The following is a 218940-nucleotide window of genomic DNA, read 5'->3' as shown; positions in this document are numbered from 1 at the left end:
CTTCGTTCAGGGCCTGTCTGAGGCAGTGCCAGAGACAAATTTAGGAGGGGAGGCAGTGTGGTCAAGTGGGCAGAGCACTGGACTGGGAATCAGGAAAATTGGGTTGTTTTCCTGGCCCTGCCATTGGCCTGCTCTGCTGGGTGGCCTTGAGGAAGTCACGCCTCTATGTGCCTCAAAAACAACAAGGAGTCTGGTGGCACCTTAAAGACTAACAGATTTATTTGGGCATAAGCTTTCGTGAGTAAAAACCTCACTTCTTCGGATGCATAGAGTGAAAGTTACAGATGCAGGCATTATATACAGACACATGGAGAGCAGGGAGTTCTCAGTTTCTCCGTCTGTAAAATAAGAACCATATGGCTCTCTGTAAGTGCTTTGAGATCTACTGATGGAAAGAGCTATGGAAAGACTAGGTATTATTATAATTTCCCATGTGATGGCCCCAGATTTTTACAACGTAGCCATGGATCCACCGACTCGTTTTTATTTCCTATGTGGAAGGAGCTGAAATTTTCTTACTAAAACTCCTATCTCCTCTACGATAATGGACTCAAGAGCGCCCGGAGGTAATGACGAAAAATAACAATACAGGACTCTTTCGAGGCCCTGTAATTGGAATGAGTACACTTTAAATCCTTTAACTAGGATTCATTGGAGGGCAAGTCTGGTGCTAGCAGCCACAGTAATTCCAGCTCCAGTAACAGTTATAACACTGTTATCCTTGGGTGTAATACAGGTAAAAGTATCGTAGATGAGAGCCAAGCACCTCCATGACTTTGGGATTAAGTACTGATGGCCTCCAGGGAGGGGCTGCTTCAGGAGGAAAAGGCTGTTCAGCCTGAGGTCATGTCAACCCCAGAAAGTTTTACCAGTAGCAGTTCCCCCAGCACTCAGCTGCAGACATTGCTATTTCGCTAAGGTGCTTTTACATATGGCTGCCTTGGTTACTGCAGCAGATCCTCACAGCACCACATTGTACTGGCTTCCCAGTGTCCCTGGCTCCACCACTTGGTGCAGTGCCTTGTGGGAAATTAGGGGGTGCAGGGCCGGCACTTCCACTAGGCGACCCTAGGCGGTCGCCAAGGGCAGCGGGAATTGGGGATGGCATTTTGCCGTCCTCGACGGCAATTCGGCGGCGGGGGTCCTTCCGCTCCACGTCTTTGGGGCGCTTCGGCAGCGGGTCCTTCACTCGCTCTGGGACCCGCCGCCGAAGCACCCCGAAGACGTGGAGCGGAAGGACCCCCGCCGCCAAATGCTCTGAGGAAGAGTGTTGCCGCCTCGGGCAGCAAAATCCCTGGCGCTGCTCCTGAGGGGGTGATACGTTGTGGGAAATCAGTGGTCCTCTCAGGGATTCCTGGAGTTTGGAGTGAAGGTCCCAGAAGTCCCTCTGCTCCACCTCCACCCATAATTGTCTCTCTATTATTATTTTTTTGGCCATTTTCTAAAATTCTGAGTTTCCTCTGTTCCATCCCATAATTTGCCCTTCTTTGTGCCAGTTTTCAATATCTGCCATCTTGCAGTCAGAAGCATGAATGCTAAACACATCTGGGGGCAGCTACCATGTCTGTTTAGAGACAGGGTGATGGAATCTTTTGTATTTGTGGAGCCACACCTATCACCACAGCAGCTGGCCATGCAAGAATGAAAAAGAGTACTGAGGAAAGTGGATGATACAGACACTGAAAGTCGCCAGCTGCTGCAGGCATATAGTGATCAGCTCCACATAGTGGAGAGGTGGTTCTGGGCTCGTGAAACAAGTATTGAGTGGTGGGGTCAGAGTATGATGCAAACCTGGCATGGCCAGTCGTGGCTGCACAGAACTTTCAGATGTGGAAGACCATGTTGCTGCGGTTGTGTGGTGAGCTCACCCCAGGCTGCTTGGCAGTAGAGAGATGGGGGCAATCACCCAGTGGACACTTGCAACCCTGGATTGTTAGTGGTCAGCAGGCAATTGCTTTGATATTGGTACATTTATAGTAGGGGTGGTTGTCAACCATGTGTGCACGGCCATTAGGCATGTTGTGATGCACATGATTGTGACTCTGGGCAACGTGCAGGAATTAATAGAGAAGCAGTTATTTCAGTGAATCCAACTGCTTTGGGGCAATAGATGCAGTGTATATCCCTAATCATTCCACCCCCTTTCCCTCCCTCCCACACATCTTGCTTCTGATTACGTAATCATGGAAAAGTATGCCTTTCTGCTTATGCAAGCATTGGTGGATTATTGTTAACATTTCACTAACATTACCATTGGGTGGTCAGGAAAGGTGCAGGATGCTTTAGGTCAGGGGTCGTCAACCTTTCAGAAGTGGTGTGCCATGTCTTCATTTATTCACTCTAAATTAAGGTTTCGCGTGCCAGTAATACATTTTAACGTTTTAGAAGGTCTCTTTCTATAAGTCTATAATATATAACTAAACTATTGTTGTATGTAAAGTAAATAAGGTTTTTAAAATGTTTAAGAAGCTTCATTTAAAATTAAATTAAAATGTAGAGCTCCTCTGGACTGGTGGCCAGGACCCGGGCAGTGTGAGTGCCACTGAAAATCAGCTTGTGTGCTGCCTTCGGCACGTGTGCCATAGGTTGCCTACCCCTGCTTTATGTATACGGAAGTTTTGTAAAGACGCCAGCAGGGACATTTCCCCCCCATACTAGCATATTCGCATTGGTGGGTTTGTTGTGCCAGTTGTTACTCTCAGGGATCCAAGTCTTATCCTTTTGCTTCCCTGTCCCATGAATCTATATACAGGTTAGCTGACAGCACCAAGGAAACATTTAACTATTACTTGAGCAGGTGCAGATGGACTGTGGCGTTACATTTGGCAGATTAAAGGAATGAAGGAGATATTTCATGACTAGGATAAATCTCTGTGAGCCAAATATTCCTGTATGTTGTGTATTACATAATATTGTATGTTGTGTATTGCATAATATTTAGAAGACTAAGGAGAAAACATTAACATGGTGAATTAAAGAAGTGGAAAGATTATCTACAGAGTTTGAACAATCTGACAAAAAAATAGAGTGCAAGATGCTGGCTGCTCTGGGCTGCATCACAAATTAGTGTTCGTATTGTCATGGCAGGTCTCTTTGTCCAGTGGCGTTGAGTGGAAGGGTTATTGTTGCAGGGAATGCTGGCACCTTGAGGGGAGTCAGGGCATTGGTGAGATATGGCTCCAGCCCTGGGAAGAAGGTATTGTCCACGCATTATAGTGGCTGTTGGGGTGTAGGTCTTTGGATGCTTTTCTCCATAATACTCTGAGGCAGCTCAGCATGTTGTCTGAAGAGCTGCATGTGTTGGTTTACCTCTGAGACACCTTTTGGTCCTTGTGCCTTTCCTCCAGCATCCATTCCCTTTCTTCCCTGGTCTCATGGGCTCTGGACTCAGAAGTCGTGAGTAGCTCTGTGAACACATTCTCCCTCATACATTGCTTTTTCTTCTTTATCTCAGTCAGTCTTTTGGCAGGTGTGGAAGGGATGGCCTTTCAAGGTCACTGATAAATCTAACAATGTCTGTCTGGTTGTTTAAGGGTTAGGAGACATCAAAAGATAAGTGTCACAACTACCTAATTTTTTCCCTACAGAGCTGCATAAAAGTATAAACAGGATCACAATCAGTACTATTTGTTTCCAGACCATGCAGTGGCGCACAGCGTAGTGAGTATATGCAGGTACTTTTCAAAACTTCTGACCATGAGGGGTCTAGGGCTGGGTATAGGAGAACTGTAGGGATAGTGTAGTAAACACTGCTAAAATTAGTACAGGCCATAGTGATCCTGGCAGCTATCACGCTGGAGGGTACCAAAGGGCCAGAGAAGGCAACTGCTCAAGACAATCTGTGGCTGCTTGGTTCTGCATGCTACCCACCCCCTTCAGAGCAATGGTTCCCCAGAATTCATTGCAATGGCATAGAAAGGTGTACTGGGGCGGGAGAAACAAGGCTGCTTTTCCTAGAAACATTCAGGCAAAGATCAAACACTGTTTGTTTGAAAGTTTCAGTGAAATTGTGCCAGGAGACAAAAAGATGTCCAAGCCACATTAAACTAGAAGCTCCTAAAGTGGAAAGCATTGTGTTTTCTAGCTAGTTGTGTAAGTCTGGCCAAGCCAAGCTCCCTGAGCCAGCAACATGCTGTTTTTACCTCTTTTCTGAATCAAAAGGACAAAATGCAAGTAATTTATTTTGCTCTTGGATTGGAAAACCAAAATATGGTGTGTTTTCACTAGAATACCTGTATCAAATAACTTTTACAATGCTATTTCTGCAATACCATGTATTCTGAATGCCTAGTCCCTGGATTACTTCCAATCATTTTTTTATGTATTCAATTTGATTGCTCAGGTATTGATTTGCATGTATTTTGTGTATGTTTTGAATGCATTGAATTATATTTGCATTGTTGTTTTTATTTTATTGAATTTTTTTTTTCCTGCCTGTAAAATTTATACATTTAAATCCTCAAACGCTTTTGCTAAAATATCTATTTGGGAATGTTTTTTTAGTTGCTTCCAGTTTTCTTTTTGTTGAATTTTGCCTGGTGCTCTTAAAATAAACTGAGACAAGGTGGGTGAGGTAATATCTTTAATTGGGCCAACATCTGTTGATGAGAGAGACAAGCTTTCAAGCAACACAGAGCTCTTCCTCACATCTGGGAAAGGTACTCAGTGTCACAGCTAAATATAAGGTCGAACAGATAGTTTAGCTTAAAATAATTTAGTTTAAAATAAACTGGCTACAATTCAGGGGTGGCCAACCTGTGCCTCCGGAACCACATGCGGCTCTTCAGAAGTTAATATGTGGCTTCTTGTATAGGCACTGATTCCAGGGCTGAAGCTACAGGTGCCAACTTTCCAATATGCTCACTACTCAACCCCTGGCTCTGCCACAAGCCCTGCTTCCCACTCCACCCCTTCCCACGCCCTCCCCTGACCCTGTTGTGCCCTCGCTTTTCCCCCCAGAGCCTTCTGCATGTCACAAAACAGCTGATCGGGAGGTGCGGGGAAGGAGGGAGGGGAAGGCACTGATTGGCGGGGTTGCCGGTGGGTGGGAGGCACCGGGAGTGGGGGGAGCTTCCAGGGGACTGCTGATGTATTACTGTGGCTCTTTGGCAATGTACATTGGTAAATCCTGGCTCCTTCTCAGGCTCAGGTTGGCCACCCTGGGGCTACATTAAACAAAATTTGTTTGTTCCCTGCCTGCTTGCGGTTGACCACCACCATTTTGACAGGGAGATGAGAAAGGGGTGAAGTTTTGGGGGCTGTGGAAAAAGTGGAGAAAAAAAGTGTGCATTAATGGAGGAATAAATTACACCTACTTGAGTCCCTGTCCCCTTCCTCAGTGAGTTCTCTGTGTTCAGCTGCATCTTGAAGAGCTCTGCATCCTCCAGGTACCCCTTCCTCTTCATTGCTAAACAGTTCTGGGGTGCTTTCCTCTGGATGTGTCCACTATCACTTGTGGGTTGATGGTGGGTCCCTATTCAGTATGGCATCTACCTGTGCATAGTAGTAGCAGGTCTGGAAGGCAGCACCAGATTTTTTTGTTGTCCTTGTCTGCCTTTTGTATAGCCCTGCCACAGTTCCTACTTCCTTCCCCTTTGCCTGACATTGAAACTCTTCTTTGTCATACCCAACTTCTGCATCTCCTCTGCAGTGTCCCAACAAGCATCTTTGTTCCTGCAGGAATTCCATAGCTACTCTTCAACTGCTCCATCCCTCCTCCCCCACAGGCCAAGGAAATCTGGGACTAAGTTTTTGGACCAGGCAGCAGCATGAGGTTTACCAGTAGCTTTACCTGGAGCCACACCTATATGCTCACGAAGATGGGCTAGTAGGAAGAGAGGGATTTTAAAATGGGTTGCAGGTTTGCTGTCACGGTGGCCCCTAGAGGGGTAGAGTTCAGAAATTCAATGACAGTGATCAGTGCTGTGGGGACAGTGGCATTGTAGGTTTGTTGCTGAAGGACCATTTGTTCCTGTATTGGTAATTCAGTTCCCCCAGAAACTTTTGTTCTTTTGTACAAATAGTAAATTTTCCAAAAAAATTCACCTCTCAGGGCAACAAAATTATTTGCAAATTTGATTTTTTCCAGGCTTTTCCCCCTAAAAACATTGAAACATTTCATTTTCAGCATTGTCAAAAGAGTTCTTTTGACATTTTGTTTTGAAACGAGTCAATATTTCATATAGAAAGTATTGATGAGTCGACCTGAATGAAATTTGTTTTTCATTTTGGCAAGAAAAACAAAAACAAACAAAAAAACCCCCAAACAAACTATATTTGGTTTGAAACAAGCCAATTCTCTCCCCCCCCCCCCCCCAATTCAGGCACTGAACCAAAACAACAACAACAACGCTCTATTCACATAGGCATTGTACCAATGGAAGAGTGCTGGCAGAGGGCTTGTGCTCCCCAGGGGGCTGATTTAACTTCACCAACAGGATTTCAGGGTTTTCTTGATGAGACCCCAAGTTGAGTGTGGACACATGAAGGGCTATGCTGAAAGAAGGCAAATTATACCATTGAAACTTTGTAGCGTGCACTAGCTTTCAGACTTCTGCGAGATGGAAAATTGCCTCAGTTCACCCACCTCCCATGCTGGGTGTTTGAGACAAGTTTTAACCTTCGGGCCCCTTAAGCTTGTACTGTGTAATTTATTAGGGTGTGAAGGTAAATAGAGCTGCTATGGTGTCTCCCTATAAAAATATATTTCCTGGAGCTGGACTGAGAGAGTAAATCAATAAAGCTGTACTAAATAAGCCTTACTCCATTTTAAAACCTTTGCTTCTTCATAAAGAGAAAAAGAGCCCACTATTTATGCTTGTGTGTATGTAGGTATATACACATTGTTTATACACAGAGTGAGACAGACTTTCTATTTTTGTCACTTCCTATCTATCAGAACAAAATTTATTTTTATTAGCCATCTAGACAGTGTAATTTCCCCCCAGTTTCATTTAAGCAACATCACTCTCAATTTTTAAAAAATTGCTTCAGAGAAAGACAAAAATAAAAGTACCCTAAGGTGAAAGCAAGCATCAAAAGATTTATTATTGGCACTGTGACTCTTAATAATGTTAGATTCAATGATGATGTGACAGGTATCACAATGATGCATACATAGATTGGATAGGACTACAAATGTGTGCATTATTTGAATGTCTATGTAATTTCAAATTTCTAGTCTATGTAGTCTTGTGGTACTATGTGAATTAAGCAATACATTTAACGAGAGAAATGTATGCTGTGCCATTTATAATAAAAAAAATTAGATAGGTCTGCTACAAAATTGGTTATTTTGGGGTTTTGTTTCTGTTTTCCTCCCCCTCAAACACTTCCTCCAATAGTCATCTAGCCACTCATACTAATTGCTCCAAAACAGAGTACTTGAAATACAAAAGAGTTTTTATAGAAAAGTAGGAATGAAAGTCACTGAAGAGCTGTGTGAAATGCATTTTTTTCTTACATGTGCTTTCACAAAAGTTTCTGAAGTCACCGTTGTATTTCTGCCACCAGGAAATTCCGTTTAGCAAGAGGAGGCACAGCAGCGCAGTGAACCTACAGAGTCACCCACCTTCTTGGTAAATAAACTTTAACATGCTCCAGATCTTCAGCTAGTGTACCCTGGTGTATTTCTATTGACTTTAGTGAAGCTATTTCAATGTACATCAGCTGAGGATCTGTCCTCAAGTGTTCAGAGAGTTTTGGAGACTTTACTATGACATGTAGAAGAATTGTGCAAGAGAACTGGAAGGTAATATGATATGGGCAGTATTATTAACCCACTGTTACATTAACACATGAATGATGTCAGTGTGACTTGCAAAAGATAATAGTGTAAACATATAGGGCCAACGCCAGTCATCATACTGGTCAATTCTTGCAGGTAGCGATAAATAAGATTTGATAGGAAAAGGGCAAATTGTACTGGTATAAACCTTTGCCGAGAGAGATCCTCTGCAAGAAATACAGCAGTAGGAATATAGGAATTTCCATACTGGATCAGACCCATGGTCCATCTACTCCAGTTTTGGCTCCAACAGTGGCCAGCATCAGATGCTTCAGAAGGATGTGTAAGCTGCCCCACAGTGAGAAGATATGGAATAATCTGCCCCTCCACAAAAGATCTCATCCTACATCTTAATAAATCTTGTCTTAAACCCTGAAGCATTAGGCTTTATATTCTTTTCAAAAATTGTTAGCATTAACTAGTGTTACCAAGTGGCAACCTTCAACCAGATCTTCAACTAGGTTACAGCATCCCTAGTTTACCTAAACTGCACCTGTCTTCCTTATTAACACCTTCCTAAATTACACATCATCTTTTAATCATAAATGGTTCACAAATAGCGGGCCATGAAGAACTGTGTGGTCACATGCTGTGGGCAGTTCATGAGTTAGATGGGAAGCAGTCTATATGAAAATCTGTCTACTAAAATATAGTCCTCACTGTGAACAGTTGCAAGCATAGTCCAGTTGTCAATGGAGCGCCACCATCATGGTCAGAATTTAAAATAGAACCGTTCCAAAATCAGCTTCCAGTTTTAATAAAACCTCCAGCTGTCACATCAGCCATATATGGCAGTACATTTTTTATTAGTTTGGTTAACATCTCCAATTATATGGATGCATAGACATCAGGCAGAGCTAAAGCACAGTATAGGATTAGACACTAAGGGTAGGTCTACGCTACCCGGTAGTTCGGCGGCAAGCAAATCGAACTTCTGGGTTCGACTTATCGCGTCTTGTCTGGACGAGATAAGTCGAACCCGGAAGTGCTCGCCGTCGACTGCGGTACTCCAGCTCAGCGAGAGGAGTACTGCGAAGTCGACGGGGGAGCCTGCCTGCCGCGTCTGGACCGAGGTAAGTTCGAACTAAGGTACTTTGAACTTCAGCTACGTTATTCACGTAGCTGAAGTTGCGTACCTTAGTTTGAATTGGGGGGGTTAGTGTAGACCTGCCCTAAGAGCATTAATGGGAAACAAGGGAACAAACAATTCTATTTATGCTTTATTTGTATCCTTCCCAACCTGCTCCCGTCTCCTTTACTTAAGACACTTAAACCTCAAAATATACTGTTGCATCTTTTTTTTTTAAATTAGCTCTTTATTTAGTGACCTAAGTGTACCCTAGAGGCTAAAAGTGGCATGATTTTTAAGGCAAATTTCTTGATTGCTTGGGGTCTGCCTCATGATTTTGAATGCTTAGAACAGGGGTGCTGGAACAGTTTGTGTAGTGGGGGTGCTGAGAGCGATTGAACCAAACTGTAAACCCTGTATATGATGGAAACCACTTCAAGCCAGGGGGTGCAATAGCACCCCTAGTTCCAGCACCTGGGGCTTAGAATTAGGCACACTGTAAATCTTACCACACTATCATGGTGGTCCTTTCCAAAGCAAAGAAATAGACCCTTTTTGCAGCTCATCTATGATGACAATAATGATATGTGGGAGAGAAATACACAGAATGTCAAGAAAAATACAACTTTTTCAAGCAGCAAATAAAAACAGCTAAGTTATCTACTAGCACGTTCCTTTCTTTTCAGCAGAACAACTATATGCACACAGATCATTTTATTGCAGAGTATTATCCAGCTAGGCTAAAGGACACACATTCCCTTTCCATAGAGTGGGGCACTGAAAGACACAGAACGCCTCCTGGTGTTAATCTTGGAGAAAAAGCAAACCCTTCTGAAAACTTCAGTTCTTTGCCTTCTAAGAGGGCATCCATACATTCAGCTTCAGTACACACAGACCACCTGGACTTCGGAATTTACAGTTACCAGATCTGATTTTAAAAGCAGATATGTGCGTAGGACACCTTTTGAAAATACACACAGGAAGGCAGCTCACATGTACCACCTTGTATAACTACAAATTGAGATGCTCAGCGAGGCAACTTTGAAAATTCCAGCCTTGGGACTCAATCTCATATTGTACAACTAAAACTCTTATTTAAGTCAGTATGCAGGATTCAGACTTTGTTTATAATTTTAAAGGGGAAGCATGGTGGTATATTTGGGGGGAATGTGATCTGAAAAGCAGAAAGGGTTGAGCTGTTCTTCAAGAAATCAGGGAAGGCCTTGGTGGTTGTTGCCTCTCATGTTGTCTTATTTCTGCTTATTGTTGGAAGCAAGCCTCGTGACTGGTGTGAGTGATCACTTTAGCACAAACTACAGCTAGTTTCTGCTTGACCGTGACATTACTGACTATCCTGAAGGTGGGGAAAGAATAGCTAGTATTTGGGATCCACTGATTACAAAGAAAAAGGATTTGTTACATGCCTAATACTGAAAAAATGAAATGAGACAAAGCACCGTCTGGAGGATGGAGAATGAAGAAAAATGTATGATGCTGCTACATCTATTACCATTTCTCTGTGAACAACCACCTAGTTGAACAATTCAGGATCAGTACACAGCACTTAATTAATTTTGGCTCAGATCCAGTGCTTCGCCTACAGTCAAGTCAAAAAGAAGAAAGTGCTGTTTATTCTCTGTGTTCTTGTAAATCTTAACCATGTAGATGTGAAGGAGAGATGGATCAGCTCCAACTGGCAATGAATATGGCAAGGATCCAAAAGGGCTTATAAGATGTGATAAAGAAAATGGGTCCCAATCATGAAATACATGTCACTGGCTTTCTTTTCTCCCCATCCCCTCCCTCACATCCAATGATAGCCTTCTGAACAAAGATAAAATGGAACTCTCATGTTTCATTTCCCTAAACAGGCTTATAAAAACCCCAGCACCCTAGCAGGTGCGGATGTTTGAAGACTCCCACTTGCTTTTTTATTTATTATTTCCCCCATGAACAGCTGGTGAACTATAGGGAAAATGGAAACTTTTAAAGAAAGGGCTTAATCCACCATCTGAAATTCAAAGAAGCATTAAGTTATTATTCAAATGAAAATCTGCTTTTACCCATTAACATATTTTCATCAACAAAAAGCAAGATGCTGATATGAGCAGAGATCTGTGCATTCCTATTTATATGGTAATTGAATGGTCAGGGAGTTTGCCTGTTATTTTCCTAGGACATGGTATGTGTCAATTAAAACTATGTTTCAGCTACTGCTCTAATGGAACCTGGCATCATTAAGAAATCATTTATTCTATGTAAGCTGTTATGGGCTTGGGGGCGGCATCTAAAGTCAACCAATTTATGCAACCTATGTTGTTACGTGATTGTCAGCTTTTGCCTTTCTACAGACAAAGCAAAATTAATTATTCTTCTCAGTAACAAGCAACAAGAGAATTATTTCTGTCTATCAAAAGCATTGTAAATAGGAATAAGAATGTTGCTTCCCCTCCTGTATATTTGCATATTTTGAGTGTTCTTAGTAAAATCTGGGATGTTCTAATTCAATGGCTCATATTCTTTACCGTTGTCAATCAGGTTTCCTTTCAAGAGTGAAAATATTTGTAAAGGCCAATGTACAAGTGAAATTCCCTTTAGTCTAAGCTTTGTCATAAGTCAATGTGCAAAAAACTCAGCCTTAGTGTAAGAAGGCAGAATTCCATTTAAGTTAATTGTGCTAGGTTAGGACTTGAATTTGGGCCAAGAAGTCCAGCAGGCTGCACTGCAAATGCATCATTAGTAGAGATAATTGTCAATGTTGAAAAAGCACACTGAGTGCATATACCTCACTGATGTGTATGGCACTTGTTTTAACATTCTAAATCCAGTCACTCAGTTGAAGTTATTGTTTAATATTCTAGCCAAGGGATCCATTCATCACAATTTTATGCACACACATGTTCCTATTTATGCAGATTCTCCTGAGGCTCTTCTCCCTCAATGCCCACCGATAATTCTCTGTGTGGTCACTGCCAGGTGGGTGCACAGGTTGCATAGCTGAGGGGGCAGAGAAAACATATACTAATGTGGATGGGTGGGTGAAAGAAAGGTACAGTGCTTAATTAGAATACTGAGCCTCACCTTAGTTTACAAATATTTACTAGGGGAGAATATAGGACTTGTGCTCCTGGGAGTTTTGTCTGAGCAAAATCCAGGCTTAGGCCCCTACAAACAACCCTCACTACATAATGGCACTTGGTGGTATAAGTTTTCATTGTCATGAGTTTGGGAAACCACGTTACTCAGAAGTGAAGTTGAGTAAGCTGTACAGGTTATCTCAAACAATTACCCAGAAAACTTTTATACTACACCATACCATCATGTATTTTGGCTATGCCTCACCTCTCACAGAAAAGATAGGTTAGAAAAGTTTTAAAGTGAATTGGTACTACAATATTTTACATATCTATTTATCTGTAAAGGCAGGTTACACTTTGGTAGCAGTTACTGATCTTGGGCCATTACTTGCTATGATGCAAGCTCATGCTACATTTAGGGGGAAAAGGAAAACAGTTCAGTGGCAGCTTTTAATTTAAAATAGCTCAGAGATTTAGAACACAGGAAGTGGTTATAGGTCCAGATGAATTAGTAGGCAGAGTCTAAGTGAGGTGATCACAAGTGTAAAGGCTATGGAATGTGTTTCATGGTTCTTCCAGAACAAAGGAATTTAGTCTGTGCTTATGACTATACAGAATCACAGAAATAGAGGCCTGGAAGGGACTTTGAGAAGTCAAGAAGTCCAGCCCCCTGCTCTGAGGAAGAACCAAGTAACTCTAGACCATCTCTAACAGGTGTTTGTCCAACCTGTTCTTAAAAGCCTCCAATGATGGAGATTCCACCACCTCCCTCAGTAATCTACTCCAGTATAGAACCAGCCTTATAATTAGAAAGTTTTTCCTAATATGTAACCTAAACCTCCCTGGGTGCAGAATAAACCCATTGCTTCTATCCCATCTTGAGTGGGAATGGAGAACAATTGATCACAGCCCTTAACATATTTGAAGAGTCTTATCAGGTCTCCCCTATATCATCTCTCAAGACTAAACATGCCCAGTTTGTTTTTTTTTAACCTTTGCCCACTTATTGTCACCACAACCTTCCAAGAAATTCTGATGATACCAAATGACAACAAGTACTCTTTAATGTTGATTAATAAAGTGTTCCAAGAAATCTTGGCACATCGGAGTTGGGATTTACAAAAGCGCTTATTGAAGTCAATGGGAGTTTTACTATTCACCATGCAGAAACCATATACCAGATCATACAAGTGCCCCAGTATGTGTGATGCACAGTCTATTTCACTTTGCCACTAAAGCATCCCAGAGCTATATTCACTCCATAGCAGTAGTTCTCAACCTTTCCAGACTAGTGAACCAGTTTCAGGAGTCTGAAGCCCAAGACCTGCCACCCGGGGCTGAAGCATCTAACATAGCTTCACAGGGTTGCCTGGGGTATGGCACCCCAGGAAATTGTCCTGCTTGCCACCCCCTAATGCCAGCCCTGCATATGTGACCCCCTAAACCCATCCTGCGACTCCCACTGGGTTGAGAAACACTGATCTAGATGATTAGAGTTACCTCCTGGAAGACCTCTGCGTACCCCCGGGGGTACATGTACCCCAGTTTAGAACCACTGCACTACACAGTTCTCTATATCTAACTTCTTTCAGGGAGTATGCACTCATATTTCCATTCAAAATTACTCATAGGTTCATAGACTTTAAGGCCAGAAGGGACCAAATGTGATCATCTAGTCTGACATCCACTTCTCCCCCTCTACTCCTGTAATAGACCCATAACCTCTGGGTGAGTTACTGAAGTCCTCAAATCATGATTTTAAGACTGCAAGTTACAGAGAATCGGCCATTTTCACTAGTTTAAACCTGCAAGTGACCTGTGCCCCATGCTACATAGGAAGGAAAAAACCCTGCAGGATCTCTGCCAGACTGACCAGGGAAAAAATTCCTTCCCGACTCCAAATACAGCAGTCAGTTAGACCCTGAGCATGTCAGCAAGACTCATCAGCCAAATGCCTCAGAAAGAATTTGCTGTAGTAACTCAAAGCTCTCCCCATCTAGGGTATGTCTACACTGCAATTAAACATCTAAGGCTGGTCTGTACCAGCTGATTTGGGCTCACAGGGCTCAGGCTAAGGGGCTGTTTAATTGCAGTGTAGATGCTTGAGCTCCTCCAACTTTACAGGGTCCTAAAGCCTGGGCTTCAGCCCAAGCCCAAATTTCTAAAGCACAATTAAACAGTCCCTTAGCCACAGCCCCACAAGCTCGAATCAGCTGGCACAGGCCAGCTGCGGATGTTTAAATGCAGCGTAGACACCTCCCTAGTGTACCATCTCCAGCCATCGGGGATATTAGATACCAGCAGTCACAGATGGAACACATGCCATTGTAGGCAATCGCATCATACCATCTCCATAAATGTATCAAGCTTAGTCTTGAAACCAGTTAGGTTTTTTGCCCCCCTCTCACAATATGATCCAATACTTAATCATGCATTACTTTCAGTTTGATTCATTATTGGATCCATTGCATAATTGCCAAACGTTGTTTCTTAAGCCGTCTTTAGTAAGTTACTCTAAATCCATCAGTGTCTAAACCAGGGGTAGGCAACCTTTCAGAGGTGGTGTGCTGAGTCTTCATTTATTCACTTTAATTTAAGGTTTCGTGTGCCGGTAATACATGTTAACGTTTTTTAGAAGGTGTCTCTCTCTAAGTCTATATAATATAGTTGTATGTAAAGTAAACAAGGTTTTCAAAATGTTTAAGAAGCTTCATTTAAAATTAAATTAAAATGCTGATCTTACACCACCAGCCTGCTCAGCTCGCTGCCAGCCTGGGGTTCTGTTCACCTAAGCCTGCAGCGGGCTGAGCAGGGCCTGTGGCCGGGACGCTGGCTGGCAAGGGGCCAGCAGCTGGGACCCCAGACCTGGGGGGGGGGGTTCAGGGGTTAGGGCAGAGGGTGAAGGGCAGAAGGCTGGGTGGGTGTGTGGGGGTTCAGAGGTCAGGGCAGAGGGCAGTGGGGATGTAGGGGGTTCAGGGCAGAAGGCCAGGGGTGTGGGGGGATTCAGGGGTCAGGGCAGAGGGCTGGGGGTGTGTGGGGGTACAGGGCAGAAGGCTGGGTGTTGGGGGGACTCGAGGTCAGGGCAGAGGGCTGGGGTGTGTGGAGGTGCAGGGCAGAAGGCTGGGTGTTGGGGGCGACTCAAGGTCAGGGCAGAGGGCTGGGTGTGTGGGGGGGTTCAGGGCAGAGGGCTGGGTGTGTGGGGGGGTTCAGGGCAGAGGGCTGGGTGTTGGGGGTGACTCAAGGTCAGGGCAGAGGGCTGGGGTGTGTGTGGAGGTGCAGGGCAGAAGGCTGTGTGTGGGGGGGGGGTCAGGGCAGAAGGCTGGGGTGTGTGTGGAGGTGCAGGGCAGAAGGCTGGGTGTTGGGGGCGACTCAAGGTCAGGGCAGAGGGTTGGCGGTGTGTGGGGGGAGGTGCAGGGCAGAAGGCTGGGGTGCTCGGCTTGTGGGGGTGCTCCCAGCCCCCTGCCCTGAGCGGCTCATGGTAGGGGGCTGGGAGGGATATGCCCTGTTCCACCCCCTTCCCCCAGGCTCCGTCCCTACCTCTCTCTGCCTCCCCTACGGAGCTATGTGCACGCTGCCGCTCGGCTCGGCTCCCCCTCCCCCTCGCAAAGGCCATCGCCGGCAGGGAGAGGGAGAGGGAGGAGGAGGAGGGGCCGGAATGCACCATGCTGGGGGAAGAAGCGGGAGAGGGGGGAAGCTTGGCTGCCGTAGGACCAAGCTTCTGCCCCCTGCCCCCGCAAGGACCTCCCCCCCCACCGCTCTCCCCTGCCAGGGGAGGAAGCAGAAGCTTGGTCCTGTGGCAGCCAAGCTTCCCTCCTCCCCTGCTTCTTCCCCCAGCGTGGCGCTTTCCGGACCCTCTGCCCCTCCTCCTCCTCTCACCGGGCAGACAGCGTGCCACTCAGAATCAGCTCGCGTGTCGTGTTTGGCACGCGTGCCGTAGGTTGCCGACCCCTGGTCTAAACAGTCTGTTTCAAAATTGGGCTCCTAGCACTCAGCAATATAGAGTCATAGACATCATAGAAATGTAGGGCTGGAAAGGACTCTGAGAAGTCATCCAGTCCAGCCCCCCTGCACTAGATAAACCTAGACCATTCTTGACAGGTGTTTGTCCAACTTGTTCTTAATTGCCTGTGATGGGAATTTCACAACTTCCCTTGGAAGCCTATTCCAGAGCTGAACTCCCATTATAGTTAGAATGCTTTTCCTAATGCGTAACCTAAATCCCCCTAGCTGCAGATTAAGTCCATTACTTTATGTCCTACCTTCAGTGGACATCGAGAACAATTGATCATCATCCTCTCTATAACAGCACTTAACATAGCTGAAAACTGTTATCAGATCCTCCCGTCTTAGGGTGACCAGACAGCAAGCGTGAAAAATCAGGACAGGGGATGGGGGGGAGGGGGTAATAGGAGCCTCTATAAAAAAAAACCCAAAAAATCGGGACCGTCCCTATAAAATCAGGACATCTGGTCACCCTATCCCCTCTCCTCTCCGCCCCCACCCCTTAGTCATCTTTTTTCAAGACTAAACTTACCTTTTTTTTAAACCTTTCCTCAAAGGTCAGGTTTTCTGAACTTTTCATCATTTTTGTTGCTCCTCTCTGGGCTCTTTCATGTTTGCTAAAGTGTGGCACTCAGAATTGGACCCAGTGCTCCAGCTGAGGCCCCATCAGTGCCAAACAGAGTGGGACAGTTACCGCCCATGTCTGACATGCAAAGACTCCTGTTAACACACCTGAGTATTAGCCTTTTTCACAGCTGCATCACATTGGTGACTCATATTCAATTTGTGATCCATTATAACCCCCAGATCCTTTTCAGCAGTGCTACCAGCTACCCAATAATTCCCCATTTTGTATTTGTCCATTTGATTTTTCCTTCCTAACTGTAGTATTTTGCCTTTGTCTGTATTGAATTTCATCTTGTTGAATTCAGACCAATTCTCCAGTTTGTCAAGGTCATTTTGAATTCTAATCCTGTTCTCCAAAGTTCTTGCAATCCCTCCCAGCTTGGGGTCATATGCAAATTTTATAAGCCTACCATTCACTTCATTATCCAAGTCATTAATGAAATAATTGAATAGTATTGGACCCAGGACTGACCCCTGCAGGATTTCAGAAGATACATCCTCCGAGTTTGACAGTGGAACATTGATAACTACTCTCTGATTATGGTCTTTCAAGCAGTTGTGCGCCCACCTTATAGTAATTTGATCTAGACATTTCCCTAGTTTGCTTATGAGACTATGGTTAAAGACAGGGTTTTGGCTGCGATCACAATCTGCGGTGGCAATTCAGCGGGAGGTCCTTCGCTCCGAGCAGGAGTGAGGGACCGTCCGCCGAATTGCCACCGAATTGCTGGATTTGCCGCCTCTCCCCGAAGTGGTCGCCCCAAGCACCTGCTTGCCAAGCTGGTGCCTGGAGCCGGCCCTGGTTAGAGACGCTGAAGCCATCCTTACAGACATTGCAATAGCTCACTTAACACAATTACATAAAATTCCTTATAGATTACCATTTTTGTTGCCAAAGAGCCATTATACTACACTTACAAACAGGCCATCTGAGACAAAGATAGCAGTAACTGGTAATTTGCCAGATCAAAGAGTCTGGTCAAAATCAATGAAGGTACTTCCTTTATAGTGATTGCTGCTATCCATAGCTGTAAATTATGATTGTGAAAAGCAGTGAGAGAACAAGACCAAAAGCATATTTAAGTAGCTCATCATCATTTATGTTTAGACAAAAAGCACACTCAGAATTCATCCATCTTTCAAGCAATTTGGGCAACTGAGTTGCAGAAAGGGGTCTGTAATTATTTAAAGCAGAAGTGCACCATTCTTCATACTATACTTAGACTCTAATGAAATATTGGTTTTGTCCTATTCACTTATGTTAAAACTGTATCAGTCACTGAGGCTTTGAAAGGATGAGACTCCATGTCTCTCTCAGTTTGTGTCTGCATTTAGGATGAAGTGTGATTTGTTGATGCTACAGTTTGTAAGGAAGCAAACTAAACAAGCATTTGCAATAGCAGAGTGCGCTACCATTGTCATTTAGCTTTATTATTTTCTGGCAATACACAAGAGTAGTTGAAATGACCGGAGTATGTAAAACATTAATCTCAGTTTACAGATTGGCATTCCAGGGATATTTGTGATACAGAACCTCTAAAGATACTAGAATGAGCAGAATGAACAGCATCATTACTCTGGAACCAATTTATAAAATGGAGATTTCTTTGATTGGCTGAAAAAGTGAAAGTCATACTGAATTACTAGCACGACTGAAAGATAAAAGGTTTTCAATGAGGTATCAAACGTGTCTGGCAAATATGTGAGAGACTGTGCATATATTTTGTATAAAATATAACAAAAAGTTTTTTAAACATTATGAGTCAGATCCTACGCTGGTGTAAAACTGCATAGGTTCACTGAAGTTAGCAGCTATGCTGATTTATGCCACCTGAGTTCATGGTCCTCTAATTACTGTTGCATTGCCTGAAAATGTTGCATCATTCAGTATATTTGCATTTTATCTGGTTCGCAGATTATTGGTTCAATCCTGCAAGATGCTGAGTACCCCTGAACTCCCATTGACTGCACTGGCGGTTGATGGTGCTCAGTGCTTAACAGGATCAAGTCCTACGTTGTTTGCTGTAAGCATAGATAGATTAAGGCAGGATTCTCAGGATCTGAGGTCTTGGGCTGGCGGATGTCTGGATACAGAGGATGAGCAGCAGATAATGGTGCAACTGTCAGCTGTTTTCTAGTGGCCAATCAGCTGTTGGGACAGGCTCAACTAGTTTCAGAGGAGCCAAGATCAAGGATTTAGCAGTAGGAAAAAGACAAGTGGCAATCCAGGGAAGCTCAGAGGAAGAGGTTTTTCTAGAAAACTTTTGGAAAGGCCCTGAAATTTGAGTGGATCTGGGCTTCTTACAATACAAATAAGATAGATTTTTATTATTAATAAATAATAAAAATCTATGGCCATGGTAGTTATGTAACACTTTCCACAGATATCACAAATTGCTTTCCAAACAATTATTATGCCACATATTATGCCCTCATGAGATTACTTCTCCCATTTTAGATTCAAAATTCATACGCCACTACAGATTTTCCTGTCCATTGTTTGGTACAAGTTATGACATTGTGATAGTTTTGAGTTTTGTCTTAGTACACAATTCTTTAATTTAGCCTTTTAAAGTAGGTTTCCAATCTTAATAAACCTGGCTTACTGTGAAGAACTTGTTGCAAGAAGCACTGTACAACTGTAACGTTCATTGCAAGAAAAACTACAGAATATAGCATCACTGAGCTTAGACTCCACTCAATAGCATGTGTTCTAACAACAGCTTTGCTGTGACAAATACTGTTCAAAATCTGCCTTAGAAATAAAAAGCCCAACACAGCCCATGTGAGGTGTCAAAGGAACCAAATTGGAAATTCATAGCCTGACATACATGAAAAGAATGCAGACGGCTAATATGAACTGTAATCACAGCTATTTGCTTTGAGAACAGGAAAAATAATCTGCTGTTCTCAGCAATACAGCTCATTGAGTTTCCCCACACGTGTACTCCCCCCACAAGAAGGAGACATAGCACTATGCATTTAGTAAAGCAAACAATTCCCATATTTGAATTGAATTGATAGCATACCATTTACATGTATTTTAACCACGTAAAATGACAAACTGTACTGTGAAGCTATACACAATTCAAAATGCAGGAATGGCTCCCAGCTAAGCTACTTCACTAAAAAATTAATGAAAAATAAAAGGTAACAAGGTCACAGTCACTGTGATTTAGGTGGAGGAGAAACTGAAGGGCGTCTCTGGAATTGTGGTATAGAAGAGTCTTTTCTTAGTTATTGGGGAAGATGATGTGGGAAAAATATTTGAAAATATGGTGTGTTTATTATAATAAAAATAATTAATATTACAAAGCCACTCAAATAGTGAAAAAACAGGCTATGAAGCTAAGATGGTTAATGGCTAGTTTAAGTTTCTTTTTTTACTGGGGAAAATAATGTTATGGCTGGGTGGGGAGGGAGGGCACAACATGAAAGGAAAGCAAGTGTGTATTACTCAACAATGTAGAAAAAGTGTGTACCTATACATTAAATGCACATACATACATATGCACACAATCAGATCAAAAAAGCATGTATGTAGAACAAACTTAAATAAGGCCCTGTCTACACTTACAAGCTTACAGCGGCACAGCTGTTTCGCTGTAAAAGCGCTTGTGTAACCGCATTATGCTGTTGGGAGAGAACATCTCCTGCCAACGTAGCACTGTGCACACAAGCGTTTATGCTGGCAAAATATTATGTTGCTCGGGGGTGCTTTTTTATACCCGTGTGACAAAAGTTTTGCCAACATAAGTGCTATTGTAGACATGGCCTAACTATGTGGCTTTATTGTAATCCTCATCCTCCTATCCCTACTTTCTCAGTTATTTGTTGTTACTTTCACTTGTGTACTCCATACTCCTTATAGGTGGATACCCACACCTGCACAAATCCACACATTGATATCAGATGGTCTATGTAGGTGGTCTGCCCGTGCAGAGCTCAATACAGGTTTGGGAGTTGAAGGTCTGTCTACACAAGAAGGCTGCTCCAGTTTAACAAAGGGTGTGATTTTTAAATTGATTTAAAGTTTGTCTACTCAGGGACACTCAGGAAAATCAATCTGATTTAACTAAAAGGTGTGAATTTAAAGTGGTTTAAGTAAGCTGCATTAAACCCCATATAGACACTATCAGTGATTTAAGCTAAACCAAATTAATTGCACTTTAATTCTTAATGACAATGTCCATACAGGGGTTTAATGCAGTTTACCTACACCACTTAAAATTCACACCGTTACTTAAATCAGATTAATTTTCCCAAGTGTCTCTGTGTAGACAAACCCAAAGTGAAACTGATAAAAAATGCCATATGGATACTCCATTTAAACCACGCTTATTTCAGGTTAGCTGAAATTGATTAGGAATCTGTTTGAGCTCAATCAAAATAAGCCACTCAAAACACAGTAAGAATGTCTACTAACAATAAGCCACTCAAAACACAATAAGAATGTTAACTAAACCAAATTAAACTGGTGCAACTTTCTCCTGTATACATGGCCTTAAACTGCAAGATCATTAGGGAAGGAGCTGTGTATGTTTTATTTGTGCATATAGAGCCAGATCTGCGAAAGGAAGTGGGTGCCTAAAGGCCAGATTTAGCAGTATTCCTTTGTAGATCTGCATCAAAATACTTAGCACACTGTACACGGCATAAACAACAACAAAATCTCTAAATACTATGCTGGGAGAGCCAAGCTGCTTGCAGATTCTTTATTCTTCTGTGTCTGTCTCCTGAAAGTAAAGAAAAGTAGGCTATGGCTACGCTACAAGACTTTTAGCGACATGGTTATGCCGCTACAGCCGTGCCGCTAAAAGGCACACAGTGTAGCTGCTGTTTGTCGGCAGGAGAGAGGTCTCCTGCCCACAAAAAACTTCCACCCCTCACGAGCGGCAGCGGCTTTACGCGTTGTTCACACTGGCACTTTTCGTTGGTAAAACTTTTGTTGTTCGGGGGGGAGGGGGTTAACACCCCAAATGTGAAAATTTTGCTGATTAAGTGCCAGTTTAGACAAAGGCTGAAGTGATGGGTTACTGTTGTAGCATTATTTGCATAGCTGAGGTTACTTTGAAATGCCTTTGAAACAACATACTTCCTGGTGGTTTTGAGACATTTTCCCACCATTTTCATTTACCACCACTAAAATATTATACACCAGGTAGAGAAATTCCTCATACTATTTATAAAATGTAAATATACAAGAACAACATTATTTTACTGAAATGTATCATTTTGGCCACCAAGGTGGAATAGTGGCATGTGATTTGAAACAATGATTTCAAAGAGTATCTCTGTGGAAAACAGAGACTCTGGCAGTTTCTGTTAGAACAAGAAATGGCTCTGTATTTCACAGTACTAAATGTTGAACTGCCTTGGATGGAGGAGTCTCTTTCAAATTAAAACTGGTAAACTATCAATTTTGCATAATTATTTTGTTTCACCCAATTTTAAAGCAATCTCTAAAGACACAAAAATCCCTTTACTACTTGTAGAGGTTCTTTCCTTCATGTTTTATGTCTATTTTCTACAGCATATGGGCTAACATGATCCAAAATGTATATTTAGCTTTACTCTTGTCATACATTGAATGTAGTTATTTTACCATGCCTTTCTTATATGCCTTTCTTAATTTCATCTTTTTTGATAGAGGGACAGTGGAAAAAAGAAACATTACTGAGGATAGCTAGAACTGGAGCACAGGGTTCTGAACAGCATTTGGGCTATGATCAGATTTTTTTTTTTTTTTTTAAGGAAGCGAGACAAGTACGTCTAGAGATGCAAGATGAAAGCATACTTCCCTGCTTTGGAGATGAAAGGCAGACAATTTAAAGAAGTTTTCTGGAGAGGAAAAGGCATATTAGAAAGGCTAAATATTTCTTTAAAAAAAAAATACACCAAGATGTTGCTGTGCTTAGATGTAGAGATCAAAACCAGGTCTGCTATTTAGAAAATAACAGGAGGTACAAACATGCAGGAGAAATGGAAACTTCATTCTTATGGGAAGCTGTAGTATGTTCACATTAGTTTCTGGAGAATGATATTACACAATTGCAAAGTTTGGTCTCTAGGCACTACTGTCATACAAACAAACAATGCTAGTTTCCCCAAAGTGTATATATGTCCTGAGCTTTGGTTTGAGTCCACTTCAGTTGTGCACCTCAGCTTAATTTCTGTCCTTAATAGATGGTATCCCAATGTTAGTGGTACTCCATTCATTGCTTTCATGTACACAAGTATTGTTCCTGGAAAGCAGGGGGGGGGGGGGGGGAGGAGAAGAGCTGGTGGTGAATGGAAGGAGAGAAATCAGGGTGCACGAGACATACGACTTGGGTTCCACAAACAGGGCCATTGAATCTCATAAATCAGACAAGCTGTCTCATAAGTAGCTGGCAGCACCCCATTCTCCCATGACAGGATACAATGTCAGTGGGAGTTATTCCTATCCTAAGAAGGGTCAGGGTCAGGCTGCTGTATCAAAGGTATAAATGCATATATGTTTGCATGCATGGGAACTGTATATGTGTGTATACAAACTGATCTTTTAAAATAAACAAATCCCTCTAATGAATTGGTTTATTAGAGACAAACCAGTCTGGTAGGCATTCAGAAGGGCATAGTGAAAGTAGACCAGAAAATAAGCACACACTTGTATTTTAGCCTGTTTGATGTGTCACATTTAACAGCTTGTCGGGGGACCAATAACATTCCCCCTCTGCTTCCCTCACTGTGAGGATACAACAACAACTTCCACTTTTTGCTTGTTACTGACTCAAATCTGGATACTGGCCTGGTGCAGAGGCAAGTGGAGTCTGTAGAAAGTCTCCTGTTTGCTTGAATGGTCTTTGAATCAAGCCCTATGTCAATAAGTAGTGTCTTGTTACCATCGGACAACAGAGTTTATATGAAGTGAGTTTAGTGGTCTCAGTCTAATTCTAGCAGCGGGGGGGCCTACATCACAAAAACCATCACTACAGTTAGTTCTGACATGCAGCTTCATTCACAGTCTTGACTCAGAATTCAAGGATTGAACCGGTGTTGAGCACGTGCTCCCTGCTCCACACTAATGCTGAGGTATGTTGGCAGGCGCGTCTGTTGTGCTCTGTGATGCATTTGTTCTGGGTAGAGTGGATTTCAGTTTCCCAGGTGGCCCATTTTTTACATCTCTATAGCACTAGAAATTTACTTTTAAAAGTGAGAAAGAAAAATACATTTATTTCAGATCATACATTGTCAACATGTTCCTTGAATCTGTTATTTCACTCATAATCATATACTTAGTGAAAATAATTCTCTTTCAGATCATTGTCAAAAGTCAGTGCATCATCACTCAGCCATTTTTGTACCATCTTCCACCATTTGACAAAGGTCTGTGCACCAGGGACATAATCTTACAATGAGATGATCACAATCTATGTTAATTTGCTGACAGAGTGATGAAGGGGGAAGAAAAGGCTATACTGCACAATGCATGAGGAGTATTCATAAAGGAGTCATGCTTAGCTAATACCCCCCAAATCTGTTTCCAGCACTGTCTCTTCTTGACAGTGTTCTTTTATCTTCATACCACATTTCCCATTTTGTGGAGATGAATGCCAGAGACATACACTGGTGAGTCCAGGCATAAGGCACTGGTAATCATCATTTAACAGCTGGAGATTTGCTTGCTCCGAACTGCAAAGTAATCATGATTTGATGCCATGGCACTGTGCTGTGATTTTGGTATCAAAAAGCTGCATCCATACTGCGTGATATTGTGATTCCACATCAACACTTACTGATGCAATGCAAACAGCCAGTAATAAAGAATCAGAGAAAGACCTCTAGAGAATGTAATATGTACTGGTAATTGATACAAATAACAATACTAATAATGGTCAAACAAAGCAAGGCTCTCTTGCAACTCAATGACATTTCTCTGTCTGTCTGCAATGTGATAACTTTTGAATGCCACATCTGATCAATTCCAGAATTTCAGGGAATGTTTTAGGCATCAATGGGCAGAACCCTACTGATTTTCCTCAAAATCAGAAAACTGGAAGGGGGAAAATGGTGGGGCACATGGGCCCCCTGCATCTGATTAGGGAGGTGGGGAGTAGGGCTGCAGGGAGTCCCTGAAATAGAGTAGGATGGGAGGGTTGTACTGTACACAAGGAGCTTAGAGAGAGAATGAAGGGATGCAAGACGTCCCTGATTTGTGCAATGACTGCGGTCTATGACAGCAACAAAGTGTGCAACCCTCTAGTTATTATTTATACTACAGTTATACTCAGAATTGTGGCCTCCATTATGCAAGTTGGAGTACCCCCATCCCTCTCCCTCTTTTCCCCATACATGCATGCAGGGAAGACACACAGTCCCTGCCCCAAGGAATTTACAATCTGTTTGGAAACAAGATGCTGAAATGGAGTGTGACAAACAAAATGGGAGAATGGGGAGTGAGGACAAGGGTAATAGACAGAAGATGATATGGTCATATAGGTTAGCCACTGTGCAACATGGTAGTTCTATATCACTTGAAAGTGGTTTCTGGCTTTGTTTGTGCATGCATTTTAAAAAACAAATAAAATCAGCTATGCATAATTACAGATCAAGTGAGTCATGATTGTATGGCTATGTCTTCTAGGCACTATTACAGAAGCAGGTCTTGAAAGAAGGCTCAAAGGAGGAGAGGGCAGTGACTTTATGGATGAGTTCTAGGTGAGTGGACTAATTAGACAGAGTTTTCCATGAGATCTCATCATTGTTTAAGGGTACCACAAACAAGTGGCTGCAAAAAGACCCAAAATACCAGTGACATGCAGAGAGTGACTATGGCATCTATAGCTACAGCATAGTCCTTGAAATCTGAAAAAAGCAACAGAGGGTCCTGTGGCACCTTTGAGACTAACAGAAGTACTGGGAGCATAAGCTTTCGTGGGTAAGAACCTCACTTCTTCAGATGCAAGTAATGGAAATCTCCAGAGGCAGGTATATATCAGTGTGGAGATAACGAGGTTAGTTCAATCAGGGAGGGTGAGGTGCTCTGCTAGCAAATATATACCTGCCTCTGGAGATTTCCATTACTTGCATCTGAAGAAGTGAGGTTCTTACCCACGAAAGCTTATGCTCCCAGTACTTCTGTTAGTCTCAAAGGTGCCACAGGACCCTCTGTTGCTTTTTACAGATTCAGACTAACACGGCTACCCCTCTGATACTTGAAATCTGAGTGCATTTAGATACCACAGCGATACTTGCTCTAGAAATATACACTGAAGGTCAATATTTGCACCCTTTTCTGTAGGGATAGTATACACTGTTCTCAGTATCCTGTGTCTACACTAGAGTTTTTAAACTTAAGTAAATTGATTGCCAATTAGCTTGAGACAGCTTACACATTTGGGCACGCTAGTCTGGACACTCCACAAATGTTTGTAGAGCATCCAGCCTTGTGTATAAAAAAAGAGTTAGCTAACTCAAATTAACTAGCAATCTGTTAACTTAAATCAAAAAACCTCTGAGTAGACAAACTCTTTGTTAGTTCCATTTTGCTAAGTGATATGGAAGAGGTTGGTCATAGCATGGCCCCCACCTATCCCATCCCTGTCTACTTAGGAACATCTAGCACTACTGGTTGTACTATGGCTCAGAAAATGTTAGCAATGGAATTCTGGCTGTTCTGGATTTAAGTGCACAAAAATATGAAGAGAAAGGGCTCTCTGCAATTCTCCCTCCCCACAAGTGCTTAGGGCCTGATCCAAAACCCATTTAAGTCAATGGAAAGACACCCACTGATTTCTATGAGTATTGGATTGGGCACTCAGACAAGAGTAATCAGAATCTGGCCCCAAGTTTGTCTCTCGATCCCCTATTAAAATTTTTTGCTCAATTTACTTTATGTTAAAAAGCATAGAAGAAATGAAACACTGGATACCCACTAATCTTCTCTTTTTTAACCCTTCCCCTCCCCATGACTTCTTTCATATTATCACAATGGTTTCATTTTTTATGGCATTTAAGATGTATTTAATGCAAGGTTTCTAATTAAGGTTGGATTAGCGCTAGGCAGCAGGATCAGTGCCATTCCAATGTAATTGAGACTGCTCGACCAATTCATTTAAAAGAGTAAATGACCAGAGCACGATGGCTGTGTGAGATAAAGCATTAGGACAGCAGAGGTGAGACAACCCCTCTACAGCAAACAGATCAGGGCAATGCCACGACACAAATGGATCAGTAGATTTTCATTCTCAGCTCTCTAAATCAGGATCTGCTTATCTGTGTGGAACCACTAGAGAAAGATTCTGGCTCTGTATCTTACACATTAAGCAACATACATTTTTATTTCTGTTGGGAGATAAAACTTTAGGTTCTATCTGTGACTTTCAAGAAATCGGTTAAACCATACTAAGAGCCAGTAATCAAGCTATATTTCCTTTTTCTTGCTCAGGGGTGTGAAAAAACACCTCCCTGAGTGCTGCAAGTTTCAGCACTGTAAAGTGGTAGTGTAGACAAGGCCGTAGCTAACACAAGGTAAGATCCTAATGAAGACAAGGCAATTTGTAGCTTTCACTTGTGTTAGCTAGTGGGGGTCTTTTTTTTTTTTTTTCTTTTAAACAGTGCTGGGAGAGCTCGATGACACAGCCACATTAAAGAGCTGCAGCGGCTACAGTGTGTAAAATTAACTTAATGGTTATATATAAAAAAAGGATTACTTTTTTATATAAGTAATGAATATAAGTCAGAAGCTAGGAATTCTAGAGAATTAATAGGGGAAGTAAAGGGACACAAGGAGAAACCTGTGACCTGCAGACTTAAAGGCAATAAGGAGTTTTAAAAAGAATAATAGGAACAAAAAGAATCCTAATATTGGTATTGAATGATCAATAATAATTCTGAAAAGGCAGAAGTGTTCAAAAACTATTTCTGGTCTGTATTGGGGGGAAAAAAGGCAAATGATGTGGTCATATCATATGGATGATGAAAACACTCTTTCCATCCCACTAGTATCTCAGGAGCAGCTACTAAAGTTAGACATTTTTAAATTAGCAGGTCCAGATAACTTGCATCCAAGAGTTTTAAAAGAGCTGGCTGAGAAGCTTGTTGGACAGTTAACGTTAATTTTCAATAAGTCTCAGAATTTTGGGAAAGCTAATGTTCTGACAATATTTAAAAAGGATAAATGGTATGACCTGGCTAATTATAGACCTGTCAGTCTGACATTGATCCCAGACAAGATAATGGAGCGGCTGACGTGGAACTTTATTAATTCAGAGAGAAGGGTAATATAATTAATGCCAATCAACATGGGTTTATGGAAAATTGATCCTGTCAAACTAACTTGATATAGTTTTTGGATGAGATTACAAGTTTGGTTAAAAAAGGTAATAGTGTTGATGTAATATATTAGACTTCTGTCAGGCATTTGACTTGACATTTTGATTAAACAACTAGAATGATATAAAATTAACATGGCACATATTAAATGGATTAAAATCTGGCTAACTGATAGGTCTCAATATGTAATTGTAAATGGGGAATCATCAAACTGCTGTGTTTTTAAGAGTAGTCCTTCAGGGATCAGTCCTTGGCCCTACACTATTTAACATTTTCATCAATGATCTAGAAGAAAACATAAAATCATCACTGATAAAGTTTGCAGATGACACAAAAATTGGGAGAGTGGTAAATAATGAAGAGGACAGGTCACGGATTCAGAGCAATCTAGATTGCTTGGTACACTAAGTGCAAGCCAACAATATATTGTATATTTTAATACAGCTAAATGTACACGTATACATCTAGGATCAAAGAATATAGGCTATACTTATAGGACGGGGGACTCTGTCCTGGGAGGCAGTGACTGAAAATGATTTGAGGGTCATGGTGGATAATAAGCTGAACATGAGTTTCTAGTGCAACATTGTGGCCAAAGTCTAATGTGATCCTTGGATGCATAAAAAGGAGAATCTTGAGTAGGAGTAGAGAGGTTATTTTACCTCTGTATTTGGCACTGGCGTGACCACTACTGGAATACTGTGTCCAATTCTAGTGTTTACAATTCAAGAAAGTTGTTGATAAATTGGAGAGGGTTCAGAGAATAGCCACTAGAATGATTAAAGGATTAGAAAATGTATTAAAGTGATAAACTAAATAGACTGAGCTACTTAAGTCTAACAAAGAGGAGGTTATGGGGTGACTTGATTACAGTCATTAAGTACCTACATGGGGAACAAATATTTCTCTTCAACCTTGCCGAGAAAGGTATAAGACAATCCAATGGCTGGAAGCTGAGGCTAGACAAATTCAGATGGGAAATAAAGTGTACATTTTCAACAGTGAGAGTAATTAACCCTTGGAACAATTTACCAGGGGTTCTGGTGGATTCTCCATCACTGGCAATGTTTAAAGCAGGAATAGATGATTTTCTATAAAATATACTCTAGGAAATATTTTGGGGAAGTTCTATGGCCCGTATTATACAGGAGGTCAGGCTTGATGGTCACAATGGTCACTTCTGGCCTTGGAATCTATGAACACAGCATGCATAATTTTAAATTCAGTAATGTTATGTTTGGTGTTATTGATTAGCCAGATATCAGCATATCACCCTCCTTTACTGTCTCAGATTATTTTGAATTTTGAATTCATAAGTATTTTTAAGACAGTTTTCCAGGATCGCCATCTCATTCCTCTATGTCAGTGGCTCTCAACTTTTCAGTACCCCTTTAAGGAGTCTGATTTGTCTTGCATACCCCAAGTTTCACCTCATTTAAAACTCACTTGCTTACAAAATCATACATAAAAATACAGAAGTGTCACAGCACACTGTTACAGAAAAATTGCTTACTTTCTCATTTTTACCATATAATTATAAAATAAATCAATTAGAATATAAATATTGAAATATACATTTCAGTGTATAGTATATAGAGCAGTATAAACAAGCCATTGTATGAAATTGTAGTTTGTACTGAGTTCGCTAGGGCTTTTTCTGTAGCCTATTGTAAAACTAGGCAAATATCTAGGTGAGTTGATGTGCTCCCTGGAAGACCTCTGGGTAGCCCCAGGGGTACTTGTTGAGAACCACCATTCTATCTCATTTCCTCTCTCTCCCCCACCCCCACCCCCATTGCAATATTCCATTGGGCAAAGAGTCTGGAGGGCCTTATCTCTGCTGCTAGCAATGGTCAGAAGGGTCACAGTGATGTGAGATGTTTCCTTCTTTCTTTGCATCTGGATTGATTTACTATCCCCATAATGATCTAACTATGTATTGCAGTAAGTTAGTATTAAGATATCAGTATTTTAAAATATTCATATTTCTCATCCAAAGGAAACTGTCCCTTTTAGTAGTGTATTGGGTAGCAACCTGCATGGAATTTGGAGGGAGGAGCACAGGTTGCATGAGGGAAGAGTTTAGATGAGGCACAAGAATTCAGTCTGTGTTCACATGGCTGGAATGCTCGCTGCAGTTGCAGCACTTCAATAAGTAGTTCTCATAATAAAGATCCAGTTTAGTTGTACAAGCACGGAGTCCTTTAATGTACCCCAGGCTAGGTAATAACATGAAACACATTAAGGCTGCACTAGAACAAAGTACCTGATGTCAGAGAGACCATCAAACAGATTAAGATAATATTGAAGAGCTGTGTCACATTGTTGCTTTGAACCAGCCTGGCTTAATTAGTACACCTCTACCCAGATATAACATGACCCGATACAACATGAATTCGGCTATAACGCGGTAAAGCAGCGCTCCGGCGGATCAAATCAAGTTCAATATAACGTGGTTTCACCTATAATGCAGTAAGATTTTTTGGCTCCCGAGGACAGAGTTATATCGGGGTAGAGGTATATGTGATTTCTAGAGATGGGCCCAGATCAGAATCCCAGATCCAAACATACTGAACTTTGGTGGGCTTAGAAGTCAAACAAATCAGAATCCAAATCTTCCAGCCCTCTTGTGGTGTGTGTTTGTACAAAAACCCATACCAAAGTTTGTGGAGTTGGAAAACCAGCCATCTCTAGCAGATTCCTCACCACTGGAACACCAATAGCAAAGAGTGTACAAAAAAGCGTATTCTCCTCTCAGTACCTGTACATATAACTCCTCCCATTGACATTCATGGGAGTAATATGTGCATATAAGAAGTGAGAATAAACCCTTAAGGATTTAGGTAGAGATTCTCTAAGGTACCCAACTGTAAGAACCTGCAGGACTAGAAGCTGGGACCATGAGGGTTATGGACTGCTGCCGCTGCTGCCTCCCAACTGGAAGCTTATGCTCCCAGGAAATATTGCCCAATAGGTCCTAAGTGGCAGCCCCACACAGCCCACACCATGGATTGGCTGATTATAGTATTTAAACTAGGAGAGCTGCCTGAGCAACAACACCGACTGCTTGCCTGTTTCTGCTCCAGACTGTGGTTTCTGACCCCGGTTTGTCCTTGACTTTGCTATTTGCTTTCTGTCTATAACTTGGCACCTGACTCTGACTTCCTGATATCCTGACCCATCTCCACTCTTATTTGCCCTATGCTTGCAACTTGGTTTCTGACTCTGACTTCCCGGTATCCTGACCTAGCTTGACCCTGACTCTATCTGTCTGCAGCTTGGTGCCTGATTCTGATGTCCTGGCATTCTGACCTGGCTCGCTCTCAACTCCACTACATGTTTCCTGACTGCAGCTTAGCAGCTGACCGGTACACACAGGCCACCCATGGTCCAGCCCTGACACCAACTTCTACTGAATTCCAGAGGGATTTAGGCACCTAACTTCTTTTGACTTCTTTGAAAATCCCAGCCTCAAATGTGATCTTATGCACATGTTCTTTGGCTCACACTGTGCATCTCTTCCATGGCCTTTGAGATGCCTACTTCCCACTGATATTCTGCCCTTTTATAGTTCTGATGCACCGCTGCACAGAGGTATGTCAAAGGGTTGCAATTTCACACTGCTGACATGCTTACTATACATGGTCATGGATGAAACACTACTCTTTTCCCTTGTTTGTTACAAAGCTCTTACTGCCATTCAAATTACCAAGGCAAAAATTCAAACAAACAACCTTCCATAGTGCAATTGACCTTGCTAATTACCCCATTGTTTATGTTTAAGTGCTGGAATCAGGTGAAAGAGGAGAGCTACAAACACTCTAGAAACACCAATCTCTTAGGCACAATCGTTCGCCCAAGATTACATGAGAAACTAGTAGGGCAAGGAATGGACCTGTGCTCTAATCAGTAGATCTTCCTCTTCAGTGGCACATATGGGGAAAACATAGTTGGCCTCTTTCCCCTGCCCCAAAGAAGTTTTATTTTTGTTAATATTCCATAATCATATCCTTTCTCTCCTCCTCCCATATCTGTAGATTCCCACATCTTTTAAAGTCTTGCAACAGGATTCATATTGTTATCCTTAAACAAAATAAATCCCCAAATTAGTTTAAAATACAAATAATGATTCATAACTTTATATGCTGGATGCTGTCCTTGATTTATGTGCCATACGTTTCTCTAAATAGCACTCACAGACAAAAGAGCTGTAAGAGTAGTCTAGTCTAGTGCTCTGAACATGGCACGAGGTGTCAGAAATGCCTGAGTTTGAATCCTGGCTGTGGAACAGATTCTTTTTGTGGGCTTGGACAAGTCACTTAACCTCTGCCTCACTTTTGCTATCTGTTACATGGGAATAATACATACCTCACAGATACATTTGGAGGATTAATTAAATGTTTGTAAAGCACTATGTATTCGTGTGTGCAGACTTCAAAATATGTTGTGGGTTGCCACCCTAGCTGATGTAAAAAGTACATGAGAGCTCTTATGCCCAGTCCATTATTTGGTTTTCCCATCCCTCCTTGCCTCTCCCTCTCAAAGATTTAAGAAACAGAGAGCACAGCTGACTCACATTCTATATAAAAATAAGACTCAAAACAGTATCAGCATACAAAGTATTATACTTATTTTTAAAATATGCATGCAAAATATAAAGCAGCTCCCATCTATATTAAAATATTATAGCTCTGCTTAATGGCATATAAATAAAAGCCTCAAAAGCCATTAGCCAACATGCAAAGATATATGCACTGAACAAATCATTCATCAGACATAAATGCTGTGCACCATTATATCAGAGCTAGGAAGATCAGCATAGGCCTTTTGTCAACATAGGACTGCCACACATCTTTGTGCGCTTAATTGACACTAATCCACTTTGTAAGCAGTGAGTGCAAGCCTAGAAAATAATTCAAACAGAGAGACCCAAAGAATGACTGAGCAGTCATAACAAATGGGCTGAATGAATCATGTATATTTGGCAAGTTGCAAGACTAAGTTATTTCCTCCTTACATCTAGCCTTTATTTCAGTTAGGATACATTTTAAAAATACAGATTTATTTTTTTAAATCAGTATATCATAATAAGAGCATCTTAAATCACAGTAGGAGTATGGTTATGAAGCATAACTTTCATATTTGCATAATGTATTTATTTTGCAATTAAATAAATTTTGCACACCTATTTTTTCAAAAAAAGAGCATCTGTGTTCCCTGTACTGGGCTTAGTCCTGCATCCTTTGTGCATAAAAGCATCCCATTGACTTCCAAGGGAGCGAATTTCCTTAATGAAGGTGGGGCCTTTGATACAATACAGTAGTATATCATTTCTTTCTCATTATTTAGTTACCCTTCTTTTAAACTTGGGGGGAAAGGGTAAGTAAAGAACTGAAAATCCAGTAATAAGATCCATCAATATTAAGCTTTTACTTAGCTCTACAACATGTCTTTCATGCAATCCAGTTGCAAAACACTTTACTTAATTCTGAAACTATATTATTTACAGTAACTCTCTAATGAAGGCTAGCAGTGGGAAGGGGTAGGCAAGGGAGAAGGGCAATATTTTCAGCTGAATTATGAAATGATCAGAGTTGGTGAGGCAGAAGGATACAGGAATGCAGTCCCAAAGGGCAAGACCTGCAGAGGAGAAGGCTCTTGCACAAACAATGACCAAAAAAAAAAAAAAAAGAAGGAGAGGGAAGACCAGCACTAAATGGTAGAGAACCCTGAGCTGAGTAGAGCAAGAGGTGCCATAGGACAGACTGAAGTGAGTCCATGGGGCTTTAAAAACAAGGCAATTTTGAACCAGATCCTGGAGTGGATCGGGAGCCAGTGAAGTTGAGTATAGGGAATAAGCTAATGATCCATGTGGAGATGGGCAGCATCATACTGGTGTCTGGAGAGCTAGAAGTTAGGATACCAGAGAGCTTGTGAATGAACTACCTGCTTCAGCTTGTAAAATAACCTACCTTCTTTTCTAGCATGGCATGACGCAGCCATTTCAAAGTGGAATCTGCTCCTGCTTACCATATCCTCCTATGATTTATCTTCCTTCCCCAGGAGAATCCTTCAAGATCCTCATTAACCCAAGGATTCCCCCAACTTTTCCTCTTCTCCCCCTCTCCCCCCAAGGCCCTCACGTCATGGCTGTGTTTCCAGATGCCAAAGGGCTGGATGCCGGCCTTCCAGAGTTCATCAGTAGAGCTCTGAAATGTGTGTTAGGAATCACTGCCTTGCAATATCAGGTGTCCCTTCCTCCTGGAAGACAAATTGGGCTGTTTGTAGAGTTTCCCAGTTGTGCAAGTGGGGAAGTGAGTCAGAGTCTCAAGACCAGATTTCCCAATAGCACTGTATTGCCCTACCTCTGGACTGACTGGGTCAAGCACCTCATAGATTTTAAGGTCAGAAGGGACCATCATGCTCCTCTAGTCTGACCCTCTTGTACATCGCAGGCCACAGACACTCACCTACTCTCTCCTGTAATAGACCCTAACCTCTGGCTGAGTTCCTGAAGCCCTCAAATCATAATTTAAAGATTTCAAGTTACCTAGAAGCCACCATTTATACTCCAGTAGAACCTCAGAGTTACCAACACCTCGGGAATGGAGGTTGTTCCTAACTCTGAAACGTTTGTAACGCTGAACAAAACATTATGGTTTTTCTTTTAAAAGTCTGCAACAGAACATTGACTTAATACAGCTTTGAAACTTTACCTCAGAAGAAAAATGCTGCTTTTAACCATCTGAATTTAAATGAAACAAGCACAGAAACAGTTTCTTTACTTTGTCAATTTTTTTTTTTTTAAGACTTTTTTTAGTAGTTTATTTTCAACAAAGGACTGTGCTGTACAGTATTTACCTTTTTTTTTTGGTCTCTGCTGCCTGATTGCAACTTCCGGTTCCAAATGAGGTGTGTGGTTAACTGGTAGGTTAGTAACTCTAGTGTTCGTAACTGAGGTTCTACTATAGTTTAAACCTGCAAATGACTCATGGCCCATCTGCAGAGGAAGGCACCTATGCTTCTGGTGAGGCTTTGGGAAAAGAGAATACAAGGCCTTTAAATAGTCATGAAATAGCCAAACCTCTGAGAATCACCATCTCTCAGATGTTGCATTGGCTTTCCGATACATTTATTTGGAGCAATGGTGCAATCCAGTGGCCAGTTTGGATAGTAACACAGTGCATATTGCACAGGTTAAACCCAGTGTAAAGCTATTCAAGAGAGAAGCACCGTCGGAGGACTGCAGTATCATAGCAATGGGCAAAGACACAGCAATGGCCAAAGATAAGCAATGTAAAAGAGAAATGCAGAGGATCTATATGTATTGACAGACCAGGCACAGGCAATCATAGTAATCAGTAATTTGAATAAATAATAATTAGCATTTTTAATGTAGGAACTTCACAGAACTCCTATAACATAGTATTGAAGCAGGAAAATTGATTCATTCGCTCTATGACCGGGCTATAAACATTGTGGGTTGAAGGGCGGCTGCTTAGTTGGAAGAAGCAAATAGAACCTGGCTTCACATGTTCTCCTTCCCCCATCAAACTATGGCAAAGGGAAGCAACATAATCAAGAGCCCATGCAGGTTTTGCTCTGAGGCCACTGGCCTGCAGTTACTCACCACTCACTTCATGTGGCCAGCAGGGATATGGTGCAGCCTGGGTCAAGGCCAGAAAAAGCTTCAAGAATGGGGTACCTGCAGGAAACCTGGCCCCAGCACTGCAGTTCCCCAGCCAGTTGTGCGGTAGGGTCCCTCTCCATTAATGGCAGCACAGCCAACTTGCAGCCCAGGTGCCATTGTTCCTAACTCTGAAACGTTTGTCTGTATTGTGTAACCCTTGTGATGGGACTCACTGGAAGGGGGAAGAGCAGGTGCTGCTCTGAGCAGCGTTCATTAATCTGGTAGTGTGACACATGTTAGAGTCCGTGAAAGAGGGGGAGAAAATGCTACTTAAAGTTGCTGTTCACCAATTTTGCTCTCTCACTACCTGGCTGTGCCCCCTTTCTCTACACAGCTCATGGGGAACACAAGATTTTTGCAGAGGAGAAATTGGCAGCTACAGGGATCGTCACCCAGCAGGAACACCTCTTGGAACATTTTGCGCAGCCACCTTACCCTGTTCGTATACTCCCCTCCCCCCCCCCCCCCCCCCCCCAGATTCCGCAGCAGTATGGAGAACAAGGGTCCTGGACGTTTATTCCAAAATTTGACAGGATAAGTCAATAGAACTTTTTTTGTAACTTTTTTTGTAACACCAACATAGCGGAAAGGGGTAACAGCACAGATACCATGAGTTACTGCTAGCTAATTAATTTAATATGATCCCTGTTTCTAGTTCTGTCTCAGCTCTCAAGTATATAGCCTGGAAATTAATACAGTCAATGAAAGAGAATTCTAGGTTGATTTCACATACTAAGGAAGGAAGGATGCAAAAATACTACTATAATTTTCAGTTGCTTTAGAAGAAATAAGAAAAAGAAACCCAGATAAACCCCATGTCTGCCAAATTAGGAAGGACACAGGTAAAGATTCTGGTTCTGAACACCCTGAGAGTTTGGATCCTTCTCTATTCAAAAACCAGTTGAAGGGGAAAAAAATTTAAAGCTTCAAGAGCAAACAAATATTGGAAAGTTGAAAAAAATGTTACACGTTACAGCTTCATTAAAGAGCATGACACTATCCATCTAGCAGTAAATCAGATGTGCAGTGCTTTCCAAGTGTTCCTGTGCCTTGAACCAAGATTTGATACAGCCACCATGTGTATTTGTTCTCATATGTTCTCATGCTGTTTTTCACCACTGCAATTAGTCAATATAGAAAATCAACATTTAGAGATGTTCTCCCTTTGGCTAGTGAACCTTGTTTAAGTAGGTTCTCCATGTAGATGAATCATTTAGTGATTCTTGCGGACAGAAATTTGGATTAACTGAATTGAGTCTGGATAGTAGTCAAGTACTTTCTGCTTCCAGATGCCCCTCCACATTGGCATGTACCATGTGAGGTTTCTTTGCCTGCAATGTACTCCTGGGGTTTTGCTGTGTTTACCCATCATTTGTTAATTCCATACCAATAGAGGCCAGATCCAGAGTGGTGCTGAGTGCCTGCAGCTCCCACTGACTCCAAGAGGCACTCAAACACTACAGAGGTGTGAACACTAGAAATGCCTATATAGTTCAGATCAATAGTGCCTCTCAGGACTTGACCAAGGGTGAATCACTCTGCAAGCCATTAGAGCTGTTTATCACTAGTCTCCAATTATTTACTTACAGAAAGCAAAAAATGTACATATCTGATTGCTCACATCCATATCTGGCTTTCAGATTTTGAAACCAAATTCTCTCTTTGGATACCTTCATGGATTCCTGTACCTTAACACACGTCTGTGCATGCCGCCGAGGGCAGAACATAGTCCTAGACATTTATGAGCTGATTCATTTGGGGGAAGGGAGGGAATTCAGCAAATATATAGCCAGAAAGCCCAATTTTCCAGGTGATATTTTTCGCATCACATATTCCAGGACACAATGCATACATAACTGCACTTAAAAAAACAAATAATGTAAAACGTAGATTGGTCGGGGCGCATTTTGTCCCGATATCCGCTGGCAGCCCTGTGTTTTTGCTCAGCCGGGGCAGGACTCGGCTTTTTATTTTTGCTCTGCCAGCGGGCACCCCGCCCCCATGTGTCCCGATATTTTCTTCCCCTCATCTGGACACCCTACTAAACATTCGTATGCGCCTTCATGCTTCGGCCACCATTCCAGAGGACATGCTTATGACGCTCATTAAAAAAAATAATGCATAAATAAAATTTGTGACTGAACTCCTTGAGGGAGAATTGTATGTCCCTGCTCTGTTTTACCCGCATTCTGCCATATATTTCATGTTATAGCCATCTCAGATGATGACCCAGCACATGTTGTTCATTTTAAGAACACTTTCACTGCAGATTTGACAAAATGCAAAGAAGGTACCAGTGTGAGGTTTCTAAAGATAACTACAGCACTTGATCCAAGGTTTAAGAATATGAAGTGCCTTCCAAAATCTGAAAGGGACGCGGCGTGGAGCATGCTTTCAGATGTCTTAAAAGAACAACACTCGGATGCGGAAACTAGAGAATCCGAACCACCAAAAAAGAAAATCAACCTTCTGCTGGTGGCATCCGACTCAGATAATGAAAATGAACATGTGTCGGTCCGCACTGCTTTGGATTGTTATCGAGCAGAACCTGTCATCATCATGGATGCATGACCCCTGGAATGGTGGTTGAAGCATGAAGGGACATATGAATCGTAGGTGCATCCGGCACTTTCAGGTGACATTGTGAACAAGAAGCAGCATTACTTCCTGCAAATGTAAACAAACTTGTTTGTCTGAGCGATTGACTGAACAAGAAATAGGACTTAATGGACTTGTAGGCGCTAAAGTTTTACATTGTTTTATTTTTGAATGCAGGTTTTTTTGTACAATTCTACATTTGTAAGTTCAACTGTCGTGATTGCACTACAGTACTTGTATTAGGTGAACTGAAAAATACTATTTCTTTTGTTTTTTACAGTGCAAATATTTGTAAATATAAAGTGAGCACTGTACACTTTGTATTCCGTTATAATTTAAATCAATATATTTGAAAATGTAGAAAAACATCAATATTTAAATGATATTCTATTATTGTTTAATCATGTGATTAATTGCCTGATTATTTTTTTAATCGCTTGACAGCCCTAATTTGTATCTATGTAATTTTCTCCTTATCCCTAATTTCTGGACCAAGGACTTGATAAATATTTAAAGAAGACACCAGTACCTAGACTCTTACATCTGTGACTAGCAAGCAATTTTGACAGAATTTGTTGACATGATCAAATCTGTACTAAGCATTATGATGAAACCACCAATCTCCAGAAATATGAGTGCGTCAGCCCATAGCAGGCTCTAAAATTTTAGATTGTTTTATTTTTGAATGAAGGTTTTTTTGTACATAATTCTACATTTGTAAGGTCAACTTTCACGATAAAGAGATTGCACTACAGTACTTAGAATCATAGAATATCAGGGTTGGAAGGTCATCTAGTCCAACCCCGTGCTCAAAGCAGAACCAATCCCCAACTAAATCATCCCAGCCAGGGTTTGTCAAGCCTGACCTTAAAAACTTCTAAGGAAGGAGATTCCACCACCTCCCCAGGCAACCAATTCCAGTGCTTCACCACCCTCCTAGTGAAAAAACTTTTCCTAATATCCAATCTAAACCTCCCCCACTGCAACTTGAGACCATTACTCCTTGTTCTGTCATCTGGTACCACTGAGAACAGTCTAGATCAGGGGTAGGCAACCTATGGCACGTGTGCTGAAGGCGGGACACGAGCTGATTTTCAGTGGCACTCACATTGCCTGGGTCCTGGCCACCGGTCCGGGGGGCTCTGCATTTTAATTTAATTTTAAATGAAGCTTCTTAAACATGTTAAAAAAGTTATTTACTATACATACAACAATAGTTTAGTTATATATTATAGACTTATAGAAAGAGACCTTCTAAAAACATTAAAATGTATTACTGGCATGCGAAACCTTACATTAGAGTGAATAAATGAAGACTCGGCACACCACTTCTGAAAGGTTGACCCCTGGTCTAGATCCATACTCTTTGGAACCCCCTTTCAGGTAGTTGAAAGTAGCTATCAAATCCCCCCTCATTCTTCTCTTCTGCAGACTAAATAATCCCAGTTACCTCAGCCTCTCCTCATAAATCATGTGCTCCAGCCCCCTAACCATTTTTGTTGCCCTCCGCTGGACTCTTTCCAATTTTTCCACATCCTTCTTGTAGTGTGGGGCCCAAAACTGGACACAGTACTCCAGTTGCGGCCTCACCAATGCCGAGCAGAGGGGAATGATCACATCCCTCGATCTGCTGGCAATGCTCCTACTTATAGAGCCCAAAATGCCATTAGCCTTCTTGGCAACAAGGGCACAGTGTTGACTCATATCCAGCTTCTCATCCACTGTAACCCCTAGGTCCTTTTCTGCAGAACTGCTGCCCAGCCAGTCAGTCCCTAGTCTGTAGCTGTGCATGGGATTCTTCCATCCTAAGTGCAGGACTCTGCACTTGTCCTTGTTGAACCTCATCAGGTTTCTTTTGGCCCAATCCTCTAATTTGTCTAGGTCCCTCTGAATCCTATTCCTACCCTACAGTGTATCTACCACTCCTCCCAATTTAGTGTCATCTGCAAACTTGCTGAAGGTGCAATCCATGCCATCCTCCAGATCATTAATGATGATATTGAACAAAACCCGGCCCAGAATCGACCCTTGGGGCACTCTGCTTGATACAGCTGCCAACTAGACACGGAGCCATTGATCACTACCCGTTGAGCCTGATGATCTAGCCAGCTTTCTATCCATCTTATAGTTCATTCTTCCAGCCCATACTACTTTAACTTGCTGCAAGAATACTATGGGAGACGTATCAAAAGCTTTGCTAAAGTTAAGGAATAACACATCCACTGCTTTCCCCTCATCCACAGAGTACTTGTATGAGGTGAATTGAAAAATACTATTTCTTTTGATTTTTTTACAGTGCAAATATTTGTAATCAAAAATAAATAGAAAGTGAGCACTTTACACTGTGTTCTGTGTTGTAACTGAAATCAATGTATTTAAATAAATGGTATTCTATTATTGTTTAACAGCGTGATTAATTGCAATTAATTTTTTTATTCGCTTGACAGCCCTAATATATATATATATGTATATATTAAATCAAAGGTGCAGCCTCCTCTGGAATTCTCTGAGCACCGCATCTGAAAAAGGATACTACAGAACTTGAGGGGATCCACAGAAGGCTAGTTAAAATGATTCAATCGCATTAAAAAGTCTTTATGAAGAAAGACTGGATTAGATACAGATTAGAAAGGTGATTGATAAGGAAGAAGAAGTATATGGATTTACATACAAAAAACATTAAAACATGTTGCAAAGTCAAACACTCAAAAGTTATAGAATGCTTGAATTAAGGTTGCCTGTGCATTATTCTTGTATGCATGCATTATACTAGACCCTTTAATTACATGATCAGATAGTATTGGCTCTGCTAAGTATTAGAAATTGGGATGAGCTCTTGTGTGGGGGGGGGGAGGGGGGGGGACTGGGCAGATTATCTCAAATTTATCTTCCACACTTTCTTCTGAAGCGTCTGGTGCTAACCACAGTTGGACACAGGATACAGTACTGCACTAGACAGACCTTGGGTCTGATCCAGTCTGGCAATTCCCAGGTTCCAAATAAGGATTGCCTCTTTAAGGTAGCCTAATGATCTTGCTTTTCTGTGTTACTTGTCTTAGCTGGAGCTTGTCAAGCTGAAGCTCAGTCTGCTTTTAAGAATAAGGCTTTAGATGATTAATTTTATACCATTAATTCTTCTTTGTATTGGACTCTTGGACAGCTCTCATTTGTCACAAAACTAAGCTTTTTAGGGCAACAACTTTATCTTCCTATGGGACTAAATAGCCTCCATAGAACATTGTAGACCTAAGAAATTATTTATCTGTATTATAATAGTAGCTAGAGTATACAAGTGAAACTAAGGCCCGATTTTGCTAGAGCCTGTATAAATGTGGAGTAACAGACAGTCTATGCCACAAAGAGCTCACCAATTAAATAGACAAAAAGGACAAAGAGTAGAAGTCAAGTGCTGTTATCCCCATTTCACAGTGGGGACGTGAGGCATGGAAAGGTTGAGTTACTTGCCCAACTCGTATAGCAATAGGGCTGGTTGGAAAGAATTCTGTTTTGAGAAAAACTGAGGGTTTGAAATTTATTTTGGCTCCACTTGGAACAAAGCCGAGACATTTTGAAATTTTTCATAAGGGGTGGGAAAAAGCACCTCTGTTACTGTAACAGGGTTCACAACCCACCCCTCTTCCTGGGGCCCGCTTGGTGCCCCAATAAGACTCAGGGAGATTGTGCAACGTGTCTTTATTTACTAAAGGTTATCCCATCACCAGTGCCCATCTATTTATAAGCTTGACAGGATTAGTCACCTCCTTTGTAGGCAGAGTCAACCTTCAGCTATGAGGCCTCCAGTTCCCTCCCTGGCTGCCTGGCTCCCTCCCAGCCTTTATAGCCCTTGGCCTGTCAGGCCAGCAGGTGTTGCCAATCCTCAGGCCAGCATCAGGCCTTTTCCATCAGCCCCAATTGGTTTCCCCTGATTGGAGCTGACTGGGCAGGGGCTAATTAGTTGCTTTTGCACCAGCACCCTGCTACAGTTACCTACCCCTGAATTACCAATAGCCTAGTGGTCAGGGCATTCACCTGGGTTTAGGAGCCCCAGGATCAAGTCCCTGCTCTGCCTGATTCAGAATAGGGACTTGAACCTGAAACGCCCACATCTCAGGGGAATGCCCTGACTGCTGGGCTATGGGCTATTTTCTTGCTTTCATTTTGACTAGAATTTCCATCCTGGACCTGAGAAGCCTTTCATTGAAACTGAGAAATTGCCCACAAAGTTTTGGTTTTGATGAACTGTCATTTTCAGACAAAAACAAAAAAAAATTCATCAAAATATTCCCAACCAGCTCTCCACAGGAACTGTGGCAGGGCTGAGAATTAAACCCAGACCTCCTGGATCCCAGCCCAGTGACTTTGACCATAACAACAATCTGCCTAATAAAGACAGTAGTTGTGTTCTAAACATGCCCCAAACTGATTTTCCTACTCAAAACTAGTTTGAATATTTAGGCACATAAAATATTTTTTAAAAGGGAAAGCATTCTGGACACTAGTTAAAGAACTAAAGTCTTTCCAGCTGGAGATTAGACATTATACACTGGGTTCCATTCCAGAATAAAATATCTGGCAGAATTAGAAATCCCTGGGATGGAAATGCCAACACAACTTTAACTATAATGACGTAAATATAGCCTCAACTACCTCACTTAGCCAAAGAAAACCACCGCAGGTTTATGCTATTTAATTAGCCCTGTAAAATACCGCAATTCCACCTTTGACTTATACATCTAGTCTTTATTTTTCTTTCCTCTGGCTCTGGGCAGAGCTACCTGAAAGAAGATCAATTTCAGGTAGGCAATCTTGTTACAGGCAGGCAGCCAGCTCTCTAATCCAATAATGCAACACAGGACCTGAAGAGTGCACATTTATGAAAGAATAGGCTGTTTTCATTATTTAATTACTAGTCAAGTAACCTGTCTGAAGAATATTAAATTGCCCAACTTACTATGACAGTGAAATAGGTCAAATCTAAATTCTTATTGCAAATCTGGAGATATTATCTTTGAATAGCATGAGTTGGTATATCCCTCATCCGTAATAATCTAAGGGTGGGGTTTTTCAAGACTGCTCAAGATTGGCCTAATTCTGCTTTCATTGAAACAAATGGGAGTTTTATCATTGACTTCAGTGGGATCAGAGTTAGGACAAGACCGAACACCCCTAAGAGTTCATGTCTAATTGTTCATACATTAAAAATCACATTGGACACAAGATTTGAGTTGCTGCCTTCAAAACTTGACCATCCACTTCTCTCTCCATCGCTCAGATTTCAGGAATTTAGTCATCGGACTCAACTGTAAAATCCCGTTCCCAGTGATATCCATAAATCCCTCCCTGGCATCAGCTAACAGGATAGATTCTGCCTCATTACGCTCTCTGCACACGCCTCAGGCCATGCAAGGGCCTTGCTGGGGATTCCTCTGCTGTAGTGCAGTCCCGGTGAGCAAAGAGCTGGTGTAACTGGCCTCCTTCCCCACAGCCCGTGGCGCAGGGGAGTGGTTTTGGGGGAAAGGCAGGAGCACAGTGGTCTCCAGCTATCCCCAGTTGGTAAATGGGCTTCTGAGGACTACAGACATCTGGGGTAAATAAGGGCAGATTGCTGTAACTCAGGTGGGAGCGTAGACAGCAGCCATAACCACCTCCTTGACGTCCCCTCACCCTATTCCCCAGCTCTAGTCTGACCTACTATTCAAGTATGTTAGCGTGAATGGCTTTTTATTGTTTTGTTGGGAGACTTACTTTTCCTAGAACTATGTTGAAAAGGCACCTATAATTCTACAGCAAGGAATAATACATTAGCAATGCTCCCTTGCCTAGGGAAGCAGCAAAGTCTAGGCTAGAGATAGGCAAACTGCGGCCTGCGGGACTGTCCTGCCCACAGGAGGCTAGCCCCCTCCCACACTGCCTCAGTTCAGTATGCCACTGGCGCAATGCTCTGGGCGGTGGAGCTGCGAGTTCTTGCCGGGCAGCGCAGCTGCAGAGCCGTGGCCTGACCTGGTGCTCTGTGCTGCATGGTGGCGTGGCTGCCTCCAGTCGGGCGGAGCAGCTGTAGTGCCGCTAGCCACCGGTGCTCCAGGCAGCACAGTAAGGGGGCAAGGAGCGGGGGGGGGTTGGATAGAGGGCAGGGGAGTTCAGGGTGGTGGTCAGGGGGCGGGGCTGTGGATAGGGGGCGGGGCGGTCAGAGGGCAGGGAACAGGGGGGTTGAATGGGGGCAGGAGTCCTGGGGGGGCAGTCAGGAATGAGGGGGGGTTGGATGGGGCAGTGGGGGGCAGTCAGGGGTGAGGGATCTGGGGGCAGTCAGGGGCCAGGGAGGGGTGGATGGGGTAGGGGTCCCAGGGGGCCATCAGGGGGCAGGGAACGGGGGGGGCGCTGGATGGGGCAGGAGTTAGCCCAGGGGGGCTGTCAGGGGGCGAGAAGCGGGGGGGTCAGATAGGAGGGGGGGCTGGGCCACCCTGGCTGTTTGGGGAGGCACAGTCTCCCCTAACCCGCCGTCCATACAATTTCGGAAACCCAATGTAGCCCTCAGGCCAAAAAGTTTCCCCGCCCCTGCTCTAGGGGCTGGGGCATGGCGACTCAGAGACCTGGGTTCTAGTCCCAGCTGTGCCACTGACCTGCTGCTCACGTCCCCTCTCTGCGCTGCTGTCTCCTCTCTCACCCTTTGTCTGTTTAGATTAGAACATAACGCTACAGACCAGGGCCTGTCTTAGGGGTGAAAGTAACTTACAGGACTTACTGGTACTGCCAGAGTCCTGAGGGGTCGTGGGCTCAACCATAAGAGGCGGGGCCTCTCAAGCTTTAAAGGCCCTGGGGCACCGCAGGAGCTCTGAGCCCTTTAAATCCCAGCCCCAACCTGGCCACCGGAGCTGCGGGTGGGATTTAAAGGGCTCTGGGCTGCCTGCAGCTGTGGGGAGCCCAGAGCCCTTTAAATCCCCGCCGTGGAAGTCGGTGCGATCTGGCACGGTGTACTGGCTCTTGCCGGTATGCCGTTCCTGACCGTACCGACTTACTTTCACTGCTGGGCTGTCTCTAACTAGGTGCTGCTACACAGCCTTGTATAATGGGACTCCATCTGTTGCTCCTGCTGTAAATACAAACAGCAGTAGTACTTCCACTGCTTGTTTGGGTTGGATGATTGCCGGAATTTTTTTTTTCTTAGTCCAAGGTCTTTGGTAAGCGAGAAAATATTTGGGGAGTAGGAAGGCCAGGGAAAATCAGGGTGGACAAGCTGGAAAACATGAAGCAAGTGTATCCTAAAGGCTCAGAAACCACATAAAGAGAGCCACACATTTGTTAGCATTTAAAAATCTCATGAATTTTAGGCCAATTGCCTGATTTTGGGAGGCCTGGTTCATGATTTTTGAATATTTGGGGCTGGCAATATTGTATTTGCAAATTGTAGGTTTGCTTTATACAATAGTATAGGCAGCGAGATTGGAAGCCACTACCTGCCCTGGGCATCCTCCTTGTAGCATGGAGCTTTCTTTAAAGCAGACTAACACAGCTACCACACTGAAACCTACAAGTTAGGATTTCTTATATGCTGGGAGGGTAGTGTGAACTTTCACCTTAAGCCTATAGCATTTTGGGAACTGTAGTCTAGTAGCTGAGTGGCCATTTTGTGGAAGGCATAGTTCTTTACCTGCAAAATTAGTAAGAAAAAGTTTGTATAAGGGGCTAGTGATGAGTTATGTAATATGTTTGCAGCATATGGGATTTAATAGGGGGGTTTCAAACACAGGAAATTTTAAACTTTTTTGGACTGGGGAGCAGCTGATGTTAAACAAGTTTAGTTAAAGAACCAAGAGGCATCCCTTCTAGCAGAGTTTAACCATTGCTAGAGGTAACATGATCAGGCAGAAGCATGTGTCAAGTAGTAACTTGATGGAAGGATTTTGAATACTCATTTGCACTGCAAAACAACATGCAACTCCTTAAACTGAGTGATACTTTTAATTTTATTTTAGTGATTTACCCTTTATTTCAAACAATGACCTTTCCTGGTTCTTCAGTGGTATTGTTCCTGGCAATGTATGGACGTTCTAAATCAGATCTTTAGCAGGAGACCAGAGATCTCCCTCAGCAGTGCCTGGGGTAACTACGTATGGGCCTGTGTAAAGGTGCACAGCTGGTGCATTTCCAAGTTTATTTTTAGGCCTCTCCAGTGAGTGCCCTTGTGTTAGTGAAAGTGCTTACCCTAAAGCCCTACCAGTGGCCAAGAGCTGGTTAAATAATGAATATAGTTCTCAGGTTATTAGCGGGTAAAAAACCCCTGATTTTAGACTGAACATTATTCAACCAATTCTGATTGCACTAGAGGGCACTCCCTAACATTACCACACCGCCCAGCTTTCGTTCTCAAGTTATTCCACCACTTCTTTTTGCATGCATGGGGTTCCACACCCTAACATTCTTCTGCATGTTAGCCAACATTAATAGGACTTTTAATTGTGTATCAATGGCTTCACATAGCCCCACCTGTACTATTTTGTATCTTGGCTCCACTTGGGTACATGGGACCATTCCGCCTCTGAGACTTTTGTGCTTCTTTTTGGGCAGGAGTCAGTATATAGAGAAGACGGTGTATGAGACGCAACGTTCAGAACAGAAAAAGCAAGGGGGGGGGAAGACTATATTTTGCTGGTGAGTTGAGAGTGTGTGTCAGAAGACTATTTATGACCTAAGAGAGTATGCAGTGCTAGAAACACTGTGCTGTAGTAGCATTTACAAAGTTAGAAACCATTTCCTTGTAAATATCCTTTAACAAGGTAGCACTTAGTTGGCCTCTGCTGCTTTCTGTCACCTGCCCTCACTCTTTTCAAGATTCAGCTCAGCTTTTCTTTTGAACAAATCTCTGATTTCCCTTCTTCCCCCTCCAATAAGATACTAGATACACTCCCTGCTTTCTCTCTGAAATGGGTCTCTCAGTGGGAAGGAAAGCGAAAAAAAGGTCATAGTTAAGCTACAATGATCTCAAGGTCAGTCAATTTACAAAGCATTTGGGCTGGCTGTACATTAGAACATAGGTTCTTGCTCACCTTGTGGGGCTCCAAGTGCAGGCTGGTTCAGTACTGATCCCAAAAAAACAATGTCCCCCCTCCTCCCCACATAGAGTGCTCATCTTCACATGAGGCAGAGACAGGCGTGAACTTGCCAGTCCATGCCACTTGCTGTCTCATTCAGCAAAAGGTACTCATCCTGCAGAGCTGCACCATTGCCCCACTTTGGCCCTGCTGAACTCAAGCACATTCTCCCAGTGGTACTCAAGTCCCGCTTCCGGGGTAGCGAAACTCCAGGGGAACTCTAACTTTAGAGAGATACAGAGCCCAGTTATCATATTAACTAGCTTGGTCATTGTCAGATCCCAGTTCTGCATTTGAGCATCTGAGTAACCCTATGCTTGGAAAAAGCTGTGTATTTTGACCAGCACTGAACAAATGTAAAGCATGATTCTCTACTAAGAAGTGTTTCTACCAAAACACTATTATGGGGTTCCATGTTTGTTGTATGTAAGTGTTTTCCCATAGCAAATGTACACAGCTTATAAGTAAAAATAAATATTTAACTGTCAGCCCTGCTAGCAATGGGAGTTTAGATTTAAGTTGGGGTCTTTCCTTGTCATGCGTCACCCACAGTAATAATAGACCCACAGACCAAGTTTTGCTGCTGTACATTAGTGGGGCTAACTCACCAGCCAGTACATCAAATGACACTCCCAAGAACAGCAGGATTTCAATCTCTTCTTGCTTCAGGGTTGAGTTTTATTTCTCCATATCAAAAACAGTTCAACATAAATCAAACCAGGTTCCTTCCACTGAGGCAGCATTTCCTCCAAGAACTTACCTACTCCCTGCAGGTCTCACTTTCAACTCAGTGGCTTGCTGGCCTTTCATCTAAAGGTCAGCTGACCTGCAGGCTACCACCTGGTATCAGGCCCATCACTTGAGAGGCAGCTCATTGGTTACAGTTAGGGCTAAACCTACCTTAAAGAGACATCCCACCCTATGACAGCTAGTAACAGCTGTGTCTAGGGAAAAAATGCTTTTTTCCCCTTTTAAATAAATTTAGTGCGAGTGAAAAGTCCTTTTTACCTATAGAAAAAGCAGGGTGGGCAGTGGCAGTGCAAGGTTCTGGAGCACCTCCCTACAAATATACCTCAGCCTTGACAGACCATCCATAGTAGTAAGAGACTAAGCAACTGTGCAGGGGTCTCCCGAGCCAGAACTAAGGCATGATGATGAAGTAGTGAGGGAAGCTATCACAAATGCTGCTTGGATATTGACCATGTTCCATGGTTAATTATAGGACGTCACTCCTCCAGGACAGATAATTGTAATGTGACAACTGTAATGGGCTCCACATTTACTTTAAAACCATCAGGTCAAAACCCTAGGTGGCACTGGCATGTAACTGCACAGTGCACATTAATGTTATTGGATGTCAAGTGGCCAAATTCCTTTGCAATGTTCTGGGGGCTTGATCCTGAAATCATTTTACACATCTCAACAGATTAACTCCACTTACTCCATGGGACTACTGGTATGAGAAGGGACTATGCATACTCAGAAGGGCTGCTGGTTCATACGCTAATCCCTTACATGTCAATGCCTAATTACAATACCTGCTGCATAGTATTCCTTTAAGGTCCCTGATAAATAATTAAGATTTCCATTGAAAGCCCATAACTTTATTTACACAGGAAACAAGTAACTTGTGTTCTGCTGGGACCTCACCATAGAATGGAGAGTTGTCCAAGAGTTTACAGTGCACAAAATTCTTGGAAGTGTCACATTAAAAGCAAATTAACACAGTCCTAAAAGCCAGTTTTAGGACATCTCTCTCACGTAGACGCTGTATTGGCTGTGAAACAAAACATTAGATGCCAGGCATTGCATCACATTATGTAACACATTGATTATTTTACTTTTTTCCTTAATAATCCTAATTCATTGCGGTTAGAGGAGTGCATACAAGATATACCAAGAAAAGGGAAAAAAAAGTGTCACTATAAATCATTGTATTCTGCTACATTTATGACCACATCATTGTTGGTTTGTTCTTTTTTGGAAAAAAAAAAAAGGTTTTTTTTTCCAGCCAAGATTGTGTTGTTCGAAGAGCAACCTGCACTTTTACAGGAATCTTTCAAGACAACTAAAAATAAAGGCGAACGCAGCCATACAATGGCCTATGTTAGTAAATGCACATATCCAGCTGTACTCACAGCTTTCTAGTAGACTCTTTTCCATTCAGAAAACCAAACAAACACAAACAAGCCACAATCTTACAAAGACAGTAAGAAATTTTACTGCAGAATGATGGGAAGAAAATCGGTTGGTGGTTTAAAAAAAAATGAGGTGCCATATCTCCAGGGGGTGTAAATCACTATAGCTCCACTGATTTTTAATACTGATGATTTACACCCGCTGAGGTTTTGGCTCTGTATGTATATCTATTCCCTGCTGTGTTGCCGAACATACCAGTTACTTGTATATAATAATAAAACCAAGGATTTGTCTCCTGTCCATCACACGATGCTCTGTCTGCTCACATCCACGTTGTACGCTGATGAATTTGAACAACCTCGGCCAAAATCTATGAAAATTCCTTCAGAATCAGAGTCAATGGACTCCAAAATCTGGTCCACTATATTCTCGGGGCTGGAAGAAGGGACTGGAATCAAGGCAGGGTCCCTGGCCAGCTCAAAAGCCCTGTTTTGATCACCCATGCTGTGAAAGAGTCCTTGTTGTTGCTCAACTGCATTGAGTTTGCTGGAACATTCCACTGAACTGGGACTGGGCCTTTCTTGTTCTCCTGAGAGTGAGTTCTTTGTGGTTGTCACAGAGCTTTTGGAACCATTATCCATGATGGTTGTGAGATTGGAGTACCCTTGTAGCTCCATGCATGAGGTCATTTCAGAAACAGAGTGCCTTCGGATGCCAGTTCCATTGGCTGCAATACCCTCTGTTTCATACTCAGCTACCGGGGTCAGCAGTGGGTTATTGTAGCTTTTTGATCTCACCACGGGGTTCTTGGCAAGGATGTCACCTGATTTGGAACGTCTGAAGAACCGCTTCTCTGTAAACAGACACAAATCTCGATTAAAATCTCTGAAGTCTCTGTCTTTTATAGCGCTAACCCTAAGCATTCAAAAATAATAAGTCATATGATTGGCATAAAACACAAGATTGTCATAAAAATCATAAGAGGGTCCTGTGGCACCTTTGAGACTAACAGAAATATTGGGAGCATAAGCTTTCGTGGGTAAGAACCTCACTTCTTCAGATGCAAGGCATCTGAAGAAGTGAGGTTCTTACCCACGAAAGCTTATGCTCCCAATACTTCTGTTAGTCTCAAAGGTGCCACAGGACCCTCTGTTGCTTTTTACAGATTCAGACTAACACGGCTACCCCTCTGATACATAAAAATCATAAGCTTTTTAAAAGAATCAATGTTGGGTTCTTTTTATTTACCTTCTGGTTTTTGAGCCTTTAAGGATCATATCTTCAAGCTTTATTCCACAAACATGAGAGCTAGAAACTTACTTAAAAAAATAAAGCTGAGATTCTCTAATATTCACACGATTCCAAGCACTAGGGGTTTAAGAAGAATGCCAAATATTGTGCGACTTGTGATAAAATTGCAAGAGTTTGTGATGGTGCTTTTATTTAATGACAAACCAGGAGTGAAATTCTGCTCTTAGACGTGCATGGCTATGGATGTGACTGGAAGTTCCCCACATGTAGGGAGAAGAGAGGATTGGAGTCAAAGTTTACTGTGAGGATCTGAGACCCAGCTTTTTATCCTGTGTCTGTTGCGGTTGAGCTCTCTTTTGGTTTAATTGAGCTTGTTCTTTCACCAAACGAACTCCTCCAGGATGAGCAAAAATGTGCACTGAGAAGATGGTGCTGCTAACTATAATTAAACTATTTAATGATATAAAATCCATCCAGAGCAGTTACGCACCAGCCACCTGTCCTCTGAAAATCAAGTCCCTTTAAGGCACCTCAAATGTGTAATCACTTTGAAAAATCTTGGTTTAAAAAATTAATTTGAGATTACATGTACTGCCAAGGTGCTGTGTGACCCAAAATAATATCAGAACCTATCTCATGATTGGGATAAGAAATCTGAACTCGGTTTCACAGTATTCTAGATTTTTACAGCTAGCTACTAGAATTCAGTTAATCCACAGCGCCATTTTCATACACTGACCACTAGGTGGCAGTAATTGTATATTACTGGCATTACCTAAGAACCTTTTGGAACTGTGCCGTTTTCATGAAACATTCATACAAGATTGAAATAATTATTAAGCATCCTTCCAGAGGTTCCACTGTTCTCCTAGTTACGGGCCAGATCCTGGCTACTATTCAGGATGCTTTGAGTGGGAACAATCATACAACTACTGCATCTGGTCTTCAAACGATTGCCCTGCTGCTCCTGTCGCTTCACCATCTCAGTGTATAGGGCGATGGCTGGGGCAGAGTGAAACTATGCTCTAGTGATTCCCCACCTACCAGAATGTCCCCATGGGGCTTTTGGCAGCTAGGCATAAATAAAGGCTTACCACTGCTCTAATTTAGTACAGAGACCTGGGCCAGGTCTATTAGCTCAAAGGCAGTAGACACTTTTATGCTTTTAAATCCATTGAACCTGGGTTCAGTTCCTGCAGATGACTCATCCCGGAGCATCACTACAATGCAACACCACTGACATATCCCCAGTGTAGATAAGGCCTTAGTGCTTCAATGCTTGGGTTTCAAATAGAGTAGTGGAATGTTTATTTATTTTAAAAACTCTTTCATTGGAATTTTATTAATTTTTGTGGGAATACTTCTATTGCTCTTGCGTTTTGTAAAAGCTGGTGTTCAAAAGATGTCAAATTTGGGCCACTATGATGGATCCGCTCAGCAAGAGACTACAGCTCCCCTCAGCCCTCTCCCCATTGCACATCCCCTTCCTCCAGGTCAGATAAGGAAGTGGTCCAGTTCTGACTGGAAGTGGCAGCTGCATGGCTAGTGAGGCGCTGCAGGGAAGCTGAAACAGCAGTGGCTGGGGAGGTAGCCTGTGCAAAAGGGCCCCAAGAAGAGATGCGATCATTGCTCACTTTGAACTGTGTAAGGCTGTGTACCTAGGATATCTGCCACCTTTCCCTTTTCTGCCAGGCCCAGAAAAATACCCTGGACCGTAGCCATGTGTCTGAGTGGTTTTGGGGTAGGGTGACCAGATCGCAAGAGTGAAATATCAGGACACATTGGGCGAGCAGGGCGGGGGGAGGGGAGAGGACGACAATGACAGACAGGTGCACAGAGCCATGAGAAGGGACCCTAGGAAGCTGCGAGAGGGGTTGTACGGCCCCCTGCTGCAGCCCGCACCACAAGCCACAGGGCAAGGACACCTATTGAATTCAATGAGAATTTTGCATGTGAATTGATGTACCTAGTTCTGAGATTATAAAGCCAGAAGGGATCCGGTGATCACCTGGTCTCACCGCCTGTATAGCACTGACATAGAACTTTCCCAAAATAATTCCTAGAGGATAGCTTTTAGAAAAAGCTTTTAGAAAAACACCATAACAATTAACAATATACTAAGGGTTAATTACTCTTACCATTGAAAAGGGATGCCTTATATCCAGTCTGAATTTGTCTAGCTGCAACTTCCAACCGTTGGCTCACGCTCTACCTTTCTCTGCTAGACTGAATTGCCCATTATTAACTATTTGTTCCCCATGTAGATACTTACAGTCTATAACCAAGTCACGTCTTAACCTTCTTTTTGTTAAGCTAAACAGATTGAGGTCCTTGAGTTGATCACTATAAGGCATGTTTTATAATCCTTTAATCAGTCTTGTGACTCTTCTCTGAACACTCTCCAATTAATCAATAACCTTCTTATTCCAGTATTCCAGCAGTGGTTGCACCAGTGCCAAATACAGAAAGAAAATAACCTCTCTACTCCTGCTTGAGATTCCGATATTTAGGCATCTGGTCACCCTATTTCTGTATGCACTTCCCCAGGTTTTTTTGTAAAAATCAAAACTGAACTGCCCCAGAAATTCTGGCATGTGGAATCATCATGAAACTCGCATGGCTCCAACCCTGCCGATGAACCTTTAGATCCACTGCACAGACTTCTGCCACTTGAGCTAATGGAGTAAATGATGGCAGAGGCAGTAGGTTGTCATCCTATATGTGATAGATCAGCTCTATAGGGGGATGAGACACTTTTTTTGCCACTGGGTTTCACAGATATCTGCTGACAGAAGAGGAACTGTGAAACTCAGGAATCCTGGGTCTATTCCAGGCTCCTGAATGGAGTGGTCTCTAGTAGTCAAAGACCCTTCTTCCCCATCCCCTCCAGTCTATGTCTATGCTATTGCTGTCTAACCTGTCCCAGCTCCTCATCTGATTTCAACTGCCCCCCTACCCACCGCTCTGGATTCCTTGTCCCAGTTTCCTGGTCCTGTCTCACTCTCCTCTCTCCCCACCCCATCCCTCAGATGGGATGTTCGTTCCAGACCGGCAAAATTATAAGGCTTCCCAACATTTCAACACTTCCCATTCTAAATTTTCAGTTGCTTAACTATAGGCTAGCTCTGCCTACAACAAAGCATATTCAGAACCTCTGATTAAAGGGATTATAAGTGTAGCAACCTCCATCATAGCTAGTCCCCAAAGATTGAACCCGAGCCATCCAGACTTAGAAGCATGAGCTTCTACTACTTGAGTTCAAGATATAACTCCCTTAGCTGGTAGCTATACAGTTATCCTCTAAAAATCCACCAGAGGAGGGCACAAAACACATGTTGGACAGTGAATTACAAAAGTACCAAATATTATTAGACCTGCAATACTTTTCACAATGAACATCAGCGGGGGATAAACTGGGAGTTTAGGAATATTTGGAAAACAATTTTAGAATAACATTCAGTGCTGTGGTTTAAAAGAAAAAAAAAACCTGTTAAAACTCATAACTTAGCAGTATTCAGTGTTTGAAAAAAAAACAACTTTTAGGGGCTATGGGATACAAGTTAAGAATGTTGAAACAGGAAGATGTTATGCTTAGTTACCACTTGGGCAAGGCGGCGTGCTATGTAATACTTGCAAGATGTCACTGTAATGTTTTACAATATATAGCAGCGCAATGCTGATTCCATTGATATTGTTGAGCAATTCATGCTGATTTTATTTATTTCCGCCCACATCTTAATAGTTTTGAATACTATAGATCACAATTTTCAGCTCAGTTGGTCTGAACATGCAGAGCTTTAAAACTGCTATGCTCTAAACTGTATATTAACTACAATTTTAGAAACCTGCATGTCAGAGAACTCTGTGCCACTACTAGTAAACAGTGGCACAAGGCTATTCAGTGTGAATCACAGAAATGTAGAACTGGAAGGGACATCAACAGGTCATCTAGTCAAACCCCTGCATTGAGGCAGGAGTGAGTAATGACAACACTAGACCATCCTTGACAGGTGTTTGTCTAACCTCTTAAAAAACTCCAATGATTGCTATTCCATAACCTCTCTATGTAATTTGTCCAGTGCTTAACTACCTTTACAGTTAGGAAGTTTTTCCTAATGTCTAACCTAAATCTCCCTTGCTACAATTTAAGCCCATTGCTTCTTTTTCCTGCATGTCCTGAGTGGGATGGGGGTGAGTCCAGGCAGTGGGATTGGGGGGAGGGAGGTCAAGGAAGTTGGTGGGTGTGTGGAAATGGACCAGGGGAAGCAGGGTGGAGGAACTGAGGGGGGGCAGGACTGGGACTGGGGGAGTCAGGGGGGCTGAGGGGGATGGGATAGGACTGGGATGGGGGGAGCAGGGTAGGGGCTGAGGGGAGCATGAATGGGACAGGGTAGAGAGCTGTGTAGAGTAGGGCGGGGCGGGGGAAACAATGGGGCTGGGCTGGGCAGGGTTGTGGGATTTGGGAGAGGGACAGGGTCTGGAGGGGATGAGACAGAGGGGAGCAGGACTGGAATGGGGGGAAGTTGAGGGGGTGGGACAGCAGGGGGAGCGATGGGGTGGGATGACGGGAGAGGCTGAAGAAGAGATTTGGGGTGGGTCAGGGACTGAGGGCAGTGGGTTCGGAGTGGGAGGTACAGGGGGGACTGTGGGGGAGGCTGAGGGAATAGGGTCAGGGTGGGGGCTGAGGGCAGTGGGTTGGGTCTACACTGGCACCTCTCAGCATTGCTGTGCCGGGCAGCAGACCTGCGCCAGCGCTACCCTGGCAATGGAAGAGTCCTCAGTGGAAATGCAGACTTCATGACACAGACCCTCCTCCGCTAGGCTCTTGTCACTTTCAAACCCATGCAGGGTATCTGGCTCTTTTTCAGTTCTCAGGTTAAGAAAAGCCTCTGCATTTTGTGAGGGCTTCAGCATTCACATTCCTGCTTCACAAACTGTCTGCCTGACACATTGCTCCCAGGGCATTCATCTTTATTCATAATCGGCAGGTCCATCGGATTAACGAGCAACACAGGGGGAAGCAACACAATGGTGTCAAGGATTTTTAATTTTTCAAACCACTTTGGCCTCAACAGGGATACCAGCAAATCTGGACAGAGCAGATGGGTGTCAGGATGGGTTTGGGTATTTATTTATTTATTTATTTTAAGTGAAAACGTTTGGGTCTGAGCAAAGGCTGCAAACTTCCCTTTGGAAACCTCTGCTGATCTTTTGCCCCAGGGGCTAATGACAGCCTGGAATCCAGGACAGATTTCCACATCCATGCAGGGTGAGATGATGGGGGGAGGGGAGGGACTGTGGGGGAGGCTGTTGGAACAGGGGCAGGGACTGAGGGCAGTGGATTGAGGGTGGGGGGGCACGAGGGGGACACTGCGGGGGAGGCAGAGGGAACAGGGTCGGGGTGGGGGCTGAGGGCAGTGGATTGAGGGTGGGGAGCACAGGGGGGACACTGCGGGGGAGGCAGAGGGAACAGGGTCGGGGGGACTGAGGGCAGTGGATTGAGGGTGGGGGGCACAGGGGGGACACTGCGGGGGAGGCAGAGGGAACAGGGTCGGGGCTGAGGGCAGTGGATTGAGGGTGGGGAGCACAGGGGGGACACTGCGGGGGAGGCAGAGGGAACAGGGTCGGGGTGGGGGCTGAGGGCAGTGGATTGAGGGTGGGGAGCACAGGGGGGACACTGCGGGGGAGGCAGAGGGAACAGGGTCGGGGCTGAGGGCAGTGGATTGAGGGTGGGGAGCAAAGGGGGGACACTGCGGGGGAGGCAGAGGGAACAGGGTCGGGGTGGGGGCTGAGGGCAGTGGATTGAGGGTGGGAGGCACAGATGGGACTGTGGGGGAGGCTGAGGGAACAGGGTCAGGTGGGGGCTCAGGGCAGTGGGTCTGAGGGGAGCCCTCCCCCAGAGGGACCTGCCAGGAGGCCAGCTGAGCCCAGCAGTGCTTACCTGGAGCAGCTCCCAGGAAGCAGCCAGCAGGCAGGTCCCTCCCAGTCCCTCTGGCCCTTTCCTAGGGTCGGGTCGAGGGTCGGGGGGGGGGGGGGGGCTCTCTGCCCGGTGACCACTGCCTGCTGCCGGAGTCTACAGGCCCCGCCCCACTGCAGCACACAGCAGAGCAAGACCTCCTCGCTGCCTCTGTGTGTGCCGGGGCAGGGGCAGGGCTTGCTCTGTAGGCTCCTGCAGGCCAGGCAGCGGGTCCCGTGGGCTGGCTCTGCCGTGCCGGGAGCTCAGCTGCGCCCTGCCCCAGGGAGGGAAGGTGAGTGGCGCTGGCGGCGCCTGCTTGCCGCGGTCTCCCTCATATAGGGTGACCAGACGTCCCGACCAATGTAAGGTTGGGACGCGTTACAAATCCCCTAAAATCGGGACTGTCCCGATAATATCGGGACGTCTGGTCACCCTATTTTGGGGCCCCACCAGAACTAGTACCAATGAGGCCTAACTGCTGAAGCACCTACAAGTCAAGATCACGGGGCATGCTACTGGCACCCTAGGGGCTTGGTGTAATAAACAGCCCCAATAATCACACTGTTTCATGTCCCTTTAATAGCAGTGATGAATACAAAATGGTTCTTTTGAATCATCATTTTCTGAAGATAACCAGCCTAGACTGACTCACATAAAATTGATCTGTTTCTTTAAATGCCTGTTGCAACACAATCCACTTTCAATTCAGCTTCATGTGAAAATCATGAACTACCCTACTGACAATTTCATACGAGAAAATGGAGTAAATCAATTGCCCAGAAAATGCACAATTTAAGGGTGGTTTTAAAACTATGGATACAATTACTACTTTTCCATTCTGACTTGCAGTGCTGTGTATTTCCCTATGGTTTCAACAGTATAAACTACTCAAATGGAATAGCATTCAGTATTGGCCTAACTCCACCTCTACTGACATTAGCTGGAATCTTCTATGGAAGACACTGAGTGCTTTTGATCACCCTTCATCATCATTTTCTGTCTTAAACGGTTGTATGAAGTTGCTGGGTATTGATAAAAAGGCACAACGCTCCATTCCAGAAATGGCTACATTTAGGCACAGTGATTGTTGCATGCACTTCTTGTATCTGCACATCCTCTCTCCTTCTACCTCACATTGTCCATAAAGCACCCTGGGTTCAATTCTTCTAATTGAAAGTGGTATAGAGAGAGAGAGATGTAAACGTATTCATAGATTTTAAGGTCAGAAGGGCCCATTGTGATAATTTAGTCCGACCTCCTGCATAACACAAGCCATGGAACATAAAACTTCTTTTATTACAAATTTTATTTCAGAGTTTCAAAAGCTAGAGGAGGCTTGGTCAGGCTTAGCTGTAATTTTGTGTGCCCCCAGCACACCATAAAGGAAACTATATGTCCCTGTTTTTCTGGCATCGACAATCACCTGTTTTATGGGCATCAGTGTGATGTATTTACAAAGCTTTCTGGCTCACCATCTGCACTATGTCAAATCAATGACATTTTAAAAGCCCCTGTTATTCTTACCCAAAATACAAGAAGAGTGTGTGAAGGGTCCATCACTGGAATACAGACCATATGTGCCCAAGTATGGGGAAACCACCTTCTGTATCAGGGATTCCAGTTTCAAATAGTCTTCAGTCACTCCTTTAGATTCATGAACGCCCTGAAAGAAAGAGCAAAATGGAAGATTAATATTGTCTCCCAACATCTTAAGCTCAAATTGCTCACCAGAGCAGAGCGCCAGCAGGTATTCTGATTGCATTATATACAAAAAGGACACATGCTGTATTACATTGGTTTATTATGGTTATTATTTGTATTGCAGTAGTGTATGGGGAGCCCAATCATAGACCAGAGCCCCTTTGTGCTGGGCACTTGTATAAACACATAACAACAAGACTGCCGCCAGGAGCGTACAGTCTAAGGGTCTGTATATCTACACTGCAAATGGGAGGTGTGACTGCAGGACTTGCAGACCTACCCGAGCTAGCTTTGATTCCAACTAGCTTCAGTAATAATAGCAGTGAAGCTGCAGCTGCACAGACTAGCCCCGCCCACCCAGGCCTCCGGTTACATACTCAAGTATGTAACTTTGTGCTTTCTAAGACCTTGTCTACACTTGCAGTGGCGTGTAGGGTACATGTAGCTACATGCTGCGCCCACACTCACTGGAGAGTGTAGCTCTCCATTGCTGGAGCCTTTCCACACTGCCTCCCCCTGCCAGAGCCTTCCTTGCTGACAGAGACTTTCTCTGCAGTGGGGAAAGCCTCCAGCAGCGAGGAGGCAGCAGGATGCTACACTCCTAAAAACCGCAGTGTAAATGAGGGAGACAGGGCTTGGGTGTGTAGAGAGCCATGTAAGATATATACCCTGGAAATCAGGGATGCCGGGCTCTCTACTTTGTTCATCTAAGCAGTGCCTCATCATTTACCCTGCCATTTATTCCCATGCCAGTTAGGCGTGCAATGTCTGTACTCCACTCACTGCCGTAGACCCTGTCCTGAGTGAGCAAAGGTTTACAGATTCTAAACAAGGGCCCAAACCTACATGGTGCAGAGCATCTTGTAAAAGATGTCTGATGCCCTCAAAATTCCTAACTCATTGATAGCTTCACATACTGCAAATGTGACACCAAAATTCATACATCAGGGTTTTGACAAACTAGCTGATGCATTTGTTACATGGAAGTTCTGACGCTACAGCCATTGGCTTCAATAGCAGCTGCTCACGTACTACAGTTTGAGAATCAGACCTATAGTCTCTCAGAAACCAAAGCAGAAGAACAGACACTGCGGATCATGATTAAAACTGTCACTGTTTTTTTTTTTTTTTTTTATTGTGACCTACAAGCACCACCTGATTGAATGTTTAGTAAAACCTTGTAGATGTTGCTTGAGTGGCCAGTACCACAAGGTGTCACTGCCCTCTAAAGCAATACAAACAGGTCTGTGACATCTAAGAGAAAAAAGTAAAACATGGAACTTCTTAAAATACATAGTCAAAGATTTTTATGATTTTCATCAAAAATACATGTAAGAAAGTGTTGTTTCTAGTCTTCCACGCACTTCCCCTCCCCCCAAATCTTGTCACTGTTCAGGCAAAACTCCCATTCAAGTCAGTCAGGGTGAAGTTTACACCTTTGGCAGAGGCTCTTTGCAGAAAGGTGAATTTCACTCTTAGCTCCTGACCTTACAACTACATCTGTGTCATGGACTCCTGCACCTGCCTGGAGGCCCCTCCCCGACTTCATTGGGGTTCCACATGGGCATAGGGTTGTGCCCGCACAGATCTCATGGCAGGATCGAGATCTTATAGCATACATTTTGAAGCCAATGTGAGTTTTGCCTGAGTAAAGATTTCAGAAATCAATCCAGTATTACAGTGTATGTCTCTGGTGTAACCCTGAAATAATCATAAAAACATCAATAAATAGTGTTCTCAAAGGAAAGCAAGGAAACAAACATGCAGATTGAACTATTAACTCTGAATAAATTACCCATGGGTCTCAAACTGTGGGTCGGGACCCCAAAGTGGGTCGCGACCCTGTTTTAACAGGGTTGCCAGGGCTGGTGTTAGACTTGCTGCGGCCGGGGGCTGAAGACAAAGCCCAAGCCCCACTGCCTGGGGCTGAAGCTGAAGCCCAAAGGCTTCACCCTTGGGTGATGGTGCTCAGGTTACAGGCCCCACACCTGGGGCTGAAGTTCTTTGGTTCCCCACCCTTTCCCTGGCCCCAGACGGGTGGCGGAGCTCAGGCAGGCGCAGGCTTCAGTCCCCCCTTGTGGGGTCATGTAGTAATTTTTGTTGTCCGAAGGGGGTCACAGTGGAATGAAGTCTGAGAACCCCTGAATTACACAATGGATGCCCTTTCTTCTCTTCATGAAATGATCCCCATTTTTGTAGATGTATTTGTTATCTGTCAGTATTCACCAAATAGCTTCTGAGAATAAATTTCAGCCTGTGAAAATGTCTGTGAATGGTTCACTTCATTTCTTTGCTACTTGTACTGTGTGATTAATAACTGAAGTCACATGTTATTACCTCTGCTCCCTGATTGGATGATTGAAAGTTTTTAAAAGGAAAATAATAAATGATGACTAACAAAGAGCAAATAGGGCTGCATCCCTATTCAGTGGGGTTTAGAGAATAAAGAATAAACTTCTGAGATTAATTTCTCCTTACATATTCACTTGGGCTAAATTCTGTGACGCTATCAGGATTCACAATCATTTTAATAACTATAACAGAGTCCACCAGCAATCTAAAAACTCATAATGTGACCTCATGAGTAACATCAGAACGAACTCACCACGTAGATTTGCAAATCTTTTCTTTTTTACACTATTCAATCAATTATAATGTGGATAACTGAGCAGACAGAAAATAAGAGGAAAAACACTCAAGTTATAATGAGAGAGAGAGAGAGAGAGAGAGAAATAACAAAAACATTAGGTTAAATATTAGGAAAACTTTCTAACTATAAGGATAGTTAAACACTGGAACAGGTTACTAATGGAAGTTGTGGAATCTCCATCATTGGAGGTTTTTAAGAACAGACTGGACAAACACCTCTCTAGGTCAGTGTGTAGTATATAGAGCAGTACAAACAAGTCACTGTGTGTATAAAATTATATTTTTTACTGACTTGGCTAATGCTTTTTTGTGTAGCCTGTTGTAAAACTAGGCAAACAGCTAGATGAGTTGATATACCCCCTGAAAGATCTCTGAATACCCCCAGGGTATGTGTACCCCTGGTTGAGAACCACTGCTCCAAAGCACTTGCAACCCCTCCAAGCTTGGTATCGTCCACACATTTTAGAAGTGTACTCTCTATGCCATTATCTAAATCACTGATGAAGATATTGAACAGAACTGGACCCAGAACTGATCCTTGCAGGACCCCACTCGTTATGCCCTTCCAGCTTGATGGTGAACCACTGATAACTACTCTCTGGGAACGGTTTTCCAACCAGTTATATGCACCCACCTTATAGTAGTTTGTTTATAAGACAGTCATGCAAGACAGTATCAAAAGCCTTACTAAAGTCAAGATATACCACATCTACTGTTTCCCCATCTCCACAGACTTGCTACCCTGTCAAGAAAGCTATTAGGTTGGTTTGACACAATTTGTTCTTGACAAATTCATGCTGTTACTTATCATCTTATTATCTTCTAGATGTTTGCAAACTGATTGCTTAATTATTTGCTCCATTATCTTTCTGTGTACTGAAGTGAAGCTGATTGGTCTGTAATTCCCCATATTGTCCTTATTTCCCTTTTTATACATAGGCACTATATTTGCCCTTTTCCAGTCCTCTGGAATCTCTCCCGTCTTCCATGACTTTTTGAAGATAATCGCTAATGGCTCAGAGATCTCCTCAGTACCTCCTGAGTAGGAGTTGACTGAGGAGTTATCTGAGCCACTAGCGATTATTCTCCAATCCCTGGGGAGAGAAGCAGTCCTACTACTCTGTCATAGTGCTGCTATCTCCCCTGGGATTGGAGAAGGATTCTGCCTGCTGTTGTAAAAGGCACTTGAAGAATATGATCAGTTCACTAACACTATGGGATCTTCTCTCCTCCCACAAGCCCTTTCACAACAGCATCTGACAGTTCAATTTCACCTCCAGTTCAGTCACAAAGTTCCTTCTTTCACTTGCAAGAACTAGAACGACATTAATCTCCAGCCCTCATTTTTACTTTAGTTTATTTGCATCCCCACTTTTCAAGCATGGAGACCTCGAAGTGCCGTTATCTTTGAATGAGGTTAAACCTCCAGCTGGCTGACACAGGCAGCAATTAGTCTTAGCCCTGAGCTCTGTATTCAGTCATCAGACATTTTTCAATACTTTTTGAAAAGCCATAGAGCATCTGGCTCCCTCCGGAGATGTGATGACCTTTCTTTTATTTTGTCTCTTGGCACAAATACATTGTTACCACCTGCAAGATCCTTCCTGCCCAAACTATTGTTACAGATCTTCCTGAATTCTCTGGGAGGGGATTGTGCCTTTAGCGATTAAACAGCAAAACATATATATATATACACATACACATTTTCAGTGGTGCAATTTGTATGTCGCCTCTCTTAATACCAGAAGTATGATGGACTTCAAGCTATATGATGAACTTGTAAAACTATTTATTTTTGGTGTGTGAATAAGTGCCAGATTGAATGCCCCAGAGCCCTGTATTTATCCAAAGAACAGGCACAGCATCATGCATAAGCATGTGCCCAGCTCCACCAATATACCTGTATGTGCTGGAGGGACCTCCTCGACGTGAGAGGGGGGTGTTGCGGTATCTGTGTGTGAGGAGATGAGTTATCCCTGAACTAGAGCCTGATTAAGCCACATGTGGTGATGAGTCATTTTTGAGCTAGGCTCCAGCCAATCCACAAGCCAGGAGCTGGTCTGGTGACTCTCAGGGCAGATATACAAGCCTCACAGGAGAAACAGCAGCTCAGCCTGCTCAGCATCACTTCATAACTTGGAACCCTCCCCTGCCTGATAGTGGGGACAAACTCCACAGGTTTTAGCCTGCTCTAACCTAGCTCCCAGGTCTACTCTTGCTTTCCTGCTCCTGAGTATGTCTCCCGTTTCTGGTCTAGCTGCCACTACACTGACCACTAGGCATGACTTCCACTGCTCCAACCACTAGACCTGAGCCTCCATGTCTTGCTTTCTGACACCATGGTGCTTTCAGTCCCAGGCCTCTCTGAGTCTGCCAGCAAGGCTTGCAATTACTGTCAGTTGGTCAGATGGGTGAGGTAATATCTTTTATTGGACCAACTTCTGTTACATACAGTTGGTCAGGTGACATTTGTCCACTGAAAACTGGATGCAGAGGACCCAACTCATTTTATAAGGATCACCTAAGCACAAGATCCTCCGTCTCACTCTGGCTCCTAAGGAGGCAAGTGGCTCTGAGCCATCCCTGTGCTGATCCTTGTGGCTTTTGGGGGACAGCTGGCTGTTCTAACTTGGTTAACCTTCTGGAAAAACTACAAAGACCAACTATTTCCTCTGACTTTTGTGGTGGGCTGAAGGTTGGAGGGGTTTGGTTTATATTTAGTTGTATGTGGGGCAGTCCATATTGTACATTTTAATGTATGGATAGGTGACCACAGCATAGATTTATAGTCAGTGTACTCTCAACTGATCCACTGAAACAAGTAATGTATCCATTTGATTATGCATGTTCTTATCCTGGACATTGAGCCATGTCTGGGGTCCTTTACTTCCAGAGATAAGTTACACTTGTCTTACAAATATACGTGGGGAAATGAAAATCCAGACACCTAACTCCTAGAATATTCAAGAGAGAGCCCAACAAAATGTGGAAACCACCAGTTCAAGACTCTGCAAAAACCTGCTAAGGAGTGGCATTGCTAGTGCCAGTGAACGGTACTGAGAGGGAGGATAGATGGTCTTGTAGTTAAAGCACAGAACTAGGGCTCAGATTCAATTCATGGCTCTGCTACAGACTTCCTTTGTCACCTGGGGCACATCAATGGATCTCTTGCTGCTTCAGTTCCTCATCTGTAAAATGGAATAATACTAACTTTCTCCCACCCTTTATCTGTCTTGTCTGTTTAGATTGCAAGGTCTTCTTCACAACAGAGTCTGTCTCACACTGTGTGTTTGTACCGTGCCTAGCACAACAGGACCAATCGTGGTTTGGATCTCTAAGCACTACTGAAATAAAAAGAACTAACAATATTAAATATCCTGGGCAGCCTGATGTCTACAGCCTTCCAGGGGAAAACATAGGAGATGAGGGGAGAGAGCAGGCAAAGGGACCTCAATAAAGTCACTTATTTGAGGAGAATGGAAACACCGTGTGTTAAGAACATTATCTTCTTTTAAATGAAGTGTGTATAGTGCAGTTTATTTATATGTTGATGTATGCTGTTAATTCTGAGTTAACTTTAAACTGTTAGCAGTACTGTCCACCCTGAGCACTGAAAAATCATGAGTCAGACCCTCCTTGCCCCCAATATCAAGAGACGAAAAAAACCTCATGATTTTTAAGCCAAATGATACATTTTGGATTTTTTTTCTTAGGGTTTTTAGCTTTTAGGATACATTTGGGTCACACTTTCATGAGAGCTAGAACCTTACTATTTTATATATATGAAAACTGAGATTCTTATGTAATGACTTGACTCCAGGAGCTTGGGGTTCAGGAAAACACCAAATATTACAACACTCATGTTAAAATCATGAAAGCTGACAACATGGTAATAATCTCTTACATTTATATTTAGCCATTTTCAAACAGCGAGATCTCAGAGTGCTATGCAAAGATTGCTAGATACTGGAATGGCTTCAGCCAGCATTGAAATGCAGCTACCTCTGGGACAGGGAGCAGCAGCTGTGTAACAGCACAAAGCAACAAAGGATAACAGTTTAAGACAGAAAGTGAAGAGGGAGAAGACAGATCTTCTGTGGGTGTAAATCGTATAGCTACAGTTTACACCAATGGAGCATCAGCCCAGAGGTATCTAATTGTAAATGGAAGGAGAAATCTAGTCAGGCAAGATGCAATAATCCAAATTGGGGTTTGGTTAGTAACACTGCAGGTTCACAAGCTCTCTTTTGCAAAAAGTTCAGAGCAATCTCTAATGACCACAATGGTCACCACAGCAGTTTTACATCTCACCTAAGAGCCCAACTCCTATTTAAGTACTACCTAAACCTATTCCTGCTTTGCTTTTGAGAGCTGACAAGATCACACCCAGAAGCGGTATGGCTGCAGGCGTGTACTTCAGCATGCAGTAGGCTAGTTTAAGACATAAGAAAACCCGGGGTGAGAGGTCTTCCATAATCCCATCGGATCACATGATGTCTCTGAACTCTCTTTGCTTTATTACTGAAATTTCAGGCAGCTGCAGTGTTCCATTGTAAATGTCAGTGCACAGTGCCTCTCAGCATGGTTTGCTATTCACCAGAATAACCAGGTCTGGTATACTTTTCTGGTTCTTACGAGTATATATCTGGATTGGCATCTTTTAATTTTTCCAGCTACCATGTTATGCCATGCTGTGCATCACATCAATGCAGGAGAATAAAACAAAAGACAGACCTTGATGCTAAAAACTGGCCTGCTTTATGTGGGCAATAATATTACAGGCTGGTGCTACTGTGCAGGAATCCATGCATTAGAGACAGAGACTAAAATGCTGAACATCATCAGTAAAACAGTAGCTTTGATGGGCTCTTTAACTATGCAAAAATCTTCCTTTAAAACATAACTGTTACTTTTCATGAACCCAGTCTCATTTATCTGAAGAGTTTTATGCTTCTTTGAGTGTAAGATGCATCTATTTAATTCCTTTCAAAGGTCTCTATTTCTCAATTTGAGGACCCAGATATTGCAGGGCCATACAGAGGCAAACATGCTAGTATTTCTGAAGGAAAAGAGGGAGCATTCATACTGGGTCAGATCCTGATCTGAGTTACACCACTGTGAAATCCAAAAGTAACTCTGGCATTTTCAGTGGGATTACTCTGATGAACTCAGGTCAGACTCTTGATCATCTTTTGAAGGATGGATGATGGAGATTTAAGTCCTGAAGATATGGATGATACTGAAACTGTACTGTCACATCTTTTAAAGTTTAATAACACTGTCAAAATCCATACTTCACTACTTTAGATTAAATCATGAATTGTACCTCCCCAGAAGTTACAGAGAACTTTTTGTTATTTCTATTATGACAGGGCCTAGAGACCACAACTGAGATCTGGGTCCCCATATGCTAGGGGCTGTACAAACACATAGCAAGAGACAGTCCCTGCCCCAAAGAGCCTGGCAGGCTGCCCTGCAGCTGGGAGTATGGCAGCTGGGAGTCCAGGATGCTAAGGAGCCAGGATCCTGGGCTGCTGGGAGACTGGGCTCCCCAGTAGCCTGGAGGAGCCTAGCAGATGACCAGGCAGGTATCTGATGGAAAAACATTGACAGAAAATGTCTTACCAGTTCTAGACATGACACACAAGCAGCGTGAACACGGTCATGGTTTGTGTCTCCCATGTTAGTGCCAAGATACTTGTTCTCATTTTGTTTTGGTGTTTTTCAGTCTTTTGGGTGGGATTTTGTTGGGAGGCAATTAACTAAACCAAGAGAGAAGGGAGAGAGGACACTGAAGGGACGGGGGAAAGGAAAAGAGAGTGTGGGAAGAAGAGGAAGATGGGTGGAGTCACGGGAAGAGAAGAGATAGTGAGGGAGGGGATAGGAGCCAGGTGGAGCAAACAGCCAGATAGCACCGTGGAGAAACTGTCCAGAGTAAGAACGGCAAAAAAGTCGGGCACTGATGCCATTGTCACTATCTACACGTCCCTGCACTTGAACACTTGCATTTTGGGATACAATTAACACTTTGATACTGTGGGAAAAAACATTCAGACGGAAATGTATGCCGCATGATTAATTGCACCAAAGGGAAATTGACATGCCTTGGGACAATAAAAACACGCAGAAGGAGAGAAACAAGTACTATACTCATCTCCAATCTTCAGGGAGGATGGATTTAAGTCTGTACGCCCTCTACAGAAGAAAAGACAATTAATTGTGCTGGAACATGGTATTAGCTATTCTTGGTATTTGTGTCCCAATGGGGTTTGATAGAGCCTTATGAAACTCTCCAAGAATGCAGTTTCTGGAAGTCTTGTGGAGAACTGGGAATTGTAGCTGTAGCAGAGCATTAGTGAGGTTGGCGGGCAAAACTTCATGTGTCTAGAACACAGTTAAGCATGGCTAGTGTGGCAGTTTGTGTGTCAACTGGTATAAATCCAGTGGATTAACTACCAACCATTGAGTTTGCAAGAGTATATGTGGCCTTCATTTGCAAAACACAGAGGAAAGGAAATGCAAATTCTTTCTTTGGCAAGCACAACTATGATCAAAATCAACAGGCGTTCACAGGCAGAAGGTAGAAACCGATCCATTTTAAAGAATTGAAAAACTGACACATGGATTTACTACCATGGACTGTGTGAGTAAGTAAAGCTGGAGAATATAATGCACAGATATACTCAAAAGAGTGACTGAAGATTTAAGGATTTATTATGCTTGGTTTTAAATCTGTATAACATCTAAGTTCTCAAATGATTAAAATTACAGCCCTGATTCAGGAAGGCATGTAAGCATGTGCCTAAATTTAAATGTGAACACAGGCTTAAATGCCTTCCTAAATTGGCCTAAGGTTCTTCTATGAATTTAGCTCTCTATGTGTCCAATATGATGAAGCCTGGGCTCATTTAATGGTTTTGAACTACTATTTGAATAGTATTAAATAGTTTAAAGCAATTTTATAGTAAAATGAAGGATATATGACTTGTAACTATGCCATGAACTTGATACTTATTAAAATGGGTTCTGTGATTTTCCATTTAAAAAAAAAATCAAAGTCATGACTTTCCCTTGTCTTTTACCATGGCAACCAACCAATCCTAATCAAGACATTTATTTCTAGTGGTGGTTGTTTTTTTTAAAACTGTGCAATATTCTTTTATGTTTGTAAAAGGCCAGCTTCTGAAACCCTGAATGACAACGGGTAGCACCTTACTTCTTGAGCAGTCCCCTCGAAACCTGTGGCATTACGCATGGAGTAAGGTGGTATTCAGCCTGAGGGCTTGTCTACACTACCGCTTAAGTCGATGTAACTTACGTCACTCAGGGGGGGTGAAAAGGCAACCCCCTTAGCGATGTAAGTTACATCTACTTAAAGCGCTGTCTACACTCTCACTGAGGTGGAGTAATTACTTCGATGGTAGAGTGTATCCTGGTGAAGACGCACTGCGCCGATGTAGCACGGTAGTGAAGACAAGCCCTGAGTAAGGGTGGCAGAATCTGACCATGTGTAACTGTATTGTAATTTTTGTTTACCTCTCTTTTCTCCATTCCTTCCCTACCCATTTCTTACTGTAAGAAAAAAGCTATTTAAATTAGGAAACAAATTAAAAAGGTGACCCAATAGCATCCCAGATGCCAAAAGAGACAAGTTCTTAGCTCCACCCGTTTCAATATTCCTAGACAAGACAAACGTGAGAAATAAACAATGTATGTGCCCCCCATTCCCAGCCCAGCAGGGAGGGGCTCAGGATGGGATTTTCCACAGAGCCTAAGGGAATCAGGCATCATATTTCAATGGGAGCTGGGCATCTAATTTCTTTAGGCTCCTTTGAAAACCCCATCCATAAAGCCTGCATGGGGATGGCATGCCTGGGAGTTGCCACTCACGTGGGGCTTGTTACAAGGATGAAAGAAGACAGAGAGCTAGCTGTAGGCTGTGTTCTAGTGAGCAGACACAGAACTTCTCTCCTCTGAGGGGAACTGATCTGTGAAACCCTGCAGCGTGACAGAAGGGAAGATGGTTTATTTTATTGTGCACCATTTACTCTGTGTAAAAAGGGACCAGTTTTAGCTTTTCTTATCCAGTGGACAAGGGTTATGCTGTTTAACACCTGAGGGAAAGGGACGGCTACACCCCCTGAAAAAGGGGATTAATCATTATCTATATTAGGGAACTTGTTTTATGAAGAGAAGAAAAAGGCCTAAGTATTTCCCTTGTGAGGGGAAGGCACTGGTGCTGTAACCCCTCCCAGAGAGTCAGCACTAACTAAAAGCACTGAGTGGTTCTGAGAAGTGGAGTTTGCTGCACCAGCCCCCCTATGGTTGCTTTTTGTGAATTGTTGCCTCAGCGAGCCAGGCCGTTCCAAGCACTGGGATCCACAGTGTGGATCATCTCATTGCACGGTCCCCATTTCACTCCCATTTGTCACTGCACAATATCCCTCCTCAAACAAATCCCCACACACAATTCATTCTCTCCACCGAGCACAAAATCAAACCCTAGGTTCCATTCTCTCCTCACCACACATCACTCTGTGCCTCCATAATCAACCCCCTCCAAACTTTGGAATTATAGTTTTTATCCAGTGTGCCTCAGTATGATTAATATGCTTTGCTGCTTTCTTTTGAATGACCCCATAATAATCCACATCCTAAATGGGAGGCCACTGCCTACTGCTCTTCACTCCACATACATAACTCAGTTACATCTGTCTAGGACAAACAAGGAAATATAAACAAGTGTCCCATCCCCCAACACTTCTCGCATAGCTCATGTTGTGCTTTTTTTTTGGCCCAAGTAATGGAGTGCAAAAGGTCCAAGCTTCACTTCACATACTTCTCATAGGCATGGTATTGCCTGGGCAGGTATATTGAAAGGAACGGTAAAGATCCTGATTCACCTACATGGAGGCCTTTAGCATTAACAGGATACACTGATCAGAAACTGATGGACCCTAAAAATTAAGTGACAGCCACCATTTTGGCTAACACCAGGGACTGAATTGGGGATTGAATGTACCACTTGAACTAAACAGCCAGGCTCTCAAAGTGAGAGCTGTGACAGATCCTTATCCTCTATGGCACACGTGAGTGAGATGCACAACACACATGGACCAGAAGGTTAGCTATGAACAGAATGTCTGCCTGCTCCTTTCCCTTGCTCCTCCTGGCTTCATCACCCTAGTGCTCAGCTTTTGTACGCCACCCCACCCCTCACGTCTTGGGTCTCACCTTCCTAACCCCACCAGCTACTTCCTGGGTTCCATCCCCTTGCTTGTCCCAGCTGCCTCACACCACGTCTCAGCTCCTGGCTCCCCCGACTTCCTGCCTTCTTCCCCAGGCCTCAGGCAGCGTACACAGCTGCTCCTTGGATTCTCCCTCAACCCTTAGCTGCCTCACCATGTTCATTAATGAAAATATTAGTGAAGCACTTTTACATTTCAAGCGGTCATGGCTGATCAACAACAACTAACTTTTGGGCTTATATTTAAAAAGGGACATCATTTCCTAAAAGTGTCCTGTAGTCTTGTATCCACATCTAGGTCCAAAGAGGACTCCTCATTCAGTCACCCTCCACTTGCCTTTTAAACATAAACTATTAAACGACCATTTTAATCACATATTGTACCAAGGACCAGCAGCTCTGGACTAAAGCTCTGTTATTACAGTATCATCCAATCACTGGGCATCAACAGACTGCAAGTTTAGATGCACTGAAGTGTACATTAGCCATTGATTAAGTATCTATAGCACTCTTACTTGAACTTTTATGTTTTAGCTGACTGTGGAGTTTTTACAACAAAGCATCAAACGGAGATGGTCTCAAATTTCAACAATGATCAACTGCCAGATACATTTTTAATAAACCAAAAGGACATTTTTTGAAACGGCCTTTTACCAGATCCATTTGGGCAAAGCAAGCAGGAATTCCAAAGGCAGGCTCTGAGTCTTGTCACAGGAGGATGTGAAAGATGGCTAAGAGATGCAGTGCATTTCCTAATGCTTTAAAGAACGCCCAGTGCAGATCCATCACAGGTGAAAAGAAGCTGAAGCAGAGGAGAATCATATCCCAGGTACCTGACAACTCCGAACTAAAGCACGGAGAAACAATAGGAGCAGAAGCCAGGCTCTCCATTATTTAAGTCAATATAGCAGTCATGCCTATTGGTGGATTGACAGCCCTGGAGAACAAAGTCCTGTCATAGAACAACGGGCTGCAGCAGTGCATGCTTCACCTCACACTACTCCTATCAACAGGCCTCACTCCTGACCTGGAGAGGATCCATGTCTAGGCATGAAAAGGTTACTCACCTTTCAGTGCTTGGCCTTCATCTTGATCCTGCCACTGAGGGGCTCAGTCCTACAGACTGTTGAAATTAATGGGACTATGTGATAGAGAAAGAAAATACGAGGTAGGGAATGTTTGCAGGATCAGGCCCAAATACCCTAATTAGTGCCACCAGCTTTAACAACTTTCAGCCTACAACCATCCTGCACCGGATTTCAACAGCTGCCCTAGAAGTGACTAGTAACAGGATACAGAAGCTATCTCCTGAGTTAGCTAGTCCCCCATCTTGCCTTTTCTTAAACACCTATGAAATGAGGTAAGGAAGATAAGTGCTTCCTGCCTTACACAGGTTTTAAAGGCAGCAGATCCCAGGTGGGGAGAGAGAATATTTATACAGAAATGACTGCAAATTCATAACAGAGCAGGCTAATACGACTGTCAGAAACTACAGAGATAACACAGGTTTCAGAGTGGTAGCCGTGTTAGTCTGTATCAGCACAAACAACGAGGAGTACTTGTGGCACCTTAGAGACTAACACATTTATTTCGGCATAAGCTTTTGTGGGCTAGAACCCACTTCATCGGATGCATGGAATGGAAAATACAGGAGCAGGTATAAATACATGAAAAGATGTGAGTTGCCAGGTCAGTCTAACGAGACAAATCAATTAACAGCAGGATACCAAGGAAGGAAAAATAACTTTTGAAGTGGCAATGAGAGTGGCACACACACACTCACACACACTTAATGATTACCTGACGGACAGACACGGGATATTAATAGCTGCTATTCAGTTATAAGAAAGATTGTCTTCTATCTCGTTTTCAGTTTCAACCTACAAGGCAGACCCAAAACAACATCTACAGTAAAAACTTCTGTTATTCAGACATGGTTATTAGCATATCACTGCTATGGCGATGCAAGCTGAGATGTACACTCTGGGGCCACATAAATAACAAGATTGAAATAAACAGCCAATCAAATGATAGGGATGGATTTGATCGTAAGAAAAGAGGAAGGCACTGTAGTTAAAGTTACATATACTGGTCTAAAATTACAAGGCTTGATTCACTGCTGTGTTATCTCAGTTTTGAGCATGTAACTTCATTGATTTCAACAGTTACATCAACACACAAGTGGAATAACACAAGGGCGAATCAGACCCAGAGAATTTCCCTTTTACAAATACTATTTTCCATTAGATAATTTTTAGAGTGCCAACGAAAATTATCTCCAAGGTACACAGTCAATGCTCAAAACAAATTGCTCTCTTGGTTGAGAAACAAAAGTGGGGTGTTCTTGAATACACTGTTGATGTTAGTGGGAATCATGAGGCTAAATCTCCATGCAGGTCTCTGAATAGGTATGCAACTGTGTATGCATTTTTCACTGTGCACTTGCTTTTGCACAAAGAATTTATTCTTATCTGGTTGAATTGGTATCTACCTTCTCAATATAAATCTCTAGTATAAAATTAAAAGTCAAGAAAATGCATCCAGAATGACTAAAGGCCTGCTCCTGCAACCCTTACTCACAAGAGTACTGCTATTAAAGCCATACTCTCATAGGTAAGGGTCACTTGTGTGATTAAAGGTTGCAGGACTGGGCCCCAAATTTGAAGAGTCAGAACATTATCTAAGCCACCAAGTATATTACCAAACCTTTTGTGCCTCTATACACTCTGCATTCATACAGTGCTGAAATGCAAAAGAGAGAGGGCCTGATATTTAAAGGATTCTATCAACATCAATGGGCATTGGATCAGGCCCATAAAACATATTAAGTACATTCAATATTCCCTCTTCTAAACACTCATCCATAAAAGTTTAATGATAACAAACCCACAAAAATGAAACTCATGATAGTTGTGACAAGACGGAATTTTCAGTGGCTATTGTTCACAAGTGGTTTCACTACAACGTGATATATTAAACAGATTCTTCTCTGTCTTTGTAATCTTTGAAACACCACCTGGCATATCTAAGGAGTCAGTGATATACCTCTAGTGTTAACAGTTTTTTCTAGAAAATGAATGTAATTATTTACCCATGCTGAATCTCTATTAGCAGGAGATCAACAACGGCTGATAGGATGACTGGTTTCAGTGATAGGAAGGAGCTCAAGAACTGAACCCTCTTGATGGGTGATACAATGAAGCTTTCATTGACGTAGCTGCTTGACAATTATACATGTGTTGAGGGGGTGCAATACCAGATAAGTGGCCAGATCCACACCTTGTGTAAATCAGCATTGCTCTGTTGAAGTCAATGGAGCTACACCGAATTACACCACCTGATGATCTGGCCCAATGAAATCCAGGGCTGGAAACCTGGGCAGGCCATATCTTAAAGGGAATAATAATAGTTTCCACACACATTGGGTAAAATCCTGGCCCTATAGAAGTCAGTGCAAGTTTTGCCATTGAATTCAGTAGGGTCCAGATTCCAACCAAGGCACCTTCCATCAAGGATCGCAAGGCGTTAAACAATGAGTTAAATCTCATAACTCATCCAAGAGGAACTGTAAGTATCATTTATACAGAAGGAGAAACAGAGAGGTAAAGGAATTTGCCCATCACGCTAATCAGGAGCAGAGATGGGTCTAGAAGCTAGGAGTTCTGACTCCCAGTTCCCTCCTCTAACCATTCGTCCATGCTCCCCAGCCTGGAAAGAAACTCTCAGTTACTTTCTTCTATGTTTTCTCTGCTGACTCATTTCACTTTCATCCAAAGCAGATGACACAGACATTTTTTAACCTTTAGGAACTAGACTCTCAGCAGCAGCAACAACAAAATAGCTCCAAGCCAAAAACTAAACTTTGGCTTCTTCTCCATAAGTGAGCTAAACCTAATCCACTTAGATTGTGTGTTTTTCATACTTGGGGTTCTTCTACAAACAGAGGCGCCGACTCCGTGGGTGCTCCAGGGTTGGAGCACGCACGGGGAAAAACTGGTGGGTGCTCAGGACCTACCGGCAGCCCCTCATCAGCTCCTCCCCCTCCCCCCAGTGCCTCCCGCCTGCTGGTGGCCCCACCGATCAGCCCCTCCCACTGCCTCCCCGCACACTGCGGATCAGCTGTTTATCGACATGCAGGAGGCGCTGGGGAAGAGGTGGGAGGAGCGAGGGTGGAGTGTGCTCTGGGGAGGGCTGGAATGGGGTGGGAAGAGGCAGGGCGGGGGTGGGAAGAGAAGGATGGGGGCAGAGAGGGGGTGGGGCTTGGGGAAAGTGGTGGAGTAGGAGCGGGGCCTTGGGCAGAGTGGGGGGGGGGGTCGCGCACCCCCCGGGAAAGGACAAAGTCGGCACCTGTGTCTGCAACAATCCAAAGACAGAAAAAAAATATGCTTGAGCTGGACGAAGCAGAGTAATGCCTTTCCAGATAGGAACATGTAGGAAGAAAATAGTTTTCCCCTCTTTCCCAAAGACCTTAACCTACTGGAAGCTGACCATTCATTATTGTAAAAGTTACCAACAGGCCTCTCAGAGTATGCCAACACACATCTGGGAGCACATATATTGGTGCAAAATAGGAGTTACAGGACAGATTCTGAGCTGGTGTAAATCAGTGTAGCTCCAATTTAAGGCAATGGAAGCTACAGTGATGTATGCCAGCTGAGGATCTGGCCCTACAAGTCTAACTACTCATTTAAAGGTACATGTACCCTTTTTTGCAAATGTAGACAGATGCATCCACAAATACTTTGGTCACATTTTTAGAAGCCCACTAAAAAATTGGCCCTACACTTTCTCCTAAGTTGCTGGTATCCTGGAAAAGGCTAGTATTTGAGGTATTTAACCATGTTTGTTTTAATCTCTGCCTCTCTCATAGTCACAATGTAGCAAGAGTGGAGAAGTAGACATGCTGGACATGGTGATATTGACAGAAGTAAGTGCTCCAGATTCCTGCAACTGCTGCAGAAATAAAGATCTTGTCATTTTCACTTTATTCTCAGGAAGTGCAGAGTTATGTCAATTTCACTGTGTGCAGTGCTGTTGTAGCCATCTTAGCCCCAGAATATTAGAGAGACAAGGTGGCTGAGGTAATATCTTTTATTGGACCAGCTTCTATTGGTGAAAGAGACATGCTTTCGAGCTGCACTGAGCTTTTCTTCAGGTCTGGGAAATGCCCTCAGAGTGTCACAGCTAAAGACAAACTGGAACAGATTGTTCAGCCATTGTTTAATGGGCCACTTGCCTTCACCTTGAGTGATCCCTTGAAATAAGTGTTAACTACTTATGGTAAACAATCTGTTCCACTTTGAATTTAGCAGTGGGTATGTCTACACTGGAAACTTCAAAGCGCTCCCGTGGCAGCACTTTGAAGTGCAAGTGTGGTCGTGTGCAAGTGCTGGGAGAGAGCTCTCCCAGAGCTCCTGGTAATTCACTTCCACGAGGGGATTAGCTCCGAGCACTGGGAGCCTGTCTACCCTAGCGCTTTAAAGCGCTCAGACTTGCTGCGCTCGGGGGGGTGAGCCAGCAAGTTAGAGCGCTGTAAAATGTAAGTGTAGACAAGCCCAGTGACACTTTGAGTATACTTCCCAGACCTGAAGAAGAGATCTGAATAAGTACGAAAGCTTGTCTCTCTTTCATCAACAGAAGTTGGTCCAATAAAAATATTAACTCACCCCCCCTTGTCTCTCTAATTTCAATATGAGCAACAGCTCTTGCACTCTTTCATTCATTAGATGGTGACATTGAGACAGAGGCAAAAGGTAAGCACAGTGGAACTCCCGGATATAGTTTGTATTAAGCCAGACAGGAGTTTTTTCAGAATGGCTTTTCTGCAGAAGGAAGGATAGCAATGGGATTTTTTCAGGCAGGATCGGGCACATAAAGGAAAAAATAGTTTTCCCCTTATCTATGGAAATCCAAGAAAACATTTCCTCACATTTTATTAAACACTTCAGACAAGATGAGACTATGAAGACAGAAGATAAGGAAAAGACATGAGACTGGTAAAAAAACATGAGAAAATTAAAAAAATATGGAAGTTATTCTGAAACCTTAAATATACTAGTTATAATCCTTTAAAAGATGAGCAGCCACTTTCCTGCTAAGTAGCCACCAGAAATAATGGTGCACATTTCTGCCATATATAGTTTTCAGGCTGGAGGGTCTGATTCCTAAGTGAGTGTCTCCTCTAGGCAGCGAATAGAACTGCAGCCATTACAATTAAATAATTAACGTAACTTACATTAAACAAAGCTATGCATAGTTGGGTGATTTAGCGTGGATCTTTCACCACAGCAATATCCAGGCTAACCGATATATGTCCCCAAATCTTTCTGAAGAGGTGTTTGTGAAATAAATTTCAGGTGCAATCAGGTTGGTCTCTGCACAGACAGATCCTTGTGGACTACAGGCCAAACATACACATACACACACACACACACACACAAGCACCCCTGTATTCACATCCAATACAGTATTGTAATAATTTTTTTACAAAATATACCTTGTGATGTATCATTTGAAAACTAATAAATCACTGATCATTAATATTCTTCTATGATGTATGTATGCAGTGTGCATTAAGAGTTATGGATATAGCCAGAATTATGACAAAGTATGTAAACTAGGTATGTCAGGGGGAGTTGTTAAACAGGTCTGCCCTAGACAAAGGAATGTGTTTCTTCTCTGACCAATAGCCCGGTCATCAGGGAGAGACAATGAAAGGTACATACACATTCCAAGTAAACAAAGATATTAAGCTAACAGCAGGAGAGAGAGAAGCTTGGTCTAATATTTACTTTTCAAAGAATACATTACAAAGGTTTATTAATCTATAAAGACATGGGATTGATACTCAAGTGATAAGCAATTGAATGAACTGATTGCGTACAATACTACTGTATAATAAAAGTGTATAGAGTGACGCCTGAAAAGCTAATGACACACTGGTGATTAAGATAATGCTGAAATGTATGTATTAACACTATGAGAAGTTATGGATACTTAATGATATTATACTTTAAAGTTGGTGGCCAAACAGAGAGAAAGAGGTTCCCTCCCAGACACAAGAGAAGGCAGCTATCTACCTGTCTCCAAAGAGATTAAGCAAGGTGTGACCAAAACCAATGGAATCTCCATTTCCCTAGAAATCAGCAATGGGATAAAAAATCCACAAGAAGGGAAGAACAGCATGAGGCCATTCTGCCTCTTGAAACAAAGAGACAAGATGGATGAGATAATCTCTTTTACTGGAACAACTTTGGTGAGTGAGAGAGACAAGTTTTCGAGCCACACAGAGGTCCTCTTCAGGTCTGGGAAAGAATTCTCTCTCGCTGGGGCTTTCCTGAACCCCCACTCCTAGCCTTCAAACAATCCCCAAGCTCATCATCAGAAGCAAGCTCCCCATGGACCAGAACGCACCAACTCAAAGCACAAGAGACCCTGCTTGAGCAACAAATGCAAAATCTGTAGACGTATCTCCAGTGCTCCAATGATCAACACCACCTCCTCCTAACACACCTTTCAAGATCCATGGATCCTGCACATGCCTATGTGGTGTACCTCATCCAGTGCACTAAATGCCCCAACAACAACTATGTGGGTGAAACCAGGCAATCACTACGCTCTTGAATGAACTCACATGGGAAAATGATACAAGACAAAAACACCTTATGACCTGTGGGTGAACACTTCACAAAGCGATCACTCTATATCTGACCTATCAGTCCTCATCCTCAAAGGAAACCTGCACAACACTTTCAAAAGACAAGCCTGGATGCTTAAACTTATTACTCTGCTGGACACTAAAAACCATGAGCTGAACAGAGACACTCATTTTACAGCTTATTACAACAAGCTGTAACCCATTCCCCCTTCTTTTTGTCCTTTGCCTGAAGAGGTGTTAACAGGCCACTCTACCTTGAATGGACCCTTAGAGTATGTGTTAACTATTTATGCTAAACAATCTGTTCCACCTTGCATTTTGCTGTGGCGCTGGAAGTGCCTTTCCCAGACCCGAAGAAGAGCTCTTTGTGGCTTGAAAGCTTGCCTCTCTCATCAAACAGAAGTTGGTCCAATAAAATACTTTACCTCACCCACCTTGTCTCTCTAATGTCACCGGGTCCAACACGGGTACAACTACAGTGCATACAACATCTTTTCTTACAAGCTGAGAAAGGGTGTGTGTGTTGAACTCTCTGGGAACTGAATATAGGAGAGAAACCTACTTAGCCAAAGATCTTTCGCCTAGGAAGACAAGGGAAGCCAGCATCTTGTACTTCTGTGGAAGGTTCTGACTGAGGGAAAGTCAACCACAGCTTACAAGAAGAATGACTGGTGACAGAAACCATCTTGACCGAAGCTGGTACCTTACTAGCTTAAGTTTTAGATTTTAGATGCGTGTTTTCACATTTATTTCCTTGTAACCCTTTCTAACTTTATTCCTTTTACTTGGCATCACTTAGCTTATGTCCCATAGCTAATAAATTTGTTTTATTTGAACTATAAACCAGCTCTGTGCTGTGTTTGAATGGAAGGGTATATTAATCCCAGTTAAGTTAATAAGCTGTAATGGGCTGGATGCTGCAAAGCACACGGTTTTGGGGAAATTCACGATTGGCAGTGTGTTGGAGTCACCTTACTGGTTGTAGCCAAGGCTAGTGGAAGCCAGAGTGCGGTTGTGGGACTGTAAACAGGTTGCTGGGGTCAGAGCTGCCGAACCAGGGCTGTCTACGCACCCAGATATGCAGGGTGTGACCTGCATACTGATAGGCTGGCCGTGAGTGTCCAGGCTGGGAGCTACAGCAGCAAAGCATTGTGAGGAACCCAGGGTTACAGGATAAGAGGTGACACAACCCCTTACTGATCTGGATTGCACCCCCAGACCCTGACAGAGGGTAAAGTTCATCATCTCTTTACAGGCTCCTCCTTAGGTTCAGGCTGATTCATACCTATTATGCCTGTCTGCCATTGCTAATGAATTGAAGCATTTTGACTTTGAGCTCTCAAGTCTTTCACCCACTCTGGGCTCCAAGACATTCTCATTCCACACTAATTAAAGAAAATACATCTTGCGTTTGGGTAGGAAACCAAAGGGATGATTGGAGAGTTCTGAGGGACGAGTCCTCCCTCAGTTTATTTAGACTCTTTTGAAGAGATATCCAAAGCAGGGCTTTGGAAGTGCTGCAAATGCAAACTTGACTGCTGTCAAGCACTTGTGAAGATTTCAAACTCATGCCTTCCACACCCACGCTTCCCCTTTAAAACATTAATGAGTATTTTATATTGATGGATTTCAGCCTTCAAAAGCAACTCTGCTACTTCATCCTCTGTGAATAACTAAATCCCACTGATTTTCTTGCCCTTTGAAGTTTGTCTGAAAAGATTAATTGGAGATCTCTCTTTGTCCACCTAGATTTAAAATATTTGCCATTTTGATAATTACATAAGTTTCATTATGATTCCCACTAACAACCCATCCCTGTGCGCCATGAAGAGGCATCCTCCAAAATACAAACAAATCCTGATCTGTGTGGCTTATTAACACACCATAATGTGTTAACGTTTCTTTCATTTCCTTTATTCACACCTCTTCCACTCCTTCTGCTCACTTTCAGTGAGATTTAGGATAAAACTTTTCAGAAGCATCTGAATGATTTAGAAAAAAACTAAGTCCCATTTTCCAAGCTGACTTAGGCACTTCGGCCCAGATACACAAAGGCACTTAGGTGCATAGAGCCAACTGAAATCAAAGGTGCCTAAATACCTTTGTGAATCTGGGACTTGGGACTCCATGTCACAAAGAGTTTCAATGAGGCTTAGGTTCTGACGTACCTATAAAATTAACCTAAGTCAATTTGGAAAAATGGGACTTAGGCACTTTTGAAAATTTTATCCTCGATCAAAATAAGGCAGGGAGAGAAACTGGGTCATGGAAGTGAAGGACTGAGGGAGGGAGAAGGAGTTCTGAGAATCCCAGTTCTCGGAGGGAATGTACACATACCAAATGCCCCTATTAAACTGGGACAATTCTTATTTCTATAGCAAAGTATTTACCAATTTTCCCCACTAAATACCTCCCCAAAACTCTCTCTTCTATGCCAATGTATTTCAATAGCATTCGAATAGAAGGCGTGGACTAGAACTGGCTGGAAAACAGTCTTTCTCTCCCAGAAAAAATGCACAAACTTTCATGGCAGGGAAAGACTGGAAAAAAGTCTATTTTGGGAAAACTGAAATGGAATTTTTCCGTGGGCATTTGTGCAGCCGGGATACCAGTTGCCCAGTGAGCTAGGGAGTCAGGCAGCCCAGAGAGCTGGCTGCCCAGGAAATTGGGAAGCCTGGCGAGCCGTCTACCTGGAGAATCAGGGAGCTAGCTGCCCGACTCCCCAGGCAATTGTCCTAAGTCCCAAAGAGGCCCAAGCTCCTTGCTAGGTGGGCTGCCACAGAGCCCAGGAGCCTGGCAGCTGTGGGATCCCTGGCCCTGTGGCAGCCTGCCTGGTTTCCATCAAAAGTTTAATGAAAATTGACACATTTCTTCAGATTCTGACGAACTGGCATTTTCCAACAACGAAATGTTGCATCCGAAAATTTCCAACCAGCTCTAGTGTGGACACTTTTTCCTGTGTGTCCCTTTTAAACATTAACATGTCTGGGGAATGGGAAACAGTTTTCTATCTTCATCTATGAATCCTAGAGCTCATCGGCCTTAGAAAGTAAAGACAACCAAGTTAATTTACAACCAAACTACATTGAACCCCCAAATTTAAATATTATATGTAATAAGGGTACATATGGATGAGTGGTGATAAGAGATTGATCCTTATTTCCTGGCTGCAGTCACCTGACAGCAATGAAGATTACAAAAGGTAACCCCCCTGTCTATAGCAAGGGTCAGTAGCTACTGCTACACTGCACATCTTGGGCCAGATCTTCAGCTGGTATAAATCAGTGTAGCTCCACTGAAATCAACAGAGTGACACCAATTTACTCGAGCTGAGAATATGGCTTTAAAAATCGACGTAACATTTTGTTCAAAGTTGGCTGATTTTCCTATTGATTTCTGCACAGTATGAAAAGACTGCCTCCAAGGAGCAACTTTTCTGCTTTTATTCATGTAATCTACAAGGTTACCATAAATATAGCTCATTCTATTATTTTTGAGACAAAACTACTGGTCCAGATCGTATGCTGCTGGAAACTGGCGACTTCAGCAGAACTATACCAGTTCATACCAGCTGTGGTTTGGCCCCTTTGTGATTCAGAAATGTTGAAAAACACTGGAAATTCCCCACTGCTTATTAGAGTTTCTTGTTCTCTTGAGCTACATACTGAGAAGCCACATCAAGGGCAGATGAGTATATACAGGAGGAATGACGTGTCTATCTTTTTCTTCTAGGAGCCCAGCAAGGATCCCATGGTACCAGGATGCTATTGGATCACAAGACTACTCCTGGATCATTAGCATCATCACATTATTTATTTGTCACAAAATCAATTCTGTTATTAGTGTTGCCTTGTTTCCTTGTACTCCCCCGTCGGTCTCTCTGTATTCACTTGTTCTCTCTTGTGTTCTGCTTAGATTGTAAGATCTTTGGGGAAGGGACTGTCTTTTTGTTATATTTGTACAGTGAGGTCTTGGTCCATGACAGCAAGAAGACGGGGCTGGAGAGAAAATGAGATTCTTGAAAGATCACTCAGAACTCCAGAGTCTCCTTACCCTGACTTTAAGCAACAATAGATGCCTTCCCCCCATCTGACCCCTGGCCCCTACTAGCCTAGGTAAAGCCCAGGAAATTAGACAGTCCTTAAGTGAAACATACCTGGAGAGTAACTAATGTACTTTGCTAAGGGTTAAGCTGATAGAGAGGGTGACTTCATCTGGTTCAAATACTGTGCTTCCCTTGCAGGTGGGCAGCTTGGTTGCAAAAACTGGTTTGCTTTTTTCCAAACTTGTATCTGGATTAGGAACTAAAGAACAATTCCTCATGTAACATGTGCAAAACGATGCATTTGGTAGTACTAAAAGAGCTAGTTTTAAGGTTTGCTGCTAAGTGCCAGGGTTAAGAGCTCTCAGTTCCAGCACAGCTCATTACATTATGAGAAAGGGAATTCAATTTTTTGTCTTTTGTTAAACCACTCCCATCCTGTTATTGAAGAGATGGTCATTCTCAGATTGACTATCTACCATAAAAAAAGCTCTGTGGTGGCATGCCAGTTAGTCAGCTGCAATCAATTTTAAAGGTGGCTAAAAACCACTACAGGATGTTTTGCTGAAACTACATGCTAACTAAATTGGAAACAATGGAAAAGCAGGCAGTCTCACTTCTGGTAATGATTTAATTCAAAGAACACCCACATAATCTAAGCACTGTTCAGTCACATGGTTAACTGTTTACCTTTTAATTGCCTGTAATTATCAGGTAGCAGCAAGGTAATGAATTACACAGTAGTTTCACATATCACAGAGTGCATATGCTTGTTACTTTTGCACCTAGGGAGCTAAGGGCAAGACTATACAATTACTACTGCATAAGAGTTAACCCTACACACTCACCACAGAACAAAACATTACTTACACAGAATGACAGATCTAATATATCACATCTATGCCCTTTACTGATCACCATATAAGTGCAGTGGAGCCTTCTCTAGAAAAAATAAAATAAAATAATGATAATTCAACAATACAGCTTCTTTCTGAACAAAATCACCATGCCCACAGCCAGCTCTGTGGATGCTGGGCACATGCAGAGGGGCAAAAAAGGGGAACAAAAGAACAGCCATACTGGGTGAGACCAATGGTCCATCTAGCCCAGTATCTTGTCTTCTGACAGTAGCCAGTGCCAGAAACTTCAAAGGGAGTGAGCAGAACATGGCAATCATCAAGTGATCCATCCCCTGGTGTCCAGTCCCAGCATCTGGCAGTCAGAGGCCTAAGGACACTCAAAGCACGGGGTTGCATCCTGGACATGTTTGCTAATAGCCACTGGTGGACCTGTCCTCCATGAGCTTATCTAGTTCTTTTTTGGAATTCAGTTATAGTTTTGGCTTTCACAACATCCCCTGGGAATGAGGTCCCCAGGTTGACTCTTCACTATGTGAAGAAGTACTTCCTTTTGTTTGTTTTAAATCTGGTGCCTATTAATTTCATTGGGTGACCTTGGTTCTTGTGCCATGTGAAAGGTAAATAACACTTCCTGATTCCCTTTCTCCACACCAGTCATGATTTCTCAGACCTCTCCCTCCAGGCTTGTTGAGACATTCAACAGACGCTACTTCTACCAGACTACTGACTGGCCTCCATTCACACCCCTTATGTGCTCCCATTGTGGGATAGTGGACTGGAGAATCCAAATAGTGGTGGAACCTTTGTCCTCAAGCGTTACCTGTTCCATGCCAGTGGCCTCCCTGCCTGGCAACATGGGGGTAGGAACAACATGGGACAGATGATAGACAGGCAGATAGGATCTGCACTCCCTTCGTAACCCTTTCTCCCTCAAATCCTGTCCCTATGGAATACACATAGAATAGAGTTTTATCTCTGCTATAAAATTCTATAGGGTTGTTCAAGAGACCTAGAGAGAGAATTTCATTCTGGATTAAATGCCACATAATTTTAGAGACATTTGCAGAGAACCCTATAGATTTCTATAGGAGCCGGATGGTTTCATTCCTCTGAAATTGTGTAGGATTTTCCCATAAATTTGCCACTCTCAGTGCAGTGCAGGCAAACTACACAAATTCCACAGCTGGGGGACAACCCCTTCCCTGGCTAGGAAAGCTGGAATTGCCCCTCTACGCAGAGTCATCTAACCATAACTGCACCTCACCCCGCCATGCAAACAATTTGGGACTCTCGTTTTATACACTGTAAATAGGGTTTCATTATATCCAAGTTCACTATTTACAATTGGGTTCCACTGTAATTAGCTTATGTCATTCCTGACTCTGTGAGGCTTCCGCAGTTACAGGCATTCCTGAAAAAGTCTTTTCAACCACAGCAACTAACTGCAGCCTTCGCGTTCAGCTCCCATTCCATGCAAGTGGGAGCTGTGCAGAGAGCCTCCGCCGGGCCCTGACCCACTTTTACAGACATGCTCAAAGAAACGGAGAGAGAGAAAATAGACAGTGATCCGAGAAAGAGCTGCCTGCAGAGAAGCAAAGCTTTCAGCCAGCCTGCATTTGACATGCCATCACGCACTCAACAGCTTTCCTGTCTGCATCTCTCCTTATGGTCTATGGAGTATGTGGGAGGTGGGAATAGAAGAGGAAAAGAACAGCACAGAAGAGAATGTAAGGGAGAGAAACAGAGAAGGAAGAGACAATGGCAGGAGGTGGGTGGGGTAGAAGGATGCCCAACAATGGCTCCCAGAGCTCAAAGCTCAGTGCAGTAGCGTCATGCGTTTTAGAATCTGTAATATTTCATAGATTCACAGACAGAAGGGATCTCTGTGATCATCTTGTCTGACCTCCTGCATAACACAGGCCATAGAACTTCCCTGATTTAATTCCTATTTGAAATAGAGCGTCGCTTTTAGAAAAAAAAATCCAACCTTGATTTAAAAACATAATGTTACCCATTATACACAGCAGCAATGGGAGATCAAGAGGTATTAGGAGGGGGAAAAATGGTGAGCGGAGGTGAGCTGTCCCCCAGAAAGAGCTTGCTGCTGAAAGTTATCTTGTTTTATGCTAAACTGAAAAGTACTAAGCAGTGTGCTGCCTTGTTGCCCCTACTGTGTAAAGTCAGTGTCTGTTCAAGGAGATGCAAGAACTCTTTCTGCACGCAGTTGGGGTTGAAAGCAGATCTCACTGGAAATCTATGGGTTTCCTCTCAGAAATTCTAGGCAAATTTGAATTATACAATGTTAACATTAAAAGCCTACAAACAGCATGAGCCTGCATTTTTACTGCTGCAAATGTGGTTGTTATTATTATTCATGTCAGGTGTCATGTGAATGGGGTTGCCCTAGAATGGGATGTACCTTGGTGCAATGGACTGTAAATATTGACCTCAGCCAGTATTTCAATCAATCAGTCTGTTCACCTCAAAAGAATTCAACAGTCCAGATTCCCCTCTGGGTTACAGCATTACTATCCCCACCCCAACGCCCCAAAAGAATCTCACACTTTGCTGGCATCTCTTTTATTCTTCAAACAATAACCTTTCCGTGTGATACCACCTTGGTTAGATCAGGGTTTTTCAGTGCCCCAAGTGCTTATACTATTTCTGATGCCAGTTTTGGAATACAGACCAAAATGTGACTACACAAGAAATTTCTACAGACACGTTTGTACCAACTGACTCAACTGGTCAAAAAACCATTTAGTTAAACTGGAGCAAAGCCCTTGAGCAGACACTCTTATTTCAGTTTCAGAGTGGTTTATATTGATTTAGCATAAGCTGATTTTTTACCTACTTTGCACTTATCTACACACATACTTGCACTGGTTTAATTAAATCAGTTTAGTTAAACTGGTGCAAACTCCTGCATGGACACTCTTATTTTGGTTTAAGTGTGGCTTGTTTTTGGTTCAGGTTAAACCTGTTCTAATGGACTTTAGCTAACCCAAAATAAACCACTTTTACGATGTCCACACAGCCTTTTGCACTGGTTTAACTAAATCAGACCAATGCAACTGTCTGTGTAGGTAAGCACATAAGCTAAATTGATATATGATACTCTTCAAGGTACATATGAAGTGTCTACACAAGAGGAGCCTGCACTGATTTAAACTGGTTTCTAAACCAACTTCATTAAATAGAAGCTACTTTCTCATGTAAACAAGGCCCAAGTCCAATTCTCTTGAAGTAGTCCCTAGGTCATACTGCTCTTCTTGCATTAAAAGAATGGGGAATATGCAGAGTTAAAATATTATGGCACAACATACTTGAAGCAGGTGCATGTGAGTCATCTGCTCGCAGAACAAAGAGCAGAGGACAATCTGTACTCCTTTTCCTCTTTCCGTCCTGGTTAAGGCAAAGAACAAAGAAAACCGACTGTGTTTTGGTATGCGCTGCTTGCTAATTTTCAGTGAAGATCCAATTTAAAAAAGAAAATAAACCTACCCACGTTGTGGGCGAATTTCATTGGCCTGGGTTTAAGCAGAGTCCACATGAGTAGAACTTGGTTCTCTTAGTTTGTCACAGGAATTTTGGCTCAGGTTGAATTACCTCTGAGAAATAATCTGTTTTTTTTCGTTAAAGCTTGTAGAATGGCTAATAGTAACCACAATTGTTCCCCCACCCAAGTGCCTGGGGGCATAGCACTGAACTCAGCTGTGGTAACTCCTGAAATAAGAAATTCTTCTTCTCAAAGCCTTGTGAAAACAGAGCTAAATATATACCGAGGGGAAAATGCCTCTGATGTGGTTTCCCTCCTTAAATATAAAACTACAGCTTGCAAGCGGAAAATTGCTAGCCACCCACTATCATTAAGTCACATCCTCAACAGCTCTAGGGCCTGATCCTGACCCCCATTTACACCAGTGTCATTCCATTAACTTCATTGGAATTACTCCCAATTAATACAGGTGTAACTGAAAGCAGAACTTGGCTCGAGGGACCAGTTGCTTAGGGCCAGCTCTTCACTGCCTGGCACAGCTCAGGAGAGAGGAATGTGAAGGTAGTTTTAAGGGAGGATAGCCTACTGGATAGGGCAGTGGACGGGGACTCTGGAGACCTGATTCTATCCCCAAATCTGCCCTTGGCCTGCTTGGTGATCTTGGGCGAGTCACTTCACCTCCCTGTGCTTCAGTTTCCCCATCTGTAAAATGGGGATAATGATACTGAACTCCCTTTGTAAAGTGCTTTGAGATCTACTGATGAAAAATGCTGTATAAGAGCTAGGTATTATTATTTAAGTTACATTTATGCTTCCCAGAGGTTGTGGCCATTGGGTGACAGTCCAGCCCTGAGGCACAACTTAGAGCAGCATCTGTGTTACTCTAAGTTGTGCTCTTAGTACTGTCAGATCAATTTTTCTTGCACTCTCTGTCTAAATCATAGCTTTTCCTTTTGCATTTATACATGCAGCACTCCTGGCCTGAACTGTGAAGGATCGGGGTCATATAATAAGCTGTAAATGAAACAATGCCAGTATCACAAGGTCACGTCTAACTCTGTGTGAAAAAAATTCTCAGCACTGGAAATCTAGCAAATTAATATAGAAAAATTATAGCGTTAATGAATAAAGCAAAAGCAAAGAGAAACAATACATTCTGCACGGAGAAAAAGTCACATTTCTCTTTGAAAAAATTCTCTCTCTGAAAAGACCCAAACAACTGCATGGCAACACATGATCCATCACAGGGCACGAAATAGTGCCATACCTACTGTGTGTGACACATCTGTATTTGGTAATAGAGACAATAAAACATTACACTAGCCACAGTTCACAAGTGCACAGGTTCTTACATACAAAGTTTTCCGAAGTGGAAATTTGAGGGCATAGTCTCAAACTCATGTAAATCAACTGAAGTCACTGGAGTTGGAGTCAATTGGAGTGATGCCAATTTAAACCAGCTACGGATCTGGCTGTGATTTCTACCCATGTAAGAACTATCACTGCCATCTTTATCTATGGGGCTGAAAGCCCAGAGAAACAACACACAGAGGGCAACAGACACAGGTCTCCATTGTGGGGAAGAAGGAGAGGATCTTATTTCCAAAAAGGCAGGGGAAGGTACACTTTAAGAAATGCTGTTTTATATTTAGGCCCTGTGGTGTATTTGTATGTACCCATTTCTCATATCCTTAAACACCAGAGGTTCCCTATTTCAAAAACTGCCAAAAAAGAGTTATAAACATCTTGGTGCCCCAAACCATCTGCCGCCCTGACCTGCTTATAACCTGCCTGTCTCCTGTGCTGAAGTCTCAAAGGCTCAGCAAGGCTACCCCTGACAAAAGACTGCCAAACTATGAACCTCAAGGCCATAATATATTGGCCCCAACTGATACTGCCTTCAGTGTTAGAAAAGCTTCAGTTCCAAAGAACAGACCCTGCCGTGCTCAGGAGAGTGCAGGTCATTTTGTTCTCTAACTGCTACATTGTCATTGGTTTGCTGTGTTGCTGCCCAGATGGGGAAACGGCAGTCTTTGTATTTGATTACACCCTTTGAAATGCCCTTTGCACCCATTTGAAATGAGATGGGATATATAAAGAACATTTAGGCACATTACAGAGACAAGAAATAGGTCCCACTGGGCAGATGTATTTATTTATTTTGTCTGCTTTTACACGAAGATGACTGACCCAAGAGTTCAAATGAAGCTCAGAGAAGCCACACATGACACCGCATGGTTTTATTTTTCCATTAGGACCTGCTGTGTAAAAAGACCTCATCCCCCAATGCGAGAGATATTGTACTTTGTATTTTATATCTTTTTAAATACTTTGTGCTGCCTGGAGAGGTTTTTTTTAACCCTCTGTATGGACTCCACATTATCCTTATGTCAAATGAGAGATGTTCAGCTAAATATTCTCTTACCCCTCTTTGCAGACTCTCTCAGGCCTAAACTAGGACACTAAGTGATAAGATGTTCCAGTCACAGTGGCAAACAAAGGGCCTCTGTACCACATGTTTTTCAAAATAACTCAGGTTTTTTTTTTAGTCCTCTGTATAAATACCTTCTGGGAATCACGCAGTGACCATTTTGTCTCTCTGGTGTTTTGTGAGTTGTTCTTCCCAAATCTCTGTGCTTTTTCACCCCCATTTTCCTGCTTCCTTTCTGACTCATTCTCCTGCTTTCTAATTCCACACAAAGGGCCAGAGAATGCAGGCTGAGAGTGTCTGTATGTGTGTGCATGCAAAGGTGCCTTAAGTTCCTCTTTGCACTCCCCTGATCCTGATGCTGCTCTTGCAGGCCCAAGTCCAGCTAGAGCTATCTAAGGGCTGCTTTAATTTATGTTGTCTATATGTGGCCATGGGGGCTAACACTGCAGTTAAGGATCAGTGCAGCGCAACTGGTCACACTTTCTCCTGGCATGCTGGCAGCAGAGAAGTTGAGTGCGATAAGAGCCTCTGGATGAGTACTTTAATAGGGCAAGGACTTCACCATCTATGTCAATTCTTTCTTGGCCACCAGATGATACTGGGGTGAGCTTTCCAGGGTTAGTTAAACTGGTTGTAGGACCAGATTAGGTTGATGGTGAGGTGCATACATGCACTGGAAAACCTGGCTCTAGGAATACTTTCTGATCCTTAAATGTTAGCCTCAGTTCTGCTGTTTGCTACTGCTTTGTGATGACACCCTACAATCTTATTCCAAAAGTGAACATATTTCTCTCCCCGTTTCCGTGGGCACATTTTCGAAGTGGTGACAGAGGGGATATGAGATTTTGTCATGTGGCACCCATAGAACAAGTCACTTGGGTATCTGACCTTTTATAATCCCTTGATACGCTTTGTTGCTCTTTAGATAATCTAGCTGCTCCAGTTTGTCTCAACTCCCAAATTCAGATTCCTGAACTACATTTTCATTCATTTCTTCTTCTCTTCCTGGTCCCTAGTTTCATATCTCCGATGCCTTACTCACAGAGAAATGGTGGTGTCTACACATGTCTGTGAAGGGCAGGGTGGATTGTGAGATTTTCTATCCCAATTCATATACCATTTTATGTCAACTTATGCCAGTGAATTGATGCTGAAACTGTATCACAGGCTGGAGTGCACTCCTTGGGATGAGGCTGCTGGGTGGGCTGAAGATAAATGTAGCCCATGGCTCAGAGGTTGGGAGACCTGATTGAAAGAAAAGTTTACCCTCTAGGAGGAAATGCAGGGACCAACTTCATTCCTGGCCTTCTCACTGAGAAATACGTCAAAGGGACTATTTTCTCCTTTGTGGTGAGTCCTGTGTGTCGGCAGCAATACATCAAGGCACTTAAGCATATACCGAACTTTAAACATGCAAGTAATCCCACTGAAGTCAGTGAGATTACTCATGTGGTCAAAGTTAAGCATGTGTTTACATGCTTTGCTAGATTGGGGCCTGTATGTTGAATAGGGATCAGAGTTTCTCATGACTTCCCACTCTTCTTTATAAACCTACATTCCCCCTCCATGAAGAAAAAGTCCTGTGTTACTTTGTCTTCCTCTGGCCAGACGGGCTCCATCTACCAGTGAAGAAAGGTACATGACCAATACCAAGTTTACCCCACACCACAAACAAATCCCATTGCCTCCAGAGTGCTTCTAGTCTTTGATCCAACCAGATGTAATGCATTGGTACATGTCTGTATCAAATTACGGCCTTCCATTGACACTGTAACTGCCATGTTGAAGAATCTGACCGACACTTTCAGGTTGTAACTAGCTGCTTAGAGCTATCAAGGACAAACCCAGGGCAGCTTAGCGTAATGCCTAATTCCCAGAAGGACTAACACAAAAGAATCATCAATGGTAAGTAACTGTGTCCCAACCAAGGGGGTCTACCCCCTGTACCAAGGTTTTGCTAGAGAGAGGAGCCGGCTGGAGGGAATTGATTTTCCCAGTTTGAACTCTAGATGGCTGGAACTTCTCAGCTAACCACAGGACTAGAGTCTGCAGTTGATTAGCTGGTCACCAGACACAGGGTTCAGAAATGTTATGTAAAAGCAGGATCTGCCCCGGTCTCTCTCTCTCCCCCCATATCTGATCACTACCAGAAAATGGAAGGACTGCAGGAGTGGGTCCAAGGGCTCAGACAACTGAGCACAGATTCAAGGGTGAGAGCATACAGGCTTTTCTGTGTTTCCTAAAGATCTGTAAGGATGTACCTTAGGACATGTCTGCACAGGGATAAAAAACCTGTGGCTGGCCCAGGTCAGCTGACTTGGGCTTGCAGGGCTAAGGCTCTGGAGCTGAAAAACTGCTGTGTAGACGTTCAGGCTCAGGCTGGAGCCCAAGCTCTGGGATCCTCCCACTTCACAAGGTCCTAGATCCTGGGCTCCAGCCCGAGCCTGGAAGTCCACACAGTAATAAAACAGCCCCATGAGCTAGAATCAGCTGGCATGGGCCAGCCACGGGTTTTACTTTGCTGTGGGTATGTCCACACTACCCGCCGGATCGGCGGGCAGCAATCGATCCAGCGGGAATTGATTTATCGCGTCTAGTCTAGACACGATAAATCGACCCCCGAGCACTCTCCTGTTGACTCCTGTACTCCAGCGCTGCGAGAGGCGCAGGCAGAGTCGATGGGGGAGCGACAACAGTCGATTCACCACAGTGAAGACACCACGGTAAGTCGATCTAAGTACGTCGACTTCAGCTACATTATTCACATAGCTGAAGCAGCGTAACTTAGATTGATCCCCCACCCAGTGTAGACCAGGGCTGTGTAGACATACCCTTACAGGCCCTGATCTAGAAACTGATTTGATGCTGCCCAGTCCCAGCTGGCTTGGAAGCACAAAGGTTGAGTCCAATTAGAACAGACTTGTGATCCATGAGGGTGACTCAGACAGGTCTGTAACACTCTCCATCATTCTGGGAAGTCTGAGCATAAAACTTTACCATGTGATTTGTAATCTCGCATGACAACCAGATAGTTGCATTGTTATCCGTGCCCCACCTCTACTCACAACAGGATTTAATCTTACTCAACAAGTTTAAAACACTGCACTTGCTACCTCTAAATGTACAAAAATTAGCTTTTGTTTAGTCTGATGTTTGGGTTTGGGAAACAGACTTCCTTCTGAATTGACTATGAGCTTTTATAAATGTAAACAGAGAAACTGACTCATTCCCTGATCCTCTTTGACACTGTAAGTCTTTGGTTTGATTTCACCTAGATTTTAAACCGCAAAGCCAGGCAACAATTGGCAAACAACAATTTTTGTCACTAGCTTCCTGCTGTATGATTATAAGTGAGAGATTTATATGAATAAACATCCAGGGATGAATACATCCCCATGTAATTATTGATTTAAATCAGTGGAGTTGCACAGGGAATAAATTTGGCCTTTTACTGTAAATAAAAAACCCCAGTGCTTATTATCCTGTTAATGTTTCCTGCGGGTGGACAAGGGAGGGGGGCAATAAACTTCCCTGCAGCACTGTTCCTGGCAGATCATTCCATCACCTCCTCTGAACTTTCTAATATACGATGTTATCCAGCTCCTATTGCAGTCAATGGAAGTCTTGCCACTGACTTCAATGGGAGTAGGATCCTAGGATCCTAGCAGTGGCTAATATTGGTGAAAAAACTGAAAACCAGCGTTTAACATTGTCTGAAAAAAAGTAAGGGGTGTTTCATAATCTGGGAACACCAGCTTTGGTAAGAGTGCTTAAAGTGTGCTCTCAGTGACCCAGCTTAATTTTTATTTTTTGCCAGGTTTGTGACCTCCCTGACTTTAAGCCCTGCTGATATAATGTACCTAGACAACTGTGCAATATGGTACTGGGGAAAAATACCTGTTCTTGATCCAGCAGAGGTCTTGAAGCATTACCCATAACAGAGTAATATATGGAGATATACCTATCTCATAGAACTGGAAGGGACCTTAAAAGGTCATGGAGTCGAGTCCAGTCCCCTGCCTTCACAGCAGGACCAAGTACTGTCCCTGACAGATTCTTTTTGTTATTTTTTTGGCCCCAGATCCCTAAATGCCCCCTCAAGGATTGAACTCACAACCCTGGGTTTAGCAGGCCAATGCTCAAACCACTGAGCTATCCCTCCCCCCATTGGTTGTTAAATTATGCAGCCCTTAAAATACAATCAGCCACAGTAGTTGATTCAATGACCTCAAACAGAAGTGAAAAAGTATTTCCTTTCGTTTGTTCTAAATCCATCCGTATATAAAAATTTACTAACCACAATGTCTCAATTGCCCCAGTTTTTAAGAAGTGACACCTTTCCCTCTTAACACACTCATCCTGTTGTGATTTTTTTCTTTCATCAAATGCTCACAAACATTACTTCCAACATACACATTCTTTGAATATTTTTCAAACTAGGTGCTGCTTTTCTTTCTGGATATCTTATTTTTCTTCTGACAGTTTCCCTGGTTTCATTTATTTGTATTAGGGCTGTCGATTAATCGCAGTTAACTCACACGATTAACTCAAAAAAATTAATCGCAATTAAAAAATTAATCATGATTAATCACAGTTTTAATCACAATATTAAACAATAGAATACCAATTTAGATTTATTAAATATTTTTGGATGTTTTTCTACATTTTCAAATATATTGATTTCAATTACAACACAGAATACAAAATATATAGTGCTCACTTTATATTATTATTTTTATTACGATTATTTGCACTGTAAAAATGATAAACAAAAGAAACAGTATTTTTCAATTCTCCTCATACGAGTACTGTAGTGCAATCTCTTTATTGTGAAACTGCAACATACAAATGTAGATTTTTTTTGTTACATAACTGCACTCATAAACAAAACCATGCAAAACTTTAGAGCCTGCAACTCCAATCAGTCCTACTTCTTGTTCAGCCAAGTGTTCTTAAAATAAATATGTGCTGAGTCATCATCCGAGATTGCTATAACATGAAATATATAGCAGAATGCGGATATAATAGAGCCAGAAATATACAAATCTCTCTGTCAGGGTTCCCTCCCCACTCTGAACTCTGGGTTACAGATGTGGGGACCCGCATGAAAGACCCCCTAAGCTTATTTCTACCAGCTTAGGTTAAAAACTTCCCCAAGGCACAAATCCTTTCCTTGTCCTTGGACTGTATTGCTGCCACCACCAAGTGATTTAGAAAAAGGACCACTTGGAGTTCCTATTTCCCCAAAATATCCCCCCCCAAACTCCTTCACCCCCTTACCCGGGGAGGCTTGATAATAATATACTAACCAATATGTTAACAAAGTAAGCACAGAACAAACCCTTTGGTTTTTAGGACACTAAAAATCAATCAGATTCTTAAAAGAAGATCTTTATTATAAAGAAAAAAGTAAAAGAAACACCTCTGTAAAATCAGGATGGAAGGTAATTTTACAGAGTGATAAAAAGATTTTAAAACACAGAGGATTCCCCTCTAGGCTCAACTTCAAAGTTACAAAAACAGGAATAAACCTCCCTCTTAGCATAGGGAAAATTCACAGGCTAAAACAAAAGATAATCTAAAACATTTACTTGCCTTTTTCTTACAATTTCTGTAATTTCAGATGTATCATTTCAAGGTATCTTTTCAAGAGATGGGTTACCTGCTTGGTCTCTCTCTCTCTCTATCTATCCAGAGGGAACAAATAAAGAGAGCACAAACAAAACCTCCCCACCCCAGATTTGAAAGTATCTTCTTTTCCCATTGGTCCTTCTGGTCAGGTGCCAACTAGGTTAACTGAACTGACTAACCCCTTACAGGTAAAATGATTCTGTACCTCTGGCCAGGAGGGATTTTATGTTACTGCACACATAAAGGTTGTTACCCTTCCCTTTATATTTATGACACTCTCCCAGTCACAAATTTAATTAACGCATTATTTTTTTAACAAGCATCATCAGCATGGAAGCATGTCCTCTGGAATGGTGGCTGAAGCATGAAGGGGCCTACGAATGTTTAGCATATCTGCCACATAAATATCTTGCAATACCGGCTACAACAGTGCCATGCGAACACCTGTTCGCACTTTCAGGTGACATTGCGAAGAAGAAGCAGGCAGCATTATCTCCTGCAAACGTAAACAAACTTGTTTGTCTGAGCGATTGGCTGAACAAGAAATAGGACTTAGTGGATTTGTAGGCTCTAAAGTTTTACATTGTTTTATTTTTGAATGCAGTTTTTTTGTACAATTCTACATTTGTAAGTTCAACTGTCGGTGATTGCACTACAGTACTTGTATTAGGTGAACTGAAAAATACTATTTCTTTTGTTTTTTACATTGCAAATATTTGTAAATAAATATAAAGTGAGCACTGTACACTTTGTATTCTGTGTTATAATTTAAATCAATATATTTGAAAATGTAGAAAAACATCCAAAATATTTAAATGATATTCTATTATTGTTTAATTGTGCGATTAATCGCACAGTTAATTTTTTCAATTGCTTAACAGCCCTAATTTGTATCTATGTAATTTTCTACTTATCCCCAACTTCTGGACAAAGGACTGGATAAATATTTAAAGAAAACACCAGTACCTAGACTCTTACATCTGTGACTAGCAAGCAATTTTGACAGAATTTGTTGACATGATCAAATCTGTACTAAGCATTATGATGAAACCACCAATCTCCAGAAATACGAGTGCGTCAGCCCATAGCACCCCTCGAAAGTTGTGTTACTGCCACAAATATGAACCTGATACCAAAACTTTATGCCTTTAGGCTCAATTTTCAAAAGTGGCCTCTACTTTTGGGTTCCTTAATTTTTGCTTTGCGCTGTTAGAATCTCCACAAACTCCACTTTCAGCAACGTTGAGAACTATAGTTCCATGGCTTCACCTGGACTAGTGGATTCTCGGTGCCTCTAAAATCCAGGGTCGAGATGTCTCAAACTGGGCACCCAAAAATCAGTGGCCACTTTTGAAAATGTTGTCAATACAGCATAGAAAGAGATTTTTAAAATATAACCAAAACTCTTTACCTGGAGTATTAGCAGCATCTGAATAATTGAAGGTGGAACCCTGGCTCTGGAACGCGACAGGGCATCTTCTAATTTAATATTGAGGGTTATAATGTTCCGAAAATGCAGGAGAGCCAGCTGACGAACCGAGGGCTCCTTCCCCTATCAACAGAATCACCACAATAAGGATGACGAGCCATTTAAAAATAACTGTCAGAATCCCAAGTATAAGTGCTTTTCTTAAATCTTTACGAGTAGTAGGAATGGTAAATTCAATGCAAATTCAAAGGAAATATTTGGGATGGTCAAAAATCAAACCAATTTGTAGATCCATAATCTTTGTGTGGACTCACACGATACTTTTGTATGACTTGTCTATCATTGCCATGGACTGGATTATTTAGTCTGTAATCCACAAATCAGTACAAGACCCTCTTTAAGAGGGAGCAGGGCCAGTGTGCTAGAGCCTTATCAGCACACTCCAGTTTGGTCAATTAATTGGGTTTACAAGAGGGTTCTTCTTGGTATTAGGGGAGGAGAGACCTGGTGAGTCAGGGCATGGGTCAGTCAGGGGAATGATAGGCGGTAAGAGCTACCAGAGCCAGGAGACTTTATATGGTGCCTGGGAGAAGGCTGAAGGCAGGAGAGCAGTAAAATGGGTTTGCTGACTGGTGTCCCCAAGCCAGAGCACTGGGGCTGGAGAGGGCTGAAGGTCAAAGAGCAGCAGAGGCAGTTGCCCGCTGGCTCTAAACCAGACCGCCAGAGCTGAGGGCCAAAGAAGGCTGAAGGCAGAGGAGCTACAGGGGAGCTTACCTGCTGACTTCTGCAAAGCCAGAGAGCTGGACCCAGAGGAACAGTGAGGGGGCAGAGGGAATGAGGGATGCTCCCAGGAGAAAGGCTGCAGGGGTTCCCTCAGGGGACAGCTGGGTTGCACTTCAGCTAGAAGGGCTGGGGTGACTGTCCAGGGTCAGAGGGACAGACAAGGACAGTCGGAGAATCCAGGCGTGGCCAAAGGACAGTGGGGGAAACTGAGGCAAAAGTTGTTGCCGCACGACATCCAGCCAGGAAGAAGTGTGTTAGTGGTAACTTTGCCACATCTGGATACGCATGTAATCGGGGATCTTTCCTGAATTTACATCCTGTAAGAATATTTTGGAACCCTAAATATAGTAGTATAAAGTTTTAAGAGTATTTTAACAAGGGCAACGTTTGAATTTCTGTTTATTTCCCTGATTTGGGTGCCAGGTGGGAATTCACACTTTGTCTAGGTTTGGTACTTCCCAGCCCTGCCCAGCGGTGGCTCCCTCTCTCTTTAAAATTCAGGGAACCCTCAGTACAGTGGCAGAGCTAATGGAGAGGGGGCGACCAGCCCCCTGGTGGCCTTTAGGTTTATGTGTGGCACCTTTTCAAGCCAATAGGTATAACTGCAGGTGGGTACCACCAAAGTCCCTTCGGCCCCCTGGTTCCACCACTGCTCAAAACCTGCCTGTACTACTGTCTCAGTGTACAAAGCAGAAGCAGCGCTGATGCTTCACATCATGATTTCATGCAACTACTTTTTCTCCAGGGAAGACCACATCTCACTAAAGACAGCTCCTGCCCAAAGAACGTGTTTCTAGCAGCAATAGCAGCCTCTGGCTTTGTCTGTACTAGGGATTAGCCCCCATTTCCTTGTTTACACTAGGGTTTGCACTACTGTAGTTAGTTCAGTTGGTGACATAAGGGCTCATCCCTAGGACATGCACGTCCTCAGATACACATTCAGATTCCTCTGAAAATCCCAGTCACAAGTCCCATAGAAAGAGAATGGGACTTGTGTTCCTAACTCACCTAGGGGCAGATTTTCAAAGAAAGTTAGGCACCTAAAGATGTAAGTAGGTGCTTAGTGGGATTATCAAAAGCACCTAAGTGAGTTTGGTGCCTAACTTCCATTGATTTGAGAGGGACATTAGGCAACTAATTTACCTTGCAGCTTTTGAAAATCCCACTAAGTGCCAAAATACTTTTGAAAATTCCACCCAATATTCTGATTTGTTGGTGATTGTACTGGTTTAAATGGCTACACATGGCACAAGTCAGTGAACAATGTGGCCCTGTATGCTTTACATGCTTTAAGAATTTTTTCAGCTGTTTCCTTTACTTGCAGAAACAACATATTTATAAAGTTTCAACTTTTCCGTAGAACTAGGATTTTGTGCCTGCAAGTGCAAATGATCATACTGACAGCATTTAGATACCCAATTAACAGATTTATCAATTAATTATAGATGCAAAGTTAACCCTGCAAAATAGGAGGATGTTTCTGAAAACCAGGTCCTTTTTCCCCACAAGGAGGTCAAGTGCCTTAAGCATGTTTAAAATGATTTCAGGTAAAATTCTCTGCTGGTGTGAATTAGTGAAACTCCACTCACTTCAATGAATCTGAGCCAATTTACACCAGCGAAGAAGTACATCAATAACAAAACTGGAAATGTCTGAAAATGACTTACAGAGTACAAAATTTTCCATTGACATTTTTAACACTATACCAAGTGCAGGCACTTCAGATATATCCATGTACAAGGCCTAGCTGGAAATGTACATGCTGAAGTCAACACAGCTGTGCTTGCTTCACTGATTGCCCATCTTCATTTTACTATTCATATCCTTTTGCTCTAGTGTGAGCTGACATAAGGACTAAACATCCTCACTGCATGCAGTTCCTCTTTTCAAAGTTCCCCCTTCATGTTTTTCACATGAGAACTTCACCATTCATGCAAATGACTTGACTCTACAGAACAGCTGCACTAACAGATTGGTCCCTCTGGAATAGTTTGACAGTTGTGACAATTTGTTGATCAACCCGTCAAACGGCCTTTTCTGGATTCTAAAGTAACAAAGAAATATTTCACCTGCACAGGATAGAAAATAGCCTGAAGCATGGGCAGGACGTCACTGAAAAAGAAATCCCAGGTTTCAGCTAAGGTATCCAGCAGCTTCTGTCCTGTAAAAACATAAGCGCTTCACTAACTTGTTTTATGTTGTGAACAGTTAGTCAGTGGCATTAGCTGAGCAACACAGGAAATGATGTAATATACTAGTTCCTGCAGAACAAAGGGGAATCACTGACAGTTATTTTAGAAGTATTTCCCCCGTCTGTACATAGTATCAGTCAGTATTTGTGTCTTTTGGATCACACAATTAAACACGGTTACTAAATTGAGGGACTTCCGGCACAAAGCTTAGTCAGAGAGCTCCTGTACAGAATATAACAAAGCCAGACTGCCCCCGCCTCCTGCAGTAAAACTCCCTGGAGGGAACATGGGGGATTAAATCTCTGAAGATCCCCATATGGAGATTCCATCACATTGTTCCACCCCTACCCCTGCAAAGAATAAGCTGCAAGGACAGTTTGAAAATTCCAGGATCTGTAGGAAGCAGTGCAATGCTGTCCATGTGGTCATGCTGTGTCCCAGCCCGGAGCCCTCTGTTGCATCCCAAACCCCTCATCCACACCCCCAGCCAGAGCCAGAGCCCCTTCCTGCAACCCAATCCCCTGCCCCAGCCTGGTGAAAATGAGGGAGTGAGCGAGGGGGGGGGGGAGTGAATGAGGGAGGGGGAATGGAGTGAGAGGGGGCGGGGGCTAGGAGAAGGGGCAGGGACAGGGGCAGGGCAAGGGTATTCGGTTTTCTTAGGGTTACCATATTTCAGCAAGCAAAAAAGAGGACGGGAGGAGCCCCGCCCTAGCCCCGCCCCCGTCATGCCCTAGCCCCGCCCTTGCCCCACCCACTTCCCGTCCCCCTCAGAACCCCCAACCCTCCCCCCGCTCCTTGTCCCCTGACTGCCCCCTCCTGGGACCCCTGCCCCTAACTGCCCCCCAGGACTCCACCCCCTACCTAAGCCTCCCTGCCTCTTGTCCCCTGACTGCTCCCTCCTGAGACCCTCCCCCCATCCTAACTGGCCCCCTAGGATCCTATCCCCTACCTGTACCCTGACTGCTCCAACCCTTATCCACACCCCCACCCCCAGACAGACCCCTGGGACTCCCATGCCCCATCCAACCACTCCCCACCCCCTGACAGCCCCCCCCAGAACTCCCAACCCATCTAAACCCCTCTGCTCCCTGTCCCATTGACTGCTCCGATCCCTCTCCCCACTCCTGCCCCCTGACAGCCCCCCCCCAGAACTCCCAACCCCCCCCTCGCTCCTTGTCCCCTGACTGCCCCCTCCTGGGACCCCTGCTCCTAACTGCCCTCCAGAACCCCACCCCCTACCTAAGCCTCCCTGTTCCTTATCCCCTAACTGCCCCTTCCTAAGACCCCCCTCCCTAACTGCCCCCCAGGACCCTACCCCCTACCTGTACCCTGACTGCCCAAAACCTTATCCACACCCTCCCCCAGAAAGCCCCCCCGAACTCCCGACCCCCCCCCCCCCGTCTCTTGACTGCCGCATCCAAAACCTCCCTGCCCCTTCTCCGACCCCCTGGCCTCCTTGTTGTTGGCCTTCGCCTAATGTCTCTGTGAACTTGCTCAGGAAGGACCTGAGCCATTCATCCCCGCACGTTGGCTGGCAGGGGAGGAGGAGCGGGGGAGGAGCTCCAGACTGCCCGAGGCGATCTGCGAAGGCAGGGAGGGAGTGCTCTCAGCTGCAGGGGGGAGGAGGGGTTCTCTCTGGCTGTCAGAGCCCCATGTAAGTGGCACCATCCGGCCGGCTGCCCTGTTAGCTGCGCGCGCTCTGCATGGGGGCGGGGGGGGGGAGGGGAGTCCGGACATTTACAAATTCCCCCCGGACGCTATTTTTAGCACAAAAATCCGGACATGTCCGGGGGAATCCGGACGAATGGTAACCCTAGGTTTTCTGCTATTAGAAAGTTGGCAACCCTAATCCTGTTGGGAATGTGTCTTTATCTTAGCTCATCTCTTATATTTTATGGGCAGTCTGCTCAGCACTGTCTACTTTGCAAAGCAATGAATTTCAATGCAGCAACAACAGTGACTCAGAACAGCTGCTCCTCTATCTGCACAGTAAACTGCATTTTCCCAGACAGACCTTTTACTGTGGGATGTGGAAGAATGCTTAGAATCAATTGGTGATTAGCATATTTCACACAAAAGAATTTGACTTTCATGTCCTCTGAGAATGTTTGTTTTACTGTCAAGCAAAAGCCTTTGGATTTCCTACAGTATTTGCAGGGATAAAGGAAACTCAGCTCATGTAAACATAGGCCTGATGTGGTCATTCTTGTATGAAACAGACACATAATATTTTCCATGGGCCCACAATATTTTTACACCACACACATTTTAATGACCTGTTTTAAGTAAACTATATATGGCATTAAATCAAATTAGCAATCTAGCCTAAGAGTTTGTTGACATTTTACACATGCAAGGTTTCTGAGTTTCATTTCAGTTACAGGAGAAGCAAGATGCATTTCAATGTTTGTTTCTCAGTTTTGCATCTTAAATGTTATTAGATTGATATCAAATATCAATCTAATATCAACTTTTAAAAAAATTACCTGTACAGTGTGATTTTAAAAATTGACTGGTTTCTCCTTTTGATTTACCAATTTGAGACTGAAAAATCTGATTTATAATTTGCAAGAAAGCTGTGAAAACCTTGAAATCCTTACAGTCCAGTTGTCTGTGATTTTGTAGGTGTTATGTTAAATAATTAAAGCACTCTATGATCGGCTCTAGAGGAGTTTGAGGAATGTATGTCAAATACGTTTTCTGTTTGCTGTGGTCAGGGGAAATTGTCTTTTCATTAACAGATTTGGGTTCAATAACAGTCTTGATCCAATCAAATAAGCAGACAGCAATGAAAGATCACATTTAAAATTCAGAGATAGCTGTAAGTAATGCCAATGGCTTTCTCTAGGAAACTGATCAAATGGTGTATTTAGACTAAGAGGCGTTTTGACATTGTGGTGCAGTTGAAAGAAAACTGCATTTCTTTAAAACTGTCTTGGACTCCAAAAGGTTCTCAGATGTTTTATTTTATAATCTATATTCAGAAATTACTTCACCTGCCAATGAAATATAGCTTCCTCTGGGTGACACAGCCAATTTAAAAATCACCTCTAACTGCTGCACAACAGCATAGGCCATGGAATGAAGAATATTGTATTCAGGTAAAATAGCAGCTGGAGGCTAAGTAAGCAGAATGTATTTGACCATACTATAATTCTGCCAGTGAATTTGTGCTAGCAATTTTAAGAGGTATTTTTTGATTTCTGCATTCATGTAGACTCATTAAAAGACTGATTTGACAACATCTCTTTTGCAGATCTCTAGTGAATGCAAGTGAGAGAAACTAGAGTGTCTGTGTGGAGAGATAGGGCGAGATTCTACTCCTAGTTACACTGATGTAAATCTGGAGTAATTCCAGTGGACAACTGTCTTCAGTGGAGATACTCGAGATTTATACTGGTGTATAGGAGAGCAGAATCTGGCCAATACTCTGAATTTTTGTTCCTTCTCTTTGCATTTATTTACTTAATACTTGGACTGATTCTTTCAAATATAAAAGAAATTTCATTAATAGTTGCCTCAGTTAGGTGACATTTATAACCACTTTAACTGCAGACAGACAGACAAATGGAGCCATGACAACACAATGGCACAGCTTCTGACCTCATTTATACCAATGTAAACCCAGAGTAACTCTACTAAAGACAACAGAATTACTCAGGATATACCCAGGTTTAAGTGAGATCAGAGTGTGTTCCCATGACTTTTCAGCTAATTGGGATTGCAGGGTTTACATTGTCATTTAATAAAACATTGTATTCTGTTTTCCACATCTATTTAATTTTAAACAAGTTATAACTGAATGAAAACGTAAACATCCAAACAGGAGGTTTGGTTAGTTGATGTGCTAGGCAAACATTTCTCCTTGGTGGAAGCCAATAGGAACATGAAACTGTAAGTGACACTGGAACAACCTCCTGTTATGGGACCCGATCCAAAGCCCATTGAAGTCAGTGAAAGGAATCTCATTGATTTCAGTGTGCTTTAGATCCAGTCCTTTGAACAGCTGCAGCACTGCTGAAGTTTGAGTTACCTTCATAAAACCGGATCTTGTCCCTCAGTATTACCATGCCTTTTGTAAGCAGCTGATTCTGTAAATAAAATACACACACCTTTCATTTCTACAACTCCATATTTCTTTGAAGCCATTGTAGATTTTTTTTTAAAACAAGAAAGCTGTTTTAGTGGCTGCTGTTCATTAATGAAGTTTTATTTCTATGTCCATCTTCTTGTTTAAAGCTACTAGGACACTTGTAAAATGATGATGATAATCATATTCTTAGCTCTGCCAGTATATAGCAACTTCCATCTGGGGATATTAAAGCTTTTTACAAACATTAGCATAGGCCATACACCATTTAATCAGCAAGGGAGGTAGTAAATTGTATTTTAAAAGTAAGATCATGTATAATTATTAATAAATGGCTTCCTGATTAATTACAGCACAAGAGACTTGAGGAATCCCACAGAATTTTCACCTAAATTAAATATTTGGACCCTATTGAAAAGGATCCGTTTAATAAAAATCTGTATTATGCTGAGATTTATAATATTAGATGTGGGCTTTCACTATAAAATGAAATATTAAAACCAAATCTCATCGGTCAATAAATGCTCATAACAGGACCTGATCCAAAACCACTGAAGTCAATAGGAGTCAAATATTTAGGGATGACTAACAACAATTTTAGTTACAAGCTGGGGACGCATCAGTTAGAAGTAACAGAGGAGGAGAAAGACCTCGGGGTCCTTGTAGACCGCAGGATGACTATGAGTCGACAATGTGACGTGGCGGTGAAAAAAGCCAATGCAGTCTTGGGATGCATTAGGCGAGGTATATCTAGTAGGGATAAGGAGGTGCTGCTACCATTGTATAAGGCGCTGGTGAGACCTCATTTGGAGTACTGTGTGCAGTTCTGGTCTCCCATGTTTAAAAAAGATGAACTCAAACTGGAACGGGTACAGAGAAGGGCCACTAGGATGATCAGAGGAATGGAAAACCTGTCGTATGAAAGGAGACTCGAGGAGCTCGGGTTGTTTAGCCTGACCAAACGAAGGCTGAGGGGGGATATGATTGCTCTCTTTAAATATATCAGAGGGATAAATACCAGGGAGGGAGAGGAATTATTCCAGCTCAGTACTAATGTGGACATGAGAACGAATGGATATAAACTGGCTGTGAGGAAGTTTAGGCTTGAAATTAGACGAAGGTTTCTGACCGTCAGAGGGGTGAAATATTGGAACAGCCTTCCGAGGGAAACGGTGGGGGCGAAGGACCTGTCTGGTTTTAAGATTAAGCTAGATAAGTTTATGGAGGGAATGGTTTAATGGGATAACGTGATTTTAGTCAAAGGAACAGCGTGCCATGGCAGGTAAATAGTATAATGGCTAATGAGGGTCAGGCTGGAGAATGTTGCCTACGTGCTCGGGGTTTTACTGATTGCCATATTTGGGGTCGGGAAGGAATTTTCCTCCAGGGTAGATTGGCAGAGGCCCTGGAGGTTTTTCGCCTTCCTCCGCAGCATGGGGCAGGGATCGCTAGCTGGAGGATTCTCTGCTAATTGAAGTCTCTAAGCCACAGGATTTGGGGACTTCAACAGCAGAGTCAAGGGAAAGGGTAGGGACGGCTTTGTGGCCTGCATCATGCGGGAGGTCAGACCAGATGATCATAATGGTCCCTTCTGACCTTAAAGTCTATGAGTCTATGAGTCTTTCCACAGACTTTAGAGGGCTTTGAATCAGGATAATAAATCACGTCAGAATACTGGAACAAATAGTATTTATAGGAATCCCACTGTCACAGTTAAGGGCAAATATTGTCCATTCTGTAGCCATGATCTGAACCCTTCCTTTATAAGTGACCCCAATAAAGTTCCTTAATAGTGTCCTTAAAATACATGTGGTACAAAGACCTCTGGTCAAATATTTCAATATCTGACCTGGTATGAAATTTCAACCAATGTGACATTGATGGAAGGGGAACAAATCCTATTTTTATCCTTAACTTTAAGGTAATAGAAAGGTAAAGGTGTGACGGTGTACCCCATAAGGCTTCATGGGAATATGCTTATGAATGTATATATGATATAACTGGAATATGTTTTATGCTACATATGCCATGTAACATATCTATGTAAAGGTTATGATCTACTAAATACATTCCTCCTATTTCTATGCATGTATCATTTTTGTACTTGAAGTTAGGAATATTGGCTGTATACTTGCTTGATTTCTAAGTAGCCTTTGTAAAGCACTTGGTCAACTTCTTGAGAAAGGAATGTGCAAATTAAGTGCCCAATCACGAAGCACTTAAGGGACAATGGATCTTGGGAGGCTCCAATCCACATAAGAAGTCTAAATGAGGACGTTCAAGGGAGCAGGTAAGCAATGGCTGCTGCCTGTAAAAACTGAGTCATGCATGGATATGTGACTTGCCCATGTGACTCCAAAACTCCATCTTGGAGCTGGACTTTTCATAGGAGAGAGGAGGGGACCTCCACACACAAGAGAAAGTCTATTTAAGCCTGTGGGAGACCCCTCCATTTTGTCTTCAGCTGGCTCAAGAGATAGCCTCTCCAGCCCCAAGGATACCTGAAAGAAACTGGAACAAAGGACAGTAACTCTAGGGGGTGTGAGTTGTTGCTGGACCCAGACTAGAAGGAAGCTTACTGGGTGACGTTTTAATCTGTATTCAGTTTTCTTAGAAATAGACTCATGTGTTCTATTTTATTTTGCTTGGTAATTCACTTTGTTCTGTCTGCTATTACTTGGAACCACTTAAATCCTACTTTCTGTATTTAATAAAATCACTTTTTACTTATTAATTAACCCAGAGTATGTATTAATACCGGGGGGGGAGGGCGCAAAAAACTGTGCATATCTCTTGATCAGTGTTATCGAGGGCGAACAATTTATAAGTTTACCCGGCATAAGCTTTATACACGGTAAAACGGATTTATTTGGGGTTTGGACCCCATTAGGAGTTGGGCATCTGAGTGTTAAAGACAGGAACACTTCTTAAATTGCTTTCAGTTAAGTCTGCAACTTTGGGGCACGTGGTTCAGACCCTGGATCTGTGTTGAAGCAGACTGGCGTGTCTGGCTCAACAAGACAGGGTGCTGGAGTCCCAAGCTGGATAGGAAAGCAGGGGCAGAAGTAGTCTTGGCACATCAGTTGGCAGTTCCCAAGGGGGTTTCTGTGATCCAACCCATTACAAAAGGATTTGCCTACTGCTTGTTCAGCCAAACAATTTTACTCAGCAGCACTGACAAATGTAAGAAGCTAAATGAAAAACGAAAACCCCACAAACCTGCAGGTATTCAGTAAAAAAGGATCCCAGCTCAGTTTTCAGTAGTTGCCTGTATTAGGGAATAGAGAATAAAAAAAGAATTTTTACAATCAACAAATTGTACCCAATGTGCATTGTGTATAAGAAAGGAAGACTGCTGATCTTATGAAGTGTTTTAAGTTGCATCTTTCCTTCTAAAAATGTTTAACCAGAAGCATATTAAACAGGGATAACACACTATAATAAACCCTTAAACCAACATCTCTAAATGCTCAGAAATATTTATTGTAGGAGATTTAGACCTGTTAATGACTATAGTTATGGTTCAAATACACAAGTGATTTTCTTAACTAAAAGAAGAGAGGCTGAATTCTGCCTTCAGCTGCATTGGTATAAATTTGGTATCACACCACTGAAGTCACTTGAGTTACTTTGTATTTACGCCTAATTAACTGAGACCAGAATTTCACTTCACTTGCACTTCAGAAGTGGAAGAATATGAAAAATCTTAGTATTCTATGCTGGTATGTGGCTCTGAGCAATCTGGCAGATTTCGAAATAACGTAATTCCAAAGGAATGAGAGTTTGGCTTGCTTTAATGAGGTGCGGTCTGAGTTTTTAGAGCTCTGGACTGCAGGTTTGGGCCCTAAGTGACTTTAATAACAGAGTTGTGCCAAGTGTTCATAAAGAAACCTGAAACCCGGTGAAACTCTCTGGGTTTTGTGACAAGCTTGACACTGAGCCAAGTGTCATGAACATCCAGAATGAATCTGGGCCAGTTAAATTAAAACTCCAAATTTCACACGTCTTCAGTGCAAAATCAGGTTAAAATGCAGCATATCACTCCTTCAAATGAGAGCCTCTAAGCCAAACTGTGGAAGTGCCAACCTACACAAAATACAATTCCCATAAACCACCGTCAAACGAAACAACTGAATCCCACCAGCTCTAATGCCAGAACCAATGTATTCAAGGTGAAATTCGCCCGTGTAGAGAACCAGCACAAGGCCTATGCAGCAAAGTCTCACTTGATGCACGTTGGGTGCTGAACAATTTGAGAATCTAGTCACAGCTGTGGTTGCTGAACGCTTGAAAATCTGGCCCCATCTGACAACTGAAGGAACTCAGTACAACTGTATGTGAAATTTGGTTAAAGACCCACCTCAATTAAATATTTTGGTCCCTACTGTGGTCGTACAAGACAAGTTTCACTATATATGAATGCAGACACTTTGTTGTGTGTGGTCCCCTTTCCCTTCCCTTTGTTTCCTTCTTCTGGCCTTGAAAAATAATAATTATTTTTTTTTTAAAAAACATGCCCTATTTCTGAAGCCCAGTAGACCATTCCCCTCTATATGCCCCTCTTCTGCCCTATCCTCCTTCCCAAAACGCCCCACAGGAGATGGAAACTTACCTGTGGAACACCACAAGATTCAGCACATTCTGCCCTGCAGTGTGCAGAGACAGTTGCCATTACGAGAAGGAGCATGTCAACATCTAGCATGGGGCCATGTGTATTACTTCTTTATATTGATAAGAATATGCCCATCATGACCCTGGTGCACTCTGTGCAGACATATTAGGAACGCATGAAATTAAAAAATGAAAACAAGGAGTGGGATTTTCAAGGGAGCCCAACTGGACAAAATTCAGCATGAAAAGAACTCTCCCCTAGAAACTCAACCGACTCAGACACACTCCTTCAGATAACAGTCTAGCATCGAAATGGTCAAAGCCAGCTAAGGGATTTAGTCATGCAACTCCCATTACAATTAATGGGAATGGTATGTTCAAATCCCCTAGTCGGCTTTCAAAAGCTCAACCTAGGTGAGTAGATAAACCTTGAATAGTGCTCTGAAGGTCAACAGACCCAGGATTTGTTGGATGAACATGGGAAGTGAATCCTGCAGCTGAGGACCCTCTACTGAGCACCCTCTGCCTACAACACCTTGACCTTCAAATCTAGGGGTCGTTCACAAAAATCTCAATTCATCTCAACTGTTGAAATGGTGCATAGTGCCAGATTCTGCCTCCTGGTGAGTAGCTTACTTCCCAAGCAGGTCCATTGATTTCAATGGGACATGTCACGGAATAAGGCACAACTCAGTATAAGTAAGGTTGGCTGAATCTAGTCTGTAATGAAAGGGCTGTAAATTTCCACAGAGATTTTATTTCTCATATGAAAGAGACACCGCCACTCCAGACCTCGCTCCGCAATATAACCTTGGTATCACAGCTCAGAAAAAGAATATTGGAGGACATTGTTATATGGCAATCTCTTGCTTTATTTCCACCTTCCCTTCAAGTTATTGGCTCTTTAAACTCCAGTCCCAACTTCCTTGTTGACTCTATTAGGTGGTTTGTAAATAGCTAATACATAGATGGCTTTATACCATCATTAGATGTGATGGCTAATTACTGGAGTTACAAATGTTGATTATAAAATGGCATTCTCTTGATTAGAAAACTAACCCTAAGCTCTGATGAACTAAAATCTTGGTACTTAGTAGTTCAAATGAGAAAGAAATAAAGCTAAAAAGTACACAACCTGCACTTACATGAGCAGTGAAATGCAGCATACCAAGCAGCATTATGGATGTATTAGCACCTCTGCTTACAGGGTAGAGGCAGAACTGACAGCACTGGGTGCTTTCTCCCCTTTGAATCTTTAACAATACGGGTACTTTATTGCTGACTTCAATTATCAATGAAATGCTGAGGTCATTGAGAAGCATTAGAACATCAGTGTTTGATGTTCTCAGTACCTATGCTTACTAATAAGTGATCCAAAGCAGAACCGAACCCAACAAAATTGTTTGCAAAAATGCATTTCTTTTCTTTAACAAAATATGTTGTACCAATCCATCAGGCCACGGGCAATGGTCAGTACTGAATAGCTATGTCTGATTACACATACTTCTGTGATGGAGTCCAGGTTAAATTAAAATGAGATTTCTGATCGGATATGAGAACTGATTTTTAAACAGTTCTCATTTTACCAAGAGCCATTTTGCACTCATGAGGCTTGTATCTTTTTGGCTCTAAATCTACTCTGTCTGTTTAAAGACTTTACAAATTAAGATGCTAATATCAACTCACATAAAATACACTTTTATATCTTCATGTTGCTTCTTCTTCGGTTGACTTTGAAATTAATTCCTAAATGCTACTCAGAATGAAAAAAATCTAGTTCATTATTATAATTGACCTTAACTTTATTAGCTATTAAATTATGAAAGTCGTGAAGAAAGAGATTCTTTTATCAGGTACAAAATTTTTCAACAACTGAGGAAATGCTGCTGAAATTTGCCTTTCTTGTATCCAATTAGCTTCCTGAAGCTCAGAGGAGAGGCAGCTATAAATATACATCATCTTTAATACTGGATATCCTGCTTCCTCATCGTTTCCTCTTCCTTCTATTTCTTCCTTAATTTTTGAGGAGTGTAAATAATAACATCCGACTAAAGGAATGGGGAAAGAGAACTCCCGCAGGTCTCCACTGTATGGTTATTAATATCACACAGTCACAGATAAAAGAAGAGTTAAGCAGAGAGATTCTATATATATAGGTTTTTGTTAAAAATTCTTTATTTTGACTTTTTTTTTTAACTTGGCTGAAAATTAAGGTGACTATAATAATTATGGGACATTACCTTAAATCTTTTCTCAGCCAAATTCCCATTGAACCAACTGATAAGGACTGAATAAAAGCTGTGTTAAGGAGTTCAGGATGTAAATCAATTATATTTTGGAGCTATTTCTTCCCTCCCTTAAACTTGTTTTACAACAATGTAACTCCACTAGAGTCACTCATGATTTACAATAGTGCAAGTGAAGTAAAATCAGTCCCTTTGGCCCTAAATGTAATTTACTCCCTCTTTAAGGTATCTGTACAATTCCATGGTGGTGGAAAGGAGCTTTGGTATAAATGAAGCCAGGCCCTCTATGGTTCTTTAATAGCAGTATTCAGGGTACAGAGCACTAGTGGGTTATCATTTTCTTAGAATGTATTTGCACTCATAGCTATAGCTACTTACCTTGGGGAACCATCTGCTTTATCACCCTAGCATGCATTTCATTTGTAACCCCAACAACATTTATTTTGTGCTGCTGAAGATCAGAAGGGGGCAAGTTTGGATCTGGGGGAAGGGGAGGGCAGTCAGACCTACCCAGTTCTTCCCATATTGCTGAATAGGATGGGGAGTCCCAGGATGTATGAAAAAAGGGATCACGGTATGGAAAAGGTTGAGAACCAAGGATTACAACGTGGGACTGGGGATCAGGAGACCTGGATTCTAGTTCTGGTTCTGCTAGTGACTTGCTACATAGTCTGCCAAGACTGCCAACCCAGAGACCAATCAGTGTCAAATGTAATGGTGACTTTGGCAAGGGAAAAACTGCAACTCATGGAGAACAGAAATTTTACATACTGAGCTAAGAGGAAAATATTTCCATATTGGTATGAAAGATGTAATGTTGCAAAGATATATCTTATTCAAATCATATTAATCACAAGCCCTAATGCTGCACACATGGGTTTGGGAGTCAACGGGAAAATGCACAAATGTTGTAGGTATAACTTATTTCCCCACATATTAATATTTGTGTTATGATGCTACTCAATTCTTTTCATGATTTAATTACAATAATTGCCAGTAGAAACTGCATTCTTTATAGTTGGAAAATAACTTCTCTTATTATCTTGTAACTGTGAAGAAAATACAGCATCTGAGGTGAAATTTTCCAGGCTCAGTCTTTGCCTAAAGGTAACATTTTTTGTGGGGGGGAAAAATGCAGTGAAGTCTGAGGTTGTGAGAGGGTGATTACATTTGTCCCACTTCAGAATAACATTAATTTCAATTTTTGGACACAGCTACAGCAATAATGTCTGAATGACCTTTGAACCGAGGCATGCAAATAGTCCTCATTGTGCTTAAGTAAATTTGAAAAAAGAAATTCTGATTTTAAATAGTCACGAGGATTCAAAAACTGCATATTGACCATGTGCAGTAGAAAAATGTAGTTAAGTCAAAAAGTGGACAGTTCAGAAGAGACAGCTGTTGCTGCTATGTGCACAAATGTGTTCTAATCTGCTTAAGAGACTGTCTAGCAGTTGGCGTTTGCACAAATGCTTCCTCTTGATACAGATCTTCCCGACCCCTGCACAACCCTCCAAGCCACTTATATTCCCCTCACAACAGTGTTTTTATGAAGGATCATTGGGCATATCAGGAGCTTTATAAAAAACAATTCCCGGGTATTCACTGAAAAGGAGGATCACGGTTAGAGAATGGTCAATCTAACCTGGAGCCTAAGAGGAAGCAAACCTCTACATAAAAGTGGAGAGGCTAGCTGGGTTTTAGCCCAACCATGGCTTTTTAATCTGTTCATGTTTTCTGACAAGTGAAGCCTGCAGGAAAGCTCTTGCTATGCAAGACTAAACTGGACTATGCTTGGTGACTCTGCAGTTCCAAGGAGCAGACGCTGCATGTACAATGGATGGATGTGCAGTGAATCATTCCTTCTTTTCATCCCCCACCCTCTCCTGCAATGACCGGGCACCACCTTGCACTTGTTCACACTGATGCACTGTGCGAGGATAATCCTGCTAGCCACTTTGAGGGATGCGTGCAGAGGCTGGTGCTACACCTGCCTCTCTTGTCCCAGCCAGTATATACTGCATCCTCTTACGGGGTGACCCAATGGCCAGGCTTGCTCTGTGTTACTCCTGGAGCTCCCACTGGTTAAGGTCTCTACAAACCCCCAACACAAGTTAGTGCCTTAAAGGCATAAATCAGCCTCACAAAGGAAAGGTGTACACATTTCCTGAAACCGATGATCATTTTGGACTGTGTTGTGCTGCAGCCATGGGAATAAGTTCCAAATGGTCAGGAGCCCTGAGGAGGCTTCCATAACTGGAATTTCCAACCTCTAAGCAACAGTATGCACTGTTTTAACACCCCAAGTTTTGCACTACTGATGTGTTGTTTATGACAGACGCTTTTGGTCTAGATTTTGCAATGTGCCCTCCATCAGCTCTGGTATGAATCAGCAACTGTTGTCCCCCAAGCCCAGCAAAATGAATGGTCAATTGAGCAAAATGTATGAAGCAGGTTTATCATTAAACTAATTAAAAGAAATAGCCTGGCACATTATGCAAGAGCAATCTGAAAAAAAAAATATTAATAGCCAATCTGTTAAAAGAAAACTGTGGACCCGATTCTGGACCAAGGTATATAGAATCATAGACTTTAAGGTCAGAAGGGACCATTATGATCATCTAGTCTGACCTCCTGCACAATGCAGGCTACAGAATCTTACCCACCCACTCCTGTATCAAACCTGTGTCTGAGCCATTGAAGTCCTCAAATCATGGTTTAAAGACTTAAAGGTGCAGAGAATCTTCCAGCAAGTGACCCATGCCCCACACTGCAGAGGAAGGCGAAAAACCCCCAGGGCTTCTGCCAATCTGCCCTGGAGGAAAATTCCTTCCCGACCCCAAATATGGCGATCAGTTAAACCCTGAGCATGTGGGCAAGACTCACCAGGCAGACACCCAGGAAAGAATTCTCTGTAGTAACTCAGATCCCACCCCATCTAACATCTCATCACAGGCTATTGGGCATATTTACCGCTAGTAGTCAAAGACGAATTAATTGCCAAAATTAGGCTATTCCACTATACCATCCCCTCCATAAACTTATCAAGCTTAGTCTTGAAGCCACATTTGCCCCCACTACTCCCTTTGGAAGGCTGTTCCAGAACTTCACTCCTCTGATGGTTAGAAACCTTCGTCTAATTTCAAGTCTAAACTTCCTGATAGCAAGTTTATATCCATTTGTTCTTGTGTCCACATTGGTACTGAGCTTAAATAATTCCTCTCCCTCCCTGGTATTTATCCCTCTGATATATTTATAGAGAGCAATCATATCTCCCCTCAGCCTTCTTTTGGTTAGGCTAAACAAGCCAAGCTCTTTGAGTCTCCTTTCATAAGACAGATTTTCCATTCCTCGGATCATCCTAGTAGCCCTTCTCTGAACTTGTTCCAGTTTGAATTCATCCTTCTTAAACATGGGAGACCAGAACTGCACACAGTATTCCAGATGAGGTCTCACCAGTGCCTTGTATAACCGTACTAACACCTCCTTATCTCTACTGGAAATACATCGTCTGATGCATCCCAAGATCGTATTAGCTTTTTTCACGTCCATATCACATTGGCGGCTCATAGTCATCCTGTGATCAACCAATACTCCGAGGTCCTTCTCCTCCTCTGTTACCTTCAACTGATGCCTCCCCAGCTTATAACAATAGTTCTTGTTATTAATCCCTAAATGCATTACCTTGTACTTTTCACTATTAAATTTCATCCTATTACTATTACTCCAGTTTACAAGGTCATCCAGATCTTCCTGTATGATATCCCGGTCCTTCTCTGTATTGGCAATACCTCCCAGCTTTGTGTCATCTGCAAACCTTATTAGCACATTCCCACTTTTTGTGCCAAGGTCAGTAATAAAAAGATTAAATAAGACTGGTCCCAAAACCGATCCCTGAGGAACTCCACTAGTAACCTCCCTCCAGCCTGACAATTCACCTTTCAGTACGACCCATTGTAGTCTCCCCTTTAACTAGTTCCTTATCCACTTTTCAATTTTCATATTGATCCCCATCTTTTCCAATTTAGCTAATAATTCCCCATGTGGAACCGTATCAAATGCCTTACTGAAATCAAGGTAAATTAGATCCACTGCATTTCCTTTGTCTAAAAAATCTGTTACCTTCTCAAAGAAGGAGATCAGGTTGGTTTGGCATGATCTACCTTTTGTAAAACCATGTTGTATTTTGTCCCAATTACCATTAACCTCAATGTCCTTGACAATTTTTTCCTTCAAAATTTTTTCCAAGACCTTGCATACTACAGATGTTAAACTGACAGGCCTATAGTTGCCCGGATCACTTTTTTTCCCTTTCTTAAAGATAGGAACTATGTTAGCAATTCTCCAGTCTTACGGTACAACCCCTGAGTTTACAGATTCATTAAAAATTCTTGCTAATGGGCTTGCAATTTCATGTGCCAGTTCCTTTAATATTCTTGGATGAAGATTATCTGGGCCCCCTGATTTCATCCCATTAAGCTGTTTGAGTCTGGCTTCTACCTCGGATGTGGTAATATCTATCTCCATATCCTCATTCCTATTTGTCATCCTACCATTATCCCTAAGCTCCTCATTAAAGACTGAAGCAAAGTATTTGTTTAGATATTGGGCCATGCTAGATTATCCTTAACCTCCACTCCATCCTCAAGAGTAACTCCACTAAGGTCAATGCTGTTGCTCTGGATTTACACTCTTGTTTTCTAAATGTCATCTAGACTGCTCCAGACTGGTTGAGACAGGACTATATTTGTTTCCATGACACAGGCAGGTCACTACATTTAGTTTTTCCCTCTGATGTGCAGACAAGAGTCCTGCAGTAAATACAGCTGACCAGGAACCAACACCTAACCAATAAGGACAGATTAATGATATTCTTTATCAGTTCCAATACAAACAACTGAAGAAAGAAGGCCTCACTGTGGAAGTTGTCAGCAACGATTACTGGCCAACAACATCAGTTTTCTAAAAACTGTGCTGCAACGTCTCTCTCTCTGATTGTGTTACTCACCTAACTCCTTCGTTGAGGTTGTAAAGTTCATGGTCTGGGAGCCCTTTACGTTGGAACACTGCTATTACTCCATTATGGATACTGCAAGCAGAAATTAGGAAATGAGTTATTACTCTCATACGTTGGAAATGTAACCACGTCCATGATAAGCTGTACATCAGTTACCAGAGACCTCATGGTCTAAAGTGGCTAGTGATGTCTGGTATCCAACTTGAGACACTTTAAAGGGACCTGATTTCCAGAGTCAGATGGCCTTTCTGAAAATCAGGGCCCTTTAAGATGTCTCAATTTGAGCACCCAAAAACTGAGGTACCCAAAAGCTCTAGACACTTTTGAAAATGTAGGCCTATATATTTTAATCACAAGAATAAAGGCCCCATCACAGAGGAAATATATTACTATAAGTTAGGTGATGGTACACATGTATTATTGATATATATTTTTTTAAACTATGGTTATTTGATTCCTTTACCAATAATCAGTGGTTTAAGATTAAACACAAAATGAAGTTCAGACCATAAACATAATGTTATTTCACTAGAATATATTTACTCAAGTCACAAGAATCCTTAGAGTTTTCAAAGACTTTCAGAGAAAAAAATATGGACACACCTCTCTTCTCTGATGGGTTTTTGGCTAACTTCACTGGACATCTCTCATTCATTCTTCTTAAGAAAAATAACAGTACTATGACAGAAAAGCATCAGTAACACAGACCAATTGATTGCTACTCCCTTCCCCTCCCTTCCAAGATTTATGCTCCTGCCCTAGGTAGAGGAAAACCAGCTGAAAAAATTAGGTGATATTTAATGTTTATGAAAGTTAGCCATCAACAGAAGTAGTGATGAACCAGGTACAGGTATAATCCCTTCTCAGCACCCACTCTGAATTCCACTTGTACTTCTCTTGTATGCAAAGGCTGTATAGAGACCGTCAGTGTTGCCTGTGTGTTTCTGCTGTGATCAACATCGACTGCGCACAAAGCAGAAACCTCCAAATTCATTAAGCTCTGTCTAGAAGTGTAAGTGAGTACTTAACATTAATTCACACTGCTTAAGGCTGCCACCTATCATAATTTTCATGACTGCCCAAATCTGAAGGGCTGATCTGAAAATTTGCAAAACACTATGGGCCTTATCTGGCAGCTCTTACTCCCACTAGTGATGCTTAGGAGTCCCACTGACTTTAAGAGGACTCCACATGTAAAGGTTACTCAGGGCAGGTCTATCCTACAGAATTACTTTGGTATAACTACATCGCTTAGGGGTGTGAAAAACTCATACCTCGGAGCAACATTGTTACACCGACCTAACCCCCGGTATAGACAGTGCTATGTCAACAGGAGTGCTTCTCCCGCCAACACAGCTACCACCTCTCATGGAGATGGATTAACTCTGCTGATGGGTCAGCTCTCTCCTGTCAGTGTTGAGCACCTTCATTTACGTGTAGATCTGCCCTCAGATGAATAAGGATCAGAGTCCAATACAGTCCTGAAATACATTAAGGGTTCAGATTGAGTCTGATGTGATCAGGCGTGCAACACAATTTAAAAAATTTGTTTCTGAGGACAAAGCTGAAAAGGTAACTCAAATGTATGTCTACCCTTCGAGCTGGAGCTGTAATTTCCAGCTTGGGTAGACAAACCTGTGCTAGCTCTGATTGAGCTAGCGCACTAAAAATAGAGTGTAACCATGGCAGCACAAGCAGTGGGAGGGGCTAGCCACTTGAGTACATACCTAGTGTCTCAGACAGGATTGTATGTGGGCCTCCTGTTGCTCACACCACTGCAGCTACACTTCTATTTCTAGCACACTGCTAGATCAGAGCTAGCACAAATATGCCTTCCTGAGCTGGGCATTATACCTCCAGCTCAAAATGTAGATGGACTTTATATCTATCAGCTACTCCTCCTGTTGTTTTGCCACATGATTCCACAACCCTTTGACACCATTTTCCCTAATAGAGTCATTCTTACTAAGGTGACCGTTTGCACTGTCACAGAAGGCTCTCCTTATCAGTTTAACATGGAGAAAAATGCAGCTCTTCTCTCATGAAAATATTCTGGTTAAAACAATAAACGTATGTCGGTCCAGTCTGTGGCTTTTACATCTCTGCCCCAAACAGCTTTACCCCAGGAGGAACACTGGGGAAACTGTGCCTCTCTTCTGGGGAATCTCTGCACAACAAGGGTGTGTGTACCATATGCTCCATCCTAGAGAGAAAATTGCTTCCCCCCCCAAACACCCCAGCCCTGCTTTACGCATTGGTTCGGGTGAAGGGGAGTCATGGGAGAGGGGGATTATGAGACTGATTCATCCCCACCATTCCCTGTCCTCTTTTGGGGATCCTACTCCTGGGGATGGGGGAGAGCAGAAGTAAACAGTCCCTGCCCTACCTAGAGGCTGGGAAACACAGGGAATGCTATTGTAGATAGCCTTTGTGCCGCTGCACAAGAGCAGGAGGAAGTTTCCTGCACACAGTCTGGACAGTTTCATCTTCTTCCAACTATATTTGAATTTTGCAACCCAAACATGGCAGCACCGTGCTACAGCAAGAGAGCCACAAACTGGAAGTGACTCGGTTGGTTAAATTAAACTAAAGGCTGAATAAAAATGAAAGGTACTTGGTTAGTTTAATTCTCCAGATGGATACAAATGCACAATATGAACAAATAGGATTAATGGCAAAATGTTAATGAGATTATTACAATTATTTCATTTTTAATAATGAAAGTAACAAGTAAAGAAATATAAAATTCTCAACTGATGTAAATTGACATAGCTCCAGGGTTTTAAATTCAACTGCAACTGTCTCAGTTTATCTTTAAAAATGAAAAATACACAGAGAGTAATCACTTCCACCCCAGACAGAAAAATATGCATATACATTAGTGTTACCCTGACAGAAACAAACATGTCTGAACAGCTTAGTTCCCTTTGCAGGGAGGAAAAAGGAAGGATTTTAGTAGCACACTTCGCCTTTGAGAAGTATTCTGGCCCAGTGGATAGGCCATTTAACTGTGAGTCACAAGAGCTGGGTTCTATTTCTGGATCTACCACTGTGTAACGTTGGCTAGCTTCTGGGCCCCAGTTTCCTCATATTTAGAGTGGGGGTAATACTTGCCCACTTCCATAAAGTGCTTTAAGATCAGTGGATGTAAGAGCTGAGTATTATTATAAGAGCACATGATTATTGTCGTTATGGAACAGGCTCTTCAAAATTATCACTGTTTCACTTTTCTTCCCTCTTAACCCTACCAAGCAAAAGAGGAATCTAACTACAAAGTGAAGCTCTTCCTGTTTGATTTTGCACCAGGCTAAAAGCCTCACAGCTTGTCTGAAAACACAGGGCTGAATTTTCCTCCCTAAGCTGCAGAGTGCATCTCTATTCTACATGCCAAACTCCCACTGACATTTCTGCAATAGCAATAGAGATCCACAGTGGTACTAACAGACCATCACCATGGGTCACAGAGTTGAATTTCACCCTTAGAATATCTGATGGAAAAGATTTTAGAAAACTGAAAACAACCGCACACACACACCTCCACCCTGTGTTTCTGGTTTGACCACTGACTTAGCAAGCATTGTTTTTTAGAACTCTGCAGCGGATTTTCCTTCAGGTCACACTATAGTGTCTCTGGTACAATCGAAAAATGACAAGTTTCTGAGTTCTAGAATGTAAAGTTGGGACCAAATCTGCCTATCCTAAGTATGCTAGTTTGTATTTGACAAGCTAGTAAACAAGGAGGCTCGTTGCCTCGTGAAGCAGGGCTGGATGTGGGCTATACTCATAAAGTTCCTATGAGAGAAATTTAAACATCAAAAACCCGATACAAACTAGCAGTAAAGCTCATCTGGATACATGGGAGGCAGGTTTATATAATTTTTGGTGTTGCCCAGAACGGGTCCAAGTCTGTGTCCCTCCCCTCCCCAGCCCCCACGGTTAAGGCTCTGGGAGGGAGTTTGGGTGCGGGAGGGGTTCGAGCTCTGGGATGGAGTTTGGATGCTGGGTGCAGGCTCTGGGCTGGGACAGTGGGTTGGGGTGCAGGGTGTGGGCTCTGGGAGGGAGTTTGGGTGCTGGGTGCAGGCTTTGGGCTGGGACAGGGGGTTGGGCTGCAGGAGGGGATGTGGGAGGGTGTTTGGGGTGCTGGATACGGGCTCTGGAATGGGACAGAGGGTCGGAGTGTGGGAGGGGGTTCGGGGCATGGGGCTGGGCCAGGGATGAGGAGTTTGGGGTGCAGCAGGAAGGCTGCCCTGGGGCTGGGGCAGGGGGGCACAGAGGACTCCTCCCCCAGCCCTCTCCCTGCTGGCGGCAGCAAACTCCAGGGGAGTGGAGGGGAGGGGAAGGGGGCCCTCTCCAGTCCCCCCAGCATGACACTCATCCAAGCTCCCCAGGTCCAACCAGAATAAGCCCTCCCTCCTCGGAGTCGACTCGGAGTCACCTACGGGAGGGAGGGGGGAAGGGCTGCCATGAGCCTCCTCATCTCCTCCCTCACAGGTGCAGCAGCCACCTCAGCCTGCCCCCGGCACCACTCCCTTGTAGCCAGCAGAAGCAGTGGCTGGCAAGGGAGTGCAGCGCGCAGCTGCAGGGGCCATCTGCCCGCTGCCGAGGGCAGGCAGGGACACTCGGGGGAGGTGTGTGGGGGCAGCAAGTGGGGCCGGGGAAGAGACCCGAACATTGGTGGAGCCAGGCCCCCGGGCCCTGAATTTGCTGGAGCCTGGGCACCATGAGCCCATACAACTTGCCGTCCCTGTCTGGACTTTCAGATGGGTTCAATAATACTTTTACATATCCACACTATTGTTCCAGAGTTAGAACCATGTTTGACACCACCTCCTTAGAAAGGCATAATTACCATCCAGTCCTGTAAGTAATAACTCAGTTTACAGTTTATACTATGTGGAGAAAAAAAACGGCTACCTGCTTTAAAATTGTGCTTGGTTCCTTTACATGGTTTAAAAGGCTCCAGTGACAGCTGCTTCTGCATCAGAAAAATGAGCCATGTTTGACAGCAGACATCAAAATCGGGTTTTGGGGATTTCTTCTTTCCCCCCAAATTAGTGTTGAAAACAGTTACTCTACTGGTGTGTACTGGGCCAACAGAGTTCAACCCCTGTTTTAGCAAGTGGAGAGAGATACATGTACTACTGGAGAAAGTCTAGATAATATCTCAGATGTTTTGCTCTAATGGGTAGGGCCCTACCAAATTCACAGACCATTTTGGTCAATTTCACGGTTATAGGATTTTAAAAATCAGAAATGTCATCATTTCAGCTATTTAAATCTGAAATGTCACGGTGTTGCAATTATAGGGGTCCTGACCCAAAAAAGGAGTTGTGAGGGGGTCACAAGGTTATTGTAGGGTGGGGTTGCAGTACTGCTACCCTTACTTCTGTGCTGCTGCTGGTGGCAGCACTGCCTTCAGAACTGAGCGGTGGCTGCTGGCTGGGAACCCAGCTCTGCAGAAAGAGCCGTCACCAGCGGCAGCACAGCAGTAAGGATGGCACGGTATGGTATTGCCACCTTTACTTCTGTGCTGCTGCCTGCGCAGCTGGGCCCCCAGTCAGCAGCTGCCACTGTCCGGCCGCCCAGCTCTGAAAGCAGCAGTGCAGAAGTAAGGGTGGGATGGGATGGTATTGCCACCCTTACTTCTGTGCTTCTGCTGGCGGGGCGCTGTCTTCGGAGCTGGGTGCCCGGCCAACAGCCTCCGCTCTCTGGTTGCCCAGCTGTGAAGTTAGGGTAGAAGTAAGAGTGGCAATATCAGACACCTCCCCCCTAAAATAACCTTGTGACCCTTCTGCAATTCCCCTTTGGGTCAGAACCCCTAATTTGAGAAACGCTGGTCTCCCCCATTAAATCTGTATAATATGGGGTAAAAGCACACAAAAGACCAGATTTCACAGCAGGAGACCAGATTTCATGGTCTGTGATGCGTTTTTCATGACCGTGAATTTGGTAGGGCCCTACTAATAAGTATTAAGCATGGCTGACCCTGTGTAGAAGTCAGATCCACCACAAGACAAACGCTTTGAGTGCAGGCTGAGGGTGAAGCACTGGGAGGAAGGAGATGTGGCAACCACTCTCAAACTCTGGTTCATTTTCATAGTAGAGAGACAGCCACAGTGTTTAACAGTGAAAAGACCTACAGCTAAACATCTCTGGCCTCATTAGCAGGGGGAAATAAAAATAAAAATGATGTGTTTGGGATAGTGAGCATATGATCCAGCCATGCAGAAATGCATAAACAGACCAAAACAGAAAACATCACTCTCCCTCTGCTATTCATTTGATGGCATTTTCAAGATGTTAAGTACCCCTTGTTTGAATTCTCCTCACACGTACACATTAATAATCCAATACAGTTGATCTTGGCTGGCTTGAACAGACACACTCAATTTACAATCATTGGAAAATTGGCAGCTAAATGTCCCTAGTACATAGTGAAGTGACGTGGCCACGTTTAATATTAGGAGTAATATGTGAGGTGCAATTAATGTAGTGAATAAAACCAGCACTCTCTACACGCTCTTCTGGTTCGGAAATGTACTTTGTAATGTTCCCTGACATCCTCTCGTAGAGTGGAATGACTAAAATATCTGCTACAGCTCTCCCTCTCTCTCTGGAGATCCTTTCTGAATGAGGGGGAGGGTTTACTAGCCAGACTCTCAACAGGTCTATTACTCCACAGAGGGCGCTCTCTCAAATGGAGCAAGACTCTCTACATGCCCCTCCTCCACCCCAGGAGGAGTACCAGAGACAGTCTGCCAGGACTCGTCCTTGCACTAAAGAGAATACAACCTGCTCTATCCATCAAATGGAGCAGATTGCTCCCCCTGGAGTACACTGGCTTTGCTCTGTGAGCTTGGTGGGGGTCTGACCCCTTTTTTATAGTCCTGCTTCCTGGCAGGAAGCAAAAGTGAACAGTGCCAGAATGCAGGGAACACAGGGACATCTACCCTGTGCAGTGGCTCAAGGGAGAAGATTTTTGTTTGCCTCTGAGTGACAGCCTGGAGGCCACTCCTAAGCTGGGCTATTATCTGTAGACTGAGTAGCTGTTTGTGAAGTGCTCTGAGTATGAAAGTGACTGTATAAAGCAGGTATCCACAAAACCTCAATGTTCCTATTATTTGCACATGCTACTACTGGCTGATTTCCCCCACAGAGGATTAGAACGATGGAAGCAGCCTGAACTACCTGGAATTGGATTCCCTTTATTTCATTTTGGGCATTCAGTGACTACGACGAGATTTAGGACTTGTCTACACAGGGAAATGACCATCATAGTTATAGCCAAATAACTGAAGGAGGAGTAATTATTCTGGAACAAAGTCACTTTTATTCCAGAATACTGTGTCCCCACAGGGGAGTTATACCAACATGCCTAGAGAGCAGTAGTTATTCCGCTTTAGCTATGACAGTCAATTTCTAGCCCGTAGGCTCCTAAATGACTAAGGCTATGTCTACACTACGGACCTTACAGCGGCACAGCTGCATCACTGTAAGGTCTCCTGTGTAGCCGCTCTCCCGCCAGCATAATTACCTCCCCACCCGACAAGCAATGTTAACTATGTTTTGCTGACAAACGTGCTAGTGTAAGCCTCTGTCACCTATTAAAATACGACCTAGACACTTTTGAAAACTTTACCCCTGTCAATATGTAAGTTGTGGTGTTTTTTCAATGTATTTTTATCATCATTTTCTTCCGGTATTATATTAATCTTTTTTAACTTCTTTATTTCTCTTCGAAAAGTTCTGCAAGCCCTAATTAAGGACACTGAACAGAATACTTAGGCTTTGTCAACACAAGAAAGCCACATCAGTTTAATTAAAGGCGTGATTTTAAACCAATTTAGTTAAACAGGTAAAAAAGGCTGTGTGGGGATTCATGTCAGTTTAAGAGTGGCTTACTTGTGTTTGCGGCAATTTGTGTTCATAATTGACTTAAGCCAACCTGAAATAAATCTGGCTTAAATCAAACTATGAGTGTCCCATGGGGGTTGCATTGGCTTTCTATATTGATTTAAAATCACACTTAGTTATGTAATTCCGTTTATGTAAAATGCTGCTATACGGGGGTAATCTCAGCTCACGTTTTAACCATTCAACCTAAACTGGAAATGCTTTATAAAATGTATTCCGCAATCCCTTTTATAACATACACCTCTACCTCGATATAACACTGTCCTCGGGAGCCAAAAAATCTTACCGCGCTATAAGTGAAACCGCATTATACTGAACTTGCTTTGATCCACCGGAGTGCGCAGCCCCGCCCCCCCGGAGCACTGCTTTACCACATTATATCCAAATTCATGTTATATCGGGTCGCATTATATCGAGGTAGCAGTGTATCTGTTTCTGAAGCATGCGCTTACGTTCACTAATATTGCCTTGAGCATCTCGCACATACATCACAAAGTTTAAATTTAAGAAAAATAAATCAACATTCCCTGCCAGGTACCGGCAGCGACTGTAGCACCTTTAGAATAGAAGATTCTGCCATCACTGTAAAGCAGCAAATTCTGAATGTTAATGTTGCCCATGCTCTGCTAAGTATCAGTACTTATTGTCATTACAGTAAAGTTCAGTCTGTGTAAGAGTAGCACAAGGACTATGCACCACTTATGTTTCACTTGGGCAATATTAGAGTATCTGCTAACTAATTAGGATAAACCATCTGTTCCATCTTGTATTTAGCAGTGACACTCTAAGGCTATGTCTATCTACACAGTGCACCTTACAATGGCGCGGCTGTGCCATTGCAGCTGCACCACTGTAAGTCACGATGTGTGGCTGCTCTTTATCGACAAAATAAAACCACCCTCGAGGGGCGCTAGCCACACCGGCGCTTTTCATCGCTCAAAGTTTTGTCATTCAGGGGGGTGTTTTTTCACACTCCTGAGTGACAAAAGCTTTAGCGACAAAAGTGCGAGTGTAGACATAGCCTAAGTACCTTTCCCAGAACTGAGGAAGACTTCTGTGTGGCTTGAAAGTTTGTCTCTCTCACCAACTGAAGTTGGTCCAATAAATATATTATCTCACCCACCCTGTCTCTCTAATATCCTGGGACTGACACAGCTACAACTACACAGCATATACAGATGTCTGAAAGCTACGCTAACTCAGGGGTTCTCAAACTGGGGGTCGGGACCCCTCAAGGGGTCGTGAGGTTATTATATGGGGGGTCGTGAGATTTCAGCCTCCACCCCAAACCCCGCTTTGCCTCCAGCATTTATAATGGCGTTAAATATATTAAAAAGTGTTTTTAATTTATAAGGGGGGGGGGTCACACTCAGAGGCTTGCTATGTGAAAGGAGTCACCAGTACAAAAGTTTGAGAACCACTGCACTAACTGAATGGTAGTATAATTTTTCCACAAATCTGTTTACTTATATCAAGAGATATGTATCCCACAATACCCTGCAAAGCTGAAGTCAGCTTTGGCACTGGAAAATACAAAATACAAAGACAAGATATGTGAATGTTCTGCACTGGTACAAGCTTGGGAGGTATTGTCACAGGCTGATAGTACCAGGAAGAAAACAAGAGATAAGAAAGGTACTGGACTAGTACAAATTGGTGGGTTAGAACTCAGTAATGTACACAGAAAGACCTCTAACTTGTAAACTGGTCTGGTATAAAGGAGGTGGTTTTGAATACATATTTCAAAGCACACCTTCTGCGTAAGGTGAACTGCATGCTGCAAGAAACAAGCTTCTCAGAAGGATTGGTGTGCTATTAACTCATTCCTTTCTGTATAATTCTGCTTTGATTTTACACAATAAATTTGGCTATGGTTGGTTATTTGGTCACTTACACTGCAAGTGTTGTCAAGCAATTGGTTATGCTTTTAGCAACAATATGAAATGTATTAAGAATACAAAATACAGGCAAACCGCATGCATCAGAAGTTTGATAATGGGATACATACAAAGCCAGACAGGCCCATGAGCCACTGGCACAATGGCACATAAGATCCTCTTTGGTTCTAGCTAATGATCTTCATGACTGTCTGCTATCTCATCCTCGCAACATGACGGCCCTCCTCACAAGCCAATGCCAAATGTTATTATCCATAGGATAGTACAAAATGCTACACACAATTTTCATTTTTGGTACTTTTTTAAGCCATTATCAAGTCTTTCAATGCACTAAACTTAGATCTATATAATATTTTGGGACTGTAAATAAAATATTTACAAGAGCAAAGCAGAGTAAGAAACCAAACCGTAGTCCCAAAAAAGACAACAAAATCCATCTGTGCACTTGCTGGGTACAGATAAACTCCCCAATGCTGAATAATGTTGTAACCTTCAGCCCAAATGAGAACCCACTTGTTTATACTACTGAATGTACAAGTTCAAAACAGTTTTAGTCTACTGATGCACTCTAAGTGTAGAGGTACAAAGATATGGCTTCTTCTCCCTCATACATCACAACAGCTCCTGGACTGATTCTTCTCTTTCAGAATATGAGCAATTCCCTTTAACTTCAAAGTGGCTTCATGCGTCATGTAGTGGGAAAATGGTGTGCAAGAAAGACGTGTTGTGTGTGTGAGTACAGTAACTCCTCGCTTAATGTTGTAGTTTGGTTCCTGAAAAATGCTACTTTAAGTGAAACGATGTTAAGCGAATCCAATTTCCCCATAAGAATTAATGTAAATTGGGGGAGGCTAGGTTCCAGGGGAAAAATTTTTGCCAGAGAAAAGACATTATATACATATACAGTATAAGTTTTAAATAATTTTAAACAAACAATTTAATACTGGACTCCCTAATGACGACTGTGAAGCTTGGTTGAGGCAGGGGTGTAGTGGGATTGGGGGGGCGGGGGCGAGCCCCGCTCCGCCTGCCTGGCACTCCTGCTGGGGAGCGGAGTCAGGACGTGGGGGCTTGCCCTGCTCTGACGGCCCGGCGTTCCAGCCGGGGAGCGGGGTTGGGGCATGGGCACTGGGTCGGGGGCTTGCCCACTCCCTGGCTGGAATACCAGGTGGGTGGAGTTGGATAAGCCCCCGCACCTACTCCCTGGCAGGAGTGCCGGGCGGGCCGAATGGGGCAAGCCAAACAATCTTATAAAATGGAACATTGCGCAACTTTAAATGAGTATGTTCTCTAATAGATCAGCAACCTAATAACGAAACAATGTTAACCGGGACGACTTTAAGTGAGGAGTTACTGTATATGCGCATGCAACATGCGAGTGGGTGTATCTGAGCAGCACACAAATTAAATAAAAAAATCCAATCATTTACTTACACTCACAGGCGCCGACTTTCAGCTTTCCCTGGGCCCCGTGGCCCCGCCCCACTCCACCACTTTCCCCAAGACCCAACCTTCGCTCTGCCTCTTCCTACCCCCACTCCGCCCCTCGCACAAGGCTCCACACCACCCCCTCTCCCAAGTACGCCCTCCTCCGCCTCCCCCCAGCGCCTCTCGCCCACCGCCGAACAGCTGGGGGGAGGAGGGAGGAGTTGATTGGCAGGGCCCACCGAACAGCTGATCAGCGGGTGGCTGGTGGGTGCTGAGCACCCACTATTTTTTTTTCATGGGTGCTCCAGCCCCAGAGCACCCACAGAGTTGGCACCTATGCTTACCCTGCAGGAGGTTGCAGTTTCAGAAAGACTGCACATACGTATGGATTGATGGGACAGTTCCTCAGCTGGTGTAAATCAGTGTAGCTCCACTAACTATTGCAATTTACTTCAGCTTCACACTCACACACACACAAATGCACGCACACAGTCTGTCATCAGTATGAATAAAATCCAGGCTGGTAATGACCAAGTCTTTACCATCTGATAGGCGTTTAGTGACCTATGTGACATAAGTTGTTGATCTCAGTTCAGTTCGTAATGGACAAAAGTATCCACATCACAAGAAGAGCAGGAGCTGGGAAGTCTGAATTGGCTCCTCCAGTTGCCATGGCTAGTTAAAGGAGATCTGCACTCCCTCTGCATAGTCATTTGATCTCATGTCTCCCCTGCTCCCTGCTCTCTCCTGCTTCTGAAAAGACAGACGATTCATTGGGTGAACTTTTCTTCATCCAGTCCCCCACCTGACACTCCTATGCCATGACAGCTGGGATGGAGGGCTGGATTCCCACCCCAGAGGAGTGCTGGATGTGGGCAGAGGGCAAAGAATATAGCAGGGGTAGGCAAACTATGGCACGCGTGCCAAAAACGGCACATGAGCTGATTTTCAGTGGCACTCACACTGCCCGGGTCCTGGCCACCGGTCTGGGGGGCTCTGTATTTTAATTTAATTTTAAATTAAGTTTCTTAAACATTTTAAAAACCTTATTTACTTTACATACAACAATAGTTTAGTTAGATATTATAGACTTATAGAAAGAGACCTTCTAAAAACCTTAAAATGTATTACTGGCACGCGAAACCTTAAATTAGAGTGAATAAATGAAGACTCAGCACACCACTTCTGAAAGATTGCCAACCCTTGGAATAGAGGACCAGTAATGTGTCCAGAACTGTGGGGAGTGTTAGGGGGTCGGAGGATTGAGGTTTCCAGTTACCTAAGAGAAGAGTAGAAATTTGTAAAGTGTCCAAGTCAAGACTGCAGTAGAGGAGTAGACATCCTGAGTCCCTAAAAAGCTTAATGACAAGTTTCAGAGTAACAGCCGTGTTAGTCTGTATCCGCAAAAAGAAGAACAGGAGTACTTGTGGCACCTTAGAGACTAACAAATTTATTAGAGCATAAGCTTTCGTGGACTACAGCCCACTTCTTCGGATGCATATAGAATTCTATATGCATATATATATATATATATCAAGTACTCCTGTTCTTCTTAAAAAGCTTAAGCTATTTTCATGACAGGGCTGAATCGGCAGCAAGCAGCTTGTTTTTCATAACTGCAGCAAGAACTGAAAGCTTCCCAGCGTTATATGTGGAGCTCTGTAAATTAGTGTGGTAGCGTAGCACTGTCTAATCTGGGTACAGTAGGAGGACTGCGTTCTATCTCTCTTCAACTGCTAGCTGGCTTCTGTGAAGTACCAGACTAATTAGCCTAAGTCACTGTTTCCTCAAACTGTGAGTCATGATGAGCCACCAATGGTTTAAAGAGCCCTTCCTGTATCTGCAGAATCAAACAGTTTGTGAATCCAGAAGTGGGAGATGGGAGAGAGGGTTGAGAAAAAAGGTAGGTCAGTAAGCGGGGCTCTTTCTTAGGACAAGTCTATACTTTAGATGTTATATCGACATAGCTATGGAACTCAGGGTGTGAAAAATTCACAGTCCTGAGCACCACAATTATGCTGACCTAACCCCTGAAATAGACATGCAAGGCTGACAATGTTTCCATCAACTTAACCACTACCATCTGGAGAGGCAGATTACCTACTGTGACAGAAAAACCTCTTCCTACGGTGCTACAGAGCTGTAGCTTTGCTACTGTAGCACCTATAGTATAGACTTCGTCACACAAAATGAATGAAAAGGCTGGAGAACACCAAATCTAGACTACTCGTTGGGTTTAATAGGTGGATATGCAATGCAGGTAAGCATGCAAGTAACAAGACAGAAATGTACTTGTTACTGGTTTCCCTGTAGTTTGGAGATTACATTCTATGCTGAAAATACAAATATTTCCCCTAATGCCCTGGCCTTTGTTAAAATATAAAAAACACAATCTGAAGCTGACCTACACACAAAAGTATATGCATGTGTAAAAAGATACTGTACTATAAGAAATGAAACTTGAACAAAGGTGAATGTAAAGATAGTGTAACATGGCTCTCCAAAGCTGTCCACCTGTCACTTTTTCAAGATAAGCTCTTGTGATAATTTAAAATTATTTGTATCCAAAACAAAAGACTAATCAAGCATTTCCTGAGAATTAACACATTCAAACACACCATGGCAGTGAAGACCTATCACAAAAGGCAAAGAAGCAGCATGGCTGTGAGCTGCTGAAGATAGGAATGTTTCTGACAGGAAGCCCATGCTGGCCTGTTTGGGAGACTTGCCAAAGGCTGCACTGATCTCTCATATTTATACATCCCACAGTTACCACAGACTGCAGTAGAATGCCAAAAGAACACTAACTGAAAGGGAGAATGAACTCGCAAGAACAACGGTAAAATCAGCTGAGTGGACGTTCCACCTCACACTTGGAGAACACCTATGTTCTTCTGTTTGCCCAATCAATTTCCTCAGAAAGGCAAGGGCATGGCACTTTGTGTTCTATAACTAGGGATGAACTAATCTCTTATTAAACAAGAGCAGGGTCGGCTTCCCCAACACTATGCCTTAAAGTAAAGGGACCCCAAAGAGGTTAAAAGTATCGTTCTAGCCTATTCACTGTTTGATTCTCTGCGGAGGCTCCTAACCCGCACTGTAATTAGCACCAAGGTAGAAGGGGTGTTTTTTTAAAAGATATGGCCTCCTGGCCACTGTGTAACTAGCCTGAGACCAAACAAACTCATTGCACATGGGCTGTTGAATGGCTCTCTGACAGGACAGGATTTATTCTCAGAGTTATTGAGCACCCACAGCTGCTCACTGATTCAATAGGTGTTATGGGTGCTCAGCAAATCTGAAAGTATCATCCTAAATCTGTAATTCGTATTGTTTTAAAACCAGATGTAGTTAAGATTAAACACCTCTCTTTCCAATGAGCAAAAGTTGTACGTCGAGCTGAGGAACTACTGCAAACCTGGGCTCAAAAAAAAAGAGCTGGTCAGGAATTTTTCCTATGAATTATGTTTTTGTTGAAAAATGCCAATTCATCACAAGTGAAACTGTCTGTACAACAGGGTCGGGTTTACCAAATTTTCTGACTGGAAAAAAGGTTGAGATATTTCTGGTATTACACAACTTTTTGTTTAAAAATTTAAACTAATTGGTCTGGGGGGAAAAGTGAATCAAAGAAAAAACAGCCAAACCGAAAATGAAATATATAGAAATTATCAAAACAAAACATTTTGATTGCCTCAAAATAAAACTGATTTTTCAGGTTTTGAATATTTTCAAGATTTCGAGTTTTCATCCTGATTCATTATAGGAAAAAATGTCTAACTCTTGAAAATATTCACGGGAAAACTATTTCTCATCCAGCTCTATTGATTAACTTTAGTTTGAAATTTGACCACCTGTTCATTTTGACCACCATCCTTTTCACTTGATATTTCCAAACAAAGGTGTGTAAATGTGTTTTTGTTTGTGCACATTTTTAGGAAATTGCTAGTCTGTAAATAAATACTGAACTCATATGCAAAGAAGGGTATGTGAGAGTACACCCAAGTATTTGGTAATTGCTATTTGTAATTCTCCTATTCAAAAAGTTCCAGTCAAACAATCAGTGAACAGAAACTGTACCATGTGAATCTCACTAAAAGTCAAGGGAATTTAAACTTCTAAGTGCCTAAATCACTTCTGAGCATCTAAGTCACTTTGGTACTTCTGAAAATTGTTCCCAAAGTGAACAATTTGCAAACACCCATAGACTGAAATTAAGTTGTTTGTCAAACATTTAATGAAAATAAATAAATGTACTAAAACACAAAGTCTTCAAAGTGCTTTACAACCATTCATTCATTAACTGCATCAACTGTAAACCCAGTTGTGAGGGAGATGAACATTATTATCCCTCTTTTGCAGATAGGGAAATTGAGGCACAGAGGGTTAAGTAGCTTCCCCGAAGTGTAACAAAAAGAGTTAGTGTCGGAGTCAGGAGTAAAAGTAAGGGGTTTTTGGCTCCCATTTGTTCCTGTGTTCAAACCAAACTCTCTCTCAAAAGTGGATCCCATTGAGAAGGTCTGGGAAGAAGGAGCTAAATCAATACAAATACTGTATCTCTGATTAATTAGCCAATGTGGGAAAGGGAAAAATGTCCTAACAAAAGTGAAAGCTCAGTACTTTCAGTTTGCAAATTTCAAAGTTTCTTTCATTAGGAAAGCCCTGCTGTAATCTGAAAAGACAGGGATTTTTAATTCAAGATGAAACATTGCGCCTTCCACTGAGCACTACTTAATGGCAAGCTACTATGCATACTATATTCCTGCAAAAACTAATTCAGATTGCTCCTAATCATGTTTCTCATCTTGGATTTACCATTGATTTCATTATTGTAAGAAACATCTCCTCCTCCTCCTTATATTTTAGCTTATTTTATTCACTACCTCCTACTTCTTCATTTTCCCTTTTTTCCCTAACACCAAGGAGAATATATGTTCATTTCACTATAGGCTTTTCCATGGCAGAACCCAGCCAGTATTAACCACTGATTAGGCAGTCAGTGCCAGCTCAGTCAAAGAAAACCTCTCTTTGGATTTCCTTTGCCCTCAGAGGGGCCCCCTTGGCTATCAGATTATAAAGATTATAAACCTTGGGTTTCTCAGTCCAATCGGTTTAGTCAGTATTCAGCCCTATTTACTGCTGCAGCAGCAAATAAGCAGTTGAAGACAATGCCTGTAAAAGAACCTAAATTATTTTAATCTAATGCAAATTTTGTGAGCTCTAATGAAGTTGTATTGTTCAATTATGCTGCTTCTAGTTGCTAGTGAACATGCGCTGGCTGGTGAGTCGGTACACACTGCTTTTGAGGTTCATTGAAAAGCAGAAGACTTAATGAAGGAAACTTTGCCGGACAGCTCATTTTGGCACATGAAGTAGCCACAACTCTACCTCTAGAGGGGGCAGCATGGGCTCAAAAGTGTGTGACACTGCCAGAAAAAGGTGTGTGGTGAGGCTGACCAGAGAGACTACTGACTTGAGTGGCTCTATTCCAGAGCTTTCACTGGCAAAGCTTATAGGGCAGAGATTCTCAAATCTCCCCCCCCAGGGGGTTGCCAGGTTATTACCTGGTGGGTCGCGAGCTGTCAGCCTCCACCCCAAACCCCGCTTTGCCTCCAGCATTTATAATGGTGTTAAATATATAAAAAAGTGTTTTTAATTTATTAGGGGGGTCACACTCAGAGGCTTGCTGTGTGAAAGGGGTCACCAGTACAACAGTTTGAAAACTACTGTTATAGGGAACCTTGGGAAAATGAAATGTGGCCTCCCACAGTACTCTGACACAGGGCAGAGACAGGGTCATTGCCTGTCCTCCCAAAGGATGAGTATCCTCTCATGAGCAATGGGTTTGGCTGGAGCAGGGGCATTCTGAGGGGTTGTATTTCACACCTCCTCACATCAGCTTTACTGAATCAGGCTCAAAGCCTCTTGCAAACACACACCCACAAACCGCCACCCAAGCACAGCTGCTAAAATTAAGGGGAAAATGGCAACTAATATTTCTGGCTTGATGAGAACGGAAGGCATTTCTGGTGCTTCTTATCACTCCCCTGATTAGCAAGAATGTTTAATAGTACACTGATAGAAATAGCAGAAATCGTTCTCCTATAAGGAAGGCAGTACATAAGCCAAAGGATAATGTTTGAGGACAGTACTTAGAAATGTTTTTGTTAACAAGCCACTTTTGTTTTACAGAAAACAACCAAACCAAACTCAAGGAACCAAACAAAAACAAAACAAAACACATGCATGGCAAAGGTTTTCAAAAGTGACCAGTGATTCCGGGTGACCCAACACTTAGATGCCCAACCGGACACGCCTTAAAAAAGTTCCTGAGTCCTGCATTTCAGAGAGTGCTGCACACCTGCACTCTGAAAATCAGGCCCCTTTTTAAAATTGGGCACCTAAAGTTAGGTTGGTCACCTAAACTTTGAGTCACCCAAAGTCAAGGGTCACTTTTCAAAATCTTGCACTTTTTTTGTGTCACATCTGAAAATCTTAACCAGATTTCAGATAATTGTTTCAAAGTATGAATAGCTAACCCATTATTGAAGCCTCAATTGTGCGGAGATGAAATGATGAAGATAAATTTTACAGAGTGTGTAGAGTATCTGCTAAGGTACTGAGATCCTTAAAGCCAAGACAGGATATGAGCTGCATTAAGTTGCAAGAAAGAGCTACGTTTATCCCCTTGTTTTGCTGCAGAGAGGGCCTTCAATTATTTACTATGAAATGCAGAGCCTGCACTTAGGCTGCAGTCTCTAAAAATCAGTTTTGTAATATTTATCATGACTTCAAAGCACATTGGCACACATACACTGATGCTCACTCTGTTTGCAAAATTAAGCAGTGTGGGTCTTATAAAGCAGCAGCTCCGCTGGCTTCTCCAGAGGGATTTCAAAGATGCGTGCTATGGAAGTTCAGTGTGCCAGTGTATTCACAGTGAAGGGAAAGATGACCTCGTGGCAAAAAGGAAAGGTCAGTCACCAAGTTCACAAACCAGTAAAGAGATTGCTCACACATGCATGGTTTAAACAATAAGTGATGCGTGGTTAATTAAATGCACAGAAGATCTAACAAGTCTCCCACAGACAGATGGGAAATACCCATTGATCATAACTGTCCCCACCTTTTCCAAATTCAAAAATAAATAAATAACCCGCTCTTATCTGACCAGTTCTTGGACTGTGTTTTGCACCAACAGTAGAGACAGCGAATGTGAACAATGCTCATGCAGCACTTTTCTCAGTGCTCATGCAGCACCATGAGACCCCTTCCATACCGTCCCCTAAACCCTCCCTATCCCACTATGCCAGGCAGCCACCCCCTCTCCGTTCAAATCGGTCCTGACAACTCGCTTCTCCGAGGAGGCCCATAAATGCTAATCTCGGCCAGTGAAAGCTGTCAGCACACCATTATGAAAAAGTTCTGAGGACCCTATTCTGTCACCCTGACTCACACCGAGCAGCCTTTACTCTGCGAGCAGCCTTACTGATTCCCATGGGACAAGTAGCCAAGTGAAGTACTACTCAACACGAGTAAGGGTGGCAAATCTTGAATTAGCACCGTCATCTGGATCTCTCCGTGCATACTTGTATTATTTAAGCTGCAAATTTCTCAGGGCTGGGACAGTGTCTCCGTTGTGTCTTGTATTGTTATAATGCCTAACAAGCTGCTCGTACTTAAAGAATTGATACGAAATAAATAAATAAATAATGGCAGAGTCATAGTGATAGATGATGTGGTTTCTTGGAATCTTTTTAGCACAATGGCACAATCCTATTAGGAAATTTGTTCTCCTGGCCACTCCAGTGATTTCTCTCTTGCTGTAAATATATCTCAGTGCTTTTTAAAAATACCTGTCAGTAACATTTTCCAAAGCGCCTAAGTCCCATTTTCAAAAAATTGACTTAAGGCCAGCTTTTTTAAAGGTGTTTAGGCACCCTGATATTAATGGGAGTTAGGCACCTAAATACTTTTTTAAATCAGTGCCTTAGGCACCTAGCAGTCAATGTCTCAATTAAAGTCAATGGGACTTAGGCTCTTAAATGCCTAAGTCACTCACTTTGGAAAATGTTCCCCTAAGTTACTTGAAAACGTTCCACTATCTATTTTGACAAACAGTGATAGACATAGAAATCATACACAGAAAAAAGTAAGCCTGATGGATTATTTTTCCCCTTTCCAAAACATACAGAAAGCACAGCAAAGCAGAATATACACACACTTTTAAACAAAACCAAATCAACCTTGAACTAAAATGTCTAGCAAGGTATAAGAACATATTTGTATGTTGGTGCTTTGCAAAAGTTCCTGCCTGTCAGAATGAAGCATAGGTTGAACCATCTTCAGGAGGGCAAGACTTATTTTTCTGTCAGCATTCAGAGAAAGGTTAATAGCAGCCTCAAAGAGTTGCTCCTGTCTGTTACTAAACATGTCTCTGGTTACATGTAATACATTAATGCAAAAGCCAATGTGTTGTTACGTTCCTGAAATAAAGCACTGTTAGGAACAAACTATCCCAGACTGCGAAAAAGAGAAAGAGATTGTAATTGTGGAATTAAGCATGCCAGCTGCTGTCGGAGAGCTTAGAAGCGCCAGGTGAGGAAGTGCATTGAGCAAGACCTTACCTGTTCCAGGTAGCATTGGAGCAGGCCCGTCGCTGCTGGGTCCCCCGCTCATCCAAGGCTGCCTGCTCTCTCTTGCCCAGATCACTGAGGCTGGGCGAACTCATGAACTTCAACCTGCGAAGAGTCCTCATGGTCAAATGTGTGTTTGTGCGTGGCAGCTACAGATACACCATCCTTTTTACACACACACACACGCAGCTGGAGCAGCAGCAGCAGCAATGCGAGCAGTTCTCTCCGTTTGTTGTTCAAAAAAGAAACTTAAAAAAAAAAGAAGAGAGAACCAGTCTCTACAGAGCACACCTCTGCCAGCAAGAAAACAAACCTTTAATCAGATCAACTGTGACGTCATAAACTGTGGTTAATAATTTCTCCAGTCCTTTTAAAAAATTAAAGCCAAACTTCTTGCTGCTGCTTTAACAGTTTGCTGGGGCCCCTTTTAACCAGCAGCTGCCCAAAGTGGAAAGATTTCCCCTTCCCCCGTCCCGGTGCACCAAAAATGAAGAGTCTCATTCAACGTGCTGCATGCTCCACCTGTCATGGGAATTGCTGCTTTCATCAGTCAACTGGTTTTTTGAGTTTTTTTTCCCCCAGCCCTCTCTCTTCACTCATAACTGGAAATGAAATCAGAGGGCAACGGAAAAAAACAACAACCAACCAATACTGACGCACTGACACTTTATTGGAAAGTTTCATAACTGCCTATGCCCCGCCACGTTACGACACTCTCACACACACACACATTCACATACGCGCGCACACACACACACGGCACAAACCTACTGTTTGCCTCAGAGGCTGTTTAAACTGAAAGCGTCTGATAAGCCACAAGAGTGAGAGTATTAAAAAAAAGAAAGAAAAATGAATACAGACTAAAAAGTAGAAGCTGGTGCTTTCATTTTGAGGAACTTCAGAGGTTAAATAGAGTGAACAAGAGGATTAACTATTTGGGATTTATTAATGTTTTTTAATTGAAATAACAGCTTCACAATCCGGGGCACGTCTAGTCTCAACAAAAGCCCCAGGTCAGTTATCTTCAAAGGGAAGAACATCCTGCTCTCTCTGACACTGTAATATTTATGAAAATGATGGTGGAAGATTCTAGCCAATGTTTGACTTGTTGCACCAAGATTCTGTTTCAAATCACAAATGTTTTCCTTATCAATTAAGTACTGACCGACCTTTGTAACGAGATTTCTAAAAAGAGAATAGCTTGTAATATAGCATCAGGTTGGACATGCATCAGGTGAGCATTATACAACACTTGGGGCTAGATTCATATTAGTAACAGATTACTCAGCAAACAGCCCAACTTAAACCAAAAGGACTACTCGCAGAGTAAGATACTATTCAGCATAACGGTATCAGAATTTGGACCTTCTTGTGGGATAAAATTGCACAGAACATTTATAATTATTCGTTTCATTTGTTTTTCTTGTATATGAAAGTCAGCTGCCTAGATCTGTGAATACATTTTGAGTATATGTAAGCTTGGAAAGATTAGATTTTTATTAGCAAATGTCAGAAACATCAATTTCACCATACACACGCAAACTGATGAAAAAATATTTCCATTGATACTTATCAAATTGTAGGAGAAAGAAAAATGCTACTTGAGAACTTTTAGAGTTTGATTTAAGGATATTTACTTTGTATATTTTGACATGTGATGTTGACAATCTGTGTTTTAATGGTTACAAACATTAACTTTTTGAATCCCAATGTCTACGGTCATTAAATAATTATTGCCTGACCTGACCTTTGTCTGATGCTCCCCCCATAATTTCCTACAACTGTAAACAATAAGAAGAGAAAAAAATGCTTAAAAATAAACAGATATTATCCTTCAAATTCTGCCGCGCCTAAGTATATGTATGTCCTTAATAACAAATTAATATAAATTAGAGGAGTGAAAACAGATTTTGAAATTCATAGATACCTTATCTGAATCAATAATTTGTAAGCATTGTCAAAATCTGAATTTATTTATTTATTACCTCTTCCTCCCCATCCCGCAGCCTGAAATTTGGCTCAGCTCTTTGCATATTGTTTGGGTGGGAGGGGGCGTTGATCAGATCATACAGGGGAAAAAAAAAAACATTTTATCTTGGGCTAATATTAACAGTCAAGTGAAGACTGGATTTAATTTTCTGTTGGCTGCCCCTCCCACCCAAAAACTTGAAGTATGGGAGATGGGCATCATAATGTATGAAATATGAAAAATTCATTTTTAAGATAAAGATCTAAATCTAACCCACCTTTGTACAAAGACTTGGTTATTTCTACTCTGTTCCAAATGCTTAAACCTCTCAAACAAAACAAACAAACAAACAAACAACAATCCACTATGTAGAAGGCAGCAAAGGGAAAACACACACAACAGTATATCACTGTATTCTAAACAATGAGATAGCTTCTACAGCATACAAATCAGTGACCTAAAACAGATACAGTAGAACCCTGTTTGTTCAAATAGGATGGACACTTAATTTAACTGGATGAACAAAGGGGGAAATTGGGGAACATAATTTGTATTAAGGAGAGTTTTTCTGGTGAGGTGGTTCAGCTAAGCAAGGATTTACTCTGTTTAATTAAATGACTAGCTGATAACCCCGTTAATCTGTGCTAATGTAATTCTGCCTTGTTTCATTTCTAGTCTCCCGTGGAGGAAACATTTACTGCTTCTCACCTGTTGTGAACTTGATAGGTTTTACAAAATGTGGATTAAATCTTTCTTGAAATTTTAGTTCCTTCTCCTTTCTTGACAGCACAGGAAAGCTTGCAACTACACATTGGTTATGCCTGTATATTAACAATTCTCTTAATGCAATCATTTTTAAACTCCTCTCTTAATTGCTCTTCTTCCTTTGAATGCTCCACTTGCTCACTTGAGTACTCTCAGTGCTTGTGATATGTTTTCAACTGCCCATAGGAAGTGCTGCTGGAAAAAAAAAAAAAAAAGCAGCACACTAAACCTTGGAACCTTGCTAACAGAAGGAAAAAAGCTCTCTCATTCTGTCACTTCAAATTCCACATCAATAGCTGAACTGCACTCACTTCTTTCCAACAGTCTCAATAACTGGCCTCTGCTTTTGACTACTACATTCAAAGTCTGTGTTACACACAAAACAAACCACAAGGGATGAGAATCATTTCTACTTCCACTACAGTTTTCTCTGTTCAGTAGAAGTGGGCAGGGTTTGTTTACCCAATTTCTCCCTCCCACTAACGTGGAATCTATGCCTCCACCTGATCAAATGTTGATTTACAGATAAGCTACTTTGCTTTCAATGAAGATTGCCTACATTCATAACAACAGAAAGGTATTTAGAACTTACATTGCACCTTTCATTCACAGAGCTCAATCACTTTATAAGCATGAACTAAGGGCTTGTCTACCTGGTGAAGCCAGAGTAGCTAGTGTGCTTTAAATTGGCCTCCTACTTCACTTCTCATTAACAGACCCATGTAGACAAGTCTTAATTCAGCCTGAAACCACTGGGAATTAAGCAAAATTTATTATACCCATTTAAAATGAAGCATACGGGGAAAGCCCTAGATCACACAGTGAGCCAGAGCAGACTTGTGAATAGAACACAAGAGTTCAAATTCCCAGCCCCAGACTCTAACCACTGGCTGCTAGGCCATGATGCTCGGAAAAGCATAGTGCTGCCTGGCGTAAGGGGCAAAGAGGAAAGAAGGGATGGTTAAGAGAGGGGGGAGGAGCAACAGTGCTCCCTGACTGACTTTGGCTGCATCTACTCTTAAACAGTGGTGTGTAGACTACAGGGACTACACATGTACTTTGCAAGGCTCTAGCAGCAGCGAAAGGGTCGTGCAGTGGGCAAACGCTTTGGCAGCAGGCCTTTCCCTGCTGCCAGGGACTTTCCCCACTGCTTCCACCCTGGCAGAGCCTTTCCTCACTGCTGGATCCTTTCTCTGCCATGCGGAAAGGCTCCGGCAGCAGGACACTACGCTGCTAAAAATAGCAGCACAGAGGTGGGAGGCACTGCCTGTAGAGAGCCACGCAGAAGTTCTCTGGGCATTCAGGTAGGGTTACCATACGTCCGGATTTTCCCGGACATGTCCGGCTTTTGGGGGCTCAAATCCCCGTCCGGGGGGAAATCCCCAAAAGCCGGGCATGTCCGGGAAAATCGGGAGGGCTGGGTGGTGCTCGGCCGGGGCCGGCGGTGCGGGGCCGGTGGCATGGTGCCGGGCCGGGAACTAGGGGCGCGGGGCCGGACGGGGAGCCGGGAGCGCGGTGCCGGGCCGGGGTCCGGGCTGGGAGCCGGTCAGCCGGGCCCGCGGGGAGCCGGGCCGGCGGGGAGCCGGTCAGCCGGGCCCGCGGGGAGCCGGGCCTGCGGGGAGCCGGGGAGCCGGGCCCGTGGGGAGCCGGGCCGGCGGGGAGCAGGTCAGCCGGGCCCGCGGGGAGCCGGTCAGCCGGGCCGGCGGGCCCGCGGGGAGCCCGGGGGTGCGCCGGGCCGCCGGGGGCCGGCAGTGCTGTGCGGGCCGGGGGTGGTCGGCCGGGGCCGGCACCCCAGGGCCCGAGCCGACCCAGGCTGGAGCCGCCGGGGGGCCAGCCTGGGCCGAGCCTCCTCCCCCCCACACCTCCCTTACCTGCTTCAGGCTTCCCGCGAATCAAATGTTCGCGGGAAGCAGGGGAGGGGGCGGAGACTTTGGGGAGGGGGCGGGGTTGGGGCGGGGGTATGGGCGGGGCTGGGGGCGGGGCCGGGGGCCGTGGAGTGTCCTCCATTTGGAGGCACAGAATATGGTAACCCTACATTCAGGTGTGTAGGACGCTTTACTCACCTAAGCCGTACCTCTCAGTCTATACTATTTATACACATGCTAGCTGGGTGTGCAGTGTCTCTACACTATATGCTGCTGTAAGTATAGGCATAACCTTTGAGAGATAAAAGCTGCCATTGCTCTGCAACCTCTTACTAAAAGAGCAGCCCCTAAACACCACTCACTTCAGAATAAAGGGTTTAAATAGCAGGGACTTTCTGAAGGCTTAAGTATTGCACAAGTTTTTGGGATGAGATCACCAAAAACAACTAGTGACACAGGAAAGGGAGGGGAGTTGCCATGGCTCCATAATGAATAATTAATGAATCTTAAATAAGGCACTTATATAGAGTCAAGCCCCCACCAAGTACTTTACAGACATGAATTAATTCAATCCTAGCACACAGCCATGAAGCAGATAAGTATTACTGTCCCGTTTTAACTCACATGGGACTGTAGCCTAAAAGTTAAATGACTTGACCAATACCACACAGTGAGATGGTAGCAGAGCAGGAACAGACCCTTTGAGTCCAGTCTCCTATGCTAACTACTATACACAACAATGCCACTCAGCCATTCTTCAGGATCTGATCTTTGGAAACCTATTCTTCCCTCCTGGAGGACCCAATCAGTGACTATGCATGGGTGGATTCCACAGCTTGCACAAAACCCTAATGAAGTCAATGGGACTTGGTATGGGTGCAGGGGTCTGTTCACAATGAGTCACTTGCAGGACCAGGATTTAAAAAGACCACAACTTTGATATAGAGTAATGACAGTTATGTGAGTTTATTGAAGGGAGACTAGTCTCCCAATACACGTGGACAGTCCTAGGTAGTGTGCACTGTTGTTGCAGTCCAGTGCCAGGGCCCTGCATGGAAAATAGTTTTAAAAAATAATTTAAGTAGAATCCTAAATTGTATCTATTCTTACTAGAATATGTTACTTTGAATGCTGTATTTTAATTATTATGGTATTGCCAATCCCAAGGATTCAAAAATCTTGAGTCAGGTTCCCCCCCTCCCCAAAAAATCATGAGATTAGTTTAAAAATAATAAATATTGGATTCTTTTTATTTGCCTTCTAGCTTTTGAGATTTTCGGGTACAACTGAGTCACATTTTCGAGCTTTTCTGAACAACAAAGTGGGCCAGAAACGTATTTAAAAAAAAAATAAAAAAAAAGCAAGCTGAGATTTTCATATTATTCACATGACTCCAGGAGCGGGGGCTTTAATAAACACTCCAAATATCAGGAGACTCACAATGAAATAAAGCAAGCTGGCAACAGTGTTGGGCCAAATTATCCCCTCGGTTCCACGCATGCCACCACACTGACAACAAAATGAACACAGCAGTGATATTGATGAATGTATGGGAACATAACTCAGAACAGAATTTGCCCTGTCAGTTATTTCATTAGAGATTTGCTGGGTCTTTTTAATTAAATATTGGCACTGGAGAAAGATCTCTTTTTAATTAATAAAAAAATTATGAATTCCTTTGATTTTCCCCACGTTTTAGGGGGAGTTGAGGGGAGGGGAGAATTATCCTAGAAATGCTGATTATTCTTTTGGGTGCAACTAAATAACAGAGAGTTGAACTCCACCTCTTTACAGAAAATAGTTACAAACCCCACTAGACCGAATGCACTTTTAGATTGTATAAATCACACAGCCAAACTGAAAACATGCCTCAACACATGCCAAAGCCAAGAAATTAGCCTTCTGAAAAACCACACTTCTTAAAGGCACAGTGCATCTTGTTCCACAAGCAGTCAGCAGACGAAAGGGGAAAGAAAGCTCTGCTTGGCAGAAAGAAATGGGAGTGGAATGAAGAGGGAGGAGGGGAAGCACTATAACTCTGAATGCATCAATTCTTTCAAGATAATCTCTCCTTAATGCTCCCTTGTCCTTGTCCTATGATAGCAATAAAGTGCTACTGTAGAGTGTGGCCTGTCCTCTGATTCATCTGATTCATCACTTTCTAACCTCAGCTCTATTCCCATAACTCCATGGAGCTCTTTGTAGAGCCCCACATGAGGGGCTTTTGCCTCGTCATGGTGGGGGGTGGGGGAGCAGGAGACTTTGCTGCACAGGTGGCATCCCCCTTCCAGCCAAGCAGGAGAAAATGAGCCTGTGAAAGATCCCCTCCACTGAGGTCAGTAAAGGGGACAATCTGGGTCACGTTGCCATTTTGCACTAACTTTTATAACTGCAGCCACTCTTTAAACATATTAGATGTGTTCCTCAACTGATCCAAGTCAGTGCAGCTCCACTGACTTCCACCAGGCAACATCAGTTTAGTCCATATGAGGATCTGGCTCATTATTAGTGTCTGTGAGAAAACATATTGGGACACTACCAAGTAAACAGCAAGGATTCGGGATATAAGAATACTCTTCACTTTTTAAAAACAAAAGTATTGTACGCGCACAAATGAACAAGCTCTATGAGCACTAAAGTAGAGAAATGTGGTCTAGCACAACAGTTGGAGTATAGGACTTAAAGGCCATGAATTCCTAAATTCCTATTCCAGATCTGGACTCTTTCTATGGCTTTGGGCTCTCACGTAATCTTTCTGCCTCAGTTTCTCCATTTGTAAAATGAGATAATTCATACCAGCTTCACAGACCAGCTGAAAGGATGTAAGGATTGAGCCCTGATCCTGCATTGCCAACTGCACACCTGAGCCCCTCTACTGGGTAGAGCTCCCTTTAATCTTAGTGGGGCTCTGCATGGCTGTGGGTTCTACGCTCTTAGTTCGTAGGCTCCAGTGCACTAACACCTTAAACCTGTCTCTTAGGTTTACAGTGCCTAGCACAATGGGGTCCAGATCTCTGATGAGGTCCCTACACACAACCGTAATACAATACAAATAAAATAAATAAAAATGATGGTAAAACATCCGTATCTAAAATTTCCATTAAATCCCTTTACATTCCCCAAATAGCAGTTAAAAGTGTGCAACACATAATATACAGAATGCACGTACTGTATCTTGCTAATTTTCTTCTGCGCCCCACCCCTCCCACCAGGAAATATTGCGATTGAATAAGAATCAGGCTGTGTTCCTGAAGCTGTTGCCTGTTATGTTGCAATCAAAAAGTGCCATCAAAGGGCAATGCCAGCAGCTCTTCTGTTTGCTCATTATCTCCTTGTAGGGGTTGGGAATTAAAGTGAGAGTTGTAATTAGAATGAATATGGTGGAATGTTACATGAGGAAGAGGAAGTGAAGATCAGTGCCTTAGTCTGCATCAGCTATATCATCTGTAATTCTCCTTCTCACCTTTCACTTTAATAACCTACAGGGGCTTTTCTTTATCAGTACTAAGACCTCTGGGCAGCACCAATTCAAGGTCTCAGTGCTACCCACGCACCCAAAGCCACTGTAGTACAACCCATTCTAAACAGTGTAAATGGTATGAATGCCAAACCAAGCACATGGCTTTGTTAATAAATGGAATATAAAGTGATACATAAACTGATGTTTCAAAATTCTGTCCAATAAATAACTGCATTATTTAAAATGTTTTTTATCTGTTTTTACAAGATCATGGTATAGTAGAAAAATAATCTTAAAAAGCAACTAAGATAATAACGTTTATGACTTTTTTAAAATGCTGTGTGAATTCTTTCATAAATTGCTTACCATGCATGATATTAATAGGATCTCTGAACACTATGACCTTGATGTGACAGTTCGAGTATCATTGTACTATCTTCTACAGTTATACATGGTACAGTGCCTTCCAAATATATGAATCCTGGGAGATCAGAGCTGCGTGCTGTGCCGCACTGCCCTTCTTACATCCAAACAGTTCTGATTCAAGGTCTTCCAAGAAGGCTCTGATTGTCTTGGAAGGTCACCAAGATAAAGAGCCCACTTTGGTAAATAGCTGAGTTTCTAATAAGTTGCAGTGGTAGCCAGCTGTTAACAGCACGAAAGCAGAGCTCTACTGTTAACGTGTTCATGTGAGAATTATTGGAAATACAAGCCCTGCCTTAAGATTACTGCCAATCCCCATGAGAAATTCAAGTTGGTCAGCATAGTACTAGCCAATGAAGTGGGAGCACTTCATATTTTTTGTATCAAAGTATAAAGGATACTTTGAGCTTCTTTTTCTGGATCCCATAGTGCTTTTCCTTAAATGTACTTTAGCTTTCTGGAACAAAGTGCTGAGTACTGCAAGAGCTATGAAAGCCTGGCCATCAATGTGGATTAGCTTTTTAGAACATATATAATTTCCCTTTGGCCTTGGAAAGATTCATTTTTCAAAAGCAAAGCTACCTTTGAGCATAGTCCGCGTGAAGGATGGCCTATGAGGAAAGTATAGCTTCTACTGACCTCTCTTTTATAAATGAAACCAAACATTTCAAAACTGGCCAAAGAAATCTTGCTTCTTGAAGAGAGCAACTGCAAAATGGCAGCCACAAGCAGTGTGGTGAGATTTTGCAGCTCCTGCAGTGCAGGATGTGGTATGCCACATTTTAAAATGATGACCTCGTACAACCATTTCATACAAATGATACTTACCACCCACAGGATTTTAGCCTACTTTACAGCACCTATATATAGGTTAAACAATAGCTACAGAGCAAAATGCTGGTGCTCTAAATACTGTACCAAGGGTAAGAATGGCAGTTCCACACAAATGATTTTAAACTTCCACATTTGAATCTTTCATGTTCCCTGATGTCACAAGATAGGCAGGTCTCATTTTCTGTGGCATCCCAGCATGTACTGTGCTCATCATGTCACAACCACTATGGACGCCCAAGAAAAGCCCACATCTCACTTTGAGAGGGTCAGGTAAGAGCTGGAAATTTAGAAAACTACACAACAAGGTTTGTGAAAATTCTTAACAATGCCTTTGGCTGTGTTTGTCAGTTTACACAACCATCTGATATCTCTTTCCCACACCATAGGCCCAGCCTCAAGCTCCAGGCACCTGTCGCAGTGGCTTACAGTATAGTGCATATATGGTCAGTATCGTGCATACTGAGTTTCCATTCAGAGTGGAAGCCAGTGTCAACATCAGGGCACATGGAGAAGAAAAGAAAGAAGAAGAAGAAGAAGAAGAAGAAGAAAAAAAAAGCCTGGAGGAAAACCTGCATTTCTGTAAGTCCCAGTCCTGCACTTTTATCCAGGGAGCAGAGCTTCCTCTCTCAAAGAGAAACCCAAGTGGGGAAGCCTGGGAAGGTGAAGAAAACCCCATGAGGTTTCCCATCTGGAGCTTGACATATATTGTTCAGTCATGCAGAGGAGAGGATTCTCTTACCAGTTAAAGGTCAACTGGTTTAGGTCCTCCTGCCCTCTATAAAATGAACACAGCCTCCACCCTAATCCTTTCCTTCAGTCCTGAGACTGGGCAGAGGCAGTAACCCCACACCTTTCTGTGCAGGACAAGGAACAGCAAAGCATGGAGATGTCCATGGTTCCTGGGAAGGGAAAATTTCTCCCCAAAAGGAATTCTCTCTCTCCCAGTCAGAAGTTACTGGTAAGAGACAGATTCTGATACCCGGACTCATCTTGAATAGCATCTTCCTCCCTGAACAGGAAAGTACTACTCACCATGAGCAGGGGGCTCAGAATCTGGCTCTTAATTTGTTAAACATACTTAGCTGCTCTGTCTTTATAGACATTGTCAAGTAATTTGGTACCACATTTAACTGACCTTTACATTTTCAAAGTGATATGTTTAAGTCACTGAGGGATGGGGGTGGGAAGCATTCTTCGATCCTGAGAAGTTTGTGGGTTGTGCCAATCTCTAAAGCAAAATCAGACAAACCAATTTGAATTAGTTTACATCTTTAAAAATTCAGCTGGGCTGAGTGCCAAGTTTCAGCCTGTTGATATCTGAAGTGGCTATGATATTAAATGACAAACACGATTAAATGCCAACTAGGAGGGTTTAGGAAGGGAAGGCTAGCAGATCCTTACCTACAGCAGTGCTACTGGGCTCCACTACTATGCTATTTCATACCCCCATATGACAGGGTGTGCAGTCATAAAAAAAGCCACACACACGACGCAGGCTTGTAGCACCTGACAATTAGAGCAGGAGTTTTTAAGACCCTGTACCCTGCCCTTAGTTTTTCTTCTTATAAAACAAGTAATTTAAAGAGATGACAACAAGTACCTTTTTGTCAAATGGGTTTTAACTTTTTATTTGGCTCCCTGCTGTTCATAAAATCTACTTAGAATTTTAAAACTAGTATTTCTTTCCTGGCCTATTTAGTCCTTTTCCTTCTGGAAGAGATTTTCTCCCCCCTTTTTTTTTCTTCTTTTAAGTGTCTGAACCAACTGAGCCTTTCAGCTAAGGATCATTCACATGGCATCTTTCTTGAGCAGTGCTCCCTCCTCTGGCAGGATGACTCTGCCGGTCACATGCACTATGGACTTGTCTACACAGTCGGATAATGTGCACTATGGGGCTGTGATTTTAAAGTACACTAATGTGTATGACATACTATGACATTGTTGGCATCACTGAAACTTGGTGGGATAATACACATGATTGGAATGTTGGCGTGGATGGGTACAGCTTGCTCAGGAAGAATAGACAGGGGAAAAAGGGAGGAGTTGTTGCCTTATATATTAAAAATGTACACACTTGGACTGAGGTAGAGATGGACATAGGAGACGGAAGTGTTGAGAGTCTCTGGGTTAGGCTTAAAGGGGCAAAAAACAAGGGAGATGTCATGCTAGGCGTCTACTACAGGCCACCTAACCAGGTGGAAGAGGTGGATGAGGCTTTTTTCAAGCAACTAACAAAATCATCCAAAGCCCAAGATTTGGTGGTGATGGGGGACTTCAACTATCCGGATATATGTTGGGAAAATAACACAGCGGGGAACAGACTATCCAACAAATTCTTGGACTGCATTGGAGACAACTTTTTATTTCAGAAGGTTGAAAAAGCTACTAGGGGGGAAGCTGTTCTAGACTTGATTTTAACAAATAGGGAGGAACTCATTGAGAATGTGAAAGTAGAAGGCAGCCTGGGTGAAAGTGATCATGAAATCATAGAGTTTGCAATTCTAAGGAAGGGTAGAAGGGAGAACAGCAAAATAGAGACAATGGATTTCAGGAAGGCAGATTTTGGGAAGCTCAGAGAGCTGATAGGTAAGGTCCCATGGGAATCAAGACTGAGGGAAAAAACAACTGAGGAGAGTTGGCAGTTTTTCAAAGGGACACTATTAAGGGCCCAAAAGCAAGCTATTCCGCTGGTTAGGAAAGATAGAAAATGTGGCAAAAGACCACCTTGGCTTAACCACGAGATCTTGCACGATCTAAAAAATAAAAAGGAGTCATATAAAAAATGGAAACTAGGACAGATTACAAAGGATGAATATAGGCAAACAACACAGGAATGCAGGGGCAAGATTAGAAAGGCAAAGGCACAAAATGAGCTCAAACTAGCTACGGGAATAAAAGGAAACAAGAAGACTTTTTATCAATACATTAGAAGCAAGAGGAAGACCAAAGACAGGGTAGGCCCACTGCTTAGTGAAGAGGGAGAAACAGTAACAGGAAACTTGGAAATGGCAGAGATGCTTAATGACTTCTTTGTTTCGGTCTTCACCGAGAAGTCTGAAGGAATGCCTAACATAGTGAATACTAATGGGAAGGGGGTAGGTTTAGCGGATAAAATAAAAAAAGAACAAGTTAAAAATCACTTAGAAAAGTTAGATGCCTGCAAGTCACCCGGGCCTGATGAAATGCATCCTAGAATACTCAAGGAGCTAATAGAGGAGGTATCTGAGCCTCTAGCTATTATCTTTGGAAAGTCATGGGAGACGGGAGAGATTCCAGAAGACTGGAAAAGGGCAAATATAGTGCCCATCTATAAAAAGGGAAATAAAAACAACCCAGGTAACTACAGACCAGTTAGTTTAACTTCTGTGCCAGGGAAGATAATGGAGCAAGTAATTAAGGAAATCATCTGCCAACACTTGGAAGGTGGTAAGGTGATAGGGAATAGCCAGCATGGATTTGTGAAGAACAAATCATGTCAAACCAATCTGACAGCTTTCTTTGATAGGATAACGAGCCTTGTGGATAAGGGTGAAGCGGTGGATGTGGTATACCTAGACTTTAGTAAGGCATTTGATACGGTCTCGCATGATATTCTTATCGATAAACTAGGCAAATACAAATTAGATGGGGCTACTATAAGGTGGGTGCATAACTGGCTGGATAACCGTACTCAGAGTTGTTATTAATGGTTCCCAATCCTGCTGGAAAGGCGTAACGAGTGGGGTACCGCAGGGGTCTGTTTTGGGACCGGCTCTGTTCAATATCTTCATCAACGACTTAGATATTGGCATAGAAAGTACGCTTATTAAGTTTGCGGATGATACCAAACTGGGAGGGATTGCAACTACTTTGGAGGACAGGGTCATAATTCAAAATGATCTGGACAAATTGGAGAAATGGTCTGAGTTAAACAGGATGAAGTTTAACAAAGACAAATGCAAAGTGCTCCACTTAGGAAGGAAAAATCAATTTCACACATACAGAATGGGAAAAGACTGTCTAGGCAGGAGTACGGCAGAAAGGGATCTAGGGGTTATAGTGGACCACAAGCTAAATATGAGTCAACAGTGTGATGCTGTTGCAAAAAAAGCAAACATGATTCTGGGATGCATTAACAGGTGTGTTGTGAGCAAGACACGAGAAGTCATTCTTCCGCTCTACTCTGCTCTGGTTAGGCCTCAGCTGGAGTATTGTGTCCAGTTCTGGGCGCCGCATTTTAAAAAAGATGTGGAGAAATTGGAAAGGGTCCAAAGAAGAGCAACAAGAATGATTAAAGGTCTTGAGAACATGACCTATGAAGGAAGGCTGAAAGAACTGGGTTTGTTTAGTTTGGAAAAGAGAAGACTGAGAGGGGACATGATAGCAGTTTTCAAGTATCTAAAAGGGTGTCATAAGGAGGAGGGAGAGAACTTGTTCACCTTAGCCTCTAAGGATAGAACCAGAAACAATGGGTTTAAACTGCAGCAAGGGAGGTCTAGGTTGGACATTAGGAAAAAGTTCCTAACTGTCAGGGTGGTTAAACACTGGAACAAATTGCCTAGGGAGGTTGTGGAATCTCCGTCTCTGGAGATATTTAAGAGTAGGTTAGATAAATGTCTATTAGGGATGGTCTAGGCAGTATTTGGTCCTGCCATGCGGGCAGGGGACTGGACTCGATGACCTCTCGAGGTCCCTTCCAGTCCTATAATCTATGAATCTATGAATCTATGAATGTGTTGAGCATCAACTGGTCCATGTAAACCCCACTGGTGTACACTAATGGTTCCCTGGCAGCGCTCTTTAACATACCAGTGTAGAAACCACACGCTCTGCAGTGCACGGTTACTCCACTGTGAAGATCAGGGGTTCTCAAACTTCATTGCACCATGACCCCCTTCTGACAACAAAAATTAATACACGACCCCAGGAGGGGGCACCGAAGCCTGAGCCTGCCCAAGCCCCACGGGGGCCAAAGACAAAGCTCAAGCCCCATCATCCCAGGTGGGGGGGGGGAGGCAGGCAAAGCTGAAATCCTCCCGAGGCAGAAGGTCTGTAACCTGAGCCCCACCGCTCAGGGCAGAACCCTCAGGCTTTGGCTTCAGCCCCAGGTGGTGGGGCTTGGGCTCTGGCCCTGGGCCTCAGAAAATCTAAGCCAGCCCTTGCAACCCCATTAAAATGGGGTCCTGATTCACTTTGGGGTCCCAACTCACAGTTTGAGAACCGCTGGTGTAGATTAACCCTTAGAGTGGCTAATGGTTTTGCTTTTTAATTTCTTGGTCACAATGTTGTATATTTAAGAAAATGACAGTTAGGGTGGGATTTTCAAAAGTGCTCGGCCTTGTTCTAAATCTGCTCCCACTGGCTTCAATGTAAAACTCCCTTTGGCTTCAGTGGAGTAGAGCTAGGCCAACAAAGAGTGCTTTTGAAAATCCTGCACCTCACAGTCCAGAAAACATGAAAGGAAGACTAATCTTGTAATTTACACAGTGGGATGGAACTTCCACTGTGAACTTAGGCAAGCTATATGATCTCTCTGTGCCTCAGTTCAACCCCTGTAAAATGGAAAGATAATACTTGCCTGCCCTGTTAATATAGATGAGATGCACAGATGTCACAGTGGACAATTACACAGAAAACAAATTAATTACCAAATAAGACCGATCAAATGTTAGGCACAAAGTGCACTGAAGCCAATGAAAACACACCGGTGATGACTTCAGCCTGACCTGTTCTAGTAAATGAAACACCACATATTACATCAAACCAGTAATTTAATTCTGCTGTAAATATTTACACTTTTTGGAAGCAATTGGTCTTTTATTTGCTTTTTAAATAATTGCCTTTATCATTTTATTTTTTAAATGCATTGAAATTTAAGAACCAACCAAAAAGCCTATGATGGCTCCTAAAAAACCAGCTTCTTCAGTCAGAGTGATCTAACGGCATGGGTAAGAGAAGGCTGCAGAGCCAAGCACAGCTGTTCCTTCTAGTGGAGCAAGTTTCAAATTCTCCAGCTTGGGTGTCAAAGGATTGCTGTGCTCAGGAAGTCCCCCATAGGCGCCTGCCCAGATTGTGATTCTGGATGCAGTGAACAGAGCTACTTGCTTGATGCTCAGCACAAAATAGGTGGGGAGTGCAAGTGCATGGAACACAGACTCAGCCCCACTTCCTTCCTGCTCAGCCAGAATAGCTGGCCAGATGAATACAGAGGAGTAAACTGCTCCAAAAAGGGGAGTGAAATGACTTCTCCTCCCCCCACCACCGTCAGGGCAAGAGGGGAGTGGAGGAGGAACAGAGAATGTGAGTCACTTATTCATCCTCTGCTATACTTTGGAGGTGGTGCAGCTGCATGTTAGCCTCTACTCAGGGCAGGTAGTACTTACACTCTAACCCCATGCAAGCACCCCAATGATTCAGAGCCTACATTCACAAGCTGGGTGCCACCTCTTTTTAGGAGGTGCTTTAAACAACAGTTAGCAGGAAGTTCCTGTACCTCAGTGAAAAGCTAGCATGTTTGTCAAACCTCCTTTCATTTCATTATTGCTTTGTTCTAAATTCTTCATAATCTGGCATCAATTCTGGGGGAAAAATGCATTATTCTTAAATTCTGGTTTTCTTATTTAAACTCCGTCAGCCACGGCCACTTCAAACAGTTTACTAGATGAGTCAGCGCAGCTAGATGAATCGGCCAATTTCATAAAGCTGCAACACGCTTCAGACTAGTGATGTCAAACATCAAAAGGCTCAGAGATCCTTGTCAAATAAGTTCCCAAAGGTTATCTGAAAATTGTCTCAGCCCCTGTGATCTTTACTTAGTCAAATTCCCACTGAAATCAATGAGAGTTTTGCTTGAGTAAGGACTGCCAGAATACATCTTTGATACTGGAATTCACATGAGGTCAGAACCCTAGCAAGATTTTCAGTTCTTCCTGATTTTAGTGAGGGCAGGCATACCTAAACAGCAGCCTCTCTCATGACATTTTGGTTTCTCTGTTTCTAGGCCAAGAAAAGAGGAAAAGGAAAACGAAAAGGGGAGAGAGGGGGAGAGAAGAAAAGAAGAAGGGAATAAAAGAAAAAGGGAGGCAACCACATTTTTCCAAACCTTGGGTCATGTTTCGTTTTGATTTTAGTTCTTTGCAGTGGTTTGGCTAAGTTCATATTTATTCCATGTGAGCTCAATCCATTCCTGCTTTAGACTAAAGAAGTCCTGTAGCTATAAAATTCTTACTGCTTTGCTGGGGATACTGCTTGCAAGATAAATTCAACTGAATTATGCTGAGTTCCTGTTCCATTCCTCCCAGATAGGTGGGTCGCTAAGGACCAAGAACTGTAATTATAGCTGCATGTAAACATACAGCAGGTGGTTAGGTCTCTGTAAGAGACTATAGCTTGCAGCAGCCTTTAGGATACCTGTTTAGTCAGACTGACCAGTACAGCTGGTAAAAATAAAATGTTTCCATTCCTGTAAAAGCATCACTTTTCCTCCCCATTCTGCAGCTTCTGTGTATAGTCAACACAATGAGTCAGCACATCCTTAAGAGATGAGTAGGGTGGAGAGGGGATGATGTATAAAGTGAAATAAATCTAAAAGCAAAATGCAGCATCCCCTCAAATAATCCCTCAAATGTTAAATCTCTTTAGATCATGTTTATTTGATTACTCACATACTTTAGAGATTGGCTCAAAAAGAAACACTCCAAGTTCGATTTGAATTTATAGCTTAGTCTGTTATAAAGCCAAGAGGCCATTTGAAGAATTCAGCTGTATGATTTCAAATGTAGATTTCAGTTGCTCCCTTCCTCAAAATTCAGATCCAGGCTTTTGTTTCATGCTCCTCTATTTGATTTTCTTTATTTTATTTAGTACAAGAAATTAACATACCATTTGAAAGTAAAATACAAATCTCAAATCAAACCACCAAATTTATTCCACATGAGCAAAGTTGAAAGCTGAAACATTTGTTTTACCATAACAACACCCTTTCCCCACCACACACTTTTAACAGAAAACCTCCCATTTCAAACTTTTTAGCAATTTAAAACATTTCAGACCTGGCTAGGAATTTTGGCTAACAATTTTTGGGTGTGCAACTTTAAAGACCTGAAAGTGGCCTTAATTTTTAAAAGGTGCATGGCTCCATACTTTACAAATATTCAGGTCAGGTGAAGGTGCCAGAAGGAAGGCAACTAAGAACTGAGACATCCAAAATCACTAGTAGCTTTTAAAAATCTTAGTCAAGAGGTTTTTCAAACTATGAATTGACCCCCTCAAAATGTTATGTTTATTTATCTATTTATTTTAAGTTTTAAAAAACTGTTAAATTTCAGAAAGTATTGTCTAGTGATTACACTAGGGGGATGAGAGCCATGATTCCTGGGTAATGGTCCCAACTCTATCACTGACTGAGTCTCCCCAACACTTGTGCTTTCATTGTGAGTCTCACAATATTTGGCATTATACTCAAAAGCTCCAGCTCCTGGAGTCCTAAGATTACCTGAGAATCTTACTTGTTATCAAAAAATGTGTTTCTAGCCCTCATGGTTTTGGAGAAAAGCTTGAAAAACTGTGCCTTAAAAGGATCAGAAACCAGAAGGCAAATTAAAAGAACCCAATTGGTTATTTGTTTTTAAATCTTGTGATTTTTCAAATCAATTTCATGACTTTTTGAGCCCCAATATGAGTTTTGAAGGTTTGGGATTGGCACTACTGGTGATTTGTTTTTTGACTCAGGGCAAATTATTTAACCCTTCTGTGCCTCAATTTGTCCTTCTTTATATAGTCCCTAACCCTATAAAAGTTGCTTATACAGACCGTGTTCAAAGTTGGAGAAAAATGTGGAAGTCATACTACTTTTCTTCCCTTGCTTTGTACTTAGTATTTGAGCGGAAATGAATAAGGTAAATTGAGACAAATTGGAATGATGTTGAAGAACACTCTTTATCTTCCCATTCCTAGTGGTTACACAGCACCTAATGGGTACAACTACTCTGCAGCCAGAGGTATAATTTCCGATTTGGGTAGACATACCCATGCTAGCTTTGATCGAGCCAGTGTGGTAATAAGAGCAATGTAGCCATCACTAATTGGACAGCAGCAGGGGCTAGCCACGTGAGTACAGGGGGCTGGTTGGGATTATACTGGGTGGCAAACCTGTGCTGTTGCCCATTTAGCCACCACTTTACTGCTATTTTTAGTGCACTAGCTCAGTCAAAGCTAGTGAGGGTACGTCTACCCAAGTCAGAAATCTCATCCCCGGCTGCAGGGTAGTCACCAAAAGGGTTCTAAAGAGCCAGAGTGTGTCTAGGAGGCTGCTGGATGGAATGGCAATTCAGTTCAGTGACGTGAGATCCCTGTTTTGAAAGAGGCAGTTAAAAAATTCTTGTGTTAAATTCCAGCATCTCAAATCCTGCTTCCCTTTTTTCAAGCTGAGCAAACACAGCGCCCAGGAGCGGGTCCTATGGCTGTTATGTGCCTGCTTTTCTGCTCAGCTAAGCATGACAGCAATATCTTTACCTGACATGGCATGCACACAGTTAATGTTTCGCATCATTTTCTGATGCAACTGTTCCAACCACTGTTTTGTCTTTGGGGTGTTTTTCTTTTTGGTTAACAGGTTAAACTGGTATTTCAAGTAGGTAGATATTTTAGTCGTTATTTCAAGAGATTCAGCAGCAGTGATCTGGCAGCAGCACAAAAGGGTTAGGGGAGAGGGGCTAGCTGAATTTCCCTGACCTTCACCCATATTGCAGATTGAGGACACTGGGAGCACATGGCCCTGGAGCCCCCAGCAAGGAGCACTGTGTGGATTAGACCCCTCCATGGAACTTCCTAGGAGAAGGTTGGTTAGGTATAATTTATGGAGAAGGGAGGAAAACAAATAATAAAATAAAAATAGGCAGTAAGTCCAGGATCACTCTTTCTGGGTGGGGGGAAATATTAATGGAGTAGAAGAGGTTAGGATTTGAAATGGAATTTTAAATATATTAAATAAGAGATTAAATGATGTCAGTCATCCAATTGTGCACTATGTTAGCTATATAAACCAAGCGTATGATTTATTACTGTTACATCGTCCTTCCTCCTGACTTTGTGAATGGAAGAAACATGGTGCAGTCCTGTTTCTAATTAGGCCCCTATCCTGCAAAGACTTGTGCATCTGCCTGACCTTAAGCACGTGGTAGTCCCATTGCTTAAAGCTGAGCACACGCATAGGTCTTTGTAAGGGTCAGGACCTTAGAATGTAAGCTAATGGGAACAGAGATCAGGTTCATATTAGGGAGGCCACTCACGCATCCCCAGAATATCGGACATTTTAGTACTTCCAGGAATGGCATGGGTCCACACCCGACAACGTGACCCACCAGCGTGACCTTGCATGCATGCTAGTAGGGGCGGGGCAGCACGCTTTATAAAAGGGCGTTCCCCTATTTGATACCATTCAAAACTATGTCCAGTTTTGTTTCACTACTGAATGGAGGACAAACCTTAGAAAAGCAGGGCTGCTGGGCTTAAAACTGAACGAATGGCCTGCCTGATTCAGATATGTACTCTGTACAATGCCTAGCACCACAGGATCCTGATCTTGATTGGGACTTTGAGGCCTTCCAATACTACAAGTTAATAATAATAAATACAATTATGAAAATATGGGCAGGGATAGGAAATAAGATCTTATTATAATGCTGCACTTCCTACCACAAGAATCACTTAATGTCTGGGCCTATTATTGTATTGCCAGCAAGTGAGGAATTATAGGCTTTGCACTGAAGAAAACAACTGATTGTAAACTCCTGGATTCACAGGACATAGTCTGTCTTTTCATCAACTATTCGTACATCTACTAGACAAACACATCGGCAGGGTGCTCGTAATTTACTTAACACAAACTGTCAAATATTGTCCCGCTTTAACAAGGCTCCCTTTTGATAGTCCATCACTGTAATGTTTTTGTGAACCATGATAAATTAACTGGTTTCACGCATGCTACGGTAGAGACAGATGGCATTTATATGCCAGTTTGTTTACTGCGAGATTCACAGTTAATCATGAAAGAACAATTTTAAATGCAAAAAGTTTCAAACAAAATAATGCAAAGACGGTCTGTTCATAGTGGAGATCACTGCTAGGTAGTGGATAAGTACTAGACTAGGTCCATATTTAGTCCACCCAGTAATGACTGAGTTATTGTGGCACCAATATATGCCATTACTGTTGCTTTTATTTAAACTTTACAGTGAATATTAGCTTTGGAGAAAGTTGAAAGACTAGCAGACGTGGAAATGGTTTCCCACAGAACCGGATCAGCATGGACAGCAGAAGTACAACTTGCCCCATAAAGGCTTGTCAATACTGTCCCGCCTCAAGTCTTGTCTGGAGGAATCACCTCTAAGGGTGAGAGGGTCCATGCACATTCTGTCCTTGACCTGAGACTACCAATAAACACCAGCTGTGACATGGGCTGCTATGATCTGTCTGCTACTCACAGTGCCAATTCATTTCACATGGGGCCACTGGGCTGGCAGTAGCCTTGAAATCCTCACATGAGAGGTGCAATAGAAGTGCAAAGTATTACTATTACTCTGAGAAGTCTGAGTTAGATTCTCAGGTCTGAGGGGCTAACTTCTGGCTTTAAGCCACATCCCTGTATTGGGCATGGGGAAAATCCTCCTCAGCTGGCAAGCTCTGTCTGCTGGTATCAGGGACTGGAGGCATCACTCTGCCTTTACCCAGCAAGGCCAGAACTGCTATTGGCACTAACCAAAAGCAGTCCTTCAGTCAGGAGCATGCAAGGACAATAACTTATAGCACAGGGTGTACAAGAAGGGAAGGTTTTTTGAATGCTCCCACTGCACAAGGGCCAGACACAATGTGGACCTTCATTTTTTCCTGAGTGCAGGGACTGTGATTGCACCTAGTTCTCATGGGGAATGCACAAGGGGTTGAGGAGGCTCCTACTTGGAACACCCACAGTCACAATCCGCCCTAAATTATTTAATTGAACATAACAATACAAGACTCAATTTGCCATCCTGATGTTGAGAAGCACTTATACTTATGAGCAGTCCCCAGTGAGACATTGTCACATTATATATATGGAAATCTAATCCTCACCATTGGAATTAACTAACATGGAGAATGAATACAATCTGGGTGAGAAATGTCACCAGGAATGCCCCAGCATTTATTGCCTGGTATAAATTCAGAATAAAGCAGCATATATGGGGTTGTGTATTACAAGAAAATGTTTAAATATTTTTACAGTGAGAACCTTCAGGGAAGTTTACCACATTATTTTTAAAAAATGAAGCCACTGCAAAATTTAGATTCTATAATTTGCTGATGAAGTTCAGTCAAATCAGTGGGATAAACTTTCTTTAAGGTCTTCTTAGGGATGAGAAAGCCGCAGACAGTTTGGGAAGAAAAGTCATTTGAAAGTGGTTAGTGGAAATCTTTTGTCTGAGCAATATTTAATTGCCTAGAAAAATCAGGGTAACTACATGTGGGATCATAGTTAAAAGAAATAAACTGAAAAGGATTGGTAAGGAACCACAGCATATTTCTCTCTGTCACACATACATGCGCTCTCTCTTGCTCTCTCCCCTCCCTTTCTTTCTCCCCCCTCCCCCAATGATTGGTGTTTTCTGAAAATTATTTCAAGAAATCCATAAAATACCCTACCCCCTGAAAACCCTAATCCCAAATGTTAATCCCTTAGACTCCATTTTAGCAATGCACATGAATGAACCATGTATTGGTAAACAATGTCTGAAATCTTTAATCCAACTCAAGATTGGCTTTATGGTCTACCGGACCTCCCTCTCCAGCTCAATGTTACAGGGCTTCGCAGCCCATGAGCTGAATTTATGCAGAGCCCCTCCCTCTAAAGTGCAAGGCCTCAACCAATCACTTACGTTGCTTTTTCAGAGAGTTAGCTCTAATTCAGCTGCAAATGGATTCACAATTGGGAGGTTACTGGTGCAATTTTTAATTGCTTGAAGGCCAGAAAGATACATATTGACATGAGCTGTCTTCCAACATAACAAGATACTGCCATGTTATGCACTGATTCTTCAATGGCAGATAATACAATGTGGAGTTGCTGTGGGAGACTGTGCAATATAGAAGTTAACCAGAGTCAGCTCTTCAATTCATCAAAGTCGAGCCCTCTACAGGGATGTTTGAGAAGTGGAAACATTTTAACAGTGAACAATTGGTGTTGCAATGACAGTAGCTTACCTGCTAAAGGGTGTAGAACACAGGACTGACTAGCAGATGTCGAGCACCTCTGCAATTCCCAAGTGTCACAGAAAAATTCCAACAGTCAAGAAAATTTGGTGGAAAAGATTAGCAACTTGCCAAAAAGGCAGCTCTGCAAAAGAAGATGAAAAAGAATGTATTGCACATGTTCTAAGATGCGAATTATATCTCAACAATATGAATAAAGTCTCATATCCATTATGCAGAGTGGAGTATAGCTGGAAGTTGAAGATAGACAAATTCAGAATAGAAATAAGGCATAAATGTTTAATAGTGAGGGTAATTAACCATTGGAGCAGTTTACCAAGGGTCGTGGTGGATTCGCCATCACTGACAATTTTTAAATCAAGATTGGATGTTTTTCTAAAAAATATACTCTAGGAATTATTTTGGAGAAGTTCTATGGCCTGTGTTATACAAGAGGTCAGACGAGATAATCACATTGGTGTTTTTCTGCCCTTGGAATCGGTATGTGTCACAACGCTCTAACACTTCATCACTAAGCTTGGAAGGTTTAAAGTTTTATCAATAAATGTCAGTCAATATCAATTTCAGCATACACACACAAACCAACAAACATATATTTCCATCAATAAGCAAAGTTCACAGATAGAAAAAGTACAAAAAATGTTGTTTGAGAACTTGAGTCAAAATCCAGTGATTTTAGCCTTGTTACAAGTGGACTAGCGAATAAATAGTACAAACCAATATGATTTGTTGATTTAAGGATATTTACTTTATATATTTTGACATGTGACGTTGACAATTTGTGTTTAAACAGCCTATAAAGCTTTCAGTTTTTAATCTCAACATTTACTGTCATTAAGCAAATGTCTGATCCCCCACCCGATTTCCAGCAACCACGAACATTTAATAATAATAATAAAATTAAAATAAAAAAAAAAATGCCTAAACCCCCAAAATTGTCCTACTTTGAAAATGCATTGATACAAGTCTAAAAAGTGGTTAAAAATAAACCCCAAAATACATCAAAATTATAAACTAATAAATATCAAATTCTGCCAAGCCTAATTAACACTGATACAAATGGACGTTTCTCTGTTTGCCTTTCCCTTTCTTGCTTTGTCTTCTTTACTGGAGATTGGCTCATTAACACCAATGCTAATAGCTACACCCACTGGTAAAAACGAGGCCAGTTTCCATTAACACACACATTGGAAATAACATATGTTCCAAAAACAAAGAGGTGGCAAAGACTGAACTGTATGAGATCACAGGCCCAAACCAAAAATCCAAAACAGACAGATCTTTGAGGTGGGTCTGACTGTTGAGAAGGTATAAATGTATTTTAAAAAGCTGTTTGAAATTCTGTTATCAGCAATGGCAGACCCAGCATTCTGAGCCCTGCCTCTCTTGCGTAGGTCTTCCACTCCCCTTTGAGATTGCTATTAACAAAATCCACAGTCCCAGTCTGGATTTCCCTTCCTCTGTTTTATCTATAAAAACGGAAGCCTATCGCCTTTTATTATGCTACTTGAGACTCTGGCATGAAAGATTTACATTCTTTTAATGTCCTCCCTTTTTGCCTGTCATTGGCAGCTGCATATTAATATTTTTTTATTTCTGAGCCTGATTCTCCATTGCCTTGAACTCTGTGTAGTCATTTACACCAGTGCAAAGTGGGTGTCAAATGCTACTAAGTCAGAATGATAGTATTTTATACTCAGGGTAAAGTGAATGCAAAAGTAATTGTAAAATACTATCAACTGTCATTTAGTAACATTTGTCAATGACTACACAAGATGCATGGCAATGGAAAAATCAGGCCCATAACATTTATATATTTAACAACAACGAGTATAATTTATTCTACAAACTTAGTTCCTTCTTAAGCAACCACTGGAGGATTGGTTTGCATTTTTGTTTTATATTAAAGTAGAATTAGGGTGACCAGACGTCCCGATTTTATCGGGACTGTCCCGATATTTCCTTGTTTGTCCCGCGTCCCGACCGACATGCGGTTGGGACACTGGACAAACAAGGAAATGCCCCGGAGCCTAGAGCCAGGAAGTGCTCGCACCCCTCCCCGCCCCGACTCCACCCCCTCCTCCCCCGATTGGCTCCCTCCCCGAATCCCCGCCTCTTCCCCGGGCTCACCATTCCTCCCCCCTCCACAAGCGCTGGAGGGAGGCCCGGGAGACGCAGGGGAAGCGCGGGGCTGGGGTGAGTAACAGTCCGGCCTGGCCCCGAGCAGGCAGGACTCAGTTGGGTGGTAGGGAGAGGAGGGGGGCGACCCGCGGGGCCAGGCGGTGGCTGTTCTCCCCCCTGGGCAGTGGGACTCGGGAGCAGCCGCTGCTGCAGCTCCCACTGCCGCGGGGGAGGAAGTGGCCATGGCGCTCCGCGGCTGCGGCGCCCCCGAACCCCCCGAGCCGGGGCCTGCTGCGGGGACCCAGCAGCGCGTACGCTGGGCCCAGCCCCTGGCCAGCGTCTGGGCTGCTGCCCAGCTGGTGCTATCCCGCGGCGGCCCCGGGGTGGAGGCATCGGCCGCCCAGCCCCGTTCGTTCCCCTGCAGGACGGGGGGGCTGGGGCCTGCTGCCCCCACTCCGGGGCCGCCGCGGGATAGCACCAGCTGGGCAGCAGCCCAGACGCGACTGGCCAGGGGCTGGGCCCAGCGTACGCGCTGCTGGGTTCCCGCAGCAGGCCCCGGCTCAGGGGGTTTGGGGGCGCCAGAGCCGCAGCCGCGGAGCGCCATGGCCGCTTCCTCCCCCCGCGGCAGTGGGAGCTGCAGCAGCGGCTGCTCCCGAGTCCCGCTGGCCGGGGGTGAGAACAGCCGCCGCCTGGCCCCGCGGGCCGCCCCCCTCCTCGCCCTACCACCCAACTGAGTCCTGCCTGCAAGGGACCAGGCCGGACTCTTACTCACCCCGGCCCCGCGCTTCCCCTGCGTCTCCCGGGCCTCCCTCCAGCGCTTGCGGAGGAAGGGTTTTTTTTTTTTTTGCAAGTCAGCACTGAGTTTAATTGAAAGTGCTGCACACACTATGCCTATTGCCTACTAGTAGTCAGAGCAATCACATACTTTCTAATTTCTGCCATCTGCTGTTAGTGTATGTGATGTTCAATCCAACGAGGAGTGACCAGCACACAAGCGCTTCCATTTCAGTGGCTGTGGTATAAAAGCAAGCAAGCAAAAGAATAAACAAATGGACATGGTAATTGAAATTAAACTACAATAAACCTAACAGTCTGGAGTAGCCAAGGTCTGCTGCATAAATGTCTGCACCAGCAACACCACACACCTGTTTCTACTGGAGATCTTACTGTCAGTGAATCCCCACTGAGAGAAGTGGTATTATGAATTACATTAAGGTCTGGTCTACACCAGAAGGTTTTGCCGGCATAGCTATAGATTAGCAGTATGGAAAAGTCACATAGGTATGCCAGCAAAAGCCCTAGTGTAGATGTAGCTGTATCAACAATCAAGTCCTTTTGCTGGCATAGTTTATTTTGTTTGGGGAACTGGTGCAAGCTATATTGCAAAAGAACTTTCACTAGTATAGGCTATGCCTCCATTAATAGGGTTTTTCTATTAACAACTAGCCCTATCAGCAAACCTGTTCTAGTGTAGACAAGGCCATACACTTAAAGTGTGGGGGAAGGCTGGAATGCAAGCACGGAGCATACTAGATGTGCTCTCCACTTTGGTCCATTGAGTCGCACAAACAGAGATTCTACTTTGTAGAGGCGTCTGCATATTCCCACTTGTGGGGTGTGCCTCCTGTTGCTGCTGACCTTCAAAAGCCTTCTAATAAACTACAGGGGGTCCTGGGTATACGTCGAGGTTGCATTCTTGAAAAGGGTGATGATACCGAAACGACGGATACCCAGGAATTTTCCCCCATAAGAAATAATGGAATAAGGGAGGGGATGAGTTCACAACGTCTCCACACTCGTCTATGACGATGCTCTTTTCACCTAAACAGTGTACGTTTTTACAATGACAAGTAATACAGTACACATTTTACACATTAAACATTGAATAAAGTAATGTATAACCCTACTAACACAGAACATTTGAATACAGTAATATAAAACAGTGCCAATTACACTTAACTTAAGTGGGGTGGCAGCTGGATTTTCTTGGGCTGGCTTTTCCATGGCTGGCTTTTCGATTGCAGAAGTCCCAAGAAAGGATTTTATCAATGTGGAAGCAGAGAAAGAACTGACAGGAAGGGGATGCAATGCATGACAGTTCGTTAGCAAGAGTCAGGCTAACTGTAACCCTAATAACGCGAGATTTGTAAAAGCGAGAATTGTGTGAGGCAAGTGGGAAAGAACTGTAAGAAGTTGTTGCGACCTTGTGTAGATAATGTGTAGAAAATATTGTATGTAGACTAGAGTCAAAACAAGTAAAAAAAATAAAATATCAAAATGGCCTATGTATAAACAAAATGCAGCTGTTGCTTATTATTGTCTGTAATAAAAAGTATAAAAGTTTGCTAAAATTGTTTACCTGTAAAGAGACCTGTTTAGCTCTCTCCCTCTACGCAATTGTTAGAAAAAATAAAGTATCTAACTTGCTGTACCCAAACAAAAAGTGAGAACTCTGTTATTCTCCGACATCAACGTCTGCTCTCCTGCATGAATCTCTGAATGATAGATCTCTCTGTAGCAAGCCACTGCATCACTGAGAGCCCTGGAGACTTTGGCAGACCGCTCACGAAAAGGATCACCAGTCCATATGATTTCCATCGTATCATCCAGCAATCCAAAGAAATGGGAGAGATTCTTTGTCGTCAGACTCCTGGCTTCCTGCCCTTCGTTGTCGTCATCATCATCCTTACTTTCTTCGGATATCCGTTGTTGGTCCAGCTCAATCAGTTCCTCATTTGTCAGTTGCTCAACGTGAGACTCCAACAACTCCTCTACATCCTCCTCCTCCACCTCCTCGAAGCAGACATCCTTCATCAACTTGATGATTTCTTGCTGGAGTACAGGAACGGCATCAAATCCCATGAAGCTGTGGACAGCATCTGGCCATGCACGGCACCAAACACCATTCATACACTGCGAAGTGACCTCCTCCCACAACGCATCAATGTTTTCCACGCTGTTCAAGATGTAGGACTTCCAAAGCTCCTTTACACTGGACTTTCCTTCACCTGCTGTCTCCTTAATCAGCGTGGAGAATGTCCTCCGTAGATAGTAAACCTTGAATGTGGCCATTACACCCTGGTCCATAGGCTCAGCAACGATGTGGTGTTGGGTGATAAAAAATAGGACCTTGACATTCAGGCAGAGGGCTTCATAGTCCAGTTCATGGGCACTTGCATTACTCAAAGAAGGAGAATCTTAAAGGCCAACTTTTCCTTTTGACAGTAAGCTTTAAATTCAGGAACAGCATAGTCTACAAAACACTCACGGAAAATAATGCGTCATCCAGGCTTTCTGTTCGACTTCCAAATTACGGGGAGACGAGCCTTGACATAGCCCTCATTGCTCTTGGGTTTTCACTGTGGTAGACAAGCAAGTGCTTCAACTTGTAATTGCCTTCTGCATTTCCCCCAAGCAGAAGAGTTATGTGGTCTTTTGAGGCTTTGAATCCAGGAGCAGTCTTCTCATCATGAGAAATGTAAGTCCTCGTTGGCATCTTCTTCCAGTAAAGGCCTGTCTCGTCAACATTAAAAACTTGTTTTGGAGAGTAGCCATCTTCTGAAACATTTCAGCCCTTCTTCATCTGCACTAGCCGCTTCCCCTGTGAATTTTACATTATGTAGATTGGCACGCTTCTGAAATCTGTGGAATCACCCACGACTAGCACTGAAGGTCTCCTTTTCCGCTGTTGAGCTCTCTCTTTCTCTCTCTCTCTCTCTTTTAAATCATTATGCAGGCTTTTGGCCTTCTCCTGAATCAAGCTTAAACTCAGAGGCATTTTCTTTCGATGGAGGTCATCAATCCAATCAGCCAGCAAATGTTCCATCTTCTCCATTGTACTGCTTCTCTGTTTCATTATCTTCATTGATGACAATTTCATAGCACTTCTAGTGCTTTCACAAATTCGATCAGCACTCTTAAAAATTGTGTACCGTCATAGCAGGCAAACTGAGAATATGAGCAATGTCAGCTGCATGCTCACCTCTTTCAATATGCTTTACGGGGGTCCCTGGTATACGTCTCCCCCTTATCCATTGTGTCGCATATCCGTCGCTCATCAATAGGGGAACATGTTCCAATTCATGTTGGTCCCAATCCGCAGATCTGTCGTTTGCCATGCACACGATGGATATACAGATAGGGACTGATGTGAATTGGAACACTTTCCCCTATTGATGAGCGATGGATATATAACAGACATGCGTAGCCATGGGTGGGCCGCAGCCCACCCACTTAACATCCAGGCCCACCCCTGCCAAATCCCGGCTCTGCGCCCGCCCCAGCACTTACCCCACACCACCCGCCCAGCGTTCCAGCCAGTGAGCAGGGTCAGGGTGCGGGGGCTTGCCCAGCTCTGGCGCTAAGCGGGGTCAGGGGCTTGCCCCGCTCCACTTGCCCAGCCCTCCTTCCAAACCCCCATGCCCCCGACTCCCCAGCAGGAGTGCCAAGCGGGCGTGTGCGCCCCAATCCCGCTCCTCAGCAGGAGCACTGGGTGGGCAGAGCAGGGCAAGCCCTGAGCATGGAGGAGGAGTGGGTGGGGATGCGGGGGCACACATTTTTCTGGCCCCCCCCCCATTTTTCCAGGAGCCCTTGGCCAGAGCGTCTATCACCCCCCTCTCTCCTGCAAGGCCGGCTGGAGGGGGGGGGAAGGCAACCAGATCGCTCCTACCCCATTGCCCCCCCCCGCATCATTGCCTACCCACCCAAGTGTCCCCTCCTGCCTTTGCCACTGCTGTATCAGCGGTTCCCCGGTATATATTGTTTCAGTATCTGTCGCCCTTTTCAAGAACACAACCCCGACATATACTGGGAACACGCTTTTAACCACAATATTCGCTCTTTTCTTTTTAATAAATCTTAGTTTAGTTAATAAGAATTGGTGCTAATCGTATATTTGCGTAAGATCTGAAATATTCACTAGGAACACGCTGTATAACATCTAATTTCACTACTGATGTTACACTTTTACGTTGCCTCTTAGGCACAGACCCACTCTTAACACTTTGAATGCGTTTTCCACTCATGATGGGTAGTACTGTACTGTACAGTACTGTCCTCATGGCCGCCTCACCTCTTCCCCCACTTCCACCCCGCCCCTTCCCGCCCAGTTCCGCCTGCTCCTCCCCCTCCCCCCTGCGCCTCCTAAACGTCACTGAACAGCTGATTGTGGCGGACAGGAGGCACTGGGAGGACCATAGAAAAACGACGCAAAAGGTGAAGCAAGTAAGACGGATATGCGGATCGGGACCGATGTGAATTGGAACACATTCCCCTATTGATGTGCAACAGATATGCGAAACAACAGATAAGGGGGAGACCTATACCAGGGAATAAAGTTCTTAGGTCAGTTTCATAGTAGAGATGGTGAGCTGCTGAGTTGCAAAAAGTTCTTTCAGAATCAGTTCCATAGGTTATAATCCAAATAGGTAGTTCATGTACAGAGTTTGTTCAAATCCTTCCAGAAGAATTTGCAGGGACAGTCCAGGATACCTGGAGACCTCAGTCTTATGACTCAAAACCTCCCCTGACAAGGTTCAAGCAGACTTGAGATGACAGGATTGGGGCCTTAGAGTTCTTTTATAGTTCTTTGGCAGGCTATTGAAAGCCTGTTGACAGCAGATATTCCTTGGGTGAAGAACTGTGGCTTTGAAGTAAAACCTCCTATTTCCTATATATACACACATGTAATTAGTTGCATTCATCCGCATAAAGTAATTATCCATTACACAGTTCATAGACAGTTTACTACAAACTTTAAAGAGAAATATAGACAATGATATTATTACTCCCAAATTTCATCTACAATCTAAATAGTCCCTTGTGATCTCTGAATCAATAGAACACAGTAACAGACAGGAACAGCACTTTACCATCTACAAGCTAAAAAAAAAAAAAAATCACATTGTTAACATCTAACAAGCATATAGGCAAACGCAGACAAATATAATTAGTACTTACCATTAATTCTCTAACAATACAGGTCTGCATTTCAAAGCTCTATTTATCTAACACGGCTTTGTCCGGGCCATTCCTTAATAATAGCTGATTACCACTTATATACTTTTCTAATATGTCTTTAGAGGTTGAATTTGGGTCTTTTAGCCTGCTAGTTGCTTAACCCTTTCTGGTTCAGTGTCACACACTGTCACGCATGACAAAAAAGACCAGGTTAAGTTTCCAACTATGTATGGGACAGCAGCATAGAACCTCTTGACTGCATAAATAAACCTTAGAAATACGAGGATAAACTGCCAGGATTTGTTTCCCCATAAAGATTTTTAAAGTATCTAATGCTGCCACCTGAATCCATAAGTGGCTGACATTCAAGCCTTTGTGAAACCAGATAAAAGAAAATAAAGGAAATCGTTGATCAAAATTTTGGTCAGGAGGATACCCACCGGGGCACACCTGCCTACAAATGTAGAACAAAACAGGGTGTTAATAGAAGAATATCATCTGGAGTTCATATTTACCAGATCTCTGGAGTGGCCAAAGTCAGGCTGAAATGAACAAGGAATTTAGGTTTGTTTGCCTGACATAGGTCAGGAGAGCCTTGGCCCCATGAATTTTCAAGAATTGCCTCCATGATGACAACCATGGGCAGAACTTTGCAACAGTTCCAGAACTGGTGGACTGAATACAGTAGTAGAGGAAGAATTATTTATGATTTATTTGGAAAATAAAGAGGAACTATTAATTCAACACTGACAGTTGGATAGATCCAGTAGCACTGCTCTGTGCTGCCATGCAAAAGCCATAGGTCCAGTCCAACCCTGTCCTCATGCTCCCTCTCCCACCAAGGAATAAAAGCACTGCAGAGCTAGCCTTGAGGGATTGTAGTGTGTTGTGTCATTCGGTAATCACCTGGCTGGACAATTGAATAACGGCACTTATGGGGTTCTAAACAGCATTAGACTAAGCAACAACAGCTGAGGTGCAACACATTTCCTGGGGATTAATGACTGCATGGAAGGAGTAAATGGCCCTTGGAGCAGCAGGGGGCCATTTACTCCATGCCAGTCATCAATCCCTGACAAATGCACTGTGCTAAACTCATTACTGGTATTACAAAATACAAATCAAAATTAGCAAAGGTCTGGATTTTTAATGGGTGCATAGGGACTTTTCCTTTGACTTCAGTGGATGCTGGATCAGGCCTTAGACCAATATAAAAACGAGACCTCTCAGAGGAGTCTAGGGGCCTACCCCCTTCCAGTGGACAGGAGGCAAAAGGAGGATTGCATAGGTCTTTTCATCATGCCCCAAGGGCTGTGGTGTACGCCCCCTCCATCTACCATATCACAGTATTGCCAACCCCAAGAATTCAGAATTCACAAGTCAGATCTCAAAAATCATGAAATTGGGTTAAAAATAATAAAGTTGGGGTTTATTTTCCCTCTAGAATCTGAGATCTTAGGGTTCACATTTTCTAGCTATTCTCCGCAGCCATAAAGGCTAGAAACATACTCTTTAAAAATGAAAGCTAAGATTCTCTTATAGTCACATGATTCCAGAAGATGGGGCTATCAGAAAAAACACAAAATATCACATTATTCATGATAAAATTGTGAGTTGGCAATGCTGGCTACTAGATTTAGGCCCTAATCTAGCACAGCACTAAAGCAGGTGCTTAACTTTAAGCATGTGAGCAGTCCCACCGTGTCTTGTACAGATCGTAGTCCTTTGACTAGTTGGTTCAATATAATTTTTCAAAACCAACCACTGTAGATTTAAAGGTAAAGGACTTGATTCCGGAAGCTTGTATGTGCTGAAACCTTATTTGGCTTCCAGGCTTAAGGGAAACAAATCACAGAGGAAACTTTAATGTTTTAGAACACTTAGGAGGTTCTGTTCTAAACTCCACTTTATTTTGACAGGATTGTTTGCTAATATTAACGTGCACTGGTTTATGCTTACCGTGCTGTTCATTTGACTGCCTCAGCTGGTCTGAGAGACATCAGCCTGTCACTAACAGAGCAGCTGCATAGTTTCATGTGGCCAGATGGTGAGGTACAGCTAGACTTTTTCTTTCTTTCTGTCTTTGTGGGGGCTTTTTTGTAATACTTAGGCCTTGACATGTACTGAGAGCAAATTAAATTCTCCTTATAATTACTTCCTGAATCTGTGTATTAGCAATCAGTCCTCAGACAGACAGATGGCTACTGCTGCTGCACAGCTGTTCTGGGGGTGGCAAGCATGACAGATGAGCGACAGGCAGGTGCGATGGTGCTTTGGATTGCCAACTAAAACTGAAAACAAAAACAAAAAACCCCACAAACCAACCAAGCAACTGAAATTAATAGTATCTAGAAGTTGTTACCAACTGATGACCGTTGAGTGGCCCATGAAAAACAAGTTTGGTGGTCTCAGTCCAGTTCCTAGTTGACAAGCATCCACTTCAGCATACATCGCTATTATGACTGGCACAAGTGGGCACCATTACTGGCAGTCCCAGTAGAGATGCTAATAAATCAATGGGCATGGAAACTGAACTAACCTCTTACCCCTAGAGATAATTATCTCAAACCCAGGGATGAGTAAGGTATGGGGTAGCTGTGGGGTAGCCTGCAATGTTACTCCGTACGCTGTATTTATTCTGTGACTAAATCGAGGACTTTAAGCTGCATGACTGTGGAAATCACAACCTTCATAAGCACAAAAATTCTTTTTAGATAGCGGGGCAGAGGGAGGACAGGGACATGAAAAAATAAGCAATGCCAAGGAAAGGCAGCACTGAAGGGAGTTTGTTCCAAGCACTCTAACATGGTGTCTCTTTTATAGCGTTCTATTTTCCCACAAGATCCTCCCCACGCTCACAACTGTAGGCATGACCACCTTCTATCCACAACTAAGAACAACCAAATGGGGCTACTTTCAAAGCTACTCAACCCAACTCTGCACTCAGCCACTCTGCTCAAATTCCCTCCCCCTTCCAGGGGCTGAATATGCTCCATATTCAGCACTTGTACCACCTGACAGACCGGAGAACAGAGACCTGAGGGAAATGAACTCATGTCTCTCACTGGTAACAGAGAGCTGTAACCCCCAGACCAGATACATTTCATTTACTTAGATAGTAAGCTCATCGGGGCACAGATCATCATTTTGTTTTGTGTTTGTATAACGCCTAGCATAATGAAGCCTTGACCCACAACAGGGATAACTAGGACAGACAGACGAGACAGACAGTCTAGATAGAATGTGCTTTAATTCTTGAAATGCCATGCCCTTTAAAGACAACCATGACTGCATCATTTTGCTCCAACCCATTATTGAGAGGGTAGAAACAGCATCAGCATCGGATGATGGTAGAGGTCAGCACTGAGGAGCCCTGGAACCCAGGGACAGCAAGATTCATAAAAGCTCCCTCAGGTATTGAGGCCTGGAAGATCTGGTCCATTAAGAACATTCAATACTTGAACAGTTAAAAAAAAAGTCTAAAAGTAATTAACTGCTGTAGACTTACCGGCTTGATTCCCAGCATGGCCCAAGTGTCACACCAATTTTTTAGATCATGATTTTGTCATACAAGGTATTTTTCACATCGTTTTTTTAAGATCGGTGGGCGGATAATTCTCCTCCCCCCCATGCTAATTTGCCACGGCTTTCCTGAGAGAGATGGATTATGATTCCATGATTTTTGTGTCTTTTTGTCTTCCTGTCTATCAAAGTTTCCAGTGATTTCTGATATTTTGATATTTTTGCATGCGAGTAGGTTGCTGAGTCAAGCAGCAAGTGAACAGTTAGGGCTTGATCCTGCAAGTGACAGTATATAGGCAGGCATCTATTTCCACACAGAGCTGCACTGACTTCAGAAGGTGCAGAATTGAGGCCTTAAACTCTGTTGAGAGTCTTAAGAGAACATGTGACAGGACTGCACAGGACCATATAACACAACAAGGGATCGATGACACTGAAGGCACAAAAACTAAGCAGACTAAACTCACAAAGGAAGCCCCAAGTGCTAGACCTCCAGACAGTTAGGTAAGGAGAAAAGAGGTGGAGGTGAGGCAAACTGTAAAGGTTTAACGGTATCCTGAAGGCAGAATTAACAAATTCCACTGCTTTCAGCAGTATACACTAAATAACTCCATTACTCAGGCCAATAGGAATATTCAGGGTTTGCCCATACAAGGAAGCTGTATAGTATAACTTAAGATGCAAATGATTTTTAATTGATTTAGATAAACCAATGCAAACCACTTCTGGGGCTCTTATTCCTGTCTACCTTAAATTTATTGGGAAGAGGTTTAAGCCAGGGGTTCTCAAACTTCATTGCATCGCAAGCCCCTTCTGACAACAAAAATTACTACATGACCCAAGAAGTGGGGGACTGAAATCTGAGCCTGCCTGAGCCCCATTGCCTGGAATGGGAGGCCAAAGCCAAAGCCCGAGCCTGAGCCCTGCCGCCCCGGGGGGGGGGGGGGGAGGGGACAGAGTTGAACCCCAAGGGCTTCAGCCCCAGGCAGGGAGCTTGTAACCTGAACTCCACTGCCCAGGCCCCAGCAAGTCTAAACCAGTCCTGGCAACCCCATGAGATCACAACCCACTTTGGGGTCCCAATCCACAGTTTGAGAATCGCAGGTTTAAGCTAAACCAAAATCACCCACTCAAATGAAAATAAGAATATCTACACAGCAGGTTTCCACCTGTTTGTCTAAATTAGTTTAACAACTGTGACAGATCCAGACCAGTGGGGTACAGGAGTCTGGTAGAGGGCAAATATACTGGTCACTGGATGAGTAATTTTCTGTTCCCTGAGGCCTGGTCGACACTAGGCGTTTATGTCGAAGTTAGCGCCGTTACATCGAATTAACCCTGCACCCGTCCACACCGCGAAGCTATTTAGTTTGACATAGAGGTCTCTTTAATTCGACTTCTGTACTCCTCCCCGACGAGGGGAGTAGCGCTAAATTCGACCTGGCCATGTCGAATTAGGCTAGGTGTGGATGGAAATCGACGCTAATAGCTCCGGGAGCTATCCCACAGTGCACCACTCTGTTGATGCTCTGGACAGCAGTCCGAGCTCGGATGCTCTGACCAGCCACACAGGAAAAGCCCCAGGAAAATTTGAATTTGAATTCCTTTTCCTGTCTGGGCAGTTTGAATCTCATTTCCTGTCTGGACATCGTGGCGAGCTCAGCAGCACTGGCAACGATGCAGAGCTCTCCAGCAGTGATGGCCGTGCAATCTCAGAATAGAAAGAGGGCCCCAGCATGGACTGATCGGGAAGTCTTGGATCTGATCGCTGTGTGGGGCGATGAGTCCGTGCTTTCCGAGCTGCGCTCCAAGAAACGGAATGCAAAGATCTACGAGAAGATCTCTAAAGACATGTCAGAGAGAGGATACAGCCGGGATGCAACGCAGTGCCGCGTGAAAATCAAGGAGCTGAGACAAGGCTACCAGAAGACCAAAGAGGCAAACGGACGCTCCGGATCCCATCCCCAGACATCCCGTTTCTACGAGGCACTGCATTCCATCCTAGGTGCGGCCGCCACCACTACCCCACCACTGACCGTGGACTCTGAGGATGGGATATTGTCCACGGCCGGTTCCTCGGACAGGTTAGCGGACGGGGAAGATGAGGAAGGAGATGAGGAGGATGAGGCAGTCGACAGCGCTTACAATGCTGATTTCCCCGACAGCCAGGATCTCTTCATCACCCTTACAGAGATCCCCTACCAACCGTCCCCAGCCGTTAACCCGGACACAGAATCTGGGGAAGGATCAGCCAGTAAGTGTTTAAAACATCTAAACATTTATTTTTAACAGAACAGGAATATTAAGAATAACAACAATGGGTTTCTCATGATTAGTTTGCCCTAGGCGCTTAACGTTTCAGTCCTGGGCAGTGCAACTATTGAAAAAAAATCTAGCAATGTCCGGTTTAGCATGATTGTTCTGCCCAAGCCGCTCTACTGTTTAGTCACTGCCAGTGCAGCTAGAGTAAAATGCGGTCTATATGTCCGGGGATAGAGCAGAAATATTCCTGGGACATCTCGAGGAAGCTCTCCTGGAGGTAATTGGAAAGCCGTTGCATCAGGTTCCTGGGGAGAGTGGCCTTATTGGGTCCTCCATAGTATGACACGTTGCCGCGCCATGAGACAATCAAGTACTCAGGGATCATTGCTCTGCACAGCAGGGCAGCATACGGCCCTGGTCTTTGGAGGCTTTCCCGAAGCATTCTTTCTTTCTCGCTGTCTGAGATCCTCATGAGGGTGATGTCGCTCATGGTGACCTGCTTTGAATTAGGTAGGGGAATGTTACTGTTGGGACTGCTTGCCTGTTCCTTTACAGAACTGTAACCGCTGGTTTGCGGCCACGCGGTGGAGGCGGGAGAGGGGCAGCCTACAGGGATCGTTCCCGGGGACAGCCGCGAGGGGGTGGGACAGGGGCAGAGTTCCTGCTTGCCGGATTGCTGGCAGCAGGGACTGACATTGCTTTCAATGTGAAATGAGGCCAGTGCTAATATTAAAGTTTTAAGCTGCCACAAGTCTACGGCTTACCATGTCTGCCTGCTACAGAAATTCCGGTGTCCTGCCCCGCTTCTCAAATCTGCTGTGCAAGACCCCAGGCACTGAATGCGAAGGCCGAGAATTCGACCTTGTGCTGAGTGCGCATGTGATAGGTGCTGTGCATGGTCTTGTTCACAGAGAAAGACTATGTTCTTTGTTCACAACTACATTTATCTTTCTGAGGAATTCACTCCCTTTTTCCCATTCCCACAGCCACATCTGCGACTGTCTCACAACCTAGCCTGGCATCACACTCCCAGAGGCTAGCGCAGATTAGGCGTAGGAAGAAGAGGACACGGGAGGACATGTTCTCGGAGCTTATGGCCTGCTCCCGAGCCCAGGCAGCACAGCAGACCCAGTGGCGGGAGAACTTGTCCCAAATGCACCAAGCAAACATGGATCGGGAGGAGAGGTGGCGGCAGGAAGACCAGCAGACGACTCAAACGCTGCTTGGACTACTGAGGGAGCAAATGGACACGCTCCAGCGCCTTGTGGATGTTCTGCAGGAACGGAGGCAGGAGGACAGAGCCCCGCTGCAGTCTATCTGTAACCGCCCTCCCCCGCCACCAAGTCCCATACCCCCCTCACCGAAAGTGCAAAGAAGGAGGGGCGGCAGAGTCCGTGCTAACTCTCACTCCACCCCTGCAGAGAGCTCTAGTAGTAGAAGGCTCTCATTCCCCAAAATTTGACAAGTTCTTTCCTTCCCGCCTCACACAAGCCCCCGTCCAAGTTTCACCTCCCAGTTCCATGTGTAGTTGATAATAAAAAAATACGTTTATGTTAACTACTGTTTCCATCATGTTCTTTTGGAGGAGGGGGGGAAGGGGGTTGGTAATTGGACAGGACAGTCACCTTTGGCAGGGTACATAGGCGGGGGCAGGTCCAGCAGCAGGGCACATACACAGTGCAGTCACTAGTTACCCTGGTCAGTCTGGGAGGTGGTTTTCATGTTCTGTGGTGGGGGGTGGGTTGCTCTGTGACTTTGTGGCGGGGGAGGGCAGTTACAGATCTTAAGCGGCGGTCCTTATCCTGGATCACAGAGCCACGCAGCAGGGGATCTGTAACCGTCCTCCCCCTGCCACAAAGTCACATCGCCCCCCCATACACACAGTCCCGATCAGGAGGGGTGACAGGCTCCGTTGAAACAACCAGTCCACCACAGCGGAGCCTGTCAATCCTGGAGTTTAGAAGCTTCATTTGCGTCAGTACACTACACCCGCTCCCCACCACAGTCTACGTCCCAGTTTTAAAACATTCCCGCGAAAACAGTAATAAAGAAAACGGTGTTCATTAACAAAGTAGAAGTGATTTTATTTCTAAACGTGTGTTGGATGGGGATGAAGGGGGTATGTAACTGGAGAGGATAGTCAACATTAACTGGGTAAAGAAACGGGGGCAGGTTCAGCTTCTCTGTACACAAACTTAAAAGTCACAGGTTACCCTGCTCAGTCAGGAACCTAGCTTTCAAAGCCTCCCGGATGCACAGCGCGTCCCACTGGTCTCTTCTAATCGCCCGGCTGTCTGGCTGGGCGTAATCAGAAGCCAGGCTATTTGCCTCAACCTCCCACCCCGCCATAAAGGTCTCCCCCTTGCTCTCACAGAGATTGTGGAGCACACAGCAAGCTGCTATAACAATGGGGATATTGGTTTCGCTGAGATCACAGCGAGTCAGTAAGCTTCTCCATCTCCCCTTGAGACGGCCAAAAGCACACTCCACCACCATTCTGCACTTGCTCAGCCGGTAGTTGAAGAGTTCTTTTTCAGTGTCCAGGGCGCCAGTATAGGGCTTCATGAGCCAGGGCATTAGCGGGTAGGCTGGGTCCCCGAGGATGACTATAGGCGTCTCCACATCCCCAACAGTTATTTTGTGGTCCGGGAAGTAAATACCTTGCTGCAGCCGTCTAAACAGACCAGAGTTCCTGAAAACACAAGCGTCATGAACCTTGCCCGGCCATCCGACGTAGATGTTGGTAAAACGTCCCCTGTGGTCCACCAGTGCTTGCAGCACCATGGAAAAGTAGCTCTTTCTGTTAATGTACTGGCTGGCCTGGTGGTCCGGTGCCAGGATAGGGATGTGAGTTCCATCTATGGCCCCACCGCAGTTTGGGAATCCCATCGCTGCGAAGCCATCTATGATCGCCTCCACGTTTCCCAGGGTCACTATCTTTGACAGCAGTACATCAACGATTGCCTTGGCTACTTGCATCACAACAACCCCCACGGTAGATTTGCCCACGCCAAAGTGGTTCGCGACTGACCGGTAGCTGTCTGGCGTTGCAAGCTTCCAGAGGGCTATGGCCACTCGCTTCTGGACAGTCAGGGCTGCTCGCATCCGGGTGTCCTTGCGCTTCAGGGCAGGGGACAACAACTCACAAAGTTCAAGGAAAGTTCCCTTCCGCATGCGAAAGTTTCGCAGCCACTGGGATTCATCCCAGACCTGCAGCACTATGCGGTCCCACCACTCAGTGCTTGTTTCCCGGGCCCAGAATCGCCATTCCACAGCATCAACATGACCCATTGCCACCGTGATGTCCTCGGCGCTGGGTCCCCTGCTTTCTGAGAGGTCTGTACTACTCTCAGACTTCAGGCCCTCACCGCGGTGCCGTAGCCTCCTCACCTGACTTATCTGCATCTGCCTCAGGGAAAGGTGGATGATAAGCTGCGAGGCGTTGAGAACGGCCACAACTGCAGCGATGGTCGCAGTGGGCTCCATGCTCGCAGTGCTGTGGCGTCCGCGCTGTCACTGACTAGAAAAGTGCGCGAACTGATTGCCCGCCGGCGCTTTCAGGGAGGGAGGGCGGGAGTGATGGATGGATGACGACAGTTACCCAAAAGCACCCTGGACACATTTTTTTTACCCAGAAGGCATTTGTGGCTCCACCCAGAATTCCAATGGGCAGCGGGGACTGCGGGAACTGTGGGATAGCTGCCCACAGTGCACCGCTTCCAATGTCGACGCTTTCCCCGTTACTGTGGGCTCACAAAGTCGAATTACTGTCCTTAGTGTGGACACACACGTTCGACTTTGCAATATCGATTCCAAAAATTCGATTTAAGTAAAATCGAACTACTCTCGTAGTGTAGACATACCCTGAGTGACCAGAGCAGGGGCTGCACTAGAGTAATCAGGAACCTGCTAGAACCAGTTAAGACAGGCAGGCTAATTAGGACACCTGGAGCCAATTAAGAAGAAGCTGCTAGAATCAATTAAGGCAGGCTAATCAGGGCACCTGGGTTTTAAAAGGAGCTCACTTCAGTTTGTGGAGTGAGTGTGAGGAGCTGGGAGCAAGAGGCACAAGGAGCTGAGAGGATGTACTGCTGGAGGACTGAGGAGCAGAAGCATTATCAGACACCAGGAGGAAGGTCCTGTGGTGAGAATAAGGAAGGTGTTTGGAGGAGGCCATGGGGAAGTAGCCCAGGGAGTTGTAGCTGTCATGTAGCTGTTACAGGAGGCACTATAGACAGCTGCAGTCCACAGGGCCCTGGGCTGGAACCTGGAGTAGAGGGTGGGCCCGGTCCCCCCCAAACCTCCCAATTGACCTGGACTGTGGGTTCTTCCTGAGGGGAAGGTCTCTGGGCTTTCCCCAACCCACATGGTGAATCTCTGAGGCAAGAAAATCTGCCAATAAGTGCAGGACCCACCAAGATAGAGGAGGATCTTTGTCACACAACTGATTTACATTAAAGTGGTGCAAGTTCTGATTCTGGAGGGACCTAACAATCTTTCAATTTTGCAATGGGAAATTTCAAAAAGAAATTAAACAAATTTTGTTTAATTTTGAATTGCATCTTTGTTTCATTTCTGTTTTTAAACACTGACTACACCAAAATTATTGAAATTGAATCAAAATGAACATTATTGATTGAATTGAAATGACAATGTTTGTTTTAACATTTCCACGAAAAAAATTTAAAAAATGAACAAATTTTTTGAATGAAAATGTTTCATTCAAAATCTTCACAGGGGGAAAAAAAAAGGAAAAGTTTATCAACCAGTTCTAATAGGTCAAAAAAGAAACATTGCCCAAGTCAGCTCCAACACCATTACAAACATTTTGTATATTTACCAAATTCACGGTCATAAGATTTTTTTAAATTGTAAATTTCATTATTTCAGATATTTAAATCTGAAATTTCAGTGTCGTAAGTGTAAGGGTCCTGGCCAAAAGGGCATTTGGGGCAGGGAGTCTCAAGGTTATTGTAGGAGGGTTGCTGTATTACCACCCTTACTTCTGCAGTGCTGCATTCAGAGCTGGGCAACTTGAGAGTGGCAGCTGATGGCCAGGAGCCCACTCTGAAGGCAGAGCCACCACCAGCAGCAGCGCATAAGTAAGGCATGGTATGGTATGGTATTGCCACCCTTACTTCTACGCTGCTGCTGGCGGGTCACTGCTTTCAGGGGTCAGCAGCTGGCCAGCGGCTGTCACTCTCCCATGAAACGCTGGTCTCCCCCGTGAAATCTCATGGTCCACGACACGTTTTTCATGGCCGTGAATTTGGTAGGGCCCTAGTGATATTCAAAACAGAGCCCAATACTAAAATGAATGGGGAAACGGTCAAAAATTAGATTACATTAAAAGTTGGACATGCTGCTCAGATCTTTAGAATTATTGAGGAATTCTTCTGGGGGGGAGGGGGGGCTTTGAAGAATAAGAAGATAGAGTCAGGTAAGCACGTAAGATATTTTGTAAGAGAAGGAATACAGTGAAACACTAACAAGTATATGAAATTAACTACAAAATTAACAAATCAAAGGTGGCACTCATCCTCAAGTTCTGATAATCAAAGAGATTAATTATATCCTCTGTTTTCTTTAACAAATCCATAGCAGAATATACAAAATTATTCTTTTCCAAGTAGCTGAAAAAGAGCTATGAAAATACTGCAAATAGTGAGCCAAATTCTGAGCTGGTATAAATGGGAGCAAGTCCACTGACTTTAAATTAGCCAACTATACACTCTCAGCATATTTTGCACTGAGTTTCTAGGAAAAATGCTTTTGTGAGCAAGAAGAACAAGAATGCAGTTCTGTACAGATGAAAGGAGTACATTAAATCCTGATGGCAGGAATTGGACAGAACTGCCATCCCAACAAAAGTGTATCCATATCTTTGGAATCACCTTCAATCATCAATGAAAGCTAAGGAAAAATTGAAGATCCAGTGAACAAGAAATCTATAAGCAATATAATATAGTATCCAGTGACAGAACACAACCTTGGGGATCTGGTCTTAAATACATATGAAATTGAAGTTCTGAGACTAAACTAAACGCTCTGAATAACAAATTAGTATGTGGGCATGCAGCGGGTTGGTCACCCCACTCCTGGCCCGGAAGGGTTAAAACAGCCCTGGAGAGGGCTGCAGAGGGGAAAAGAGGTTGATTGGGGAAGCAGCCACAGGTCAGGCCATGCCCCAATCAGGCCAGGCTGGCCTTATAAGAGAGCTGAGGGCCAGAGACAGACACTCACCCTAGTTTCTCAGAGAGAGCAGGACGTGGCTGCCTGGGAAGCTGAGGAGGGTACCTAGGGTGGAGCAGTGCTGGGGAGGGGCAGAAGGAGCTGGGGAGCTCCAGCCTAGCAAAGCCCCAGGCTGCAGGCCGAGTTAAGGGCCCACAAAGGGCACTGGGGCTGCAGAGGGGCAGCCCGAGATAGGCAGAGGCAGCTGGTCCAACCCCCCCTTGCTGATGATGAGTGGTTTACAGACTGCAGTCTGCCCCATGGAGCGGGGGCTAGATGATGACTGACTGTCGCCACTGAGGCAAGGTGGGGATAGAGGGTGGGGAGACCCAGAGTGAGGGGGTACTGCAGTGGACAGAACTCTTGGGGAAAAGGGCACTGGGGTCTGGGAAGGACACGGGGGGGCCAGTGGCAGGTGAGACATCAGCCGGCAGAGGGCATTCTGGGCTGGAAAAGAGCAAATTCCCTGGACAACCACCAGGAGGCGCTGCACCGGTGACTCATCGCCCCGCCACAGGGCAATATGGATAGAGAAAGGGAATTTAATGTGAAGGCTCCTAATGGAGCAGGTCAAATTTATCTTGGTGGATAACATCAAGCATTTGCTTGTATATCCAATGAGCAGTTTGCCTAGTAGTGGTGGTGTTAGTTTTATATCTATGACACATAACAGAGACAATCTGTGTTATATTGCTTACAAAAAGGGGACCGGGTCCAAGTTTTAACAATGCCAAAGTTATCCACATTGGACTATAAGTTATTCCACTTGTGTAAGGAAACGGAATTTGGTGAAACAGAAGTGAGATCATGGCCAGGTTTGGCAATGCTTATCTTCAATGAGTAAAACTCGAGACAGGAAAAGAACCAAAATCACACATATGCGACGGCACAGCTGAGTGTGAGATTATCTTCAAACAGTATTGTTAACCTTTACAAATGTTATCACTATATCAATGCTGAATTAGCACTCAGCAAGAGAACACTACTAATATCTTTCATAGCACTTTAAAGAACAACTCTGGAAAATGGCCAAATCTTAACATGCAAAGACAATTAGAAAAATAACCCTAAAACCTGTTAATAGACTGCATAATTATTTATCTGAGTAAGAATCAACTTACTCTTTACTCATATGTATTTAATTTCAATTATATTTCTTATTTGTGTTATGGTAGTGCCTAGGAGCTTCAGTCAAGGACCAGGACCCCATCAAAAACAAAAAGATGGCTATACCTACACTAAAACAAAAGCATCTCCTCATATGCTACAGGTATATAACTTAAAAATACAACAAAATTAACACCCAAATATAACTAAAGTATAGCAGTAAAGTTGTTGCAAACTAGACAACCCAAAAGCTCAAATTAACCCTTTCCCACCTTCCGATTTCCCCCATTTTCAAATGTTTGTGGGGGAAATGTCTTAATAGCATGCCTCAAAGGTCCTCAAGTCATCCGATTACAGTTATTTCAGAACAAGGTGGCAAAGAATTCTGAAGCTTTGAGACCCTCACATAAAATACCTAGCCACAAGGGTGCTGGAACTAAGAGTGCTGGGAGTGCAGCAGCACCGCCTGGCTTGAAGTGGTTTTTGTCATATACAGGGTTTATACTTTTGTTCAATGGCTTTCAGCACCTCCACTATAAAAATTGTTCCAATGTCAGTGCCTAGCCAACAGTCCCTTCTTGTATACAGCAGTAAGGTTTCCAAGGAGGACAGACCAGTGGTTAGGACACTAGTCTCCTACTTGGAAGACCTGGGTCCAAGTCTCTGCTCTGCCACAAGCTTCCTGTGTTGACTTTAGCAAGTCACTTAGCCACTCTGTCCCTCACTTCCCTATCAGTAAAATGAGAATAACAATGCTTCATCGGGGTGTTGTGAGGATAAATACATTAAAAATTGGGAGGCCTTCATATACTATGGAAATGGGAGCCATATTAGATATAGCTTGAGTTTCTGATTATGTTGGCATGAAAGAAGCAGTCTGTCAGGAAGCTAGGTCTTAAGACACTTGGGGCTTTATATGGTCAAAACTAAAACGTGAAATATCAACTGGAAACTCCCAATGAACATAACCAGATTAATACCTCCTATGTGTAAAACAAAGGGTTTTTGGAATAGAAATCATCATCCCTGGTATTATTATTTGTTACTGTTCAATTCCCCATGGAAACCAAATGCAGCATTTTCATCATTCACTCTTCATCATCCTTTGAAGGTGACTCACAAATGGCTGTAAAAAAAACAAGGTTTTTTTATATATTATAAGATGCAAAATCTGAAAGATGGGTTATTTATTTAACTAATTAAGCTATTGTTCTTTCTGCCCTTTTTTTATCTTAAAAATATCAGGAATGTCAGCTCTTCTCTTGGTTTTGCCGGAGAATCAATTGGATGAATTCTGGTAGCTCTCATGTCTTAAGTAACAGGCAGGGTTGTGAATCTTTAACAAAGATGCCTTCTCCAAAATGTTAATTAGTCTTTGAATTAAATAAATCGACAGATGCAAAATACTAGCAAGCCCCCCCCCAAAAAAATCAGTGGGGTTAAAACTGATGAGAGTTGCAGCAAAGACAAGGCCAGAATAATTTTTGGCACCATTTTGAGAAGATAAGCAACTCCACTGACATTAGTAGGGTTACATGGAGTACAAGGTGGCATAGAATTTGGCCAACAGTATGCAAAACAGAAAGCTTAGCTAAAACACTGTTTAAAAAGGCTGACAACTCAGGAGTCTTGCCTACACTGTAGCTCCCACTGGCTAACATTGTCATAGAGCAGGGGTAGGCAACCTATGGCACGCATGCCGAAGGCGGCACGTGAGCTGATTTTCAGTGGCACTCACGCTGCCTGGGTCCTGGCCACCGCTCCAGGGGGCTCTGTATTTTAATTTTAAATGAAGCTTCTTAAACATTTTAAAAATCTTATTTACTTTACATACAACAATAGTTTAGTTATATATTACAGACTTATAGAAAGAGACCTTCTAAAAATGTTAAAATGTATTACTGGCACGCGAAACCTTAAATTAGAGTGAATAAATGAAGACTCAGCACACCATTTCTGAAAGGTTGCTGACCCCTGTCATAGAGTCTTGCATCCTAGACTGGACCTGCATTTCACATGTAAAAAAACAAGCAGAAGAAAAGAAAACTAATTTTTTCAGGTCTTCGCTGTACATCACAAGAAAAAAGAATAGTGGGACACAAGCCCATTTAATTTCCTTTGTGGGTCACCTTTAAAGTCTAAAAATTGTAGCAAATATTGATTATACAAATCTGCTCCCCATTCATTTGACTTTCTTCCTGGGAAAATCTGACCTGAAATGAGTAGATTTGGTGGATTGAAGAGAACTGCCGAGTCCTCTGGTAAAATATGAGATGTGTTCACAAAACACACATCATTAAATGTGACTATAGAGAGAACAGCCAAGGAGCCATGAGAGCATAGTAAATCAGATGCTGCAGCAGTCAGCCAGCGAGCACACTGGAGACATGCATTTTGAATGCAGTGAAAAGGCCAACTTACTACTTCCTGAATAAGAAATCCTCTCTCTTGAGCTAGGCACTCTTATCTCCAGAATCCAGTATCCCTAGCTAACAAGAAAAATGCTACTTCCCCAAGAATGTATTAGCCAGACTGGCTCTTCAAAAAAAAATGGATGGAGCACACCCTTTATGTTTGGACAGAAAAGATTTCTGATGGATGAGTCACTGAAATTAACACCAGAGCTCTGCTCCCTCCCACTCCCCGTTTTTTCTTTCAAATATTCTCAGCATCTAGAAATGGGCAATTTAGAAGACTTACCTGTAAATACTGTCTTAAAATAAATCCCCACCTGCATGTTTTGTTCTTCTTTGCAGCAAGTCAGTTTCACAAAAAGTGTGTTGGATCCAGTGGGAATTTTTCCATTTTTGACCCTTCATTTCAATGGGAGCAGGATGACATCCAAGCAGTGGAACAGGGGGTGATTATTCAGTTTGGTACTCATGTCACAAAATGAGCATGACTTTCAGAATACTCATTATAACCAAAAATTGCTTCTGTTGTGTGGCTATCATTCATACAATAGTGTACACTCCTCCACTTTGTTTGTTTTTGTGGTAGAGGAGATTGAGTTGAATGTAGAAGAAAGCAAAACAGAGCAATAATGTATCAATTAAATTAACTTGTCATGTTCTCACCTAGACTTTCAGCTTTTGTTTTCCAATCATTTATTTCTTTTTGTAATTTTTCAAGCAAAGTTTAAATGGAAAAGACCCACCTCTGGAATTAGGAATGAAGATACACAACCAAACCAAAACAAGAAAAAAATGCAGGGTGACAAGATTACTGGGAACTCTTGACTCAGTTAATTGGAAGGATTAGAGTTGGGTCTGCTACGTGATTGCCCAAAAATGCTAAATTTGGGGCTTGCCCTCTATCTGGCAGTAGGACTTAATTGGGCAGATTCACAGTTACATTACTTCAGTGAAATTATATTGGTGTTAAACAGGAGAAATGTAGTGATGAATCAAGCCCACTGACAGTTCACTCTACATATTACTGCAGTCCTTATACGATCCTTGGGCCGCAGACAGCAGCTGTATTTGATCAGCCAAAAGAGCCAAATATTATTTCTTATTTGATTAACAGTATCACTAGATTTCCCAATGAGGGATCAAGGCCTAACTCTACTAGCTGTTGTACAAAAATAGAATAAAAGACAGACCCTGCCTTACAGAGCTATAATCTAAATAGGAGCTAAGCATGCATTAAACAAATTAGAATTCTCTATCTCTTACTGACCATCTTCTAAGGTACCACAGGTACCTTAATGAGAGCAATATCTAAAGCTCGCAATCCAAGCTGGTTGCTAGGAGGTCATAAAATGCAATGCATGTTGTACCTTTCCTTCCCAGAGCCTGGGATCATTGCCCCAACTGCCAGGGACTTCAGATTTGTCTTCACTGAACAAGAGGTCTGTAGCTCAAAAGCTTGTAATTTCCACCAACAGAAGTTGGTCTAATAAAATATATTACCTCACCCACTTTGTCTCTCTTTTTGTCTACACTAGACTTTTGTACCTTGTATTAACTGACTGCCAATTAACTCAGTGTAGTTATTACTGGAGCTGGTCAGAAAAATTTTCATCAAAACAGTTTTTTGACAAAGTGCTGTTTTCATCTAAGCCAAAACATTCCAAGACTTCTCAATTTTGACAAGTTTGTTCAGAAAAAACAAAACAAAGGATTTCCATAATGTCAAAATGGAACGGTTTTATTTTTTCTTTCAAAACAACTTTTCAAAATGAAATTCATTGGTTGGTGTGTGTGTGTGTGTGTATGTATATATAAAATTTTTTTGTTTTTAAGTTTAAAATAGTTGAAATCAGAATGAAATGTTTCAACTGCCCAAAAGCTAATTGGTTTCGGAATAGCTTTTTTGCAGGAAATTTTAACTTTTTTTTTCCATTTCAGAACAGAAATTTTTTTGGAGTCACGGAATTACCTGTGAAATGAAAAATCTGGTTCCCGACCAGTTCTAGGTAACATGTTTGTAAATACTTGTGTGGACACTATCCACATATTACCTCAAGGCTACAAATAATTTTTAAACCCGAGGATCAGCATAGGATAAAGAACAAAACTGGATCGAACGGGTGGGCAGTGTCCAGAGTAGCCTTTACAATCTTGTTAAATATCTTGAAGTACAAAAGTCTACTGAAGACAATCCCCAACAAAACACCCAAGGCTGACCTGGCATCCTAATTCACATAGTGTTATAATTTATATTGTTACACCATCACACCTCCATAAAATTGACAACAGATAAGTATAGCCAAAAAGGACAAAACCTTACTAAAGTCATCTACAATTCTGGAATGGAAAGAAGTGAATTGCTGGGAAATAAAACACAGATCAGCAGCAGCAACCGGTGCTTGTGGCATCAACACCAGCACCAGGTAGTAGAATTTCCAACACACGCAACCAAAAAAAGAGAGCACAGTTCTGCTTAAGGTCCCAGAACAAAATAATATAAAATTAAATAATGCACTTAGATATTCTAAATACAAAGGTAGTACTCTACAGAGAGAGAATCTAATACTGCACAGCATACATTCAGATTACCCCAACTCCAGTGCTTTCTCAGCATTCATACAACACAGCACTCGTGTCCCCCAGCCCATTAAAATCTTTCTTAGCAGCTTCGGAATTAAACGACACGCATCTCCAGCATCATTAGCAATGCAGAGCCAAATCAACAATTCAGAGAGGCTGCACACCAACACCCTCAGGACTATAAATGGATTCTTGTTAATAAGCAAGGGAAATAAATGAAAAATTAAACTGACTGCTGTTCTGAAGTCTCTCTAAGGAATCTGTGTCACTACTATACCTAAGGCTTTTTACTATATTTTCAAAGAAGAAAAATATGGGCTTTGTTACAGAGTCAACAAAACACAGGGCTGCTTGTTAAAGCTCAACCAAGCGATTATCTCTTTCTTAAAAAGTTGTCCCAGACTTTTATAGCATGACAATTGCCCAGTCCCATTATGCTTTCACCTTGCTTTCAGCACAGCATACTGTACCTCTGACATGTCATCATTTTCTCCTAAATACACTAATTCCATTGTATTTCCTGTTCTTCACTCTGCCAGGTTAACAACATTCACTGTGTTACTGCCTTTTTCATATAGGCAGACAGGAGAATGTACAGAACACAGCTTGACAGCCATGATGTAGTTAAACATCAAGCCTAAACTAAAGGTGTGTCAGACTAGATGATCATGATGGTCCCTTCTGACCTTAAAGTCTGTGGGTCATTTACTTACATGTGGGCATGTGACTTTGGTGTCCAGGAACAAGGTAACAATAGTTAGTTAGTGGCAGCACAAACAGGTGTTGTGCCAGCACCCCACATACAGTACAACCCCACTTGTCATCAACAGATTTTAAAGATGTTTATACAGGAGGTCAGTATCATTATCCCATTTCACAAATGGAACAACTGAGGCACATAGAGGTGAAGTGACTTGTCCAAGGTCATCCAGCAAGCCAGTGTCAGAGCCAGAATAGAACCGAGGTCTCTTGAGTCTCAGCCCACTAAGCCACACTGCCTAAAAATACACATACATACCAAAGATACACCTTGCACATACTAAGCTCTACAAGTGAACCTTAGTTCTCCCAACCCGCGACACCCCTATAGTTCCAATGTAGGATTTTTTCCTGGAACACTGGCTGCCGGCTGTATGATGGTTTTATATGGACAAATATCCACTCCCCTCCCCCTCCACCCCACAAAAAAAACCCTAAGCTAAGACCATATTAGCTCATACCTCCTTGCTATCTAAGTGTGAATTTGCATAGACAATCCAGGATGGAAGGCTGTATTAGCACACTAGATCAAGCAGCCCCCTGTCTGTGCACTGCTGAGCAGTGAAAATGAGTATAAACCCCAGTCTCAGCTTACCAGATTTAAAAGATGTGTCATTTCCTTTTTGGCGTCCTATGGGCTAAATCCTTCCCTGGTAAGTGAGGTACAGCAGTGAGGTACAGCAGGATCTCCACTAGATGTGTCCACTGCTCTGGGGATCCTGAAAGACTGGGCAGAATACACCAGACGTGCAGTGGGGTGAATTTCACCACTATTATGAAAAGGAGCAGTGTGTGCCCCATCTAGCATATACTGGTGATGGCAGCACCCACAGTAGCTGGCTGGGGCCCAGAAATGCCCCTCTGGAGTTGCTAGTGAATGAATCAGCAGAGTAGCAGACCCCCTCCTCACTCTTCCCGCCAAGTGCACCAGCACAGCATAGGCAACCTCTAGTTACAAAGCATGTTCTGCACTGATTTAGATGTTATAAAATTCCACTGAAGTCAATAGGACAGTATAGGGTGCTAGGCAGCACAGAATTTGGTCAAGAGCATGCAAATGCAAAATGCTTACAGGGTTCTTCTATTGTCCTTTTAAAAGGACATGCTAATACTGACTGATGAAAACAAATCTCAATGGAATCACATTCTCTCTCTATAATAAAAGCGTAACTACAATGCAAAACTGAAGAATAATCAAGTGTGGAGTGATGAGAAGAGGGCCTGGGTTCAAGCATCTCTGTTTCCACACCTGAAACTGTGACTCTGAATAAGAAAATCATAATCCAGATAGTAGCCTCCAGTGACTGGATACAGAATGCTCCATACACCTTGCAGTCCAGGCTCAACAAGGCAATTATCAGTAACGTTAGTAGACCTATATAATTGTTCATGATTTCATAGATTCATATATTTTAAGGCCATTATGATCTTCTAGTCAGACCTTCTGCATAACTCAGGCCATGGAACCTTCCAAATCTTTCACAAGAATATGCAGCAAAAGGAGATCGGTGTGCATACTAGTGATTTTCATCTTATTACTGTAAAATTTGATACTCCTTTAACTAGATAATCTATTTAAAAAAACAACCTAAAACAATCAAGCCAGATCACAGTAGGGGAATACTTACCCTAAGCATTCACGAGCCAGTCACTCGGATGAGATTGTTACGAAAATGTGTGTGAGAATAAGCATCTCATCATAACCGAATCAGACAGATGAAAGGTATACCCTGTCTGCTTAGACTCTTTAGAATTTCAAATGTTCATGGGAAATGAGATCTGTTTTTGTAAAAGAGCAGCATTGGTGTGCAATTTATTCAGATGTTATGATACGACCTCTCTCTAAATTGGATGATTTCCCCTTCCATTCCTAGAGACCTGTATATGTCTTCCTCAGCTAACAGCCCTGAGATCCAGAATAAATAATCAACAAAGAAGCAATCCACTCTACATGCATTGTCTGTTTAATTATATAAGGGGAAAGTATCAGATACTAATGCAGACAGAATGTTACAAAAGGGCAGGGGAAGGAGTAATTATGGCATAGAAAGAGACAAACACTTAGCTCTTTACATTATTGAAGTGCTGTGCAAATATTCATTGATTAATCCTAAAGCACTCCTGTTGGGTAGGAAAATTGCATGCAGTGTTCTATCCATGACGGCCCCAGGATATAAAAGAGACAAGGTGAGTGACATAATATCTTTCATTGGACCAACTGAAGGGCCAGATTCAGATATCTTAAGGGCCAGATTCTGATATTCTTACTCATATTGAATAGTATATTACATCTCAGTTGACTGTACTGAAGTCTAAGAGATCACTTGTGAAGTAAAGTGCTACCCACCATGAGTAAAGGTATCAGAATCTCATGTCCCACAGTAAATCCATTAGAGAGATGGGATTAGAACTCATGAGTCCCAGAAATCTTCACAAGACCTAGCAAAATGGGAGCCACTTAACTTCAACATATGAGGGAGAGTAAGTCATACCAAGATGATATCAATTCCACATCTCCCAAAGGCTGCTGTTGAATACGCCCAAGAAAGGAAGCTGAATCCACTTGACTCAATAAAGGTAGACAGTGGGCAAGACAGATAACAGCATATTACCAATGCCAAAAAATTGCCTCTAAAATAGCATAAGACACAGGAATATACAATTTGCTATATCAGATGAGACCAATATAAGTCTGGTATCCTGTTGCTGGCCGGGGCCAGTCCTGAGGCTTCAAAGAAATTTAAAGAAGCCACAATGCATCCAACAAGTTGTGCAATGTTGTACACAGAATGGAAAATTTCCTTCCCGCCCGCATGACAATCATTTTACACTCTGAAATAATACACTCCAATTACCCTTAGCTTGTTATCTTGCATGCATAGCTATACACAATATTAGTGGTCATAAAATTACCCTGGAGCAGAATCAACAAATCCCACAGTAAGGCATGCAAAAAAGAGATCCAGCAAAATCTAATATAAAACAAAGTCAAATACAAACAAACACTTAAGAGCATGTCTACCCAGGGTAATTATTTGATAATAATAAAAGGACAAGTTGTGCAGTGGAAAACTGACTCAGAGTGGGTTTATATAAATTAGAGAATTTATTTCAGAAGCATAATGTAAAGCCAATTTTGATCCATATAGACAAAGCTCAAAAAGACTAGATCCAACCTTTGGATTCTTAACTGACATTTTGAATCATCTGGTTCTGTAAAACTGGGGAGGAGTCTAAACAGTCTATCTATATGGGGAACAAATACTTAATAATGGCCTCTTCAATCTATCATAGATGGTATAATGCTATCCAATGGCTGGAGGCTGAAATTCAGAGGGGAAATACGGTGTAAATTTTGAACGGTGAAAGTAATGAACCACTGGAACAATTGCAAAGGTCATGGAGGATTCTCTGTCACTGATAATTTTTAAATCAAGATTGGATGTTTTTCCAAAATATCTGCTCCAGGAATTATTTTGGGAAAGTTCGGTGGCCTGTGTTATACAGGAAATCAGACTAGATGATCATAGTGGGCCCTTCTGGCCTTGGAATCTCTGAATCTATCAAAGTTGCTTCTCAAGTTTCAGCAAGTATACAAAGATTAATTTATAAAGGAATCAACAAAGGAAAAGGTATCATCCAACAGTATCACTCAGCTCCTTTTGCCATTACTGGCAAAACTTAAAGGAGTAAGATGCTCAAGAAACAGTTACTTTCTAGATTTTCTTCAAGTGATAGAATTCTACTTGGGGCAAAGGATAGAATAGAATCACTGTGTATCTCAATCCTGACCTTCAGTAACCACTCATTATATAGCATCTTCTCTTCCCCTTTCCTCCCACCAATGAAAACCAAATGGGGACACATGATGAGGCAATATTTGTTATATGGAGTAATGACACCCATTTCAATTGCCAGCTATATAAGCAAACATACATTTGTTGAGTCATAGGACCTTAGGAGTTAGATATTTTCTGTATCTATTGGTTCATCCCCTCCATCTGCAAGTGTTGCTAATGCATTATGACACCGTGTCTCTGATTAAGCCACCTATTGATGTTTGAGTCTACTACTCCCTCTAAGCTAGTGAATCTGGTCATTTAGCTCAAGCAGTAGAGGCTTATGCTTTTAGATACAGAGTCTCCAGCTCAGTCCCCAAAGATGACCTAGCCAGAAGTGTCATTACATTGGATTCTATTATTACCTACAGTATATTTTCCGGAGTTCTATGCAGTTTACTTTTAAATATCCCAAGCAATGAGATTACCACCACTTCCCTCAGAAGACTATTCCACAGTTGAATAATTACCATGTCTGGAAGCTTTTCTGACATTCAGGTTAAATTTTCTTTTTTAGCCCATTAATCTTAATTATACCCCCTTATACAATGCTAAATGATTTATCTCTATTTTTAGTATCTATATCCCAAACTGTAAACTGTTCAGTCCCTGCCTCCGCTCAATCACCTTAGTCAAGCTATACAGATTCATTTTTTAATCTTTCCTCATAAATCAGTCCCTTCAGTCCCCTAACCAGTGTTATTGATCTTTTTTCAAATGCCTTCCATTTGCTAGTATCTTCAGGTGCTCTGAATTTAATATGGAGTCCCAAATGCATCCACTCAAAACCCGTAGAGCCTGTTGTCCCCCTAGTTCACAATAATGATGTGATGGAAAATTGCATTGGCCTGTTTTGCCACCGTATTGTATTGCAAACTCATGCCTAATTTGTTCTCCATTATAACCCTCAGGACTCTTTCAGTACTATTATTTCCCAAGGTATTCCCTCACATTAAGTATGTGTGTTAATTTTCCTCAAATGTTATTCTACCCTTAAGTTCACTTCAGGTCTCTCTATGTTGTTTCTCAATGGAAATATCCACAGACTGAAGTTCTGAGTATGAAAGAACAAAACGGACCCTTTTCAGTGTCACCATCTTGGTTTTTGCATGAGGGTGACAAGACTGCAAAGAAACATTATTCTGATCTAGGAGATACACCACCAAGTTTCCCATAAAAATGTGCTGCTTCATTTGTGCACGCATACAGAGTAAGAGATTTTATGTAGTGATGTATCTCTCACTAATCAAAATAAGCTTCAAATCATCCTTCAGTCTCTCAGGCAGATTGTGTTTCAGCCTGATCAACACAAAGGAGTGCATTGTGGCTGCCTGCACTATATGACTGACTGATGAGCGAAGATGGGTCTTCATTTCTACAACCTGTGTGAATCTTCCAGCCATCACAAGGAAATACATACATACATACAGCATGAATATGTTGCTTTTCATCAGTAGATCTCAAAGTGCTTTGCCACAGAGGTTAGTATCATTACCCCCGTTTTTCAGACAGGAAAGGTAACAAAGGTGTAAACACCTTTGAAGAGGAGAAAGATTTAAAACAGAATAAAATTCCAGCCTCATTTTTTCCACCTGCCATTGTTTTGAACTAGCTTTTAACCAGGGCTATATTCTGAGCAAAATTTTTCAGAAGATTATTCTAGTAAGGAAATCCCAAGATCATTATGTGGCATGTTCTGATTTAGCTGTCAGATTTCATTTAGCATTCAGTACTAGTCCTACATTTTGGCTTGCCTGGAAACTCTAAATGCAAATATATTTGCATGGTGATCTAAAGGAACAATGACAGAACCTTACCTTACACCACAATTCCCCCTTTCAATTCCATTCTACCCCCATGCCACACACACAAATTCCAAAAGCACCAGATGGTTTAGAAACAAGCTGGTCCTTATTAATGGTCTGATTCTGTGGAGGACATCAACCGGCCATTCTGCACACACTTCAATACACAATTTAAACATCCTTTAACAATCATCTGTAGCCTGAATGTTAAATTCTGATCTTCAAACTAGTGAATACACAACCAGTTTCCCTTAATAAAAACTAATAACAATTCTGAATTATAGTTACCCTAATATTATATTTTTCATCTTCAAAGAGAATTAGCTAATTAATCTTCATGCCACAAACAAGTCGTAGAAAAAGCAAACACCCCACAGAGGACATACTTCCAGACATGCAGTAAGCAATTTTCATTTCTGCTCTTTGTGCATAGTGTCAGTGAGTTCTGATTAATTACTGGACCACAGACCTAGGCAGATAATTACCATTTCTCGTCATTCAGCAAACATTAATACAACCTTAAAAATAAAGAGAGTACAATTGATCAAGTGATTGTGACCAGAACTTTTGAAATAATTCCTGATCTTACTTACATGGGTGTAAACCAGAAGAAACTGGCCTGAAGATAATAATGGTGTTAAATCAGTTTAAAACTGGTTTCAATGAAATCAAAATAGGACCCAGTGGCTTTACTTCTAATGTAACTATGCTAGTTCTCCACACGAAGGGCTGGGTTCTGAACTCACTTACCTTACTACAAATGTAGAGTAATTTCAGAGTAGACCTCACTGTGATTTACAGGGGGATAAGTGAGATCAGAATCTGTTCCATAATTTCTAAAGTTTTCCAATTATGTAATGAAAATATTCAGTTTTGTTCTTCAGAGGTGCCACACCTTTTTTTGGTTTGCTAGTTTATTAACTAGGAAAACTGATGCTCTAAAGCAGTGGTTTTCAACTTGGGGTCCGCAGACCCCTGGGGGTCCACAGACTATATCTAAGATTTCCAAAGGGATCCGCACCTCCATTTGAAACTTTTTAGGAGTCCCCAAATGAAAAAAGGTTGAAAACCACTGCTCTAAAGCGAAGAAAACTCAAACTAGGCCGGAACCTTTGTTGGTCTAAATTGGCATTGTTTCAGGATCTGGATCAATCTATTTTTTCCCCCCAATTATTATCCTTTACAGCATTCCCTCAAATGTATAGTTAAAGCAGGAAAAGGCTATTTTTTCTCATTATCTATTATTTTGGTTCAGTGATTAAGCGCTTCTTACATTTTCTATTACAATTCTAATATTTTTTCATAAGCGTTTATCGTATAGCTATAGAACATTAAATCTGCTGGCTTTCCACATAAAAAATTAAAATACTTTTACTGCCTTTCTTTTCCGCTGCTATATTTCACTCCTACAATTCTACCTCCTGTTAAAAAAAGAGTCTCCTCCAGAATACATATTAGTAAAGGGGGGAAATTGATTACAACTCTGGGATCAGATTTTCAAAAAAGCTTAGGGGCAGTTTTTCAAGAGCAAAGCACCCACAAATTGGAGCCAAATTCTGTGCTACACTGAGGAGCTCGGACTGTGGCACTTATGGCCATGTTTAAAAATAAAAAAAGAGAGAGAAAAAGAGCTGGGAACCTAATAAGAGGAATTCTTTTGAAAATCTGGCCATTTATTTTGGTGCTAAAATGGGAGCAGAGCTGTTTTGAAAATCTGGCCGATTGTGAATAAGAAGTTATGGCCAGAATTGTTAAAATATTGTTCTACTTTGAAGTGACTTCCTCTGCAAGTCCACTGGGAACAACTCTTCATTCAATATTCTTTCCAGCCTCTTCCTATAATTAGATTATTAATGAGAGAACGGAAGACTAAGCATCAAGTTATCCATTCAGCAGTAAGTGGTACAAACATCACACCCCAATCAATCCATGTTTCATAATAAGTAAAATATTAATAGATTACTATGGGAAACTATAAAATAATGTGTATTGTTCAGTTTATTTCTGGAATTAAATTTCAGTTATGCTTTTCTTTACCTAAGAGATGTAGTAATGAAAAAGGAGCACTCTTACTAGACAGCACTGTCCTTCCATGAACTTGGTGGCTATAGTATACCTTTATAATAATACACTAATCCCACTATATCCTGAAAATCCACACGTATTGACTATGATAGCTAATTTATATTGCACTACTCAATTAATTCCAATTTCAAGAAAAATGGCTAATCAACTGACATTCCCCTTCCCTCTCTGAATGGATAAAAGGCTTCTTACCTTTCATCTTCTCTCTCACCATTTGTCCTAAATGAAGATCAACACTTTACTCTTAGACTACTACAGATTGTATCTTTTGTTTATTAAACATTGTGTCGGTAAATGTAATCACTGATTGTTTCCTGTAATTTAAAATGAAATGCTTAAAAGCATGCTGGCTGGAAATTATGAACACTATAAAGGCTAAATCATTTCCTTGATGCACTTTTTGCCCTTTCCAAGGCTGTCTGCTATTGGTGATTTCACAATATTAAAACACAGACATTCCCCAAATTAATGTGGTCTTGAAGAGTATTAAATCACTCAACCTTCATAAAATTATCAGATTTATTACAACTTGTCAAAATTATCAATAACTGCACACACAAAAATGGAAATATACAACTCCATCCTGTGAATTCCTGCTCATGCATATAGATCTCACTCATGTGGATACAGATTACAGGAGTTGACCCACTGAAGAGAATTTTATAGTCAAATCCAGTCAGAAGAAGAATGTTATCGGGACAAAACTACTATGTTTTTGTGTATCAGCCTCAGTTATATTTTAGATATGTATCTCTGATGTGAAAGGTGACTGCAAATACATGAATTCTATATTCATATGATATGTTAAAACATCATGTTGGCAAGCAAATATGAGGGCTAAATATCAACCTAGCATTCACAGAAACGTATTGGGTAAGCAACTACTAAAACTATGTTTTACTATAAATAATAGAATGCACAGAAATATTAACCAGAAATCTTGCTGAATATCTCTAAGACAATGTTAGTTAATGTATAAAGGTTTTATAAATCTCTCTAATTTAAAACTCCTTACTTAGTATACATACTATTAAAAAGCCACCAAAATGGGAATGTTAAAATAGATTAAAATGTATATTAAATGGCTAAGTTATAAGGGTTTCACAATGCTATTGCTTTATTTTCTATTGCATAGTTTATTTCAAAAACTTAAACATTGTCAATAAACACATTAGAGATACCACCACCATCATTAAACCACTGGACTATGTATTAGTTTCTAAGCACAGTTTGGAATAGACTAGGAATTCCCACTACATTTCAGCTAAAATGCAGTTTCCACTTGGGAAAAAAAGGTGTTTTCTTCTTCTGATTTTCTGGAGAAATACATGATTCAGAAAGAAAAGAAAAAAAGATCAAAACTACTTTTTCTCAATACCCAAATCTCTCTCAATGAACAACAAACCCGTTGTCTAAAGTCCTGCTAACTGTGCTACAATTAGGTGATTTCCAAGTATTTAACAAGTCATCCCTTGAGAAAGGATACATACAGGTGCAATTTATGTATTTGCCTTCAGTGGGTCTCTGGGGTTTGGAAAATCAAACATCTCCCTAGAGACCATTGTTGACGGCACCAAAACATTTCCTTGTTCAAACCAGATCGTTTTATTTCATTTTATCAAGGTTCCCCTAGCCTAGCGCCTCGTGTCTATATCCTCATATGAACCTGTTACCAATCAGAAATTTACAGGAACTCGCGATAACCCTACCAAGAGAAATCACAGGACCACTGTAGCTGCTGGGCTTAGGGTGGGGCTGGACGCTGTTGTCACTCAAAGGTGCATGTTGTTGATGAGACCTGCATGTGCAGGGATAAAGCTAAAATAAGTTATGCAGCAGCGTTTGCTTTTAATACCCCTAAATGGGCATCACTGACCCCGCTGCTGGCCCATTCAGGCAATTCCCATTTAAACTCTCTACCCTTTACTTCACCCCTCAGAATAGCTACAAGTCACACACAGGACAAAATAACCTACCAGCAGCGCCTATAAAGCCAGAGCTATCCCCGTCCAGGCATGGCCCCCCTCTGCCTTGCTTCTGCTGCCTTTGGCCGAAGCGGTGGTAGGGCGGGGGTCCCCTCTCTCTGAGCCCTGCCCGGGTGGAGGGGAGCTCAGCTCCCCCGCCATTCGCAGCCACGCGGAGCCTGTCCCCCCCACACAGCCGCGCAGGGAGGCTCTGCAGGAATGTGCCAGCTACACAGACACGAGCAGAGACACCCACCCCCTCGCTCCACTCACCGCGTGCGCTCGCAAGCCGGGGAGCCGCTCTGTACGTGCGGAGGAAGAGGGGCTGCGGGTGGGTGGGAGGCAGCAGGAACAGAGCGCCAGTCCGTCCACCGGAGCCGCCTGCATGGCGGTCACAGGCCGCCTGGGCTATGGCAGCTATTGCATCTTGCTGCCATTTTTCTCTCCCCCTTGGATTTATGTGGCGGTGGGCTGTGATGATAGCACCCTCTCTTCCTCCCCGCTCCCCCTGCTGCTGCGCGCACTGGAAGGTGCAGTCACCAGAGGGGAGTAGTTGAGATGCACAACGCGCTGCGCCTGCACTTGGCGCCCTGCCAGGACTTGGGGTAGGGGGTGGAGAGAGCAGACTGGAAAGCAGCATCCGCTTCGTAGACAGTGAGAGAGAGAGAGAGAGAGAGAGAGCGCGCAAGCAAAAAAAAAAAAAAAACACCCTCAAGAGTTTGGCCAAGACGCCACGAGGAGCAGGAGAAGTGTGGGAAGCGCGGATCGGCTTCTCCTTTTGTTCTACTGCTTCCTGGCCCAATTTAAAGAAACCACAGGGTGGCTCTCCAGATTCCCCCTTCCAGACCCAACACGGTAACATGCAAACTGACTGAGTCCCATGCTCTTAACTACAGCCGCGGGACACTCAGAAGTTCCATTCCGCGAAGAATCCTGACGTTCCGAAATTTCCCTTTCATCCCGATTTGGAGCAAAAAGTCAAAATTTCCTACAAACAAAATTTCTGGGGGAAAATAGTTTTGGAAATATGGAAATGACCATTTTGCTATGTAGCTCTTCAAAAAGGGTCATTTCCATATTTATATATAAAAATTGGAACTATTGAACCAATCATATTGAAGTTGAAATGAAGCGCTTCAGCCTTATCAAAATGAAATTTTCAAATACTTTTTCACTAAATTGATACATTCCCATTAAATGTTTCCTGCCTGAAAACTGCTCTGTTGAAAAAAATTTCCATCAACTCAACTTTCACTCTCCCTTTCTCAACCACTTAAATTAGGGTCTGTTGTGTTTCATGAGTTAGGTCAGAGGTGCTGATATAGACAATGGGACACAACACTGCGCTAAAAAGACTGGATGCTGAGTCACCGGTGCTTTGAAACAACTGAAACTAGCAGTAGATCCTTAAGTGGCCCCCTCAAGGATTGAACTCACAACCCTGGGTTTAGCAGGCCAATGCTCAAACCACTAATCCTGTGTGTGCAAAGATGCATGTTGGTAGAGGGGTGGTTACTGTTTTTTGGTTATTCATTGATGACCTTGTTTGTTCAGCCTGTAAGTTAGTTTGCAGAACAATTGGAGAGATCAAACATGGTGATTAGACTGCTTTCTGCTCTGCTGAACTGTTGAATTGTTACTGCTGGCGAGGAAATGGTAATATCACAAGGACACTAAGTCGGATATTAAATTCTTAAAGGAAAGGCATGAGTTTAGCCAGTAGCTTGCTGGAGCTAGGAATGCAGGTGAACCAGTCTATCCATGTTCACCATGTAGATTTACCATTTGTCTGATAGGCTTGGTTTTTTTGCAGAGTTTTGAATGTGTTTTGCAATCAGTTGTGTAGTGGTAATTTCACACATGCAAAAACTATAAGTAATGTACAACACATTGGAGAAACAACTGATGAATGCAAAATTTGTGTTATGAAACTCAAAGTCATGCAAAACTCACCTAGATTTGGGTTTCACTAGAAATTTAATATCAAGAACAGGATCATTGAGAGATTTGCAAGACTTAATAGTGAACAATCCCAACCAGATTTATGGCTATGCATCGTGATTTCACATGATTTTAATGAGAAACCAAGTGATAGTTGATGGTTTTACTTTGAGTTGTTGGATACATCAAACCCCAAATTCAAAAGAAATCCTTCGGGGATCTATACTAAATTAAGCTTTGTGCAAAGCAAATCCGCTGCAAGTCTTGGTCACCTCTAATTGTACCTCATTTGGGAGGTTTGGTACCATATACTTAGGTTTCCTACCTTTTCTAATGGTTCTGTGAAAAGGAATGCTTGTGCCTTGAAGCCTGCTGTCAAACTTTTGCAGCGTTTGTAATTTTGGGTGTTAAACTACATCACGTTGCAATATCACAAGCCTTTAAGTCAGGGATCTGCAACCTTTGGCACGCGGTCCGTTAGGGAAATCTGCTGGCGGGCCAGGATGGTTTGTTTACCTGCAGCATCCGCAGGTTCAGCCAATCACAGCTCATCCTGGCCGCGGTTCGCTGTTCTAGGCCAATGCGGGCTGCGGGAAGCGGCGAGGGCCAAGAGATGTGCTGGACGCCACTTCCCGCAGCCCCCCCATTGGCCTGGAATGGTGAACCGTGGCCAGTGGGAGCTGCGATTGGCCGAACCTGTGGACACTGCAGGTAAACAAACCGTCCCGGCCCGCCAGCAGATTTCCCTGATGGGCCGTGTGCCAAAGGTTGCCGATCCCTGCTCTAAATTAAAGGCACATCAGCAGTCTTGTAAACTTGAGGTTCTCAACCTTTTTCTTTCTGAGGCCTCCCCAACATACTATAATAACTCCTCGGCCCACCTGCGCCACAATAACTGGTTTTCTGCATATAAAAGCCAGGGCCGGTGTTAGGGGGTAGCAAGCAGGGCAATTGCCTGGGGCCCCATGCGACAGGGACCCCCATGAAGCTACATTGCTCAGGCTTCAGCTTCAGCCCTGTGGTGGGACTTCAGCTTTCTGCCCTGGGCCACAGCAAGGCTAATGCTGGCCCTGCTTGGCGGCCCCCCTGAAACCTGCTCGAGAACCACTGTTTTAAACTATAGTTGTTTCAGCTGATCCCGCAGTGTGTTGTACACTCACTTCTCAATTCCTATTGATTCCAGTGGAAGTGTAGGGACATCAGTACCTTATTGGACTGGGGTTCCAGCCTTATTAATTAATGTATTAATAATAACTTCTGTAATAGCATCATACAAAAGTGACTAAAAAAGAACAGATATAAACAAACCAAAAAAAGCAGAGATTACACAGAGAGAGAGAGTCAGAGTCTTCTCTTTAATGCCAAATTCTTCCCTTTAAATCAGTGAGAGCAGCACACATTTATCTGGCTCTTACAGAGGAGCAAAGAAAAAAGGACATACTATAGAATACAGATGACAAATCTCATGCTACAATCCTTGTATGTTATATCCTCAGAACTCCCACTGATTTAGATGAGCATTTTGCATGATGAGGGCTGCAGTATCAAACCTGATACAAGTTTAACTCAGTGACCCAATAGTCAAAGAATAGCTGCATATAAAGGGGGAGAGGGCGTTAACTATACAAATTAGCTTAATTGAACACAAGTCTAAGGGGAAAATTGTGTCCTTATGAGTATGAGGTGCACTGAGGTGGGTTGGCAGGCAGGAGCAGAGCAACTACGGCCAAGCTGAGGGTGCATATGGGGCCTAGAAGGTAGAAGGTCTGTGCTAATAAATAGAGCTGTTGGAAAAACGTACATTTTTGGATGATTTTTTTCCAGTTCCCTCCCCACCCTACCCCTTTTCCAAACCAGTTGGAAAAATCTCTGAATATTGGGACCTTATTTTGTACTGCAAATTTGCAACTGCTTCTTAGCGGGAGGGGAGGGGTGGGGAAGAGAAAGAATGATATCATCCAGATGTTGTAACTTTGAGTCATAAGTATTTAATCTTGCCTGGTTTTCACAAAGGAAAAACATCATACCAGTGGATTAAAAATAATCCTACGATGAGTTGGAGTTACCCCAGTCAAAGTTTTATCAGAATTTTCCACTAATGGTAAGATATACAGTCTATCTCAGCACCTGATCAGAAGAGGAAGGCCTAGGGCATATTCTATACTTAAAAGTTTTACCGGTGGAACTATGTCAGTAGGGGTGTGATTTTTTACAATATACTTATACCAGTAGAAGCCATAGTGTGGACACACTTATACAGGTATAACACTAATTTACACGGGTATCATTATTCTCCTTTATCTTCATAACACTATACCTGCATCCACATTAGGAGGGTTATACAACTTTAACTATACCCGTATTGTGGGTAGACGAGGCCTAAAAGAGAAGTTCATAACAGAGGGTATGTCTACACTATGAAATTAGGTCGATTTTATAGAAGTCGATTTTTAGAAATCGATTTTATACTGTCGATTGCGTAGGTCCACACTAAGCGCATTAAGTCAGCGGAGTGCGTCCTCATTACCCTGGCTAGCATCGACTTATGGAGTGGTGCACTGTGGGTAGCTATCCCACAGTTCCCACAGTCTCCGCTGCCCATTGGAATTCTAGGTTAAGCTCCCAATGCCTGATGGGGCAAAAACATTGTTCCGGGTGGTTTTGGGTACATGTCACCAGTCACCCCTCCCTTCGTGAAAGCAACGTCAGACAATCGTTTTGCGCCTTTTTTCCGTGCAGACGCCATACCATGGCAAGCATGGAGCCCGCTCAGCTCAGCTCACCATCACTGCTGCTGTGTCCTGGGTGCTGCTGTCAGCAGATGGTGCAGTAGGACTGCTAACCGTCATCATCCACCACTTCCGCTGCAACTCTGCTCTCCTGCTTTTGTAAATGAACTCAGTCTCAATAGCAAATTTCTCCATGTTGTCTGAAATCTGCGCGGTGCTAACCATCATCATCTACCGTTTCCACTGCAACTCTGCTCTCCAGAGATGAGCTTGGGGGATCCGTTCTGGTCCTCCTGGGTGCTGCTGTCAGCAGATGGTGCAGTAGGACTGTTAACCATTGTCATCCACCACTTCCGCTGCAATTCTGCTCTCCTGCTTTCCTGCAGATGCCATACCACGGCAAGCATGGAGCCCGCTCAGCTCACTGTCACCACTGCTGTTGTGAGCATTGTAAACACCTTGCGCATTATCCTGGAGAACCGGGCTAAGAGATGCCAGCACAAGGAGGATTTTGATGAGGACATGGACACAGACGTTCCTGAAAGCACGGGGACATCATGGCGGCAGTCGGGCTGGTCGATACAGTGGAACACCAATTGTGGGCCAGGCAAACAAGCACAGACTGGTGGGACTGCATAGTCCTGCAGGTATGGGATGATTCACAGTGGCTGCGAAACTTTCTCATGCATAAGGCCATTTTCCTGGAACTCTGTGAGTTGCTTTCCCCCACCCTGAAGCGCAGGAATACCAAGATGAGAGCTGCCGTGACAGTTGAGAAGCGAGTGGTGATAGCCCTGTGGAAGCTTGCAATGCCTGACTGCTACCGGTCAGTCGGGAATCAATTTGGAGTGGGCATGTCTACTGTGGGGGCTGCTGTGATCCAAGTAGCCAATGCAATCATTGACATTCTGTTATCAAGGGTAGTGACTCTGGGAAATGTGCAGGTCATAGTGGATGGCTTTGCTGCAATGGGGTTCCCTAACTGTGGTGGGGCGATAGACGGAACGCATATCCCTATCTTGGCACCGGACCACCTTTCCAACCAGTACATAAACTGCAAAGGGTACTTCTCAGTAGTGCTGCAAGCACTGGTGGATCACAAGGGACGTTTCACTGACAACGTGGGATTGCCGTGAAAGGTGCATGACGCTCGCATATTTAGGAACTCCGGGCTGTTTGAGCAGCTTCAGGAAGGGACTTACTTCCCAGACCACAAAATTACCATTGGGGATGTTGAAATGCCAATAGTTATCCTTGGGGGCCGAGCCTACCCCTTGCTCCCATGGCTCATTAAACCTTACACGGGCAGCCTGGACAGTAGTAAGGAGCAGTTCAACTATAGGCTGAGCAAGTGCAGAATGGTGGTAGAATGTGCCTTTGGACGTTTAAAAGCTCGCTGGTGCTGTTTGCTCACTAGGTCAGACCTCGGTACAACCAACATTGTTATTGCTGCTTGCTGTGCTCCATAATATCTGTGAGAGTAAGCGGGAGACTTTTATGGCGGGTTGAGGCAAATCACCTAGCATCCGATTTTGAGTAGCCAAACATCAGGGCGATTAGAAAGAGCACAGCACATAAGAGAGGCTTTGAAAAGCAGTTTCATGACTTGCCAGGCTTCGGTGTGACAGTTGTGTGTGTTTCTCCTTGATGCAAACCCGCCCCCTTTGTTGATTTTAATTCCCTGTAAGACAACCACCCTCCCCCCTTCAAAATAAAGTAGCTATTGTTTTGAAACCATGCATTCTTTCTTTATTAATTAAAAAAAAATGAGATAACGGAGAAGGTAGCCCGGGGTGGGGTGGGGAGGAGGGAAGGACAAGGCCATATTGTTTATTGTAGCCACACTAAAAATCAAACTGCTTGAATGACAGCCCGGAGCCACCCCGCCCCGTGTTCTTGGGTGTCTGGGTGAGGAGGCTATGGAACATTGGGAGGAGGGTTGGCGGATATATAGTGGATGCAGCGGGGGTCTGTGCTCTTGTTGGCTTTCCAGCAGCTCCAAAACACGCTTCATCATGTCCATTTGCTCCCCCAACAGATGCTTCAGCAGGTCCATTTGCTCCCCCATTAGCCTCAGCATCGCGTTCTGCCTCCGCTCTTCGCGCTCATTCAATTCTTTCCTGGCCTCTGCCACTGAATGCCTCCACGCATTAAGCTGTGCCCTATCAGTGCGGGAGGACTGCATCAGCTCGGAAAACATGTCATTGCGAGTGCATTTTTTCGCCTTCTAAGCTGCGATAATCACAGAGATGGAAATGATGGGGGAGCGTAGAAACATTTGCACCTGGGAGGAGATAAAAAGGGAGAGTAAAATTGGGTTGGCTTCTTACGCCTTCATAACGTGGGAATGTTTTCAAACTGCAGCGCCCCCCTTTCCCAGAGCGAGCAATGGGTTGGGTTTCACATTTAAAAGGAGGGGCTGCAGTATTCGGGTAGATATGCAGCACGCACCTACCCCCACTCCACCACATGGCTATTCTCTGGGAGGATCCCTTCTCCCCTCCCCCCGCTGCATGGCTATTCTCCGGGATGATCCCGCCTCCCCTCCCCCCGCTGTGTGGTTATTCTCCAGGATGATCCCTTTTAGCCAACCGGAAACAGCCCAGCATGAACGGGGTCCTTTTACTGTTCCCTTACAAAAATTCTCCTATTTCAACCAGGTGACCATGAACACTATTGCTTTTAAACCCTGTACTGTAGTTACAAATGTGCACTCACTAGAAGTGCCTTCTCCGGCTTCAGGGTCAGGGATCCCGCCTTGGAAGTATTGGCTCCAGGGTGATGAAAAGTTCCTGGCTGCCGGGGAAAACGGATTCACCGCTTGCCTGCTGCGCGTTCTCCTCCTCCTCATCCTCTTCCTCATCCACAAAATCCTTCTCCGTGTTCCGTGAGACTCCCCCCTTGCAGGTGTCCACGGATAGTGGTGGGATAGTGGTAGGGTCCCCACCTAGAATGGCATGCAGCTGTTCATAGAAGCAGCATATATGGGGCTCTGACCCAGAGCAACCGTTTGCTTCCTTTGTCTTCTGGTAGGCTTGCCTGAGCTCCTTAACTTTCACGCGGCACTGTTGTGTGTCCCTGGTGTAGCCTCTGTCCAACATACCCTGTGAGATTTTGACAAATATATTTGCATTTCTTCTTTTGGATTGGAGTTCTGTCTGCATAGATTCTTCTCCCCATACAGCGATCAGATCCAGTGTCTCCCTTTCAGTCCATGCTGGAGCTCGTTTGCGATTCTGGGACTGCATGGTCACATGTGCTGCTGAGCTCGCCATGCTGACCAAACAGGAAATGAAATTCAAAAGTTCCCGGAGCTTTTCCTGTGTACCTGGCTAGTGTATCAGAGTTCAAAGTGCTGTCCATAGCGGTCACAATGGAGCACTCTGAGATAGCTCCCGGAGGCCGTCAATTTGCGTCTGCACTACCCCAAATTCGACCCAGCAAGGTCGATTTTAGCGCTACTCCCCTCGCCAGGGAGGAGTACAACAATCAATTTTAAGGGCCCTTTAGGTCACCAGAACAGGGTTGGTTGTGTGGACGGGGTCATTTTTAAATCGACCTAATGCGGCTCAATTCGACCTAACCCCATAGTGTAGACCAGGTCAGAGGTGGCTTAATTTTATCTGATGTTCCCTTTCCCTTTTTTCTTTTTACTATCTCAGAGGAAGAATACAGCCAAGAGAAAGAAAAACAGCTTAAATAAGAAAAATTTAGAAATTACCAAATGCCTGTGATAGCAACAATATGGCCTCCCAAGGATAAATTATGTCCAGGGAAACAACAAAGCTAAAACACTAGGCAAACAGGCACTGTACTCTAAGGTTATGTCTTCCCGGCAAAAACTGTGCATGGCTAGCCTGCCCAAGCTAGCAGGGGTAATAAGCAGTGAAGGCAGCACAGCACAGGCAATACAAGCCCAGCAAGGACCCTGGGTATGTTTTTGGATCACTAGCCTGCTCTGAAGCCTGCACTGTGGTGTCTTCACCTCGCACTTGCTGGATTCAAGCTAGCCTCGGTAGGTTGCCCATGCATAGCTTTTGCTCTGTAGACATGCCCTTTGTTCCCTCCCTCCTGCCCCCTAAGAGCTAGGTTTAGACTCTACTCTTATCTATGAAGATACATCAGTGAGAGGGAAAGAGGACTAGAATCAGAGACAAAGTTGAGACTCATGTAGTGGGAGCCATTCAATTTTATGTACCTTCCCTCCTCCCACAGCAATGACTTCACTAGGGGACCATTCTGAAGAGCTAATAATCAAGGTGAGCAGAAGTGTCAACGGCTTTCCCCCCCCCCCCCCGAGCTGGGTGAAAGAGGGGAGTTAGCATGAATACCAGAAGCTGAAGCAGGAGTACCATCCAGTCCAGCCCTCTGCAGATTATGTAATTGAGGGGGCTGGACTGGATGGCAGAAATCAAAAGTAACAGTAGTAACAGCAGGTTATCACTGTCATTAACAGTAGTTGACATGGCCTAAGCTGGATGGTGGCAGCAGCAGCAGCTCCTCTGATGGTTGATGACATCACACCACACCGTATAATCACAGTCTGTGCCAAGATAGATCTATCTCACACCCTGGAAGCCTGTGATAATTGTGACTGTCCATGAATTTTGAATCGGTGGTAACTGTAGTACTAACGTTCTCTGGCTGCCAGAGAACTGGGAGACAGGTATTGGTCATTTAAGCCTACATTTTCAAAGGTGTCTGCTAACTTGGGTTGGGGGCACAATTTTTGGGTATCTAACTTGAGACAGAAAAAATAGTTGACACTTATGAAAATAGAGGGCTTAATATTTTTTCCACCCCAGCAGTTCACAGCTACCAAAAAGTGGGCAAACTGTGGCCTCCTGAATTAAACATGGGTGGATCTACCTCTAAACTCATAATGATAAACAAGCCATTAGATGGGGGGTGGGAGGAATTCACAATAGTACAAGCACAGGAAACCACAGAACAGCTGAAAGGATGAATTAATGTTTGGAAAAAGAGCGTTGTATCCTGATCCCAGTCAAAGCTGTGCAAAACTACTGGCTCACACCTTCACAGTGTATCAGTGCCAGGTTCTGTCCTTACCTCAGCCTATGTCAGTGGATACCCACTAAAAGCAACCTCATCCCACAGATGTTACCGAGGGCAGAATTCATCCTTCCATGTGCCAGAATGACCCTTTTCCAATCTGTAGAAACTACCAGCTATTTTCCTAAGTATATTACGGTGAAAAAAAAAAAGTTGTGTGGTTTGTCTTTGTTTTTTGCTGTCTATTTCACTTTGGTTTTTTTACACTTCCCTAATGTTAAGCAAACCCTGGCCAGAATAATGATGATCAGAAAAGCTGAGGAAGAAAAGAGGGAAGTGAGAATTAAGTGTATCAACACAGCACTTTTAAGTGTTGTTTCTATTTCAAAAGGTTATAAGGCACAGAGACAGACACAGGGTGATGGGGAAGTTGGATAGAGTCATAAAAAATTCAACACCTTAAAGAAGAAAAAAAGACAAGTGTCTAAGGGCCAGATTTTTAAGGGCATCTAGAAGCCTAACTTCCATTGAAATCAATGGGAGTAAGGTGCCTATGTGCCTTTAAAAGTCTGGCCCTAAGAAATAAAAGGCCAGAATTTATCTTGACTTCAGTGGTGTCAGTCAAGAACTACACCATCTATTTAAGTACATACCTGGTTCCCATCACTGTAGCCTCTGAGCATCTCATAAACATTAATGAATTTATTCTCATGTAACCCTTCTGCCAGGCAGAGTTGAGAGCAACAAGGGCTGGGTTCAGTACCTTGGGGTTCCTTTTCAACAATACAATTCAAAACCATCTTGAGCCCTCACCCATTGACCTGGGAAAATTACACACATACCCCTGGGCACCTCAAAGAGGCAATACTTCCCCTCTTGGTGTAGCAAAAAATCTTTAATAACAGTAGGTAAACAACTCAGCATTAAATTGGGAAAACACCACAACTAGGGTTCATAAACACAAACCGTGAACCAGAAGACCCACCCCCACGTAGATTGGGCTGTGTCCTTTCCCTTTGGGTTCTTAAGTCCAGCAACCCAAAAGTCACCTCACTCACAGTTGTTGTCCTTGGTCAGTGCAGCCCCAGAGTTCAGAAGTTCATCTGCAGACTTAACCTCCCAGCCTGAGAGGAAGGGGGGAGGTATGTAGGCACCTTTACATGCTCCGCTGCTTGGGCCCTTGACAGCCGATTGCCATGCCTCTCTATGGGGTTCTACTCCAGTCTGCACCACCATCCACCCCACTGGCCACACCTCTCCACCAGCCGCACCACTCACCAATATGTCTTCAGCCCCTCCCCCCCCCTTTAACACAGGTCTCAGTGATTTCAGCTGTTAGTAGGGGAGTCTCACTGCTGGCACACCTAGATAGTCTTCTCAAAACCACTAGCCCAAAGTAGATCTAATGCTTAGACCTAGGTATCAATTATTTCAGTCCTGCAGCATGTAATGAAACTCTTACTTGAGTTTAAATTAGCTCTGTTATTACACAGTGGTGAGGGGAAAGGTCAAAGTGGTGTTGAGGGGCCCCACACTACCAGGTACAAATGTCTGTCCCCAACCTCTCTTAATTCACTATGCTTTGGAACCCAAGTCCCTTGCGTAGCGAGTGCTGCTTAGTTGAGGGTGAGTCCCTCAGTCATAAAATGCCAAGTATAGTTCTACTGTCCTTGAGTCACATAACCAGGATAACAACTCTTTATTACTCCTGCCCCAATAACAAAGAGACTGGGGATCCCACAGCAGCCAAAGTGACCATTTGGGCAAGCAGTCCCATCATGCTAGGCAGGGTGAGTGTGCCCATGCAAACGAGATCAGCCCCTGAAGTCCTTTTCCACAGCTTACCACCAGATGTCAGGGGAGAGCTCATTCTGACTCTGCTTACACTCACAACACTTCTGTTTAAAAAAAAAATAGGTGGAAGACTGAGGCCCAATACTCTCCTAAGGTCACAGGATATGTATGGCACAGCTAGGATTTGAACTCATAAGCTGGTGTCCCAACCATCAGGCCATGAGTCCTTCTTAGTGTAAGATGAATTACAATCAGACCCAAAATTCTGAGGAGAATATGCATTTGGGGATCCACCCCACACCAACACTCTGGCCTTAATATATTTGCCCCCCTTCCTAGTGATCACACCCAACCTGTTCCTCACTAATTATTGATTAGTGATGTTATTTCCCATAGATACATATTAATTATGTTAAAATGAAAGCTAGTCCCTCGTTTTGAAAGAGTGACCTCCAATATCTCCATAATGCCTTCAGCTGACATAATTTTTGTTGACTCACTGTTTTCTTCAGTTGAGTCAATATTTAACGAACAGAGAAGAATGTTTTTTTAATCCAATAAATAATACTTTGCTCTACTGTATGTCTTCCATCCAAGGATCTAAGGTGCTTGTACAAGTCTTGGAGATCTGCAGAAGAAAAGTGCTATATTTAGAGCTAGATATTAATGTTATTATTAATATTATTTTATAAACATCAATTATTTCACCCTCAGAGCATCCATTTATTGTAGGTAACTATCATTATCATTATTCCACAGCTGAGGGAAACAGAGATGCAGAGTGGTTGTGACTTGCCCAGCATCACACAACAAGTCAGTGTCAGATCTCCTGTGTCCCATCCCACAGTGTTAGCTCTAGATAACATCGGCTCTCATGTAGCACCTTTCCATATTCAAGGCATCTTCACAGTTTTATGGGAAGTAAAATATTTGTGCAGTGGCTCTACTGAAAAAATGTCAGTCACTAAGCAATAGCGCGCACCACACAACCTTGAACATTGGAACCATTTTTGTTTAGGAGATGTGTTGATCAAATATTGGTATATATAAAATGTACCATGGAATTTTTACCTTGACAGTCATCGAAGGCAGGCAAAGAGACCACAGTTTAGCTGACTTTGCAAAAAACAGCATCTCCAACAATGCAATGTGATATGATGTCATGTCAGGGAATTCAACTATTAAGCTATTAATTAGTAGTAGCAGTATTGCAGCAACATGCAGAAATATCAATCAAGATCACAGCCCTGTTCTGCTAGGTGCTGTTCAAGCATATAGGCAGACACAGCATCTCCTTATATGAGACTTCAACCCTGAACCATTTAGCCTCTGACACAAGATGGCTGTAAACAGAGAATATAGCCCTAAAGACACACCACCTCAATCGTTGATCTTCTCAGAGATCTTGATTCTTGATCTCATCAGAGCTCATAAATTAAGGATTGGACAGTAGACCTGGGAAATGCTGTTGGGGATTTAATATGGTACTCTTTTCCCTCCATGTCAGTGCTGAACCAACACCTCACTTGGGCCTAAGGACTTTGTGTTGCAGGAGTTATCAGGCCAGATTTTTTTAATAGTTTAAACCAGCATGAAAAACTTATACCAGACTTTGTATCACCACCGAATCTGGTCCAAATTCAATATTCGTTATTTCTTTTCCTAACCTAAGCCGTGTGTAAGTATTGCAGCTGTGCTACCAAACATTTGCCACATTCTAATTCAGAGCTGGCTGCATTTCAGTGATAGTTGAAGTGATTTCTGTAGTTAATAATGTAATAAAGAGTTTATAAAATGCTTAGGATACCTGTTGACTAAAAGACAAATATTTAAATATAAGATCGTTATAAAATTTCCCAGTGAAACCTTAACAATCTAGTGCTAAAATGGCACAGATACATTATAAGAACCACCTTAGGATAAAAAAATTGAAATATATTATATATTATGACAATTTGGAAGTTGTATGGATGAAAAAGGTTTAAACATTAAAATATCTTACCACCCATTTTCCTATTTGATTTCCTAAGATTGATAGGATATTTTGTATTTTTTTCTTTAAAATAATTCTCATTTAAATGCTGTTTGTCATGACAACACAGAGCAAACCTGCAGTAATACCAAGGAGATCATAAATATTAATGTCACTCCGATGCCTTAGAAATTAATCAGCATTTTAAAAATTCACACACAAAATTACTTAATAAATTCCTTTTAAGTATCTGATGCTACTCAATAAAAGTCAGGAAATTAAGACTGATACTCACCCTTTTAGATCTACTTACTAAAACTGTTATTTAAAAGACAATTGTGAGGGACCACATCTAGATCTGAGATCCCTATAATAGAACAGTATAGCCTTTACAAGTCCACAGTGGCTGCTGCTTCTAAATTTAAAAAACTGTTTGATTTTAGTTCTCCTCTCCAGATGAATTGTCTGAATTATCAACTATTCGCCTGGAAACGTTGGGCCAACTCCTTTCCATTTTACTGGTTAACTCCATTGACCTCAACTGGGTTGCACCAGCTGTCTAAGAACACAAAGCAAATAAACTCAACTGTTGATAATCCTGGGTCAGGAAAGATTAGGAATGTCATTGAGGGGACACCCATGGCCTCACATGCCTATTTAGGAAAGTGAGATATAGTTCCACAGAGACCTTTATCCTTCCAACTGTGGAAGACGGGGACAGATTAAGGATCTTCCGGATGTGGAGCTAGCATCTGAACTGGCTTGATAGAACAGTGAGTCAGTGAACAAACAAGAGTGTATGAGGGTGGAGAGAGAGAAGAGGAGAGGGGAGGAATCTATCAAGAAATATGCAAGAAATGTTTATGGGAATGGAGTCTGGGGTGATAAGGAAAAAGGAAAAAAAGCAAGGAGTCAGGTGAGGGAACAGATGTTGAACATAACATTTTCAAATAATAGTTTCAACACACCTCTGGTGGGAGGACATAATAATACAATGGGGGGAATATTTAAGGGTGGAGGGAAAGGAGTAAATAGGGAAAATTTGGCACCATATTCTAATGTTTTAGGACCATTCATTATCTTAAACCCACAAGCATGGAAATCCCATTTATGTTAGTGGGAGATGCATGTTGGAATTGAGGGCAGTGGTTAGCCCTGTGGTTAAATTTTTGAGGACAAATGTATCCCTTGTGAAAATCCTTTGATTTCAATACAGTTACACCAACGATGGACTTGACTGATTGTATTTCGGTTCTTTGTGCTGTACTCTTTGGGATGCAATTTGGCATATCTCATTTAGGCCCCAATCTTTCAATGAGCTCTGTGTGGGTGGTCCCCCAGGGTAGTATGGACCCTTGTTGATTTTTAACTGACTCCCCACGGGTAGACAGTTCCACCCATGCAGATCCAATTGCAGGTTCATGTATGTCTCCACTGCAATCACAGGGAAATCTCGCAAGCTCAGGTAGCAGAGCTGTGAAGCCATGTTAGCACATTCTTAAGAGAAGTTCTTTGGAGGAGATACTGATATGATGGAGATGTTGATTTATTTTAGGTATTTTTAAGACCCACTAATAGGAAGACACTCCCAAGAAAATCGTTGCTTGTGGTGGGATGGACAGTCACTGATAAGTTATTCATGGAGATACCCTCAAAATATGGTAATTCTTCAAGGAAACCCAAAAGAGAAAAACGTTTGTTAATGGGGAGGGATAAGCTGTCTAAGCAGTTAAATTCATTTGGAGAATTTCTTCCCACTAAGGGTGCCATTAGCAGGGTATATAGGGTGTACAAGGATTAAATAATACTATTTTCCACTTGGATCCAACTTCCAAGGAGGAGGCAGGAGGCCAGTGGTTTGGAATATTTAAAATCTGGCTGAGAAAAGCAACGGAAGAGTTGCTTGAGGAATAATCCTGAATTAGAAGGATGAAGGCAGTTCTAAGATATTTTGGCAGGACTGGGTCCTAAATGAATAGTTGGAAACCCTCCTTCTACCCCTGAAGCAAAAAAGTTTAAATTGACACATCCATTCAGAAACTGATGGTAAAGTATAAATGATTTCAGGAAGAATGTTAGCTGCCCTGCAAACAAAAGCAAGATGTGTTGCAAAAGAACATTGTTTTGCTACAGATGTTATCTGTGTGTGTCATGTGTTGCAGTTTCTGCTCTAATAAATAACTTTGTTTAATGAATAATGTAGAGTAAGTTTCCATGATGTGAAAAACTGGTTAGATCTGCCACAAAGCCACTCAAAAACTCCCAAGTGACATTTTATAACATTTTTCAGTCATGTCTGCATACAGTATGCTGTTTTTAATGATGAATACCAGGTACCTCTTTTCCTTTTGACTGTGCTTCTCACTTGGAAAGTGCATTTTGGAATGCACAGCAGGACATTGTGTAGTAGACTAATATGTTTCTGAATACAGAGCAGGGGAGCATCTTATGTCTTCTCTCCCTTCTAAGGGCTAAAATGGTGGCTTTAAACCTAAACCCACTGTGGTAATGTGGAGCCACATTGCTTCAATAGGCAACCCTAAAGGCACTGGGTCAGATTCTCAGCTGGTGTGAATCTGTTTAGCTTACATGACTTCCATGGAACTACACCGATTTACACCAGCTGAGGATCTGACCCATCAGGGCCGGCTTTAGAAAGTGCGGGGCCCAATTCGAACATTTTCGGCAGGGACGGCCGGGAAGACTAAAAATTAAAAAAAAGTAAAAAAAAGACTTTCATTTCTTAGCAACCAGTTCCCTATAAAAAGTTCTGATTTAAGGGATGGGAGCCTGAGGCCCTTTAAATTGCCCCCTGGGGAAGCTGGGTCACCCGGGTACAGCACACCGGCTCTTGCCCGTACGCCGTACCGAGGCTTGGGCGTGAGGCCCTCTTAGGGGCGGGGCCCAATTCAGGGGAATTGGTTGAATTGGCCTACAGCCGGCCCTGGACCCATGGTATTTCAGGCAGGTATAGTTTCTTCTAGAGCACAGGGGACTGCAGCCACAGAAACAACCTTTGAAACTGTGCAGTGTGTATCCTCTTGCACAGTGATAGCTCAGCTGGGCAACGTCTGTGGGAGAGAGCACATACTGACCTTCCCTGCCCATGCTGGGGAGTCTAGAACTGCTGGTGGTATTAGACTTCCATTCTGAGTTTAGGTGAGCACAATGACTGTGACTGTACTCAGTCATTGCTGAGGTTTCCAGATCTTGGGATCTGCTTTCAGTCACTCTGCTGTGAGATGTCCACTGTATGTCACCTCACACTGGTTGAGTCACATTTTTTCTGGATTCAGTTTTATCATTATTGTTACAACGTTATCTAGAGGTCTCAACCAAGTAAGATCAGTGCTATGCGCTGTACAAACATAATGAAAGATGGACCCTGCCCCTAAAAGCTTTCCAGCTAACTAGACAAGATGGTCAGAGTGGGAGGGGACACAGAGGGCCAGTGATGTGCCGGAGGTTACACAGAAAGTCATTGACAGAACTAGGGATAGAACCTAGCATTCCCATCTTCCCGTCCACTAGACTACACTGCCTCCCAAAGCCCTCTGCCCCACTTTTATATTTAGTGACAGGCTGGAAACTAACATATTCACTATTTATGCAATGATCAGGTACAGAATAAGCAGTGGTAATGTAAGCTTCCCCCCATTGTACAATGTATTTCCAATCTCATCTGAAGAAACCAATCACAGGGATAGAAAGATAACTCGGGGCTTGTCTACATGGAGCAGCAATGAGCATTGTTTAGGGAGGGTGATTTCTAAAAGTGCACTAGTGTGTTATGCTCTAACTGGTCCATGCAGACCCTGCTGATGTGCACTAAAAGTTCCCTAGTGTGTTTTAACATAGCACTGTTTCAAACAACACACGCTAACGTGTACTAGGGAATTTTTAATGCACAGCAGCAGGCTCTACTTCAGTGATGGGCAACCTGCGGCCCACCAGGGTAATGAGATTGCTGGCCGCGAGACATTTTGCTGACGTTGACCATCCGCAGGCACAGCCCCCTCCCCCCCTCCACCGCAGCTCCCAGTGGCCGTGGTTCACCGTTCCCGGCCAATGGGAACTGCGGGAAATGGCGGGCTGCAGGTTGCCTACCACTGCTCTACATGGACCACATTAGTGCACTTTAGTGCACCCCCTCAGCTGTTCCACGTAGCAAAGCCCTTAACCGTCATGACAATTCAATTCTTGGCTTCTCTAATACCGTCAATAATAAAAACCAACTAGTGCCAAAGACAACAGGGATTCCATTAAAAACTGGACAGACTGCCACCAGCTCATTTTATAAAGGCCATAAGATGGTAACAGCTATTAGCCATCAGATGGCAATGTCTATTTGACACTACTGGACTGAACTTTACTACTACCAGGCGTGGCTTGAATTAGTGACACAGAAGTTCTTGTACATGTTTCAGTTCGCAGAATAAGTAATGCACTACTCACTTCCAATTCATTAGCACCAGCAGCTGTTAAGGAAGAATATAAGAAAGAACTAATGTGATGAAGAATACTTAAAAGTGAATCAGCTGCTCCGACTGTGGGACAGAAACAGCTGATACAATAGAGAAGGAGATAAAAAGTAAAAATAATTGGCTCCTCCCTAAAGGAAGGCTTTTGGTAGGTTTAAAGAGGAACTTTTACCCTCTGCTAAATTTGGAAAGAACATTTACATGAAAAGCACTTTGCTTTGTCACTGTTTTATGATTCTGGGTAAACCTCATAATGTTCAGACTCATGAGTTGAATTTGGAGATGCATTCATGGAGATACATCTATTTTAGCCTGGAACTCATACTGAATATCTCATGAGAACAGACTCTTTTGTGAAGTTGTTAGTACATCCGGTTTTGGCCACACTGCAGTTACCAAGGGGATAATCTTTACCACTTCTGGTCCCATTGTAAATAAAGGCAAATAGAAAATTAAATAAATGCTTATAAAATAAGTCAATATCATTAATAAATATGAAAACAAATAAATACTTCTTCATATGATGGACAGCCAGCCTGAGAATTCACTGATCTAGTAGGTCAGAGAGTCAAGTACTGGGTTTGCATTTTTTAAAAAAGTTGCATAATTTTATGGCCAATTATAATATTTGTGTTATACATGCTGAAATTTATGTAAACTAAGCTCATTGCCTGCAGGAGTCAGGAAAGTATTATCTCTGTCATATACAGTAGGTGATAGTTCCTTCTTTGTTCGGTTGACAATGCCAGTCTTTATCACCTGTTAGTTCACTTCTCTAACAAGCATTTCACACTTTTTCCCTTGTTTATGGGAAAAATTCTCCATCCAACTTTGTAAAGCCACCCTCTTTTCCTTCTTCAAATCTCTCCATAAGACTTGCCACTGTCACAATGTCTATAAACACTGCCATCTCATAATTGCTAAGCAATTAGCTAGCCCAGACTACTGATTATTATGCAAAAACTATGCTGATTTTACCATTACAGCATCCTCTCCCCGCCTCCTATTTCCCTGTTAATTGCACCTGTTGTGTAATGTAAGAAACCTCGATTGTGAGTTCTCCGCAAATGGGGCCCTTGATCAGAGCCTCTATAATGCAGAATAAGGCACGAATATTTGTTTACCTTTCTTCTTCACCTTTACAACAACATGTAGTGACTATTGCCAGATGCACAATAAATAGCTTTAACAGATCCAGAGCCTGAACTGTTATGGCAATTCCCATGTTTCAAAATTAGGAAACAGAGAATCATGACAAGTATTTATTTTAAAATTAAACTTTTCTGAACTTTAAAAAAATACCTGTACAGTTTTTGTTTGTTTTGTTGCATAGCCAATTTGCCCATCCACATAATTTAATGATACTTCCTTTGTGTAACTACAGAACATTAATTGCCAAATACAATAACTCCTCACTTAACGTCCTCCCGTTTAACATTGTTTCGAAGTTACGTCGCTGCTCCATTAGGGAACATGCTTGTTTAAAGTTATGCAATGCTCCCTTATAACGTCGTTTGACTGACTTTACAAGGGAGCATTGCACAAGTTCCTCTTCTCCACCTCCTCCTCTCCCCTTCCTCCCTCCCTCCCTCCCAGCACTTCCCCCCGCCAAACAGCTGTTTGGTGGTGCTTAGGACTTTCTGGGAAGCAGGGAGGGAGGGAGGGAGTGGGGAAGCTGCCTCCCCCCCCCAGGCAGGCAGGGCCACCCGGAACGCAGGGGATTTAGGGGAGGCTAAAGGGGGGCCCGGGACCCTGGCCTGCAGCTCTAAAGCCCCTTTTGGAATGTGGCCCTGTGAGCACGGGCTGGAGGACTCAGGAGGAGCAGGGGCAGCCGTGCAGCCAGCGGCTGGAGAGAAGCTCAAACCTAACCCCTCGCATTTACATTAAATCTTATGGGAAAATTGGATTAATTTAACATTGTTTCACTAAAGTTGCATTTTTCAGGAACATAACTACAAAGTTAAGTGAGGAGTTACTGTAGGATTGTTCTACCTCATAGTCTGGATTATTTTTTCATTTGATCCCATAACGAAGACATAATCCGTTGTTTCTAACATCACAAGCTGCTATGAAAATGTTTGGTGTGTTACAAATTCAGAATTATGGGATGATCAGACAGCGCAGATATATTGTCGTTCAATCCCAGCTCAAATCTAGCCTTGGTCGGTCCAGACTGAAGGTCATTACCACCTAATGGCTGATTAATGGCTAATGTTATGGTGAAATGAAGTTAGCAGTGAAACTGTTGGTCTTAGTCCAGTTCCGAGTGGTAATGTGTACACATCAAAAAACCACTTCCACACGAACTATTGTTATTAGTGTTGATACTATGCTATCACATTTTCCAAAAAAGGAGTACACCCTGTGGATTAAGAGACGGTTAAAGGTGAAAACCCTTATATTTCAACAAATATCATTGATCCTCAGCAAAGTGGTGAGAAAAACTAACTAAACAATGAAAAAAGGTGAATATTCTGAAGTATAATGTATTTGAAAGTTCTCAATATGAAAGTTCCTTTAAAAGAGTGAATTAATCCCTTCAGAATATTCTATTTCAGAGTAAACTCATAGCACCTATTCATTTTCACAATATAGAAATATAATCACTTTCATAAGGCACAGTTACGTATCTTGCAGAAAATAACATCAAGTCTAAGCCAACGAGCTGCAGATTCTGTTTACAAAAATATTGGCCTCGGTTCTTGAAATTCTGTTCTACATATCAAATGAGTATTTGACATTAGACTGCAGGGTGTGAAGATCACACTTTAGCAATCTCTGCAATGTGCAGTAGATCTCAGACACACCCAGTGTCATCAGAAAATCTGGCAGGATAAGGTCATGTGTTGGAAAGCTCAATATTTTTATTTTATCATTCTTGTAATATAATTTGGGAATTCTGGATGTATGTGTGTCCAGACAAATGAATGCACAAATAGTTGGACCCTCATTCAAAGTAAGGCCATGTAAAAGGGCCTTAAAGCAGAACTAAATTATATTTACACACACTATAAGGCCCCTTTGCTATGCTAAAGTGGTATAAAGCAGCCTTAAATGAGAATCAGGACCTTACTCCTGCTAGACAACTAGGAGAGTAGATCATGCCACATTTTATTTCAAAGGCAATTGAAAGATAATTCCCCCTACATACACAGTAAGGTTTTGGATTTCACCTATGGGCCTCAATGTCATGGTAATTTGATATGCTTAAAATGCCCTTTCCTCTAATGAGCATTTCCACTAGTGAAGTACGTATATATATTTTTCTCTTTTAAGTGAAAGAACTGATCTGAATCTTTTAATCTTTGCTTAAGCCTTAATTGATGTTTTGCTTAATTGGAGTATTCTTTCATTTTGGATGCTTCTTCTTCAAATGTCAAAGCTTCAAAGGATCACTTCAATCATCCCTGCAGAAAGACAGAAAATTGCTCCACAAAAAGATTAGATGGGTTGGAGGGGGAGAAGTCACGGACAGATAGACTGAGAATTCAGTAGAAAATATCTACCACAGGCCTGTATACAGAGGCAGTGAGGTCAGTCATGGCTAGTGTGCATATGAACCATATAGCAGTTCACAGATTTTGCAGTTTTACAATACTAATGGGACAGACATTGAGTGTAGCAGAGTGGGAGGGTGGGCACTGAGCTGGTGTAGAAGGAGATTTTCGTGTCAAAAAGAGGGCATGAATAGAGCACCTCCGTGCTTTGGCTATATTTGGCTGCTGGAATGGCCTTAAACGATGCACTAATTGTACTGGGGACCTCCCAAAAGGGAAAGTGCAAAGGTGATTAAAATCCATGTTTGCACTCCAAGCCCTTTCTGTTCTTGCATCCAGCAGAGCTTGCCTGGAATGTAGCATCAGGCCCAGGGTTTAAATCATGGCACAGACTTGTTTAAAAAAAAAAAAAAAAAAGCATGGAGCACACAAATCTTAAAATTTAATGATAAAACTTTATTTCTTTTTATTACTTTCTGTAATCCTTTTAAAGTATTTTGGGTTGCAGCTCTCTGAAAAAGAGAACCATTTGAATGAATGTCATATCAGCTGTCAAGAGCATCTTACGGCTCAGTGCAGGTAAGAACAAAATCCATCTACAGATTTATATGCACATTTATACATATATATACAGTAAAATCATATTTTGGCATATGTACTTCAACAATTCTAGCCTAAGCCCTGAACCTTTAAAAGGATCCACAAGACTTCAGCATTGACTTCAATAGGACTTCAATAGGGAGTAAACGTCTTCACTTGCTAGATCAGGCCATCTGTAATTAATACAGAGAAACAATGCATTGATGTCAGTATTGTTTTCCAATACTCATCATTGTGACATTATGCCTCATATTCTTCATAGTACTATTATGATGATATGATTATGGCATAACTATGATGTATTTTATGTAAGATAAGTCATGTAAGATATCATTGAAAAGGTTATGGTTTACTGAATATGATTATCCTATTTGTATGCATGTATCATTTTGGTATCTGAAGTTAGGAACATTGTCTATGCATCTATTACAAATGTGTTTACACCTGGGAAACTCCCACTAGGCAGAATGCAATCAGTCTAGATGGCTGGTTGGGAGGGCCATTAGGGAGAACAATAGGTATTAGAAGAAGCTAATTTCCCACTAGGGAGCCTTCCTGAGGATGCTACAAACAGCCTCCGAGTCATGGCTGCTGCCTACAGGGGCATGTGACCAAGTCACCTGGTACTGGACTCCATCTTGGAATACCAGTGTTTTTCCACTGACTGAGCGTGGGAAACAAACATGGATACAAAGTGTTCTGGACATATGCAAAAGCTATTTAAGGCAGGAGAGTGGCATCATTGTGGTTCTTCACTGACTCCCTGCCCAAAGAGACTCCTGGAAACACCTGTGGAACAAGGACTGAACTGGGAGGAAGGGCTGAATCCAGGCTAGAGGAATTCTAGCCTGTGAAAGGAATACCTGGGGTTTTAAGCTGCAAGCAAGTGCAACTTGCCCTTTAAGAATCTCTACAACCAGTTTAAATCATCATTTAGGATGAGAATTTGCTTCTCATATCCAATCTCTTTAGCTTAGATTACCTCACAAATAAACAAATGCAATCTGCTTTGATCAGTTTGCTATCCCTTGTAATCACTTAAAATCTATCTTTTGTAGTTAATAAACTTGTTTTGTTTTGTCTAAAACCAGTGTGTGGAAATCATAACTTGGGGCAGAAAGATGTTGTATCTCTCTCTCCACATTGAGGGAAAGAGCGAATTTTATGAGCTTATGCTGTACGGTTCCCTGTGTAGCACAAGATGGTATAATTTTGGGTTTACCCTCCAGAGAGGGTGTGTGCCTGCGGAGCTGGTAAGTGCCCTAGCTGTATAGCCTTCCCATGCAGGGGCTGGTCAGAAAGCCTGTCTGCATGTTACTACAACTGGGTGTGTCCCTACCTGTGTGCTGGGGAAAGTGTGAGACCGGGAGCATGTCTGCAGCTTGTCACAACATTACAAGGTGAGTGGGAGCCCAGGCTGGTGGGTCGGGGGACTCAGTGTTACCCCAGTTTCAGGTGGCACCCTGGAGGGAACTAGTCACAATCATCATCTCCCAGTCTTTAGAAAAATGATATTCACAGTTGTTACAGTCATCACCTAATATTACAGAGTCTCAAAGCCTATATCTACATGATGTCAAATATAGAGAAGAGCAAAACTAAGAACCAGGGATAGTGCAGGAGAAAGTTTGGCTTTATCCAAACTCCCAGAGTCTGGTGCGGTGAGGATGGATAAATGCAATGCCAGAAATGAAAAAGCTTTACTCAGAACTCATCCTCTCTTGTAAGTCAGCAGGGCATGTGCTAGTATCCATGCTTAACCAAGAATGATTTGAGGTCTGGAAAACATGCCTTATTGTGAGAGACTTAAGAAACTCCATCAATTTAGTTTGTCTAAGAGACGGTTAATAGGTGACTTAATAACAATCTGTAAGAACCTATGTGGGGAGAAGATTTCTGATAGTGGAAGGCTCTTTAATCGAACAGCAAAAGGCATAACAAGATCTAATGGTTGGCTGCTGTAGCTAGACAAATTCAGACTAGAAATAATGCCAGATTTTTAACAATGAGGGTAATTCATAAATTAATCTTACTTATGTGGTGGATTCGCTATCATCTGCAGTCTTTATATCAAGATCGGATATCTTTCTAAAAGATATGCTCTTGCTTGATGCAGGAATTACTAGGTGAAATTCTGTGGCCTGTGTAATGCAGGAGGTCTGTCTAGATTGACATAATGGTCCCTTCTGGCCCTAAAAATCTATGAATGACTTCCAGCTACTTGGAATATGCATTCATGACTCCATTATACATGCCTTTGCATCTTAGTAATGTTGTTTTCTCCCAGTCAAGTCAACTAATCCTTCCCTCCTTAGCAGGGCTCCTCAATTTCTGATGCCATGGCTACTCTCCACTGTGTGCAGCAGGCCTTTGTCCTCCCACCTTCCTCTTTCTGACTGGGTTATTTGCTTTAAATGACAGCAGTGTCTGGTCCGCTATTTTTTTTTACTCACTCCATCACGTTAAGGGACCAGCAGCAGTGGGGCTCTGCTTCTTTTCTGCTTTGGCTTGGGGATAGGGTGTTGTTGTTGAGTATCTTTACCAACTCCTGACCGCCACCCCCTTCTCTCACTGGGGCTAGATCAGTGGCTCTCAAACTTTTGTACTGGTGACCCCTTTCACATAGCAACCCTCTGAGTGCGACCCCCCCCTTATAAATTAAAAACACTTTTTTATATATTTAACACCATTATTAATGCCGGAGGCAAAGCGGGGTTTGGGGTGGAGGCTGACAGCTTGCGACCCCCCCATGTAATAACTTCATGACCCCCTGAGGGGTCCTGACCCCCAGTTTGAGAACCCCTGGACTAGAGGGTTATTGACCATTTCCTCCATCTCTACACCATTTCTGACTTATGACTGAGGTCAGGAGAATTTCCTCAGTAGATCGCTCATTCCCGGGGCCTACATGTGCCATTCCTTCAGGACTCTCTTTGCCTGAGTGACTTCCCCATTAGTGGAGTCCCTTTTTTCACTCCTTTGAACATTAACAGAGCAACCAAAAACGGAGAGGCTTACTGAGATGAGAAGCAGACATGGGAAGGGAGGTATCTCATGCTACCTAGCACTATGAGAGGGTAGATTAATAGATTCCAAGGCCATAGAGGACCATGGTGATCATATAGTTCAGTGGCTCTCAAACTTTTTTACTGGTGACCCCTTTCACAT

General features: G+C 43.0%; 2 protein-coding genes across 7 annotated transcripts; one reads left to right on the top strand and one right to left on the bottom strand.

Annotated features, from left to right (window-relative positions):
* Window positions 1-48839: 48839 nt before the first annotated feature.
* Window positions 48840-194295, bottom strand: PRR5 (proline rich 5). 6 transcript variants are annotated; one of them, XM_054038059.1, is made up of 11 exons: window positions 194019-194293; window positions 193491-193579; window positions 157090-157222; window positions 134550-134806; window positions 114674-114754; window positions 106028-106076; window positions 102752-102809; window positions 98596-98687; window positions 95726-95866; window positions 58122-58260; window positions 48840-50243 (listed from the first exon to the last, which is right to left on the bottom strand). In XM_054038059.1, the coding sequence occupies exons 4-11, from the start codon at window positions 134678-134680 to the stop codon at window positions 49693-49695; spliced, it is 1242 nt and encodes a 413-aa protein (XP_053894034.1). In that variant the 5' UTR covers window positions 134681-134806; window positions 157090-157222; window positions 193491-193579; window positions 194019-194293; the 3' UTR covers window positions 48840-49692. The 6 variants fall into 6 exon arrangements, with proteins under 6 accessions (XP_053894034.1, XP_053894060.1, XP_053894018.1 ...); XM_054038085.1 differs by lacking the exon at window positions 193491-193579 and having other exon boundaries at window positions 58170-58260; window positions 194019-194295; XM_054038043.1 differs by lacking the exon at window positions 193491-193579.
* Window positions 170796-172486, top strand: LOC128842249 (alpha-protein kinase 1-like). Its single transcript, XM_054038097.1, has 2 exons — window positions 170796-170953; window positions 171948-172486. Exon 2 carries the CDS (start codon window positions 172040-172042, stop codon window positions 172421-172423), a length of 384 nt encoding a protein of 127 aa, XP_053894072.1. The 5' UTR covers window positions 170796-170953; window positions 171948-172039; the 3' UTR covers window positions 172424-172486.
* Window positions 194296-218940: the final 24645 nt, after the last annotated feature.

This window comes from Malaclemys terrapin, chromosome 1 (assembly GCF_027887155.1).
Source record: "Malaclemys terrapin pileata isolate rMalTer1 chromosome 1, rMalTer1.hap1, whole genome shotgun sequence".
NCBI lineage: Eukaryota > Metazoa > Chordata > Testudines > Emydidae > Malaclemys > Malaclemys terrapin.
Note: the sequence above shows the minus strand (reverse complement) of the source record. Positions and strands in the feature narration are given on the sequence as shown.

Coding starts and splice junctions, on each gene's coding strand:
- LOC128842249 (XM_054038097.1), top strand. CDS start 172,040: ATGTTCTCGGAGCTTATGGCCTGCTCCCGAGCCCAGGCAGCACAGCAG.
- PRR5 (XM_054038059.1), bottom strand. CDS start 134,680: ATGAGGACTCTTCGCAGGTTGAAGTTCATGAGTTCGCCCAGCCTCAGT. Junction 114,755..134,549: donor TCCAATGCTACCTGGAACAG/GTAAGGTCTTGC, acceptor TTCTGCTTGCAG/TATCCATAATGGAGTAATAG. Junction 106,077..114,673: donor AACCTCAACGAAGGAGTTAG/GTGAGTAACACA, acceptor TCCCTAATACAG/GCAACTACTGAAAACTGAGC.